The sequence below is a fragment of the Primulina tabacum genome, chromosome 1 (assembly GCF_025594145.1).
Source record: "Primulina tabacum isolate GXHZ01 chromosome 1, ASM2559414v2, whole genome shotgun sequence".
NCBI lineage: Eukaryota > Viridiplantae > Streptophyta > Magnoliopsida > Lamiales > Gesneriaceae > Primulina > Primulina tabacum.
In genome coordinates this window covers 53115294-53399641 of record NC_134550.1, presented here as the reverse complement: position 1 = coordinate 53399641, position 284348 = coordinate 53115294, and the positions used below count along the sequence as shown (strand labels likewise).

Here is a 284348-nt window from a genome sequence, read left to right as displayed (position 1 = left end):
AGTGTTATTAAGACTTTTTAGTGTGCATTAATCTCGAGTAAAATATGGGTCAATATCTCCGAGCTGTGTATTATGGGCCCTCATTTAATTTTTAAAAAATTGGGAAGTAGGTCCTCGTCTAGGATCTCTCGAGTGTAAATGGGCTTTTCTTCCGGTAAACAGGAGCTCCCTTCAACTATTGTCTCAACGTTTGGAGTTCCTTCCTTATCTCCTCCAAAGACTAGGGTGGGACGCCATTTTCTCCTCCCATGGGCTGGGGATTTACGCCGTCGGCATGGCTTCGTTGTTCCTCCCGGTCCTTGGCCCCATTGTACAATGGCTCATGTTCCGCTCGTGGTTATTATACCTAACTTTCTTTCATGGCTTTTTCCACAGTTTGGATGATGAATTGGGTCGGTTGTGCCAATCTCATCCCCCCACATTCATTTTCGACGGTGTTTCATCTCGCTGTGCTAGTCTCTACCCAGCAGTATGTGTCATCCGATGACCCACCGATGACCCATTCCTCTTCTTCCAATCATATTTATGTCTTACTCAAGTCTTCTCCCAGATGGCGTCAAGTGATGCTCTGGGAAAATACGAGTCAATATCTCCGAATGATCACTGAGTTGAATGGATTTAGATTGATCGAACCAAATTCTCAACTTAAAGACTTGGACGACCCAATCGCCTGAAACCAAAATACTGAACGTTAGAAAGAAGACAGAGATGAGCTCCTTAACCAATACCGACCTTTAGCTCCCGTTGGGCTATCTCGAAGCTCTACTAACTTGCTCATGGTATTTATTATTCCACCACCCTAGGCATTATCCCTGGTCGTCTTCCTGAGCCGATCTAAGCCCTCATTTAATTTGAAGTTCTTGGGTTTTGGCTTGTTGGGCTCACCCAGTGGGCCCTGACTTATTGGGCTTGACTGACCTTACCGGGGATCATGAATCTTTTTAGTTTTGATACAGCTGATATGTACTTGGACTAAATATTCATGTCGTGATTTAGTTGATCGATGTGATTTTTTTATAGCTCAAGACAATATTTCTGCCAACAATAGTTGAATTCTCATTAAACTTAGCTAAAAGTTTCGAGCTTTAATATCAACGGCAAAAGATAATCTATCTATCTTTGTTTTCTTTTGTTTTGAATGAAAGACACGTCCCGTGCCTAAACCTCAAAAACTACCATTTACATGGAATGATCGTGAAGCAGCAAATCAACTACCTGTAATCATGGGTAGTACAAAACTGATCACAGGATAAATAGCGTTCGAACGAACCGCTAGTTGGTGCCTCTTCTAGGTATATGTGAAGAAGAGTTCTTCCCCGAACATTGGATCGGATCGATACTGGGATCATATTTTTGAGAAGCAAGGAAATTCAATGCTGTAACAATATCAGCGACAAGAGGACGCAGGCTGGGCTGTTCTTGAACGCACATTGCAGTTATTGCAATAGCCTGGTACAAGCCTCGAACAGGAAATCGACCTTCCAGTGCCGGATCGACAATTAGGTAAAACTTTTTACGATCTTTGAACAACGGTTTGGCCTGAAAACAAATAAGTATTATGGAACATAAGCTCGTTAGAATATTTCATTGCGGAGAAATACCATAATCACCAAAGACAATAAAATTCCATCAATGTATTATTTCTAGTTAATTAAAAAAACTATGAAACATGGGGATGCTAAGATATGGCTATAGAATGAACAAATCCAACCATAGATGTCAAGGGCTCAAAGCGCACCGAGACCATGGAGCCTGAGGCGAAAGACGCAAGGCGAGGCGCACGTCTTATGGAAGCAAGACGCTCATTTTTAAATTTTAGAAAATATATATTTACCTTATAATAAATATATTAAAATATGAAATAATTAAGTCATATTAATTAGTAACATGATTAAAATTCTTCAATCATCTAAATCAAGTTCATCTTCTTCCATCGAATCATTAGAGACCCTATTTGTGTTCTTCTTTATCAACATTAATTTCTTTTTCCTCTTCATCCAAAAGATGTGAAATCGGTCTTTTCTGATTGTTTTGGATTTAGATGCGCTCATCTCGTTCTTCTGTTCACAGCTCTCTTCTTCTGATTTTGGTGTTAGGGCGTTGGGTTGCTAGGGTTTGGGTTTGGGTTATTTGTTTTAAACAAGTAATTAAAAACAATTCGCCAAAGCGCGCCTGAGTAAACTTTCAAGACTAGTCCAGGCTAGTGTCTGAACTCGTTTTAGTGAATCGCTGTGCCTGGGTCCCAGGCGCAGGGTCCTCGCCTGGTGGCGCCTCTCGCCTTTAGCGCTCGCCTTTGAGAACTATGAATCCAACTTCCAGAAGAAGTCTTGCTTAACATCAAATTTTGCAAATTCAGTCATGTTGTTGGATAGGAAACAAATAGTTGGCAAGTTTTACAAAAAGTTCAAGATGTAGGAAAACAGGGCATGGGCACATCACACTTTGGATGCAAGGAGGCAACATGGGGTGATCGGGGTAGACTCAATAGATTCGAGGCTTAAAATTTTAATTTTTTTAGAACGATCTCATGGGATCTGCCCTGGCATCAGTAAGATAGCAGCTATTTTGTTTAAAAGACATCTTTTTTAATGGCATGAGCATAAAATATCTGATCTAGACTAGGAACAGTAGGTTAACACGAGTAGAGATTGAGAATACTCACCCATGAGACAAGATTTTGCTCCACGCCATTTCTTCGAGTTTCAATGGCCCTTCTGCCTGAGATGATCTCCAGAAGAACGACACCAAAGCTGTAAATATCGGACTTGAAAGTAAGCTGCCCAGTCATTGCGTACTCAGGCGCACAATATCCATACGTGCCCATCACCCTGGTGGAAACATGGGTCTGATCACCCGAAGGACCAACTTTTGCCAAACCGAAATCAGAGAGTTTTGGATGATATTCGTTCCCAAGTAAAATGTTTGAGCTCTTCAAATCACGATATATAATAGGCGGATTCATCTTGTCATGCAAATACTCCAACCCTTTTGCTGCACCAGCTGCTATCTTCATTCGGGTGTTCCAATCCAATGGTCTTCCAATGGCTTGAGGATCTAAGCCAATAAATTAGAGGAGGAAATCGAACACTATTCTGTACAAAAAAGTAGTATTTTGAAGCAAAATTGCTAGAGATATACCATGTAAATGTTCCTCCAAAGAACCCATAGGCATGTACTCATAGACTAACAGCTTCTGATCTCCCTCTGCACAATATCCTATTAATTTGACAAGATTCGGGTGGTCACTCTGGCCTAATGTCATAACTTCTACCAAGAATTCCCGAGTCCCTTGGCATCCATTATGATCAAGTTGCTTGATTGCCACAGTCTGCATAAAAGCAGGAAAACAAATTCAGGCCACCCACCATAAACTGGCATTTAAACACCTTCCTAAGGATGGTCTACCATCAGGTGAAGCGAGTAAGCAATGTAAACGATAAAAAAATTTAACACCAACCTCACCAGTATCCCGCAAAACACCTTTATAAACTCTTCCGAAGCCCCCCTCACCAAGAAAAAACTCTTCCTTGAAATCCTGTGTTGCCACTACTAAGTTAACATAGGCAAAATTCCGTGCTTCGACAGCCTTGGTCTCTACGTTACTGGGTCCAGCCTCAGTTATCGTGTTCCCAGTGGCAGCTTGATTTGTAGCTCTAGACTCCTCATTCACGACTCCAGGTGGATTTACTCCCACTGTATCTTAACAACAAAGAAATTACACAACAACAAAATTAGAAACAAACAAAGAATATACGTGGAACAGGAGTTTCTCAAAATATGTTCACTAGCACGTCGAAAAGGCATCACCATTTTCTTTCACACAAAAAATAAAATGATGTCTTCGATTGATGATGCAAGAAAGCATGAACTGTCCACGTAAGGTCCCCTAATCAAGTTAATTGATTCAAAATTCATGTTTTCAAAAAATTAGATCCCGCCCTCTTTCAGATTTTCAGTGGGTGTTTATCTGCCTGTCATAAAAAATTCTGTCTCGGTCTAAAACCTTCAATGGGCAATCAACAAAACGCCAAGAGCCCTGGAAATTCAAAGAAGACCGCTAGCATACATGCATTCAAATATAATGTTACGCTACAGAAAATTTTAAAAAGAAAAGAAATCCTTCGGCTTGAAAACTAAGATAAAAATTCATAAAAATCATTCAATCAAATTTCTATTCGGATCACGAAGAAAGAGGAGAAACACTCCCATGCAGATCAATAAAACTGAATTGCCACAAAAGAGCGCGCGGCACAAATAACCCCACGACGATCAAAGAAATGACGAAATGAAATAAAATATTTTCATCGATCAATTTAAAACCCAAAAGGGAGATCAAAACAAAAGGACATCTTGCAAAAACTCACGTAGAAATTTCTCGAAAATCGCCAAAATATTCGGGAAAAAAAATAAGATCAATCTCGAAAACAAGAATTCAAAAAAAGAAATGGAAAACGCAGGCATTGATTCGATCATACACACCTTGTGACAACTGTGCACGATCATCTCTTCGACGCTGATAATTGTTGGGGTTATTCCCACACTCTCTCTCGGTTATCTTTTTTTTCGATGATGATTTTCCAGAGCAAGGGAAACACCCCATGTCTTCTTTTCCCTCTCTGAAAAATAATAAATAAAATTCCACACCAACAATAATATATATATATATATGATTTCATAACAAACTTTATTTTACTACTTCGTTAAAGACCAGATCGCCTACACTAAATTTAGCCAAATTTCATTTTTATTACAATAAAAAGACTAATCTTGATTTTGATTTATCTTTAATAATGTTGGACCTTATTGATGTGTCGTGCTGTGACGTGAATTCTGGGAACGCAGGCCAACACGTTTTCCATTGGAAACCAAATCAATGGGCTCATATCAATTCGGTACGGACTTTAAATTCCTACATTTACTTTTCTTTTTTTAATTATCTTTTTTTGGGGGTTAAAAATTTGTTTTCTTTTTATATATTTTTTCACGAATCATAAAACTATTTCATAAAAATTTTGTGTAATAATTATAACTTCAATATTTTTTGGCATTAGAGAAGTAAATTTAAGTTAGCTACTAGAGAATAGGGAAGGAAAAAAAATAAAAATATCGTAAAATGTGCAATAAATATACATGTGAATTTATTATTGGAGAACCATGGGTTTTAACCTTAATCTGTTGAATGTCAAAGGATTTTATCCGTAAATATCGAATAATATGACAAAACAACGAATATATATTTTTACCCTATTGTGGAGTAAAAAAAAATTTATTTGAGATTCACATTAATTTGTATTTATTTTATAAATTATAAAAATTCTATCGCACAATTTGTCTGATAAGATTCGTGGAGCAAATATAAAGTCTTAGTGGTAAATTCAAAATCACATTCACCCAAAGTGCATAAAATATGGGGGCATAAATAGGACTTTTAACATGGAAAAGTCACTTCTAAATTATTGTAAGCAAATACACCAAATACAAAATTGATTACAACAGTATGGGTGAAAGGATTTGGATCCAAGTTCCCCTCTTGCATGCATGCTCATTCACACCTCACTCATATATCTTTGGCTATTGCATGTACTCGTTTCCTTACGAGCCCTTGCATGGTAAACCAAAACATCGTATTTACCACAGCCAACACAAAGTTGAAGACAAAAGTAAGAAACGGACGGGTGTTGACATTTATTTGGGGTTGAAGTTCAGAGACTCGTTCCATATTAGATCCTTTATTTCATCTTCACTCAAAGATGATTGCTCGAAATCAAACACAAAAGGAGAAGGGCAAGTAGGCTCCTCGTTGATCTCATGGAGACTTGATAAAAAGGGGTGGTTCAGTGCCTCCTCAACTTTATCGCAGAACAATTAAATTTACTAACTGGTTATCGAAATGTCTTAATCTAAAAAGCTTATGGTATCAAAAATTTTGGAAAGCATACCAGTAATACGTTTAGCTGGATAAAAAACGAGCAGTTTCTCCAAGAGATCTATTGCAACTGGGGAAATTTCCGGGAACTTTTTGGACGAAGGTTGCTTGGGGACATGGGGCTGCTTGACATACTTTCGAGCATTGTCATTCCTCAGGAAACCGAGATCAGGATCTTCCGGGGATCCCAGTAGCTGCTACAGCATTTTGTAGGCAAAAAAGTTAATCCAAGAGGTAGCAGCATACTGTAGTTATGTTGTCAAGAAGAAACAATATGTGCGGCTTAAGTTCACTCTGCGAGAAAGTCATCTTTTGAAAGAAACAAAATTTTACTTTGTACTAAAATTTCTTAGAACAGGTTATCCTAGGTGGTAGCAAAGGAAGGTTGAGAGTACCTCATTTATTAGGCCCAACTGCTGAATATAGTATTGTTGGTGCCTCTTCTCTTCGGTTCTGAAAATCTGGTCTTGAATCACGAACAAAATAGCAGCAAAAAGATCAAGTCGAGGCAAGGATTCTCCTTTGTCCGCAAGACGAAATTGCCCGTATCAAAGTGCTATACGTTGGAAGCAATCGTCTCCAAGATACGACTTCAATCAAGAATTTGCAGCACTACAAACTCTTGAACACCACGAACAAAAATTACGCAGAGCTTTTAAGTGTTTTTCGAAAAATTGGTGCAGCAATATGACAAGAGGAGAGACCACAAAATTCAGCAGCCTTTGAATATGGTTTGAGGGATTATTTATAAGAGATCATTGGATGTGTTGAAAGGACATGTCTTTCCAGACCGGATGCATTGAATAGCCACAATTCTAATAAAGGGATACAATGGTTGGTGCAAAAGCAGCCATGAACGGATGTTTAGAAGCCAAGGGACGCGCATGTTCTTCTGAAACAGCGCTGCGCGCGCAGCCGCGCGACAACACGCGCGGCCGCGCGCAGACACACTGTCTGCGCGCAGCAAGGCGCGCGCGCCTTGTTCTCCTTCGGCACACAGTAGGGCGCGCGCGCCCGCGCGCCCTGTATGGGCGTACCTCTGCCCAAGCACATCAATTTGCGACTGAAAAATTTATTCTCCAAATAAATTTGATCCAAAAAGATTAATACTTGTCAAAGACCGCGCCGCGCTGGGCGGGCGCGCGTGTGTTTAATACACCGAGACATAGCTCACTAGCGTCTTCCCCCGTCTAAAAACTTCTGGTACCCCTTGGGGCCCAAACCCCTAACTCAAACTTAGAGTTAATAAGGAAGACTTCACTTGTCTACTTTTACAATGTGGGACAACTCCCACTTCCTTTATCAACACTCTTCTTATTCATTTATTCAACGGTCTTTACCCGGGAATATTGGCTCTCGTTTGATGATCTCCATTAATATACAGCCAACCGACCACATATCAATTGCTGCAGTATACTCTGAGCAGTTGAGCAATAATTCAGGAGCACGATACCATCGGGTCACAACATACTCCGTCATGAAATCTGTCTCTGAGGTGGTTCTTACCAGCCCAAAGTCACAAACCTTGAGGTCACAGTTTGCATTGAGAAGTAAATTGCTGGGCTTCAGATCTCGGTGCAAAACATCAGCAGAATGTATATACTTAAGTCCCCTCAACAGCTGATACAGAAAATACTACAACACGAGAAAAGGGTGGCATGCAAAATATTAACATCTGCAAAAGCTGAAATAATAATGCCATACTAAAAATTTCAGGCTTCCCAACCAACGACGACATGATGCAATAATAATGACACAGTTCCTGACAAACTAGACCTGATGTTACAATCTTGGACATGAAATTTACACAAATATTAGTATCTTTATGCATGAACAAGAGAATGTCTAGCATGCTATTTCTGAATGCACTGTAAGTGGAAAAATGAATATTATGTACCACATCAAGTCGAATACAAATCCTGTCGACATTAAAATAGTCATGTGATGGGGGTTCTGAGAAGCCAAACATTGTTTCAGAGAGTATTCAACAGTCAGGATTTTGCATAAAAAAAATAATGCAAATCATTGATACTGGTCTTCCCAGCAAAAAATGCCGTCTGGGTTGGAAAAGCTACTTTCCATTATATTTCAAACTCGTGTATTAACCAGTTCAGTAGACAATTGTAGATCAACCCATTTAAGTATCTAGTAACATCAGGAAGGGTTATAAGAAATTATTTGAGGCCCTCTTTATAGCTGTCTAGTTAGGAGGATATGCTCAGTCTCTTTACCCTGATCACCGTCGACTAATAATAAGAAGGTAGAGATTTATCCAAGTAAAGCAAAAATTGGATGTGGACTGCATTTGTATCTAACAAGCATAACATTAACATTAATAAATTCAGCCCAGTAAAACTAAAATTATATATCCAGATTCAATTAAGATATCGTTTGACGCAGAGAACGAGACATTAGTTAATTATATATCTTTGTTCTCTTCCAACATTTGACTCAGGTCCTACAAATGATTAGACACATATCATACATAATTTATTTATCGTCTCATCACACAAGAGACATGGTACCTAAGTTATTGATAAATATTGTCAACAGACATTTATCAAAACAAAATTGCAAATAAATAAAAAATAGTGAATCTAGAATTATCAAATGCAATAATTCCGTGAATCATCGGAACTTACTTGACAGTGGTCCTCGGTGAGTTCCTGGGATGAACATATAATCTGGTGTAAATCAGTATCCATCAATTCATACGCAATGTACACATCATTCAATTCAAGTTTGTCCGGTGGCCTAATAATATCCTTAATCTTAATAATCTACAAACAGAAATCAAGTATGATCTTATGAATTAATAGCCTGCAAATAAAAATTCACAACCGATCACGGCAATTCTTATAATCTGAAATTCAAAATTTCAGCTCAGCCCTGCGAAATCCAGCAGAACGACGAACATCCCGATACAAAAATTTTTTTTTTTAAAAAGTCTCACGTTCTCATGATCCATATGAGTAAGAAGCTTAATTTCCCGTAAAGTCCTTTTCGCATCGATCCGGTTATCAAACGCATTCGCAATTCTCTTAATAGCCACTTCTTCCTTAGTCTCAGCATTCGTAGCACAGCTGAGAACAGATGACACACACCAAATTCTCAAATCATATATACACACATAAAACACATGTATGCATAAATCGCAAAAGGTTAAAAAAAAGGAACAAAATTACCAAACGAGACCGTAGGCGCCCCGACCGACGGGAGTAATTGGGGGGATATATTTGACAGGTACTTCGAAAAGGTTACCAAGGACATTGTATTGAATGAATTTTCCGCCATAGGTGGGAACTCCTCCTTGGATTGAATGATTGCTGCATTCGTTTTCCTTTTCCTTTTCCATTTCCTTTTGTGAGTACAGGGAATTTACAGCTCCAACTTTTGTTTAAATAAGTTCAAGAGGAAAGCGCGAGGGAAAGGTTTTTGGGGGCCATCTGGTGCCGACGGTTTCTGACGGTTTCTGTGGACCGCTTCGTTTGAAAATTTGAACATCTGGTGCGTTCGAAATCAAGGCTCGATGATCTAATCTAATATTTATTTTCTTATATAAACCTCACAAATGATTCTTCTTAAATTTGAATAGTTGTGATGTTAATTAAGGGTGTAATCGAGCAAAGACTGAGTATCACACTGCTCGAGTTCGACTCGAAAAAAATTTAAAATATTCGAACTCAAGTCGACTCAGTTCGAGTATTAATTTTCGAGCTCGACTTCAATTTTTTTTAAATAAATAAATAAATAAATATATATATATATATATGTATACATATAATTAAATATATATTTAATAAATAAATAAATATATATCTCAAACGAGTCGAGCTCGAGAAGTGAGTAAGTTTGGTCGAGTAGTATATATATATCGTCGAGAGCTACTCGACCAGATTGCTCACTACTTGAGCTCGACTCGTTTGTAGTCCTAATCTCAACTGGTGTTAGTAGTTGAATTCTAAACTCAACATTCAAAGTTCGATATACAACTGTGAATTAGTACGGAAAGAGTCCATTAGAACTTTGTGAACCAAAGAGAAAATCCGTAGACCTTTAATATTGTAACAACAAAGTAAAATGTAGCATAAAGTAAATTACACGAAATTTTTTTATGGAAATTCGAAGGCTGAAATTCTTCTACGTCTCTCTTCTTTTGTTTCCAGAAGATATTCACGAAAAGAATTTGGTTTTTATAACTCTTGTAAACACCACTCAGTATGACTCGTACACTGCATACTGAAAATCTTAGTAACATGTTATAACAAACTTTGAAAAATTTATGAACGAAAAAACTATTTTTGTCAATTACAAAAATCACACAAATATTGATGTAAACTTCAAACAAACGTGAGTGAAAGTTCAGCACAAATAATCTCTGAAAATATATGATAAATCTTTAAGTTTGTGCTTGAATATTTTCAACAAAGCTTTGAATATCTAAATAGATAGAAGATGTGTAGATGCATGTTTCAAAGCAAGTGACCCATAACATAAATCGTCTGATAAGACTAAACCAGAGCACTGAACTGACAGGGACGAATCCACTGCCACATACATGAGATCCCCGTTCATGCTTTAACGGGCGGATTGGTCCCCGTTCATGATTGTTAACGCTTTTCAATCCTGATATAAACTCGTTCATGCTTTAACGGGGTGGGTTGGTCCTCATTCATGATTTAACGCTTTCCAACCCCATACATACATTGGTCACAAGACATTTAGCATACCTCAAAAACTTGAAAATATTTTCTTGCACGTCGACATACTTACTTGGCGTTGAGGGATTCGTTGGATTTCATTTGGGGCTGCTGCTGCACATACTACCATGAAATTTAAATACTTAACTTGCATAGCTTAGACGTAAGCATACGTGCTCACCCCCGAATTCAATAAATAACTTAAGACATTCTAGGACACTCGGGACTAGACCTTATTTAAATCATCGTACTAACCCAAGACATGAAACTCCAAAACACAAATAAAATTTCCCAAAAATATGAAGTACACGGACCCATGCCTGGGTCCGTGTAGGTGCGCAAAAGAAATATTCGGGAAGGAGAAGGGACACGGACCCCGTGCCCAGGTCCGGCTCCGGGTCCGTGTAGGTGCGGTGAAATTTGTCGTGAAGAAAAGGAAAGGCACGGACCTCGTGCCTGGGTCCGTGTAGGTGCGCAAAAGAAATATTCGGGAAGGAGAAGGGACACGGACCCCGTGCCCAGGTCCGGCTCCGGGTCCGTGTAGGTGCGGTGAAATTTGTCGTGAAGAAAAGGAAAGGCACGGACCCCGTGCCTGGGTCCGTGTAGACTCGGTAAAAAGACACTTCGAAGGATACAAAGGCACGGACCCCATGTAAGGGTCCGTGTACCTACGCTAATCGGAAACTCATGAAAATTTAATACATGTGATGCTTATCATTCTAGACTCGATTGTACGGATCATGAACCGACACCCCGAGACCCATCCTAGTACACCCTAACATTGAACCAACCTCGTACAAACACCCCAAAGCAACGACGTCCACTCTACGACACATACAATTCAAAACAATACGGCAATCGACACTAAATCATTTCCTATGACTTCTCATGAATTCAAGTGCCTATCGACACTAATCTGCAATCCAAATACCAACCCAGCATCATACTAAGCATACCTATACGCAGCAACGATCACCTGTCGATCCCCAACGAAGCCTGCAACATTAAAACTTCAAGACGCATCAATATCATAATTTTCGGAAAAATGCAGTTTGAGCAGTCTCACGAAAAACACCATAACTCACTCAATTTTTATCCATATATTTCGAATTTACTGTTAAATCGAAGGTATCAAAAAGTTCTACAATTTTCATGTTGAAAGTTTTCTCAGAATCACAACCGAAAAATCGCAATATTTAAAAAGACAGTAAAAACGTAAATTTTTGATCTAAAAATGGTTTCAAAAGTGATCTAAACATAATTGCTCAAACTTATGCACATCACACATGTATTTTTACGCATAAATACAACGCAACACATACTATGACATAATCGACGCAGAAAGAAAAGAATATACGTGCCTTTTGATGATAAACTTTACCGAACCGACGATACCGAAGTGGGGAAAGATGCGAGGTTGATCCGGGACGTTTGTGGGACGGTTTTCTTGCAATAAAATCAACAAAAATTTGCTGGAAAGATTTAGGGGAGGGGCGGCTGCTGCTCTTGTGCCAAGAACCCTAAAATTTTCTTTTAAAATGATGAGATGGAAATAGGAGAGATGTGTGTGTGTGTTATACGTGTAGGTGTGTGTATATAAGTGTGTGTGCGTGTGTTTTGATAACAAGAAAAACAATTGTAACGTGTGTGTGCATATTAGTGGGGTAATTAAGGCTAATTAATATGATTAAAATATATCTAACAATTTTTTAATATGCTAATTTAAAGTTAATTCCATATTAACCTCACTAGCTTTTCTTAAATTTAAATAAAAATGCACAAGTTCTACAACTTTAAAAATTTGACATCGCAATAATTACCTAATAATTTAATTAGGCTATTAAAATGCTTAAAATTAATAAATCATTTAAAATGCTCATTTCCAATTTAAAATAAAATATCGCATTTTAAAATTACCCAAAACTCGTCACCGGTCTCCTTTCCTCGATTACGCATCGAATAATCGCCTGAAACATAAAACTCGAAAAACATTTTAATGTGCATCACATAAACATTAAAATAATGCAATTTAAATAAATCATGCACCATTAAGACTCATTTTAAAATTAAATAAGTGCTTTAATAATTAAATAAATGCATGAGTTATACGTGTACTGAATTTGGGCACTACAATATGTGAGTTGCATTAGACATCCCCTACACCCACATAGTAAGTACATGATAAATATGATATGAATGAAATAAAAAATATAAATCTCAGATCCTCATTATCCATATGAGTAAGAAGCTTAATTTCATGTGAAGTCTCTTTTGCATCGATTCGGTTACCCCTTGCCTCCTGTCCAGAATAACCTGTGGCAGGTTCACGAAAATCTCCCCAACTAAGTTGCCACAATTGCCAGCCTTTGTTGGCAACAATAGCAAGAAAAACATTGACAACATCATTTTGAATTTATATTTAAAGGTTTATAAAAAAATATTTTAAAATATAGTTTAACGACTAATTTAAATAATTGTCCGAACCAAATAAATTAAACCGAAATAATCGGACTGTTTTAGTAGAAAACCAAACGAAACTGAAGTAAAACGGTTCATATATTAGATTATATATTTCTAAAACCTAAACTCAAAGTAAAATTGTGTGAAATGGAACCAACTGATTTATTCAAGTTTAAACAATTAAATGGCGCAACTTAAAATTTACTTTGTTTCATCATTCATGGCATGGTTTTCTCACTTTCGGGTATTAATTTCTTTGGACGGCCCGTAAATTTAAATTCTGGCGTCGCTCACATAAGTGTAATGGGCCTCTTAAACAGTCATATCGTGATGACAGACTTGCAGCAAAACTCCGGTCTCGGAGCCATGTTTTGGAATGCTAATGGGCCGGGTATTCATAGTTTCGTTTTCTAATATGTAAAGAGATTTTTTTTTTCCTGATGATGATGTACCCAAAAATATTGGACTCGAATATTCGGGATCCTGCGGTAGGTATCACAAAAGTTCGGGATCCCGTCTGGTAGTGAAATGATGTATCGATAAATATAGGGTGGGGACAACAAAGTATTGACAAAAACTTGTGTGAAACGGTCTCACGGGTCGTATTTTGTGAGACTGATCTCTTATTTGGGTCATCTATGAAAAATTATTACTTTTTATGCTAAGAGTATTACTTTTTATTATAAATATCGGTAGGGTTGATCAGTCTTACAGATAAAGATTCGTGAGACCGTCTCACAAAAGACATACTCCAAAGTATTTCCTTCACTCAGTTTAGGTTGAACGGAAGAAAATTACGATAAACTCTATTTTATTTTATATAATTTTATTAGAATTATAAGATCTGTATGTGCAAAAAAAAAATATTTGGATGAATATGTTAACTATTTAATTTCAGCCTTAAAAATCTTCATGAGCTAATCTTTTTTAAATATGTTATCCAATATTTATATGAACTTCGACCCTATATTATTTTATTTAAAATTATCATCTTCCAACCCAAAATGAATAAAATTATAACATTTTTCAAAATGAATAAAATTATAATATTTTTTTTAAAAAATAATCGGATCGAGATATTTGTCGGGAGAGGAAAAACCCCGACAATTCAGATCGAGAAAAATATGTGCGGAGAATGAGACTGGATTCGGGTTGGATCGGGATTTTCGGATTTTTTTCCCACCTCTAGTTTTTATTGTTTTCTTACGTTGTTCTTCATGTCAATAAATGTCATTTTAATGTGTTGAAGAATAATAAAGTTCAGTTCACATACTTTACATAATTCAAACCCAAAAAAAAAATAAAAATACATGGGAATAAACATTACATTTTTAAAAGTTGCCATTTTACATTTTCGACTAAATCATATAGAAGTAATTTTTAAAATACTCCAAATCATGATATAGAGCCATTACGTAGAAACTCGAAAATAAATTAATCGATATTTTATGGAAAAAGAAGAAGAATATTAATCGATATTTTATGGAAAAGAAGAAGAAAAGCATAGAGTGGAAAATTAAATACTTTTAATTTGTTTGTCGTTTAAACTATACTAAATATAAAATAGAGATATTTCTCAAGCACATGTAAAATCTGTTGGATCTCGGTTTTCTAGGCGTCCAAACGCAGCGGAAGTTTTAAAAATTTTTAATTTTATTTTGACAATCAAAATATGTTTTGCTTTGGGCGCTCGTATGATTTTAACAAAAGCATTCATAGGGTGTAAAGAATTTTATACCTTTGTGAATTATATCACTGGACTCCAACTAATCCGGTATTAGCGGATGTAGCTCTTGTTGTAAATCCCTACGAACATTCTTCGATCTCCTAATCCGGTCCACGACTGGAATATTTGTTCCTCTTCTAAATTGCACTAGAAATTTAGAAGATATTTTTGCGTAGAGATAGATAACGGAAGGAAAAATCAATTTCTTGCAACAAGAAAGAAAATTTCGAGAGCAGCACTTCAATCCCCTTTGGAAGAGCCGAACTTTTCATTTTAAATCTTGGAGAGAATCTCTCGAAAATCTGTACCATTTGGAATAAAGAAATCTTTTTTTTTTCTTTAATCATGATTTACTTAATTAATCTCATTAATTAAGTAAACTAAATATTTGGATGAATAATAGGTGATTTTCGAAGATCATGAGGATGGAGGCTAGGTTATTTTAGGTCAAACTCTTATTATTATATTTAACCCATGACCTAATTATCATAGTATAATAATTGGGCCCTTTAATTAACATTAATTGGCCTGATTAATTAATTGAGCTAGTCATACTAGTTTAATCCATTAATCAAGGCCCATTAAAATTTTAATTATTTAATATGTTGGACTTGTACTCCCACGAGCCTATTAAACATATTACCAACCATATTTAATTTATTAATTAATCAACTCAACTCTTGAGCTTAATAAATTAAATACATTATAAATTCAACATTTGAATTTATTATTTAAATGATAAATTCAACTCCTTGAATTTTTATCACCTCCAAAATTTAATATTTAATAAACCCAACATTTGAGTTTAATAAATTAAATTCTCAAATTTTTATAAATTCAATTCCTTGAATTTATTCTCTCCAAATTTCATAAATTCAACTTCTTGAATTTACTATATCATAAATTCAACTCCTTGAATTTATTTTCTCAAAATTTAATTATCATAAATTCAACTCCTTGAATTTACTATATCATAATATAAATTCAACTCCTTGAATTTATTCTCTCAACGGGAACAAACAATCCAGTACTTGTGTGACCCTCAATGGTTCAGGGATACAGCTAGCCGTGGGTTCACAACTCTTTGTGATTCAGGACATAATCCTTTATTCGGGCTTACCCTAGTTAGCCTCATTCTTTTCATCAACACCTTGATAAAAAATGTCAGAACTCATTTCTGATTGCACCCATCGGATCATGGTAAGAGCGTCTAGTAGCAGCGCCCCATGATCCCCTAGGTATCACTGATAGTGCATGCAAGAACCAGTCGATTATGATTAACGTACAGTACGGTCCCTTCATCTCATATATCCCGATCGAATCTGCAACCATTGGTTCATCGAGGGTTGCATATTAATTCGATAACTATGTGATAACTATAATAGTGGCATCGCGTGTACTATTGGAGAACTCCTTCTCCAACGTACATCTCATACTCTGGCCAGAGATTCCATGCACTATTATTACATTAGATCACATAGGATATCCACACCCGTAGGTGAGCGGTGAATCCCCGACTACAATGCACTGGCTCCTATATGTGTCGCAACTGTACCCAACCTCGCCACCTGATGACTCTCCTGGAGCCGGTAAACGAGTCAAAGCACAGCCCTAGCATATAAAGCATCAGTGTTGTCCCGGGTCGTAAGGACTAATGGTGTACAATCATAACCACAGACTTATCCTCTCGATGAATGATAACCACTTGGAAAGTCCGAGGGATGGTTGTTCGGTATAATCACCATATGACTACCCATCTGCATGTTTGGACATCTCTATGCCCTTACCAAGAAACGCAGTACACAACATCACAGATGCTAGTCTCGAGCTCAAGCGACCTTTATCCAAGTTTTAGGCGGCTGAATCGACTAGGAACGAATTTAGAATATGCAGTGTTTACAAATGAGTTTCAACATCGAATTACGATTCATTTGTATTAAAGCATAATCAAGGACTTTATCTATGCTGATTGCATGGGTATACAGATAAAGTATAACGAAACCATTAAAAAGTAAATTATATTAAAATAAAGATTGTTTATTACACTTGAGTCAATAAATTCCCTAGCCAACCGTTGGCTTGCAGGACATCTACTCTAACAAAATCAGGGGAAATTTTTCTTTATTTTCGATTTAATAAAAACCTATGAATCATGGGATCGTGTGTACTTTTATCATATGATTTGTTTAAAATATAATTTTCTATAAAGTATGTGCAAAAAAAAAAATACTGCCAAATGTCAGAGTTCGATTTAAAAAATTAAATTAAATTAAATAGGCCGGAAAACAAGACTTTTCTTTCACGTTAAATGCCAATTTTGCGACCCACCCCCCTTCAAACTCATTTATTGAGATGTGAATTTTTCGAAACCCACTTGTCTAATTTGTAGAATGTTGAAAAGGACTAGTCGATATAGGTACAATATTACATGTGTGTCTAGGTTTTGTTTGAATGACAATTTTGTTTGATTTTCAAGAAATGATGGGATTTTTTTATGCATGTGTCCTACTTCTACTGCTTCTGTGCTTTTGATGGCTACGCATTTGGTGTGATTTTTGTTCTTCGGTCGAGTTCTTAATCATCCACCTTCTTGTTTGCGGATTTTTAAATTTAGGTTGCGCTTGGATTTGAGAGATTATCTTAATGACGTAAATATTAGAAATTTGTTTATGCTTCGTATTATAATAGATTTGGAAGTTACCATAGTGATTCGAAAGTAACTAATCGGGGATGTGAAGTTTATTCACAAATTGGTTTAGCAAAACAAATCAATTTATTTCTCGTTATGGATTTGAAATCCTTATTCTCAAATCCATCGATCCAAAAGTTTTTTTTAGTTAATTTTATTGTCTACTAAAGGATTACATATGATTGGTCTTTAATCATTTTTTTTTGTATGAATGTCTTGCATAGAATTGAAAAAACTAGGGTGAAACGGTTTCATGAGTTAATTTTGTAAAACTGATATTCTATTTTGGTCATTCATTAAAAATAATGGCTTTTTATGTCAAAATATTACATTTTATTGTAAATATGGACATAGTTGACAAGTCTCATTAATAAAGATATATGAGATCGTCTCATTAGAGTCCTACACATAATTGATATAGTTATACTAGTATAGATACTTGATAATTTCATTCTGAATGATTTGATACGACGTAATTATAGGTAGATAATAAAATGAAGGCAAAAAATTGTGTGACACGGTCTCACGGGTCGTATTTTGTTAGACAAATATCTTATTTAGGTCATCCATGAAAAAATATTATTTTTTATGCTAAGAGTATTACTTTTTATTGTGAATATCGGTAGAGTTGACCCGTCTCACAGATAAAGATTCGTGAGAGCGTCGTACAAGGCATCTAATCTAAAATGAATGTGTTATTTTTTTTTATATAAATATAAGATAACATATGTTCCATTTTATAATTATAATTAACAATATAATGAGTGAATTTCTATGTTTTTCACATGTCGTGTGGCATAATAATTATGAGGGTAATAATAATATACCCGACAGAAATTACCCTACCATTATATTATGATTTGTCAGAAATGATAGTTTGGACAGATGTAAAGGTGAACAGCTGGCTTTGATTTACAAGACTGTGATATGAAAATTGAAATGATTAGTCTAATGGCCCATGCATTGAGCTTTCAAGAAGTACACAAATTTTAAGATTGCAGAAGATTTTGATTTGATTACATGTGTCTCTTCGTATTGACTATTTTGATCTCATAACTCAAAGATGGATCTCTCTACAAAGATCACGAGTTATCAACTATTCTGATCTTTGTAGAGACCCGGTCTCAGAAAGAACACAATTTAAATAAAAAGTTCTTGTTATGGTATACATCCGCGGTTTGACGAGGTTTCGACTCTTTTTTTATTTTTTTTTGTATACATACACAAGTAATTAGTGTCACGTTTAGGTCCGCGCCTATACATCTGCATAAATATGTCCCTAAAAAACTATTTTGCATCCGTCTTTTTTTTACAAAAATAATTAATCCAAGTTATTATAGTAGTATATTGTAAGCTCTTATAAAATATTTTAAATTTTCAATTTTAATTAATGTGGGACAAGGATAACACAATCACCACTTCTTCAGAACACGACGTCTTTGTCGTGGCCTGTCTCTAAATCTACCAGCCCCTTGATCTACCGACACCGAGAATCTAGATATGACTTCTACAAGTTCAAAAGACGGCTCCTGTGATGTAGCACTTTGTCCCACATGTTCAAGAGGTGGCTCTCACCCACGTGCACATTATCATGCATAGCCCTTATTTCTCGGTATTCCTACTGTTGATCGTATTTGATACCACTTAATTGCGTCATGCCCCAAAACCAGGTTTGGGAGAAATCCGACGTTGTTTCAAAATCACATAATATTAAAACAACAAGCTTCGTAGTAAATCAAATAACCAAAAGACAATTTTTGTTCTTCGAATGTCTTTTCATTATCATCCCCAAAAGTGATTTTGTTTTTCTTCTATGACTTGTTCTTCATTTTCATCTTGAGAAGGGGAGTATTTTGTGAAATACTCAGTGAGTGGGGGTCGATCGAGCACAAAACAACATAATATACATATATATAATCAAGAAAACTCGAAAGTGCCATGTCGCAATAAACGCATGTACAAAGAATAAGCAGAATGTGAAATATAGTTCCAAATCATACATATAAACATATATAACACTGAAATTCATTTCGTATTTCATGGTTTTAACATTCATTATTATCCACAGCATCATAGTCGTATAACGATTATTCTTACCTTCTATGTCAAAGCCACAAATATTTTTAAAAAAATATTTCTTTTACTATTTCCAGTCAATTCTCTGCAGTTCTTGTAACTTATTTGATACTTTCAACGAACAAATACATATATTCTTAATCGAAAATTTCAATGATACCATAATCAAAAACGGTTTGATATTAAAACTATTCAACAATTTCCATATTATAAATCAATAAACTATTCGTAGTAATGGTCAAGAGAAAAACATGTCATATCGTGATCGATCAATTTGAGTCATACTTATAAAGCAAGTGAAAGGCCATCAGATTCAAGGTCATTCCTTCCCTTTTCAATGTCATTTATCTCCCATTAACGAGGTTACATGACTGTTTCATAATGGGTCAAAATGACAAATAAAATGGTGGTAAATTGGTGAATAATGGTTGTCAAGTTTTGGACCTTGAGTGTGTTTCGAATTTTTGAAGTTTGATGGAGGAAAATTGCTTGAAATTGTGTCTACATGTATGTATTTGGGTGTTACAACTTGGTTCATAACTTGAATTTTAATATTGGCCAAAGATTTATTGATACTTACATCATTTTCAAAGATCTAGGCTTGGCTCTTATTTCAAATTCTTGGTCTTCACACTACGGATCTACTAATCTGATCACAAAACGATGATGTTTTCTTTTTAAAATAATAATAATAATAATAATAAGTTACTTTTACCGAAATATGGTGTGTGTGTATATATATATATATATATATATATATATATATATAATCCAACAAAAATGAAGAAGTATTTTAAAGTTTACAAAGATCGGAATCCCATTAAAGAATTTAAACAGAAAAGAAGAAGGGATGAGTCATTGAAACAAAACATGGATAATGGCATCATCGTATTATGTATAGAAAATTGTAGGAAACAGGATTTTTAATATTTTAATTGATCAAATATATATGGAGATTGAGAATATATATATATAAAAGAAAAGGTGGACTAAAAAGACAGGAGAGAGCCATGATATTACAATACTTTCCATGAATGGATGAGAAGTGTCCACGTCTCCCTACGTACAAACCTAGGACAAATTACCCCTCTGCCGACAGAGTACATGAGACTAGAAAGATTGTACTTTCCTTAAAATATGCAAATTAATTGTTTCCTTGGTATTCCTAACGTTTCAATAAGATAACCTAAAAATGTACACTAATATTTATATATGTACACAAATACAAACACCTATGACTTGTACATATTATATATATAAATAAATATATATATGTATATATATTTGCCACTTGATGTTGGAATTTTATAAAGATAGTTGGCAATTGGATCAAGAGAGGTATATACGAGTAGAATAAATATTTTGTGTGACGCAGGGGGGAGGTACAGCTTTTTGTACCCAGGCTCCAAAATTTTTTTAAAAAATTTATATGTAAATTTTTGTATAATTTTGAATAAATTTAATATTATATTGAAAAATATAGTTTGGGCTTCTCACCGGACCGCATGTTTTCGAAGAATACCAAATGATAATTTAGAAGCTAAGGAACTATTCTGAAATGATATACACGATGACACTCGACGAGACTTCCCTCTAATCATAAACCTTTGATCCGTCCCTGACCGTTAGATGTAGACACCACAAGTTGTGCACCGTTTGATCAAGTAAAGTTTGGAGAAGTGTCAAAAGTGGAGATTTGATTGGTGGGTGAGGGTGGGGGAATTAATTACCGGGTGTAGCCGGTGGAGGGGCTTTCTTCATATGTTACCGTATTTGGAAAGTAAGTAGTGCAAAACAAAGGTGTTTTAAGGTTGTAGGGTTACTACAATAAGAGTGGGTCCCACTTTGTCTGCCGTAAATATTCCTCATTCTCCCCCTTCTCCATGTGGCTTTACATTCATGTTCACACTCTCCTTTTTCTTTTTCTTTTTTGCCCTTTTCCCCTTTTTTTACGCTTCTTTAAATACATGTACACAATCGACACAAATATACACATGAAAACAAGTCTAGCCAATTTTATACCTAATTTGGTAAGTTGAGGCGGGCAATCCATAACAAACCATAATTAGACGAGACATGGTGGGTCAATCTGTCATTTGATGAGTAAAAAAATTGTCAACTCTAACTATCTATTTTATATAGTGAGACGAATCTAACTCATTTTTACATGTATATATACAATTCTCTTGATGGCCGAGTCACAATAATGCTTCTCCTAACTAGCTAGGCATTGAACCACTATAGATTTGGGTCCTACTCATAAAAAGAAAACGCATCGAGAAGAAAGGAGAAATCTCAACAAAACTCTAGCGACATTTAAGCCAGTAAAAGGGGATCAAGGAACATCGGGGTGGGAATGGTCCTTCGAGACTCATATGGACTATTTATTTCAGCAAAAACTAATTGTTTCTCCGGAAGCGTAGGTATTAAAGATGCAGAAGCAATGGCGTTCAAGGAAGCACTAAGCTGGATAGAAGGCATGAATGTTCAAGAAGTAATCTTTGAGTCAGATTCTAAAGTAGTCGTTGAGGCAATAAGCTCGGAAAGAGAAGATAACTCAGAATTTGGTGCAATTATCTCAGAGTGTCGTGAAGTAATTCGTCAAAGACCATCATTCAGTGTCTGTTTCACACGAAGACAAGCAAACAAGGTGGCCCACAATCTTGCTAGGGCATCTTGTTTGTATGCTCGTCCCTCGATCTGGAATACTCCTCCAGATTTTATCATTGATGTTTTGAATATAAACTGTAATTCTCTTGATTTTTAATAATATTTGTGATTTCCGTTAAAAAAAAAAAAAAGAGAGATCGAATATTATGTACAAATTTTTATGTATCTTTGAATTCACACATATCTCTAGCTACTGATACGAATATTGAATACCTATATATGTCGACATGAGTATTAACTTGCATCAAATTACATACCTAGGTACAAGTACAAATGTACAAACATCGGCGTGATTTAATTGTGGTACGCCACAGATAAAATATTAATATATTAATCACTATTCCTTCTGAGTCTTGCCTCACACGATTTAAATAATAAAGAAATTGATTTAAAGTTGCATTCCCACCATGAAAAGAATTGTGTTTAATTATTATATTTTACAGGTGAAGCAACTGTCATCTTGTTCATAGAGTCACTGTTAAATTTTTCTTGAGACATTCTCACGGATCTTTATTAACAAACATTCGAGCAAAACAAAAAAGAATGAACACAAATGTCTATGAGGTTGATCGATGGTCAAAAGAATGCATACTTTATTTTCATCGATATGTTATGGATAATTTCAATTAGAATAAAATCGAAATTTTAGCATAAAATGGATTCAAAGATCCTTAATTACACTTGTATCTTAAAGGAATATCACAAAACCTATGTATTATTTTTAATTCACTCACACTCACTAAATATAATATTTTCGATTCAACAAGGTTCTAACTTTAATTTTCATAGAATGTTGCGAACAATGAACACCACTTGGGAATCCTATCTTATCCTATTCACAAGCAGAAAGTGGAAGCAAGCAGCTACTCCAACCACACTTTTTTTAGAACTCTAAACACGTTTTTCAAAAGGTTTGGATATCTGCCGTCCAATCGATACATACATACATACAAAATTGTTGAAATCATCGTCGTAGATTTTACTGACCAAGGAAATCTAGAAAGTCAAAAAATGCGACTTACATAAAATCAGTACCAATCTACTGGGTAGGAGGAAATATAATATAATATTATTTATCACAAAAACTACTGGTCTTCAAACTTAATTTTGTGAGACAAATCTCATATTCAACCTGATCTATAAAAAATATAACATTTTATTCTATAGATGATGTCTAACGAATATAAATGTGTGATATCGACTCATATGATACTTATTAATTATTTATTTATATTGTTTTGAGTCGTTTTTATGAGGTTTCATTTAATTTAACAAAAACATTTATGACGGATCTTCAATCCGACCTGATTTATAAAAAATATTATCTTTACATGAAAATATTAATATTTTATTGTAAATAAGGAACAGATCAATCCGTTTCATTGATACGCAATGATTTAAATTAAGAATACGTTTTTATGAGATGGTCTCGTGGATCGTATCTATGAAACTGTGTATATATATATATATATATATATACACACACGTACGTACGTACGTATGGTGGGCTACGCTACTGCCAATCAAACTTATGAATATATTGCTTTTTTATCGGCATTTATCGGTATATTAATTAATTAGTTGCCCATTGGTCATCTATTGCCGCACCCCAATTTACACTTGTTGTCGGTTTTCTTTTGACTTAAAATTAAATTCAAGTTTATTTTATGCTTTTTATTTCTTAATCTTCATTAATTTTAACTATTCTTTAGTTATTTTTATATGTTTAATAAAATAAACATTTAGCAATATATATGTATGGTCATTTAGGTTGATAACTTGGATGTAAAACCAGGCATCTGCAGACATATATAAAACCAGATGTGTGTTGCTTTCGTGTCTGTACCATTAATTAAACTTCAGTCATGTATAGTAATTACTGACTTCGTCTCTACATATTTGTAAGTCATCCTACTTCAACTGCACTAATGCAAATATTAATAAAAATTATGGAAAAACTAACGGCAAAGAAGAGGAAAATTACTTATTATCCCACGAAAACCGGTTTTCCAAAAACCAAAAGTTACATAACACACATCGCATGTGCGGATTAATGACGTAATTTGAAAGATGATATTTATCTAAGTTGTTTTTACTGAAAAGTAGAGTAGAATATATAATCACATTATTTCCAAATTTCTATACATTTTTATTCTGAAAAATTTGCAATCTTGGTTATCTGTTCTATTATATTAAGGTTGAGCACATGATAGTAACTACCTAGAAGAATACCAACTTTTTCTTCCCATTTTACCCTTATATGATACTGATATTACACTTTTGTTTTTTGTTATTTTGTTTTGTTTTTTTTTTTTAATTTCAACACACACTTTTATTTTTATTTTTTTTATTTCAACAATTCAAATATCAATTAAGTCACTCCATAAATTGTCAAATAACACTTTAGTCCATCAATATTAATAATAAAAAATTGTACACACACATCGCGTGTGCATAGTAACTAGTGTATATTATTTGTCACGTTATGATTCTGATCATTTATAGAGTACAGATTTGACATTTCGTAAGTCAACGTCATTGGAAAAAATAACAGATTTAAGAACATTTAACTATATAAAAACTCAAAATCAAAAAAAAAAAACAAATATATCGATCATATGTGTTACAATAAGGACATATATATATATATATATATATATATATATATTTATATGTATGTATGTATGTATGATGGATACGAAACGTAACGATAACGATAATGGGTATAGGTTTCATTAAAGTGCCAACAGTTATTCCTTCACTTGCAATTCATATATATTGAAAATGAATGTTTGTTCTCATCGGGGGTGAGTCGATAAGATCCTCTTATAGGTTTTGGACCGCTCCATCCTCGGCATTTAATTCAATGCAATGCCCGTTGGACAACTCATGCACAATGGTCCTAACTTGGCGTTATCATCAGAAAATTGTTGCCCATCTATGCTTTCTTTTCTTGGGATAAATTTTTTTTTAGATTTATCATATTTTATCATATAATGCTGTTGTTATTCGGCTTAAGTACTATATTCAAAACTATTCCGCATAAACTCCGACAAAATTTGCCTAAATTTATTGTGTTTGATTGATCCGGATGTTCCACTGTGGTCGGTGACGAGCCACTTATATAAGCCTCCCAATTTTTTTTAAAATTTTTATTTGTTTGGATAATTTTAGATTAAATTTATATCAATTCGGGTGGCCACAGTCGTGTTGGCCTGATTAGTGGCACCCTCCCATCTCCAACTTTAGTAAGAGAAGATTTCGTGTTCCAGACTCGTTGTGAACACCCGCCCCCGAATATACAAAAACATTATAAATAACTATAACGATGATGATAAAAATCAAGGGATGACACAAATCAATTTTATTGATCAATTTTATTTAATTTAAATTATCAAAAATATTTATTGCATTTAATTTGATTTTACTAAAAAATGAATACATTTATATTACATCCAATAATTTTATAATATAATACATATTATTTCAAAAAAATACACATTATGTTTTTCGACTTGAAATACTTTTGAATTTGATTTTCATAGATGAGTAGGTCTCCTGTGAGACGGTCTCACGAATCTTTATATGTGAGACGGGTCAACCCTACCGATATTCACAATAAAAAATAATACTCTTAGCATAAAAAGTAATACTTTTTCATGGATGACTCAAATAAGATATATGTCTCACAAAATAGGACATCTGAGACCGTCTCACACAATATATGCACATGAAGTATCCAGACTGTTGGAATGAATGTTGACGGAGATGTATCTTGACTCAAACAAACATTATTGTTGGAGTTGAAAATGAACGTTGATTTATTATATATACTTGATCAATCAAAGGATTATTGAGACGTCACACCAATTTTCTTTGTGATTTTTTGATTAATTTTTCCCAAATCCATAGCCACAAATAATAATAGTAACAAGTTCACAAACCTTACATCAAATCCAACCAATTTCAATTATTAAATCAAATTGTAACTTTTGTTATTATAATGTTGTTATTATTATGAAAAGTAACTCAATCAGTTGTCGAATATATTTTTTATATAAATATTTTTCAATCAATATATTTTGAAAAAAATACTAATTATTTATTTGTTCCATCGAACTTCGAAAACATTATCTTTTCCATCAACACACTGGCAACCTGCTATCCCGGTTCGGACAGAACTTAGAAACCTTAAAGTTAAATGGTCATAGGAAATCATATTATGAGTACAGCACATTAGTAGAACTACCTGCCATCTCTCTCTCTCTCTCTCCCCGCATATACATACATATTCACATAAGAACAATATATATCCGTGAAGCCAGGAGTTATTAATTGAAGATATATGTGTGTGTGTGTGCTTTTGTTAATTTCTCGCAGATGGATCTCCATTGATAATTACAAGAGAATATTGATTCTCGGGTCTGCATGTTAATTTGTTGATCCTGTTGCTTTCAGCCTTGAGATCCAAGAAATTTAATCCCTTCCCTTCAGACATTTTTAATATTGTTTGAGATTAAGCTCTTCAAGCCCATCATAATTTTTCTCAATAGAACCACACTCAATTCAGACTTGCAGAGAAATATCAAGGAAGAAAGAAACATGTTTGATCTCAATCTCAGCATCGATAACAGCAATGTAAAGGACAAACTTGCAAGGGGAGCACGCTCGAAGATTTCTTCAGAAGGTAAAACCAGCTCCAGTAACGGCGAAGCGTGTTCCTCACGTGCCTCCCCTGGCTCCGGCGCCGACACCGCCGTCTTCACCTTCAGTTTCGACATCCTAAACAACGGAAGCGCAGGCATCAGAAACGACGATCCAGCTGACAAGGATATTGCCTGTGATGATCGGGGGTTGACTTTGACTGGGCCAGGTTTGGTGACTCGTGAGCTTTTCCCGGTAGGTGGGATCGGAGAGTTGAGATTGGAGGGGTGGAGTCACACTGGAGACACGGCAGATCTCCGCCGTCATCAGCTCGTTGTACAAGAACAGAAGCAGCAGGTACAACAGGTGAAAGCTAGGAAGAGCCGGAGGGGGCCCAGGTCCCGAAGTTCACAGTATAGAGGGGTTACTTTTTATCGGAGAACTGGAAGATGGGAATCCCATATTTGGTAATTCACACTTTTTAAATTAAAATTAAATAATAAGTAATCCTTCATTTCTTTGAATTACAATAATTTTGAATATATTTGTTATTAATATTATGACGATTATTTTTGGGTGTAGGGACTGCGGGAAACAAGTTTACTTGGGTATGTATTATTTTATTTCCATATTTGGATTCTGTTATTTTTCCTTTTTCCTATTTTGGTAAAAAAAAAAAAAAATCTTGATGAAGTTTTGGTATTGATTTGTGTTAGGTGGATTTGACACGGCTATATCTGCTGCTAGGTACGTAAATCAAATATTATTTATTTTTCTTCCTTTTCATTCAATAACATTAGGTTTAACACTTAATTTGATTAAAATTCTTGATATATTTTTAAAAATTCTTATTTCATCAGAGCATATGATAAAGCTGCAATTAAATTCCGGGGTGCTGACGCCGATATTAATTTTAACCTCAATGATTATGAAGAGGATATGACTCAGGTCCTTATTCGATTTTTTCGCAAAACATATAAATGAAGAGTAGGTTAATTAATTTCTATTTTATATAATATGGATATAGATGAAGAATTTGTCCAAGGAAGAATTTGTGCATATTTTACGTCGACAAAGCACGGGATATTCCCGAGGGAGTTCTAAATATCGAGGAGTTACGCTACACAAGTGTGGTCGATGGGAAGCTCGAATGGGCCAGTTACTAGGCAAGAAGTAAGTGCAAATAATATATTAATTTATTTAAAAATACAATACTTAACTAAATCGACTCTGAAGGAATAACTATAGTTATATATTGTTTGATTGTGGACCGGACGGGTTTGGCTCGAGTCATTTGCAAGAATATAAGTGTACGATATGTAACTTTGTTTTTTAACTTTGAGAGCTCGAAACCGCTATCTTTTTTGTGAGCTCTGGTTGAACTGCAGGTATATATATCTTGGACTATACGACACCGAAGTAGAGGGTGCAAGGTCGTTTTGTGATCATCATAATCGCCAGAGTTTCTTGATTGATTTATTACATCGAAACGTACAAAAAAAAAATCGTCAAGGTTTTATTAAAGTTCCATTCTCCTTTGTTATTAGGGCCTATGACAAGGCTGCCATCAAAAGCAACGGAAGGGATGTAGTCACCAACTTCGAACCGAACTTGTATGATACGGAATCAACACCTGGTCAAGAAGGTGATGGATTCGTATTTTCTAGTGCGTAATCTCCATAAAAAATTAGATTTGACAGAAAATGGTACCAGATCCCACGAATTTTTATGATGTGAGTTTGAAATTTTGGACCAAAGCATAGGGAATGGATGTGAAATTAGTGAATTCTATTGCATGTGGATCGATTGCCTTGTGTTGATGCTTTCTTGTAACATAAATGCAGGTAGCCAACACAATCTTGATTTGAACTTGGGGATGTCAACCTCTTCCTCGAAGGAGAGTGGAAATTTGGGTCCATTTGAATTCCGTCACGGCCCGACAAGATCAGTGAGCAATCCGCTTCTCAATGGAGTTCCAGTTACTATGGAGCATCCTATTATATGGAATGCTGTGAATCCTACTTCTGTTCCAAATTATAAGGTAAATCAAACACGTCCATCTTCTTATTCTCTATTGCTGCTAAACTTTCCATCTGGTCATTTGGCAAGCAGACATCTAAAGTTTTATATGTAATTTTTCTAAACACGTCAATGTTGCTGCACGCATACATTTTGGTCCTTCCCCTCAGCAAGTTTCACAGTCAAGGTCTGCTCCTAGATGTATGGAATTGGTTGACAGGTGCTTTCATTCTTGTGATGGGAAACACAACACTAGATCAAAATATTTTTCTTTCTCGTGCTACTTGAAACACATGATTTAGATATGAACGCTTTTATGTTTGAAAGGCATTAAATTTAAAAAAATTAACCAAATTTGCAGGAAAGAGCAGCTGGACAAGGAATCGAATTCAACCCTCAAGGACTAGCAAATCAGGCATGGCAAGTGCACGAGCAAGTTCGTGCGCTCCCAATATCAACTTCATCTAGTACTGCAGCATCATCAGGATTCTCACCATTGACTACAACTTTGTATCCAACAACACTCAATCTCTCCGCCTCGTATCCTAATATATCTACACATGCTTCTCGGTGTCATTCTCACATTAAGCCATTTTTGCCACCACCTTAGTGAGTTTCTTGGTTAGTTAAGGATCATATGTAGGTTTAAGACTCCCTTGATGCCATTCTTTTAAGTGGATAGATACGGGAACCAACTTTGTTGTGTTGCTGTTATTGTCGGAAGAATCAGCTTTTCCGGAGAGTTCAACCATTGATGTGGTTTGTTGGATGTAAAATCAAAGAGTCGCGGCTGCAGTTCTCGAAGTCATCAAAGGTTTATGAAAGTGCTTGTCGGGAATGAAAGATTTGGAATGTTTATGTTCTTGTATAAGCCAATACAATGTCATATCACCCCTACATTTTTCCAAACGTGTTATGTGAATATTGCAAATATATATCCCATGACATCTACATACATTTAGTTTCAAAATCCTGTAGCCAGATCAATCTTGTACCGTACTCAGGCTATTTGATGAAATTGGTGCCTCGTCATTTATCTAGAGCAGTTACGGCCTTTCGCAAACACTATACATAATGCATTTGTAAACACATTGCCACACAAAAAGACAACGAAGAAATATCAACTTTGTACCATTCCTAAAATTTAAAATTTTGAACTCAATTCCAACGTAATTATAACCAGCACAATTCGTGAACAATAAAGCTTTAATTTCAACAATTAAGTGCTTTTAACCAAGCATTCACTCCCTTGTAATAGCTCATATTTACGCGAATCATATTCATCCACAAAACACCTCATTTTTTATAGTTTGGATAAGAGATTGGACGAGTTTTAATAGCTTAATTAATGGTCATTCAACCCAACTTTCAGTAGCAATGAAAACAATATAAATGAGGGATAAAATACACCATATTTTCGAAAATTTAGAAAGCCACATTCACCTGATTTGGGATGAGTTGTAGCAATACAATGAATGAGAAATAATGATATTTAAATGAGGTAAATAGCCATGAACGGAGGACTTTTCGGCTAGTTATTTACAAAATGTAAATAGTGGCCATTGGTAGACTATAATCACAAAAAAAAAAAAAAAAAAAAAAACATCCCAAAATTTGAGCCCCTTAACAGCAAAATTTTCGATCCTTGTTCTTCCCAATTTCAAACAGAAACTCTACCCAAAGTTGATGATGAAGTTGTCCAAGACTCGAGCCAAGTATCACATTTTTCGAGAATAAGCAACACTTTATTCGAGCCAGGTTTCGGCAACAAGAAACATCCCTATGTTTGAACATTCCAGCAAACATTCTTCCACGTTTGTTGCTTCAAGAATTGGTAAGTGGGCTTATATATATGTTTTAATTAATTATGTTCTTGTTTTTGAAAACTAGATTGTATACTGTTCGTTTCATGTTCTTTGGTTCCGTATATGTTTCGTTCCGCGCGATTCCTTTTTTATGCTGTGAAATTTTGAAAATGTAATGTTAATATTCAAATTAAAAGTGATAAGGAAATTTCCGAAACTTGATAAGATAAGATAAGGGCATAAGCCAAATTCAAACTATAAGAGATCCGTTTCACAAAATACGACCCATGAGACCGTCTCACACAAGTTTTTGTCATCCCTATGGGGTAACATGGACATATCCGCAAAGAATAATGGGCAATATGTGTTGTTGCAACTCAGGCTGGGTTCGGGTTTGAGACCCGATTTGATCCGAGTTGAAGGAAAATAAATTTTTAGCCCAATTGTGAATCCAAGGAGTGAGGGCTAGGTCCACCAACCTCAAGTAGTTCAATCGGGCACACTATTAAAATTTGATTGGGTATTGGACCATCAATTAGGCCATAACTACATAATTGTAAATCGAAAATTTCGCGACTAATTATTATTTTTGAACCTAAAAATAACGTGAGAAAAAAGACTTTTGATTCTAAGTTATACCGAGAGTAATTTTTAAGTTATCCAACGACTATTACACATTTACACACCAGGTAGAGCATATCATGTATTAAAAAGAATGATGGATGGGATCAAAGAGGAATCATCGATCGATCAGCAACCACAATCTCTGCACCAGCAAATATTTTTCTATATTATAACATAAAATCCTCTAATAAACATGTTTTCGATATTTCAATTCTGTTTATTACACTTTTTCATTAACAAATATTTAATTCTATTTTAAATGACCCAAATTACTGTCATTTAAAGAAGTTAATTTTCTTCGTTTCCTTTGTTCAAATCTTTAAAAATAGTCTCTTGTGAGGCGGTCTCACAGATCTTTATTCGTGAGACGGGTCAACCATACCCATATTTACAATAAAAAGTAATAATTTTGGCATAAAAAGAGATATTTTTATGAGTGATCCGAATAAAATATATGTGTCACAAAAATGATTCATAAGACCATTTCATATAAATTTTTGTGTTTTTTTAGTTAGCTTGCTGCATCAAAATCTATGGGGATCAAGATCTTGTGATTTTAGAAATTAGTGGTTTGCACATTTATTAATTATTATTATTATTATTATTATTAAATCAATTCTTCACGTTGCAAACACCGTGACAATTATTATATATATAATATTATCACGCAAAAATTAATAAGATATCAACTTTTCATTATCCATATTACTCACATTTTTCAAAATAAATATATATTATGAATAAATAAAACTCAAACATAAAATTAGATTAATTTTTCAAGCAAGTAATATATTACTAATTTCCCACACGAGTAATATGGATGATTTGCTTAATTTGGGCTATTAACAAATCAACCAGATTCTGCGGATCATTATCCAATCAATTCTACCACCCACCGACTGATACCAGATCCCCCGCCAATCCCAGCCGTCCGTCCCCATAATCAATTCCAGCCTTAGATGATCAAAATCGACGATTGTAATTTAACCTACTCAAAACTTCTCACTCTTCTTTACTCTCGTAATAAATAGCAAACGTTTGTGTCATTTCCATAAATCCAATCCACTGCTCGTGCTCTCCACACTCGCATTATCGGCCGTTCGCGGTTTTACGTCTTCGATCTCTCTACCCAAGGTTAGAGGATTCTTCGTTATCGTTGTCGATTTCATTATCAATATAGATTCCAATTTTTCTTTATTGGATTGTTCCTATATAGTTTTGCGTTAAAAAAATTTATATGTGCTTTTGAATCATGGTTTACGTTTTTTTTTGTATGTATGCTGATCAAATTGAATCTGATCGTAGAAACCGGTGAAAATGGTGAAGAATTATCCGAGTGTGACTGATGAATACCTGAAGGCGATTGATAAATGCAAAAGGAAGCTCAGAGGCTTCATCGCCGAGAAGAACTGTGCTCCTCTCATGCTTCGCATTGCGTGAGTTTACGTTTTTTTTATTCATTATCGCAACATGTTGTGGCTTAGAGGTTGCGTTGTTTCTAATTCTTATGATTCCATGGATAGATTCGGATCCATTGATTCGCTATCCATATATCTGTTTATAATTGAAAAATGTGGTATGAATTGTAGCTCGATATCCTTATTGATTCAACTGTATGATGATTAACCAAGGATCTTTTAGTTGATGCAAATGTAATTTTACATGCATAGTGAAATTACATTTACATATGGACGAGAAATATTTTTTATTCCATGTTGAAACTTTTAGCTGTGAAATAATATTACAGATGCGATAATTGTATACGAAATTGACAATATGTTATTGCTTGAAAGATATCCCATTAAGTCTCTACTCTCAATCCGGTGAAATTTACAATGCTAACTTGGCTCAATACTCATTTGCTTTTAGATTGGGAAAAATAAGTCATTCATCTTTATTTCAACTTGGCTGCTTGAAAACAATACGGACTCTGTATGAAAATTGCTGTCGTGGGTAGTGGAAAGATTTGTCTAGAAATAAATTTATTTGTTAAGTATGTTGCATTACTTTGTTAATAGCCAGTCGCAAGTTTTTCCCAATAATGAAAATGTGTGAATTATGATCGTAGATGGCACTCTGCGGGTACTTATGATAAGTGCAGCAAGACTGGAGGTCCTTTTGGGACCATGAGATTCAAGGCTGAACAGGGACATGGTGCTAACAATGGTCTTGACATTGCTGTCAGGCTCTTGGAGCCCATCAAGGAGCAATTCCCCATCATTTCTTATGCTGATTTCTATCAGGTGCTTTTCGTATCGAGTCTACTTTCTATTAGACCTAGACAGCATTGGTTTGACAATTGAACCTTTTATGGCTTTAAATTTCTCCTAGTTAGCTGGAGTTGTTGCTGTAGAAATAACAGGAGGACCTGATGTTCCATTTCACCCAGGAAGGCAGGTTAGTAATATTTTACTTGTTTTGATTCCATATAATTTTCTCATATCACTAGGTTCTTCCGCTTAACAAAGGAATTTTCTCTCAGCATGCCTAAAATGAGAGGGTACTTTGGTATTTCATAAATTCTCGGTGGCATCTATATTTTTATGAAGTTGAAAATGAAAATTAATGTTAAACTGTATTTTGTTCCCGTCGTGATATGGATTATTATGTGAACTTGATAGCCTCTTGGTTCTCATCCTTCGTGGAACTATCTGACAAGCATGTAATATTTATCCATGTTTATTTCCATTTAATATGATCGTCAAAGTTCTATCGATGCAACTAACGGAAGGATGATTTATAATCTCAGGACAAGAAGGAATCTCCTATTGAAGGTCGCTTGCCTGATGCTAGCAAGGGTGCGTAAAAAATGACTTCTGAATTTTTTTTGATGGTCATTCGGAAGCAAAAATGAAGTAATAAATCAATTGTTCAGTTGTAGCCAGATTTCCTTCATCAAGTGCTGATCTTTTTTTTGATTCATAATCCAGGATGTGACCACTTGAGGGATGTTTTTGGCAAACAAATGGGTCTGAGTGACAAGGATATTGTTGCACTCTCTGGTGGCCACACTCTGGTTTGTATTCCCTGACAGCCTCTTAGTTTTATATATAAATTGTACCTGAAAAATGATAACTTCAACATACCAATAATTTATGAATGCTTTTACTTTTAACACAGGGAAGATGCCACAAGGAACGTTCAGGCTATGAAGGACCCTGGACTGCTAACCCTCTCATATTTGATAATTCTTATTTCACGTTAGCATAAATACCCATCAAACGCATTCATACTGTTTCACTACGACTAGCAGTCAAGCATTGTTGCCTGATTTGTTTTTTATTCATATCCGTAAACAGGGAGCTTCTGACTGGCGAGAAAGAAGGGCTTTTGCAATTGCCATCAGACAAAGCTCTACTTGTTGATCCCGCCTTCCGCCCACTTGTTGAGAAATATGCTGCGGTTTTTATCATCCCCTCCACACCAGTTTTCCGGTGCTATGAACACACTATTTTCTTTACTAACAGTATGTTGTCTTTTTAGGATGAGGATGCCTTCTTTGCAGATTATGCCGAAGCTCACATGAGGCTTTCCGAGTTGGGGTAAGGCATAGTTTTTTATTTTTGGTTGTTGATGGGCGGCTGATAAAATATTTATACAAATAACGAGTAATTTAAAATTTTTAATTTTATCTTACAGATTTGCTGAAGCTTAAGCTGTTGGTTGTTGCACTGAACATTGAATAGATGACCTATTCTTGTCTGCCTTTAAGTTCTAAACCTGGGATTGAACTCCTTTAAGTTTCTTAATTTTGATGGATGTGTTGGATTTCGACTAATTTAGCAGCAGCATTCAGTGGCTCTTGATCATCTTTTTCCTTAAAAAAAATACAAATAAGGTTGCAGAGTTATTGCATTTTGTCTGCCAACTATTAGTATCGGAAGAAGGAAAAAAAACGAAATATAAATCATGGATTGAATCCAACCGAGTCATTAATTCCAAGAGTTTTCATAAAAAAAAACCTAATTTGAGTGCATTGGATTAAAATTTATGTTATGTGCAATGTTTTACAAATGCGAGCAAGTTGTAGTAAAAACATTATCGACAACTTTGATGATATTTGTGGAAAAATTTATTTTCTTAATTTTAAATAAATAGAATAGAATTGTTGATTTCTTCAACAAAAAAAAATTTTAATAGTGAATTAATAATAGAAATCCTCGTCAACCAAGGATTGTGATTGTATCTAATATGGAATGAATTAACGAAGCGGGTTCAATTCCCGTAGTTGGAAGGGACTAAATGAAACATGCAACTTTATCGTTGGCCACTAATTTATTTCAAAGCTACTATTTCGGTATCTCCTTGGGTTAATTCATGTCATCCATATGATAGCATTTAATATGTTGTATATTCATCATGCACACTTATTTAATGTGACACTCATTTATTGGATGTTCAATTTTTCTATGTTTCATAATATTTAATAGATAGATGTCACCTCATCGGTGTTCATATAAATATGCACGATAGATATATAACATATCAAAGCTCTCCAAACTAATATTAATATTAAATTAATCTAAAATTAGCATATAATTTTTTTAAAAAAGTTTGGGCCAACGGATGTAGCTCCGCCCTTGACTCCTATATCGTAACCAAATAAACACTTATAAATCATCAGTATCCACTTTTTTTTTCGTATTCAGAATTATTTTTATGTTGTAAATTACAAAGCATGAGTAACCAAATAAATACTTGTTTCTTCTTAAAAAAACGAGAATATAATCTACACTTTATCTCCCGTTAATAACATTCCATTTTCATACATCTTTTTTAATATACTTTGAAAAATACACATTTATTGATTTCTCTTAATTCCAAAAATAAATACAATATCACCTCAATTTTAAATCGAAAAAAAAGATATTTAATGCAATTTTCATTTTCATTATCTCTTAAATAAAAAATAAGACATATAATAAAAATAAAAATAATAGTTTTAAATGTACTGCACTAACATTTACAGTCATATTACATCCTATTTTGTGGTCTGTGCGTATGCAATGGGAGATATTACTATTTTTATTATTATTTAATAAGCAGAACTCCGGAAGATTTCACCCTACCTTGTGGGGTACTGCCCCATGAGAAGATCAAAGGCCCAATTTAAATCACGTATATGTGGGGTCCATCAATTTCTTTAAAATCAATGACCCAAATCCTGTGTTGTAATTAAGGAATTTGCTTTTGACTCTTTTTTTTTTTTGTGTACCGTTTCCACAGTTCATGCACCTTTATATTTTAGCGCTGTAGGATCATATATATATATATATATATATATATATATATATATGTATGTATGCATCGTGGTGCAAAGATTAAATCCTCAATCATGCTCATCTATATAAGTAAGCATTGAATGAAGCACGATGAGAACAGAATTTTTCAAGCCAACCACCAGCAAATTTGAACGACGGATTTTTTTTTTAAAATTAAAGTATATGATTTTAAATAAAATATTTTTTTTAAAAAAAAATTCAGTATCGGTGGGGACATCAAACTTGTGTTTCTTTTGTAAACGATGATTTGGAGGGTGTGGGAAAAATAAGTGTGGGTGAATTTTATTATTTTTGTGGGTTTAATGATGTGGATTTTTGTAGGTTTAATTTCAAATTTTATGTCTAGGTGGAATTTAGGATTAAGCCACATATGCTATGTTTCTTCCAAAAAATCAAGATTCCCAATTTTAAATCCTATGTCACATCCTATCGATAGCTAAGTATTTTCCAATGGTTAGGCAGGATTCCAATTTTTTTTTTTAAAAAAAAAAGAGTGAAAAAAAAATTGCAAGATAGTGCATAAATACCACAAATTTTGATATAACAAGACTGGAAATAGAAAATGTGCAATTACAGGATCAAAAATGTATTTCTTTCTTTTTAAAAAAAAAAAAATGACCACCATGCATGGGTTAAGTTCATTAAAGTTGGGTAATGTATGTATTGTTGGTTGGGTGGGTGGGTGGGGAACATTGCATCCTAACCACCAGCAGTAATATTAGAATGCAATAGGGTCCTCAATCGGTGCTAGCAAGGATACAAAGGTGAACAGATTGATGTATATACACGTAAGATATCACTGTGAGATAATTGAGGCCTACGGATGGTGTCGCGCTAGTTTCCACTTGAAAAAAGCAGTGCACTACTAAAGGAGATTGAAGTAGCACTGGGCCGAATTGAAAATAGAAAAAACAAATTTATATTAGATCAAATTAATCTTGGCAGTATATTTTTATATTAACTTAATGTTTTCCATATTTTTTTTAAAATTACAAAAAAAAGTAATGTCCATGAACATAACAAAATAGAACACTCACATTGAGCACTAACCGAGATCACAAAGCAACAAGATATTGCACATATATCCTTTGAATTTAATAGTGGAATCAAGCATTATTGATAATAATTGAACAAAAGAATAGAAATATTTATTATTCTTTATAAGGTAGCATATGTTGGTCGTAATTAACTGCCCTACTAAGTCAGTCTAGATTAGAACAGTAGTTACAATGAAGAACAAGGATGTTCATAGTTGATTGTTTAGGGTCAGTGCAGATTGTTGCTGAATTTTGTGCAGTCAAATGGTCCGATCTGATTGTTCTTTTTGACCTGAAAGTCCAAAGAAGATGATTCTATATTATGGAAAAACAAGATGATGGCATGTTGAGGCCAAGTCACACAAGCAATTGCTATGTATTTCATTTTCGCCATCTTCTTTACTTGTACAAGGAGAACTCTCCCATCGCTAAAGAGCGTTCCTTTACAGATGTCGTCCCAAACAAGCTAAACTTGAGTAGTGCTTTTTGGTTTTAAACAAATAAATTTCACAACTAGCCCAGCTACGCAGGGGCACAAGTAAAGATAAAAGGGAATCAAGCAGAAGCACAACTAATTATATAACTGAGAAGCCAGAACAATATCTGATCCGATTATGATAAAGTTTTTGGCAACATTAACTGTAGCAGGAGGAAGGTTCGCCACTCACTTTTAAGTTTTTAAAAAAATAATGGGAATATAATAGCCTTGGAAAATAAGCAGTAAGGCTATTGCAAACTAATAATTATTTTGGGCATTAATATCAAACTTGAGAAAAGAACTGCAAAAATAAGACATTCTATCATAGTTGTGTTGCTTGAGTGGAGACTCTCAGATAGAAAAGGAGGCCATGCATACTGCCCCTGATAGAAGAGGCAAAGGGAAAGCAAGATAGATTAGGAGAGGCAGATGGAAAAACTGTGGTTCTAAGATAGAGTGTTGAAACCTTTTCTAAAAAGTGTGACAAGAATATATCAGAACACTGAGCCAAGAAAGAAAGGCAATCTACCATACAAACGTAATACATGGAAGAAAGCTCTGAGCTGATCCATGATTTGCCAAACTAGGTTGATAAAAAAATCAATGTGCATTAGATTTGCACGGTAAGCAAAGCAAATTTGACGAACAAATATGATAAACCTTTTAGTTCAGAGAGTAAAGAGGAAAGGGAAACTGTAGGAAAAAAGATTAGCACATCTTTTCTTTCTTTTTTTAACACCCTAACATAAGGTTTCAGATCGATAATAGGCGTTCATCATCTAAATTTCCTAATCTACTACACTCACCAAGAGAGATAAAGTGATGAGCAAAAGAAAGAGAGCTAACTTCCAAATTATGATCTGATATATGACAAGTTTTTTTATTCCTTTTACATCTACAGAAGCAGCATATATTAAGTAGCACAACATGATATACACATTCAAAACTGAGAAGATAAAGTTCAAGCATACCGGAGACCATGGGCTTGGCTCAGGAAGAAGTTTATCGGGGGGTGAATTTTGTACAGCCCCGCCCTTCTTGGTAAGGATTTGCTGTAGAAATTTCCATTTTAGTCAATTGATAATGTCCCTCATGAATGAAGAGAAATGCATATCAAAGGAGCATCAGTACAATTTTTTAGCAAACTTAAATTGACCACTGGCATTGCTCAAGTGTCTTGTGATAATATATTTGATGAGTTAGTAATTAAAACCTATACAAGTGTATTCTGTTTATGTTCATATTTTCATATGCCATTCCAAAGAACATAGTCCATTGACTTAAAAATCTAACTTAGATTTCAGGAAAATATATAAATAAAGCAAGCAGGTGAAAAAAATGCTTTAAACCAATCAGATAGACATAGACCACAAATTTAGTGAACAATAAGAATGTAAAAGCAAAAGAAGCCCCAAAGGCAAGGAGCTCCCCATTAAGAATGTGCAAAATTGCCACGGAGTGAATAAGCATGGTAAATAAAACAAACATGAATATTTTGGCATCCTATAACCCCGATATCTAGTGTGACCGACTAAGTCTGCCAAAAACTTCATACCCATCTACAAGCATAATTTTGACCGCACGTGTTATTGACTATTGGGGCCTCAAGTTTTGATGGCCTGCTTAACAACCAGCCAGCTTTGTAGAAATGAAACGTGTCCATTACACTTATGAAACAACAATTGTTTTTAATTGTCAATGAGGCTTAGCGAATGGATTATCTCAATGATAAAGAAGAAAGCAGAACTTGATAATTCTGGCCCAGTATATGCAGATGATAACTTACATCGACTTAGAATGAGTCCGATAATAGTATCCTTTAGACAATAACATACTCCCTCCAAGGCTCCATGCAACAAAAGAAATTTGGTTTATTTTCGTTTCTTGAAAAGTCAGCATAACCTTTTTTTGTTATTTACTTAATACAGTCCTCGCCAAAGCCAGGCGGTAGAGTTAAACATTCAATGATAAGAAGAGAACAAAACTAGAAAGGAAAAAGGAGCTGCTACAAACAAGTATAAGATAAATCATACATTATAAATAAACTGTGTATTCGTGTAGGAAACAGGAGTTGTACAAAAGGATCTAAAAAGACAAACTGAAAACGGCACCCAACGGTTAAGATGTAACATGGATTTTATCTCTTAAAAACGAAAACTGGATCATTATTAAAAAAACTCTCATGGATATGGTAGACAAGATTGTAAAGCAATTTAGCACAATTGTAAATAAAAAATTGCATCTAAAACCATTTCTCCAGCGGAAGGAAAAGTTGATAACATTTTGGAGACAAAATGCATCTACTTTATGTATATAGAAATGTTTGAAAAACAAATGACGGCATGAACTTACCTCTCCTGCTGCTTCAATGGCAGCCAACCATTCATCAGAAAATGCAATAGTACTTGGCGAAAGAATACACGGATGACTTTTTCCATTATGTCCAACCCCATATTTATTGTTGCTGTGAAAGAGACACGGTGAAAACATTTAATTGTGCAAAGAAGACGAATTTAATAAAGAAAAGAATTGGCTATTAATGCTTACTTTGTTGCTAATGCAGATTTAGCCTTATCATGGTCTGAGTTAGGACGTAATTCATGAATAGAATTAATAGTTTCTTGGTGAAAATCAATGGTATTGTCATCTGAAAAAGGTTCGATGCTTGCAGGATCTGTTATTGCATCCACAAAAGATGACCGACCACCAGTTCCATTAGAAACATTGCAACATTCAGATTTTAAGGATAATTCTTTAGCAGAAATACTGGTGTTTTTCACAGCATCGAAATGCATGACATTTGACCCAGAAACAGTCGCAAATATACTGCCCAATGAATCATCTTCAAGGGACTCATCAGAAGCAGTTCTTTGATTTTGCAAACGATTTTTTATATGCAATCCATCATTAGTACATAATATTTTTTCCTCTTCACTTTGAAATTTTGGCAATTCCAAATGCTCCCAACGTTCAATGCAGCATTCATTTAATTTATTCGTCTCTGGTGGCTGTGCAAGCATATTCCTTGAATCTGAGATATTTCTCTGGTTATCTATGTCAAATCCACCTTCTTGTGGTGACAAACTGGAACCTTCCCGATTAATTTGACAATCATCTTTTATCAATGGCATTGGCTTTGTCACCTCATTATACATATTTTTGGAAACTTCATGATCATTGGTTTTAGGAAATGAACTGCAAAGTTCTATATCCGTGGTCCCATTGTCCAGATAAAGAACCTCTGACATGTTTCCATTCGCAGGATCAAGCAACAAAACTTTTTCTGATTTACCATTCCTCAAATAATTGCCATCATCCCCTGACCCATTAGCAGAAACCTCTGATTGCATTGTTTCCCTAGAAGGAATGTCAACTTCAAAGTAGCTAGCTTTACACACATATATACCATCCAGATTGGAAGTTTTGTGGATTGATATTGGGGAATTGCCAACAAAATCTACCTCCGCATCTGTAAGTGATTGTTCGATCACTTCAGCTTTATCAGAATTGCAATCATGCTTTTCAACCAGAGTTTGATGGCTGTCCATATTAGTTTCATTTAGTTTGTTTCTATCATTTCTGTCCAGGCCAACTGATGGATGTGTCTCAACAATTTCTTCTTGTTGAAACTTTCGAAAATATGTTCGCTTCTCAGAAAACAATCCATAACTTGTATGATATTCATCAGTTATTGGTGAGTCCAGTTCAACTCTAAGACAATCATCTTGAATCAACGAAGCTTTTCCACTCTCTTTGATGTCATCACCAAACTCGGGAACAAGATTGACCTTATTCTTGGAATCTGGAATAGGTAATGCAAATATAGTGTCCTGAATATGAGCCTCTCCAGCTTGTAATTTATCATCTATTACATCTATAGAATCAGCTTTTTCATCCTGACAGTCAGACCCAAAATCTGAGCTTCTGACATTGGTTGGTCTGTGATTCAAAGCTTCAGAGGTTGCCCCTTCATCACAGCTAGACCTCTGTAATCCCGACAATCCAACAATCTCAATAGCTCTTTCCATTGTCTCAACACATCTCTTATCAATCTCAATGGGAGGATACTCAAGCTCATCAATCAGTGCCATAAATGGCTTACAACAATCGGGCTTACAGGTATCTTTACAGCCCCCTTGCATCATTTTAGATTTTTGCCCTTTGTAATAAGTTTCATCTTCAAGATGTGTTCCAAAATCGGCATCAGAATTTGTGGTGGAAACATCAAATGTAATTTGTTCTTGACATGGTTCATCAACAGCCTTTTTTGCATCAGATTTGTGGATCTCATTGTTATCATCTGCAGTCGTTTCTAGATTTCTCCGTCCACTTCCACGTGATAGACTTTCAACTGTACAACTGTGGTTAGCCACCTGAAAATTCTCATCATTTATCTCCAGTTCACAATTGTCAATTTGTGGCCGAATTTCATAATCAACCTTCAGGAAATCCACATTCTCCAGAGATATAGTTCTGTTGTTTCCTTTTTCGTCGAAAAGATAATCAGTTTGTCCATCAATAGACTTATAATTTTCCACGAGAGTATCACACATTTTTTCAATATTCAAAGCATCACCTAAAACATCGGCAGTGGATGGCATAAAACGTCGCGATCTGTGGCATATGGATGTGCTATTGCTCTTTATGCTCTCTGTGATGTTATCAACAATTTCCGGAATTCTAATCATTTTGTCTCCCAACCTTGAATTTCCAGATTTTTGAGACCCACAAGCATCAATGTCTGCATCTCTTGAAGACAACCTGTTCGACGCAGAAGATTTAGGCTGCACCAGAATCAGATCCTTGAAATATTAGAAATGTGGAGTCCTGTATTCAACTTATAAAAATCTACTTAATGAATCAAAATTGAGTTACCTGACAAAAGAAAGATAATGATGGTGATGGCATTCGCAAACCTGACGGTTTCATATTTTGATTCTGGGAAAGATGTGTAATCCTTCCACTACTTTGAGCAATTTGAGAGAAGGAAGCAGAAAAAGTTGCTAATTGATCTCGACTCTCAGATGAATGCAGCATGCTGGATGGATTAACATTAGCTGCAATGTTTTTTGAACCAGAACTACAAGCATTGTCACCCAGTGGTAGACTTGTATTGGCTGACGAATATCTATTGACTGATGAGGTACCCTGTGAAATCTCAAATTAACATGTAAACAATTAATGTAAGATATGATACATACTCATCACCGTCACAAGTGGTGAAAGGTCCAACGAAGTAAACTGGCTCAATGAGTTGGATATAACTAGTCAGAATCACAGAGCTGTAAGAAGCAGTTAGGTTCTTACGGAATTTAGTTCTGGATGGCAAGTTGGTTGCGAAGAACTATGTTTTGTTGCAGTTTTGTTCTTGTGACTTTTCAAGGATATCTTTGATCCTGCATTCATTTAGATGTTTAAAACTGCAGAGATTATTGCAAATATGATGCTATCTGGAAAAATTATCTCAACAGCATGATATTACTAAGGGACCAATAGTTCAAAACAATAAATATTACCAGAAAGAGCGATAAATATTCACTTGATCCTAACTATTTTAAGATGAGAGAGAACAATTCAGCTGGGAATGATTAAACTATCACTTAACAGCTACCTGGTTGAGTAATCTGGTTGTGCTTCAGATGGTTCACTCTGAGCGTGGAACTCTTAGTTGCACGAATTGAACTAAAGCGTGTCACTGAACCAGGAACCTTTGGCAGCTTTAATCCCTTGGCTGCAGCTTTCCCAGCATTCACAGTTGCTGGCCTTTTTAATGTATTATATAGTTAAGGATCGTATATTTTCAAACTACCAATTAAAAATGATAACAAACCAAGACAGATCTAAAACATACTCAGATCCGATCCACACTTCAATATATAAAAGTACTTAAAATTTTATGTATTTAAAAAAAGATAAGGATATGATGAAGGTACAGGATGAGGAGATTCACCATATCTGGACACAGATTTGCGGCCAAAACGAGTTGAAACTTTGTGTGAAGCCTGAAAGTTCAGATGCGTTAGAATATAATTAGCCAAATATAGTCTACACTCTTCAACAGAAAGGGACTGTGATCAAGGAAATATAGGTTCAGAGAAAAAAAAACCATGGAAGTTGATATTACAAGTTTAGAGGAAGATGAATGGGCCTTTGCTGAAAAGCAATCTCTTATTCTCTCTTCACTCAAACCTTCATTTTTAAGTACTTTTAACTGATAATTTTCAAGTTGTTGCAGATCTAAAGGTTCGGTAGTGGGCTGAGAACCACCTGGAGCGCCTTCATCAATGACCGGCAATTCTCTACGAGATGCACCAGTAATCATTGAGAGTTCTAGAGGATCCAAAACACCTGACGGGATCAGTAAACTTTAAATTCCAGCTTCCAGTGAATATTACAAGTTCATAACAGTCAATTCAACAACAAACAGAGAAACATGGTCACCTTGTTCAGTGAAGAAAGCTCTATCCCATGCCAGGCTCTTCCGTAAATTATAACCCCCTCCCCTTTTTTTCCTTTTCATCTGCAATGGCTCCATATTAAGCTTCGAGGTTTCAGATTTGTTTATATTGATGTTCTCTTTGCAGCAGCTACCTTCATTAGATGCAGGACTTGGGCTTGCTAAACCGGCAACAATTTCTGAAGATTCTAGCAGTAAAGAGAGTAGGAAATAGTTTCACCATCGTATTTTCTTCCAGTTTTTATTTCGCCAATTGGTATTTTTACAGCAGTATTAATTTAAGATGGAATCAATAAAATCAACCATTGATATAAATACTAAAGGCGTCAATTTTTAACCACTGCTTGGTTCAGGCCCATCTCCGATTGGGACTGAAAACGAAAGAGTTTTTTGTGTTACTAAATGATTAGTTATTAGTTCAAATGCTAATACCAAAAGCTAAATTTTATCTGGAATAGATGACTGTATAGTCCTTGACGTAGATAAAAACACAGTATGAGCAAAAATTTAAAATATTCGTACATAGAAATACATTCACATAACATTTCATATCCCGTATTAGAGAAATTCAATGTCTTGACTCTTCCATATGTTGCGAATTTTCTCCCAAACTCTCTACCGTGGTTCTCACAATCTGGTGAGTCCAACTCAAATCAGTTCACATGCATGTGCATAAACCACGAGTACAGACAAAAAATACGGAGGCAGGATATTGAAACCATAATTGATAGAAATATTTGCATCTCCTTAGCCTATCGAACCCTAAAAAATTGTTCAAATGTAAAACGCTTCGGAATCACGAAAGAACACAGTAGAGGGATAAGAAAATGAAAACTGACTGCCGGATGACGTGCGATTCTTCAATTCGAAAGGCATTGTTTCCCTCTTTCCATGCAAATTGGATCTGAAGATGAAAATGAGGGTCTAATTGGATTCGTTATTACCCGATCTGAAAGCACAAATCGGAGTTCCATTTATAATTGGTGTTTTTTAAACGGATGTGAGCGGGAATGTAACAGGTGAAAGCGCTTTAATATAGAAAAACGCGACTTATTCTTAATGTACAAAGAGCGCCATCATTCCGTCGGTCATTCTCTAGATTGGATTATCCAAAGGTCATGTGCAATCTTCATCTATATATTCGTATTGATTAAAAGTATTTTTTTTTTAAACGATTTCACATGTTGAGATGGGTCAACCATGTTTCATAAATACAATAAAAAATAATATTTTTGACATAAAAAATAATATTTTTTCGACCCAAATAAAATATTTGTTTCACAAAATTAAGATAATCTCACATAGATTTTTCTTTTTAATCAATAGATGAGCATCCACCAAATCTCTCACCGAGATGCTAGCAAATTTAATTAAAAAAGCGTTATATATATTTTTTCCTCACTTTTATATTTTTTACTAATTACTTAATTATGATTATTTTTAATACTTTTCTAGAAATTAAATATGAAAAAAGTCACAGTTATTGAGTACAAAGATTATTAATAAGATGTCGGATGTGTATAAAACTACTCACTCAATATATATTCTTATTCTGTGATACTGAAATTTAGTTGACATACATTGGAAGGTGACAGCACCCACCAAGAAACTCCAAACTACTTTACAAATTCATTTTCCTTGATAGTCTATTTGGCAAGTCCTGGGCGTGTATGAGACTAGCTGATGTTGCATTCCCTGGAATTCCCACCTTCATTGGAAGAATCATCGCCTGGATACCCTAAATCCAACGGTTCCATAGGGTCATCTTCATCACTTTCATTATCCCCTCGGTTATGGCTTCTTTCAATATACACCTGCGCTTGCCTCCTATGCGCACGCAAAACACGCATGAGCACATCTGGAGTGAGTGTCACCCGTGAATTGTTCTCACGGCCTCGCCTATTCGCCTCCATTATCTATCCATGCATACAAAATAAATAATCAGGATCTGATTTAGGGGTAGATCCATTTTAAAAGCATTGACGACAAGAGTGTCATATTTCGATCGCTGCATCACATTGGCATCGACACATGACAATTCAGCAAATTGCCCAACAAAAATAGCAGAAAATAGGATGGGTGGGGTGGGGTGGGGTGGGGTGGGGTGGGAGGTGAAAGTCTTGGTGTTATGTATTACCTCGTCAACATTATCAGGCAGAGGGCTAATAGCATTTGAAGAAGGAGCCCAAATCTTTATGTTCTTTTCTATTCCACAAGTAGCAAGAACCGGGGTTTGAGGATGAGGTTCGAGTTGATTTAGAATATGTCGATCACCAGACATCAAACGAACAAGTTGACCACCCTTCTTCTTCCAGATAAACAAATGACCGCAATCCGATCCACTCACGACATAATCATCATCGGGGCCGAAGAAATTCACCCCCTTGACGGTTTGTGAGTTTCTATGACCAGAATAAACCTGTGCATCACCTAATCCTTGAAAGCTATCAGATGCTGAAGGCATAGGGTTCTGACCAAAACCCATGTTTTTTTGAAACAAATATATGAGCTCGTCATTGTACGAGACAAGTAGTTCACTTGTGTTTGAGTAAGCTAAAGCTGTAATATGAACATCATCCTTCTGAATAAGGTGGTGGCCACAAAAGGAGTTGACGGGACTTCCAGCTTCGGTCCTGGTGCTGACTTGGTATTTTCTGATGTCGTAAACACGTGCATAAGCATCAGCACCTCCTACAGCTAAGTAATTAGGATTTCTTGGGTCGATAACAATGGCATTCAGCCCAATAGGACCATACGAATTCAGAATGTTTTCTGCAAAACTGGAGCAGTAGAAAAGCTTGGTAGAGGAATTGCTTCTTAGATCATACTGAAAAAAGAAATAAAGAGCATTGAATGATACAGAATTGAAAGCAAAGACAATTTTGGTCATGTAATCATGGGGGTGAGATTTAGTCATTTTCACATCAAGTTGATGATATTTTCAGAAAGATCTACCAACTCATAGATTTTTTACAAGAATAATTCAACATTATATCTGGGTAACAACATCACGGTTAAAATTGATGATAAAAATATTTCATGTTAAAATTTATGGTAAAACAATAATAAATTGGGGGTTGTGATGTAATTTTCTAAAAGAAGATTTAAACTGCATTCCTACCATTATATGATGATCAATTTTTTAGTTATTATTGACCAAACATTGTAAATTGGGAAATTTTGCCCACATTTTAAAACATACATCGACCACAGAAGAATAAATACACGGCTAGAGTTAATGATCGGATACTAAAAATCTCCCGGCTCAACTGTAATGAAATTGAGAATAAAATTCTTCCAAAAGAATTTTTTTTGAACAAGATTAAAAATTAGAAAGCTTACATGTCGGACAAAGGCATCCTCACCACAGCTATAAAATATATAAGGGCTTCCTGGTTCAATAGCAAGCTTGTGAACACGACCCTGGTGTTTTGATAATCTTCGTGTTTCCACTGAACCATTCTCCAACAACTGGCTGAGCATTACCTGCATCAAAAAGCCAAATATGCGTTGTATATAGTAAGGAATACTGATCATTATACCGAAGACAGTGAAGCATAATTTATTATTACCGGGATCATTAAAAGGCGATATGCACAGGTGTAGAGTGGGCTCAATATTTGACATTAATCTACTATTTATGAAATGGCTGAGGTTTTCGGGAAATTCCGACATTTATCATAAGTTTATATGTTTAGAATTCAAATCCAGACACTTTAAATAACAACATTACCTGGCAATCAGCAGATGAAGTTACAATTTGGCGATCATCACTGAATGGCATGATTCTGGCCTGGAATATGTTGTCCATATGGCCAGATGGAAATGAAAATTTCAATTTTCTCTTCGCCCAGTCCCAGAGCATTACCTGTCTATCATCAGAACCGGACACAAGTAGCTCACCAGTAGAGTTGAAATCAATTGTATTTACACATCCACGATGGCCAGTTAGTTTGCCATACAAATCGATCTTCTCGATGAGGGTCTGTGTGAAGAAAGGAAAAAGACTCTCTTTGCATTATTCACTCTCTGAAGCATAAAAGATATCAAGATTTCAAAATTCGAGATTCTAACAATGGGAAGGCGTTTGCTCAGTCAGGAAGATATTGATTAAAAATGAAAAACAATGAAAAGTATGAAAATATCATGCTGTTATCACAAGACAATACAACAAATGCAACAAAGATATTAAATGATGTCAGACATCTAATCTTAAAGATGGACATGCAGAAAATTTTGTCACAATAATGCAATCTCGTGCAGCTGTCTTGTAGAACTTCAGTAGCCGCTCAAGACTAGCATCTTGGTACAATCACATATCACGTGATTATTTGAAATAAATTAAACCAAGCATGTCCCCTTTGGTACTTTTATCCTTTTGTTCAAGTAAGCATTTACTTCTTTAGGTTTAATCCTTAGAGATATGACTATCTAAAAGTTAAGCCTGCTGCATGAAATAGAGGAAAGCTTCTGGGAGAAATAGTAAAGAGAAAACACATGAGGTTCAAAAGAAAATTCGCAAGGACTGCTATAGAACAACACGACCTAACTGGATCTCAATATGTAGCAGCAAAAAAACATTGAAACAAATAAATTTTTTGTGCAAGACAGGTGTTAGATCTCTTCAATCACGGAAATCGACAACATTAGAGCCAAAGAAAACAAAAGGCAGAGACTGCCTCAACTAGAGTGACAAGGATATGCTTTACTACATGAGGTTTATTTTGGCTACATGTCGCCTAATGGAGTCATGGGGAATACAAGGATTCATCTAGCAAACTCCAAATAATTACAGTATAAGGATTTTTTTCATTCCAGTGACTTATCATTGAAAAAATCAAATGAGAAAAATAGAATGCAAAAGTTCATGACCGCCGTTGAGAAATTTTCAGATAAGGTGATTGTGCAAAGGGGTAATGCACGACGTATTACCAAGTCAATCATTTATTTACACTTGTCAACAGTGAATCAGTAACATACAATTAATCGCTCAGTGATATGATACCAAGGGCCAAAGTGATGTATCAATTTAACAAAATGTCAATGATTTATTTCGATTGATTATATAGAGAGGGATTGTTCCAGGTAAAATCGCTCTGTCTGAAAATTAATCAGTGGCATTATATTAGGAATCATCTAGGATGATATTTGTAAACCTCAAGAGAGCTTAACACACTAACCACTCTAATTAACTTAAATGTTGAAATCCTTGATGCTCATGCTTTCACTGTGATTTTACAATCAATGGAAAAATTAACTGTTCAAATTAAATAACAAATCCCACTAATGCAGCAAGACATCACTTGTGAAAAGAGATCGACTATAATTGATGAATTTCCTTCTAAATGTAGAACCAAAAATCTCTGGCTTAATAAATATGTCCGTCATTAGTGCCATTCAAAATAATTCGTAAGATTAGAATCCGCGTATTGTTTCCAAAGCCCTCAATCTATCAATCTATGATTGGCAAAAAATATGTAAAATATGGTCGATCAAAAAAGTTAAAAATTGGCACGGGAACCAATCGATCTTGCTCGTTAAAGAAAAACATCATATAAATTGCCATGTAAAACTCTTCTAGCTCGATATTAACATAATGATAACTACTTCGCTGATAAAGCCTAATGTTACATGCATATATATATATATATAAGGTAATGTCTAAGTTTTGCTTGTTCAGAAGGTAGGAAAATTGGCCTTTGTCTGGTAGAGAAGGAGCAAGGAATACAATCTCAAGAGCATCAAGAATTCAGAAAATACCCCAGTCAGCCTACTCAATCAGTTTTAATAAAATACAATATCAAACTTTACAACTTGGTGCATCTATTCAAAACCAACATTGAACACTCTAAGAACAATCATTTTCATACAATAAATAAAAACCTATTAATTGACCACAACCGAAGAACAAAAGCGTCATACCCAGATAAAAAAAATGAAAAACCAATCGTGAAAAGCAGCAAATGGAGGAATTCAACACACAAACACCCGCGCGCAAAGTATTTCATCAAACAAATGTTCCCAACACCGCACAAACACTTCAGATTAGAGGGAAGCACCTGTGAGGCCGAGATGCGGCGCGGGAAAACCCTGGGAGGGAATATACTCAGCTCTCTTTTAAAGAATTCGAGCAACCCATTTTCGGAATTCTTGTATACTCCAGCCATATCACCTGAAATTCACATAACAGAGCCGGAAAAAAAAACAAGAACAAGAACAAGAGAAAACCGAAGAAAGATATCATTTTGGGTTCTCTGTGTTACCTATTTGCTACGCACAGTAGAGGGACGACAGAATTGAGATGAATAGTGAAAAGGACAAGGGAATTTTGTCCGGAGCGCGTGGCATTTGTCGAAGAAGCAGAAAGCATGCCACCACATAAGAAGATTTACTGCACTGTATAAGATGATCCCCCATTCTGTGTGACTAATTTAGCTTTAAAAAGCATTTGGAAACCGTTTTGAACATGGATAATCCCACGAATCTGGGCCGTCTTCTTTGGGCTTTCAACACTCAAGCCCAACACTGCATTTAAAAATTTTGAGAGTTACAAGGAATGTTTGCGATTTAAAAAAAAAAAAAGATTATTAGTATTTGGATTAAAAAACTCACTTTTATCTATTTTTACACTATAAATTTTCTGTTAGTTTTTACTTAATTTAATTAAAATTAAAAATAAGTCAAATAGTGATTGTGATTTTCCAAAAATGATTATGATAAAATATTATTAATAAAATTATTTATTTATCAAAAACTATTTATTTGTGATTTTAGTTTTTCATTTTTGTTTTCAAACATTAATTTCTGCTTTTTCTTCATTTTTTATAATATATAAATTAAATCATATTGTGTGAGACATATATCTTATTTGAATCATCCATGAAAAAGTATTACTTTTTATGTTATGAGTATTACTTTTATTGTGAATATCGATAGAGTTGACTCGTCTCCCGTCTAACAAATAAAGATTCGTGAGACCGTCTCACAAAAGACCTGCTTTTTAATTTATTATTTGCAAAATTTTATCTTATGAATTAAACTTAGTTACTGTAGTAGTTCATTATTATATTAAAATCCTTGTTATAAAAAATTACTTTCATTCATAAATTAAATTTATTATGATACGATTGCAGCTTTTTTTTCTTTTCCGAAAGAAAATATATTATATATTAGTGATATATGTACATCGATATTTATACATCAATTTATACAGTATAAAAAAATTTAATACAAAAATTCAATTTACCAAAATTTTACTATATATTAAATACAAAATCTGATGCTGTAACGATGAAATCTAGCGATATTGGCTGCGCCTTTACATTATTCATTATATATATTCGCAGTAGTTTCAAAAACTGAAATCGGTGGAAGGTTCATTTTTTTACTTTGCTCCATCACCAAATAGCTGTTAGATCACATAATCCAGCGGTGCCACTTGGAAGCAGCGAGCTCCTTTTGCTTTTGCCACGATACCCAACTGTTGCTGGATTCCTCACTCCACAAGATAAGCCGGGGACTGGATCTTGGAGGTTTTTTTATCTTCTACGAATTCTTGAATCACTTTTTTGAAACGAAAATCATGAAATCAATCGTTTTTATTTTGATTTGAAGTTTCTGAATTATGAGTAAATCAATGTGTGATATCACTACATTATATGCTTGATGAAATGCTTCAGCGGCTGTTAAATGTTTTGTGCCGTTGAATTATTGTATGCTGATGGAGAAATTACTGCTCTCCTTTTTCACTATTAAACTACAGTTAAATTTGGGTGTGGAATCAGTTTTCTTCTTAGTGCTGAGCTTGGTGATGAGGAGAGCGATGGAATCGGGAAGTAGAGGGGAATTTAGTTCTTTTAATTTGATTTAACGAAATTCATTTATATGGCTGCGTTTGGGGCCAGTTCGGTGGAAATGAATGCTGTGATGGGACACAATCGTGACCATCTACATGCTGGAAAGACCCCGAAGGACTAATGTTTCAGTCATGAAATATGCAAGGCTAAAGAATAAGGACTCTAGCTAGTTGCTTCATGCTTAGGACTCTAACTTACTTGATCCTCTGAGGCGTTAGTTTGTTGGACTCTAGTTTACTAATTATCCATTTGCTTATTTTTCAAATAAAAGATCCTTGTCTATATATCGCGTCACGTGTGTTTTATTTGTAAAATTTGAGTTCATCTTTAGTAGTAATCTTTGAAAGGACTCTTGAAGAAAAAAAGCATTTTGCAAAAAGATATAGAGGTTTTATTTAACTACCCTCAAATTTCGCTAAAAGATCTAAAGGCTCTCTCTTTAACTAATCTCAATTTCCCAATAAACCATCCGCTAACAAATGACATTCTATTCTTTCATCTGAATCAGAAAGATTAATTACAATCAGCTCTAAGTCTATTGATTTCATGAGCTTGGATCATAGAAGAGGAATTTTAATGGATCCTGAAATTTGTGAGTTACTTTATTTCAGCTTTGGATTCAAAACTTCCGACTATTTTGATCTTTTGCTGTCATGATTGATGTTATTGTGATAATAGTATATTAGATTGTTTGGCCTATGTATTTGTCGTTGGATTTCAGAAATTTCAGCCATATGTTAGAATGATAAAAACTATGCGATGAAAATTAATGAAATTCAATCCAAAGCTTGAATAAAATTTGTATCGATAAATCAAATTCATGTCATTAGTCTATTGAGTCAAAATTATGCGGTGGACCATTTAAAACTTTGAACGAATCATGATCAATTATACTGGGGAAGGCACACTTCAAGTATACGTGCAGAAACATTGAGTTCAACTTTCGTATCTCAGTGGCATCAATTATTGATTTATAAATTTTATAGTAATTTCCTCTCTTACCCAGTTAGCATTGTACAGACTGGATGTTTTAGAATCATGCTTTATATACCTTCAAACTGTGCTTAGAAACTGTCCTGCCCTCTTCTCTAGTTGAATAAACAACTGGACTCTCGCCTGCTTCATCTGCATATTTTTTTCCATGTTTTACTTTGTACAAAATCTGGTGAGATACCTATGAAGGCTAAGATCCTATTTTTTAATCTTTTTTTTAAACTATGCAATTCTTCACGATCATGATTTTTATTTTCTAATAAAATTTCCAGGTGCTCGATCATCTTCTCAAACATGGAGAACGCAAATGTTGATGAAAAAATTCTAAGCTACAATGACGTCGTGTTGAGGCGATCTGATCTTGACATTCTAAGTGGTCCTTACTTTCTCAATGACCGCATCATTGAATTCTATTTCAGCTATCTCACATCCTGCTACCATTTTGAAGATGTCCTTCTTGTTCCACCCTCTATCACTTTCTGGATAAAAGAGTGTCCAGACATCGCAAGCCTCAAAGATTTTGTAGAACCCCTTTATTTTTCCAGAAAGCAGCTGATACTCTTCCCCATCAATGATAATACTGATGTAACCATTGCAGAAGGTGGGAGTCATTGGAGCTTGCTTGCATTCGAGAGAAACGAGAACATTTTTGTACATCATGATAGCAGCGGAGGCATCAATAACACACACGCCAATAGGGTTTTTAGAGCAGTAATCTATTGTATGTCATCTGATGCTAGGTATGTTGACTGCTCCTTTACACCTAGGCAAGTGAATGGTTATGATTGTGGCCTATATGTTGCAGCCATTGCCAGAGAAATCTGTCGTTGGTATGGTAGTGATGAACGACCTAAGCATGTGAAGGATTTGTGGTTCTCTGCTGTTAAGGAGCAGATTACGCCTTTTCTTGTTTCTAAGATGCGTAATGAAATCTTAGAACTTGTGCAGAGTCTAATGGTTAAGTAGATTCTATTGAAATCTGAGAGTCTAATGGTTAAGTAGATTCTATTGAAATCTGGGAACTGGGGCAGACATAAGAATTGATGCATTGCAGATTTGTTGATCAAGTATTGTTATGAACAAGATTAGCACAGCATTGCAGGTTTCAGGTCTGTTTTTCTTTTCTGCATCATCGAAGGAAATATGTATTGCCGTTTTGAGGTGTGAATGTACATACAATTCGGCCCTGCAAGCTCGAATTGTACAGTTAATGCAACATTGTATCTGTGTTAGATTTCTATCCTTATTGTCGTGTATAAAGTTGAAATGACTAAAATGATTTAGAAGGTGTTAACAAATGAATTGTGAAGATATGCAATTTACTATTTTGGTAATTTAAATTATAAAAATATAATGTCAAATAGAGTTCGAGCTGCTAGATCCTTATTTGAATTTGACTTGTGCCTGCTCATGTTGGACAAGAGCTTCGACATACAATTCGAATCCATCAACACGTTAAACCCTCTTGTGTGTAGAGATAGAGCAACGTTGGCAATGCTACCTTTTGTTCTAAAAACTGGTCAAATGCGCTGGTGTTGAGTAGCACCAGTGTTTAGTTTACTTGGGTTCTATGTCAAATTTAAGCAGCTGTAGCAATGTAGTAACAAGGTGCTTATGGATTGTTAGAATACGTTGCCAACATGTTATCCCACATCTGGTGAAGATAAAAAACGGCCAAGCAATTTAGTTACGACGTGCTAATGGAATGTTCCATGATTTCCTTTCTCGGCCTCTTGGGTAAGATCCCATGTAGCATATTGCTTACAAGTTTGTAATATCTGAGGTGTGAGTCCTTTAGCTGACATAATATTAAATTTATTTTCGAATGGGAAGAGTTCATCAACAGTAGCCTGCTGCTTGGGGATCTCCAGTATCGCCCCGTATTGCACTGCACTACTATTGTCATGGCATGACGCACCCCACCAAATTCCAGTCATAAAATTGACTCCATGTCCTCGCGTAAATCATCTATTCTTATTGATAGTTGTTGTAAGAAGTCTACATGCGTTGCATTCTGAAATTCTAAAGATATTTTTTACGTTAGAATGTCACATACAGCCACACAGAGACTGGCTTATTTCAATAGAAATGATGCAATATTTTAGTTTCATATAATAAAGAGGCTCGTGGTCACTCGTCCAACCAGTCCGCTTCTATGGTGCATCAGTCATGTCAAACAACTGGGCGCCCCACTTCATTTACAAAAATATAGAACCGAAGAGGATTATGGGACTTTTCATATTAACAGGTGTAAATACGAAGAAAAATGGAATAATGTGAAAAAATGGGTTTATTGCACAATTGTGTAATAACTTCAAAGTTTTTTCTTTTAAAAAAAAAACTTGCTGATGAACTTCCAATCGATGCTAAGTGTGCAACTTCCTGCTCTGCTGAAGCTCAGTAGTCGATTCTGTTAGTACAACCCTTCAGAATATTTGTGCTTACAGGGTTATGTTTGCTCAATGAAAGCTAGAGTCTGCAGGGTAACTCCCAAGCACCCTCAAAAATGTTGCAAACTCCTGCAAAAGTGATCTGTTACGGCATTCAGACAAAGAAATAGTTATTTCATGCAGGACCTTACAATAGACCATACAACACCTTTAGATGACCAAGGGCATTCTGTGCTCGGTTATCAGCCATGGATGCTTCAAAATCGATGTAGAAAAGATATGGGAAATATCTGTTCAGATATATAAATATTAGGGATATTTCAGCAAAGCATTTGAAAGGTTGAAAGTGCACAAGGATGTCAGGAGCTTTGATAAGACAATATTGGTGACTGAAATAACATTGGCATTTCCACTGATATATCCAAAGATAAAACTATCGAATCATTTATATCATCGATTTACTCTAACTTTCCACTTTCTAGATAATTCCTGTGGTGCTAAAAATGATATCAAACTAATGAAAGTATCACTCGAGAACCAGCATTTGCCAGGTCACAAGAAAAACATGAGAATCAATCTACTTCTTGAAATAAATTAAGGCAGGTGCTCACGATACAAGGATATGATACAGTTAGATATTCATATGACATAATAAAAATATATAGAGATTTTATCTACTATAATTCGGAATTTTCTGCATTTACTTGGGAAATACTATCGTATTATCATCTGTTGTCTGCAAAGCTTGCTTCTGCAACGGACGGCTTTCAATCTACGTCAGCAGGAAAAAACACAATTTATAATGGGGCCACAGACAAAAAATCACAGGATATATCCTTAACAAGAGTAAGCATAAAATATACTCACCTTGGTAAGGTTGATATTCCTCATTGCAAACACAGCAAGTGCTTTAAAAAGCATTCCTGGACCTTCCTCAAGAGAGAAGACTATACTCGTCTGATAAAATGATTATTATTGATGAATGAATTACTAGGTGCAAGGGGGCTGGGGTGAAAATCAAGGGAAACTTACTCTTCCAATAAAATAGATTTGAAATTGAGTGATAATTTATTTGAGTGATAATTTATTTAGTAATTGCCAACAGTTGCATACTTGAGGAAAGCTAACCTTGAAAGGTTTGTCCGTGCCTGGTATAATAGGTTCCCTAGCCAGCATAAGGAATCGAGTGACATTGTCAGAATCATCCTGAAAATAAAAACAGGACAAATGATATATATCAAATTTGTAATTTATGTTTATGGCTAGGAGAACATATAAAAGTGATCACGTAACACTAAATTAACTTATACATGACCTGTATGTCTTGAGCCAGTACGTTCAAACCATAGGTCTTAGCAGCAGTCATGCTAGCAACTGCCCCAGCATCTTTGAGTTTATGGAAAGCAACGCACTGAATATTCAAAAATATATTATGTCTATGACTAAAATACCAATGATTAAAACTGAATGAGATGTACAAGTTCTTGAATTCAGTCACATCGACACCTAAAATAACAGTCAGGAATTCAAGAGATAGGCTTCAAATATCTGGATACTGTGTTTAAAACATAGATTTTGGATTGGAAAATACTAAAGAAAATACTTTCATTCATTCAGTTGAAAAAGAAGTAAATAGGTTATGTTTACATTGAGAGTTGTTTAGGCTTTTACTTCTTTATCTTCTGTATTATCATTTACATCTGTTACTATTTATGCTTATTTTACCAAACCAAAAATCTGATGACCTCTGGTTTTCAATGCTATTTCTCTCGCTCTATAGCAAGGAAAATCCATGAAAAATGAAGAACCCTAGCATGAGAGTCGGTACAAGAAATACTGCATATCATAAATATGTTCTACACAGCGTTCTATTACCTTAGCTGCACCAGCAGTATCATCCACAGCTTCTCTCACCAGTCCTAACTTCGTTAACGTGTTCTCACACTGTGCAAGTGCCTGAACGTCAAAGGTTAAATTGCTGATTGCATGCCTTAAGGACAAACAGAATTGGTTTTAACCAAAGTGAGGAACCTGTGGATGGCTAAGAACCCTCTTTAAATCTTCAACCTTGACACCATGGTTCGCCAGTAAGCAATGCCTAACTGCAAGTTTCACTTCTCCAACAATATGCAATCTATGTCGAAGAAGAAGGTCATAGTTCCTATGGATGCTACCACCCAAAGAATTTTCTATTGGCAGTACTGCTCTATCAACGATCCATGTTTCAACAACCTGTAAAATATTGACCCAGATGCACAAAAAAGAAATAGAGATGAACCACATCTCCTTCATATAAATATATTCAAGACAACACATTTTTACTTGAGGGAAAAGGATTCCCACCAGGTCAACGGGTCAACTTTATAAGCAAACCATACCACTAAATGTATGATCTATGCTGAAAATTTCGAAGGGTGCTAAAAATGATTATTGTATTACAAAAAACAAAACTGACATATCCCCCAACACCACCCCAACCCCGTCATTCTTTATATGTGCCCATGTGACACTGCGGAAGAGTTATGTTTTAGATGGCAACCTTCCATAAACACCACCACCAATGATAACAAATTGAAAAAGATGCAAAAGGGGAACCACTGAGATAACAGCCGTTTGTTGAATTATTCAATTACTACATGAATGACTCGCACCAATCATAAAAAACCAAAATGCAACACATTTCTCACTTGAAAAGCAGTGTCAAATTGTTCGCATGGAACTGCTTCACAATTCGGATACGCCTTCTCTGCTGCAGACTCGCTATACGCACCTCGAACTCCCTGTGACATTAAAAAGTCAATTCACTCAAAATACATTAACGGTGTAAAATGATGGGGACGCATCAACAAAATCAAAATGCAACGAAAACACATATTGGACGAGCAAGGACGATAAAAAGCCCGAAGGGACAGCAGTCATGTGCATGTGTATCGTCCCGAAGGGACAGTAGTCATATGTGCGGTGACACTTATATTCATAGAAAAATTGCACAAACAAATTAATTTGTTTTCAGCTATGGCACCTTAATGGGCCTCCCTTTCCCTACACATTATAACTACGAGCATCAATGCAAAGTAATTAAAAGCAGTCTTTCCGGATAAACATAAGGAAAAACCTGATAAGCAACACGGAGACGAGACCCTTCGGTTACAACATTGGTCAATTGCGCGGACGTCAAAGGCCCTAAAAATCCAAGAATTTCACAAATTTCATAAGATAATCCACAACAAGCAATAAAACAAAATAAAAATCAAACAAATTATACGCGGAAGGAAGGGAAGCGAATCTTTGAAATTGAATTCAAAGGGGTCGTCATCAATGAGCTTTTGCAGCTCAACTGCTCCGGTTTTCTGATTATTTTTGTCACTGGTGCTGCATGCGTGATGGCAGATTCTACGACGCCGTTTAGGGAGATTAACGGTGCTAAAGGGAGCCTGACTAGGGTTTTGGTTTTTGAATTGGAGAGCGCTGATTAGGGATCGGGACGCGGTGGCCGCCATTGAACTGCGATTTGAAGGTGACGAAGACGTGATACATTGATATTTATTCATCCATTAATGCATTAAATACGAATCAAATCTCAAAGAAAATTCCAAGTTTTTCATGCTTAACTGCAAACCACCCCACGGAGATTCTAGGTAGTTTAATCAGGAACCTGATTATACCCCTGCATCTATACTTAGACTGAGGCTACTAGTAGAACGACCAAATAGGTGAAGTTGGAAATGGCACCTTTTTTCCTTTTTCTTTCATTCTGTCCTGTAATTGCACAAAAACTTTCGTGAAATCCGATTTCATCGCCCATGAAAAATATTATTTTTTATGTTAAGAGTATTATTTTTTATTGTAAATATCGGCAGGATTCACCCGTCTCACAAATAAAAATTCGTGAGACATTCTTAAGAGATACCTATTCTTTTTCTTTAACCCCAAATTTCTATTTATTTTTTCTTTTCCATTTCACATTTTCTTTTTCTATTTTTGTCCTTTTTTAGCCTTGTGTTTTTTAATTGTTTTTATTTCATTACAAAAAAATAGACTATTCAATTTCTTACATGACCTCAAACAAGTCTCGAGATAATGCAATTTGAGCTTTGCACAATGGATGAAACATGTTGGCCTCCAACCATCGAAGAATGTTCACTCTTTATTTGTTAAGAAGGATGATAAGGTTGTCACCACTCAAATTTTAGCAATCATGTTGCGTTTTTCCAAGTTCCAAAATCATATCAATTTGTAATTAAATTATTTTAGTGAGCAATGGCCAGAAATAAGAATGAAGAAAAGGTAGCCAAATTGCAGATGTGTTGGACCAGCCCAGTCCATTATAAATTCACGTACCCAATATTTGACTATAGAAGTCAAATTTTGTCATGTTACACATAGATCAAAGCCCAAGAAAAAGGCACTACTTAATTGCTCTCGTTTCTACAAATGTAATATGTATATATTACTATTCAATATTTATTTTTATTCTTACCTTAAAATCCACAGCCGCTAACCTTTGTGTATATTGGATAAACCCAAGGGTTTATGTAGTAGCCTGCAAATTACACTAATCAAGTAACTCACACTTGGCAAACCATGTCCAGCAATCTCGTAACTATTGATCAAATGTCAATATACTCTTATATGATTTTGATTCTATATAATATTAGAAAGTGTTCAAAATTGTATATCCTTTAAAAATAGAGCTAAAACATCTTAAAATTTTAAATCTATTGCTGAAAACTTGTGTATATATTTTTCTGAAAGGTAAAACTAAAGTAAGATTTTATGCATTCGTCATCAATCATCCTTCTTTCTCTCTTATTCCGTCACACACATACACTACTTAATTGCTTTCGTTTCTACAAATGTAATATGTATATATTATTCTGTAATTTTTCTATGTTTCATCATATCCAATATGTGCATATCACATCATCGATGCTCACATAAATGTGCACGTTAAGTATGCAGCATATCAAAACTATGTATATATATCGATGCAGAAATATAATATTCTGCATCAAATAATAGCTTAAATAAAATAATTATTCTTATTTTGTAACGTCCCCTGCAATTCCAATCTCATACCTCGGAGTGTCGCAATTCTCAACGGAATCAATGTGTGACGACATGGCCCGTTTGAAACAGTCGCCCGCCACCAATTTCAATCATAAATACTATTTTAAATATCTTTCACACACATACGTATGTGTATTAATTTAATGTTTTATTTATAAACATGGTATACTGTCGCATATATAATTGGACGAGTTTTCAATATGCATTTAGAAGGGACAAAACTTTTCAAATGTTTCCGATGATATGATATTTGGTTTCGTTACATGATGTGACGTTGGGCCACTGGCCACTTAGACGGGTCACAAGCACAGCGTTGATTATGTTAGTCAAATTCATAACCAATGTTAAATATCTCAGTCATTAGAAATTATATATATATATATATATATATATATATAATTGGTTAATCTTCACCCTTGGGTTATTTTTTGAATCGTGTTATGTTTAAATCTAAATCTTAACAATGTATTGGAGCTCAAACTCATCGTTATATGTTGGACTGTCCTATTAGTCATTAGATGATGTAAAATTCATGCTCCAGTTCTTGAACGCAATTGGTGTGTTAAATATCCTAAATCATCTGGATTAATTACTTGAGAGTTGTTATATAGACTTAGACAATCATCTCTTTGAGCTAGTTTTTCAGTTTGAGTTGGATTCAATTCTCAATCTTAACTCAGAATCACGATTATGTGTTAGACAGTCCTATGAACCACTTGATAATATAAACTTCATGTTCTAGTTACTCATTAATGAGCGTGAAAAGAAGTGTTAAATATCTCACATTGACTTGATTAATTAATTGAATATTGTATATATGAACTTGAATTTTTTTTTTCTTTTTTTAACTAATTTTTAGAGTTTAATTAATTTCAAATCTCAATTTTAACAAACTACTTTTACAAGATATGTCGTGGTTGGTGACTTGGTGTGGATTTAAAACATCATTGTGACCTCTGCATGGACAAGTTCGTCTGAGATTAGTTTAGAAATCCCATTTTATAATAACATAAATCAAATAATATAATTAAAAAAAATTTCTCTTTAATAAAAAATATCAAAACTTAAATATATCGACGGCCTGTTAAATTGCGTTCCGTTCTTCAAACTTTCTTACAATTTTGCAAGCTCATCGGGTTCATGATGCTTTACTTGTCTGTCGGGAAATGGGTCCCACGCACTACCAACCAACGGATAAAGATGGGTGCTGATTAAGACAGTGTAGCTCCTTCCTCGTAAGTCACAATTATTCCAAATCGAGCCCCCTATGTCTGCCACGTGTAAGGTAGATTTCGATTTGGAATTTTTCGATGGGCCCTACTCTTGTTTGAAATAAAATTATTTCACAAATGAAAACTACTACTCTTATTTTGGTCATCCTACTATTCTTTTATAATTCCTAGTCTTTCTCTAAACTACTCGAGTACACCATTTTTATAAGATTTTTCTAAAACGAAACCGTTTTAATCGCACTTCTTATAAATGTAGACACAATGAAGTTGAGCCACAACAATTTCAAACCAAGTCGCATAAAGCTCGAATATGCGGACGAGTAGATAATTGAGGATGATCTGGTGTTTATTTCGAATTTTTTGTTGCATCAATCTTTATCCACAAAAATTCATGTGCGATTGTTTCACGAGTCAATTTTGTGAGACGGATCTCCTATCCGAGTCGAATAATAAAAAATTATTGTTTTTTAATGGGTGATGACCCAGACGATCTGTCTCAACGATATAGATTTTTGATATCGTCTCACATTAGACCTACTGATATTTACCACGAGAAAATAGCAAAAGCATCCGTGAATCACGGTGTCTTAACCTCCTACCATGTTTATTTTTCGATACATCATCTATCTAGAAAATATACTGAATATTTTTGAAATGTTTTTTTTATTTTAGAAGAAATTGACTCGTTTTATCACGATTGTCTACACATTCTCGAGTCTCCCCGTGTTTTGTAGATGTTGAGTTCATATTACTGCAGTCACGATTTATGACTTCGATATGTGTACGAAAATCTTGTCCAAAATCCGACAAGAAGGGCCTAAAAGCTTAGGCCTAGGATAGGTGCAGATATGTTAAAAAAATCAATTATTGGATAATAAAATCACCGTGGAAAGAATACGTCGATGTGGAATTTCAATCCTTGATTTGAAATTCTGAATTCAACAAATTTGAATGGCAAGAGTCGTAAGACCAATAGTATTAGTTGTCTAATCAACTCAATTTATTCGTCTAAATTTGTTTATCTGATTAATTTTATACGATGAATTCGAAAAGTAGAAAAATAATTAACGATTAATTAATCAAGTCTTGTGTATTTAATAATGCAACACTAGTTTTAGGATACTGCTTATTCATTCTTATCTCATACGTGAGAAATAAATTTTATACAATCTCTCGAAGTATGTTAAACTCAAATCCAGAATAGATTGTCGAGAATACCGATGCATCTAATCTAATCCGATGCCAATTCATTCTATAATAAATCAATAGATCTCACAACACAATGGATTCGGAGCTCCTCCAAATCCATGAATTTTTTCACATGATTCGAATTTTTTTTAAAAAAAATAAAATAAAAATTGATGATATATAAGTTTGAACATGGAGATTGGGTAATCTTTGAGGCATGTTCCCAAAGCAGATTCTTTTCTTCAGAAAAATGACCACCGATTTCCATGTTTTCTTTCCTGGCACAGTTTTCGAACCTACTTTAGCTTTAATTTGCCTCATTTCATGTTTTGTTTTGTAATGGACTGGTCCTAATTTTGACCAGTCAACCAACTGGCTTGACTGATGGCTGATTGGCCAAAAGACACAATTGGCCCACGTAGTTTCGAGCAATCATCATAATAGAAATCCCCAAGACTATTTTGATTACGTTTTTCATTAAAATGTGGGGTAAATTTTATTACTTTTGTATTTTACAAAATAATCATTTTTTAATAAAAATGATGGATATGTTCATCAAAATTCACGTTTTAGTTTTAAATTTCAAACATACCAAAATACACCATTATTTAATAGTTACGATCTCATATGTATCATGAATCCATCATATATATTCGACATGTTATATGATAAAATCCTAGAAAATATAACTTCTCGTAATATTTATTCGAAACACTAAAATGTATGATGTTATTGCAAGATAAAAAAACGCTTGTCATTTTAACAAAAAAATAACTGACGAGAAATATTGTGACATATAACAACAATATTTTAAAATGAATATCAGTTTAAGTGTTATTTGTAGACCACTCTCAAACTAGAAATAATTATTGCACTTCAACAATTACTCTTTCAATAATTGCAGTTATTACAACTCATGTGAATCAAACTTCTGATTGAGCAATTAGAGTAGGTCTATTGTGAAACGGTTTCACGAATTTTTATCTGTGAGACGGGTCAACCCTACCGATATTCACAATAAAAAGTTATACTCTTAACATAAAAAGTAATAGTTTTTCATGGATGACTCAAATAAGATATCTGTCTCACAAAATACGACATGTGATACCCTTTCACACAAGCTTTTGTCGAACAGTTATTGCATCTAACATATTCTATTTTGTAGATTATGTATAGAGTGGAAATAACACAATGGTTTATATATATATATATATATATATATATATATATATTACCAAAATTATATTAGTAAACGAAGACCTCATAAAACAAAATAGGCCAAAAGTGTGATAAATTTTCTCTCCTTGTTAATTAGCTGCCAATTATATTTTCCTCTAGAGTTATTATTAAGTCTTTTAAATTTTGATTATATATAAAGAGAGAGACAGACGACATTTTCATGGGATCCCAAGATAATGAAGAATGGAGTCAATCATTGTTCGTTTATGGCAAGCTGACAGAAGATGACATGTTAGAATATTTGTTGGTTGACATCGATTTTCTCACCAATCTCAAGAATCTTGTTTTTTTTTTATTATTATTATTTTTTTTTTTACAAAATTGAGATGTTGGAAAAAGAAAAAGAAAAAGGAGAGGGTCGGGTATGGATTAGGGCAACGTGTCCTATATTTTTTGGTTTTTTTTTTTTTAAAAAAATAGATATCTTGTAAGACGGTCTTACAAATTTTTATTCATGAGACGGATCAATCATGTCATATTTACAATAAAAGTAATATTTTTTTATAAAAATTAATATTTTTTTATGGATGACTCAATTAGAAGATTTGTCTCACAAAATTGACTCAGTATATCGTCTCACAAAAGTTTCTGTGTTTTTTTAGTTTCTTGTTTGGATGATAATTAAGGGTTCTTGATTAAAGATCGATCCAGAGAATCAATTTTCTATGTCATTAATTTATTACAACAATTGATTATTTGATAGGGAGATATATGAGGGTGGTTATAATATTCGTTCATACAATAAAAATAAATATTTGGAGGGGAATGGGTCCTATTTCTTTTTCCCTGTTTTCGATTTGAAACTTATCATATATCTTTATTTTTTTTAAAAAAATTTGAGAGTTATTTAGGATTTCATATATATCAGAAGATTGATTCTATGTATATATGCCATACATATGATATTGTAAGTGATCCATTAAAATATATAAGCGAGTTCTATATTAATATTCATATATAACTCACATACTGCTGGATCAATGTTTCTTAGGAGCATCACTAAGGCAAAAACTTGTGTGAGACGATCTCACGGGTCGTATTTTGTGAGACGTATATCTTATTTTGGTCATCAATGAAAAAGTATTACATTTTATGCTAAGAGTATTACTTTTTATTATGAATATCAATAGAATTGACTTATCTCACAGATAAAAATTCGTGAGACCGTCTCGAGACCTGCTCCATCACTAATGGAGTGTTTGAATTTGTAGAATAGCTTATCACTTGACTAATAATTATGAATTCGATTGTGTTTACCAACATTTTTTCGGATGAAGATGTCACAAAGAGTTTGTTTAATATGATTTACCTGACTAAAATGATTTACAAATTATTGCGTCAGTACAATAGTTTAGTTTATCTCATTATTTTAATGTGACCAATAATATTATTTTGTAGGGTGGCTTTTATCAAACTGGACGCTGAAAAATTTGTCGCGCCTCTTTCTCCGTTTATTTTTATTTTGAAAAATAAATTAGTTTCATTTTAAAATAGAGATAAAATAATTACGGATATATAAATTTCACTTGAGGTCAAATAAAATTTCGAAATATCAGAAGAACAATATCATACTTATTTACACAGATCGGAAATAATACCAAAATTAGTGTGACACGATAATTTAAAAATTCAGGATAATATATTTCAGTTTATTACACAAGATAATAATATGAATTGTTTTTCTGAAGCAACGAAAAATCTAAGGAAACATCACTTAATTATTTGAAGAGACGTAAAGAGAATGGAAAATATGATTTGGGTATAAAAATAAAATAAATATAATGATGCTATTATTTTTTGTTCTAGCAAACAGAAACCTACTCGTGGTATATATATTTAGATGATTATAAGGTGTTTTGGGAAATAATAAAAAAAATTCACCACCATAACAAAGTTAGTTAATAAATAATATATTATCTATACTATATTATTAAGTTTGAGATACAGAGTAACTAAATTTTGGTGTCATGGTTTTAATAAATATATATATTAATAAAGTGTTAAAATTTTAATGCAAGATACATATAGTTCGGTAGATAAAATCTATTTTTTAGACATCAAATTGTAAGTTCAATTCCTACTTGGGTTTTTTTTATTCCTTTCTTTTTTATATTTTTTTTAATTAATATATAATTTTTTACTATTTACTTTTTTTCTATTAATTTTTTTAATTCATATATCAAAATTGTAATGTAGTCCTTCACTATTTCTTATAACTATATTTTGATTCTCGTTTAAATATAAACCAAATGAATTATAAAAATCATTGTACAAACACGCAACGCGTGCGTCGGTGCACTAGTATATAATTAATAAGTAAATGTACTTGTAAGCTAATATGATCAAAAATGAATTTATAATTCTAACCTGTTCCTAATAATTTTATTTTTACTAAAAACACATAAAAATTTGGACGAAGAAAAAATTTCACAAATTATTATATTTTACAAAAAGATTTATTTCACATAAAACTAGCATTAATATTTGTCAAAAACTTGTGTGAGACGGTCTCACTGGTCGTATTTTGTGAGACATATCTCTTATTTGGGTCATCCATGAAAAAATATTACTTTTTATTGTGAATATCGGTAGGATTGACCGGTCTCACAGATAAAGATTCGTGAGACCGTATCACAAGAGACCTACTCTTAATATTTTAAAATATAGTAGGTATCTTGTGAGACATTATCATAAGTTTTTATCATTGAGACGTGTCAACTATGCTTATATTTACAATAAAATGTAATAATTTTGACATAAAAGTAATATTTTTTCATAAGTGACACGATTAACAAATAGAATATTTGTCTTATCAAATTGACTCATAAAACTGTCTCACAAGAATTATGTGTTTTAAATATACAAGGACATATCACGTGCCAAATATTGCTAACACAGATAAAACGAAACAAGGCCTTAAAATAATTGAGGTGCAGCATGTTCCAAAATCAGCAAATTTGGTGAGAAGAAATCATTAACGTCACTTGGCTCACAAGAGACATGATTGAGAGTCCACAAAATTCCAAATTAAGGTGCCCAATCTTGTCAAACATTTCGTTTTCAAAAAATAAAAATATATATACATGAAATAAAATCACGGTAAATCGAAAATTCATGACATAATTTTGAATATGTCTCTTGTGATACGGTCCCACGAATCTTTATCTATGAGACGAGTCAATCCTACCGATATTCACAATAAAAAGTAATACTATTAGCATAAAAAGTAATAGTTTTTCATGATGACTCAAATAAAAGATCTGCTCAGAAAATACGACCCGTGAGACCGTCTCACACAAGTTTTTGTCCAAAATTTTATTCGACACTGAACAAATTTTTAAATATAATTTTCACATTATTTATCTGCAACAAAGAAACTCAAAACGTCTATAAATCAATATATAATTATATATTTTTCAGATGATGAAACCGGATTAATGATTTGGTACTATGAATTTAATATCTACGTAAATTTTTTTGTACTTATTTTAAATAAAAATTAACAAATAAACCGAATTCTAAAAACGGTAAATTGATCCAAAAGACACATGACGAGGGAAGCAGCCGCAGTATGGTCGCCATTCGGGCGTCCGTTTCGAACGGTCGCCGAGTGGGGCCCAATACCGTTGCATTTTCCACGCCGCAGGGCCCACTCTACGAAACTGCCTTGATTTCATTTCTCAAAATTTCCTTAGTTTCTTTTACATTGTTTATTTTTATAGTAGAATTTATACGTGAGATATATTAGTTCTCTTCATGCTTATAATAAAAATAATAATTTTGATATAAAAAATAATATTTTTTTATGGATGACTGAAATATAATATTTATCTCACAAAATTGACATGTAAAATCGTTACACATGAGTTTCGTGTTATTTTTAAATTTTATTACGCCAAGTTTTGATAGATGAATTTAAGATAATATATTTTTAAATTTATTGATTTAAAATTATTTGACTTTGGTGTAAAATTTTATATAAATTAGTTTTTTTTATATATTCGAAATTCATAATTGATATCATTTTCAAATCAAATTCTTTTCTCCAGACACAAAGTTAGTTACTTGAGAGATGAATCGTTTAATGTAAGAGCAAGTCTTTGGAGTCACGGTCTCAAATATCTATTTTCATAAGACGGATCGACTGAATACACACTTAAGATTTAAAATTATATTTTAATAAATATATATATATATATATATATTTTAAAATAAATTCGGATAAAATTTAACTCACAGAATCATCGTTTCAAATGAATCTAACAGTCCCAATTTGAACGATGATTGTGGCATGAGCTGTGTAGGACCCTCACCCGCTGCCCAGCTTCAGTACAATCCCCGTAATCATTACATGTACAATCTCTCTCTGTATCCACAACCCCACATTGTCTTCTCTCTCCACCAGTATATATAATTGTATTTATATAAGTTGCTGCTGTCGTATGTATACCTCTGCATGATTTTCAAATACTTTCTCATCTCTTAGATTGTGCAAGAAGTTGGGTTATAATATTTTCTGAGGTACTGTGAATGGGGATGGATTCTTCGAGTCAAGCACAGCACCAACTCCAAGTACACCAGGTGGGAATTGGGTCCTCAGCTGTTTTTTTTTTTTTGTGTGTGTTCTTTGCTGTTTGAGTGAAAACATACGGTGTTGGATCGGTTCCTGTTACTTTTCGGTGTTCTCGAAGTTACATGAACTGGGTTTATGTTAAAAATAATGGATTCTGCAGGTCCCAGTTAGATTAAATTTTCTAAGATTGAGTTAATCTTTCTTAAACTGATAATCAACTCTATATATGATTACAGGAAATGGCTTCTGATCAAACACTAGAAAGCATGTTGGTTTGCGCGAAACCTCAGCATGAGAAGAAACCAAGGCCTGCGGAACAGGCCCTGAAATGCCCAAGATGCGACTCAAACAACACAAAGTTTTGTTATTACAACAATTACAGCCTCTCCCAGCCGAGGTACTTCTGTAAATCCTGCAGAAGGTATTGGACAAAAGGTGGGACTTTGAGAAATGTTCCGGTGGGTGGGGGCTGCAGGAGGAACAAAAGATCTTCGTCTTCTTCATCATCATCGGCATCATCGAAACGGTCGGGCCAAGACCAGCCGCTGATCCCTATTCCAAGTCCCATTATTCCATGCTTGGCGAATGTGTCCTATGATTCCAATGATCTCAGCCTCGCATTTGCCAGGCTTCAAAAACAAGGGCAGATGGGCTTGGATGATTGTGACTTTTTAAACATGGGAAACCGTCCAAACATGCACTACACTGATCATGTTCTTGGATTTGATGCTGTGAGGGGTGGATTTCTTGAAAACCCGTTTGGGTTTAATCACAATTTGTACAACGGAAACATGGGAATAGAAATGGGAATGGGTTTTGAGGAAATCAACAGTGGCACGGCAAGTTCCTCAGCAGTAACAGCACCAGTGAAGCAAGAAATTTGCAGTGCGAAAGAAGTAAATGATAACAAGGTTTTGTGGGGATTTCCATGGCAGAATATCAATGGAGGGGATGTGAACACAAGCTGGAATAACGCGATTGGATCGACAAATTGGCATGGGCTTTTGAATACTCCTCTGATGTAGAAATAGTTAAAACTCGGTAAAATCAAAGCATGTATGCAAAAAGAGTGGTGGTGGTGGGGGTGGGGGTGATTCATAGGGATTTGATGGTTATTTTGTGTTCTTTGTCATTATAACTTAAATTTTAATCTTATGGCTATGGAATGGTCTGTAGTACGAGGGATTTGATTCATTTGAATCAGTTTCTCTGTTTATTAATTTCTTTTTTGGTTGACTGTGTTGTGGTGGTTTCTTTATTGGTTGATAGCAAACTTGTGCAAGTTCAATTCTCAGTTCTTGTTTTTCCTCGCATAATCACAGCATCATAATTATGAATACTTTGATTTGGAAGGAGTTACGTCTACATGAATACTTTTATATATGATGTTTGAATTGTGCGAATAAGTTGAACGTTTAATCAATGGTAAAGAATCCAATTCTACTTTATCAAATTTTCTCAAGTGAGCCTCTCGAATAGGTTATCTCCAATGTGATTTACCTGGCTAGCGTGCTTAGCGGACTATTACGTTACACGTGGGTTTATCAAGTGCGCAACGAAAGATAGCGGCTGCGGATTCCATTAGAGGTGGGAAAAATAACGAAATTCTCGGTATACTGAGATTAATGTTAAAGATAACAATGAGATGAGTTCAGGTTGGTTTTGTTCAAACCCGAGACCCGCCTCGCCGCACATTAGACCCTTCCCCGCCCCTGCCATGCTCCGCCTGCCCCGTGAATCCGGCATCCAATTCAAGTTGGACGCATTAGAACCGCCAAATAATTTTTTAAAAATAAAAAATTTAAAAATTAATTAGTTATTAAAATTATTTTTCAATTTTATATTAATAATATTTAGAATAAAAAATATTATCACTAATTAAAATTTATCAATTTTTACTCAACTAATAAGAAAAGAAAATGTCTAATTATATATTTTCATATAAAAAATATCATAATAAAATAAAATTATTTCAATCTTAATATATTATAAAATAAAATTATGGATAAGGTATTTATTATTCAATATAAGAAAAAAATAATATTATTATTAATAATATATATATATACATATAATTGTGATTTTTCTGTATAAAATAATATACACCGATACTATCGAAATATCAATATACCGCAAAATTTCATTATAATCGATATGCTAGTTTTATATACCAAAAGTTTCGATACGATATCAATATATAATTTTTTATACGGAAATTTTTGATACAGTTTTTGAAACAATATATCACCCCTATACTCCATTGTCATAGAAAAAAATTGTTAGATTTGAAATTTACCTTACATAAATCGTATACAGTTTTTGATACAATATATCACCCATAAATTCCATTGTCATAAAAAAAATGTTAGATTTGAAATTAACCTTACCTAAATTAATCTGATCAATCAGATGATTTGAAATCCATGATTTCATCAAATAGGTCCATCCAAATACATCTCTAATCCAGAGTTACCAAGACTAAGTGTGGTGTATTCAATATAGAGATTTAATGACTTTCAATGACTTTTTTGAAATGATAGATTTCCGTGGATTTGGTAGATTTTTATTGACTCTTGTAGAATCTCACAGATTTGTAATCAGAAATCCATGGACTTTTGTAGACTTTTTACAATATTTTGATAGACTTTTTGCAAGATTTTGTAGATAACTGTTAGTATTTTGCTCATACACTGTTAGCCGCTCTACTAAAAGTTATAGTTGGTGGTAATGATGCAACTCAAATATTTTAAATCGCACAGCAGCCCAAGCGTCATGGTTCGATCGCTTTACCTAGTAGGGACAATTATTGCACCTCAACACCGAACCGAATTTTCAAATTAATTCATTTCGATCTGTTATTTTAGTTGAAACCAATATTTTATTCACTCAGATACTGTAATTGATGTTTGCTCGTTATTTTTTGATATATACTCTTTTGGTTTAAAAATAACTTGACAGTTTTATTTTCTCCATTCTCTGAGTTACTTAACTAGAAAATTCAATATTCTCAAAATTGTATAACAAAGAATTATTTTTCAAATTTCATACTTATTCAATTTTCGGTTATTATAAATAAAAAAATCACAAAACAAGCCCAATAATAATTGCACATCAATAATCATTATACATTTCAACCAATTGATTATTATTCCAAAAATATGCAACAATAGATTTTTAGGGTAAAAATTCAAATTCCAAAATTCATATACATCATAAGATAATATTATTGCAACTTGAATAATCACATTTAAATATTCAATATAATTTTAGAGTCGTTGAATTTTTTTTATCTCAAAGTTGTATAATTTCATAGCATACGACAATAAACCAATAAATAGTAATGAATTATGATTTATGGGAATTGCTTTATTTTTAATTTTTAAACACGAGACTACAAAAAATAAAAAAATAAAACTTATAAAAAATTTGTTTTAATTTTAATATGAGCTGAAAAAATTTATAATTTAAAATTATTAATTTTCTTTTATAAAATAATAGGTGGGGCTCGAGCCCACCCTAGCCCAAGGGTGTCTCCGCCCCTGAATATGAGCGTCATCAATAGCCCCAAAAGAAGCAAATAACAAATAAGTCTCCGACACAAAATAAAATCAATGAATAGTGATATGTATCAAACTCCTACAAAAACTTTCATAAGAAGCTAACAAGCATATACATTTTTTTAACATATTTTGTTAAATTATCTCCAATTTGTTCATCTCGGTACAATATATGATGACTCACTGTTGATAATTTCTTAACTTCAACAGAATGAAATATAGAAATTAAAACATATTATTTTTTTAAGAAACTGATAGACCGAAGCCTTCATGTACACTGCTGATGAATTATATATATTGGACATTAAAAAGTTACTAAATTTGAATAAAATATAATTATTTAAGTATAATAATATTTTCCAATTCAATTGATTATTATTACAAGATTATCAATAAATTAGATTCATACCGTGCATAACTTCTTCAAATTTTTTCTCCTTTTTTTGTTAATAAAAACAATAAAATTTAATATTACAAAATCGTGAGATATGAGATAATAAATAATAATGAAATAGTAGTAACAATGGATGCCCCGTCCTATTTTCTATGATATTTTTAGAGCTGGATTTTTTAGTTTGTCCTCGCGGAATTTTTTTATTTTGTTATTGTTTTCTTAGGTTATAATTTATAAGTGTAGTGATAATCTCGAGGACAATTTGAATGATGAAGAGAGATATATGAGTGAGAAAGATATTTTATTTGATTAAAAGTCTACCAAAATCTCTAAGGTGAGTAGAAGACAATTTTTGAGCTTTTATAGTTGTACTTAGATCTAGTCTTAAGGTTTGTACATAGAGAACTATATTACAATCATTGTAAATCTATGGAAATATTGGATACCTATAGATTTTTTAGATTTTTAAAAAATCAAGTTTGAATATCACTATAATTTTTAAGACTATAAAAATCTAATTTGGATACCACAAAACTTTTATAGAGTTTATAAAAATTTATGTTCAATACCTCTAGACTTTTAAACTCTACAAAAGTCAATAAAAGTAATTAAATTTTCAAGCTTGAATACACCCCCTTAAATTACCTACTCTGTGAATCTAACTACTATCGGTAACAACATGCTAGCTACGAAAATATGAATTATGACATATTATATATTTCGGCAAAAATTTATGTGAGACGGTCTCATGGGTCGTATTTTGTGAGACGTATATCTTATTTGGGTCATCCATGAAAAAATATTACTTTTTATGCTAAGAGTATTACTTTTATTGTGAATATCGGTAGGGTTGACCCGTCTCACATATAAAGATTCGTTAGACCGTCTCACAATAAATCTATTCGTACATTTATATTATTGATCTGGTTCCCATGTGTTTTTTTGGTGGGTAATCTCTCACATTCATAAACATATATATCTGTGTGGCGGAGTCAGGAATCCGATTCTACCCGAACTAGAATTTTAAACTCTAAAATTTTTTAATATTTTAAATTGATTTACCCGGGTTAATATCAATTTTTATCCAAAATTATAAAAAAATCTACATATAAATATTTTTTAAAAAAATTGGATCACCCGGGTTTTACCGGGGTGAAAAATGCGGTGGGTCCGCGTCTCGGTATTCCTTCCATTCATGAACAAGATCTGAATTGCGTTTGCAGGTAATTTGTTTGCTTACGCAAAGAAAGTGACTAACAGAAGAATTTGATGTTCATAAATCTGAACAATCTGAACAAAGTACTTGGAATTGGCAGTGTTATGTTTTCAAGAATATATTCTTGTATTATTGAATAACACAGTACAGTGTCATATATTATATTGTTGAAGGGGTTTTCAAGATATATTCTTTCATGATTGTTTCTTATTTTTAGGTAGATGTACCTGATTATTAAATTGTGATTGGGATGCTATCACTATTAAATAACAAGGAGACAACTATTCATTTTCCACGTTCTTGCCGGACCAAATCCTACTAATTTGGGCGTGAAAATCAAATTCCATTTCAAATAATAAAAACATTTAGAATATTCCATATATAATACAAAGTTGGCTCTTTGCTATGGCTATTTGGATACGTGTATACCATTTTTTTTTTTAAAAATCAACGTCTTACAATTGATAGTTATAGAAAGCGGGCGATATATATATATATAGAAAGCGGGCGATATATATATATATATATATAAGAATCACATGAATTTGGGAGGATCAAAGTTAACACATGTTCATGTCACAGCTCACCAGAAAAATATACAAATCTTAGTTATATCACCATATATGTACAACAGTAGCCAAATATAAATAAAATACCTACAAGATTTCAATAAGTTTTTATGTTAAAATGAAGCAGAACAATTTTGAGTAATCCTCAAATTCAATTTTACGAAAATAGTTTAAAATTTGAAGCTTTGCTCATGTTTTCATCTCCCATTATCTGAAACCCCATGGTTGTTCAGTATTCGAAAAGAAAAGAATTTTAAGCAGCTCTGATTTGCCGAGATGAACTTCATAATGTGAACTCACATATCACTAATCCATCCATGGAAATGATGAAATCCCTTGCAAAATTCAAGGGTGGCCCAAAGATGATTTTTTCACATGCTAACTGATGAGTTGAAGATAAAAAGACCAATCGACTGATAAAACATAGATAACGATGTCAGAGATAGTTCTCATCACTGGTAGCAACATCGTTTGCCATAAACCAACCAAGATTTTGAATCACCATGTCGAGAAAAGTACTTAAGGAGGGGAAAGGGGAGGGAGGAAACTAGGCAAAGAGACAACAGTGCGTCCATGAGAAGAAGAAATCATAGTAAACTGTCTTAACTAGGTAGCTAGTTCAACAAGAAAAGGCATATGATGTGGTAGATGTTGGTCATAATTAACGAATGAGACGTCCTATTTCTGTTGTTTCTTCCACAACACACCAAACCTTCTTAGCACGTTGGCATTTTTCTTCTTCAATATATCTTCACTGATATCACCTGCGTAAGGAGAATTAATATTTCCCATTCCAGGGCTGCAGTTGCTGTCCATTGATCCCGTCCTCTCCATAAAATGTCCATTGTTGTTTCCTGCTGAAAGCATTGCAGTTGCTGCCTCGGCTGCCTTCCTCCACTGATCTGACTGAACCTTTAGCCTTCTTAACTCGGCTTCCATATCTGCATTTGCTGTTTGTGCTGCCTCCAGCTGCTCAGCCATTCGTGCGGCCCTTCTGTTGCTCTTATCAACTTCCTCCGTCATGTATGCAATGTTGATCAGAGCCCCCTTCTCGGCAACTCCTGCTGACTCAAGATCAGAAACAACTTCATCACTAGCTTTACAGTGATTGATGTCCTTGATTTCCATTCTCAAAGTTTCATTTTCCCCAGATGCACTTAGCCACTCCTTCTCTTTTTCCACTATCCGGGATTTCAAACTTTCTACATCTACCTTAGATTTCTCGAGCTCTGAGTCAAGTTCATTTTCTCTCACGCCGGATAGCATCTTCTCGAGCTTTAGTGTCAAACCCTCATTCTCCTCACTTACACCTTGTAGCTCGGTCTCTTTATCAATCAGGTTAGCCTTTAACTCTACAATTTCAAATTTAGATTTCCTCAGTGCTTCCTCAAGTTCAGCTTCTCTCTGAATTGATGTAGATTTTATATGTTCCAGCATTTCGATTGTCTTCCTCATCTTCTCTGTGTTTTGAGCTTGTACTTCATTGTATCTTGTGTTAGCAGCTTCTAAAGCTGATCGCAACCGTTCCGCTTCAACTTTCACAGAAGCAAACTCTGCTTCAATGGATTCTTCCCCGGTTTTTCTGGTTCTCGTAATTTCAGACTCGCTATATTTCTTTTGAGTTTGAGAGCCTCTGTTACAAATATCAACCTTGAGTTTGCTCACAAATTCTTCCAAAACTTTAACCCGAGCCTTCGACTGGCCAAGCTCAGAAGCTACATCCTCATATGCTTCCGTTGTTTTATGTCCATCGGAACTAAGTGTTTCCACCATCATCTTGGCAATTTCAAGCTCAGTCAGAGTTTCTACTACTCGCATTTGTGCCCGTGTTTCAGAATCTTTGCATTCTTTTAGCTGTTTCTTCATGTCTTCGACGAGTAACTGAGCTTCCCCCAAGTTTTCTTTCAATGCATCTAAATCTTTTCGTGTAGAATCCGAATGCTTGGCCTGAGATGCTTCAGACTCAGAGACTATTTCAAGCTGGAACTTAAGTTGTTTAATCTCCTTCAGAGCAGAAGCTAGTGCTGATAAATAGTGTGAATACTGCTTTTGTATGGTTTCAAGTTCGTATTTTAATGCCAGATCATGTCCTTCTAATGCCTCACGAAGCACTAGCTCATGAACTTCCTCAGTAGCCGACTGATCTAAAAGTTGATTCTGTGAATCCTCAAGCTTTTCAGACAGCGCTAAGAGCTGTTTGTTTGATTCCTCACCAGCTTTCCATGCTTCATCCTTTAATGCTTCAGTGAAGCTTAATTGATCTTTCACACTTTTAAGATCATTCTCCAGCTGACATAGCTGAAACTCGAGTTCAGAAATTTTGCCAGGATGCTTACTCTGAAAGTCGCAAAAATAAAGACCATAACTTCCAGAAAATATCTTTTAGATACATTTGCTGATCAAGAATTTCAAACAATGGCCGCTGTGGAGTTGAATTGAAAATGAAAGATAAACTGATGCCGAAAATAAAAGGATTCAGACAAACACGAGCTAAACTATCACGGTCTTAACAATCACAAAGTATAACACCATCGATAAGATATACTTTGTATACCTCAGAGACTGGACTCCTAGGTGACTTATGATCGGCAACTTTAGGGCTTCTCTCTTTCGGTGCTCTACTGGTTAAGTTGGAAGATGATGCAGTGTGGTCTACATATCGAGCTGTTGGCTTGAGCTGGCTTTTGACTCCAGGAGAACTCTTTATGGATCCTTCTGAAGTCGCAGCTCGAGGGCTTGAGTTCTTTTGAAATGCTTCTGAGGAAGTAGACCGAGGAGAAGTCCTCTGAGGCCCTCCAGAGTGGCTGTTTCCGCATCCAAGAAAATTGAAAATAAATCGGAAAAATTTTGAAGGTCAAAATGTTGCTAGAATTTAGATCCTCACAAGTTCACATGAAAACAATAATGCCCATATAAGTCTTGGGATCAGTTAGCTGACCATGTACATTAGAATGATAAAGCATAACAGCAAGGAAGCACAAAATCTACACAAATGATTATTCCAAAAAAGAACACCACTACCATGCGTGATTGTGCATGTTAGTAACTACGGAATAATTGAGAACACTCCCTTAGGATTGTAGTCTAGACTCAAGGAAGAAACAATAGAACAAGAGATAAAAGAGCTTGTGTAGTTGATATAGAAAATTTCTTGTCATATTAGCAGCAGAATTGAAAGGCTATTTAGACCAAGCAAGAGAATCTCGGGATTATGAAGGGCACATACAGAAAGCGAAACTATACCGAGTAGCTGATCTTCCTAAAAACATAATAGCACAAGTAACAAAACAACCTAAAATTGAAAGAAATGCAAAATGCAGCATAATTATCACAAATTTAAGCAAATTTTGTAAATTATTTTATTAAAGTTCGTAAAATAATTTATTTATTGGTCAAGATATTTATTGGGTTAAATATGGGAGCCATCTCATATTGATGAAATAAATCAAAAATAATATTTGGATTACATTAAATATCCTACCACATCTCTTATTGATATCGTCATGATTTGCCATGAGATAGTTACAATAAATAGTAGCTTATATGAGATCCCTAAACTGATGTAATTACCATTTCAACAATTCCATGAGGTTTAGATGAAACCCTGCCTTTCTGAAATTTTATGAGCTCAATGTCAACAGTTGGATGTTAGAATTTGTTCTTGTTTTTCAAATCTCCACCTTTACGTATTCTTGTTTGTGCATATGTAGGTCCAATTTCATTTTTGGATCTTACCCAAATTTTAACAAATATACAACGCATTTCAAGGAATAAAATGTGACCATTTCAACTAAATAATTCCCACAAAACACTTGCCAGAATGACAATTAATTTAATAAAATGAACATTCTCTAAAAGCTACAAGAAAGTCACCTTGTTTTAGGAGTCTTCATAGCTCAAATAGTCTCTGGTCAGATTGTCAAACTGATTTGCGCAAAACCTGATGTTTCCTGGGAGGAAAAAAGAGAAAAGAATACTTGAATGCTCCTGTCCCACAAGATCTGCAACGTACGGTACATGAAATAGCACGAGCTAAGGGGCAGAGAAGAGATAGACAAGACGGGAATTCGGTGAAATTTAATGCAATGTAAGTAGCCAAAGTGGATCATTTAAGACACCTTTTATTCAAAATGAACTAGTCACACAACTTAAAAGGAGAAATTAAATCCATTCAGAAAGAATACACAGTTACACTCAAGCAACGTCATTTTTAAGTATACTGCATTATTTTCTTGTCTGACCAAAATAGACTATAAAACTGTGTTTCTTTCTGCTAAGCATTCATGGGCTGCTTCATACCTAGTAATCAATGTAGTCACGAGAATGCACCATTCTAGCCCCTAGTGGACAGGCGTTTGCCTCATGGCTAGTTCGAACACTTGGAAAATGTGTTAACTATTCAGGGTATTTTAGACAACATAAGAAGCGAAATGCGGCTACAATTATACATAAACAGCATATTAACTATGAAAACAATTCTCCTAAAAAAAAACTATGAAACCAAAATCAACACCTAGAGTATGAACCAATAGAAGGGAGAGAGGAAGAGAAAAATGGCAAGGATGAGTGAAATGAAAGCAAAACAAGAAAACATTGAAAATCAGCTAGCAGTGCAAGTTCAGAAAAAGCAAGACACACAAGCAAGAGGAGGAAAAAAAGAGGGATTTCTTTTAAATGAAAAAGGATTGATCATCAACCTTTTCTGATATTCGAAATTTGCTTTTGAAACAAACCCTGTAAAGATGCAAATGCAGTTCCGAAGCTACCAAACTATATAGTAGACCCAACAGTAATGCTTTATAAGGGTAAAAAATCGGGGGAAAAAAGGCAAGAGGGACCGCACTACACACCAAAAAGAGGCCGCACTACACATTCTATGCACAGTGCTACTCTATAACACAACAAAAAGGAGGAAACATCATCAAGAAACACTTGCTCAATTTTTATTTTTATTTTTGTTTTTCAAAAAAGGTTAAGAAACACTAAAACAAGAAATTAAGAGGTAATGAATGATACTTGAAGACCACAAAATGCACTCAAAATGCAGCAGCATATCAGCATATGCATTCCATTTCCACTTTCTCCCCTCTTGTTTTCTGGAGTGTTTCAAGAGATCATTCAGTACAGATTTTCAAGATGCATGGGGAAATGACAAGTGACAACCAAGTATGTAAACTTTTTTTTTTTGGCTTTTTTCAATGAGATGTACCACAAAATAGGCGATCGACTACGGCAAAATAAACAAGACAATGAGCATAAATGGCTGCCATTGTAATCACCCAGAAATGAAGATAAAAGGCAGTCTTTACTGCCGAAAAAGAGCTCGTCTTTTGATGGCACCTGCTGTGTTTGCTAGTCTTTGCGTTGAGCCTGATTTTTCAGATAGTAGGTGAGAGAGTATGCGCCTGGGCGCGCGTGTGTGTGCGAGAGAAGTAATTAAGACAAATTCCAACCTTTTTTTTGTTATTCTTTAAACTTAGCCATCGACATTTTTTTTTATCTCTAAAATATATAAATTTGTTTTTTTTCACATTAAAAGTAATTTCTTATGGGCCCACGATACATTTTTAATTATAGTGAATGCACAATTAAGAATTAATATATTCATCAAAAGTTAAATCTAAACAAGAATATTTTAATAATAGATTAACAATAATATACCAAAAGATTATAGATTAAAGTTAAAGGATGGGTTTAAACATGATCCATTGGCATTTGAGGCCTCATATCTTGGTCCACGAGCACATTAATAGCTCAAACCCCAAAAAGTGCTTTCAAAATATTTCAGCCTCGCCCACTACTGATATCAAAAAGGCCACATTTTGGTAGTCCAAGCCCATCTCATAATTCTTCATCATTCAAATCCTGGAATTTAATTTATTATAACAATAATTAGAGAATAAATATCAAATATCATCATTTTAAATGTTTATCCTTCATAACATATTATGTATAGCAGACATAGGTTATATAGGAAAACATAAATAAATAAATATTTATAGGAAACACACTCTTCCCCTCCAAAACTTCATGAAAATATCATAAGAATTTGATACATTGATTAAAACTTTTAATTATTCAGGAGGCCACAAAAAGTTACTACTCAAGAAAAGGGTAAAATTAAAAGGCAAAAGGAATTCAAACTTTTTCACTAAAATAAACTTTATATATATAAAGATCAAATGAAAATAGAATAATCTTTTAGAATTTTATAATATTGAAGCAAGAAAGAGACGAAAAGAACACGAGAATAAAGGGATTATCGTCGATGAATCGTAGCTCATCTGATACCAAATTTTCAATTATTAGACGATAATAGGTAACATTATTCTCTTCTTTTTCGTACAATATCCTTTAGACTATTATCGTTGCAATTTACTATAATCGATTAGGGTAGTTTAGACGTGCATGCCAATCTTCAACTCACAAGAGAAACACACTTGTTCTTTCAAAACCTCAAATTCGTCGAAGCTAACACGAAGGAAAAAACCATGAGAAGCAGCAATCACCTAGTCGGCTTCCTCAACTTCGCAACTTTCGTCGCCTCAGTCCCGATCCTTGGAGGCGGGATATGGCTGGGCAGCCATGCAGACAACACGGATTGCATGAGATTCCTCCAGTGGCCCCTCATCATCATCGGAGTCTCCATCATGGTCGTATCGCTCTCCGGATTCGTCGGGGCGTGCTACCGCAACACCTTCCTCATGTACCTCTACTTGTGGGCCATGTTCTTCATCATCTCCGCCCTCGTGGGCTTCATCATCTTCGCGTATGCTGTGACGGATAAGGGTTCGGGTCAGCCCGTGATGAACCGGGTCTATTTGGAATACGACCTGAGGGACTACTCGGGTTGGCTGGAGGAGAGGGTGGCGAGTAGGAGTTACTGGAGTAAGATCAGCGCGTGTATTAGAGATTCACATGTTTGCAGAAAGATGGGGAGGAGTGTCGGGGGAGCTCCGGAACCGGCCGAGACGTTCTATCTCAGGAAACTCAGTCCTATTGAGGTTAGAAATATTATTATTTTCAGTTCTAAATAATAAGTTTTTCTTAAATTATTTTCCGAAAACAATTCAAGAAACAAGCAATTAATTAGTTATCAGTGATGCATATTTTGTTCAAATAATCAACTTAAAATACATAAGTGAGAAATATGAGGGAGACAATCTTGAGAAATTTTCTTTTTTTCTTTCTCTTAATTCGAAATTTTATGGGAATTGGCAAAAACTTGTGTGAGACGGTTTCACGGGTCGTATTTTGTGAGACATATATCTTATTTGGGTCATCCATAAAAGAGTATTACTTTTTATGCTAAGAGTATTACTTTTTATTGTGAATATCGGTAGGGTTGACCCGCCTCATAGATAAATATTCGTGAGACCGTATCACAAGAAACCTAGTCGAGAATTGGTTAGATATCATAATATTTTACTAAAAAAAATCGAAGTATTTTTAAAGTTGCAAGAGTGTAAATCGGAAGCTAACTGAGAATATCTGCGTTCGATCTGATAGTAAATGATATTCTTTATTTTAACAATTAATATTTTATAATTTGATCAATAATTTGGAAAATTGGTACTATTGTCTCTCTTACTCACAAATTCTATTGTACATCGAGTTGGTTAAAAATAATAAGTCTGATTTAATGATAGTATAGTTAATCACGGTGTGCTCAATCTAAATGTAGAATTTTTTTAAGCTAAATCTCGATTAAAATGAAACAGATAGATTGATTGTAATTTGTAATTGGAGAATTATAAGGGGATTAATACTAGTTCTAGTGAATTGAAAGTGAGTCTGATTGAGAATTTTGTGTAATTGGGAGGGTTTATTTTTATTTTGAAAAAAATTTACAATTTAATTTAAGTAGATGTATTAATATATATTTCATGTTAAGTATATAATTTTTAAAGAATCGCACAAGAGAAGGTTTGATAGAAATAAAATTGTCGCGGATTCATTTCGTGGTCGCGTTTAAAGAAATTATCACTGCACCTAGTTACGTTTTAGAATAAATCTATTCTGATATAATAATAATAATAATGATAATGATGAAAATTTTTGATTTTGGTCATATATGATTTTTTTTTAAAAAATGATCTTTTATGTTATCAAATATCAGTCTTAGTCATTTATATATATTTTTTTGGCAATTTTAGTATTTTTCATTAAGAGTGTTGATATGACATTATACACGTCATCACGACATTGGTGCTGTATCGGAAAATGACTACAATAATAAGGTCAATTGCTAGAAAAAATTGTTTCCTAAGAAGAATCTTGCGTTGTACTTAAATCCTCTGGATATATATGTACACTTTATTCTAAGGAAAAAGTTTGAATTCCTTTTGCCTTTCACCTCTTTTGTTTGAATATTCACCTTTTTGAGTTTTTTCTTTTCTGGGTATGTTCGAATATAAAAAGTATCGGTCGCAATAATGTGGGAATCTTCATTTAAGCCTTAATTTTCAACCAACTTTTCTTCTTCTTTGCCAAGATATATACTTAATTTCTTGCATCTTTATTAATTTAAAAGGGTCCAAATTTCCTTTCTTATTTTGTGATTCCTATCTTCCAAAAGCTAAGAGGACCGTACGTACCCCTTCAATATTCACGATTTCGATAGATTTAGCAAGTGTTAAGTTTAAATATCAAGTTGAGTAGAGATGCATGGTTGTCTCCCTTTCAAAGTCCTTATATTTTATTTGACATGATTTAACTAAAAATCTTTAACTTTCAATTTTGGTATCAATTTCTGTGTTCACCGGTGGCGGAGCCAGAAATATGGCTCTGCGCGGGCTAAAATTTTAAACTCTACAATCTTTTAATATTTTAAATTGATCTATCCGGGCTAATATCATATTATTCCAAAAGTATACAAAATTTATATATATATATTTTTTATAAAAATCGGGTCACCCAGGCTTATAAGAGTGTAGCTCCGCCTTTGGTGTTCACCACAGAGCATATTTTGTATTAATGTATTAGAAAATCAACAGTGGTATTGTTCACCTCAGTTTGTGTGTGTGTGTGTGTAAAATATATATGTAGTCCGGATGCTGCAAGCCTCCTACATCTTGCGGCTTTGTGTACATCAACGAGACGTATTGGGGTTACACGGGTGGGCTCACAGGAAGTGACCAGGATTGCTTGAGATGGAACAACGACCAGCGGCAACTGTGCTACGGGTGCGACTCTTGCAAAGCTGGAGTATTGGCCAGCCTCAAGAAGAGCTGGAGAAAGGTCTCCGTCATCAACATTGTCATTTTGATTATCCTCGTGTTACTTTATGCGGTTGGCTGTATGGCGTTTAGGCACAACAAGAGGCTGGACAACGACGAACCCATAGGCGAGAGTCGAATGGAGAAGGCACGGCCTAGCAGGATGCCTTTCTAAGACATGATTTACAAAGGAAATTAATTTTCATATTTGGTGGCAGGTCTTATTTGAAATATGTAGTATATACTGCTTAAATTTAATAATTTCGAACTTTTCTGACTTCTCTAGCTCAACTCGTTAGTTCGAGCAATAAGTAGATTTTCTGATCTCTATAACAATTCGTCTATCCCTATCCCAATGCATAATTTTTAGAGGAGTAAATATCTTGTGAGACGGGTCAATCTTACCGATATTCAAAATAAAAAGTAATACTCTTAGCATAAAAAAAATAATTTTTCATGGATATGACTCAAATAAGAGATCCATCTCACAAATACGACCCGTGAGACCAACTCACACAAATTTTTGCCTTTTTAGAGTAGATCTCTTGTGAGACGGTTTCACGAATTTTTATCTGTGAGACGGGCCAACCCTATTGATAATCACAATAAAAAGTAATACTCTTAGCATAAAAAATAATATTTTTCATGTATGACCCAAATAAGAGATCCGTCTCACAAAATATGATCTGTGAGACCGAGACGTCTCACACAAGTTGTTGCCTAATTTTTATGTGTGTTTGGATGTTTGATTTCATGGGAGGAAGGCATGGAAAAATGCAACAGTCTTATTTGGTTTTAGGAGAGGGCAAATACATATTCATAATAATTAATAAGTATTAACAGGTCGTGACACACGTTATCTGTGATCCGAAAAAAAATATAGAGAATGAAGTAGTTTGTTTTATAAATTTTAAAATAAAAGTTATTAATTTTTAAAATTAAAATGATAGGAGAGAAGAAGAAAATTGTGGAGCATGGAGTAAAAGTATATTTTTAAAATGATAAAAAAGTTTTATTGCGTACCTCAAGAATATGTTAAAAATTGATGTGGTTAATTTTCTATGAGAAAATACAGTAAGAGCACAATTGTTTTTGGACTTTATTATCATTCAGTCTTATTAACTCATGATCTTCTTTGTGTATTTCCAATGTCGAACTTTGCTTGAATTTCGCGCACACAAATAATAGATAATTTGAGTAATATTATGACATCACTTAAAATAAAAATATTGTCATTTTATAACACTGTACGTAGCTTTTTGAATCGAGTGAACGTACATTGTGAATAAAACCTAAATCATATCTTCGGACATGATAAAAACATGTGACTAAAACTATGAAAAATATTTGGACATATATCATACAATAGTCAAAATATCGATAATTATACATTCACTATTAGCAATTTGTATAATCGATGGAATCCTAAGCTGCATACTTAAATACACTATAATTTTAGCATTGAAAATTTAATTCAAATACCAATGTGTTTTAATTAGTCGATTTCAACCATTCCTGGGAAAACAAACAACTCCACATGGTCCCATGCATTGTGAAAATCGAATTTCAAAGCCAAAGAAAATGGCATAGCCCCTTTCCTTTGCCTATATATAATATTCAACTTGTGCAGCATGCTAGTCAAAAGAACTCCCTCCAATATCAATTCTATTTCTTGCTTAAAACCTATCTTTTAGTATCAACAATGGATTTTAGTAAATCAACACAAACAGCAGTTGTTACACACTCGCCCTCGTCGTCTCCTCCGCGATCTGTGATTGTAACCCCCTGTGCTGCTTGCAAGATTTTACGTAGACGATGCGTCGAGAAATGTATCTTGGCTCCATATTTCCCTCCGTGTGATCCGATCAAATTCGCTACGGCTCACCGTGTGTTCGGCGCGAGTAACATTATCAAGTTACTGCAGGTATATATGTAACGCATTCATATATGTTTATTTAAGTCAGAGTTATCATCAAGACGCTGTAATATGAACTTCTGTATTCTTCAATTTTCTTTTGCTAATCTTTCCTTTTGTTTCGGTCAAAATTTTGGACTCCTGCAAAATTTCTTAAGATCAAATAGTCGACCCAATCATGAAATAATTAATAAACAGTGAAACAATTCTTTGAATTATCACAGGACCTTCCTGAGAAACAAAGAGCTGATGCAGTGAGTAGCATGGTGTATGAAGCCAATGCAAGACTCAGAGATCCTGTATATGGATGCGCAGGCACAATCTGCCAACTCCAAAAACAAATCAATCTACTCCAAGAACAATTAGCCAAATCACAAGCACAGCTTGTCAACATGCAATGCCAATACACCAACCTCATGGCCTTAATTTGCAAGGAAATGTCAGCAACCGACCCGCACGATATCGTCCGACGATCAGCAATCGTTCGATGATATCAGTGACAACCCAAATAGTTATAACCTGCAGTCCTTCCTAGATGAAAACAACAACAATGGTACTTTGTGGGAGCTCCTCTCCACATGATATATATCAAGTTTCACATGAAATCAAGATGATATGGGATATTATGTTCTTCTATCATTAATATAAAGATCAAATTTTAGAATTTAATGTTTTGGATTGTGATTTTATTGTGCTAAGAAAAATTTTATAGTTAGGTAAAACTAATAATGACTAATGATCATTATAATATGCTAAAGCAAAGACATGTTCTTGCCTCCATGTTATTTTATCATTTAAAAAACGAGACATGTCATAATCTAAGTCCAATCTCTTGCTTTATTCGTTGAACTTGTATCAACTTTTTGGTTACCTACTAATTGATGTCTTCGTTATCAACCTTTAATTTTTCATTTTCTTTCCTCGAATCCTTGCTGCAACTATAAGAAATTTTACATTTGGCGATGCGGACCAACGTTGCAAAAACTCGTTGTCGAGCTGCGTAGCAAATTGTTCGTAGGAAAATGTCAATCAGTCTTTTGGGTATAAAATTATAAGCTATATAATGTTTTTTCTTCTATTATTTTTTGAAATTTTATAAAATCGATGTTCGATAATATTTTGAATATATATTAATGTCTGTACAATTGGAATTCTTTTTTTCTCAGAGTTGTTTGTTTGATTGTTTCGTTTTTCTAACAACTTAAAAAGTCGATGAGGAAAATGGAATCAATTGTTTGACCAACAATCTTTCTTGCTCCCATTTCTGTAAGCAACCTAGAGTTGAAAACCTTAGTATGATTTCCATGAAAAGTGTACTGAAAATAAATTTTGGGCCATATGCCCATGAAATTTTGAATGAAATTGACTAAATTTATTTTGGACCAAATAATATGCATGTGTTGCGTATCCGTACGTACTGCCATATGATCAGTTCAGCACACGTACGATCAAATTATTCACGATAAGAGGATAGTGGGGAGTAGGGAGAGTAAAACACACAGACAAAAAGAAGAATCTGCGATGGACACACAGCTCAATCACACAAAATCTGCAAAACTCTAAGGCAAAAATTTAGTGTTCATCTTCAAGCAACTTGTATCTTTTTAGTCTATCTTCCAAATTATTTTAGGTCTTTTTGGTTACGGACTTCATCGAATTTTGATGTAACTTTCATATTTGCGAATTTATGAAAATAAAATCATGTCATGAGTTTGTTTTATTCAATTCGTTTCTGTCAGTTTCTTTTATTTTGATACATATTAGTTTAAGATATTAGAATCAGTCGATCAAATTTGGAATTCTCGTCGTTTGAATAATTATAAATTAGATTTTTATTAGTTTTCATTCAAATTGATATTTTCAGCACTTGACATGCCCGCTATATATAAAAAATTGTGCAAATACATACGTGTGTGTATACATACCGGATAAGCGCTCGTTCGAAGAAAAAATAAGCAAGATAATTTTATTGATACAAGAAAAACAAAAATAAATTAAAAGTGTCGTATTTTTTAAAAATAAATAAATAAATGCGACTAATCGTTGGGATGCTATGGCAAAAACACACTTTCTCTACGCGTCCGTAATATTACTTTGTCTGCTAGCGTGTAATATCATTGGATGGGACCAATAATATATATATATTTACTTCACTCTACATGTTAATACGAGGAAGACACAAAAACTTGTGTGAGACGATCTCATTAGTCGTATTTTGTGAGACGGATCTCTTATTTGGATCATCATGAAAAATATTACTTTTTATTCTAAAGTATTACTTTTTATTGTGAATATCGGTAAGATTGACTTGTCTCACAGATAAAGATTTGTGAGATCGTGTCACAAGAGACCTATTCATATTAATAATTAAATGTATATATATTACAATTTTATATAGACACATACATACACGACATTTATGAAAGTAAATTTTTTTTTCATGAGAAAATTCATATATGTAAGTTTGGATGTTCTGCAAAAACACGTTAGTCAAGTAAATTAAATAGAGCAAATCTCGTGTGATAGGTTATCCTGAGAAATTATTCGTGGGGAATCGAAGCTCACAATAATTGGTTAAACGACGACATATTTCATCAACTCAAATATTGGACGAGATAAGATAATTATTATAATATTTTTAATCTCCAAATAAATGTATTGTTGTTTATACAATTATTTATTTATTATTTGTGAGCACAATTTCAACTTTTCACACAACTTACCTTCGTTGTCAACAGAGTAGACATAAGTTAGCTACCACTCCCTCACAAGTATGAAACTGACTTTACATATATGATTTTTGTCATTATTATTATTATTATTATTAGTATTACTACTACTACTTTTAGATTTTGAAAAAAACGATCGAGGACGACCTTAGCAAAAATAATTTTTGGACAAATTACAGGATTCTCTGACTACGGAAAATGTCGGATTTAAATGATGTTTTTGATTTAACAACAATCGTCATTTCAATAATTTTGATGGAAACTATTTATTTAGTCATGTTCTTGAAAAATACGCAAAAAACAGTTTTCAATAAATCATTTAAGTTAAGTAATTATACCTTGGATAAATCTGGTTTCAAAAGAATATATTTTACAATTTTTGTACAATGTTTTAAGAACACAACACCAAAATATAGCATATCATTATTTTTGTTTAATTGTTATTATTATTATATGGGAGTGGGTTTTTTTTTCCTTCTATCATATGGGAATGAACTCTAAGCTTCCTCCCCGTTGAGATATGTTTATGTCATTACATTATAAGTCCACGAGTCGGGTTACTATTTCGTTGTTTGATTGATCGAGATTGTATCATTGGTCAATAACGAATAGGTTAATGACTTGCAATATAATACTGGAAATGGAAAAAAAAAAGTTTTGATTTGAAAGAGATTGAATCAAATGCTGAATTATTAGGGCATTGAAAGAGATTAGCCATCTACTTTGTTGGAAAATTAGACAATTGTCTACCCGAAAAAAAAAAGTAATGGTTTAATTGAATGATCGAAAATAAATTATATATGTGATCGGCAAAAATTGTTAAGTTTTTATAACTTGAACCAAGTATGTACATGAAGTGGAGCCATTCGTATTATACTGTGTTATTTCGAGAGTTTGCTTAGCGCACATTGAAGAATAACTGTGGTGAATTCTAATATTATAAAAAAAATTAAGATTAATCAATTTGTTAGTACACATTCTAGGTCAGATATGAAAACACCACTTACCAAATTATTGGTTACATCACTTGACTTTTACAATGTGGGGATAATTTTAGTATAATATATTGCATTCACCAAATTATTTTAATTATACATTCCCTTAATATGTAATAAGGATTGATAACTGACATTAAATAGTGGATTGAATTTTAAGCTATATATTATAACAGAATTTTTTGAAACACTTGAACTTGAGGGGCGAGAGCTATGGATTATATTTGGGACTCAAGAAATCTCGTGAGAAAATTTCACGAGTCAATTTTGTGAGATAAACATTCTATTTGGTTCATTCATGAAAAATTATTAGTATTTTATATCAAAAATATTACTTTTTATTGTAAATATGGGCAAGAATTTGTTCGTCTGATAAATAAATATACGTGAGACTGTCTCACAAGAGACATATTAATATTAAAAAATTTGAAAAACGGATTCAGTCAAATCTTTTTTTTTAAAAAAAAAAAGATTAATCATCTCCTGTGTACGAAAATTGTCATTAAAATCATACAACAAATGTTTTTTCATTTAAAATGTAATAATTTTTGCACCATGACACTCTAAAATGGTCAAAAAAATAAAATTAAAATACCACAACTTGTGAGATTTCACATGGGTGATCGAATACATTTTACCCCTAATTAAGGACGTCGTTAAATTAAATAAAAAAAAAGTTTTATGTAATAAACTAAATATTTAAAAATTTGGAGGGATGAAAAGATATATATTTCAATGCAATTACTCATTAAATTTGAATAAATTTCGTTTCAAGTTTGCAGCTGTCGATATAATACTAAAATATAATGTCTGTAATAATAATTTTATGTACTAAAATTTTTCACATAATGTGTGACCGCCAATTAATAGTGTGAAATACAGACCATATACAAATTTTAAAAAGTATTAGATATCTTGTGAAAAGGATTCACGGATCTTTAATCATGAAATGCGTAAGTCATACTCATATTTAAAAAAGAATCCTGTTTTTTAACTATATTAAATTATTATTTTTTAAATCAAATGTTATTATATGACCCAAAAAAAAAAAAGAAGAAGAAGATAAACTAGCCTATTCAAAATTGTGGACGGAGGGAGACTTCTCAACATTCATCACTAATTGTAAAAATAAAATAAAATTATGAATAGATCGATTATTTATAATTTAGACAAAAACTTGTGTGAGACAGTCTCATGGGTTGTATTTTATGAGACGAGTCTCTTATTTGAGTCATCCATGAAAAAGTATTACTTTTTATGCTAAGAGCATTACTTTTTACTGTGAATATCGATAGGATTGACCCGTCTCACAGATAAAAATTCGTGAGACCGTCTCACAAGAGACCTACTCTATAACTTATATGATATAAATAAGTTTGAAACAAGATTTCAAATTCCAAACTCGACTGTATTTCAACTGTTTGGAAAAATAAAATTGTAGACATAGTGATCAATGATCATGATCTGGCTTCTCAGGGGTGATGAGATCCAAAAATTAGGTATCCTATTTGGAGACGATTGGCATGATCGATTTGATTCAAATTTTGGTTCGATTAATTCAAAAGTATAAATTTTCTTTTATACAAATTGAAATAATCCACTTCTTATAAAAAATTCGGAAAATTTGTGTGAATATTATTTAGATATTTTTTAATAAAAATCTATTTTGAATTTATTTTTACAAAAATTTGGTTAATTCGAATAAAACTGTAATATTCTATTTTAATTCGGTTTGATTTCCCAAAAGTTCGATTAATCAAACTTAAGTTTAAAATCAAATCAATTATGTCGATCTTTTAAGTTTCAACCAAAATTTTGTTCATCCTAATTTTGGCAATATTATTTTTTATTATTGTTATTGTAAATTTTATTAATTTTAAAAATTCTAACACTATTGCTATAAGTATCGATTATTTAATTTATATGATCTATTATTATTATTATTTTTTATCAATATGATTTTTTTATTTAAATAACATAAAAACAAATATATTTTATAATAATAAAAAAACAAATGAAATGCAAGCTGAAATTACAATTTTGGCCCGGGCAGACCGTACATTAGGGGACACAACCCTCCTGTGAAACAGTTGTGAATCAGAATCGGTGTGTTTGTTGTTCGATCAATCGATAGAGAAAACAGAAAAATGAGCGGAGCGGGGAAGAAGGTGGTGGATGTGGCTTTTAAAGCGGGCAAGAACATCGACTGGGAGGGGATGGCCAAGCTTATGGTATCCGACGAAGCTCGCAAGGAGTTCGCCACCCTCCGACGTGCCTTCGACGAGGTCAACTCCCAGCTCCAGACCAAGTTCAGCCAGGTCGATTCTTGATTCATTTTCCTCGTCTCATGTTTGTAATGTGCCTAAGATTTATTTGCGCGTTTTTTGTCTCTGTAAATTTGTTTTGTGTCATATGGGTTTTGTTGGTGTAATGGGAGTTCTTTTTATCTGTTCTCTTGTTGGGTTTTTATGTTTGATGCGGCAAGTGGTTCTGATTCGATTTATGATTTTCTTTGTCTTGTCTTTGGAGATTTGGTTTCTTTACAATTGTAGAACTGAGATGATCTGGGTAGAATGTGAAAGGAAATGAGTGAAAAATATGGACGTTTATCTGTTGAGTGATTGTGTTTGTTTCATGGCGCCGCGGAAAATTTATTCATATACAGAATTTAATTTTATTCCTACCCCAAGCATTGGGGCTGGGTGATGTGGTGGAACAAGAGTGAGGTCTCATCCCCTGGGATTGCTGGCTTCTACAACTGGCATTGAAATCCAGGAAAGTGTAATTGTTTTGATCTAAGTCATTTTTAATCTTGAAATTTGGCTTCCAGATCAAAGCTCGTGTATGGTAAATGATTGTTTTTATGATCTTTGTGATTTTGGACTTTAGATCGACAATAGATAAAAGGATAAAAAAAAGTGTGTTTCTTCGTGTTAAATATGATATACGAAGCCTACTATGCTGTGGCACATAGGCATATATTTTTTATACGTGGCTAGTTGCTAGCCCTTTTTCATTGATTGCATCCACTGAAGTCACCGTAGAAACGGGAGCTTTACTTAGCTGTTCAGTATGTTTTCCATTTGATGGAAGGGAAGTTGAATAATGCATGGCATTGGAAAAAGTGTTATTGAAATCAACCTCATTACTTATCTGGAATTTCAAATTGCAATTTAGCGACGTTCTTCAAGAATAAGAAATATGTGACACGGCTATACGTTGATCTTATGATGTAAAATCTTGTTGACATTTTTGGCCAAGGGATCTGGTGCAGTGACAATTGAAATGAATGTTTTCCTTCTCGCTGATGTAAAAGTGAAACATAAGCTTTCTTTTCTCCTCATTGGCTCGTTTGCATTGTTTTTCTAAATAATTGTATGGAACGGTTGTTGCCTCAAGCCCTCAGCTATCCTGGCTTTGTCTTTGCTTAAACCTTGTTATGCTCATGTTCCATGCACATGCGTGAAAGAATTATTTCCTTGATAAAAATTGAAATCTTAGTTTGTTGATTCCTTTGTTTTTTTAAAAAACTCTACTCCGTAAAATAAATAAAGAAAGTGTAACGTGCCTTTTCATATCTGGCCTTAGTTGTCCATTGATCCACACACCATTTGGTATCATCATTTTGTGTTTTTTGTTTTCGAACTTTCGTTACTGCTATGTTTTTCTAAATATATTGGATCTAGAGACTATAAAAATTATGGTGTTATGATTTCGTCGCTTTGTAATGGGTCCTACTTTTTTTTTTTGAAGAAGCAGTTCAGTCCTACTTCAACTGAGCAAAGGTGTTTTTGTATGACAACTGTTATAATTGTCTGCAATTTATCTGATCTTTGGACAATCTGATGTACTATGTCCCATGTCAACTATTCCCTCCGTCCGAACTATATAGGATTATTTTCTTTTTTCGGTTGTCTTAAATATACAGTACTACATTTATTAGCATATTTTCTTGTTTTTTACTAATATATCCCTATTACAAAAGTTTCGGAAAACGTACAACCTTTTGTTGAATAAATTAAAGAAAAATAGGAAGTTGGTTTATAAACTTTGTTTTTCCATTGATTTTCTCGATCAGTGTGAGAAAAAGATAAGTCTATATATGTGAGACGGCGTGAGTATTATCTGTTTCTGCCTTGTGATGCTCACATATAAATTACATTTGATTTTACTTTCAATTCTCAACTTTTCAGGAACCAGAACCTATAGACTGGGAGTATTACAGGAAAGGCATTGGCTCTCGCTTGGTTGATATGTACAAGCAAGCTTATGATGGTACACATAATATGTATCTGTTAGTTTTCATTTCATTTACTTCCTGTTTTGTGTTAGTTTTTTTATGGAGTATTTGATCTATAAATGGTGAAGTTGCCAATTATTTTCTGCATTTGTGTATTTAAACCATTTAGTTGTCTGGTGTAACGTGGGGTTGCTGTTTGCATTTGTGTATTTAAACCATTTTGTTGTCTGGTGTAACGAGCAGCTGCTGTTTTGCCCATACATTGACCAATAGTTTATTTGTATTTCAAATCTGTAGAAGGCTATTTTCTCCTAGACTGCAATTGATTCAGTCTTTTGTTGTTTTTCTTAATAGCATTGGGATATTCAACAAATTGAAATTTATATTGATTCACCAGTCAGTAATATTTAGAGACTGGTTATCAGATTATCATGTCTTTACTTTTTACTTGATTAACAAAGCAGCTGATAGCTAGTAATAAAATTTGGAAATCTGATATCATGGTTGATTGAGTATGTTTGATATTATTTGATCTAAGTGACGATAAGAAGAATAGGAGAAGGCTGAATCTTGCAAGAACTTACATGTCATGTGTCTTAAAATCTGTATTAGAGCTTCGATAGTTTTAGTAGTAAAGACCAAGTTCCAGTTCTAAAATAACCATACTTCTTTTAGCCCCCAGTTCCAAAGCCTAAAGGAATAATAGATAGAGATTAAGACATGAAACCTATGAAACATGATTAACGCCTCCAGTCTATTATCGTATCTAAATTTCATCTTATGGCACTCGTAATGTTTTAAGAAGTTTATCTCGTTTGTTAAATAATAAAGATGCAATTCTTGGTTGGCTTTCGTAAGTGTTGTTGAAAAGTTCCCCAGCATTGTGGAATTTGGCTCAACTAATTTGTGTTATTACTTTCTTATTGTGCAGAAATCAAAATCCCACAGTATGTTGACAATGTCACTCCTCAATACAAGCCTAAGTTCGATGCACTGGTGAGAAGGACCAGGAGTCGTATCTATATCTGCGCCTCTTTCTAGAAATTTAGAAATATCTGAACCTTTCTACCTTTCTGTAAACAGTATATACTATTCAATGCATAATCCTGGTATAAATTTAAGAAATATAGTTGCACCTGCTCTGGAACTATTGCTCCTTGATTCTTGAATATTTCCAGAAACTGCAAACTGAACAACCCATAACAAATATTGGAATCATCTCGTAATCCAGAGCTTTTCTTGTATGTTCCAGATGATCATCTTTACAATGTTCTTTTATTACAGCATGTGGAAATAGTTAAATACCGAAGATAATGTAGTGTCTAAAAGGTGTTCCCTTTAATAAATTTATTTCGCACTCCAGAATAAGTATCATGTTTATGACAATTTTTTGTATCCTGAGGTAGGTCCAAATTCCGATCCAATATGAACTTGTTTCATAGGTTAAGTTTGGAAAGTGAAAGCATTTTGTATGTGGATTATCTCGAGTTACAGTTGGTAGAGCTGAAAGAGGCCGAGGAGAAATCATTGAAGGAGTCTGAAAGATTAGAAAAAGAAATCGAGGAAGTCCAAGAGTTAAAGGTGAAGTCGTCGTGTTTCTCGCATCTTTTTTTCTTTTTTGGTGAATCCTGTCTTGTCATCTTTCTGTCTCTCCTTCACACGCACAAGTACACACTATTTATATGTGGTTTCCTCATACATTTTTATTATGAAACAGAAGAAGCTTAGTACAATGACTGCTGATGAATACTTCGCAAAGCATCCTGAGCTCAAGAAGAAGTTTGATGATGAAATTCGAAATGACTATTGGGGCTATTAGTTTCGACTTCATGTAGTGTTTCTTGAGGCCATTTTCAGGTGAATACAAACGCTACTTTGAAATAAAGGGCAGACCAGGTTTGTTTTCTCATTTCGTTTCTCCAGAGTATTCTGAAGATTAACAAGAATACTCTACCCTTTTGAAAACCTTGTTTCAGCTTCATCAAAATGTGTTGTACACGGAGAGATGATTTTAACACTTGAGGCTACCGTGCACTCATATATATTATCATGTTCTCCTACTTTTGTCTTGTGTCTCAAATCACGTTGAATGTTCTGCATAATTTTCTTTTTGCACAATTCTTTTGTTTGAAGGGAATACTTGTAGTCCAATAATCTCCATTGCTTCATACTCAAAACATATGAAAAAGGTCAAGACTTGATAAATAATTCCGGCCTTAAGAGGCGGACAATGGATTTCTTGAACTCTAAATCCCACTATTTCAAGTTAAGTGCGGAATTCCTTAATACAGCGACAAACAATAGACATTTTTAGTGCCAACTCTTGATTTTTGCTTCGTTACTGTTCATACTTTTCGAAGTGGTACATCGAAAGTGAAAATAACCCACAATCATTACTCAAAATGCCGGCTGAGTATCGATTTATCGCCAAATTCCCAGAATTAGTGTTCGACAGTGGAACACTTTAATCGCTTCAAGTACTTGCTCTATATGCCATTCGAAAGCTTCATAAATGGAGAAATTACCATCTTTGTTGGCACTCTAATTTTTTGCCGAGCTTAATAATTGTGGGCAGCTGGAAGGTTGATCTCTATATTTGACATTTACAAGTGGTGCACAATAATGTCCCATCTTTATTTTTCATTATTTTGTGTGGCAACAGCATTAAATTGAGAAGCACAAAAAATTCATCTAAGTACCCACCTTTTTAAATGAACATTCGCCACTCCAAAAATTATAATAAAAAACCATCAAAAAATATCTCATTCGAGTTTGAGCCAAACTCAAAAACAAAAATCATCAAATGAAAAAACAGGTTTCTATCATAGAATCGGTAGCATACATTAAATTGAATAATATTAATGAAGTTTGATCTTATGCAGCATTTATGTGAATACCACTGAAGTGATATTCATATTATATTTGACGTGGTGAAACCGTACATTTAATAGATGGACGTCACATCAACGATATTCATATAGATATTCACGATGCATCTATTTTCAATATCGCGTTGATGCATCCATTTTTACAGATAGAAAGGGCTATTTTTTTAAAAAAAAAAGACGTAAATTTAATTTAAGTTTTTTTTTAATCATATTTTAAAATAACGTTGTTTAAAAACGAAAGTGTGATATTGTAGAAACGAAGTAGCTGGTACATGGTATGAGATCAATTCGACCAAAAAAACTGAAATTGTTAATCTGTTTCATGGATTTCTTTCCCATTTTTAAATTTCAAAGAGTAATAAAATAAAATCTTGATTCTTGTCAATTAAAATATTATTTTCATATATATATTTCTCCATTTAAATATTATTATTTCCGTATATAATAATAATATTTAAATGTAGAAATAAATAAGTTATTTTTTATATTTTGTTAAGCAAACATTAAATGTAAAGCACGAAAGATTTATTTCTAATTTTTCAATACTATTTTCTCTGCAATTTCTTGGGAGGAATAGGCGCAACAAGTTAACGGCCGTTAGCCCCCTGCATGGCGGACCCCACCACGACGCCATCGCTGTCATCAATCCCACCACCCCCACAATTGCAGAGCTACTATTGGCGATGTGGCATAATTCTGGCCCTTGATTCGGTCCCAAGCTACCTACTGCCCCATGAATATTGCAGTTCGGACCCCTACCTCTGTCCATTAATGGCAAACAAAAACAACTCATGCAAATATTGTAGACTGTATAATATATAATAATCAAGAAAACGGCGTCTGATTGTCGATAGCTTTGGCTGTCCATTTCATACATATGTATGAATACAAATACAACGGAATAGTTGCCAGAAGCTACTGTAATCGTATTCGAGTATAAGGTTTCAATATAGTGTGTGAAAGCTTGGAAGTGACGCCGCTCTGGGATTTGTTTTTGGGACCCATTTGTGGAATTCTGTTAATGTCTGAGGTTAACGAGTCAACGGCCTGGAGACCGGAATTTACGAATGTTCTTGACGAGGGTGTTGGAGAAAATGGTTACAATTATTGCTCATCCCGAGTGGAGGGAAGAGCTCCGGCAGCGGTTGCTGGAGATTGGAGGTTTCAGGTGGCCGAGTTCGCGAAAGGGGCGGCGGAGATGAGTCTGGAGTTTGGGAAGGGAGTGAGAGATGTATTGAAGCAGAGCTTGTTGCGGGATGATTCTTTGATAATGAAAAAGTTTGAGGGACCATGTGCCAAGATTTGTGGGAAACTTGAGGTTTTTGAATCGGTATCTGCCAGAGGATCGTGACCCTTTTCATGCTTGGAGCGTGATCGCTTGTGTCTGGATTCTTGCTCTTGCAGGTGATTGTTGGTACAGTGTGAATTTGCTCTTGTTTTGTCGGATTTTACTGGAATGCTGTTTCTTGAATTGGACTGAGATTCTTATAAAGTGATTTTACCACACATTTGGTTCTACGTTTGAATTATATGGAAACTAGCTTGTTTAATTTCCAGGAATTGCTGGTGTGAACTCTAAACGGGCATCACTAGTTGTGTAGTTCCAGAACATGCCATATTTGGCTGTGAAGTTAAGAAAGAATGGTGGACAAATTGGGAGGATGAGAATATCTAAATGCATTTGTCAACTTGGCATTGATTCTTTAAAATTCGGGTCTTTTGCAAGATACTAGGGGGTAGGATGCACAAAAACACATGGGAGGACTTGGTCTAATTATTGCAAGTGTTGTACTTTCAAGATCTTGTAGTTCCAAGATCCTAAATTGGATGTTATATCTAGCTATGTGGAAGATCTTGGAATTGTATGTGTTAGATTTCCGTAGTTTCCCTCTGAATAAGAGGCAGGACGGGTGTAGTTGACTGGGGGGCATTGTGGTTGATAAAAACTAGACCCAAATTTGCAAAATTTTGTCCTAAATTTGTTGTTGAACATGGAATTTGCTGTGTGATGAAAGAATAGTTTTTTTTTTCCGTTCAGATTGATACTGATAGAATGAACATAATCTGCAGCTTTAATTGTAAATACTAATCACCCTACAACTCCTTTGGTTAAACAAATGAAGATTCACCCTACTAGTGGTAGCCTCATATTGCTTCCAGATGGGAGACGCTTAGCCCATCAGGAACAAGGTGTTCCTTCTGATCAAGCTAGATACTCAATGATTGTTCCCCATTCTTTCCTTTCATCTCGACTTGCAGGTATTTTTTGTATATTAACCATATTTTATTTGGCTGGTAAATAGTTTGATATGCAGTATAATAGGAATGCTAAAGGTTTCACTGAATTTTTTATGTGGACTCTGTTTTTTTTAAACTAGGAATTCCTGGTATCAAAGGTTCCTTACTGCAAGAGTTTGGTATTCGGCTTGTGTCCTACGATCTTCCTGGCTTTGGGGAAAGCGATCCTCATCCCGATAGGAATCTCGAGTCATCAGCTTTGGATATGTTCCACTTGTCTTATGCTGTGAATGTTACTGATAAGTTTTGGATTGTGGGGTATTCTATAGGAAGTATGCATGCTTGGGCTGCTCTTCGGTACATTCCTGATAGAATAGCAGGTTAATTCATGTACTAATCGATGTCTTTCTGTTATTTGAACCGAAGAAAGTTACAACTGTAGCTTCGATTTATGGTGGAAACCAAATTAGTGACTCTTGCCTTCTACAAGTCATTTTGACACATTTTTGGTTAATTTTTAAGGTGCTATCATGGTTGCTCCGATGATTAATCCGTATGAACCCAGACTGACCAAGGAAGAGGCACGAAAAATCTGGGGGAAATGGACAACCAAGAAGAAAATGTTGTACCATTTAGCCCAGAAATTTCCTAGATTACTTCCATACTTCTATCGTAGAAGTTTCCTTTCTGGAAACATTGGTCAGATGGAAAACTGGTTTTCCATCTCATTTGGGAAAAGGGTGAGTGATCTTAACTAAAAGCCATAAAACTAGTGAAGAATTTTATATGTTCTTAGTTAATATGTTTGGTGAAATCTATAGGATAGAGCTCTGATAGAGAGACAGATGTTTCAAGAATTCTGGATGAGGGATGTTGAAGAATCAATTCGACAGTTAAATGTGAAACCATTTGTTGAGGAAGCAATCTTACAGGTTTCAAACTGGGGTTTCAGCATTGGAGACCTCAAAGTACAAAACAAACACAAGGGCAAAGGGGTTCTGGTATGGCTTAAATCAATGTACAGTTCTGCTGAAAGGAGATTTGATGGTTTTCTTGGCCCCATCCACATATGGCAGGTTAGTTAACGATTTACTTGTGTTAAATTACAAAACAATTGTCGGCCCACCTTCCATTATCTCGATCCTTTTCGATGAAATGATTTCAAGAAGATATCAATGACATTAGGTTAATGCTCAAAACTTTTGGTGCACAAAGTCCCATATATGTAAATAATTTGGTTTTGGGTGCTTGTTTCTATACCTTTATCGCCTGATGCATGAGTGTGTTGTGTTAATTATTTTTGACCAATTTTCTTATGGGCTCGATCTTTTGGGAAAAAACAGTTTCGATGATGGATTTCAATTACCTATGGTTGTTTATTATGTTTATTTACTTGTACTTGGGATTTCTATGGAAATAGGGAGGTGAAGACAGAGTTGTCCCTCCATCAATGAGCGATTTTGTGCAACGAGTTTTACCTGATGTCATGCTGCATAAACTTCCATACGAGGGCCATTTCACATATTTCTACTTCTGTGATGAATGTCATCAACATATGTTTAGTACAGTTTTCGGGATTCCTCGAGGCCCTCTTTCCAGAGATGTGGATCAAGGTCGGATAGATGATGAGGATCAAAACACAGATGGGATTTTCAGTGATACAATAATTGACAGCGAAAATGTTACTAGTTTAGCTTAAAAATGTTGGTGCGGGAAAACACGGATTTTCTTGATTTCTACTCTGGTTTTCTTGATTGTAATTGAAGTGAGCTAACGAAAAGTATAGGATACGATACATACAGACATTTGTCGAACTGGGAAGTTTAGTATTACATGAGAAAATTATGATTACGATTTACGAATCCAACCATTTGTCGAACTGGAAAGTTCAGTATCACATGGACTGTAAGTCTTTAAAGAATGACTAAAACAACATCTTGCAAAGAAATTGAAGACCTTGTAAACTTCAATTCTGTTAATCTCTGTTACGCCCTTCTGTCTATACTATTTGATTTCTTGGTTTCGTAATGCATGATGCTCTCACTTCTCATCTTCAGCAGCTTGTTACAATGTCGAAATGTTATCAAGAACGAAAATGAACACATTTTTCTTATCCAATGTGGTGAAAGAATTCACTAATCATCATCATTCATGATATGGGAAAGACTAGTTTGACGCATAAGATGATCCATGAAACTATAGCTTTTGTCCATGGAATTACAAACCTTAATTACAGGCACATACTCACACCATCGATTACACTTTTAGAGCTAAAAATAAAATTATATTGTACATTATGTTTTCTGTATTATAACAGCCCAACACCTTAGAATAACCGCTTGAAGTCATGATATAATTTTGGATTTATCTAAAATATTTTTTTGTTTAATGTATTTGATTAATTAAATAAATGATAACTTCTTTTGCAACAATTAAATTAAAATTTTCATTGTGTAATGTCAAACGATTTGTGGCAAACATATAATGTTTTTGGATATTTGTTATTTAATATTAAACATCATTTATATCAAATACTTTAAAAATATAAATATATTATGTGGATGTCATACATAATATTTAAGTATTATATTAGACATGCAACACCTTTGTTTGAGCAAATAGTGTCAATAATGTGTGTTTAAATTGGTCACACACACACACATATATATATATATATCAATTGTATTTATGTTGATAGAAATTGATATCTTGTGCATTTATTTTTGGTTCATGTGTTTATTATATTCTTGTGATCTTTAGTATTATTTTTGTATTTTTTTCACTTGTTTTATTATTCATTTTCAGTGGCATCACTTTTTTGTAAAAAAATTTCTCCATGCTTTTCTTTTTCTTCTTTGTGACATTCGTTTTTTGTTATTTGCACCCTATTTTTTCTTCTTTGTGGCATTTGTTTGTCGAAAGAGGTTTTGCATTATATTATGATGATCGCTGATTTTTATTTTGTTTTTCATTTCATTTGTTTACATACATAATTTGTTTTACCTTTGATGTTTCGTGAGAGCTTGCAATTGATGACACAAATAAATTGAAGTACTTTTATTGTGCTTGACATTCTTGATACATTTTTTTGTGATGCTTCTTTATTGGTTAGTGCACTTTTTTTTATCTTTTGAGAAGAAAGGTAAAATATATACTTATATTAACTCAGTTTTATTCCATTAGTTTTGTCCCAAGGATAAAGTTAAATATGTAGAAATTCACTCTATTATAGCTTGATAATGTTCAAGTCAGTCTCATTTTTTGTCATCTCCTATTCTGTTATATTACAGTCATGCGGATGAAAATCCTTCATGATAGCAAGTGATTCAAGTTTTTTGTGATGGGTCCTTGATAGCTATAGCAGTTGATTTATTAGGTTCGACATATTTTTTTTTTTTCAATCGTTAATGAAATTTTGGCTAGATTTGAGAATAATATGAAAATAATTTTAGAAATATTTTTTCTTATTTTTTCTCATTAAAATGGAAGGCAGAAGAAGCGATCTCTATGTTTGGTTTCTAGTTGTTGCTCGAAAGCTCTAAGATGTAAATCTGTTTTGTACATATACACATCATTTATTTGAACATTTTCTTTCTGACTTATTTTTTCGTAGTTTTCTTCTCGTGAAGTTTTGAAATTTGTAGACTCTATTGAATATGATGATAATACCAAACATTCTTCAAAAAGAAAGAGGGAGGATCATTACGGAAACCTGCAATGCCCGTGGGGTAAAAGCATTGCCGGAATCCGTGATCCTCGGAAAAGGGTTCTGAGTTGTGCTTGATACTTGTAATATTACCAAAAAAACAGTGAGAGCTTATGATAATGAAGCTCAGAAGATCAGAGGCAAGAAAGCGAAGGTGAATTTTCTTAAAGATGCTTCAGGCATTGCTTCAAGCTAAACAGTTTAGTCAATTCCAGCAAAGTGTTACTTCTCAGGGAAAACCAAGTCTCTATTCAGCCTAACGTGGATGAAAATACAAGTTTTATGAACATTTTGAATTGTTTATGACTACTATGATTCTTCTGGTTTCATGGAAAAGCAAGCACAAATGAAGCCTATGATGGCTACACTGATGCCTAAACTATTACAGGTGAGCTTGAGCTAAAACCACTTACCCCTGATGATGGAGCTTGAGCTAAAACAACTTACCCCTGATGATTGAGCTTGAGCTAAAACCACTCAAGATTATCGAATGTCATGGATCTTCGGTCTTTGGATGACGATCCCTGCAATGTTGGGTGGAATCTACTAAGTGTGCTAGCTACGGGTGCCATCTTTAGTGTAAATATGGATACATGTCAAGTATATTTCACTCGCTTGTTTTAAATATGGATACATGTCAAGTATATTTCACTCGCTTGTTTGTAGGCTTAGGCATATGTCTTTTCTCTTTCAATTACAAATGCCAATTTGGTAGATTCTAGTTTGACGTTCTTCTTATATTAATAGCTAAGTGCATTATTTTTGCTTCAATTTTATATTCAAAATCTTTAACTTAATCATGTCAAATCTATGAATTTCAAATGCTTCTAATTGAAATACTTCTACCTTGTATAAATTCAAAGTAACTTGATTTCAGTTTTGTGTTTGTGGTAAATTACACTTCAGGCCAGACTGGGTGTGTAAACGAACCGAATCGAGCCGAATATGATGAAAATTTGAATACTTGAATTCGACTCGAATAAGTTATATTCGAGCTCGAGCTCGATTCGAAGTTCGAAAATTTTAAAACTTTTTGGTTCGAAATCGTTTTAAAGTAAAACTTGAGTTTGAGTTAATCTCAAAAGATTTGAATACATTCACGGATTATTAAAACTATCATTCAAAAATAAATTCTCAAAATGATCGAAATTTATTTATTAATTTATAATTATATTATATTATATTAATAAATAACAAGACTCGCGAGCGGATGATGGATCACTAACAATCTAACAAAATAATTTATACTCCAGTTGGATTTAAAAAAATTTCGGACCCATTTGAACTCGAATTCTATAAATTCAAATACAATCAAATACTTTACAAATCTGATAAAAAAAAGTCTCCACACAGACGAATTGAGGGCTCCTCAGCTCCGGATTGCTCTCACTGGTAAGCGCCGATCACCGATCAATTCCTCTCCGTTTCAAGCCATGATACGACACCGTTTCAGTATCCTTCAAATCTTGTTGCTGTACTGCTTGTTTGTCTTGTGCTCCAAACATGATTCTGCGAGAGCTGAAGTTATCGCCTTAACAACCGAGACTTTTAATGACAAGGTCAGAAAATTTTTAAGTTTCTATTTCTGGATTTCTATACGAGATCATACTTTGTGGCTTTGGTACTTTGGAATCATCGCATAGGGATCTGGAGCAGTTATGATGATTACTTGAATAATTGTTTAACGTGGTATTCCTATGAATGTTATTGGAGTTTTCTGGTTACCTAATTAAAATATTGGCCCTAGTGGTTTGGTTATATCAGAAGGTTGTGAGCTTTAGTACGATCTGCTCGATGCCCATATTGTGTTGAAGTTAATGTTTTCATGTGAAATTGAATTTTAGTTTGTTTTACATTTTATTTGAAAATTATATTTTGTTGAATTTTTCACTCCTTAAATGCACATTGAATGGCACCTGATAAAAGAAAAGCAACGAAAAGGGAGGCATGGAAAATATAAGAATTGGGGATGTTTATATAAAATCTAGATGATTTATGTACTCTGGATATCTTTTTGTATCGTTATGTTTTAAAGTCTCTTTATGTATAATTTAGGTTCAAGAGAAAGACACGGCATGGTTTGTAAAGTTTTGTGTTCCTTGGTGCAAGCACTGGTAAGTTTCAATTTTGAAATCATTTTTCAACTTTAGGAACAGTTTGAAAACTTGAATACAGTTGGTATTGGCATCACAATGGTTTAACTTATGTCCCAGTAAAAATTTGGGGACGCTATGGGAGGATTTGGGAAAGGAGATGGAAGGCGAGGATGAGATTGAGATTGGTGAAGTCAATTGTGGAACAAATAAACCAGTGTGCTCTAAAGTAGATATCCACTCATATCCTACTTTCAAGTTATTCTATAATGGAGAAGAAGTTGTGAAATATCAAGGTAATGATGTGTTTGAATTTATATTCACGGTTTGAATTTTTAGCTACTTATTGTTTGATGTCTATTATTCCAATTACTTCCTTCGCATGAGCTATATCAGTGATACTGCTAAACCAGCAGGAAGACTATTTAAAATCTGTTTGAGAAGCATGCCCCTAATAGCACAAGGATACCCATTTATTCACTTCTTTTTGTTTTAGACTTTGGAATGCTGTGAAATGAGGATAAACCACTTTCTTCATGGAATGGCTCAGAATTATATGATTCTCTGATGGGCAAAGCATTATGCTAAACTCACGCAAATACCTAACTGAATAGTGTACTCTTACTCTCCCACGTCATCAAGGTTAGGGGTGTTCAAACTTCGGATAAAACGAAAAAATCGAAAATCCAAACCGAACATCAAACCGAACCGAAAGTCGAATTTTGTAATTCGGATATAAATGTTAAAATCGAAGTTTATTTGGTTCGGTTTTGGATTATATATGTCAAAACCGAACAAACCGAAAAACCGAAATTTCATTAAATTAATAACTTTTTTATATTTTTATTTATATTATATATTTTGATATGATATTTAGTGAATGAAAAACCATTTTGAACAATTTTTAGTTGATTGTTGTTTGTTAAATTAATTTAGACATTATATTTAAATATTTTACTAAGAAAACATATAGAAAGTTAACATATTATATTTTACAATATATTTACATTATTAATTTAAATAATTATACCAAAACCGAATAACCGACCGAAATAATCGAACCGTTTTGGTAGAAAATCGAACCGAACCGAAGAAAAATGGTTCGGATATTGGATTATATATGTCAAAACCGAACAAACCGAAAAACCGAAATTTCATTAAATTAATAACTTTTTTATATTTTTATTTATATTATATATTTTGATATGATATTTAGTGAATGAAAAACCATTTTGAACAATTTTTAGTTGATTGTTGTTTGTTAAATTAATTTAGACATTATATTTAAATATTTTACTAAGAAAACATATAGAAAGTTAACATATTATATTTTACAATATATTTACATTATTAATTTAAATAATTATACCAAAACCGAATAACCGACCGAAATAATCGAACCGTTTTGGTAGAAAATCGAACCGAACCGAAGAAAAATGGTTCGGATATCGGATTATATATTTCTAAAACCAAAAACCGAAAAAACCGAAATAAAAAACCGAAAATCGAACCGAACCGAACCGACCGATGAACACCCCTAATCAAGGTATCTGCATTGCTCCATTTGTCTGGTTTCAGGCCCACGAGCCTGCGCAACCATCAAGCAATGAGCTAGTTACTACATTGTAAAAGTTAGTCTGTGAAAATAATTCATTTAAATTGTTGGACTGATTTATCATGCATTATCTTGATAAACTTTTTCAAATTTCTTGAATAGTCCCATAAAATCGTTCAGAGAAATGAAATCGCACTATTAAAGTTTTCTTCCCAGCTTTAAACACCCTTTCTTGAATTTTGAAATGCTTTTTCAAGATATAAAGTTGTTTGGGATTAAAGCATATGTAAAAATGATTACAAAAGTAGCTTATAATTCGCAAGATCAATAGACCTTGTGCGTTTTATCCGGAGATTCTCTTATCTTTACGTTTCTTGTCATTACTCTTTTTATAGTGAATTTGTGATGAATTTGCCCTTTATAAAAAGTTGCAAAATGAATAAAGTTTGTTGCTAGAGCTGAAGAATTCAGCTATTACTAGTTCTAACTTGTAGATTCAAAACTGAATGTTTCAGGAGCCAGGAATGTGGAATCACTTAAAATTTTTGCTCTGGAAGAAACAGAAAAGGCAGCTACAAAATCACAATTGGACAATGATGGGGAATTGTAAACTTTCTCGATGAAGTTGATTTTGACCTATCTTTTTCTTTTACCCTCTTTGGTAGTGAGTGGATGCATGAGTTTTCTAGCATGCCACAGTGTAGATTTATTTATTTATATCACGTTTATTGAGATTTTTCTCATAGTTGAGAACTTTTGGTGTAGCAATTTTTGAAGATATTAACTACGTATATGTAAAAGCTTTGACAATTGGGTTGTGCTCCAAGAATTTATCGCATTTAGTTGCAGTGATGGGTTGTTTTCCTGGATATAGACACCACCTCTGACAATCGACGATGGTTACCCTGGTAATGGATGTCATTTCGAGGATCCTAGCATATATACAACTGCAATGTTCTTTGCTAGCTTTGAGCTGCATGACACAGATCGTTGAAAGACGTTAAAATGGAATGAATTTTATTGTTCTGGAAGAGTTTCTTGTAAAGATATTTTGTGGCGGAAGTTTTATTCCTGATAAACCCATTTGATTAGAATATCTTTTGATTCTGAGATTCTTGATCTCAATCCTTGGTTAGTAGAGTAGGTCTCTTGTGAGACGGTCTCACGAATCTTTATCGTGAGACGGGTCAATCCTACCGATATTCACAATAAAAAGTAATACTCTTACATATTCATGGATGACTCAAATAAGATATTTGTCTCACAAAATACGACCTGTGAGATTGTTTTACACAAGTTTTTGTCTAGTTAGTGTTAGTTTGCCATTCTCACTCATGGATTTATTTTGTTATTTTCTAACCTTTTTACAAGGTTTGCCATTGCGTCACCACGCTTTGACTATTTGACAGCAACTCTCCATCTCGGAGTAAAGTTCAACGTAATTCTTAAACCGAAATTTTGCGACTCATGTAATATTATATGCCGATAACATATTTGGGTTTCAGGTTTAAGGGTTGCGTTTGTGTTATTTTGCTTTTGCTGACTTTAGTTGAAAGGCAAGGTTATCTGAATTTAATAAAAAGAATTATTGTAATCAATCTTTTGATACTCGTAAAAATATAATAAATGCATAAAGTGTTTGATATATTACATTTGCTTTTCATAGTTCAACGAAAGGCTTCGAGTTTTATACGCAGGAATAGTTTAGCCTAAATATTTTAACGTTTCTTAAGCCAGCAAAACTTTTTAGTGCATCAGATCAGAAGAATTTCTCCCCATGTCTACTTGGCTGAGCTGATTTTCTGACTTGATAGGACAAGCACATACAACTGATCATATCTATATAATAGGGTAATTAAACTTAAGATACGATATAAATAGATGTCAACAATATTGTTAGTCTTTCTGCATAATATTGAACTGACCAAGCAACTACATACAGGCTTCCTATCAGAGTTATAGGTACTACTCATTATAACTTACTCGGTGGTATTTAGACACACAAACTTCTCCTGCCTGCCTGGGTTGCCCAAGGTTTCATGGAAGTTGCAGAAAAGCAACAATCTTTTATCAAGAAACATAAAGCTAACAACTGGCTAGTAAACAAAAAGGCCACGCCGCGGATTCAGAAACAAGAATCCCACCCAAAGATGACCACAAGTGGTAATTGGAAGCCTTTGCATAAAAAATCTGAACATTTTTGGAGTGGGCGTTGTTTCTTAACAAAGTGTAGTGGTGACTTCACCACCACAGAAAAAGAATCCATGCTGAGGCCTCGAGCAACTATGATACTGCAGGAAACCCTGAGAAATTTAGCTTCCTTTCTTCCACCAGGTCCGATAGCCTCATACACCATGCAAATGTCAAGCATAGAGGATTGATGTAGCTTTGCTTAAGACTCCTTTCTGCAATAGTTTGTCTTTCCAGATGATCTAGATACACTGTATGATTTTTTTTTCTCTCACTAGTATAATCAGAGCATTTTCTCAAGAACCAGGTAAGGTACAACAGAGAATTGCCTGTGATTAGTTTGCGTTGTTTACTCATGAACGAAGTGCTTTTCGCGATTTTCGAAGTTGAAATTGTCTGAGCCCGCTCCTCATGGATGGATAATGGATCATATAATCACAATTCAGATTTTTTCGTACAATTAAATAAAGGGAAGGCACAGATCCTTCTAACGTAGAAGGAAATGTGATTCGTGGGGAAGAGAGAAATATTGCCCAAGTACCGAGCTCTTGTATGACCAAACAATTCAAATGTTGCATAATTTCTGAACATTAAGTTGAACAAGGACTACAGAGACAAATTTTCAGTTCTCTTAAAGAAAAATTCTTGATTCTGCATCACGACAACCTTTACAAGAGGAATTATTACAAATTACAGAGAATAAATCAAACAGATGCACACGCTACATTTCGTTCAAACTTTAATATCACAAACAACAAAAGTATATGAACAACAATCAATCATTTCAAGATTTTTGAGTGAACTTGTAGGATGAATAAGAAAGTGTACCAGCGCTCCAGCTGGTGTGAATAAGCTCACCTCTCGTATTCTCTCCCGCCGCACCCATCGCCACGTGCAGCGGATAAAAATGTTCAGGCCTAGGATGCGCTGCCTTGGCATACGGCGCCTTGGCTTCATAATCATTCACATCTTCATATCTCCCTTCGTAAAGAGCTTCCTTGATCCAATTATCGAACTCATAAGCCCACGGTGTCACGGAATTTCCAGCCTGGCGGTCCATCGACCGCAGATTATGGGTAGCGGCGCCTGACCCGATTATCAAAACACCTTCGTCTTTCAGCGGCACCAGCGCCTTCCCCATATTAAAATGGTGGGACGCGTCCTTCTCCGTCTGCACGGAGAGCTGGCACACGGGGATGTCCGCCTCCGGGTACATCAGCATCAGCGGTACCCATGCGCCGTGATCCAGTCCACGTTTCTTGTCCACGTGCACGCGCTTGAATCCCGATTCGGAAAGCAGCTCCTTCACCCTGCTCGCCAATTTCGGAGCTCCGGGAGCCGGGTACTTGAGCTTGTACATCTTCTCCGGGAAGTTGTAGAAATCGTAGATGGTTTCACTGGGGCCCTCCACGGCGTTGACCTCAGGATCGGCCGTCTCCCAGTGGCCCGATATTATCAAAATCGATTTGGGTTTCTCCGGAAACACCTTCTGCTGGAATGATTTGAGGAAGCCACGCGCCGGGAGGGAATCGTCAATGGAAAGCGTTGGCGAGCCATGGGAAATGTAAAAGGTCTCTGTCATCATCTTGTTCTTCGTCGATATCACCCTTTATTCAATTATTATATTAGCAAATTTCAGCGAAAACACAAACACCTGATTGCGTATGTATATATGTATATATACACAAGAGAGATTTTGCGTTCGTTCCGTGGGAGGTTCCTACCATTCCGATGACTTTTTCTTCACGTCCCAAACTTTGCTTCTCCCACCTGCCAGCCTTTTCCGTAACGCTATGTTTGGATAAGAAAAAAATGAGCTTTGGATTTGGATTTCAAGTTTGTAATTTACAATGTATTTTAATCATTAAAATTAATTTATTTTACGTTTAAAAAAATCTTGTATTATTATTTTTAAAATGATTTGTTTATTAACAATATTTATATAAATATTTCTATTTTTATGATTTAAAAAAATTATTTTCTAACATATAAAAAATATTTTAAATTAAACAATTTTTTTAATAAATGCAAAAATTATAAAGTTTAAAAATAAATTTATCAAATTTTGACAAATTAAGTTTTTACTATCAAAACAGTAAATTTTTTGTATTATTATAGATTTTTTTAATTTAAAAATATTTAAAATTAATTTTGAAATAATTTTCTAAAAAACATATATGATATAAATGTTTGTGAATTGATAATATATATTTTTGGATAAATGGTACTTTATAAAATTTTTAGAAGAAAATTTATAAAAAGTTATAAAAATGTATTAGTAAAAATACTTTTATTTCTTTTTATCATCAAGTTCCATCAAATCCCATTAATCTTACATATCTTGCAATAATTTCATCTAATTAAATTAAATCACATCAAATTCTATCAATACAAATCCCATTTTGAAATTTCATCTATCCAAATATTAAATTTGTATTTTCAATTATAAATCTCCTTGAATTCCATGATTCCAAACACATTATAACTGTTAACCTTTAGGCTGTGTTTGGTTCATGGGATTAGGTGGATTTATAATTATTAAACCCACCTAATCAAGCGTTTGGTACGATTTTTCTTTAACAAACTCAATCCCTCCTATAAATGATTATGTTATATTAGGTAGGTTAAAATAATACCTCCTCACCCCCTAATATTATTTATCACACTCTTAATTCATCCTATTTTTTCAATTTTACATATCTCCTAAATCCAAACTCACCGCCACTTCCTTTCACCGACCGCCCACCGCCAACCCCTGCAGCCGGCCGACCGCCGCCGCCTCCTCCGGCCGATCGCCACCACCTCCGTCCGACCGCCCTCGCCACTTCCGGCCTACCACCGCCGTCGCTTCCGGCCGACCACCCCCGTCGCTTCCGACCGACCGGCCGACCGCCGCCCCCGCCGCGACACATAAAGAGAAGGGCAATTTTGTCAATTCATCAAAAAATTATTAATTATCACATTCTTATCCATCATACCAAACATAATATTATTTTATCATTATATATTATATTTCTACTTCAATCATTTTTTTTTATCATTTTTCTCTTAATCATTTCATTATCCTATCCTCCAAACCAAACGCAGACTTATTATATTATTTTAATATTAAGACATTTTCTTTTACGTCTGCCATTGCGCATTTGAACTTAGTACTATTAATAGGAAACTTCTAGAGGAATAGAGCACACAGTTTTTGGTTTAATTAGTAATACTTGTATGGTTAAATGTATGTTTTAAACATTAATTTTTCTATTAGTTATATCGAAGTCAGAAATTTATCTCATGAAATTGATCTTCGAGAACGTATCATATTAGACTATTTGTCAAAACAAAAAACCAACTTACCTATTGCTAAGAGTTGTTATTATAACCCCTCAAATTAAATGCCCACAGCTCGAACACAGCTATTTTCAGTGGATCTCTGGATAATGAATAGTGTTCTTATTTTTCTACTTGGGAGAAATATTTGTTACAAATTGAATCTTGATTTTAAAATTCTTTTCCAAACATATAATTCTGATGGCATATGAACTATATATTTTAGGACAATCGAGATAGGAATTATTATGTTAATGAGCAAATCTCTTGTGAGACGATCTGACGAATCTTTATCTGTGAGACGGATCAACCTTATCGATATTCATAATAAAAAGTAATATTATTAGCATTAAAAGTAATATTTTTTCATGGATGACCCTAATAAGATATTTGTCTCACAAAATACGACCCGTAAGACCGTATCACACAAGTTTTTGCTTATGTTAATGAACTTGCAGAAGATAAGGAAAATGATAGAGGCTCAGTATCAAATCTTCAACTTATTTAGTCAGTTCAAAAATAAAAAATTGATATTTTGTCATACTAGTAATTCGTGAGATATAATTCTCATACGTTCACGTACGTAGTTTTTCAAAATTCTAATTGCATGTCGATTTGCATAAAACTTTTAGTGTTGTACTGTTTTAGGAACTTGACATATCTGTTGGATTGTCTAATCTTGAGACTATTATTTTGTGGGAAGAGATGAGCGACACTGTACCTACAAATATCTTAGAAGGGCGAAACAATGGATTCTAAAAGATTCACCCAGAGTGATAATAGTTGAAAAAGAAGCAAAATCCAATACACAAATTTTACCCCAAAAGAAATTTAATGGAGTAAAAGGAAACGGTGAGCTATTTCAAATGTGGAACGTACCCTCATATTTTGAGGCAGCTTGGAGACAAACCAATGAACCGAAGAGCATCACTTGCATACGTTGTCACCTCGTAATATACTTCAACATGGTATCAGTGAATCGCACAAACTACAATATCTACTATAGAACGTCACAAAGCTCAAACAAACAATCGTGGATCGCGAGAACAAGGAATAACACAGCCAAGCTAAAATAACATGACTAAAAAAGTTTAGAATTCATGTGATCATTGATATCCAACTGAAACAAAAGCAAAACTCTTCGGCCACCTTGGCAGAACCAAAGCACCCCAGACCATAAAACACACAAGCAAAACACAAATTTAACAATGAGTATGCTGTGAACTCTGCCACCGCCTATCGAGTACCCAAGTCTGGGATATAATTCTCGATTGACAAGGTACAGAACTACAACGTAACCACCAGAAGACTTCACCTAATAAAGCCATACATATAAGAGCAAAGTTTTTAGGTGAGATTTTATTGAAATAAAGTTTTGTTGCCCTAGAAATACCATTAATAACCTGCACGGTTCACTTCCCACCCTTCTTAGCAGCAGACTTTGTCACCTTGGCACCTGTAGGATCCTTTTTCTCCACACTCTTAATAACACCAACAGCAACTGTCTGACGCATGTCACGGACAGCAAAACGGCCAAGAGGAGGGTACTCAGAAAAAGTTTCCACCACCATGGGTTTGGTAGGAATCATCTTAACGAAACCAGCATCGCCATTCTTCAAGAATTTAGGTTCCTTTTCGAGCTCTTTACCTGAACGTCTGTCGATCTTTGTTAAGAGTTCAGCAAACTTAACCGCAATGTGGGAGGTGTGACAATCGAGCACTGGAGCATATCCATTTCCAATCTGGCCAGGGTGGTTCATGATGATGACCTGGGCGGTGAAGTTCGCAGCTTCCTTTGCAGGATCATCCTTAGAGTTGGATGCAACATAGCCACGCTTAAGATCCTTGACAGCAACATTCTTCACGTTGAACCCAACATTGTCACCAGGAAGAGCCTCGGGAAGGGATTCGTGGTGCATCTCAACTGACTTGACCTCAGTGGTCAAACCAGTAGGGGCAAAAGTGACGACCATACTAGGCTTCAAGACACCTGTCTCGACACGGCCCACAGGGACAGTACCAATTCCACCAATCTTGTAAACATCCTGAAGTGGGAGACGGAGGGGCTTGTCTGATGGCCTTTTGGGCTCCGTGATCAAGTCCAGTGCATCAAGGAGGGTTGGGCCCTTGTACCAATCGAGGTTTGTCGACCTCTCAATCATGTTATCTCCCTCAAAACCAGAAATGGGGACGAATGGAATCTTGTCAGGATTGTAGCCAACTTTCTTGAGGTAGGAAGACACCTCCTTCACGATTTCATCATATCTAGCTTTTGAGTATTTTGGTGTGGTGGCGTCCATCTGTACAATCATTGACATCAACATTTTAGAGAACATAACTATTAAAAATAAAGACATTATTCACATGGTTAAGAAAATAAAAATGAGGAAACTGTCTCACTTTGTTGCAGCAACAAATCATTTGCTTGACCCCGAGAGTGAAGGCAAGCAATGCATGCTCACGGGTCTGACCATCCTTAGAGATACCAGCTTCGAAACCACCAGTGGTAGAGTCAATAATGAGAACAGCGCAATCAGCCTGGGAAGTACCAGTAATCATATTCTTGATAAAGTCACGGTGTCCAGGAGCATCGATGACAGTGCAATAATACTTGGTGGTCTCAAACTTCCATAGAGCGATATCAATTGTGATTCCACGCTCACGTTCAGCCTTAAGCTTGTCAAGAACCCAGGCATACTTGAATGACCTCTTGTTCATCTCAGCAGCCTCCTTCTCAAACCTTTCAATAACACGCTTGTCAATACCACCAAGCTTGTAGATTAGGTGACCAGTGGTGGTTGACTTCCCAGAGTCGACATGGCCAATAACCACAATGCTAATGTGAACCTTTTCCTTACCCATAGTGAATGTCTACAAGCTGCAAATATATCAAAATAAGTATAACTGGAACCAAGATTTCTCTCATACAGAGGATCATAAAATTGATTCATTTCGGAATTATTACAAATAACAATCTCATAAGCACGATTTCATAAAAATTATACAAAAAATCATAGAATTTCAATTGGTACATCTAATGGGTCAGATTTTGTACCAACGAAAAGGAATCTAGAGTACCAGATGGATCTTGAAGTTAAAATCTTTATGAAACTTGAAAATAGCATTTGCAATTCCGGAGCCACAAAGCACGCTTTCTGGGTAACAGTTTTTTTTATTTTTAATAACATTTTCTAAAACCTCTTAGCCTAAATCACCATTTAGGAGGGGGGAAACCCCTCGTGTTAATCAGTGGATTTCTGAAAACGTTCACACAACAAACACAGAAAATCCATGATAGATAAAAATCTGTAACAACTTTCAACAAAACACGTGCAAGAAGATAATACGAAGAAATTAATATATCTAAATAATACATATCATCAAATCTGAGAACCCCGATTGCATAGACAACATTTGAGAATAAAATCACAATCACGTGAATTTAAAAAGCGAAAAACCGAAAAATTGTTATCCTGAGAGAAAAAATGGAAAGATGTCCAACCTTGTCAAAAGAGATCGATGGAAATCGAAACCGAGGCCGCCGATAGAGAAATGAACTGCAGAGGGTTTCTGACGAGGCTTCTGATGGTTTATATACCCGCCAGGCACAAGGTGCTAGGGCTTCTAAAAAAGCTGGATTCATTGACATTTACTAGAATGCCCTTTCATACTTAACAATTAACTAGAGACATATTATTATTTTTAAAATTTATTACGCTTTTATATTTTTTATTTTTACAATATATATAAATTAATTGCTAAACCACCCCGAAGTTTATCATAATTGAACAATACCCGACTACTTTGAAAATCATATATATCTATATACCGGGTTTGTATCACGCTTATATTTACCCAAAAATTATATATATATATATATATATATTCTCCCAATTATTTATGATTTATGATATTCTAGAAATGAGTTCAATCTAGTTTTATTGTTAATATTTTAAAATGAAAATTAACAAAAAAAATTAAAATTAAAACAAACAAAACAATTAAATTTAAATTATAATTATATTTTTTTTTTATCTATTTCAATTTTAAAATACATCGAGTAAAAAATCATATTTTGAGTTTTAACATTTACAACCAAAATTAAAAAAAGTGGTTAGCATTTTATTTTTATATATTTTTTGTATTTTTTCTTAAATTAGTTTGAAATGTTTATACTTTTTAATATCATGAACAATAAGTGATAATTATAAGGTATTTAAAAAAAATTGGAGGTATATATTATTTTTTGTGCTAGAGAAAGAGAGCACGGTTGAGGTGATGTTCCGTCTATTAATCATGTCAGCTATTGAATTTACAGTTTCATCATATTTAACAAATAGATGTCAACTCAACGATGATTACATAAATGTCAATATTAAACATATATATAGGCAAAAACAGTATATATTAAGTTACCGTTTGAATTGATATGTTGTGTATTTTGTTATTTTTATGAGACAATAATTCTAGGAATTTCATATTAAAGAATTCAATTAAAAGTGAAAGAAAAACCTAAATATTTTTTAGGAAAACTTTAAAATTATAATTAAATACCTTAATTTTATATACACTTGCTATCATGGCACACACTTTGCATATATTTAAACTAACATTATATGTCGAGTTCACGTAATGTATTTTTTCAAAAAAAATTTACTTTTAGTGATGTTATAAAATGAGAATCAATTAAGGTGAATCAGGTTGAAACATGGTTATTATAAAAAAAATTTAACAAATCAAACCTGACACGAAACAACCCGATCAATCTGACCAATCCGATTTGATTTATTATTATATAATATTAATATATTATTATTTTATTTTTAATAATATAATTAAATAAAAAATAAAATATTCAAATGACATAACAATAATAATATTTTAATTTAAATACATAAAAACAAAATTTAGCCTAAATCTGGTATTAATTATATTCCATAGATGTAAATATTTAAGTTCAAGAGCATAATAATAATTTTCTAAACTATTAATTAATACACAAAAGAAACAAGTATTTAGAAAGCTTTGAAACATCACGATGCAAAATTATGATATCAGTGTAGTAAAAAGTCTTCAAGCATCACAAAGTAACTTTCATGTTTCAAATTTCATCTCTATCGTTTAGTACATTTTTTGTCTGAGTCAAATTATGAAACAACATGTGAAATAAAAGAATTTTTTTAAAAAAAGATATTAATTTGCTAATTAACTAGAGTAGGTCTCTTGTGAGACGGTCTCACGAATTTTTATCTGTGAAACGGGTCAACCCTACTGATATTCACAATAAAAAGTAATATTTTTTCATGGATGACCCAAATAAGATATATGTCTCACAAAATACGACCCGTGAGACCGTCTCACACAAATTTTTGTCTTTTAACTAGTTTGTTTTTCAATGCCACGTGTCAATAGTAACATTAGAAATATCAATATTTTATTGCCATGTCAAACTTTTACTTTATTGTTTCTACTTCAATTCAAAATCTAAATATTTTTTAAAATGATTAGTAATCGGCTATGAAATAAAATGGTGAGATAAAAATGGGAACAAATGACTTCAAATCACCGACATGAAGTTCAAATTATAATGTGCGTAGAAATCTAAATGCATGTATCTGATCTCCAAGTAGCCCACCAAAATACGAAACCAAAAACAGGAACCAAATGCTACATGAATTGTTAGGAAAACCGTGGCTCCCAAAAGGTTGAACAAAAGACGAGCCAAGAGATATCAAGAAATTAAGCAGAAACGTTTTTCGTTTTTTTACTAAATTGATGTAGCAAAATCTAAGGGAAAAAACTTAACAGTGGGAAGAAAAAGACTTCGAAATTTGGTAAGCCGAGTAGCTTCCACCAGTTGGACTGTTTGTGAAAATGCTTCGATAAGTTCCTCTTTCGTTCCTCGCTTCATTCAGTTTACTGTATAATTCCGGTCGGGTGGAGGCAGAAGGAAAACAAAATAGGGTTGGGGACTTGGGCTAATTGAATTTTTTAAAATAAATATCAGGTCGGGTGAGTTCAGGTTCCACACAAAAAATATGGGTTTGACCCGATACCATCCAAAGCCAAATAATCCAAACCCTAGCTTGCTATATTTAGGGTCGATTCGGATCGGTTGGCTAGTCGAGATAATTCTTTACACTCCTAAATGTTATTTTGATTTTTCATTCAATTACTTATAATTCCTAATAGATATGGAAAAAAATCATAAATGTTTTAATCTTAATAGATATTGTCCTTTTTTAAAAAAATTCGATATTATATTTGAATACAATTTTATATCATTTCGCAATCAAAAAAAATTTGGATACCATCGATCAAATACGAAGAGTGGAATCAAATGGTCGAGAAATGGAAGCTGTGGTATTTGACATCTTTGTCCTCCGACGAAAGATATACATTTGTATTTTTAAGTTAAATCAATTAAATAGATATTTCAAATTTAATATATAATAAAATATATCTGACAAAATTGGAGTTGTGGCGTACCGTAGGTTTGATCCAGCTCGATGGGCATAATGTCACTGTCAATTCAACAGGACCCAAAGCTTAAGTACGAAGCTATCATATTTTGGCTTTTTTCAGCAAATGTACCTTTTCTTTTCTTTCTTTCTCTCTTTTATGAAATAAATAATGGTATTTTTTGGACGGTAAAACAATAATAACATTGATCTACATTACATGTAAGATGAAAAGGCAAAGTAAAATTCCACGAAATAAAGGAGAAAAAGGTTACATAGTGACATGTTATTCGTATTTATAGATATCGTTCGGTTCGTGGTATGAGACAAATAGTACGAAAATAATTAATATTTTTTTAATAATAACATATATAAACATGGTAGTTGATATAATGTTTGGCTGTAAGAATAAATGGATTTCAAATTACTAAGTTAGAAAATTGATTTGCAATTGAAGCTACAAAATATATTTGAACAACACAAGATATTTCAAACAATTTATTCTAATTTTGAGTCAAATACACACAACAGATATCAGACGTTGATGTCAAATCGAATCCATTCGTAGTTTTCAATCGAAGTAAAAGCACGGATAATATATTGAAATTTAAATGGATTTTGATAAACATTTAAAATTGGATCCAATTATACACATGATTAAATACAAAAACTCATTTGAGAATATTTCATAAATCAATCTTGTAATACTATGATATACAACCCGACCAATCCATAAAAATTATTATTTTTTATATTAAAAATACTAATTTTCAATGTATGTATATAAAATCGTAATAAGTAATTTATTCAATGTTAAATAGACTTGACTTAGCTGTTGTTGGAATTTTGATGCTTAGTGAATGAAAATTAAGCAAATAAATCAATGTGTTTGATTGGAAAAATTCGAAACGAAGAACGAAGCTTAATGAACGAATATTAAGTTCGGTGGTTCTGAATTAAACTCGAAACGAGTTCATCAAATGTTGAAAGAAATTCAAACGAGTAGTCGGAACATGTAAGGGACGAAACCGAAAAAAAAAATCGGCCGTGAACAGTAGCAGGCGCGCACATGCGCGTGGAGCTGCGCGCTCATTCCCTTGGCATTGTTTGATGATTGTGGTCAGTTACAATGGCCAAGGGACACCACTATGAATGAAAGATCATGTCTTTTCACATGAAAAACATTAAATGATTGATTTATTGAAAATCAAAAGACATACACATATTCCAAGCATTTGCATATTGTCTTCTTCCTTCTTCAACAAGAGAGAGTTCTATTCTTTTCCTTGTGATAGAACTTGAATATTTGAGTGCTCATTATTCAAGAGTTGTAGTTGTATCTTGGGAGAAGATTGTCACAACGCTCTAGCACATTGTGAGGGGCAAATTCTTCTTAAGGAGAAAGTGTTCAACACTTACCTCTACAAAACCATTCCTTTGTTTTCTTCTTGCTTCTCCTCGCAAATTTGAATACACCTAACAAAAGCTGTTACTTCAAAGCATACACATGCATTGAAGCCCAATAAATCATCGTCATTCATTGGTAACACTTAATATTTCATCACGTGGAAACTCAACACTCCACAAAATCAAATTGAGAGAAATGATATAGAATTCTACCACTCGTAAAACATCATAATAACAAAATTTATAATAATAATTAACCTCTCAAGCATACTAATTAGACAAAAACTTGTGTGAGACGGTCTTTACGGGTCCTATTTTGTGAGACGTATCTCTTATTTGTGTCATCCATGAAAAAATATTACTTTTTATGCTAAGAATATTACTTTTAATTGTGAATATCGGTAGGGTTGACCCGTCTTAAAGATAAAAATTCGTGGGACCGTCTCACAAAAGATCTATTCTACTCATTATCCAAATTACTCTTGCATACTATTGACACTTTGTTATAATCCAAATCAAAGGATCGGAGTTGTACAATTTAGTTAATTTTTTAAGGCATAAAGTTCCGTTCAAATTGATGAATTTGAATTGTACAAATCAAAACTTTAGTTTTTAAATTATTAGATTGGGGAGTGAATTTGAAATTAAAACATAAAAATGCATATAGCTAACATAAGTGATTTCAAATCATTTATTAAAATTTCAAACCAAATGGATATAGTGATTTTGAAATCAAATCGACTCAAATTATTCAATTCAAACACAACCTAAAGAAATCGAAACAGTGTAAGGGTAACATTCAATTCGACAGGGGATTATACTGAATAATGGTGAACAAAATATCAATTGCGATATTTTATTTACTTTTTAACTGAACGCATGGGCTCTTTTGTGTTGTCTGCCTTGAGAAACTTCGTTTTTGTTGTGTTGTGACAAGCCCATTGTTCAAGAACGTTGGATATATTTTGTAACTCAAGATTTTCAATTGTATTTCCCCCAATCGTACTTCAATTTTGATTTACGTGATATGAATTTTGTTGATATTGGACTGATGACTATCAAAGAACATCACCTCTAAATCAATCAAATCTTCGGATTCTCTATTGATAGTACAAGCAATCACACGACCAAAAGATGACTTTAGCTATACGTTGGAATCTACGTTTTAAATATCATATGATCTTTCAATCAACATAGAGCAACAACTTTACACCATATTCAACGAACAAGAAACTGATGTTGGACCATCATTGGCGACTTTTGTTATCTATCACCCTACTTCTTTTGTTTGGAAGCAAGGAGATTTTTTTTATTAGTTTTTAAATTTTGTAATCATTTTTAATAATATTATAAGTTTTGCAGTAAAAAATAAAATAAAATTCAGTCACATATAATAATCGACTTCATCCGTTAATGTGAAGTCAAAATTAATTTACATCTATAGCGATGTTACTTCTAACTAAACTAATGCAAATATTGACAACAAAAATATGGGAAAAACTAACAACCCGAATGAAGGTGAAAAAACTTCAACTCGCAATAATCTAGCTACAAAAACAATTGTATAAGTTTCAAAAACACGTTTTCTAAAAACCAAAAATTACACAAGACGACATATCATGTTTGCGGATTACTAGTGTCTATTAACATATCATCAGACCTAACATAATAATCGCTATATGCTACAACTTAACTTATTATAATTATACTAACTAAAATGATTCTCTTGTTTGTATTTTTACACCATTTATTGGATACAATTTGTTTTTTGTTTTTTTCTAACACTATATTTATTATACGAATAAAAAAATAATACATCATAAATCAGGGATGTAGGGGGCATGATCTATCTCATATGATCAAATGTAGAACCAATAGACCGACCTAATGTATAAGCTATTTGTTCGCTGGTCGTTAAATAAAAAACAAAAGAACAAACAGTAATGTCAAATAATACGATTTTAAAGCAGTCAATAATAAAACCAATCTTAGAGGAATATAAAATTGACATCTGAAGAGTAAAAAATACTACTCGGACATTAGATTTCACAACAACATTCTCGATCTGCAATGCTTTAATCCAACCGAGTTCTTATTGGATTCCTAAAGCTTCAGCGACTTCTAGATAACTAAAGCTTGGGATGCGACGGTTAGTTGTCCCATATCGGTTGGATAAAATACCTGGGAGTTGTATATATGTTATTGGACAATCATCTCCCCTTGAACTAGCTTTTGAGGTTGAGTTGGGTCCAAGTTCCAATCTTAACATGGTATCAGAGCTCAAGATCCACCGTTATGTGTTGGACTGCCCATAGTTGCGTCACTCGTTCTGCCCATAATCGAGTCATTTGTAAACTTTACGCTCCAAATGTTCATTCCTAGGCATGAGGAAGTGTGTTAGTTGTCCCACATCGGTTGGATAAAATACCTGAGAGTTGTATATATGGTATTGGACAATCCTCACTCATTGAGCTAGCTTTTGGGGTTGAGTTAGATCCAAATTCCAATCTTAACAGTGACCATGTATCGCAGCTAGCAAGAGACCATGAGAATCTGGATTCAAATTATTTTGAAAGAAAAGAAAAATATTTAAAGTAAGAGAAATATTCTTTACAGTTGATGAATGACGGATGCTAAAAAAATCGTGCATAAACTAATTGCTTCTATCTTTCCCTTTTAAATCAAATATGGACGATTTTTTCTATCATATACCATTTAATACATGATTATTATTTTAATTAATCAAAACGAGGACCATCTTCCGTATTTCATATTTGGTGTTCCAAAGCTAATATAATCTCTTTTACTTGATGCAAATTCCTCTTGGCATGCAATTATGAAACAAGTTCTATGTTTAATGGAATTTCTTGCAAAATATAACTTGAATTTTATTTTATTATACCCGTTTTTTTTAAATATCAGGTAATCACGAGGAAGAACATCCTGGTAGGGGTGTTCATCGGTCGGTTCGGTTCGGTTTTCGGTTTTTTATTTCGGTTTTCGGTTTTAGAAATATATAATCCGAATTCGAACCATTTTTCTTCGGTTTGGTTCGGTTTTCTACCAAAACAGATCGGTTATTTCGGTCGGTTATTTCAGTTTTGGTATAATTATTTAAATTAATAATATAAATATATTGTAAAATATATATTATGTTAACTTTATATATGTTTTCTTAGTAAAATATTTAAATATAAGGTCTAAATTAATTAAACAAATAACAATCAACTAAAAATTATTCAAAATAGTTTTTCATTCACTAAATATCATATCAAAATATATAATATAAATAAAATATAAAAAAATTTATTAATTTAATGAAATTTCGGTTTTTTCGATTTTTTCGGTTTTGACATATATAATCCAAAACCGAGCCAAATAAACTTCGGTTTTAACATTTATATCCGAATTACAAAATTCGACTTTCGGTTCGGTTCGGTGTTCGGTTTTTTCGGTTTGGATTTTCGGTTTTATCCGAAGTTTGAACACCCCTACATCTTGGAGAAGTAAACTTGATATATTTTGATGATATAATGTAATTAGTATTAATGAATAAATAGTGATATTCGGCACACTTTGCATGCTTGTACAATTTTTTTCATCAATAATTTGGTTCATTTTTCTTATTGGTTCATTTTTCAATAGATGTAATATCATAAAAAATAATGGCAAGTCATAATATAATTTGAATTTATTATATACTGTAATTTGATTTGATTATATCTAGACGATGATGATACCATAATTATGAAAATTAAGTGTGTGTAAAGTGTAATTTTGAAGTAATGAATAAAAAACTAAAAAATATTGAATATTTGTCCTCCTTTTGATGTGTACTTTCAAAATAAAATTTTTTCTCATAATAATTACAAAACTAATATTAGTTGATGCACATTTTTAACACAACCAAAATTTTGTTATTTGACACACAATTTTATCACATTATACATCATATGTGTGTGTGCGTATGTGCGCGTGCGATTTTTTGGACGCTCACCATGAATACACGATGTCGACCTGTTAAGTATACCAATAGATGAACAAAATATCAACAATACTCACGTGTGTGTGAATATATTTTGGACATTTACCATGAACATACCTCATCGATATATCAATAAATGAACGAAATATTAACGATGAACACCCACAATGGACACACGACGTCAACCTATTGATAATATCAATAAATGAACAAAACATCATCATGTTAAGTATGTGTCCAAAAAATAAAATAAATAAATAAATAAATATATATATATATATATATATATATAAATCGGAAGACCGCTAGTCCGCTATGAATTCTTATGCAACACCACGACTTGGTAGAATCTGTTCATCAAAAGCATAAGTAGGATTGTACGTTTGATTTTTTGAGGTTGAAACGCAGGAAGTACCACAATGTCATAAAAGTACAACAAGCCACTGCATTTCGTAGATCACGAATCCAATTATTATTATTTTTTTTAATTTTATTTGAATAGATCGTTTAGAAAACGCCACGACCTCAAAATATTTTAATTATGATTAAAAAGTGGTTGAGCGTGGGCTTGAGAGCAGGTGATCCAAACCCGGACGTGTTTGCAGGAATTAACCGGAAACTATAAACGGCGATACGTCCGAAATTTCATGAACTCCTCTTTCCGGCTGATTTCGGGGTCAGAAAAAAACACAAATCTTACCTGTATGCGTGTGAGAGAAAGAGGGGGCAGCGGAAAGCATACTCGTTCTCTCCAAAACCCTAATCGCGTGCGCAACCGGAGGACTCCCGATTCTCTATATTTTCAGGTAATTTGCAAAAAATTTTGATCCATATTTGTTTGAAGAAATATTTTAATTGTAAATTTCGTCATGCCTTTTATTGCCATGCTACTGATATTGCATGAGTAGTTATGCAAAATGTTTTTTTGGGTTCTATTAACCGATATTATTCGGATTATGTGATCGCGATTTTTTTTTTGGATGGATCAGCTAATTGGAGAGATGCATGGGCTGGAAGGGTGATTAATGTTTTGCTGTTTATGCTGAGGTCGGCTGTTGCATAGTGGCAGAAGGAGCAATAGGATGGACCTGGTGGCAAGTTGCAGGGTAAATTTAGTCTTGATTCAGGATTTTGTTTGATTCTGATTGAATGGAATTGTATCCTATTTCCAAATTTTTGCTAACGTGTTGTGTGTGTGTGTGTGTGTGTTTATGTCTATTATTCTGTTTCTTGCAGTGGTTGCCATATACATCACTTTTAGATTGATATGCTGGAAATGTTGCAGAGTGACTGCAAATGTTAAATAAATAATGATTTATATGGAGGCAACATTTGCTGATGTTTCATGGTTTCAGTTGAACTGGTGTTATGTTGTTGCATTTGCCCTTTGTTGACTTGTATGTAGTTTGAGCTGACTGAACCATTCCAGCGATGAGGACACGTCCCTTAATGGTGTCATGTTAATTGCTAGTTGCAAAAAAGAAAAAAAGGTTATAATCATTGAAGTTAATCAATGAGCAAAATCTTCGCATGTGATCTGATGTCATATCAGATATCAAACTGAATTTACTCTTTTTTGTGTGTGATACAAGCTAACCGAGAATCTTCCAGCATGAGTTCTTGACCTTAACCTGTCTTATTTGGATCATTGTACTTTGCTTAGATTTCTAAGCAAGCCCACTTGGGGATGCAGTTAATCTGCTCTGAAAGGGTCTCTACCATAATTTATCTCATCAGTTGCTTCTACTAGTGTGTTTCCCCGACTGGAAATCGACTTCTGGTTGATTCCCAGCTAGACTATATCTATAGTTGCTAATTATACTGTTCTATGATGGTATGTAGTTCAAGGGAATATAACAGGTGTTTCTATCTAGTATTTTATCCGCATCTTGCGGTGTGTCTTTGATCCATTGCAGTTCAAGGACTCTGAGTGTCTGATTGCGAAAAATATGCTTTATTTGTTTTGATTTTGTAGTGGACCCTTCCCTATTGAAAACCCTGATCGAGCTTAATTTTTGGAAAACGTAATTCCTCAGTCTAAAATCAACTTGTGACTTTGCATTTTCAAATCAGTTATATCAAAATACAACTACTGCATGATCATACCTTTTACCTCTCTTACTTACTGACCTGTCATGTTGATATTTCTCATTTTTATTTAATATAATCATTATACACATTACACAAAAGCATACCGTGACATATCGTATCATTTTCAAAATTTACATCCGAACACCATTCAAAAATAAAAAAAGTCCCGCAAAAATCTTCTGAAAAGTTTTCAAATCTAAGACAGGCAAAAGCCAAACCTACATCACATTAGAATCTCCTTTTCCCTAGAAATGGTGTCAATTATCGCTCCAATATCTAAACATGTCTGCTTGTTTTTGTTTTGTTGTATATTTGAAGGGAGTTGGGGATGTTTCTGCTAAACTGATGTTATTTTATTTTCTGCAGGACAAACTAGCATACTTTCGAATAAAGGAGCTCAAGGATGTACTCACACAGCTAGGGCTTTCAAAACAGGGAAAGAAGCAGGTTAGATAAAAGAAACATATTCGATGTGGGTGAGTTATTACTAAAGAAGTTTTGCGCCTCTCTGCCCTTAACCTGTATTTTTTTATATCTTATTTTGTGGCCAAGACAGAATTTGGAATGTTGGAGTCAATATCCAGTTTTTTCTTTTGTGGTTTTTGTTCCCTTCCCCTAACTTATGATCTTCTTCCTACTATTGTAAATAAAGCTCTTCTTGATCTGGTCTTCATAAGTTATCGCGAGCAGTCTATCACACCAAAGTGTTTTCCAAGTTCCGTGTTCCATTTTTCTGCTTTTGAAATTCTAAATAGTTCATACTTGAAATTAATCTATTTTCTAGACTAAACAATGAGATTTGTTTCATGCAATAATTGTTTGTTGCTGGCATCACTATCCATGTCATCATCTCTTCAGATCTTGGACATTTGTAACTAAATAAGTCATTTTTTGGTAGTAAATAGAATAATACATTGATTATATACATGTATTGGTTGTGAACAGGACCTTGCTGATCGAATATTGGCTATTCTCACTGATGACCGAGGTACATGATGATTCCTTGTTTTACGTTTCTTCCAATTCCCTGTGCTGATTATATCTTGTAAAATAAAAGGAATTATCTGCCATGGTTAGATGATATTATTTTCTTGTATGGTGATTTACATCATAGGCTCTTTGAACTATGATTGGCGCTGCCTGAACATCTTTTTTGCGAACCAAACTTCAGCTTAAAAGTCTTTCCTGAGTAAAGAAAAAAGATGATTTTGTTTACAGATGTCCACTTTAGTTTTCCATATGATGCAAATGATCATTGTCCCACTAAAAAGTATATCAAACATTATTCTTGACATATTTAATTATGAAATGATTTAACATTCATCTTGTATCAGGTTTGTAATCATTTTGTCTAATTTTTTTTATAGAAAAAGTTATTTTCTACTGCTGTTGCAAGTTGCAGCTGATCAGATAATTTTCAATTCTAATATCAAATATTTAGAGCGGATACGTGATATTTTTTTGTCTGCTAATATTCAAACAAGGTAAAGTGGTAAACATTTTCTAAACTTATAATTGCTCCTCCGATAGCCTTAAATTGATTATCGAATATCGGGATGTTCTTATTCTACTGTACTTGAAATAGATAAAACTTTGTGAACTGAAAGCTTCTCTTCATCAGCAGAATAGGTATGTTAAGATTGTCTACATATGTGCATTTCAAATGGTATTTTAACCTGGATTCGGCCAAATCTATTAAAAGAAGCATATTTGCATGAAAGAAAAATATAATCCCAATCTTCATTAGTTGACTCCTCACCATATCATGTGGATTTCTCATGGCATATTAACTGTCTCCCTTGAATTGGTTTCACAGTTAAACCATGTAGATCATCACATTTTGAGAGCCAATGCATGTAATATCTTCTTTACTGTCTATGTCAATAATCTAGTCCTTACATCATTAATGTGCATGATAAGCACAATTCTTATGCAAATTAGTTTGTTCGTAAACAAATTTTCATGTTCATAATGCCAAGCAGAATAAAGGTAACCACAATAGATCCTTGGGAAGGAACTCGAGAAAATTCTCAAGAAAGTCATTGCTTTCTCAAAGAGTTGACTTAATCTAAAATTTCTTAGCTTACTTTTTGTATATGAGAGTTTTGGTTAGAACCCCTTCATTCCAAGACTCCAAATTTACTTTTGTTTAAATGATAAAACAAATTACAGATTCACATACGAAAACTGAAAATGCATCCTTGCTTGCTTTTCCCTGAAACATATGATATTTGGGTGTCGCAATTTGTGACAATGATATGAGCAAATGTGCATGCCTTTTTAAACCATTGACCGCACAGCTTTGCGTAATTGTTATGTCTAACAGTTTCAGTAATGTGGGCCAAGAAAAATGCTGTTGGAAAAGAGGAAGTGGCAAAGCTAGTCGATGACACTTACAGGTGATTTTTGGCTGTCTGGTTCACTTAGAATTATATTGAGACACATGTTACAGATTAGAGTGTTATGGTTCTTCATATCACATTCTTTTGTTTGCTTAGAGCATCAAGTTGTACCATAGTTTTTCTCATGTATTTTCACATAAAGAATTCACTCTGTGAAGTCACAGTGTTTCACTTAAAACTCTCTAGTTAAGGTGGCGATATTTATAAGAAGTTTTACTAAAATAAAGATGGAGGAAAAATTTGGGAGGTAATACTCAGGAGTCGGCAGTAGCGAAAATCTAATTGCTTTGCTCCATTGTTGATTTTATTCCTGTTTCTCTGTTATTTTCAGAAAAATGCAAGCTTCTGGTACGGTTGACTTGGCATCAAAATCTCAAGGTGTCTCAAATAGTAAAAATGTAAAAGCTGAAGAACAAATCGAAGACTCTTGCACTACGGATAAGATACGCTGCCTCTGCGGAAGCACTTTGCCAACTGATTCTATGATCCAGGTCCATGTTTTACATGCTGCATATTTTACTATCCTTGATTTACCATTTAACTCTCTTCTTATATTAATTTTCTTACTGGAGTAGAGATTTTGTCACCACTTCTTATTAGCCTCAATGACATGTCCACGTGTTTGTAACTGATTTGTTTTGGAGCAGTGCGAAGATCCTAGATGCAATGTCTGGCAGCATATGACATGTGTGGTGATTCCGGAGAAACCTATGGAGGGTGTTCTACCAGATACTCCAGAGATTTTTTATTGTGAAATTTGTAGGCTAAGTCGGGCTGACCCGTAAGTGGCTATTTTCACGTTTTCCATTTGTATTTTCATTACGTGAATTCAGATCCTATCTCATGTGCATTCCTAGCTTATTGTTCTTGCTGGAACTTGTATCTTATATAACGCTTCTACTTTCTAATTATTTGTTATTTTCAATTGTTAGCTTTTCTATAAGTCGGTTATTAAAAAAATTGGAGAACGCTGGTATATTTTGCTTTGTTGTCAATTTCTTTTCTAATCTTCCTTTTTTACCTGCTTTAACTTTTTGCTGTTTTGAGGATTTGAGTGTTTTGTTATCTAATACTAACTCCCCTTGGTTCAAGGTGTCTTGGCATACACCTCTCTTGAAAGATTGCTTCATAAAGATCTGAACTTCAATAAAATTAAAAAAGTAGTTATTAATCATTTCTTCTGCGCTTAACAAGATTTTGGATCAAGTGGGTGCTTTCGCTGAGGTATTGATATGCTGAAAAATAACTTTGGTCAAACAGTTAGTTCTGGTATGCCAGGCAATGGCAAATTAACCACGCATTTGGGAAATTTTCTATGTATAGTGACAGTGGCCGAAAGGGTAGGAGTTCCATTGACTTGTTTACCTGGTAAAAAGTTCTTATTTTCAGAGATATTTGTTCTGTGATGTTGGGTTAACATTTGTCAAGGAGTGTCGAGGAATTCCTCATTCTCTGTTCTTAATTTGTTATTTCCTTTATATGTTTTTTCTCCTGATTATGTTGTGGATTTTGTTGTTTTTCATATGCAGCTTCTGGGCGACAGTTGCACATCCTCTTTATCCTGCAAAGTTGAACATCACGAACGTTCCGACAGACGGGTTAGCTGATGTTATCCCTTTGTTTATCTTAAGTTTAAAATTTAAATATTCGATGTAAGTGACTTTTATTTGCTCAATCCTATTTAACTTTGATATGACCCATTCAAATTTATAGCTTCATTTGTTTGGAGATATTATGTCACAACTTGATGTTAATATCCATTTCCAGTCTGACGTGCCTAAGTTATGGTAATTTGGGTAAGCAAAATTTTGAAATTCTTTGCGACATGTTGATATACTATTTATAATATTTTGACACGACTAGAACTTATTGGGCGGAAGTTGCATTGTATAGCTAATTGATGAATTTGGGCAATAATTCATATTTTATTCATGAAAATCATTTGGCCATTCTGGTATTAAGAATTTACAGATGATCACAACACTTTAGGAGGATTCAATTGATTAGCATGTCCATTTAATGACCATATTTTTCCTATGAGCGATTTGATTTGCCAGACGTGGCATTCAAAAACAACTTAGTTGTGATAAATCAATCTGTTAGTGGTAAACCTGTTGGGTTTATATGGTTTATTTTTCATTCCCGAAATGGTTGGATTTGAGGTATTTGGTTCGGGGTAAGTAATCTTAATATTAACATTATTCTTGATTTGGAACCAGGCAGTTCATATAACTGATAACATATTTGAGCTTCATTTACCACAATTACTCTTTCTATCCTTGGCTAGATGTGCTGAAATAGATTTAAAACTAGTTGGTGTGATTTGGTTAATAAGCCCTAGCAAATAACAATCAAAACGAAACAGAAACTTAATCTTCAATATAATTATAACCCAAGGGAAAACCATTTTTTTAAGAAAAAACTGAATTATCAATTTTGCTCGTATTGTTATTTGACGAGATGATTGAATTGTGTACACCAAATTTCTGCCTTATGTTAGCTTGCTACAGCCAGTCTAGAATGGCAGGGATTCAAAATTGTGCCTGTCATACATTGGATTTCAATTTTTCCTTCTCTGTGTAAACTCATTTTTCACTTATCTTATGATGCGCACTCAGCCTCTGCTTTCACCTCCATTCTGGCCATATTTTTGCCACCGTGGATAACTTTTAACTTTTATATTGGATCTTATTCAGTGATGGTTCAATATCTTATTCACTTATCTTTGTTTTAATGCTTTTAATTGTTATATTTCAAGTTGTTACATGGCCATGCAAGTTTTGCTCACTGGCAGCAACTGATTGACATTTGGCCTTTTCAGCTCAAATCCTGGCCAGAGCATTGAAAAAACATTTCAACTCTCTAGGGCAGACAAGGATTTGCTGTCAAAACAAGATTACGAACTTCAGGTTGTTTAGGGTCGAGTGTTGTATAAGGAAATATTTGTTGTGCAGGTTTATAATATTTTATGCTCGTTGCATAATGAATATGTTTGTGTTTTGATGACCAGGCATGGTGCATGCTTTTGAATGACAAGGTGACATTTAGGATGCAGTGGCCACAATATGCAGATCTACAGGTCAATGGTATTACTTCTACTGAGAATGCTCAATCTTTGTAAAACAATGATTTATTAAATAACATCGTTTTTTTCCCTTCCTTCATCCAGTTTCCTCTGTAAACAATGTTTTTTTTTTACTTGCACATTGAGATTTAACATTGATGATACTGGTTTGTGTGTACGTTACAGCAAATCACACACTGTCATTTAAAATGTAAGATGAAAACATTTCATTATATATGCAAAAGGCCAAGTACCTAATGTACATTGTGACACAACCTGTGATCTTTTATAATATTCTTTCACATTTCTTATCTATTCAAATAACATTTTTTGGATTTAACCCCACAGGTGTACCGGTGAGAGCAATAAACAGACCTGGCTCTCAGCTACTTGGAGCAAATGGTCGAGATGATGGGCCGGTTGTAAGTTTTCAGTTTCTTGACAAGTTTCTATAACCGTTTTCAAACTTTGAAACTGCCTTTTACTTTTATTAGTGGACGATATTAATTTCAACCACATTTAGCCAAGCTGTCCAATGTTTCTCGTTGGATATATCTTTGAAAATAAAAAGCGAAAGTATATCATCATTCGAAGTGCTGTATCTCTGAGACCTGTGGAAATAACGAGCATGCTGCTTGGACCTCCCTTTAAAATAACCCCCATTGGACATGGCAGTCGCAGGAAAATTAGATACTATTTAACTCTCGTATGTGTTTGTGTGACATCATGAAAGCAAGACATAATGAAATCAATACATAAAGAAAATTACGCGTCTAAACTACTTAGTTGTAAAGCCTAGGTGTAGAAAAGCTTCCTCCATAAAGAAAAGCCAACCATTCGAGGTAGACTCCATCGATCAATAGGCTTTGTGCTTATAACTTATATCTTTAACATTATTTTGAAACATACGTTCCAAAAAATTCATCTTTTGTCGAACGTTTTTCAGGTACGTGTTATCTCTCACCCATTTTAACAATCATAGCATGTAATTGGAGGCATGACAGAAGTTTGATCGACACAGGGGCTTTTGAATTTTGATATTAAGCTCCAAAAATGCCTTGTTCTTGAGGTGATGGCATGCCACATGTGCATCGACTGTCCTTGTAAAAGGCATGCCTTGGCAGGACTGCTTCTTATGATGGCGGACAATTGATGTCTGCTGTTGTCATTTTAACTCATTCTTTTTAACACCAGAAAATTCAAATCCAAGTTTTCCTCTCATCTGATTCAACAATTTCATCGCATGTGTTAATCAGTATTTCATTTGTATTGATCTCCGTTAACAAGTTGGGTCCACTACACAAACTTTGTTGAGTTCGAAGTGAAAGAGATGAACTTCACATCATAGTTATGGTGAAATCATCTGAAAATTTATCCACAGAATGAGAATAATATCACTCCACATCAGTTTGCTTGGTTGTCTTTTTATTACTGTTTTTTATGTCTTTCTTTTTCTAGACTTTCTCATCACTTGTTTATTCATATGTTATTTTTATATAACCGTGTTTTTCTGTAGATTACTCCATGCACAAGAGACGGAATAAATAATATAACCGTAACAGGCTGTGATGCTCGCCTATTTTGTGTGGGAGTTAGAATTGTAAAGCGGCGTACCCTGCAACATGTTAGTCAATCTTCTGGAACTCTTAATTCTGGACCCTTTTTTTTTTTTATCATTTTCGCGACAGTTATCATTTGATTGACTCAGAGTAATTCACGAGACTGTTCACATTTTGCTGGTTTTCGTTGTCTGAGTCTCATCATTAAGACTTTTCTGGTGTGCTCATCGTGTTTTTTCTTTCCCTTCCATCTGTGCAATTTATAAACAATTGTGTATCCTCGTCTATTTTTAAATGACATTTGTTTGGGGGTACAGTGGGGGGCGTTATTTTACAAAAAATTTGCATGTCTTCTCTATAAAAATTGTCCGTGTTCTATAGTTTTTTGAATGATTGGACGTTACCTTGTATGATTGCATCCTGCAGATTGAATCTCTATGAAAAAATGGTGATTTTCCGGCATTCCTGTTCTAATTTCTGTTTTGTGATTGGCTGACATAATAGCATATTGACCATCGTGTTCTTAGGTCCTAAGCATGATTCCAAAAGAGGCTGAAGGTGAGGGATTTGAGGATGCACTGATCCGTGTTCGTCGTTGTGTTGGTGGTGGGGCTACCAAAGAAAATGCTGACAGTGACAGTGATATTGAAGTTGTTGCTGATTTTATTCCTGTCACTCTTCGGTGTCCTGTAAGTAGCGTAGCCTCTTTTGCACAGGAAATGTAGGTCACGGTTTTAGTTAAAATTTTATGTGCATATGTTGCACCCGATCAATATATTTTAAAGAACCCCTCCCCCCACTGTTTAATCTCAAAATGTTTTTATTTTTATTCTTTTTTATTTTTATCCTTATTTTTTGAAGATGTCAAGTTGTTTTTATTTATGCTTCTTTTTGTCACTCTTTGTATCAAATATTGCAATTTTCTGCACTGGCATTGTATCTGTATGCATTCCATTTGAGTATTTTATTTTGGTAGTTGCTAATCTTGATGATTTAAGAGCAGGAAAATACCTTCGGTTTCCATTTTTTAATTGTAGTGTTTAGAGGACATAATTTAAGTTAAGAGACATTTTGTTTACTGTTTTGTTTCTCGCTTTTTCCTGTAAGTACTGTAGCCTCTTTTACCAAGTTGTTGACACTGATTTCTTATTAAGTTTATTGGAACTTATTTAATGCTTCCCATTCAAGTACTGAATCCTTGGATCAATTGGTTTTGTTTCCAAACACATGTTTTCCCATTTATAAAAATAAAGATAAAGACACTATTATCTCATTTTTATTTTCTAAAAACTCATTTTTACATCTCTTCTTAATAAAAAATTTCATCCCTCCCATTATATATCGTAGCACAATATCTTATACAATTATTAGATACACACATAATATAGAAAAATAAATATAGACAAAAATTATACTATTTGACTTTTATAGTAAAATTGTTTTTTTCTGAAACAAAACCACATCCATTTGAAACAAAACCAAACATACCTTTGTGGGTTGTTTTGGAGAAAAACTGTTTCCTGCTCTTTTTATTTCGAATCTGTCATTTCTATGCTGGATGCATCTTTCAGGCCTGGAAAACTTGATAAAAAGGATGTCTATAAAGATTTGCTGTTTTTTTTGGCATGTGTTTTAAAAGTTCACTGCGTATCACATCTGTATGAATAAAACTACATTGATAAGGTATTAAGGTCTTCTGAATGTTTGTTACAATTAGTATGCTCTAAATATACGATTTCTAAGTTAGTCATCTAAAGCTGCAAATGTCATAATTTTTTATGCATAAATCAATCGTCAATTTTGCTGCTGTTTTGGTGCTACGTCATGCAATTCCATTCGAATTTTTTAAAAATTTTATATGTTATTTAAATCAATTTCTGGCCAACAATTTTGATTTGTTTCATACAAGCATGATTTTTTTTCGAGTTCCTTGACCCGTCTTCTTTTTTTTAATGGAAATCATGGTATGGTCGGTGCATGTGATTATGCATTCTCAAAACTACCTGATTGAGCTTATTTAGAATTTGTATTGGTGTGCATGCATTCTTCAGATGAGTGGTTTAAGAATGAAGGTTGCTGGGAGATTTAAGCCCTGTGTGCATATGGGCTGTTTTGATCTTGAAGTTATTGTGGAAATGAACCAACGCTCGAGGAAGGCAAGTAAATGATGCCATATATATATTTAGCCTTCCTGCAAATGGGAGATTTTCTTGTCTAGTAATTGAATTCCTATTCTCGTGAATATCATATGATTGATTTCTCTGGTACTAAAATGTATTTATGGCCATTTAACTTGTGCAACCTTTAAAAAAAATTTCTCGCCCTTCTTCCTCACTTATGTTTTCATTGTTGTTGTACTGGATCCAGTGGCAATGTCCTATTTGTTTGAAGAACTATTCTTTGGAGAAAATTATCATAGACCCATATTTCAATAGAATCGCATCTCAGGTATTGGCTACATTATGCCTTGAGGCTGAATATATCTTTTTTTATTTTTTCTTATGAATGCTATGCTTTCTAATTTTATTTTAGATGCGGAGTTGTGGAGAAGATGTCACAGAGATTGAGGTGAAGCCAGATGGTTCTTGGCGTGTAAAGGCAGATGGCGATTGTAGAGGTCTCGGAGAGCTTGGGCTATGGCATTTGCCTGATGGTACCATCTGTGCTTCCTCCACGGAGACTGAATCAAAACTGAAACCTGAATTTAAACCAGTCAAACAGGAAGTTGGTGTTGGTTCTGATAATCATGCTGGCCTGAAACTTGGTATTAAAAAAAACCAAAATGGTCGCTGGGAACTCAACAAACCTGATGGCATGCATGGGATCTCACTGGCAAATAGGTTCCAGGAAAATTTTGGGAACAACGATCAGATTCAAAATATAATTCCAATGAGCAGCAGTGCCACTGGAAGTGGCAGAGATGGTGAGGATGGTAGCGTCAACCAAGATGGTGGTGGAAACCTCGATTTTTCCACAGTCAATGGCATTGATTATGAATCTTTTTCTTTGAACATTGATCAATCAAGTGGATTCAATGACCAAAATCCTTCTGCACCAGCTGGGGATATTGAAGTTATTGTACTCAGTGATTCAGATGAAGAAGTTACGCCATTAATGCCTTCTGAAGCAGTTTACAATAATTCTATATCCGATGCTGGAGCTCCGTTTACTGGTCCACAAGATGCAATTCCCGATTCTTATTATGATAATACAAACCTTGATAATGGTGGAGGTTCATGCCTCGGCCTTTACAGCCCAAATGACGATGAATTTGGGATCAAATACTGGTCGATGCCTTCTACTAATCAGGGAGTCCCTAGCTTTCAGTTATTCGATTCTGATGCAGAGGTTCCCGACCCTTTAATTGACATGCAACATGGTTCTCTTAATTGTTCATCGACCATTAACGACTTTGCGTTGGCCGCAGAGACTGGCATGGGACCAGCAGCCTTCATCCCCGAGTCTACTACTCAAAATTCAGATATAAATAATGGCTTACTGGATAATCCTTTGGTGGTCAACGGTAATGATCCTTCGCTTCAAATATTTCTCCCCACACGGCCATCTGAAACACCTGTGGCGCAGTCTGATTTGAGAGACCATCAAGAACATTCGCATGGTAGCATTAGTAATGAGGACTGGATTTCTCTTAGGCTGGGCGATGGTGGTGCAGGTGGTCAGGTTGATTCAGCAACCGAGAACGGTTTGCGACCAGGACGGCATTTAAAATCAAAGGATGGTGCCTTGGGTTCACTAGCAGACACGGGTATGTTTCATTGAGTTCTCTGTTAGTTGTTTGTGGTTCAATTTTGATAGTCATTTGTAGAATTGTCACACCTTACCTCTCTCATTAATTTTTCTTTTCTTTCTTTATCAACAGCATCTTTATTGCTTGCTATGAACAACGACGACAGGTCTGGTAAGACAATTAGAGAAAGATCAGATAGTCCCTTTTCATTTCCTCGCCAAAGACGTTCTGTAAGACCAAGATTATATCTATCTATTGATTCAGAATCGGAGTAAAGCCATGGAGTTGGTGTATTTAAGGGAAACATATTTCACCAGCAGCCTTGAAAAGTCCCGCAGAATGCTGTCAGGCGCTCCCAATTGGAGAAAAGGTTTTCCAGGATGATCCATTGGTATTGAAAGTGCTAACTGCATTTCCTAGGCGAGAAGACTCATCGTGCTGATATCAGCGCCTGGGATAATTTGTTTTCATAATCTAGGCAGGATATATCCACCCAGACAGGTTAGCATTCATTGTTTTGGCCATGTTTCTTGGTGATTTTCAGGTCTAGTGCTACTAAAATGTATATTTGACAGTTACATTATTTGGAAAATGGGAAAGAATTTCATCTAGTTTTGCTTGTGGGAAGGCGTTAGGTTAGGGAAGCATGTTCCCTTGTGGTCTTAAGGAGAATGTAGCCTGTATATTTCATAACATGGATTAAATTTCTATAGAGATATGTATGTATTATACTGGTAATAATATCCTCTTTGTGATGACCAAAAAATCTAGTGGTTTTTTGGAGATTGGGATTTTATCTATTCGGTTAATCTAGTTTATATCAGGTCAAATCATACATATCTATAATATGTATATGTATTCAGTGGTGTTACGAAAGAACTTGGTTCGATGAGAGGGTGGTTCGTCCTGGTACAAGGAAATTGTTCAGATTCGTGGGTGCGAATGATACCTATTTGTGTGAGCTTAGTACTAAAAAGATGCAATTAGGATAACGCACTTCAATAAAAAAAAAAAAACAAAACAAAATTTTCAAATTTAATTTAATGAGATAATATAGTACCCGAGTTTGGATTTTCGGTCCCCGACTATTTAATTTCATACTGGCACAAAGAGAGGGGTGGAGAACTGGACAAATTCCTCGTGAATTATATGTTTTTCTTTATTGGACAAATTTGCACACGATCCTTAGCACCCGCCGTCTATATCTTCATTCTACCATGGGTTTTGTGAGCCAATGAATTTTTTTTTTTTTTTTGCGCTTCAATTTTCGGATTTATGAGCCATATGATATGAGTGCACGATATATATATATATATATATACACACACACACGAATTTGTTACCCTGCACACTAGGTGTGCATGGTATATGATGTTTGGTATAATTTTAACGTTATAGATTAATTCTGTGTATTAGCATGAAATGACTAAAGTATCCCCACCATATACAATATAATTATCTAACCTAAATATAATAAATAAATAATAATAGTAATAAGAAATAAATAAGTAGGTAATTTTAAAAAATATTAATAATATCGATAGCAATTACAATAAAAAAATAAGAAATAAGTCTAATATATTAATGTTAGATATATTGACCATACTAATAAAAAGAATTTCAAAATAAATTGATAATAATAATAATATGAATAATAATAACATATATAATAATACTAATACTGTTACTGATATTAATATTAAAAATTTATTTTTTATTAATTTGTAAACTTTATTTTTTATTATACATCTCATTAATTATAATGATGTTATTAATTTAAAATAATTTAATTCCTATAATTTCTTTCTATTAAGAAATATAAGGATAAAAATGTAATTTGTTTATTTTTGATGGTGTATCACACTTGATTTGTGAGATTAATAATCAAATAGTTATTTACAAAATTGGATCTTAATCCGGGTCAAAATGATTATTAAAATATTTTAAATTTTTAACCAAACATTGGACAAGTGTTTGACTATTCATCTATCATTGTTTAATCCACTCAACCAAACACACCCTAAGTTTATTGAGTCATTCACAATAAAAAGTAATACTCTTATAGCAAAACAAGTAATACTTTTTCATGAATGACTCAAATAAGAGACCCGTTTCACAAAATACAACCCGTGAGACCGTCTCATACAAGTTTTTGATATATATATATATATATATTATATATATATATATATATATATATATCACATCAGTTTTTAAATATTATAATCTTTATGTGATGCAAATGTATTAAAAACAAGATTTTTGTTGATTGAGAGATTAAAAATCGTAATTCTCGAATAATGAAAAGTTAATTTGTTAATTTTGATCAATTGTTCGTTGTTGGATTAAAATATATTCTAAGGGTTGTAAAAAATACAAAATTTCAATCCGTTTTTATTGTCGTATTATCCTAAATTCACGAAATTCTCAAATGAATTTCAAAATATATTGTATATAAATTTTGTTCTATTTTTTAATATTATAATATATAGTTTATTATATTAAGTTCAAGCTTAACCTAACTATTAACTATAATTTACGGATAAATATGCTGATATAAATTGAAGAAAATTAAAAGTTTATTATATATATTTTTCCTCCAATTTCCATATAAAATGGTGGCAATTTCTGTTGATCACGGTACTTCCAGCGGATATATATATATATAGCTCGAAAGATTTGTTCATTGTTACTACTGCTACTATACGAGATGCAGAAGTTATCTGCAATTGGATCCGTAGCTTCGTTGTTGTTTAGAAAACAAACCCTCCGTCGTCCTCCTGCTGCCGCCTTTTCTACTTCCCTTTTATTTGATGACACCCAGAAACAGGTATTTTTTATGATGATTTTCGTGTGTTGGGGGATTTTTTAGCATTCAGATTCGATCATGTTTCGGAATATAGTGCTACCAAAGTTATGTGCTGGTTGATTGTTTGTTTCATCGTTTTTGTGTTGCGCGATTGGGTTTGGTTTTAGCAAAAACAGCAGAATGATAAAATGGTGTAATTCGTCAAGTTTCTCTCCAGTGGGTGTTTGATGTTAAGAAGATAAATTACGAATCATGATTCATGATTGAGTGATTCCCGAGTGTTCAAGGATTGGAGGCTTGTTTATTTCATTGATTTTGTTGAAAGACAGAAAAGTGTAACGCCAAATAATTTCAATGAAGATAAGGCAATGCAATCAGAGATTTGAACAGAAAGAAACCAACTTTAGAATGGCTGCATACGATGGGGGTTAAATTTGGCGAAATTGTATCCGGGTCTCAAATTCGAGATTGAAATAATTTATATCAAAGTCTGAAATTTTGATTTATTTTCTAGTTATTTCTTGGTTAAATCTGCTAGGATGAATCTCCAAGTGGTTCCTTTTTCTGTTTACATTCATCTAAGCATATTGAGGAGGTTGGTTGGAGGTTTAAACTTCTGAGGTTTGTGATTGCAATTCGTGTCCATTAAGAATCAGGAAGTACTTTGACATGAGTGAACATGGAATGCAACAATACATTCTAATTCTTTCCTTTTCATTTATTACTTGTTGTATTCAAGGAGTTTTCAAGTTCTTAAACTTCAAGGATTTTGCATGCATTTATGTCAGGAAATACGCTTGCGTACTATTGACAATCTTTGATGATGTATAATCTCTGAAGTAATGTTGTAACTAAATTCATTGGATTTGGTTCTTTTTGTGCTGACCATTGCTTGCTTATTATTTCTTAAGACATCATACTGTTTAAGTACTCTCTATTGGTTGTGTTTGTAGTTCAAAGAAAGCGTGGCCCAGTTTGCTCAAGAAAACATTGCCCCACATGCCTTGAAAATAGACCGGTCAAATTACTTTCCAAAGGTCAGGTTACCGATGTCTCTTTTTCTTTTGTGTTGAACCACAAAAATCGATTGATTTTGACTTCATCAACTTTCACAACAGGAAGTTAATTTGTGGAAGCTGATGGGGGATTTTAATCTCTTAGGAATCACTGCACCAGGTACAAACTTTCAATTTGGAAAATTTTCCTACTCTACTTTTAGTCATTTGTAAGCGGGTGCATATTTTTGGTGACGGTGGGTACAAATTTTCTAGTCACCAAAAAGAATCACAGTAGGTAAAACGTTTCTGGGATTCTGTGTTTGGTTAGTTTTTCTTTACAAAGTAATCAACGCGTGGATATGAAAATTTACGAAAATTTATTTTTTGAAGTAATTTTTCCTATTTTGGATGCGCAGAACATACTCCAGTGTTGCAAAAATACCACTTAGATTATTTATATGTACAGTCTATCTTTAATTTAAATTAAGATAACTTTTGGAAAATATAAAGAAGCAGTTGTGAAATATTTGTGTATTTGGTGTCATAAAAAAATTGCCCCCTGAATATTTTTGGAATTCGTTAATTAATTTTTGCCTTGCCAAAATGCATCTAACATCCAACTTATTGAACTTGACAGAGGAATATGGAGGGCTTGGTCTAGGCTATTTATATCACTGCATAGCTATGGAGGAAATTAGTCGTGCATCTGGATCAGTTGGTCTGTCCTATGGTGCACATTCTAATCTATGTATTAATCAATTGGTAAGTGTCTCAAGCTTAAGTTCTTAGCTACCTTACAGTCATACCTGTTAAGGTTTTGAAACTTTGATGATATGCAGGTGAGGAATGGGAGTCCTGCTCAGAAGCAAAAGTACTTGCCGAAGGTTTCTCGATTTGTTTCCATGCAAAAACTTTTGGATACTTGTTTTTGCCAATAATTATATTGAAATTACTTTGAGTTATCCACACTGTTTTATAATTGAGAAGTATCCAGAGATCTTATTAGTTTAACAAAACCATCACTCCAGGCAACTTTACTAAAAGCTCGATCTTAATTTATGAAATGGTCAAACAAAGCATTGCCATTTTTGTTTTGGTGGGAGACTATTGACTTTGGTTTTATATTTACCTAACTTTCATGTCCTTTAAAAGGTTTTATACCTTAAACTTAGTTATTCTGAAGGTTCATGTGAAGTAAAGATAGCTCTACTGTTACAATTTGCAACATATTATATCAGTTTTAAATTTTCTTTCTTCCGGTTTTCAGGTTTTCTAATGTTTAAATCACATAGTTTTATATGACATATATATTTTCTTTAAATTTTTGTGTTCCATACAGTTGCTAACTTCTGTCTCTCACATTGTTCTGATGAAGTTAATAACTGGGGAGCACGTCGGAGCTCTTGCAATGAGTGAACCTAATGGTGATTCTCATCTGAACCTATCCTCATCTTGGCATATAAAAGCCACAATACATTTTTTTCGTAGTGACTTGAGCAACCATGTTTGTGTTATTTAGCTGGTTCGGATGTCGTCAGCATGAAATGTAAAGCTGATCGTGCTGATGGTGGGTACATTCTTAATGGGAACAAGATGTGGTGCACCAATGGTCCAGATGCTCAGACTCTGGTATTATTCTCAAGATTCAGAATGTTTCTGCATGATTTCATGAGTGCAACTGGAATTATTTTCTTTTTTTCTTTTAATTTATCTAGATGAATGTGATTAACCCCTGACCATGACAAATTGTATTTCCTGTAGATAAGAGCAAATCAACGCTGATTGCCCCCATTCTTCTGGCAGAGAACTCGTCTTTTTGTTACTAAAGACTGCTGAAGACACTGATGAAATAAAATCTTTAAAGCTAATTTGTTCATTTATTGATCGAATGATGCAACATAATCCACTTCACATAAAATTATTTGGAAAATAAAATTTAAAACATTCAAATTGGGATGTTTTCTATCAATTAGCATGAATATTAGTGAACGTTACTTTAATACGTGCAATAGTATTAAAAGAATTGACAATTGTAAGCATGGTGATGCATGCTGTAGTTTAGGACAATTCTTGAAAATTTTCAACATGCTATTTTGCTTTTGGGTTTCAAAAGTTATTTCCAACTGAAGAGCATCACCTACAAAATGAGCGGTTGGATATAAATTTGTCTCAGTGGTGAGATATAGCATATTTCATGTGGAAATTTAAATTCATCTTGTAAGGTTCTGGACGTCGGGTTGGGCATTCTTTCACTGGCGCATTCTATCACTGGTTTTACTTTTTCCACAACTTTAGAGCATGATGCAGTATGTGCGAGAAATGGAACCTAGCACCACTGTGGCATATGCCATATATCATGAAAACACTTGTACTCTTCTAGTTAGCCGCAACAGAAATGAATATTAGGGGTATAACAATCGTTCTGACAGCTTTTGACGACAGCTGAAGATAATTTCTGAATGAGGGTGAGCTAAATGTCAACCCTGTGATGAGCAGTAAAATGTCTATAGTCTTTTGATATTTTGTATATTGGTGTCGACCTCAAGAATCAGTGTTATACTGTTACATACTAAATTACTAATTATGTCTGACAATTCACATCTATGTGCCCGATTCATTTCCGTTATCATCATTTTCTCATTATTTCTTAGATTGAATCAGGTTGTCTATGCAAAAACAAATATGGCAGCCCGCTCTAAAGGAATAACAGCATTTATCATAGAGAAAGGCATGCCTGGGTATGTGCAATTTACTGACAGTAGAGGTTCACCTGTGTTTGTGACTTTTGTCTGACTAAGAGTTAACTTAGATAGATTAGACTGGCAATCAAACTCAAATTATCTGAGGTTTTTGTCTATGGTATTGTTTTATTAGATGATAATAATTTAATGAGATCCTTTACTGGAAGATCTGAATGACCAAATGCACGTGTACCCTGCATGATATCTATTTAATCTAATGCATTACAATGATAAGAATGGAGTGAAATTAACTGAAACTAAGGTACTGTGTACTTTTGGTGGCAGTATTTTGACATCTGTTTTTTCCTTGATGTCATTTCTGCAGATTTAGTACCGCCCAGAAACTAGACAAACTTGGGATGCGTGGAAGTGATACGTAAGTCTGATTTCCAGATCTTTTATTTTTTTCTCTGCGGAGAATATGTGCTCACTTTAGCACAGAATGTCATGGTTGTGAGGAATCAAAAAAATTGCAGGTGTGAGCTTGTCTTTGAAAATTGTTTCGTTCCTGAAGAAAATGTTTTGGGCCAGGAAGGGAAAGGTATTAAAGTTAACATCAGTTTAAAGAATAAACTTGGCTTCAATTCTATGATATATATTTTTTCTATTTTGAATGAAAAGTTAAAGTCACCCAGACAGGGCTACGAGAAATGAATATGTAACATACGTAGAAGGCTCATAGTTCCTTTGCTGAAGTTTGAAAGACGGAATAGTGTTTCTGCCTGAAGTATAATTTTTCATTTGAGATTTTAAACTTGTTTATCAGGAGTCTATGTCATGATGTCGGGATTAGATCTGGAGAGGCTTGTTTTGGCAGGCGGACCACTTGGACTCATGCAAGCATGTCTTGATGTTGTTCTTCCTTATGTTAAGCAGCGAGAACAGTTTGGCCAACCGATAGGAGAATTTCAATTTATTCAGGTTCAAACAACTTAATAGCAAAACCAAGAAACCGTAACTGGTTTATTCAAAAATTCAATGGCAAAGATTGATATTTTTTGTCTCAAAATGCAGGGAAAGGTTGCTGACATGTATACTTCATTACAGTCTTCTAGGTGGAAGATTTAGATCACCTGTAAACTGATATATTTGGATCACCACTGATGTCCCTACTATTATGGATTAACTTTTCCCTTCTTTACAGGTCATATGTGTACTCAGTAGCACGGGACTGTGACAATGGACAGGTCGATCCAAGGGTACGTCCAGCATTGTTTTTAACCTTTTTTTCCCTTCCTTTTTTTTAAAGGTTTTGGTGTGTCTTGAGTTCTCACGTCCACAAGAATTTCAAGTATTGGTTGTATGCTTTCTTCTAGGACTGTGCTGGCGTTATACTTTGTGCAGCTGAAAGAGCCACACAGGTTGCTCTTCAGGTTGGAAGATCCTCTTGATATTACACCGATGTGTCTTGAATTCTTCAATTTATGATTCCGGCATGATCATATAATTAAGCAGGACATGTTATTTCTTTCATGATCTTCTCTCAATCATGAAAGTAGGAAAAAAGAGTTCTGTAGTAACTTTGGTTCTTTTTTCAGGCTATTCAATGCCTGGGAGGCAATGGTTATGTAAACGAATATCCAACAGGTCGTCTTCTTCGAGATGCAAAGTTGTACGAAATTGGAGCTGGCACCAGTGAAATAAGAAGAATGATAATCGGTCGTGAGCTCTTCAAAGAACAGTGAGCTGGAAGTCAGGAAGAAACATTCATGATGTTTGTTGGGACCATGATTCCCGATGCTAGATGTGAATTGCAGGATCTTAGCATCTTCCAAGATATTATTGCAAACATTATTTAATTTACAATTAAATAAGTGATTTTGAGTAATTTTTATTTGAAAATTATAAATTTCAATCTCAAATTTATTGAACCACCTCTTTTGTCTCTACAAATGATGGGGACAGGAAAATCACAAAACTCTCAAGTGTCCAAGTTTTCTATTTTCTGGCAAAACATACAATATGTTTTGTGATTGCTCTTGAAATTTAGATGTCGAAGCTCGTCGGATAGGATGTACACAGTTGACAGATATTTGCGATATTTTGTGCTCTCAGACTCATTATGTCGTATGCCATAGAGAAATATTCAATCAGTACATGGAAAAAACAGAAAATAAAAACACCAAACAAAAAAAAAAAGGAAGGATATCAAATCATCATCACAGAAGATAAAAACAAACATGCATACGATTTGAACAAACAATGCCACTTCGATCCCTTCCGAACCAACTAGACTACTCATAATTTGCACTTGAATAAACCCCACGATGTGGGCATTGTACAAGATTCTGACTATAATTAAGTTCACGAGGATGACACAGGCTTGCAGTCAATATCGAATGGGCACAAACTCACACAGCAGCATGTAAAAGTACAGCAGGCATTGTAGCTCAATAACCCGTAATTCACATCTCAACAAGAGTTGCCGAAGAATCCAGCTGGCCCCCACAAGCATCTGTCACGGGTGGTGCTTCTTCCAAACAGCTTTGAGTGTCATCACTGTTTATTCCAAAGCTCAGTTTCTCCACTTCCTCTCGTGTGTGTATGTGGATCTTTGAAACAACTTCAATGAATTCACTGCAGAGTAAGTTTAGTATCCCACCAAAGTTAACACTTGAGGGAACTTAAAACAATAAAAAAATGTCATGTTTGAATGGCGAAAAATAATCGGAATGATGCTTTTTTGGCTTAGTCACACCAATGTTTCTACTGCTTAACTACTAAAAAAAAATAGCAGTGACAGTGACGAGGAAAATAGCATTCTTGTTCTTCTTATGATCCCACAGGCTTCATTGGCGCAGAAAGCTCTAGTCTAAAAGTTGAAAAGAGTTTATTTTGACGGTTCAAAAATATGGAGAAAGGAAAATATATATGTTTATCCTGTTTGGAACTTACTGCCATGGATCATCACCAACAACCATCATATCATTCTCGCTGTCGGTGTACAAAATACGCCATCCATTATTGGGATCATGCAAGAGTCCTTCCATGCTAAACAATCTTTCGAGTTCTGTCAACAGGGCATCATAACCTATTAGTCTTGAGAGATCGATGGCTCTCCCCACCAAGCTACCTTGCTTGTGAACCTATATATGTATATATGAAAATTTAGCTGTAGATTCTCAAAACGAGCATTGTGGTTATTTGTATGTCGTTTGTTTAGTTTTACCTTCGTGCAGCTCCTCTTACTTGGTCCTTGGGAATTAGCTGAAACATGATCTTCAGTCAATGAAAACCCAAAAAGTTTACATATGGGGACCTTATCCTTCAATTTATTTTCATCATTCACATTTCTTAGGTGCATTATTGAAGTGGGGGGAGCTGATATTATTGAAGTGGGGGGTGCTGATATCACCTCGACCGCCCTCCGTTCATTTGAGAGAAATGGCACATTTCCCATATCTCTTGAAGTTCCACTTAAAGTAAAGGTCGGGTGTAATGGGCGATCTCCAGTCTGAATATTGGAAAAATTGGAAAGCATAAGAGAGCCTTGTCTAGCTCTGTAGACGCCCTTTTGCGGAAACAGCATGCGTCTAGAACCTTCAGAAGCTAGAGGATAAAAACAAGGTCGAGGCCTTCGATGATCGTTGAAAATATCGCCACCCAGTTCAGGCTTCGACCAAACACCAAGATCTGCATCATTTTTCCCAGCTATAGATCTCAGTGAGCAAACTTCTTGACCTTGCAAGACCTCAGGAGACCAATTGGATTGCAGAAAGCCCGTGAAAGAGGAAGGAGCCTGATTTCTGACAAACTCGTTGTGATTAATTTTTCCCATCCTGTTTGGTATGGGATTTGTTGCCGCAGGATGAGTTCCAAAATCGAAAGTTACATTTTCTTGACCTTGCAAGACCTTAGAGGATCTTATAGACTCCCCAAAGTCAAAACGAGCACCCCCACCTGCATTAAAGAAAAACCAGCATTCGTTCATGAAGTTGGATAAACCAAATGAGTGATTAATAACGCAGTGCAAAAGCCAAAAATAAACTGTAAGCTATACACCAACTATTGCGCTCCCAACTGGGGTAGCCAGTAGGATTGACCTCAGTTTCTTGATTCTTGGGGAGGATTGGATGCTCAGAGGTACAAAATTACCTGGGAATTCAATGTGCCACGGAGAAACTCGTTCTTGGCGATTACTCACAATATCGCCATCCCAACGAACCTAGAAGTTATGCGGCAGTAGCAATAATGTCATGTAATTGGGAAATCGACAATTGTGATGTTAATTAAACTCGTAATATACCGTCAAGCTTCTCCATTTTGAGTTTGGCCATATATAGGGATCCATGTCGCTGACTCCAGTCACCACTCCACTGAACCTGATGGATCAAAGATGCTTCTTCTAAGTACATACATAGTAATGCACCAAAAAGACAAAACATCCCAGGTATTAATCTGCATTCTAAGGGACCTTCTTTCCGGAGAATCATCCAAGTCAAATTTCATATTGAATCTCATTCCAATGGGTATCTGGCCTCTGGTGCACTTCACATATTTTTCATGGGGGATGATAAAGTCAGCATGGCTTGCCCTGCGTCATGCGTAACGTCATCGATCACAACCACAAGGAATAACATGAAGATGCAACCGATCTGAGAAAGTTATTTCAAATATATTTGCACGCTGTAGTACCTAGGACTACAGAAAACATGAAATGCGGTATTGCTTGATAATGCATTGGCTACTGAAGAAAGGACATTGGGATAAGAATTCTGATTTTTTATGATGGAATCAGGAAGGCCGTTTCTTGGTCGAGCTGCTCTTCTAATCCCCAATCTCAGGTCTCCATCTTCTCCCCTACATTGTCACATAAGATGCATTAAGAAGACTAGGAACATATCCCCAAAACTTTGAATTTTTTTTAGGGTGCCAATGGACTATTGAGTAAAATCATTGAGGATGAAGTGTATAGTTGTTGCAAGAATCACAACTGTCATTTAATTCTTCAATTAATCTTGCTTTTAAAATACAGGACTAAGGAGTTCACATCATCAAGGTTTCTGGCAGCAGAGCGTAAAACGTATAGTAAATATGCGTGGCTCCAGAAACCCCGTGTTTCGATGAAAATGTACCTCAGAAACAATACTGCATCTCCCGATACGAGATTCTTTTGGCTGACAAAAATACTCCACCCCGTTGTGAGCAAATGCCGCCTTGGCTGGCCTGCGATATAAAATCAGTATGTCAGAAATTTCTACATCAGACCATAGATAGAATTGAAACTTCACCCCTGTAAATGTGTCTGAACTTCCATTCCACTCCGTGGAGATCTTTGGCTACGAGTTCTTGAGAGGGCCTTTGCTCTTTATAATTCTACAATGCAAACAAAACTTCAGTCAAATCTTTGCAAAAACAAAGAGAATTTGTTAAGAGTATTCTTGCTGCCTGCTGGGCCAAAAGTTTTGTACCAGAGGGGGAAAGCAATCTTCAGCAGCTCTACGAGGAACCGAAAATCCTCCGTGTGTACTGGTATCAGAAGCAGTAAGAGTTTTGCAGAACATGTGGGACTTCAACTTTAAGGGTGAAGCTCCATTCTCATCCCCTTCCACCCCGGCGTTTTCTTTCTCCTTTCCCTCCAGTTTTAGGCGTACCAGCTAAATGAATCCCATGACAGTATCAAGAACGACTATAATTTATAGAACTTACAAAAGAGAGCAAGTAATCAAGAATGAAAAAAGCAATGGTCACTGGCGAGAGGAAACGAGATATTCACCAATTAAGCACGATGTAAAAACAATAAAAGTTGTACAATTACCAAGTATGCATACCTCTTGTAGAGGAAGTAGAGTCAGATGAGTGTAGACCTCGTCATTTTCTTTGTTAGCCTACTCAAGACAGAACAAAAAGAAAAAAGGCAGACTCAGGATGGCAATACAAGAGTGGAAGAAATCACTGTTAGAGTGACAGCAGAAGGGTGTTCAGAAAGAATATAAACTAACTTACGAGTAGCTGAACATCCACAACCCGGCAAAAGATCTGCGAAGGGAGATCAAAAGTGGGCAGTTCCAATGGTGGAAAAGGCAAGGCAGAAGCAGCCTGTTCCATATGCCCTTGAGCAAAATACACCACCACACTCCATTTATCAGGCAAACTGGTGAGTGGGCCTGCGCAGGCATGCCACAACTCTGCGTACAGTAATGATTTAGGAGATTCTGAACTTGGGAAGCTGGAACCTGATGCAGCATTTGAAGAACAAGATGAAGTTGAAGTGGATAAACAGCGTGGAAGACAACTACCAAATCCTCCAGTATCACATTTTCCTCCCTTTTCGTCGTAGGTATTCTTCTCTATCTCACTCAAAGCATGGTTCAGATCAATCTCCATCAGTTCCCCCAGAATTTTACCTTCTCTCGTTTTGATCAGAAACCCAAGCTTACACACACTAAAAAAAGAGAGAGACGGATATACTGAAACTGCGCTGTAAGTGATCAGACATCAAGCTCCTTTTTTTTAGATAGTTATGGTGTTCCCACAAAGCCTCAAACTGGTAAACACATACAGGTCGCGCCTTTAAAGCAGAAAGTGTAGTGAAACTTCACAGAAAAAAATGGACACCAAGAATGGTTTGTTGCAGGAGCAGGCTGCGTAAAAGATGAAAATACAAGAAATGACATCAAACAGTAACAGGAAATTCAAAGTATGATTCCTCCCCCATTGGCAGCTGTGTGAGAAGGGAGCAGTTTCAGCAGACATGGACACTTGCTCGGGAAGCACAGAGGCAAAAGGCAAAATAAGCCAATATGGTGGCGCCCCTTTTCGACTTGTGAAAACTGTTGTAATAAGCCCAGACAATTACATTTCATTTTACATAAATTATTTTTCATTATTTTGATTTGTTTATTTAACTTTTGTGAAAAATATATTATTTTTTATTAGTTGAAAAAACAGTTCTATTATGCATGCTTATTTAAATAATTTATATATGTAATTTAATGATTTTTTGCAAATGAAAAAAAAAAAAAAAAAAAAAAAAACTGTTTGAAGTGGAGGGGACAAGGTGAGACAGTACAGAACACACAGCCATTAGCTAACCCTACCCGTCTCTTTGTTTGCTTTGCAATTTGCCTTACCTTTTTTAGTATTATTATTTTTATTATTCTTGTTGTGATTTTTAGGAACAAATATTCATTTTTCAAAGAAATTTTTCGCGTGCTATTAGCAGGTTCAGTTCTGTCATTCAATCAATGCATGATTAAATAAATAAATATAATATATATATATATATATATTTATATATTTGGATCGTAAAATTTTGTCATATATATAATTTTGATATAATATTGATCTATTGTTGAATATAATGAAATATATTTAAATTGTATATCAAACAGATGAATTTCACACGATGGATATGCAACACACACATATATATAAACTTAAGCATCTCATATTAAAGTTTATTTACAGTAATATTCTTCTTAATATTTGTTAGTCAATTTGCCGGTATGAGTTTATTAGTAATTTTTGTATATTTTTTTTAATTTTTTCGATATAAAGTTAACTAGTTAAGCATCTCATACTAATTAATTTGAGTAGGTCTCTTGTGAGACGGTCTCACGAATCTCTATATGTGAGACGGGTCAATCCTACCGATATTTATAATAAAGTAATACTTTTAGCATAAAAGTAATACTTTTTCATGGATAACTCAAATGAGATATTCGTCTCACAAAATACGACCCATGAGATCGTCTCACATAAATTTTTACCAACTAACTTTGTGTCATCAAAGTTTATTTAGAGTAATATTATTCTTAACATTTGTTAGTCATCTTGCAATTGTGATTTCACTAGTAATTTTTATATATTTTTTTCGATTTTTTCTCTAACTTATATCTGATTTATCTAAAATTTCATACGTGTATCATATCTTAATAAAATAATATATAATTTTTATACAAAAATTTAACAAATCAGAAAAATTTATTATGACGCATATCGTGTGCCACTAACATTAATATATATAATTGGTTTGTCTCAAAAAAAAAAATATTGACAGAGAGTCAAATTTATGAAACGGTGAGAAGATTGATTTGATCTTGTCCATTTACTTTGAACAAATAAAACATTATCCATTTGATTTGTATGATAGTGATTATTATGTTGCAAATTAATCATGTCTCCTAAAAGTAAGGGAAACAACATTAACTAAAGCTAAGGTGATTTAATTTGACTATCGGGTTATTAATAATTATATACCGCCCACAATAAAAAAGCAAAATTTGTGTGAGACGGTTTCACTGTTCGTATTTTGTGAAACGAATATCTTATTTGGGTCATTCATAAAAAAGTATTACTTTTCATGCTAAGAGTATTACTTTTTATTGTGAATATCGGTAGAATTGACATGTCTCACAGATAAAGATTCGTGAGACCATCTCAAAAGACTTACTCCAATAAAAATTACATCTAGAAATTAGGACCTACCAACAAAAAAATAAACTCAAAAATTATTGTGAAATTGTTTCATACGTTAATTTTATTAGACATTTTTTTATACGACAAGACTCGTGAAAATAAATTATTTTTATATCAAAATTATTATTTTGCATTCTTAATATAAATTGGATCGATTCGTCTCATAAATATAAATATGGGAGATCGTCTCCTAAGATATCAATTCATAAATAAAATCAAAGATATATTAATATTATATACCAATATATTTTGACATAATAATCAATGAGTAAGTCTCTTGTGAGACGGTCTCACGAATCTTGATCTGTAAGACGGGTCAATCATACCGATAGGGATGTAATCGAGCCGAGCCGAGCCGAACTCTTGAATGTTTGAGCTTGGTTTGTTTATAATCGAGCCGAGCTCGAGCTTTATTTAACGAATATATGCATGGCTCACGAGCTTATTCAAGCCTTTATCGAGCCTAAACAAGCTTAATAAATATGAATTATATATTTAAATTTTCATTAAATTAATTAAAAAATAAATTATATATTTAAAGAAAAATATATTATTCTTATTAAAATTTATAAATTTATTATAATAAATAAATTTAATAGATTTTTCTATATATTTCATAAATAATATGCAAAATCAATAAATCAAATATCAAAACTATTATTTTTTCATCTAAAAGATTACTCATGAACTTACCAACGAACATGTTCACGAGCTAACGAGCCGAATACTGTAAAGCTTGAGTTTGGTTTGTTTATCTTAACGAGCCTCATTAAACGAGCTTTTATTGAATCGAGCTTCGAATAGCTCACAAACGGTTTAGTTCGTTTACATCCCTACATACCGATATTCACAACAAAAAGTAATACTCCTAGCATAAAAAGTAATACTTTTTAATTGATGACCCAAATAAGAGATCTGTCTCACAAAATACGACCCGTGAGACCGTCTCACACAAATTTTTGTCATAATTAATATATATATATATATATATATATATATTTATAATAATATTTTAATAATTACTCCATAACCCATGAATTTTTCGTGGGACCTACAGGCTCTCTGAATACGTCTCCATCTCTGAAACGCATAATAGCGTAAAAATTCTCGAAAAGTAATTGACCTTAAATATCTTATACAATAACAAGAATGCCACAGAGCACCCACTTTTAGCGGAACTGTCCGTCCACCTTGCACGAGTATTTCAAAAGCCTGTTGTATTTGCAGAAGGGAGGGGAGGCAACCCACACAATATCACATCTAATTCAGACGTGACGTTTCTTAGTGAGATGTATATTGATGATACTTTTTTCGAGCTCGACCGAGAATCCGATATCTGGTCTGAACTGCAGAAAGATATGAAATATATTTTTTTATTTGTTTAAATAAAAAATAATCGAGTACGAAGATGAAGTGTGTCTTGAAAAATCATACTCATACCCGATTAAATTAATGTATGTATATAATTTTTAGATTACAACGTTGATTCTAATATTTTTTCGTTGAATGATATTAATCGGATGAAATTAAAAAAAACATTAGTAAAAAGTTGATGTTATTTTTGTTGGATAATGATGTTAAGATAAATTATTTTTAATATTTTGTTATTTTTCTATTATGTTTAATTTTTTTTTATTTTTTTCCTTATTTTTCTCAACAATTTAATAAATATTAATAACTTAATCGAAATAATTCAAATTTGAGTAAATAGGATATTTGAGTAATATATGAATATTCAATCTTTCGACGGACATAAAGATAATGATGAAATTGAATAACCAATAGAGATGTTGATGTTGATGATGAATATAATAAAAAGTCACCCTAAAATTATAACTACGTGATTTTTCTGCCACCAATCGCACTGTTTCTTGATGTACACAACTCACACATTTTGTCCAACCGGTACCTATAGAGATTCATTTGAAGTATAAGTCTATATTTGAACATAAATATAACAACTACGAATATGATTTTACCTTTGCATCATTTGAACAGGTTACTTTATACAATTTGCACAACTGATTCCATATGTTGTATTAACGATCGCTTTTAGAAAATTTGCACATGCTTCGTACCATGGTTTTGATTTATTTTCAATATCACATATAGTTTCTTTAAAGTAGTAATACATGTCTTGTAAAAAAGAATAAAACTTTTAATGTTTATATGGATGACATTAATTCATTTACGTGAACATATTAAATTTATTTGTATATTGACCAGCACTATCTTATTTAAATTGATTTTTTATACCAAAATTGGGTTTTAGTATTGTTTATACCTTTTTCAAAGAATTATTCTCATCCAACAATTGCTCCGGTTTGATTTCCTAGCTTTAATTGTTTTTTCCACCCACGGTGTATTTTCAAACTTAGTTTCCCCGTAATATTTTCCAACCTATGCCAAAAAAAATTTTGTTTAGCTGCAAAAAATAATATTTTATTGCCAAAAAGAATGATGATTTTGTATGTACCATATTTTTATTCTTTTTCTGCATCACTGCATTTTGGATTTTTTGTAGCATTCCTTCGTAAAATGCTCTGTCACTGAGAAAATCTTGGATTATTAAATAGAGATGCCCCAAAATTTTCATGGACACAACAAAATATATATATATTTTTTACGACAATACCATGATATACACACATTTTAAGATTGTAGAAGGTCGCGGTTGAGTTTTGAAAATGATTTTCTTACATGAATTGTCTTTCATTCAATGCGATATCATCCCACAAGTTGATTGTGATAGTTTGTAGCCCGCAATAAACAAATTTTTTTAAATAATTTCCGAGCTAAGTGATTATATTTTACGAACTTACGTTACATTCATCAAAATTATTTTCCTTTTGCAACCAATATCGATATTATCTTTTCTTTGAAACAAATTCATCACTTTCTGATATACATAAAAGAATTTTAGCGACAATTATCATGTTCATTATCAGTAGCTAGAATTTATTTTATTTTTTTCCAGATATGCAATCTCTTTAAAGTCAAAGTTTAAGTTGTGACATGTTAATTGTGATTGTACATCGCTGATTTTGTTCTCCTCTGCAGCAACAATTCTATTTTTCATTCACATTTGGGTACATATTTTTTCGTTTATTGATTTGACAATATGGTCTCCGATAAATATATAACTCTTGTTGATCTTCATTTGATCTTGAAATGGTCGAATAAGGTTTGAAAACATCGTACCATGAATCATTGTACCTTCAACACAAAACACAAGCAGATTTGGTATTTTTAAGTTAATACAACTCATAATCTCAATGCGATAATTTTCTGTACATAAATATTTGCATATGAAAAATACCGATCATAACAATGTTTTTAGGAGAATGTCATAATTTTTTGCATTAATTTGTTTTAATTTGTCTCTATTATTCATCTGAAAACTATATATATTTCCATCCATCAATATCATCTTTCGAATTGTTGTTGAATCTTGCTTTGGGGAAGTTTGACTTCCTTGTCGAAGAACAACCACTTTACATTATTTTGGTCCGTTCGTAGTGAATTGATAGGAAGAATAACATATTTATCAATTTTCATTGTGGAAAGAAAATGCATGAATTTGTTTTATTTTTCTGGACCAATGCTGTGAACTAACTTTGGTCGATTTGTTATTTATTGTATTATATAATGATTATATATCAATTACCTTCTTGTTATTATTAATAGGTAATGAATATGAATTGATTTTTTTGTCTGTTGAATTCGATCACATTAACGTTTCAAATTATTTTCAAATAGATACAATTGAAGCATTTATTTTTGCAAATTGTTGCTCAATCAATTTCCCACCGTTTCAAGCAATAAAGCCAATGTTTTGATGAAATATATAATTAACGTTTAATTTGTAAGACATGATGATAAATAAAATTTTTATTTTTGCCCTAGCTAAATTACAATAGTGTTAAATAATAAAATAACAAACTTGTAAACTCATAATAATAAAATGACATATTTATTCACACTTTTAGATATTGAATAGATTAAATAACTAATTTAGTTAATAATAGTTCATGAATATGAATATAAAGTTAAAAATATTGCGATTTACGTTTAAACCCATGTTTTGATGATAAATATATTATTTGCCGTATAATTAGTAAGACAGAATAATAATTGTAATTTACATTTATATCATAACTAAAATAAACTAAATTACAACAATGTTGAATAATAAAAGTGCAAACTTATAAATTCACAATTATGTTTTGATGATAAGTATATTATTTACTGTGTAATTACTGAAACATAATAATAAATATAATTATATTAATGTCATAACTAAAATATAATAATGTTTGATAGTAAAAGAGCAAACCTGTAAATTTCATAATTCTAAAATAATAAATTTATTTACATTTAGATAGAAAAAATAGATAGATTATGTTTTGATGATAATTATATTATTTACAATATAATTAATAAGACATAACGATAAATGTAATTTATATTTATGTCTTAACTAAAACAAATTAATATTTAATAATAAAGTTGCAAACTTGTAAATTCACAATTTTAAATTAATTGATTTATTCACACATTTAAATATGAGATGAAATAGACAGTAATGTTGAATTCTAAAAATACAAACTTGTAAATTCATAATTCTAAATTAATAGAATTATTCACATATTTAGATAGGAAATAGATAGATTAAGCCTATGTTTCGATGATAATTATATTATTTACCGTATAATTAGTAAAGCATAATGATAAGCGTAATTTACATTTATGCTCTAACTAAAATATAATAATGTTGAATAATAATTAAAAAAACTTGTAAATTCACAATTCTAAATTAATAGATTTATTCACACATTTAGATTAAAAAGAAGAAATAGACAAAAATGTCGAATAATAAAAAGGCAAACTTGTAAATTCACAATTCTAAATTAATATATTTATTCACACATTCAGATATGAAATGAAATAGACAATAATGTTAAATAATAAAAGAGCAAATCTGGACATTCATAATTCTAAATTAATAGACTTCAATAACTAAATCATATCAAAACTCATCGTATAGTACGTGTACATCAAAATTGAACCGAGAAATTCAACGGTCAAAATCCGTGATTTTTTTACACGGGATTGTATATACGTTGCTATCGACCGCTTAAGTTTTTACTACGAACTCGAAATACGACACATATTCCATCAAACACAATCAGATCGAGTGCAAGCATCGTCCCAAATGGTGCAGCATAAATTTTTTCAAGATTCTTCCCAGCTTATGATGTCTTGTTCGGACGAAGTTGTTTAGTGCTTGCCAGTCGGTCACAATAGCCCGACATGTCTCGTATATTATCCAAAGGTGGGCCTTTCTACTTTAATCGTCTTTCGCTGGCTAACTCTGATTTTAAGGCTTTTGTGGGCCTGACCATTTTATTTTGGGCCTGAATTTTTTATTGTCTGTGGGCCTCTCTTTTAATTGACAATTTGACTATATGAGTCTTGTCATTGTCCCATGTTGAGTCCTTGTTCTAACATAACAATGTTTCTTGTCGTTATCATTATGCAGTGGTTTTTTTTTTGTCTTTGAGTTATTGCCTTATTGGAGACTTACTATGTATGTATACACTTTATCAAAGGTTACAACAATACCAATCTTTTTTTTAGGGAGGTGGGTGTTTTTTTTTTTCCCGAGTTTTATGTTACTGCACCACAAGAGAAGCGATGTTTATACTATCAATCTTGGATTGGGTAAAAAATTTACTGTGGGACGCTCTTACGAGTCATATTTTGTGAGACATATATCTTATTTGGGTCATTCATGAAAAAGTATTACTTTTTATACTAAGATTAATACTTTTTATTGTGAATATCGGTAGGGCTGGCCTATATCAGTGATAAAGATTCTTGAGAATTTCTCACAAGGGAGCTACTCTTTGGATTGATAAAACATGTTTTTACAAATGTAAATATGTATTTCAATATTAAACACTGTATAATAGAGATGAAGAAATTTTCTATAGTAATTGTTATCATCTATTGAATTACGACCCCGAAAATTATAAATTTTGAAATTTCCGACTTTTCGAAAATTTCGAGCTCCTAAAGATATTACATATCTGAAAGTATATTTGTGCTATAACTGCTCCAATATAACTCGAGTGAGATCTATTGGGAATAACTTAATCGTTGAACAGTAACAATTGTTTTGAGAGACATAAAATCAAGATTCTTTTTTAAAGTGGCAGATGAGTATATCATAAAGTAAATGTAAGCAAGATTTTGATTACCCTGCAAATTTATTTAATCAAAAATGATTTCATGTTGTAAATTAAATATTCAAAAAAGTGCATGGATAGAAAAAGCTAATGGTGGAAGCTAAAAGTCAATGATTTGGATACATGGGGTATCAAAATTGTTTATTTTAAAAAACATAGGATGTAAATTTATTATTTATTATGATTTGGTTACTGAAATTTTAAATTTTTTTTTTTGGGTAGAATCTACGCACTTTCAGTTAGTCTTAAACTCAAAAAAATTAAAAAATAAAAATAAAAAAAGATAGCAGAATTCGGGACTATAATTAATTAATTTTAGAAATACTATGTATCAAAATAGAACAGCGTGAAACATTAGTTATTAATAATGCAGTTAGTGCCAAACTTCAAATATCAAAATAATCATCACGCCACGTGTCATTGGCTCAATGGGCTAAAAAGAACCTGGGCCTTTTGAGACTCAATTTGTAATCTTTCTAAAATAAATTTAATCACTTGCAAGAAAGTTGTAGTTGAAAATAACGATATAATTCGAATCTTTTACGGTACATGACAATCCAAATGCCAAGGTTCAATCGCTCTACCAAACAAAAATAATTATTACAAAAACTTGTGTGAGACGATCTCACATATCGTATTTTGTGAGACATATATATTATTTGGGTCAACCATGAAAAAGTATTATTTTTTATGCTAAAGATATCCACGACACCGTCTATACTATTGATTAATAACACTTGACTTTTAGTAACTACCCTGGTAAGCAAATGTAGATCTTCTAAAAGCCCTATTTATTTTATTTTAAAAAAAATACATAGAAGCTACTAATTTCACAATAAATAAAACACTACACTAGAATTTTATAATTGCAAAATGTATTAAACATTTTAAATAAAAATATAATACTTAATTTACACATACCGTGTATCTATTAATTCCTGGTATATAGATAATAAGGGCATGTTTTGAATTTATTGACTAGAGATTGACTGTTTGTTATTTTTGGTCATCTGATGTTTGGGATGTATTTTTTCCTGCCGCATCTTGCCTGATTGAGTTTTTTCAGCGCGAGTTATGGGTGTATATTTCTAGATCAATTTACTTTTATATCCCTGTCTCCATTAAATTTTACAAAGGCAGCCCTTCATTATAAATACAACTATAGAACGGTCTCACGGGTCGTATTTTGAGAGACAAATCTCTTATTTGGGTCATCCATGAAAAAATATCACTTTTTCTTGTGAGACGGTCTCAATAATCTTTATCTGTGAGACGAGTCAACCCCACCGATATTCACAATAAAAAGTAATACTCTTAGCATAAACAATAATATTTTTTCATGGATGATCTAAATAAGATATATGTCTCACAAAATACGACCCGTGAGATTATTTCACACAAATTTTTGTCTTAATATTTATTATTTACTTTTTTGTACTTTAAATCTAATTAATTATATTTCATATCTTTCAATTTCAATACCTTAAAAATATCATATATTAAATTATTCAACCGAATTGGAAAGGCTAGGATTCTGGATCCCTAAACAAGAATGGTGCCATTCTTGTTGCAGCCCATGTATCACGTTTTGGCCCATGCTGGTTTTGAACCTTTTGGGCCTCTTATTTCAGTGGATTGGTCGTGGACCAATAAGCTTAATCTATTTAGGCGAATACAAAATCCAAAAGTCAAAACTGAAGTCCACGGCCTGGCGTTGGTACACCATTTCACCGAGTAATTCTCGTCATGTTTATCCAAACAACTTCTAATTTTCATATTATTTATACGATAACGGTCATCCTGTTGATTTCTCCGAATAATTATTACCTCTTACGGTACGCGGTTCTTCACAATCGCAATCTTTCTCCAGAACCACCTCTCGCCCGAGAGCGTTGTGGGAGCGTCACCGTGAAGCTCAGACGCCGCCATGGTAAGAATGCGCCGTCGCAGGGTCGGAAGCGGATCTTCCTCTAACATCGACGTCAGTGTTGGATCAGGTGTCAACATGCTCCGCTTCTACACGGAAGGTCTGCCGGGGATGAGGATCAGCCCTACAATAGTTCTGGTGATGAGAGCCTCTGCTTCATCGGCTTCGTCACGGTTCTCCATGTCATCGGGAAGTTCTACCGCTACAGATCCGAGGCCTAAGCCACGTCTGACATAGATCTTTCGATCGATGTTTTAACTGCTAATTCCACGGTTAATTTTTAAACATGGTGTTTGATTTTGGAAGAAAAGCATCATAAAATAGAATCTCACGTTCAGTTCTCGTGTTCCTGAATTCTGACCGGACTTTAGCTTAACTTAATTCCAATAATTCCACTCTGTATCCGGTTTTTTGTCACTTAAATTTCGGTGTGTGGATCATATTGATACTTGAATCCTACAATGTGACTAATTGGTTCTACTTCTTCCAGTTGAATAAATATTTGTCTGACACAGATTAACTCAAATATATTGAAAGAACTATGTTATGTTACGACAAAGATTTACTAACATAAGCCTCTCGAGTTTCCATATGACAGCATCATTAATGGTATTATTTTTAGAAGCATTAGTTAGTGTGGGTACATGATAGTTTATAGCGTATTGTCGCAGAGTGTGCTCAATACAGTTTGCATGATATTACATTAGTTTTGATTTAAAAAAAGATACAAATTTTTTTTTTTTTGAATTTGCTAGAAATCTCGGCAACAAACTGACCTCCAAAAATATTTATTGAAAATTTAAGGAATGGATGTTACGAATTAGGGGTGAAATCTAAAAGGTTGATATTTTACAATTTATGCAATTTTGAAAAAGAAAGTCATTGCCACAATTGTGATTTGTGGCCATCCTCCACTGTTTGGTCAGTTAGCAGTAACAGCAATAACTACCATTGGGGAATTTTATGCTGGTTCACTTACCATCAAGCTACTATCTCATCAGGTGCGCAACACACACGGGTGGTATGGTTTATATATATATATATATATATATAGCTAATTTGCCATTGAATTTATATATCTCGATATTTATTTTTTGAATGAAATATTAGAAAATGCCTTTTTATTTTCAGATAATACATTTTCACGTTTAAATTATGCGAGATAAATATTAATTTTTACCTCAAAGTTATTACTTTTGCTCCAATATAGATCAGGTCGATCGATTTCACAAATATAAATTTCTTAGACCATCTCTTATGAGGTCTGTATTTTTTTTAAGAGATTAAAAGGCAAGAAAAATTGTACAATTACCAGTAGGAATTTATGACTTTTTAAACATAAATTTGTGATAAATTTTGAGGTCGAGAATTCAATCCCTCTACTTCTGCGATATCAAATTCTAGTCTTCTATATAAGATTTGTTAATTGTGGATTTACTTAGTCAATGTGATTTACAAATTACGTCATTTACTTTTGTGTTTACATAAAGATAGGAGCTGCGAATCCTAATGTTATAAAAAAATTGTTGAATCAATAGGTGGTAATTATATACACAATTAACAACAATTATTTTGAAAATTTGATATCGCACCTTAACATTATACTTATTATGTTTTTCTCATGAAAAAAATTACGTAGGGCGGTATTTGGGAAAAAAAATATGATGCACTTTAGATATTTAAATTAGGAATATGTCTCTTGTGAGACTGATCAACCATATCGATATTCAGCATAAAAAGTAATATTCTTAGCATAAAAATTAATACTTTTTCATAGATGACCCAAATAAGAGATCCGTCTAACAAAATATGACCTGTAAGAACGTATCACACATGTTTTTATCTCAAATTAGTTATATAAGAGTCTGTTATTTTCTTGATTATAATTAATTTGGGTATAAATATTTAACAATTTAGTTTTCAATATTAAAGATAATTAATTATCTAACCATATATTTCGTCTCACACATGTTTTTGCCTCAAATTAGTTATATAAGAGTCTGTTATTTTCTTGATTATAATTAATTTGGATATAAATATTTAACAATTTAGTTCTCAATATTAAAGATAATTAATTATCTAACCATATGTTTCTTTAAATTTTAAGTAAAAATAAAATCCGTACAACAATAATAATAATCAGAAAAAAGTATTAATATTATTTAATAATAATTTATTTTTATTTTTAATATTATTTTTGATGAACGTGATGTTAATAAATTTGAAATAATAATCCTTCAAAAAAATTGAAAAAAGAAACAAAATCTTACTTAAGAAAAATAAATAAAAAAAAACAAAATAAAACTCCTCTCCATGTCCGGATCTATATGCATTCATAATCTCTCTTGATACTGTAGTCGCAGCACATTTTAGGGCTTCTTCCTCTCCGATCTCACGATAATAATCGTACGGTTCCTCCGCCTTACGCCGTCCGAGGTATGCTCTTCTCATTTGCCGATTCGCGCGGCTCCTCCTCTCGCTTGATCCCCCCGGATTTGTTCTCAGTTACACTATTAATTATATTTATGAACTTTAATTAGCTAACTGCGACGAAAGATTACTTCTTGCAACGTTTTTTTTTATTATTATCCTAACTGTGATAGCCCATCGTGTTTGATTTGCTTATTTTATGTAGTGTTTGCCAGGGAGATCTATTGGTGGGACTGTTGATTCATCGTTTATTGCGTTTCTGGGGGAGGGAGAAAGAGCTAGACGGAAGTTTTTGGGTTTCGGTTTTGATGCTTTGCCGTGGTTCCGGAATCTGGTTTCGGCTTCGTGTTAGGTTTGGAGATGGCCAACCCTGGCTCCAAGTTTGTGTCAGCAAATCTGAACAAGTCTTATGGGCATCAGCAGCAGTTTAATGGTGGTGGTGGAGGCTATCAAGGGCAGGCTTCCGCTGCTGGGTGGGGCCGTGGTGGTGGAGGAATGCTGGTTCTGTCCAAGAACCGGGGCAGCGCTCAGAAGGCTGGTTCGAAGCTATCTGTTCCACCCCCCTTAAATTTGCCCTCCTTGAGGAAAGAACACGATAGATTCGATACGTTCGGCCCCAGTCGGGGTATTGCTCCTGGTAGTGGAGCGAAGCCTTCTTCATCGCGTGTGGGCTGGACCAAACCTGTATCTGTTGCTGCCTTGTCCGAGAAGAATGAGAGCCATGCTCATGTTCCCTTGGCTGATGTGCTGGAAGCTAAGGATGGGGTAAGCCGGGGCACTGGTTCTTATGTCCCTCCTTCAGCTCGTTCTAATGGGTTAGGACTTTTGGGTTCCAGTTCTGGTTCGGTCTCTCGGGATTTTGTACCTTCTACCCAGAAAACTATGGTTTTAAGAGGTGAGGATTTTCCATCTCTGCAGGCTGCGAGGCCCGTCTCTTCTGAGGCATCCCAGAAGCAAAAGGAATCTTTGAACCAGAAACCAAAGCAGATTGTAGGTGAGGAATTGAATAAGAAGAAGAGAGACGTCTATCATTCGGGTTCGTTGGTTAATGCACAGCCTTCAGGGCAGCCTTCATGGAATTCTACCAGAAATGTGTCGGTAGAGAAGAGTGGTGAGGGCCGTGAGACAGGTAGGGGGCGACTGTCTGCTCAAACTAGTAAAGAGGATGAGTATTTTACTTCTCCACTACCAATAGTTCGCTTGAATCCAAGGTCAGACTGGGCAGATGATGAGCGTGACACAAGTCACGGGTTTACGGAACGTGGAAGAGATGCTGGATATTCGAAGATTGATAGTTATTGGGATGGGAATCTTGACTTACTCCGGCCGAGCTTTTTAGCTCATAAAGTAGCTCAGAGTTCATATGACAGATGGGGTCAACGAGGCAATGAAGCTGCAGGTTTTGATGAAAGGGATATATTTTCAGGTGGCCTTGTTGGTGTTATTAGAAAGAAAAGAGATGCTGCAAAATCAACTGATTTTCATGATCCTATTAGAGAATCTTTTCAAGCAGAACTTGAAAGAGTTCAGAAAATGCAAGAGCTTGAAAGACAGAGAATCATTGTAGAACAAGAAAAAGCTTTGGAGCTAGCTAGAAGAGAGGAGGAGGATAGACAACGAAGGATTAGAGAAGAGGAGGAACGGCGACGAAGGGTGGAAGAGGAAGCCCGAGAAGCTGCATGGAGGGCAGAACATGAGCGAGTAGAGGCAATTCGAATAGCAGAAGAGCACAGAATTGCCAGGGAGGAGGAAATGAGAAGAATTTATATGGAAGAAGAGAGGAGGAAGCAAGCTGCCAAACAGAAGCTTCTGGATTTGGAAGCTAAGATAGCTAAGAGGGAGGCCCAAGCGTCTACGGCTGCCAGGGGTAACATATCTGCACCTAACATGGTTAATGATGAACAACTAGAGGCTTCAGTTAAGGAAAAAGATTTCTCCAGGACTTTGGATACTTGGGAAGATGGTGAGAGAATGGCCGATAAGTTGACAACTTCAGCTTCATTCGATCCATTTGCTCCTAGCAGGCCTTACGAGATGAGCTGGAGACCTTACCCTCCTAGTGAAGGTTCCTCGAACTTTTTGGATGGGGGAAAAGGTATATTTCGAAGAGATGCTTTTGAAAATGGTGGTAGCTTCTTTCCGTCAGCGTTGGATCAGGAGATTGATCATTACAGTCCAAGAAGAGATGCATTTGGTGGTGGCAGAGCAGCGTCAAGGGCTTATTCTAATGTGAGGGCAAGGAATTCCACGAGACAGCCTCGTGTTCTTCCTCCTCCCTCACTTAATTCGTCTCAGAGGGCTCCTTTTGAGCGACCTAATAACCGTTCTGGCCCCTTGGCTGTCCTTGGCGATGAAATTCGTTATACCAATTTTGCAAGAAGTTTACCAATTGGGCAAACATTTTATGACGGCAGTAATCAAAAGGGTCTTGAACTGCCTGAAGTGGAGGTAAAAAATATAACCCCTGAGGACCACATTCAAAACAATAAATCAAGGTGTGATTCACAATCTTCATTATCTGTTTCAAGCCCTCCAAATTCTCCTCCTCAGCTCTCCCATGATGAGTTGGATGGATTTGAAGATTCTCCAGTAAAAGCTGGTATAGCAGAAGTGAAAGGTAATATTTTATCTGAGAGTGGATCCGTTGTCTTGAATGGTAAATCTGGCACTGGGGCATCGGTTTCTGGTTTTTATAGCGAGGATGAAGAATGGACTATTGAAAATGATGACACACTGCAACATCAAGAAGAATATGATGAGGATGAAGATGGCTACACAGAAGAAGATGAAGTGCGTGATGGCGATGACGAGAATCTTGAGCTGAATGAAAAGTTTGAAGTCCTTGAGTTCGAAGAAACAGAGCCATCTGATATGGTGGATAATGTGGTCTTAGGCTTTGACGAGGGTGTTGAAGTGGTAATACCGAGTGATGACTTTGAAAATAGCTCAAGGACCCAAGATAGAACATATGGAATCCCCGACATTTCAGGTAATGTAGTGGAGAAAAGAGGGCTAGTTGACGAGGTTCCTGCTGAAGATCAGGGCCTTCTGAATATAAATGACACGTCTGATATAAGTGCAAATAGCTCCTCTGTTAAGGTCAAAGAAAGTGACTTGATATTGGAAAGTTCTATTGGTCAATCTTTTGATGCTTCCTATTCCTGCAGATTAGATCTTTTAGACTGCGTTGATTCCTTGGGTAGCACTGGCTTACCCGTGCAGCAATCAGTCACATGCTCAGGCGATGCCACAGCAGCTGTTGGCCAGACTAGTATATCATCTATATCTTCTGCAGGAAGCCCGACTGATTTACCTGTTAAACTTCAGTTTGGGCTGTTTTCTGGTCCATCTTTGATACCTTCTCCTGTGCCGGCAATACAAATTGGTTCCATCCAGATGCCTCTCCACATCGATCTACCTCTTGGTCAGTCCTTTACTTACATGGATCCATCACAGCCTCCAGTGTTCCAGTTTGGCCAGATGCAGTATACATCTCCTATCTCACAGGGAATATTGCCCATGCCCCCCCAATCAATGTCTTTTATTAAGCCTAACATGCAGGCCCAATTTAATCTGAATCAGAGGGCTGGAGACTCTATGTATAATCAGCCTGCTCGAGATGTTTCTGCCCAGGATGTGGCAGAATTTGAGTTAAACAAGCTTCCAGGCCTCGTTTCGGGACTGCCTGAGCAATCTCATGGGAGCCTTTCTGTGGGAATTAATTCTGTTTTGGAAGCAGACAGCCGTGCTGACCATAATATTGGTCGTACAACTTTTGTCTCAAGTGCTACCGATAAAGAAATGGAATCAAAATCTCTACCCCGAATGGAAGAAGAAGGAGATTATGGCTTAGCTCCAAAGAATTATTCACCATCATCCGAAGAAAAGGAATCTGAAAGTCAGATGAAGATTATGCAACAGCCAGTTCAGGCTGCTTCCGGGGATAAAATTTTCAGTGGACCTAGACGTCTTGATCGATTTTATGGTTGCAGGAGAAACAATAATTCCTATATACTCAGACATGCCAGATACCAGATCATCTTTCACTACTCATGGCATGCCCGCGAATTCAACTGGCTTTCCGAGAAGGTCTCAACGAACTGTTCAACACACTGAATTCCGGATTCGGGAGAACATTGACAGGGGGAAAGGACCTCCGATGGTTTCGTTTAAAGATTCAGACTTAGATGATAATCCAAGTTATACAGGAAAGGCCATGGGAGATTTTAGAAGAAGTTGGTCCAAGAGAGGTACCATTTCTAATAGACCTCTGAAGCACAGAACTAAAGTAGAAGAGTCTGATAATATTGATTCCCAGGTGGTCAATCCTGGAGACATGGTAGCAAAAGAGATGGGAAAAATTGTATCTTTTAAGAGCCGAAACATTTCGTACCCCAGTGAAGCAAATTTACCGAAAAAAGTCTCTGAGGATGTTGATGCTCCCTTGCTGAAGGGCATTGTTCGTGTTTACGAACAACCTGGTATAGAAGCTCCCAGCGATGAGGATGATTTTATTGAAGTCAGATCCAAAAGACAAATGTTGAATGATCGACGAGACCAAAGGGAAAAGGAAATCAAAGCGAAATCAATCACCACAAAGGTATCAATGCATATTTTCTCGTTATTTTCCTGCCCCTATTTGGCAAATTTTTCGACGGCATGTAATGGCTTACTGATTTGTGTGAACAGAGGGAAAAAATTAAAGCAAAGTCACACACCACACAGGTATCTATGCGTATTTTTTTTTCATTTTTTAAGTACATTTAGCAATTTTCGGATGACATGTGGTTGATTATATTTTCTCGTCATCTATGAAACTTGTGGATATCAATTTTTTAGCAGCCACCTTGCAAATTGCATGCTCCGAAACCAAATTCCATTGTCTCAGGAGGCCCAAGTAAGCTCGCCATGCCATATGAGAACCAAGAATCTTGCTTGGATGTTACTGTCTCGGAGAGCCATCAGTTGACACACGATGAAGTATCAACAGGGTTTGCCACATCTGTTTTCCAACCTCTGGCGCCAATTGGCACTCCTATAAATTCTGTATCTAGTGGCGAAAAAGGATGTGAGAGTAAAAACAATGGAACAAACCAAATCCAAGTGTCATCGACTTCTTGGAGCACTTCAGGGATTAACCAACAGGTACGTTGAACTTCTGTTAGGCTGTTGCCGTTTTTAAGGAGTTATAACAGCTGGTTGTTATTCATTGTAAATTGTGTTTGCTATTCCTTGAAATGTCCTGATGTATCACACGAAAGTCATTTTGTCTTTGAAATTCAACTAGTGTATTTAAAACCTGCCCATTTTAATTCTCATCTGAAGTCATTGGCATTTCAATTTAACTATGGTATTTAGGTCGTGGATTATATATTAATCATGTATCATAATCATTATTTTGGATCGCCATGGCTCTTTTTTCCTGAGTAGAGTTTTTTACTCACCGAGCCTTGATGAAGTTGATGTTGAATGTCTTGAATTTGGAACAATAGTTTAATTATCTCTTCCTTTTAGCCTGAGAGGAAAGTTTAAGCGATAGCTTGTTGCCTTTGTATCATTGAGTTTTTTTTTTGTATCCCATATTCTAAATGCCGACAGGACCTTAAGCTATGTAAGATTGATAAAGGGATCTTGTCAACATTGTGGACAGTTGACTTTTTACATCTTTTCCAAGTAAAAAGTTATATCAATTATCAATGAATTTGATTTCTTGTAGGTTATGTCACTGACACAGACCAAACTTGAGGAGGCTATGAAACCTATGCGATACAATTCACACAATTCTATTGTTGGAGGTCATTCCAGCACAACCAGTGATGCTATCTTGCGAACATTGTCCATTTCAGCCAAGGAGAAAACATTTTCCTCTGGTGCAAGTCCAATCAATTCCTTGCTTGCTGGAGAGAAAATTCAATTTGGTAGATTCTCGCTACTACAAGTGCAGTTTATCTCACATTAGTTCATCCCTCAATATATATTTTTTCCATACTAGGTGCTGTGACATCTCCTTCTGTTCTTCCTCCTAGTAGCCGTGCAGTATCACATGGGATTGGTGCTCCAGGTTCTAATCGAAACGATGTGCCAATATCTCGCAACTTTTCAGTGGCTGAAAATGGTACTTCTCTTTTTTTCGGAAAAGAAAACCATTCCACTGATGGTTGTGTTCCACTACAAGATTGTGAGGCTGAAGCTGAAGCTTCTGCTGCCGCCATCTGTGTTGATGATTTAGTCAGGAATGGGTTGGGGCCATTAAGTGCAGCTAGTGTTCCAGATACCAAAACTTTTACCGGTCCTGATATTGATGTCATTACCACAGGTGAATACAGAAGTGTGACTCATTTTTAAGGGTGGCCTTCACACATTTGTAATTACAATCTTGACTTCTTTTTACAGGTGTAATCGGAGGTCAGCAATTGGTAAATGAATCAAAAGGTGAGGAGTTGCTAACCGTATCCCTTCCAGCAGATCTTTCTGTCGAGACAACTCAAATATCCGTGTGGTCACCATTGCCAAGTTCTTCTGGCCAGATGCCTTCTCATTTTTCTATTGGTCCTTCCCACTTACCTTTTTATGAGGTAAATCCAATGTTGGGCAGTCCACTTCTTGCTTTTGGTCCGCATGAGGAATCTTCTGGCACATTATCACAGCCGCAAAAGAGTACAGCACCCAGTTCAGGACCTATTGGTAACTGGCAGCAATGGCATTCTGATGTGGACTCATTTTATAATCCTCCAGCTGGGTATCCAGGCCGTCTAATTAATCCATCTGGAGGTATTCCTGGTGTTCAGGGGCCCCCACATATGGTTGTCTACAATCATTTTGCTCCAGTTGGACAATTTGGTCAATATGGACAATTCGGTTTGAGTTTTATGGGAACCACCTTCATCCCTTCTGGACATAGTTCAACTTCTGTTCAAGTTAACGATGGAGACATACATAGCATACATACGACATCCACTCCGCATAATGCTTCCAATATGATGGCTCCTAATCGGCATCTTGCCCCTGGATCTCCACTTATGCCTATGGCCTCCCCCTTACCCATGTTTAATTTATCTCCATTTCAGGTAAAAGAATCTAGTTCTTTGTGCAAGTCATGTTGTGCTGTTTAAAAATTGTGCTATGATTTGGCATATTAGTCATCGTTTCCTTTTTTTTTTAGTTTTGATTATCGCGATGCTCTAAAGTAAATCATCTTATATGTGATACCGCTTCCCCTGTTAGTTGCTTCAGCTTGTTTGATCTCTCCTTTGCAAATTGAGGAATTATACAGTGGATTAAAATTGCTATGGGACCTTATGAGATGATTTTTTTTTTCGAATTTTGTTTGAGCTTTCTTTTCTTCTCGGTGCATTCTTATTTAATATTTCTGTCATACAATTTCTTGTAGTTCAGAAAAGGTTAAATTTCTCTTTTTTCAGTCTGCCCCTGATATGTCTGTCCAAGCTCAATGGGGGCATATTCCCACTTCCAATGACTCAGTCTCGACAACCTTGCAGCCGCAAGTAGAAGCTGAACTTCCTTCGCAAGTCAATCATGGGCATTCCGTCGACCACCCTGTTAATGTTAGTATGTTTGCTGAACCTCAGATCCAAACAACGTCAGACAATGTCCCAAGTTTGTCTGTTGCCACAGAATCAAACATTTCCCCATTTTCTGCTGAACTCGGGCTAGTAGATTCGATGAGATCCACTGGGGTTGTCGCATCTGGGCAGAGTATGGTGATTCATAGCTCTTCTTATGCTGACAATGCTGAATCTGGTAAGGCTGGCACGCCTCCTGAGGATAGCCTTGGCAATCATAATAGCAAACACCGGAACAGAAGTTCTGTCAAGACTCAAATTCTACAGAAGAATCTGCCCATCCAACAGGTTATGTCTGCTGGTCACAGTCATCAAAGAGGGGGTGTTTCTCACAGGAACAATGCTGGAAATGAATGGTCACATCGTAGGACTGGTTTCCATGGAAGGAGCCATTCCAGTGGTGTGGATAGGGGTTTTCCTGCTTCAAAAATAAAACAAATATACGTGGCTAAAACAGAGTGTCAATGAGAACTTTTGAGGCCTTTGTTCACCATGGTATAGACTTACACTTGAGCTGCTTCTCCTTCCAGCTGCCAACGTCTTCATCGAGGCATGATGTTAGAAACAAGTGGACTTTGAAAATAGACTGTTATTTAACGAATGGAATAACGTACGACACATCATTCTCTCATGTTTGCTCTTTTGTTTGAGGAAATAATTCTTTGTTATCTTTCCAAGTTTCTTCTGATAGAGTTCAACCGATGAGATCTAGTGTTAAATGTAATCTGAGTGTGGACAACCCTGTTTCCTGCGTGATTTTGGGCGGATAGGTCAACCATGAATCAGTTGCTCCATCGTGGTTATTTCTTGACTCGATGCTGTTGCGCTGATAAATTGCAAGAACTGACGTTTGGCATTCTGCCTCTCGTTTCGTCCTTCAGGGATTGGTCTCTTTGGGTTATGACGATGTATTTATACATTTGAATTATTTATAAACTTATCGTTTCAGTGAACCAAAATTCATCTATATGAGACAAGTTGTCTTAAAAAAGTCTACTTTTTTGATTCCATAGTTTTTGCCGCTTTCCTCTCCAAGTTTCCGCCTACTGCAGTCTGCTGCATAATACTAGAGAAATCTGTACTTTACTCCGGGATGCCGCATTTCTGTAAGTTGTACGCATCTTTAATTCTTCCAATTGATTAAGAAAGATATAGATTCGGTATTAGTTTTCCCGGATTCGTTGTCCTCTCCATTCCCTCTGCTCTTTCTTGGAAGCACCTCTATGCATCTGTGTTATTTATTTATTTTCACTTGTTTATGTACGGGTTGGGTCTGGCCTAGCACCTCGGTGGTCGCGGATACATATATGTCAACCAACTTGATATCGAATCGTCGGCTGGCATAACTATGCTGCTATTGTGTAGATTTGATGGAAGAACTCATCCCGACGAGGGCATTGCTTTTAGCATCAGAACAAATCTGAACATGAGAACTTCATATGCATTTTAGTCGGCATAAATCTTTTTAAAATTATACGAGGAGACAAGCCAGAATACATGCAACATTTATGCATAATTGTTGATAAGTTTGTTCATGTTCTATTTCAAATGTTAAAAATACCTTCATATATTTTAAAGCCCAATTACTTTCAATTCTGCAATATTTCCTACTTAAAAAAACCTTGCTAATTTAAACAAATTTTGGCGATCTTCATATTACTAATAATAAATGAAAAAGAAAAATAAATTCTATCAAATGATTAATTTACTTAAAAATTTTCATACTTTAAATTATTTATTAATAAACAAAAATAAATAATGTATCATCTTTCAAATAAGTTACGAGTAGATCTTTTGTGAGACGGTCTCACGAATCTTTATCTTTGAAACATGTCAATCATACCGATATTCACAATAAAAAGTAATACTCTTAGCATAAAAAGTAATTTTTTTCATGGATGACCCAAATAAGAGATCCGTCTCACAAAACACGACCAGTGATACCGTCTCACACAAATTTTTGTCATAAGTTACATGTAGTTTAACGAAAAAGTAAATTTTCTAATAGAAAATTTCAATTACTATAATAATGTAAATCGATTTTTCCCTAACTCTTATCAATCTTTGCTTAAGTTGAATCAGAAAACTTCAATTATTCAAATCAACGGAACATAGTAAAGGGACTAAGCGTTAAAATCTGGGTGGTTTGGATTACCATCCAATCCAATTCTCCAGTACGTTTGAATGTTGTGTCTCCAAATTATGACCAAAATAATCCCTTTTTTATTTATAAATAAAAAAATTTATTCAAATTTTATTCTTGATTCTTCTACCAGTTCTAAATTTAAACACCCATAAACAAAATTAAATTATATTTTTTTATGCACGGTTTTTTTTTTTGGGGGTTCTAAAATCATAGCACATTAGAAGATATCACGAAACCTTGTCCGAATATTTTATCGGATGAATGAATATTTAAGTCGAGGGATGTTTTGGATTATATATTTTTTGTGCACCAAAACAATAATAAAAAAATTCCAGTTAATAACTTGCAATGCTTGATTTATTTTTGCTGGAAATTTTGAAAAAAGTTCCAAATATAGGAGAAAGTAGGGGAGATCGGAGTTGTGCTAAATTTAGTTGAGTAGTTGCGTCAACATTCTTGGGAGTTGGAATGTCGTTTAAAATCGAATGTCATCCAATTACTTAAAACCAAAAGTGGTTGAATCGTACTATACATATATATATTTATTATTTTTTTGTTAGAACAAATTACCACTATTTACTTTCCCATGTTTTCTGATGTAATAAAAAGGACAAGCATGAAATGACAACCGGATGTAATGCCAATCCAAAACAATTCCCCCCTTTCATTCAATTTTTTTGTGAGCCCATGTATACAACTCCCAGGTTATTTATCCAATCGAGGTGGGACAATTAACACACCCATCTCACGTCCAGGAATGAACATCTGGAGCGTGAAGTTTACAAATGACCCAATTATGGGTAGAACAGGTGGCCTAATTATAGGCAGTCCAACACACAACGGTGGAACCATGCTCTGATACCATGTTAACATTGGAACTTAGACCAAACTCAACCTCAAAAGCTAGCTCAAAAGGAAGGATTGTCCAAGCTCATATATACAACTTCCAGGTTATTTATCCATTCGATGTGAGACAATTAACATTTGGCCTTCAGGATTAAATTATTATAATTTACAAAATATATATAAAGCAGACATTATCTTGAAATTCGAAAATTATAAATTATGCATAAATAAAAATATCTCGAACACAATATTTTAATTTTTTAGTAACGGCTGATCCCACGCACACCTGGGTATACGTATCTATATGCTCCAAGGGTATCACATCACACCTTATAAAAATGCTTTAATCATTCAAACAATTCAATTACCATATTTATTTGTAATTGACATATAACTAATATTTATTTTACTCAGAGAATTAACTCTATGTTTAGATAGCTTAGAACGAATAACTGATTATCAATATTATCATATTTCAATTTTAGATCATGGCAAAAACTTGTGTGAGACGATTTCACGGGTCGTATTTTGTGAGACGGATATCTTATTTGAGTATCCATGAAAAAGTATTACTTTTATATGCTAAAAATATTAATATTTGTTGTTAATATCGGTAGGGTTGATTCGTGAGACTGTCTCACAAGAGACATACTCTTTAGTCAATTATCTTAGTTTTATTTGACAATTTTATTGATTTTTTTCCAACGTGATGCTGATTTAACATCATTATATATGTGACGTGTGTAGTATCACGTCAATCTCGATAAAAATGACTAAATTACTAAAAAAAAAGGACACGACGGAACATTTAATTTCAAATTCATTGTCCACGTGTCCAAGATCGAGCGGCTCATATTACTAGAATTAATTGATCTCAAAGGAAGACTCCATGACAGCTAGGTTTGCCAAGATTCTTTAGAGAAACGTGCGTGTCTTGTCTTATTTTCTTATCAACCTTTTATTTATTTATCCATATTTTTAAATTTCTAAATGATACAACCACTTATAACATAAGATATTATTAATATTTTGAAATTTTTCTATTTTAATTAATATAATTCCACATAAACTTTATTTTACATAAGAAAATTTTGATATATTATTAAAACAGCATACGATATATTTTTCAATTTCTTATTATCAATATTATACTGACCACCCCATTTGATTATCTACGGTTAAAAAATTTACGAAATTATAAAAGTCGATTTCAATATGTAAAAGCTCAAATCAACCATGTTCCATATTGTATCAACGAGTTGAGAAGTCATATTTTTTAATTAATATTAAAATATATAGTTTTATCTCAAAACCAAACAAATCGATCAATCACGAAATTTTTAAAAGTTCGATGCTGATCAAGTTCAAAATAAAGATATTCAAAACTTGATCTCACAAGTTATATTCATAAATAATTGGTTACCAATTTTAGATCGTATTTATTAGAATGTTCACAAAATATATATATATAATTTTATGTAGCCAAAAAATGTAATCATCCGGACTACGTTGCAAGCTCGTAAACGGATCCAAATAGTCGTACACCAGTACTCTAGCTAATTCATAAAAGGGTCCAAGTAGCCGACAGAGAGCAAAATTTGTGGGTTTTCACCTATATCATGAACAAACATCAGAGGCGCCATGATTTTCCCGACGTAGACACTCTGAAGCTCAAGTCAGAAAATAATTTAAATATATTATCTGAAAGCTAGAGATGTTAATGATAAAATAATGAAAGTGTACATAGAATAATGAAAATCATCCCATATTTATAGATTTTTTTAGGAATATTATGTAGCGGACTTGAACATTTGTAAGCAATTTGAGCTTTAATAATGAGGGTGAATAATTAAATTTGGTAATTGACCTTTGTATGCAATTTGAGGCTTTAACAAATGGCTGAATAATTAAATAGGGCCATTACCCATCACAATTATTAATATTTTTTTACATAAAAGTAATAATATACACATATAAATATAAATATGTAAAAACAATTATCTTTTTATATATTTAATCACAAAATGTAGCCGGCTTTCAATATAGCTTTCACACAACTAAATTTGGGCTCAAACACAATAAAAAAAGACTTATAGTTGATCAAGATTCTAAGAGCCGACTCAGAGTCACATTCTTAACTTCGTATTTGATTTTCACAAAGAACATTAGATTGCATTCGATTAAATTCATTGAATAGCATAGAACAAATAGTTTTAGGCAAAAACTTGTGTGAGATGGTCTCACGGGTCGTATTTTGTGAGACATATATCTTTTTTGGGTCATCCATGAAAAAATATTACTTTTTATGTTAAGAGTATTACTTTTTATTGTGAATATCGGTAGGGTTGACCCGTCTCACAGATAAAGATTCGTGAGACCGTCTCACAAGAGACCTATTCGTCAAAGAAAAGATATGAATATAATGAAATTTCGGAATATTTAATGATTCAATCCTTATAGTTTACCGTTGTTCCCGATTTTGTCCCTCTACTTTCCCACGTGCCGATTAAATCCCAAAAGTTTTATAACATGAACCGATCAAATTAAACGATCACCAACCCAAAACCCTAATTCAACATGTACTCCACGTTAACAATTCGACGAAAAATAATTAAAATTGAAAAGAAGTACAAATTAGTATATTAAAATCTAAAATTGACTGATAACATGATAAAAAAAATATAAAACATACTCGTTATTATATTAAAAAAAATTTGTAATTTCTCTTTATAAAAATAAGAGATAATATACATGCTACGACCGTCTTTCTTTTTTCTGTTCTTTCTTTTAACTGTAAATGTGGGGACTCCAGCCACCTACTACCCCCCCGAATCTACTTCCCTCGGTAGCTCACGGGACAAGATAAATGCATAATAAATAAATAAATAATAAATAAATAAGATATAAAGCTTCTTAAAAATTCTTTAAAAATAATATTAAGCTATATACCATAAACAATTTGAATATTTATCTCAGTAAAAGCTTTTAAATAATCCATGGATAGAACTCATTAAATTATTATATAACATAGCAGATATATACAATAATATTAGAAAAGGACAGACCGAATAAAATTTAGAATTTTACTACAATATAAAAAAACAAAAACTTGTGTGAGACGGTCTCACGGGTCGTATTTTGTGAGACGGATCTCTTATTTGGTCATCCGATCATGAAAAAGTATTATTTTTTATGCTAAGAATATTACTTTTTATTGTGAATATCGGTATGGTTGACCGATCTCACATATAAAAATTCGTGAGAGCGTTTCACAAAAAACCTATTCATATAAAAATATATACATACGAATCTATACACAAATATTTATACGGTTGATTAATTTATTTTATTAGAGTATGCAAAATGGTCTCAGAAAACTATGATGGCTTAATCATTGTCACCGTAAAAGCCTCTCAACTTTTTTTTCCTTTGAAATCTTTTTTCTGACCTACATAAGTCTACGTATATAAAGTAGGTAGCGTTAATAATATATATATATATATATATATATATATATATATATATATATATGTTGCCTACAAATCGTATCAACGTATGTGTGCACCAATGAGATGATAGTAATCAATTAGATGTGATGAATCATATAAAAACTGTATGTCTAATAGGTGAATGACACATCATTCGTGGACACACAGATTGACATGATTGGTGGTCAAGATAGCAACATTATATATATATATATATATATATATATATATATACTGTTTTGATATTCTGCACACCTACCGTGCACACCTACGTGAGCACCGATGATGTGTCACTCACCCATTGGATGTGATGAAATATAGAAAAAATTGCGCATCCAATGGGTGAGTGACACCTCATCGGTGCTCACGTAGGTGTGCACGGTAGGTGTGCATCATATCAAAACTATATATATATATATATATATATATATATATGTTAATCGTGCTCATTTATGTGTCTACCGCGCTGTTGTAACACTTATCTAATTGATATAAATTTTGATATTTATCATTGTCTACTAACTAGATGAATATTTTCTTGGCGTGAGCAATAGATGAATACAATTGATGATCGACTAAAGTTCAAGTGCCACAAGCCCCTTGGCTCGGTGGACTCGAGTTCGAGACACATGTAAGAAACCCTCACCTAATATAAAAATAAAATAAAATTCGAGTATTCTTGAGTTTAATTGGTTCAAAATTGAAATTTTAATATACATATATATATATATATAGTATATGCTAATTTTATGGTACAATATATTTACGGTAAACTGTAACTATTGTGCTGTCAACTGATTATGTATACACAGATATTCCTTCGAATATTATCCAAAATATATATTAACATATATTGATTAAAAAAATGAAAATTTCGAAATTCTAATAATAATGTCGTTAAAAAAATAAAATAAAATGTTGGAAAGCGACACACAGAGAAAGGGAGAGTGGTCCAGGTGAGTCTATGGCTGACCAGCTTTTCAGAGGCAACAGCCGTGTAAGAGATAAGGTGAAAGAAACAGAGGGGAAAAAAAAAAAAGAATCTCCCTTTAAGCTAGGTTTCATTCCAATGTTTCATTATTATTTTCTGCTAACATGCAAGAAAAATACTGAAATCTCTGCTCCAGCTTCCCTCATGTAAATTTAGTTTCTTGACCTTTTGATCCTTTTTGCTTTGTTTTGAGGGAAACAGGTCAAGAAATTCTTCAAGTTTTTGGCCATTTTGACAAGTAATCCTTTGTTTTCTTGTTCCTGTTCGTGAGTGAAAACACACACACACACACAAACAGACACAACAACTCTTACATGCTTTTGAGCTTTGAAGTATTAATTAGTTAATTAATACTTGATTTTGTTCAAAGTTTAAGGATTTCTCCGCAGAAAAAATTATGTCTGATGATGGGCTTTCTGCTGTTCCTACTTCCATTAGAGGGTTTATTCAAGTTCCTGTTCATATGAACCCTAGTAATCATTCAAACCCTAGTTCAAATCAATCCAAGAGGAAAAGAAATCTACCCGGAACACCAGGCAAGCATAAATTATATAAGAAAAAAAAATTTCAAATCCCCCAGAAAATATATTCTCTCGTCTGTTTTTCTTTTTCTTTGAAATACTGGAATAAGATATATGTATTCAGATCCAGATGCAGAAGTGATAGCACTGTCTCCAAAGTCTTTAATGGCAACGAACAGATTCATCTGTGAAATCTGCAACAAGGGTTTTCAGAGAGACCAGAATCTGCAGCTTCACAGAAGAGGGCACAATCTTCCATGGAAGCTTAAGCAAAGAACAAACAAAGAAGTGAAGAAGAAAGTTTACATTTGCCCAGAAAAAACTTGTGTCCACCATGACCCTTCAAGGGCACTCGGGGATTTGACAGGAATCAAGAAGCATTACAGCAGAAAACATGGCGAGAAGAAATGGAAGTGCGAGAAATGCTCAAAGAAATATGCTGTTCAGTCTGATTGGAAAGCTCACAGCAAGATCTGTGGAACAAGAGAGTACAAATGTGACTGCGGAACTCTCTTCTCCAGGTATTGATTATGCCATGTTTCTTGAAGACACACACAATATTATCTCTCAAATTTCTCTGTCATGCACCGTGTGGTTCTGTTAAATGGAAGTCACACATGGAATTTAATATACATGAGAAATAAATGCACATCTGAAATTAATGGCACTGAGCTAGAGATTTGAATGGATGAAGGAATCTCCCTATGTTTTGGAAAATCTTTCCTTTTAAAACTAGGATCTTGAATCCCATAATCAATTCTGCTCTCATTTCTTGGAAACTGTACGTAGAGGTTTTAAAATTAATAATGAGAGCAATTTCCTTGTTTCTATGTTACAGAAAGGACAGCTTCATCACACATAGAGCCTTCTGCGATGCATTAGCGGAGGAAAGTGCAAGATTCACTCCAGTTCCTTCGGTAAATTTGAACCTGAGAAACGAATTATTGTTGAACAATAATCTTCACAATGCTGCAAATTCCCAATTTGCCACCATGTTCAGGCCTGAACTTGCAGGATTAGAATCAGGAAACCAGCTGAGTATTGATAATTTGCAGAAACCAAGACTTCCCATATGGCTAGACAATACAAGTCCTCATCTCAATCTGAATCCCATTCAAAATCCAAGTTCTTCGGATGCAAATTTCTTGGCATCGAGTTCAACCACCTTGCCTGAATTAGTGCAAATGGCTGCCGCCTCGCAGAACCAGTGGTTGATCAACAGATCATCGGGAGCTTTAAAAGAAGAGGAGGAAGACAAAGGTAATAATATGTGTGAAGCTATAAGTTCACTTTACTACAGCACTAGCAGCCAAAATCAGCAAGAAACAAATCATCCACCAGCTCCAATGTCAGCCACCGCTTTACTGCAAAAAGCAGCTCAAATGGGATCAACCAGAAGCAATAATTCAGCCATTTTCGGCACCAGTTTCGGGCTGATGAGCTCAGACTTCTCGAGTCTCGGAAACTTCAATCCCTTGAACCAGCCAAGAAATGAAGTTAGTCAGATGAATCTTAGGAAACCCGAGAATTTTAATGGATTAATGGCTTCCACTTCTGCTTCAACACTGACCTCCAACAATGGTGGAGACGTCCCCGGACTTTTCGAGTCCAGTAATCCATTAATGGGCAGCTCAAGAATGAACTCAGATCCTCTAATCATACTCACAAACAACAAAGGAAAACAAGCCCAATCAAGCGCAGTAATCGAAGCAGAAAGCAGTTTAACCAGGGATTTTCTCGGAGTAGGAGGGGATGAACTAGCGAAATTCGCTACCATGGGTTCTTCAATGGATTTGAGACATTATAGCCGGAATAACTGAGCTCCCATGAATGGTAAAAACCATGAAAACTTACCGGGGGTTAAAAATCCCAAGACAAAAAAGCTTCCTTATTCCATAAGCAGCAGTACAGTACCTGAAAAACAGAAGAGATCTTGTGAATGGTCAGAGAAGAGAGGGGGACACTGCATGTTGGAGGAGACGTGACAAAAAGGTGACTTGGCAATCACAAGACTGAATCAAATTCATATTTTACTGCACGTAGAAAGCTTTCTTTTTGCCGATGAATTAAAAAACTAGCTTAAATATTTCAGCTTTCCTAGGGTTTGATGATCGATCAATATAATGGACCACAAGAACACTGTGCGCATGTGATTATTGGGGGTCAGTATTATGTATGGAGTGTGATTTTATGCATGTCGAAAAGAGATTTTTGCATGTGAGAACCTGCCTCAAGCTTGCCAATTTCTTGGCATTATTAGCATGGACGTAAAGGAGAGGGTATAATTTGTATGGAATCATTTGTCGAACACATTTCGAGACGAGTCAACTTTATTTTTTTAAGCGAGAATTTTGTTATAATTAGATCTCGAACTTGAAGCTCGATATTTCACAATATTCATTCAATTTAGTTTTATCTCTTTTTTATATAATTCCTTTTTATATGTTGACAAAGATATATATTCATGTGGATTTTCAATTAATAAGCACTTTCTATTTAAATGAGTTTATAATAAATTAGTCGTTCACAAAAATTTATCACTAATTACAAATGACAGTGTTCTTACCTATTTATTTTATAATTATTTGTTGAAATCTAAAACTTTATTATACATATTAATACTAAAGAAACAATAAAATTTTTATTTTGAATCCCACACCATTGTCATTATTTATGAAAATTAATTGGAGCCGCATCAAAAAATATATAATTATGTGGTTCCTAAATCAATAAAATATTCAATATTTTAAAATATTGATCCAGAATTCACAATTTTAGACAATCAATTTTTATTTTTTTAAAAGTATGCATATCAAATTTGCACTACTTTGTGTGAACCATATCAGTTTTGTCCAAATTTTATATTACTCTATCACACAATGTACAACACTTAAAATGTAACACAACAAGTATAAGGAGTTAGAAGCTATGTGTTAGCCTGATTATTTAATTCATCATGCATTGAAATGTAATGGCTACGGGTTCTATCGTGATTAAAAAAAATACAAGATGTTAATTAGAATGATCATTTTCTAAAATATGAACTTCGTGTCTCTAAAACCATTATATTCTCAACTCTGTGAATTTTATTATTATTGTTAGATTATATTCTTAAAGGTAGATTAGTATTTTTTTCATTTTGTAATTTATCCTAACTATATAAACCGCATTATTTGAAACTTAATTATTGAGTTAATAAGTCTGTAATTTAAGTTCTCACTCTCATATTATTCATGGTATCAGAGCTTTATCTTATGGATTTGCTAATTACAGAGAAAAATTGTTAATCACATCCACAACCTCTATGTCATGGATTTTTCCGATGTGCTCGTACACTTTTTCATCCATACAGTTTCTATTTTCTTATCTCTTATGATTTCTTCTCTGAATCTTAGTTTTAAAATTTTCGATTTTGTTTCGTTTTGACATCATGACTACTCATAAAGACAATTTTCTTCGGTCAATTGGTGATCAATTGGATGGAAAAAAGTATTCGTATTGAGGATATGTTATGAAGAATTTCTTGTGGGGGAAATCAATATGGGATTATGTCACAGGTGTGCGAAATAAGCCTACAGACCAGACGACGCCTGATTATGCTATATCATTGGATGTTTGGGAGCATGTAATTCGAAGACTATTATATGGATTAATCATTCTGTTGCGCACTCAAATGGTGCTCAATTGGCAAAATACAAGACTGCTAAGTAGGTTTGAGATCATCTGGCATGCTTGTATTTGTAGTCTAATTTTTTTAAACAGTATCAATTGAAGACATATATTCGTGCCTTTCAGGAGAAATATGAGCATCCAAGATTTTTATTCTGCCATGTAGACACGCTGGAATCGATTGGAATTAACAGAAACTACAGAATTGTGAGCATTATCACCTTGTATTGTCCGGAGAGAAGAACAACACTTGGTATAATTTTTATGGCACTTCGGATGATTTTAAGGGTTTATGTGGGATAATTCTTCATCGTAGCTCTCTTCTTTTGTTGACTTGGTTGTAAGCAAATTGTTAGTTGAGAGGATCCATCTAAAATCTCACGTTGACATGGAGACAATCCCAATTACACAATCTTTGCAGCTCCTCAATGACCTCAAGATAATCACCAAAGCAGGTCAAATCCGAATGTCTCTAAAGATGAGTGTGATTTTTGTAAAGTATAGGGGCACTGGAAAGCTCAATGTCCATTATTCTTGAGTAACGGAAAATCAAAGCAGAAACAACGACGACGACTACAAAACACTCCATTGAAATCATAGCAGCAACAACAGCCACCTCATAATACTTCATGGAAATGTGGTAATCCACCAAATCACTGGACATCGACCACATCAGTCTTGCAACATAGTGGCTATACCGTCTTTGGATCTGTACATGTTTGAGTAGTTTCAACAGTTCCTCGCTTCACAGCCTCATGCGGTGTAAGCCTTTTCACATATAGGTTTGTCATCCTTTGGCACTTCATGTATATCTTCTTCCTTGTGGGTATTGGATTATGGAGCTTCTCATCATATGTCTCCTGATTTATCCTCTTTTGTTTCTTTGTCTCTCAATTTATCTATTGAAATTATGATTGCTGATGGTACACCGATGCCATTAGCAGGCAATATTGGTTTTTTTGTTACGTCTTGTTAATCTCTTCCTGATTAATACTATACACAGTCTTACATTTTTCTTGTTTCGGGCAATCAATTATGTGAGTCTGAATACTTGGTATACTTTTTTTTTCTCAAATTATTATGTTCAGGCCCGTGATCCCAAAGGCCGATTGGGATAGATAGTAGGAATGAGACTTTATGTTTTGCACTCATTGTAGATGTTGCAGCATCTAGTGTGCATCTCTCTTCCTTTCGCTTGAGTCATTCGTCTTCTGATTTTTATTTATTGCATAATCGTCTATGTCACGTTTTCGTGTCTCGTTTGTAATTTTAGCTTCTACATGAGCAATAGGTCATGATATTAATTTTTATTGTAGTGGTTCTAACGAAGTGCTAAAGTAACATTCAGGTAACTTTCTGAATGAAAGTAGTCAAAACAAATAGAAGATTTTGGAATTTTAATTTAAATACTATCTATAGGCTGAAGCAGTGTCTGTATCGGGCTGAAAATGGCAAATTGCCATTAAGCCCAAATGCCTCATCCCAGCATTTTTTTAACACATTTGAAATATATAGACATAATAGTATAATATCTCTTTACTCAAGTACTAGTTGAGTCGGTTGGCAGGATGCATGTTTCACTTAATTTTTATATTTTTATCTTATTTATAAAATCTAACCACTATTCATTCAATAACTATTTGCTGGTTATATATCATACTGGCCGAACCTACTAATCGAACCGAACGATATCCTGAAATACATCAAATTATCCCAACTTTATAATAAATCAATATAAAAATTTCTATGATATCGTCTCATGGTATAATTTCATTAGACGGATCTCGGACATCACCAACTCATGAGAAAATATTGACTTTTGTATCAAAAATATTGTTTTTTTCACTTTAACGGATCGACTCGTCTCATGAATATAAACTTGCGAGAGCATTTTACATTATATTTACTCATAAATCAGTTAATACTCTCATCAAGATTTATAAGCTTCAAACAACTAAGCAGACACTTCGATTATTTCAAACAAATCCCTTAATATTCTCATACTACACAAGTCGTAAGTACGTAAAACCAAAAAATTCTGATTATATATTCGTAGACTCCGAATATATAATCAGAATTAATAACAGCTGACAAACAACTCATCAATTTCAATTCAACAATTAAAAATCCCTAATTATAATAATTTAGGAATAGTTCAAAACAACAACACAATAATCTTCTCTACTTCGTTAAAATCATACAATATTCAATACTCTTCAATTTCAGTATGATTTAACAATTTATCAGATTTATTCCAGAAATCGACGAATTTCAAACATCACCAAAAATATGAAATTTATACCTCAAATCGAAGACCTCGTGTCAACAATCCCAACACTGAAGTCGGTTCGTCGATTGGATAAACCGATAAGTCGCACGATCGAAAAGAAAATCAAAATTCTATTTTCTCTCCTAACCCTCCTCTCTCGTTCTCTCTGTTCAAATATCTTCTGCCAAAATGAAGGAAACTCACGTGAGTTTCATATTTATCATCTTTTTTTTTTTTTATTTTATATTATATTATATTAATAAAAATAATATAATATAATTTATAATATTTAACATTTTTAACTTTTTAACTCCGGTATATTCCTTTGGACCAGTCAAACGATCAAAATTTTCAAAACTCAAAACATGAAACTTCTATATCTTTGAGTTTTCTACGTTATATCCAAATTTCAAATCATTTGGACTTCATATGACCAAAATATGTCATATTTTCCTCTTTAAAATTAATTAATTATTTAGTAATCTCACATTACTAAATCAACAACTTGTAATATTTCTTCAGGTATTACATATGGTAATCCACCAAATCACTGGACATCGACCACATCAGTCTTGCAACGTAGTGGCTATACCGTCTTTGGATCTGTACATGTTTGAGTAGTTTCAACAGTTCCTCGCTTCACAGCCTCATGCGATGTAAGCTTTTTCACATATACGTTTGTCATCTTTGGCACTTCATATATATCTTCTTCCTTGTGGGTCTTGGATTATAGAGCTTCTCATCATATGTCTCCTGATTATCTTTTGTTTCTTTGTCTCTCAATTTATCTATTGAAATTATGATTGCTGATGGTACACCAATGCCATTAGCAGGCAATATTGGTTTTTTTGTTACGTCTTGTTAATCTCTTCCTGATTAATACTATACACAGTCTTACATATTTCTTGTTTCAGGCAATCAATTATGTGAGTCTAGATACTTAGTCAACTTTTTTTTCTCAAATTATTACTGTTCAGGACCCTGCGATCCCAAAGGCTGATTGGGATAGATAGTAGGAATGAGGCTTTATGTTTTGCACTCATTGTAGATGTTGCAGTATCTAGTGTGCATCTCTCTTCCTTTCGCTTGAGTCATTCGTCTTCTGATTTTTATTTATGGCATAATTGTCTATGTCACGTTTTCGTGTCTCGTTTGTAATTTTAGCTTCTACATGAGCAATATGTCATGGTATATTTTTTTATTGTAGTGGTTCTAACGAAGTGCTAAAGTAACAGTCAGGTAACGTTCTGAACGAAAGTAGTCAAAACAAATAGAAGATTTTGGAATTTTAATTTAAATACTATCTATAGGCCGAAGCAGTGTCTCTGTATCGGGCTGAAAATGGCAAAATTGCCGTTAAGCCCAAATGCCTCATCCCAACAATTTTTTAACACATTTGAAATATAGACATAATAGTATAATATCTCTTTACTCAAGTACTAGTTGACTCGGTTGGTAGGATGCATATTTCACTTAATTGTTATATTTTTATCTTATTTATAAAACCTAACCACTATTCATTCAATAACTATTTGCTGGTTATATATCATACTGACCAAACCTACTAACCGAACCAAACGATATCCTAAAATACATCAAATTATCCCAACTTTATAATAAATCAATACAAAATTTTTTATGAGATCGTCTCATGGTACAATTTCGTGAGACGGATCTCGGACATCACCAACCCATGAGAAAATATCGATTTTATATAAAAAATATTATTTTTTTCACTTCAAATATGGATCGGATCGATTCGTCTCACGAATATAAACTAGAGAGACCATTATACTTACTCACAAATCAGTTAATACTCTCGTCAAGATTTACAAGGAGCTTCAAACAAGTAAATCCCTTAATAATCTCATAATACACAAGTCGTAAGTACGCAAAATTTTTTTTTTTTAAATTCAATTATCAAGGAAATTTAATCTGGGCCTGATCTCAGCCCATTACTTCACTTTCGAATCCAAGCCCAAACCAAATCACATCATCGGAAAATTAGGCTCATATACTTCAACAGCAACAGCGCCTTAAAATTGGTCACAAATAAAATATTCCAAACAAGGCAGCTCCAAAGGCCACCACGCCGTGCACAGCATCACCATTTGCCCACGAAGAATCAGTAACAGCAGCCGATGGGCTACCGGTCGCTTTCTTATTCTCAGTACCCCCCGCCACCGGAGCCGGAGCAGGAGAAGACGGACCGAAGATGCTCAAAGGAAGAAGAACCTTGTCCACCTGATACACCGCCAGCTGATTATCCGCATACACGGTGTTTCCCAATGTTACATCGCTGACACCGGTGGAAATGTTAACCTGATTGCCGGTAGTTGTGACGTTCAATGGGAACTCCCCCTTTCTGGTGTCCCCGACCTGAGTTCTCAGCGGATTGCTCACAGTTTGGAACTGTGACATGGATAGGAAAGTGGGAAGGACATGAAACTGGACCAACGCCACCTTATCTTGATTGGTTAAAGTGTTGAGGGTGCCCGGTTGGAGGCTCGAAAAGGCATTATCGGTGGGCGCGAAGACTGTTAAACCTTGGTTTGAGTTGTTGAGTTGGGTATCTATTTGATCTCCTACCCGTGTGATTTGTAGGAGACGGATGAACGTGGTGAACTGGCCAGCTTTTTCGAGGATTCTGGTTATGTTAGTTGGACCAGAAGGAGAGGTGGCCGGTGGCTGAGCTAAGATTTTGGTGCATTGGAGGAGCAGTAGTAGAGAAAATGCATATGGGAGAGAGATCAAAGTGATCTTTTGGTCCATTTTTTTAGTGTAGAATGGAGAGATTAGAAGGTGGTGTGAGTTTGAAGAGAAGGGAGTAAGGTTTTATGGGAATAGAATTGTTTGGTGAAGTGGCATTTTAGTTGCAAAAATGAGGTGGACCACGCCCTACATGGTTGGTAAGAGGTTGAAGTATTGTTTACAAATTGCAATTATTAGCAATTATTGTGTTCAATTGCATTGGTCCATTTTAAATGCTAGTCCTTCATGCTATAAATATATAATCATTTAATTTGAAAATTTTCCATTTAGAATAATATTTAACTCGATTTTTGTCAGCACAAAGGACTGGGGAGACAGAGTAAATATATGGATTGCTCAGAATTGCAGGAAATAGAGGGAGATTATAAGTGGCTCAAATGCACGATTGTTTTTTCCTTTACAGATATTGGTTTTAATTGTACTTTTGGTTGAGGCAGGCTTCAGAATTTACTGTCCTTCAATGGTTATACCTGCATACAGCTGCAATGTTGTGTCTGATGTTAATGCGATTCCTTTTTCCACCCCTCCAAAGTGACAATTTTCTCGCAAATTATATGACTTGATTTAATTAATTGGAGTTTGAGGTAACTCTGATTAAAGGGTGGGGGTAAAATCATGTGACTAAAAAATTGATACAACACTTGGACAAAAAACCTGAACCAATCCCAATCAAATTATAGATAGTGAAGTTCAACAATTAAAATTATCATAAGCAATTGTTTTTTAGGTGATTCCCATGTTCAACAAGTCATCCTTAACAAGTATATGCAAAGAATGACCAATGGAGAAGGTAGATGGAGCAAAAATACAGACCGAAGATTATTAATGCTAATACATTATATTATATTATATAAGATTGGTATTCGAGGACTGTACATTGTATTAGAGCACAGAATAATATGAAATATATTGCACGTATATAGTTAAGAACGGGATATGAGGGCCTACATATTCTTGAAAAAGAAGAAACAAATTTAATAAATATGTATGTGTACTAACATCGGGAACTATTCTTCCACCACGTCAAGTATAGAACAAAAATGCAGAAAGGTGCTCAATTAAATCCTACAAAACAAGTATCAGATTTCTGCTATCGAGATTCCAACAGATTTACTTCTCCAACTCTGAAATCTGTGTTAAGGCGTCCTCGGCCTTCACTCTCTCGGGAATGATATCTAATTGCAAACACAGTTTCAAGATATGGAAATGAATCAACAAGGATCGGGCAACAATTAAAGTAGAACATGAGATGTTGCTAACTTGTAGGAGTTTGTAATACAGAAAGGGAAAGCACCATACCGGAGACAAAGTCAAATCTCTTTCGTTTAGAAACAACAGAAGCTGCACAAATTTTAAAGAAGAAAATCAACACACTGGATTTAAGTAAAATTTGGCTACAACTGATGAATAAACTAAAATATACCATTCCACTAAAAAAAAGGTTCTGACAACTTTAATAGGTCTTATTTGAACCTTTGTGCAGAAAATGTGAGTAAACATTTTAATGTAGGCGATATCCTAAACCCAAATAAAGAATGTTGCAGTCTATATACATGTTCCATATGCATCAAACACTGACATAGCATCATATGATTAGTGGCACTTCTAGAAAATGTGACCTAGCAAGAAATTATCACTCTAGAACGGTAGTAACAGCCATTTTCTGGATGATCATCAGAAATAAAAGTGACACTCAAAAAACATTTCAAATATTGAATCTCAAACATTTAAATAATTTAGTTTCATAACTAAATAAAAACATACTGATTAAAAAAAAAAACTGAATATTGAGAACATAGACATTAAATCTGGAATTTGCCATAAAAAAGTTGAAATTCAAATTCAATGATGAGCATATCCAACAAAACTATAGAGGGAAGCATTACATAAATGGTCGTATGCTATATAACTTTTGCGATCGAGAAATGCACAAGCATAAGCCTCCCTGCTGAATAGTTCAAGAAACTTCTCCTGCAATCGATGAGCACTATGGGTCATAAACAGTAGGTTCAAAGAGTTCAAAATCAAATCTAAATTGAAGCTTTAAGCCCTCTATATTTGCAAATTATTACCAAATGATCAACATTTACTAAAAATGATTATTGCCAACCAAAATCATAATCAGAAGCAAAGCTATTAAGTAGCATCACAAGTATTTCATCAGGTCTAGGCAAAGAACTCAAATACATAGAGTAACTGTACCAAAAATAAGCAGATAAATTTCAAGCACAATAAGATGAAGAAATTTAACTGAAAATAGCAATGAAAAACAATATAATCCAGACATTTCTGCATTTTCCAAGTTCACTTGGGGAACCGTGTTCATCATTCTGTACCCCAAGATTCGATTCAAGCATTCATTTTAAAATAATTCTTTTCAAGCTTCTATATATCTTGTCCATATTGATCGCATTTCCAGGGAAAAATTCAACATACCAAACAACATTTCCAAATATCTTCACCAATAAATTGTGGAAAAAGGATAATCGAGAAAGGGATTCCTTTCAATTAGTTGAATCTCTTTAATCATCAACATTTGTGAACTCCTTTCCAGGAAGGGTTACAAATGCAAGTTCATGGCAGAGTCGCATATAGAACTCTAAGACAAAAAGGTATTGCATGGAATTTACAAAAATAGAAACATCGTATCAAAAGAAACGATTCCTAAGGTCTGTTTGATCTCAAACTGAAAAAAGAGAATGCACACATTAGCCATAGTATACTTTGAAATGGCAGAAATCCGACCTCACACGAGAATGCATCTATACAAATATGTTATGCATAAGAATCTTTGAATAACTACATTAGAATGAAAAATGTGTGTTTCCTAAGTCATTTTTATCTAGAATCCGCCAACAAGTTACAACACATCTGCAGCACAACTATCAATTTGAAACAAATATCATGATAACTTATTACAAAAGAATTCCTCTAAAGTCTAACCAGAAAACAAACTTTGATGGAGCAGTCCTTTCATGAAGGCCATCAAATCCCCCCAAAAAATTAAACTTGAGACAATTTTTCGAACCAAACATCAAGAAAACGTCAATCCAAACCCCAAGAACAGAGGTTGGAATTGATTAAAAGACATACCGAAGCTCTGTTAATGACGAAAACCGCCTCCTGTGAGAGTCGAACATTCGAAATCTCGCTCCGAATAATCCGACTGACGCGATTCATGGGAAACTTATATAACGCATCATCGATCTTCCCTTCCGCCTCTACATCTTCCTTTCTCCTTTTCGTTTTCCCCTGAATTTTCACTTCCTCCTTTTTACCTTTTCTGATATAGCCATTGATCTTTTCAACAAGTACTTCTTCCTCATCTTCTTCAGAAGCGATTTTTCCATTCTCTCCGCCCCCGCCCTCTTCCACCTCCACGATTGACTCCCCAGCTTCACCGTTTTCAGTTTCCGTGCTTGAAGATGGCACCACAAGATCCTCAGGCTCTTCGCGCTTAATACGGCCATTCACAAGCTCTTCATCTTTAACATGTCCATTCATAGCTCTACTCCTGCCGTTTCTTTTAGCTTGATTGGTGCTGGAAATGGCACGGGAATTTTCCTCTTTGCGCAGGTTTCGGTTTCCTGGCGCCGCCGTCTTCGCCATTCTTCAGCACCGCTTTCAATATAGGGGCAATGAGTACAAAATACAAATAGTTAATATTGGGCTATCTAATGGACCATTCTTCTTGGGCCTTTTTAGACCACAGAAGGAGGTTTGCACATTTTGACCCAAACTGAAAATAATCATAATAACAATGGAATTAAAAATTTGGAAAAAAAACACATAAAAAATCACAATTAGAAATTTAATTTCGAAAAATACATAAAAATATGCATTTCATCGTAAAAATTCGATAAACCAGCTTTAGCGCCAAAAACACACATTATAAAAAAGTTGATATGTTTCCCCAATATTATTTTTAAATAAAAAAAGAAATTTTTGATTAAAACATTTGCTATTTCCCCAAAATCCCTATCTTAAATCCATCTTATGCATTTGATTCAAAATTAGAGTATGCATTTCACTCAAAATTATTTCAATTTCAAATTCTTAATTTTAATTACGATGAATTTCACGTTTATTGGACATTTGAAATACATTATATTTTATATTACCAATGTGTAATAAGTAAGATGTGAATTTTCCCAAATGAGATGTCCAAGTTGGTGGAGTAGCTGAGCAATTGACCAGTTGTCAGGAGTTCGATTCCCGCTGCCAACATCTTCTCAAACAAGCAAGACTTGCCTACCAAACTAGCGCGATTTGCAACTATTACGTTAGTCCGAGAATTTACTCAATGCATAAAGAAAAATAACGACCACATATTTTCATGTCATAAAAGACATAAGATATAAATTTAACATTTGATATTTTTTTTAATATAAATAATCAAATATAGTCGAAATCCATGAATTTAAAAAGCAGCACAATGGCATATTATTTTTAGTTTGAACTCATTACCAAAGCCCAAGTTTAGAGTGAGCGAAAAAATAGAATGCTTGTCCTAATCTTGGAAAAAGAAATGATGAAATACGTGTGAATTTCCGCTTGTCACTACTTTTTGCATCAAAATTGGACAAGAGGAGAACAAAACAGAAAATGTATTAAACGCACCAGACATTAAGAGAAACTCGCTCGACAAAAGCCAACACAACAAAACTTCACACTATATAAATGTGACACCAACTCAACAAAGTAGGAAAACGAGAAATCACGAGCTCTTTCGCCGTATATACTTTTTCAACCTTATTAACAAACACAACACACTTCCTCTTGCATTATTAGAAAACATAAAATGGGAAGCGAATCTCCGGCGCCGGTGCTGGTTTTTCTACTGTTATCGGTCATGGCGTTGCTTTGTTTAGCTGTGAACGTGACTTACGATAATCGGGCGTTGGTGATCGATGGGAAGCGCCGAGTTTTGGTATCCGGGTCCATTCATTATCCTAGGAGTACTCCTGATGTGAGTGTGTGATCATTTGGATATATGGGTGTGTAGAAATTAATCTATAGCGTTTGCATGTAATTTGTTTGGTTTGCATGCATGCAGATGTGGCCGGATTTGATAAAGAAATCGAAGGATGGAGGACTGGATATAATTGAAACTTATGCGTTCTGGGACCTGCATGAACCAGTTCGAGGCCAGGTTCTTCTTTCTCTCCCTCCCCGACCCTCTTCGGCTTCGAGATCTTTTCAGTTTATGTTCAAATTCATGCAAAGTTTTCAAATTTTAGCTTATACATTTCTATAAGAACAAAATTGCGTAGATTCCATCTTTGTAGAATTACAATATCTAGTTAACATATGTTTATTCTATACATATCGAACTGACTGGTGAAGAAATATTTGCAGTATGATTTCACAGGAAGAAAAGATCTGGTAAAGTTCATAAAGTTGGTAGCTCAAGCTGGCCTATATGTTCATCTCCGGATTGGACCTTATGTATGCGCTGAATGGAATTATGGGTAAGCACTCCACGGTCTCCACTCTAAGTTATCTAGTTTTTTTGAACTTTTATGTTTGTTGATTTTTCTTGCATTTGATGAAAACGGTTTTTTTTTTAAATGCTTAACAAACGATTTATTGGATCTAACACTTCTTCTCTAACACAGTGGATTTCCCATTTGGTTGCATTTTATACCCGGTATTAAGCTTAGAACTGACAATGAACCATACAAGGTAATTGGTTTCTTGTATTTATGATTGAGTTACTAAGTTGGTGCATAAATTACATGATTATTTTATTTTTCAGGCCGAAATGAAGCGATTTACGACTAAGATCGTCGGGATGATGCAACAAGAAAAGCTGTATGCATCACAAGGGGGGCCGATTATATTGTCTCAGGTATTATAAAAGGAATTATTTATATCAAAAAGTATGTTCTTGATATCTCTGAATCGTTTTCTGAAAGGTGGAGTCATTTTGGCTTTATGGTATTGATGCTTTTGTTTCGAGGAACTTGATGATTGTTTTTTCATGGCAGATTGAAAATGAGTACGGCAATATTGATTGGGAGTATGGTTCACAAGCCAAAACTTACATAGAATGGGCTGCACAGATGGCTACATCCTTGAACACAGAGGTTCCTTGGGTCATGTGTCAGCAGAATGATGCACCTGATCCTATGGTGAGTTGGAATAACAATTTCTCTTATCGGCCTGTCTTACCGTATAACACACTGATAGAAATCTTGTTTTACAACTGTTTTGAAGATTCAGAGATTTGAATTGCGAACTTAGTTCGACACACAATATCTGTTCGCAATCATTTTATACTGACTTTGTTTAATGAAATCTTGGTTGATATTGATAGAATGCATACTTATTCTCGTTGTTACAAGAGTTTGATGTACCGAATAAATGCATATATGTTCTTGTTCTTCACTCTTGCAGATAAACACTTGCAATGGATTTTATTGTGACCAGTTTACCCCAAACTCTGATAAGAAGCCAAAATTTTGGACGGAGCTGTGGAGTGGATGGTAAAATTTCAGCCCTTGTGTATCGTCTTTCGTCATAATTTTGTATATGTATATACCAGAAGTTTTATCTCTGACCGCCAATGCTTATGAATTATTGTGCGTTGTACAATCATAGGTTCACTTCGTGGGGAGACCCTATTCCATATAGACCTACAGAAGATGTCGCTTTTGGTGCTGCACGATTTTATCAGCTAAATGGAACCTTAGTCAACTATTACATGGTCCTTTTTATATTCATCATCGTGTCATTAGTGATCATCAGAACTTTTTCAAAAACTCTCAGTTTCATTTCTGCAGTACCATGGTGGAACCAACTTTGGCAGGACGTCTGGGGGACCTTTCATTACTACTAGCTATGATTATGATGCTCCAATCGACGAATTTGGTATACCTCTGCTTTCGGTTACCTCGTTAATGTTTGCTGTGGAAAACATGATTTTGTTGCTACAAAGCATTTAAATTTATCATGAAAATTACGAAAATTTTGTAGTCAGTTTCATGGCTTAATGTGAAGTCATATGAAAAATAATCAACCCATCTTCCTGGTTTAGACGTCCAAGAATTTATTGTTTATTACTGCGTGTCTTAGGTCTTCTTAGGCAGCCTAAATGGGGTCACTTAAAAGATCTACACGAGGCTATAAAGCTTTGTGAAGAGCCAATGGTAGAAACGTTTGGCAATACCACGTCTCTTGGCCCAAATTTGGAGGTAAAACTTCAACTTTCAAATCCATTGATTTCATAGATTTGATCAAACAACTGCTGGCATTTTCTTGCTTGAAAGCTTTGTCCTGTTAAGTGTTTATTGAGGTATAACATCTGCAATTTCCGTTGTATCAGGCCACGGTTTACAAAACTGACTCAGGGCAATGTGCTGCTTTTCTAGCCAATTTGGATAACCAAACAGACGCGACCGTGAGCTTCAACGGAAATTCGTACGACTTGCCTGCTTGGTCTGTTAGCATATTACCTGACTGTCAGAATGTAGTATTTAACTCTGCTAAGGTTGGCCTGGCGCTGACCCTTCTGTTAAAAATGAATATAGACTATTGACTCTCGTTTTCCATTTTTTCGCTACTTTTATATGAGGCATCTTGAATGAACTTGATTGTATAAATTTATTTCATGGTAGATCAATTCTGCTACGACCATACCAAAGTTCATTCATCAAGCTTCACAAAATGGTACATATTCTGTTGCATCTAACCAAAATGGTACCACTTCTGGGCCACCTCTTTCACAATGGAGTTGGTTCCGTGAACCTGTGGGCATTTCGAGCAAAAGTGCCTTTGTATTACTCGGATTGGTGGAGCAGATAAATACTACCGCTGATAAAAGCGACTACTTATGGTATTCTGTAAGGTACATATATATATTCTCGGTCGCCAAATTCAATTGCTGAGAAAGATGAGTGTTATTTGAATTTTGAAGTTTTTCTCTTGTTTCCCAGTACCCAAATAAACGGGAACGACCCTTTGCTTCGAGATGGATCTCAGATACTACTTCACGTGGATTCACTTGGTCATGCCCTATATGCATTTATCAATGGAAAGCTTGCAGGTTACTTGCTCATAATACTAATCTCGCTCATTGACATAGTTTACATTCAGGGGCTGACCCGACAAGAGAAAGGGGCTCAAATGAAAAAGGATCTAAATCTTCTTTTTAAAGTCCTCTTTCAAGTTCCAAGTTCACCGATAGTTTGCGTGTTTAAAATATTAACTGACTGTTATGTAGGGAGTGGAAAAGGCAGCAACAGCAATAATATGGCTTCGCTAGAGGTTCCGGTGTCCCTCGAGCCTGGAAACAATAGAATTGATCTCTTGAGTTTGACAGTGGGGCTAAAGGTCTCAAACTTTGAGAGCTTTATTTTTCAATATCAATGATTTGATTTATATTCTAATAGTATGGTATGTCTAATCCAGAATTATGGAGCTTTCTTTGATTTATCGGGAGCTGGAATTACTGGTCCAGTGCAGTTGAAAGGTTCAAGTAATGGCTCAACCATTGATCTTTCCTCAGAATCTTGGACATATCAGGTTGCGACTTCAACTTTACGTAGTATTCAATGAAGTTAAAAGTAATTATGCTATCATCGTGAGATTTTCTTACTTCGAAATATGCCAAACAGATAGGTTTGAAAGGGGAAGAATTAGGCCTGTCTGGAGGAGGTTCACCGCTATGGGTTAACGGGCATGTTTTGCCTAAGAAGACACCTTTGACATGGTACAAGGTGATATAATTTCTTTCTGAGTGACGTTATATATTTGGCATATAGGTTCTGCATATTCTTCGGTTCCGCAAACTCGAAACTCCTTTCTCTAGTGTCACTTCTTGGTCATATTTCGGCTTTCTGATTCGAAGTGAATCTTTTCCCCCTTTTGATCCAGACAATGTTTGTTGCTCCTGGTGGAACTAGTCCATTTGTGATCGACTTCACAGGAATGGGAAAGGGTCAAGCCTGGGTAAACGGGCAGAGCATTGGACGATACTGGCCGTCAAATGTTGCTAATCCTAATGGTAAATGCACCGATACATGCGACTATAGAGGGAATTATGACCAAAACAAATGCCTGAAAAACTGTGGAAAGGCAACTCAAGAGCAGTAAGTCACAAGAACCTATATTTCTACTCAACTTCTTAGCTTATTCTAGCCACTAACTAATATTCATGCAGTCTTAATGAGTTTAATCTTGCAGATACCACGTCCCACGATCATGGCTTAAACCATTCGGAAACGTCCTGGTTCTCTTGGAAGAAGCCGGTGGCGATCCAACCGCTATATCTTTTGGAACTAGAGAAACAGGACATGTTTGTTCAAAAGTTTCAGAAAATTACCCAATCCCATTAGATATGTGGAGTTCTTACCACTTACAAAACAAGAATATAAAACCGACCCTTTCTCTCCAATGTCCCTCCCCTAATCAAGTCATATCAGAGCTCCAATTCGTTAGCTTCGGAAATCCTCATGGAACATGCAGTAGTTTCGTACATGGTCGATGCAGGAGCAAACGTGCTAGGCGAATCGTTCATCGGGTTGGTCCTTCTATTTTCCCTTGATTTTCGACACTCCGTTATCATAAAATACGTTCTGGTAGAGATGTCTTATGCTCACTTGAGATTACAAACTCTTTTGCAGACCTGCATGGGGAAGGCAAAATGCAGTTTTGAGGTCTCTGTGAATACTTTTGGCGACCCTTGTGCAAATGTTACAAAGAGCTTGGCTGTAGAGGCATCATGTAGTTGAGTCGTGCCGGGTTTTCGAATATGATCGAAGCATCTTAGCAGTAGCTGGTGATGAAAATTTTCAGTTCTCAGTTCTAGTGTTAGTTCATACTTGAGGCTGTTACATAAACTGGCCCTGTTCAAGCTGTTCTTGAGGACTGTTTGGTGTGGTCAGGAAAATTAGATGAGTAAGATTATGACGAGAATAATGTTAGATTTCTTGTTGTAAGTTCTTCCACGTAGGGGTGAGCAAGATATCGGTTAAACCGAATTAACCGACCGAATCGAGCCAATTCGAAAATTCGGTTCGGTTATTTCAGAAATTCGGTTTCCAAATTAAAAAATTTCGGTTATATCGGTTAATACAGTTCAATTACGGTTTTCAAAATTTTAAAATCGGTTAACCGAATTAACCGATATAATAAATGTTATTATTAATAAATTTTTATTATTTATCAATTTTTATATATATTTTAATATTAAATTTTAAAATCGATATAATATATATTAATTGCGTTCAAACAAAATTTATACATGTGTGTGATTTTATGTTTTTATGCATTTGTATAGACTGCAGTGTTTAAGAAAAATTACATATATAATTAAAGTTAAATAATTTTAGTTCGGTTCGGTTTTCATCGGTACAATTAAATTCACAGTTTTCCTTCCAAGATAAATGAACAATTTTCATCTTTCTCCAACATATATTTTTTTTTATCTTTCAATAATTTTAGAATTTATTTAATATATGAAAATAAAATATCTGTATATTAAATTTGTAGAAGATGAATTATATTTTTTTATTAGTAGGTCTCTTGTGAGACGGTCTCACGAATCTTTATTTGTGAGACGGGTCAATCTTACCGATATTCACACAAATACTCTTAGCATAAAAAGTAATATTTTTTTATGGATGACCCAAATAAGAAATCTGTCTCACAAAATACGACTTGTAAGACCATCTTACACAAGTTTTTGCATTTTTTTTATTGATAACGATCATTTTAAATATATATATATATATTATATCACTCTAAATACAATGAATGATAAATTCAAGGTAGACATAGGCCAAGAATCTTAATAGGCTTTTTAAGGAAAATACAATTCAAATTTTAAAAAAGTCCACCAAATTATCGTCCCCAACTCAAGGATTAGGTCGGTGAGAAACTTGATTAAATTTAATTATATTGTATTTTATGCTCATCAAATAATAAAAAAATTTAAATTTATTATATTTTATGTAATTAATATAAAAACAACTAAAAGATAATTTAAAATTTCATCATCAAAATTAATTAATTTCAAATAGATTGCGGTGTAATCATGAAAACTCTTGTGAGATTAGATGTCAATAGGTCTGGGTTTTACCCAGACCCACAATGGATCCGCCCCATCTGGACGGGTTTGGGCATACTAAATGGGTCATGGGCTCGGTCTCGGGTCCAGTTTTTCAGACCCGTATGGGTATGGGACATGTCATGGGTCCTATAATACCCGCACCATATATGTGGATATAAATATTCTAGGATTTAGTTTTATTAATTTTCATTTTTTTAGTAGTCCACCTCAAAGTCAACCATAGACATGTCTGATTCTTTTTTGGGTTGGGCTTTAGTTTATTATCCAAATAGGTAGACTAGTTATAAATAAAGCCCTACCGTCCCTGCACCACCATAACTATATCTCAAAGAATATTAATGTTTTCATTTTAAAAAAATTCGGGTCTCACGGATCTCATGGGTCTAACCCGCCCTGTCTCGTATTTGGGCTGGGACGAGTCCAAAGAATATTTAACCGGAGTGGGGTGGGTAATGAGTCGAATTTTTTTCATGGGACGGGTCTTGGGTTTAGCCATACCCGCCCCATACCCGCCCCATTGACATCTCAATGTGAGACAGTCTCATTGATCAATTTTGTGGGTCGAATTTTTTATTTGGGTCATCCGTGAAAAAGCAAGTGAAAATGTATTACTTTTTTATGCTAAAAATATTATTTTTTATTGAGAATATCGATATTCGTAAAAACATCTCACAGTCCGATCTAAAAGTACAATTCATCGACGTTTTCATGTCTCCGCGGATTATTATATATATTGAGATTGACATTCGATATTTATAAGAGGAATAGATTGGCACGGATGGTCTAAATGATGGGGAACTGACACGGTGGGGTTTCTCACCGAACACAAACTACAATCCAAACTACCCCAACCCGCCTCAACATTTTCCCATCGCCACGCGGCCCCATCTCCCATTTCAGCCTCTGTACGCTACGCGTATGTTTTGTGATGTCTGTATTTTGTATGAAACGCCACCCATTGGACGCTGATAATTGCATTGTTTCGCATAAAGGGAGCAGAATCTCATCGAAACATCGGTTTCTTGGCAAATCTAACCACACACTTGAGACCCTTCTGTTCATTGGAGTTGGAATTGGAACTCAGGCATAATTTTTTCTTATCAATTCTTTCCTAAGTTCCCTCTTTTTTGTTAGCTGAATTTAAAGATAAGGGCTTGCCTTGGAATTGGTATTGAAGTTTAGATACCATCTGCTTCTCCGTTTTTCTTATCATTCCTTGAGAGTTCTTTTATGGGTTTTTGAGATCCGGATCGTTTGTTGATTTCTGAGCGAGGGCTTTTTTGTTGCCTTCGTTGGTCATTATCCTGATTCGCAGGGTAGGTAAGGTTAGTAAATTCTTTTGAGTTTAGCTTCTGTTGATTGGAGTCTTTTATGAACTTATAAATTTTGCATCATCAAAATCTTGTTTTATCTTTGTGATTTCATTCGCTGAATCTTATGGATGCAACTGTTTTGCCATTTCTTGGAATTGGAACAAATTTAAATGGACCTGATTGAGAAATTACAATTATTTATTCGTTTGTTGAGTTGTAATATTGCCACCTTGATTCAAGAACATACTCAATTGGTTTTGTTGTTTTCTGTTGTATGATTTGTGGTTGCAAAAGGCGAAGGAATAGCTGCTTTGGAAAAGCAGGCAATTGAAGGCTTGGTCCTCGCTGATATGTCATCCTTGGCATATTAGAAACATTTATCAAACTGAAAACAGAGGGTTCGATATGTTCACATTGAATTGCGAGTGGATCTATAGGATTGATTGTTTCATGCATTTTGCTGAATGGCATCCGAAGGAATCGTGTAGCTGATCGTAAAGCCAATTTGTGTTTTTTCCTTGGAGAACAGGTTGTAATTAACTTTAAATCAAATTTGGATTACAGAATATGTCTCATTATGTTTTGTGATATGTCATAGGCTGCTGGAATATATTGAAATGGAGTAATTCCATTCGCACTAACTGGTCACAATGTACTGCTGCAGCTGTGGTCATGTATCTTTTTATTGGTTGTTGAATGAACAGGCTGGTCTTAATATTTGGATTTTTTATTTTTGTTTCTTCAGGTTTGTGAGATCGAGCTTGTTTGCTGGTTGTGCATTGCAATTTCTCGGGTCGGACTTCTAGTTTTGTGACATCTAAGAGAATTCAGTTGAGCTAAGTAACAGAAATGGGTTGCTGTGAGTGTTTTGGTTTCGCCTTTGCAAAGAAACCCAAAAAGGTCATCCAATCCAGTAGGGGGTTACCCAATAACACTTCTCAGGAGTTCTTGTTGGATGAAGAGACAGGCGATGAAGAAGATGACTCTTATGGTGGTGACATGACTGATATGGGGAATGGGGGTGAATCTGATTTCCAGAGTCCTAGAAAACGATCAGAGGAAATTCTCTTGCACCGCATGCAGAGTGGACTTGTTTGCAGAGAGTTCCCTGTTAAAGAAACTCACGTTGTCCTTCGTTCAGAGGTTAGCTGCAGCACAGATATTGTTATTTTTATTCCTCACAAGTATTTGCAAATAATAATCTTCTAATCTGTGTGGGCTATCACTTTACAATATTTGGTTTATGCAGTACCAACCAAACCTAGGCAAAATGCAAGGATTTTAAATTTTCAAATTGCTTTTTGAATTTCTCAGTTCTCTCCCAGCTCCTGCAATTTTATTTATTTTTGGTGCTTTTTTCGGCTCCTGGATGTTGACAAAGTTCATTCTCCAAAATCAATCTAAAGAGGCACATGCCACCATTAAGTGTGTATTTACTTTTGATGGATATTGTAAAAAATTTACTGAGTCACAAATAAGTATAGCATCTCAGAGCTTCTTAGTAAAACAGTTTGAATGCTTTATGGTTGCTGAAATTTAATGGACATTTGTTTGTTGGAAGAATGAGGTTGCTCTTGACTGCAATTTTTATTAGAATTATCTAAATATTTTTGAATGGATTGAAGGAAATTTACTTTGATGGTAGTTGTATTGTATTCGGTATTGTTTAGTAATTCTGCTAGTATTTTTAACTTGTATGAATGCAGGATGAAAACGAAAATAAGATGGTTAATGAATATGTCCGTGAACTGCAAAATAGGTGCTGGCAGCTATGGAAAAGTGGTGAGCCTGAATGCTATAGATACATGTCTTTCTGGGTTTCTTGTATGAAATATCAAATGTAATTTGGGGCCTTGATTGTGTAGAATCTCTATCGAAGTTGTTTGGATGGAAAACATTATGCAATAAAGGTAATGTCATTTGTCTTACTTGCTAAAATCTTAGCTATTTTCATCTACACATCACTTAATTCTTATAAAATCTCGTCAAAACCTTATTTTGGGTAAAAATATTTTCCCCTTGTTTTGATTTGTCTTAAAAGAGGTGGTCTTTTAATTCAAATATGAATACTCAAATATGTTGATCAATATAGCACTTTATTTTGCTCTATGTGGGGATAAAGTACAGCGCTCTAGAAGTCAAGGAAGTATCTGGATGAAAAAGTACTGTTCTTATATTAATGTTTCCAAATGCTCAGTTGGTGATTATAATTGATTCATTTACAGAAGAGCAGACTATCTTTTTTTCATAAATGCTTCATTGATTCTCGAATGATAGCCTCATACGATGCCTGTCAGGATTTCTCATATTTTCAATGCAGGTCTTTCACAAGTATCATTTGTTAAAGCTGAGAGTTGGACCTTCAGAAACTGCCATGACTGATGTTTTGCGTGAGGTACTTGAGTATTTCATTTTGTATGTCATCTTTTGGGGTGGTGACGAGCATGTTACTTTATTTACGTTTATTCCGTGGAATCTGTATTGTCGTCGTCATTATTATTATTTTTATTATTTGCTTTTATTTTGCACCCTACGGCTGTAAAGTCTTCTAAAGTCATTTATATATAAATTTCATTTAAGATCAATTGAAGGTCGCCAGCATTCGTTGATCCTTATTGTTGTTATAATATAGAATTATTTGCAAAATATTTGTTTCCGACAAAAAAATGTTTGCAAAAGAGCATTTCCATCTTTTAAGCACCTGTTATTGATCATAGACTGTCACTCGTACACAAACATATTCTTTTAGTGTTTTTATATTATGATTCTTATAAATAGAACTTGTAAATCCTTGATGGATTGTCCCAGTTATACCTTAAGCCTTTTTCAAATTTAATTATGCTTTAGTTGGCTGTTTTTCCTACCTATATTAAAGGGGAAAAAATCACCACGCATGACTTGCTTTTGAACTTGTGAAAAATATACAAGGGAGAAGGATCAAGACCTCCCTTATACAAACAAACCACAATGCTTGGACATCCAATACAAAGGATTGGAACGTGAAAATAGCTAACAACCGAAGTCCAAAGGCCTCACTTCTTGGAAATGCTCCTATTGATTCTCTGGTTATCATTGATGCTTTTACTGTTTTCCTACTTAGATGGATTCTGTGTTTTCAGGTTTTAATCATGAAAGTATTGGGTCATCCAAATATTGTGAATATCATTGAGGTTATCGATGACCCCACAGCAGATCACTTTTATATGGGTACTTTATACTATTCCTCCTTTCTACCTATAATTGTTGTTTATGTGACTATAAAACTACGGTTGTTCAGTTCTTGAATATGTGGAAGGCAAAGTTGTTTATGTGACTAAAACTACTGTTGTTCAGTTCTTGAATATGTGGAAGGCAAATGGGTCTGCGAAGATACTGGTCCTGCGGGTAGCTTAGGAGAAGACACGGCTCGGAAGTACTTGCGTGATATTGTTTCTGGTTTGATGTATCTTCATGCCCATGTATGATGTTCAGACACGGAAAATTTTCACATATTTTCTGTCAATCTCTTTTCTAGGATGTATTTTTTATGCCATCTGAAAAAAAAATCTAATTTTACTGTTTACGAGTAAAAAAAAGCTGGAAATTAACTTGGAATGTTTGCTAATAATAACAGAATATAGTGCATGGGGATATCAAACCTGATAACTTGTTAATTACTGGTTCTGGAACCGTTAAGATCGGGGATTTCAGCGTCAGCCAGGTTTTTGAGGTAAGAAATTATCAGCAGTAGAGTTCAGCATGACGTATGAATATTTTATTGTGGATTACTCATGGGATCTATCTAAAAATCTATTGCCAGTATGTGTGTTTTAATGGTTGTATTTTTGGTTGTCGCATATGAGGTGGTCAACTGAAATATGAATGTGAGGATCCGGATGGATAACTTTTGAAAAATTCACTTCGAGTAATCTTTGTCGACTTATATGATAGTTCTTTTCACCATTATGCTCTAACCTTTTGCATTAGGGTGATAACGATGAGCTTCGCCGGTCTCCTGGAACTCCAGTATTTACTGCACCTGAGTGTTGTTTAGGTGTAACCTATCGTGGAAAAGCTGCTGATACATGGGCAGTTGGAGTAACATTGTACTGTATGGTTCTGGGTAATTACCCTTTCCTAGGAGAGACTTTACAAGATACATATGACAAGGTGTGGAGAGTCGAGTCACAATCTCACAATTCTTCCATCTTTCCAAAAGTTTCATGTTTATTAACCGATTTTGCTCATGTCAGATAGTAAATAACCCGTTGTTACTCCCGGACGATATGAACCCTCTCTTGAAGAATCTGCTTGAGGGCCTTCTTTGCAAAGGTAAGGCATTTATTGGTTTCATTTTCAGTATTTATGGATGTGTTTTGGAAAAAGTAATTTATGTAAGTAGAATTCTGTGAGAGAAATCATTTTTAATAGATTTCATCTCATGTAAAAATGTGTTGGTCAGTGAAGTTTCATCTTATATATTAAATATTTTAATGGAGTGAGACGTATATTACAAATTTAAGAACCAATGTATCATGTTATATAGGATATGATATACTGATTGAGTACTTCTGCAAAATGATGGGGAAAAGAATTCACCGAGTATGCATTACTTCTCTTTTGTGTCGCCAATTATTTGATTTTATTCTGCAGATCCTACACAACGGATGACTCTAGAGGATGTTTCGCAGCACGAATGGGTCGTGGGAGGAGATGGGCTGATTCTCGAGTACTTGTGTTGGTGTAAGCGCAATAATCTTGAGAAAAGAGTGTCTGCAGAGACTGGAGCGCACGCTCAAACTTGACAAATGCCAAAACATGTGTTGCTGTACGGAAGGAATTGGTAAACACAAATATTTGTCACTTCGAGAATTGGAAAACTATACATAAATTGAATAGGGTTACAGGAGGTGTTGGACTAGAATGCAAATGAGGTTAGGGAGGATAAAGTTCATGAGTTGTATATTTGAATTTGGATTATTATGTTTTCTTGGACTAACTTTTGAAGTGGAGATAAATTCAAGTCTATGATTTGATATCAGAGCTCAATCGCACATGCTAAATTGTCTTATAACTGATAATGTCTTGTAAACTTTACGTTCCAGTAGAAACGGATCTGACCTGGGGATACAGCCTCCCACCAAATTTTAATTTATTTGTTACGGGTGAATTTTTTTTTTCAGTGTTGATGTATATATATAATAAATTGGCTAAATCTATACCTATATATTAAGAATGTCCCTAATAGAGACAAAATGGACACCAAATTTTTTTCTCAATTTTGCCCTTTTATAGTATAGATATTACACTTTTATTTTTGTTTTTTTTTAAATTTAACAAACATTTTTTTTTACTTTTGCTTTTTTTTATTTTCAATAATTGAAATATCACTTTAATCCCTCGATAATTTGTTAAATTTCACTTTAATCCATCGATAATGATAAAAAATATTTTACATACACGCACCGCGTGTGCAGAGTGACTAGTAAATAAGAAAGTCGGCCGCTCGGAGGGTTGGACTCTTCTATTACATTATATTTCTACCTATTCCAACTGGTACCTGGTTCGATTGTTGTAGCCCTTTGTTCGAGTATTTTTTTAATTTTTATTTATTTTTCTTGGACTTTGTGGATTAATTGGTTATTTTCAATATTTTTCAATCGAGCCAATTTCAAAAATTAATTTTTTTTATAGATTTAATGTTAAGCGTTGACATATTTTATGAAAAATCTATCTTTTTAAATTTTATTTTAATTCATTTTTTTGAATTGAAAAAATCTCAAAAAATAGTGGTAAAAATTCTTATGTACTTTAAATTAAAATATAAAATGACAAAAATATAATTTAGGATTATTATTAATTTAAAATTTGATTTCGCAGCAGTGACAGATCTATTTGCCTTCAAAAATTTTTAAAAATATTTTTTTTTTGTGGATTTTTTTCCATTTATATTCAAGGTTCGTATCTTTTAGTTCTCAGTTTTTTTTAGTTTCTATATTTCTCACACCCAAACTTAAAGTTTTAAGAAAACAACGCATAGACTGCAAGTCAAATGAGCGAAACTTGCAACTTTACAAGAAATTGGTAGCTCAGATACCGTCGAACTTTTGTCGTCACTTGATATGCGGCTCCCCAAACCTAAAACCATGACTCTATCCCTGCGCTCCAGTTGCGTATTCTTAAGCATGAGAGGTGTTAGATGCATGGTTTGCAGAAACGGTATCAGGACGGCCGTTCCGGAAAGGGAACAAGGCCCACCTTGACGAAGTTTCGGGGTGTGAACGTTGATAATTTGGATCGTCATTACGTAGATAGAAAACGATGTGTTATAGATGGAACGACACGGATCGACGAAACGACACGAACGGAATGTTAAAAAGGGGGGGAAAAACGATAGTCGACCCAGATTGGATCGAGCTCTTCACAACAAGAGCTCGTTGTGAAGAGCTCTTGGGTCGAGCTCTTCACAACTGGGTCGAGCTCGACTCAACTCTTCGGTCGAGTTGAAGAGTGGGTCGAGTTGGTCGATCTAGATACAAAATATCTTTTCAAATAATGTCTCCAAGTGAACCTACATCTGCGAGATATCTTTTTAAATAATGTACATTGGATTGCTGTAAAGTAATTTATTATTTGATTTGAAAGCACGTGTAATGCTTAAATTTACCATTTTCTTGATGAGTAGGTCTCTTGTGATACAGTCTCACGGATCTTTATATGTAAGACGGGCCAACCCTACCGATATTCACAATAAAAATTAATACTCTAAGCATAAAAAATAATATTTTTTCATGGATGACCCAAATAAGAGATCCGTCTCACAAAATACGACATGTGAAACCATCTCACACAAGTTTTTGTCTTTCTTGATTTGCATATTAGGCCATCTCCAACCCTGCGCCAAAATAGCGTTTTTACATTATTTTGGCGCAGGTTTCATCTCCAATGGAGCTGCGCTATTTTGCAAAATAGCGCAACTCCATCTCCTTTGCGCCAAATTTGGCGCAGAGCATTTTCTTTTTTTTTTTAAATTTTTTTTGTTTTGTTTAATTATAAATATTATTTATATAACAATATTATATTATTATATTAATTTAATAATTAGATATATTTAAATAATAGTATGATATTATTATATTATTTTAATAATTAGATAATATTTATTGTATTATTTTAATAATTAAATATAAAAGCATAAAAATTAAAATATTTAATTATATATATTTTTAAATATATTTTACAATAATTTTATAATTAAACATCTAACACATAAATTTATTGAATAATATTTAAACATTCAAGTACACAGTTAAAATAAAAATACGAATTCGAATCCAAGATAATTTAAATGCAAATATAATAAAAGATAAACAAACTAAATCATCAATAATATTTCTAATTTTTTATTTTATTTTTGACATTTTTAACTCTCGTAAATATATAATTGATAAAATATCATAAAAACCAACAGCAAAATTTTGAATTTTTAATTACAATACCCAATTGAAATACAAATACAAAGATAATACATAATTGGAATACAAATTCGAAGATAATACATGATTGAAAATTACAAAGATAACAATGCGAATAAAAACATAAAAATGACAAACAAGGTAGATGATCAATAATCTCCTAAATTAGATCATGTTCCTCCAAAATCACCAAAATATTTCCCAAATGTGTCATTTTCGTGTTGTCCATGTTCTTCATTTCTTTTTTTTTCAAAATTTTGGCTCGTTCCTTTTGAACAATTTCGCGTATTTCAGGATCACCTATCGTGCTTAAATCCATGCACAAAACTTTATTCTCCTCTTGAAGGATTGATAATGCTATTTGTTGTTGTCTAGTTTCAATTTTTTTTGTTGATTTGCTAATTTGAGCTGCTCATTTTGCAATGCTAGGAGTTTCATCTCATAACTTTGTTGAAGTTCAATGGTTCCTTTTTGTAATACATTTATAAGATCGCGATGCCCTTCTTTCATTGTAGATATCAATTCCAACACATTGTTGTTCTTTTTTTCTTTAGTTTATATTTTTTAACACCAAGAGGTCTCTGGCATGAAGTGCCGCCTGCATTTTCATCATTACTTAAATTAATTGAAAACGGAGGATAATCCTGGAGAACCTGATATTGGAGTATTTGGTGTCTGGCTATCTGACTGTGACGAGTCCAAACTTGTGACATGCATTCTTTCTGGTGCGCTCATTGGATTGATGTCACTCGAGAATTTCTCCATATCTTTCATAATATACCACACATGATCATATTTGAAGCCTTTACCAAAATCAGCATCTTGCATGAACAAATCTGTTGCTCGATTTAAATGTACGAAAATATCCAACTATTATCTTATAAGAAATTAAACTTGTAATTTAATAAATAGTTGAATAAGAAATACTTACAATATTCTCTTCTGATGCGCCACTTGGGCGGAGAGTTTCAATTTGACGAATGCATCCCCTTAGTTTTCCAACTTCACGGAGTATATTTCTCATGCGACACTGCAATGATCTTTTGTTACGTACTTGTAGATTGTTTGGTTTGCTGATGTTGTAAGCTTCTTCGATACGAGTCCAAAACTGATCTTTGGATTGATTGATACCTATTATAGGATTTTGGGATATATCAAGATACATATGACATAAGACTCTGTCTTCTTCGATATTGTAAGAAGCAGTTCTAGAATTTGAAGCCATTGAATTGCTTGGAATAAAGATTAGAATGAAAATTAAAGCTGTGATGATCTCATGGATCGGATATATTTTACTTATAGTATAAAGAAGATAAGATTATAATCTCATCCAATCGGGCATGATCAGATGTAATCTCATCCAACGGTCATAATACTGATAAGGTTGTAGATAGCACAATCCAATCCAACGACCAGATTCTAGATAAGGCAATCTCATCCAACGGTCAAGGTGATGATAAGATTGTAATCTCATCCAACGGGCAAGATTAGATGTAATCTCATCCAACGGTCATAATACTGATGAGGTTGTAGATAACACAAAGTAATTCAACGGACAGATTGTAGATAAGGAAATCTCATCTAACGGTCATATTTTTTGATAAATTATTATATAATGCAACGAAATATCCTAGATTCTCACCCCACATTGTACGCTCTCACAAACTTGAAAATGAATTCTCATTTCCAATTTCACGCATCATACTCTAGTTCATCTTCATTGTCTGATAATGAAGATGAAACACCTATTAATTGGATGCATGATTTTGAGAATTTGGATAATACACGAAATGCAATATTGAATATTGTAGCACAAGATCAACAGTTGGTTGCTACCTACATTATCCACCAAGAGCAAGAAGTCACACACGGAGGTTCAATACCAGGTCATATAGTAATTCACCGTGATCGGGAAATTGTCGACCGTAATCTGTTCAACGATTACTTTGCCGATAACCCAAGATATAACGAAGCAATGTTCCGACGGAGATTTCGAATGTCTCGAAATCTTTTTCTTCGTATAGTTGATGAAGTAAAGAATCATGATATTTACTTCACACAAAGAAGTGATAGTGTGGGGCGTCTCGGGCTATCGACTATTCAAAAAACAACTGTTGCTTTGCGAATTTTAGCTTATGCATTACCCGCAGATGCTACAGATGAATATATCAAAATTGGAGAGTCCACTTCAATTCAATGCATGCAACGATTTTGTCGAGCTGTGGTGGAAGTTTTTGCTGAGCGATACTTGAGATCTCCTACTGCCAATGATGTTGCCAGGTTACTTTATATTGGTAAACAATGCGGATTCCCTGGAATGTTGGGAAGTCTTGATTGCATGCATTGGAAGTGGAAAAACTGTCCAACGGCTTGGGCGGGTCAATATGCAGGTCGTAGTGGTTCTCCAACAATAATTTTAGAAGCAGTAGATGACTACGACCTTTGGATATGGCATGCATATTTTGGTATGCCCGGATCCAATAATGACATAAATGTTTTGGGATCGTCCAATCTATTTTCCAACATCGCTCAAGGTATTGTCCCTCGAGCTCATTATACAATTGGAGGAAAAGAATATGATACAGGATATTACTTGGCTGATGGTATTTATCCTAAATGGTCAACTATTGTACAATCTATCCACGATCCACACGGTCCAAAAAAGAAATATTTCGAAATGAAACAAGAGTCCTGTAGAAAAGACGTGAAGCGTGCATTTGATGTTCTCCAATCTCGATTTGTGATTGTGACATCTCCAGCACGTACTTGGAAGAAACATCATTTACATGATATAATGACAGCATGTATTATAATGCACAATATGATTATCGAAGATGAACGTGACCTTAGCGCACCCATTGAAGATATGAGAGAAGCATCAACTCCGGATGTAGAAATGGTTGTCGATGAGAATATCAGATTTCAAGAATTTCTCGCTCGATATAAAAGGATAAAAGACAAAGATGCTCATTATGCACTACGAAATGCTTTAATTGATCATTTGTGGGAGGAATATAGTTGTTCAGATGTTTGAATTTGGATCCATAAGTTCTAAAAATAAATTATCTGTATTAAAATTATGTCAATTTTAATAATGAAGCATTTGTATTAATTCGTATTATAAATATTAGAGTTAATATATATAAGAATCAAATAAATAAATTTAACTATTAATAAAAATAAAATTATAATTATAATACTAATATTAACATTAACTATAATTATATTGTTAGATTTATAAATAAATAGTAAACAAAAAGAATATTCTAGAATATACTTTTTAGAGTAAGATTTGAAGTAAATGGGTTGGAGATGAATGTTATATTTGGTGCAGAAACTGCACTATTTTGGTGCAGAAACTGTACCAAAATAGATTTATGGGTTGGAGATGGCCTTACACACCTATCCATACTCAATTTTATAGCTGAAATTATGTCATACTAAGAATTATAAAGTATGAATATATTGTGTTTTTTTTGAAGTAACACATTATATTTCTTTATATTTTGTATCTTTAATTTCGAAGTTGTTGAATTTTGATAAACATTTGGGCTTTTGGTGTTTTGTTTGAATTTTTTAATTTTGTATAACTCAATATAAGTATTCTAAATCATTGCGTGGTGTTTTCTAGAGTTCTGGAGATTATAAAGTTAATATTTGCGTTGAAAGGCACGAAATTTTATAAAAGTACAGTATCTGCTTTCTTCTGATTATAACACAAATTACAGTATCGTTCCGTGAAATGTCATGAGAACTAGAACGGTGACCTCCGCGACAGTCTCCACGACTGCGATTTGTTTTATGTTGAAATTTGTAGGTTGATGTGCAAGCTGTGCTATCAATCCTTCTTGCAATTTTTGCTGGATTTGGTGTATCAATGATTGGAAGCTCCATTACCGTGGAGGTCCTGAGATGGAGAAGACGAAGGCATGCTAGAGCAAATCAGAACCAGATAATTTTGAATCCTAGTCGACGTCCCCAACGAGCCATGTCGCTACATCATCATATGGGAGTCCTATATACGACAGAGATGTCGAAAATCCAGAAACGTTTGGTGAACGTACGATGATTTTTACGTTATTTTTGTTTGTTGATCTTTAAGTTATAATCTGTCACAAGTTTTGGTAACTGATTCAAATACAATGCGTGTTTTGATCTGGAATAGTATGTTAGACTTAGTAATAGGATGTACAAGGTTTTGGCTTTGCCGTACATTCATCAATTAAATCTTTGTTTCATGATCTACGTTTCGATCAAATTCTACAAGCCACGTGAGTTGGATAGATCATATTAGACAAATTAAATCTATGCGAGGGCTCGATCGAAAATATGTTAGTAGGTTTTCATAGATTATTTATTGTGTTGAATGTGAGTTTTATTACTCGTCAATGGATCGTTATTCTCCATCACGTGAAAGTTTTGTTTTAAAAGGACTTTTTCAAGTGTATCGAATTGTTACGAGAAAAAAGGAAATAATTTTCAAACGACAAAAACTTATCTGAGATTGTTTTATGGATCGTATTTTGTGAGATGGATCTCTAATTTGGGTCATCAATGAAAGAGTGTTACTTTTTATGTTAAGAGTATTACTTTTTATTGTGAATATCGGTAGGAATTGACCCGTCTCACAAAAAAAAACTCGTGAAACCGTCTCACTAAACGCCTACTTTTGCAAAGAAGACGTGAGATTTAGAAGATATTTGGGCTCCAACTAGTTTTCCCTCCTCAACGCTGAAGCGAAGCGAGCACGTACTACACATTGCGATCTCACACACACATAGTAGAGAGATACAGAGAGAGAAACCATGGAAATCGATGGAGTCGGAGCAATGATGGTGAACGAGACGAAGAAATCGAAGCTGCTCTCTGTGGAAGATTACCTCGACTTCTTTGATAACCGAGACACTCTCCATCTCACAGTCAGTCAACTTCAACAGGTTATACGTTTGTCAGATGCAGCTTCCACTACATGTTTTTAGTTGATTTCCCCAAATTTTTGCTTTTAAAATAATTTATCATTTCAATTTTTACAGTTTTGATCGGCTGACTTGATTTTACGGTGTTTACTACAGATCATCGGCATGCATGGCTTCAGAAAAATCACAACTCAAAAGGTTTGCGACGAATCCAACCGCAACATAAAGTTCTATACCAGTTATTTTCCTTAATTATGATGTTTGCCTCTTCTTTTCTTCTTTTTTTTTTAACAATGATTTGGTTGATACAGAGAAATTTGATTGATATTGTGAGCTCAATGGATCTGAGTGACCTGCGCCGATCGACGCTGTTTAACGGCAGCGTTTCGGGTGATGCTCCCTTGGCTTTGGAGGAAGTGATCCACGACCTCAAACATCTCGACTGGAAGGAATGCCACGTCACCTCTCTCCTCACCCAAGGCGCTGAAGCCTCTGCCACCTCCACCTCCACCTCCACCGCCACCAGCTGCAACACTGTTTCGGTTAAGCGCAGAGGATTCAAAAGGCGAAAAACTAGTAAGCAAGCTGGGGTTGGGCCAGAGCTTTCTATTAATTCCCCTGGTACTACTGTTGCTGCCGGAAGTACTGCTGCGAGTCTGAACTTCTGTGGCTGAGACGTTGGGATTGCATTTACGAAGTGGCTTGTTTGGAAGGTTAATATCTCTCTCTCTATCTTCGGATTTAGCTGCTGCGCTGTTTCGCTAGTATTATTATTAAATATAACATAGAAAACTTCGGGTTCATAATGAAAATTTGGGCTATCTACAGCATTTTTAGTTTATACATCTGAAATTTGTTGATTCCAATCATTTTGATGTTTATAAATTTCAAATTCCCTCTGAACGATTATGTTTTGTTATCAACAGTTGCATTGAACTTTAAATCTTATCTACATTCATCGAATTTTAATTTATTTTTTGTTAGACATAAGTCTTTTATTTGTTGGAGGAGATGAAACAAACTTAAACAAAAGTTGACAGTACCCGCAGGTTATCGCCGAAGCCAGGACGTGAGCTACTCGATTATATTAAAGTTTCAATATAAATTGATCAAGATTTTCTATGGTCGCCTTTCGAAATTTAGAAGTTCGGTTCTAGTTGTAAAACCAAAACTGAAATTCATGATATCTTTTATAATTAAATTTATTAATTGAATATCATCATTTTTTTCCCACACAAATACATTCCAGTTTAAATTGTTTTGTACCACAAGAAATTCAAAGCCAAAACCATATTCAAAAAATGAGTTCCAATCCCACATTTACTTCAAAATAGAAACCATGTCGCTCTGAAAAAAAGCCATCGAACTCATTCATTAATGTTCTAAGTCTATGTCAGATAAAAAACGTAGCAAACTCCCCAAGCCATCAAGGAACTACGTGTTAGTTATCGCCATTATTCGATGCATTAGAGGTACGTAATTTTGAACTGATACAAAATCAAATATGAAACTACTCGAAAGTAATATTATTATTTTTTACAAAATCACTGGAAAATCTAATGTAATAATCTGATAACCAAAAAAAGAATTGGTTTGAGTTTATGTATAGAGAGTTTTTGCGTAGGCTAATCTCTATTTCACACAAATTTCGGCTACAGCGAAATATTTCAGAAATAGTAGCAATGCTGAAAATCTTTTAAAAGTCTAGTTTAATTTGAAAATTAAAAGGGAAAAAAAATATACACTACATCGAACTGGAAAAACACATTATATTAACCTTAAAAAACCAAGCAGAAATAGTATTTTAAAGTACATTTTGAAATTCAGCCTTCGCACTTAAATTTTGTCCGGTTGAAAGCTCTTTCAAGAAAGTTTCAAATAATTTAACCTCAGATACAATCATTATTGTATTGCCATACTTTACTCTGAATTTCAACCTCGAATCCAACTTCATTCGACAATTTTCTAACCAGATGAGAAAAAAGATTGCACGAGATAGCGAGGAGCCAGCAAATAAGCTTAGAGATGTCGGTGGGGAGGAAGGGATTTACATATACATACATATATACAAGTACATATATGTATGTATTATGTATCAAAACTTGACAATTAACAAAACCCAAAAACGAAAAACAGTAATAAATTGGATTAATTTAATCCATCCGCTATTTGTCTCATTACCTACTATAAGCATCAACAGAGCATGACTGTATCATCCAGGGGGGAAGGTGATGCAAGTCTTCATAGCTCATCCTTTACGTTGCTCGTAGAGCTCTTGATGTCTTCTTTAGCATTAGAATCACCGGATGCTGGAGAAGATACTGGCTTCTGGAGTTTAAAAGGGATAGATGCGTGTTTCTTGAGGAATTTGTATAATGACACAACTGTGCGTTCCGTTTCAACAGGTATCTGTTAAATGCGCAAACATGCTCAAAACCGTGATGAGGCAAACATGGGAAAAAATTTGAAAATGGGATAAAATCAGATATCCAAATTTATGGAAACTTACAGGATCGAGGCTTTTCTTTCCAGCTGGGAAGAAGAGAATTGTGGGGAATCCATCAGACTGCAAAAAGTAAACTCTTCAGCATCAATAATTATATTGCTCCAGATATTTTTCCCACAAGAATATTACATTCAATGTTTTATACATGCATGCCGATGATTATATATATCTAAAGAGCATGTGTCTCTCATTTGCATGCATACACGGGGAGATAAAAGAAATAAACAGTTATACTATCTTAGTCTCTTTTCGGAGATAGTACACAATTCGGAATAGAAATTTAGAATGCAGAAGGATCAACGGATAAGTTATATAAAGCCAACTACTATCTTAGTCTCTGCTAGATTCAAGATTTGGAATGTTATACTACCTTGGCTTTGTGATGTTCATTCGTAGTTCCATCCATTTTGGCTACAACAAGTGATTCTACACCATGCAAGTGCTTGGCCAGCTTGTTGTATGTTGGTTCAAGAGCTTGGCAGTGGCCACACCATGGCGCATATATCTGAATGAACATGTGCTTCTAGATTAGAAATTTACCCAGAAATAAAAAGGAGATATCAAATGACAAATAGATTAATGCAACAGTACCTCAAGAAGAACATCTTTGGATTTGTCCAAAACAATGTCATCAAAATTATTCCCAACAACTACTTTCACATCTCCATCATTCTACAAAACACAAGGTCGCGGAAAAGGATCAGCCAACCAAAATGACAAATGACATGGGGAAAAAATTTTAATTAGAACTCACATTCTCAGGGATTGGATCCGATTTGAAGAATGGCTTGAGCTTGTCTTCAAAGAATGACTGGCCAAATGCCTAATGAAATGAGGAAGATATTCTCAGTAAAAAAAATTATGCCGCCCAAAAAAGTTTTCCGAAGTCAAATCAAAACACAAGCAAAATAACAAACAAATCCGCATAAAGCCAATAATGCAAAAGCAACGAACCAAAATGAGAAATACTGAGTGATACTTAACCTTAATATTCTCAGATGTAAATTCATCATCGAGTACATATTTCCTAGCATCATCAACAGTGTATCCTAATACCTGCAAGAATTCCCATCATCTTGAAATTTGACTGTACTTGGATTATACTATCTGATATTCAGAGCAAAGAAGAATGTGCACAGAAACAAAGGTAACTTGATGAACAATATTGAGAAGTTTACTTTCGGTGAGTCTCCCGTGACTCCAAAATAATTTGCTACAGGCTTTCCAGTTTCTTCATTGTCAACTTCCACTGATACAAAGATAATCTGCATCAATTTTGAAACATGGATTATAGCCATTTACTTCAAATGAATATCACTGGAACATTTTGCTGGGAATTTTTACACAACAAAAACTTCAACCTTTACATACCTTTGCATGGTTCAACGTCAAAATAATAGAAGTTTATAACTTAAGTAAAAAATGATTGTTTTATGGACGGAGTTCGATGTATAACAAAAACATTGACAATCCCACAAGCACAAAGATTGGCAATTTTGGGTTGACCCCTTCTGGATCGATAATTTGAAAGAACTAAATCTGTTGCTTTAAAATTTAAATAAACATCTTTACCGACAATGCAAAAATGCCAAATAGTTATTCTCTTGCTGTTCCGGTACCTTTCCCTTGAAAAGTTTGGCGGCTTCTTCAAATATTGGAATAACCTTTTTTGAGTCCTTGGATGAGGAAAAAAGCAGAAGCTGAAAATGAGAGGCAAAAGGAGTTCAATGTTATGACGGTGAAGATGTAAAGTCCTGCATAGCAGAAATTATTTGTAGATTTCAATGACACATTCTGGAAAGGGAAGGGAGGTGTGGAATTTAAACAAAAAGACTCGCCTGCTTTTTAATTGGGCTCTCGAATATCAGGGATGCACTTTCTCTGCTAAAAATGGTCACTAGTGGAAGCTTGTTGGCAGAAACAAACTCAGCTATTGCTGACTTTTGGAACTGACCGTCTGCATGAATAATCAAGAGGTAAACTTTCCGCAAGATACTACAAAAAGATGACATCCATTGTCATGCATTTAGGACTAACCAAAATGAGTCACTTTCTCAGCCTCGTTTTTCAGCAAGACTAGAGCAGGGCGTTTAACATCTGCTTCCAAGTGAAACATCTTTGCCACGTTGAGATTTGAAGTTTGATAGAAATTGACATCATCATCAAGTTTTGATGCAGCAGCAAGCTCTTGACTTTCAGGACCCTGTAATTGTGGGACAAAAAATAAGTAGAAAAATGATATTTTTCATTATGAAATGAAATTAAGAAGATGAAGTGGAACCAAATCCAATGAGAGACGTAAAAAGGAATATGAAAAATGTAAATATATCAAAGGCATTGTTCTAGTACCCAAAACTTAGAACACGAAAGCTGGTGTGGGAAGGTTCGACGTCACCCACCTGCTAAACATCGATGGACAGTTTTTTGCCACATGTTGATCTGGTCCATGTGGCAAAAAAAATATCCATTGAGAAGGGTACTACTCTTGGGTAACGTCTAATTGATGACAGGTGCAATACTATGGTGAATATTAAGTAAAATGTGGCACACCATCATAAAAAATACTGTCAAAGCAAGAGTTAACTTACCACCAATGTGTCAAGGAATCCCAACACGACCTTATTCTCAGATGTTAGTATGCGCTCTGCTTCCTCTGTGGTTGTTATATTGGATATACCAGGTCCTGTTTTTTTCTTGATCCAAGTCACAATGGCTTCCCTATATACAAGTTATTTTTCTTCTCAACTTATCACTCCACATTATGCACGTTAATTACCACTGAAAACTTTGTATCAATTATACTTCCAGGGTGGTGCTATCATCAAACAGAAAGGTTGTGGAAATACCTTTTCCTTTTTATGCTTTGGTAGAATAGCACTACTTTGTATACAAGGTATAAATAATAACAAGAGACACATGATAAAAGATATTATCATTGTTTCAGCCGCACAATAGGACTTGACTTGAAGCTATCTGATCTTAATCTAAACACGATTTTAAAATGATGTTACCTGGACATACTACATTAAATATATGAATTCCGCTCGTTCACACATTCTACATTAACTAACAAAAGGAAACTAACCAATTTTCAGGCCACAGTTTTTATAGAATAATGAAAACGGAAATATCAATTGGCAACTGTGAATGTTACAGAATCAATTAAAATTACTCAAAAGGCAATTTTTTGTCAATTACTACATGTATCTTAACTTATGGACGGAAAACTTTGTAGTTCAGCACAAAAAAGAGAGAACAGGTTGATGTCGTGAAAACGAAAAACGGATTTCTAAGGATCGTTTAATTAGACGCCGCGGAATCTCAAAAAACATGCGAACTTTCTAAACTTTAGAAAAAATTTCCTGTAAACAAGCCTGAAACCAGAATCGCCTAGAATTCAGAAATTTTTGTTTCTCATTCTATCGTAAAATATCAGATAAGCACAAAAAGATATTAAGGACAAAAGGGGAAACCGAAACTCACTTGGAACGCTGCCCCGAGTAAGTTTTATGCTCCCCGTCAACAAAGAAGTACACAGTAGGAAACCCCTGCACTTCATACTTCTCCGCTAACTCGTTCTCAAGAGTAGCATCCACCTTCGCAAGCTTCACATCCACCGCCTTCAGTTCTGTAGCGGCCGCCGCATACTCCGGCGCCATGGCCTTGCAATGGCCACACCAAGGCGCGTAAAACTCCACCATCACGTATTTATTTTCCTCGACAAAGTCAGTGAAATTACCATCCGTCAAAACGAAAACGTCCTTTTCATCCAAATCGGGCACTTCATTCTCCCCCTCCCCGTGATCAAAGCCCGAGGGATCGAAATCATCGTAGTTTTCGAATTCATCTCCCTCATTATCTGATAATTCTGCTTCCGAATAATTGTGGTCGGAAACAGCCTCGGTTTCAGGTTCTTCTAGAAAGCTTAGGTCTTCGTCGTCGTCAACGTCACCGGAGGCGGCGACGGAGAGAATGTGGGCGGATAGGACGGCGAAGAGGAGGAGGGAGGCGAATGCGAGGAGGAAAAAGGGACGAGAAGCCATGGAATCAAGGTTCAATGAGTGAAGTTGACTGTAATTGGTGTGGATTTTGACTCAGATCTGGAGGGGTGGCTGGCTTTATTTATGGACTGGGAAGGTGGAGATCCCACGACGTCGTTTTTTATCAGCTTGAGAACGTGTTGTACTCGTCATATTCTTTACAAGTGCAAATTATCCGTTTTGGTCCTCGATCGCTCACTAATTGCATTAATTACGAAGTAACATAAATGGCTTTATTGCCCCCAGAATTTCTTAAACGCATATGTTTTTTAAAATTAATTTTTCAAACATCAAACGATCAAATGAAATATTTTAGAAGTTTTGTTTTCAAATATCAAACAATCAAATGAAATATTTTAGAATTTATGATTATAAATTTGATCGCAAATTTTTTTTAAGTGATACATACGTACGAATGTAAATATATATATATATATATATATATCTATGATTGTAAAATTATCGATTATTCTGTTATGAGCATTATATAAACCTCCCATGTAAAGCAAAAATCTTATATTACCATAACCAGTTAAACTGCATTTAACAAATTTTACGGGACAGATCTGCCCGTGAAATGTTGATATGAGGAATTAAACTTATAATCATTATCTAATCGTTCACCTACTCCATTCATTCGTACAGTCCAAAGTGGAATTTCAAATAAAAGAATTCTTGATTTCCCTATTAAAAATAATAATAATATATTACTATAATTAATGTTGAGACATAAATAATAATTATTTTTTGTCTCTTATGTCATATCTAATTATTTCCCACAAAATATAATTATTTTTTAAATAAAAAAAACTTAATTATAAATTAGTGATTAAAAATAATAATAATAATAAATTATAAATTCAAATTTTGAATTTAAATAAAAATTACTCTTATACTTCATAAAAAAATTTATTATGTACACGTCGTGTTCAAATATTATAAAATGGCAAGCAGAATGGTGTGTGTGATTGGGTTTTTACCACTTATCATTGGGCTTAGCGTGTGAAGACTGGACTGGACCGTGAAGGCTGATTTGTTAAAATGGGCCGAAGCTCAACTCTCTCATTCGAAAAACGCAGTCCACGGTGAAGTCAGAATCAAATATTTCAAAGATATAATTTTTTTTTACTTATTTCTATAAATTTTTAAGTGTAAAAATACAATATGAAGCTAATACAAAAATATTGTTTGGAAAATCAGAAGACAATCGATATTTAAATTTAAAGAATGAAGGGCACGAACTGAATAAGACTACAATCATGTGTTACAACAGACTTAAAAAATTATAGAAAAGAAAAGAAAAAAAAACTTAAAAATGCTTAAAATATTTTTAGAAATTCAAATAAAGTAACGTTCTTGAAGCCGTCGGTGTTTGTTAGATTGAACCTTAATATTACTTTATCATGTGAGTTGAGATAAATAAATATAAATGTAAATGTAATATTTAATATTTTATTAATTTTTTTGAATTTGAAAGGGAAAGAATGGCCCTCATTAATTACATGTATTTATATATATAATATATATGTATATTATTTATACAAAATAATAATATTTTAAATTTCGTAAATAATTTGAAATTGAATTTATTTACTTTTAAATAAAAATAAGATGAATGAGTAGACAGCAAGACCTACAAATAATGAGTGTTACTGTTAAAATGAATGTGGCAGAATAAATATGTATGTGACATGTGGATCCTATGATTTTTGATAAGGTGGTGGATGTTATAACGATAACGAAATTACGCCATTTTTCTTAATTCTTTTATATATTATATGTGTGAATAAAATTAAAGGGAAAGTGAAATTACGTGGTCATCCCAGGCCTCGTCCTTGTTGTAGATTACGGCAGCGCCGAAGCTTCTGGCGGGGTTGATGCCGATGCCGATGCCGATGCCGGTGACAGGGATGGTGGCCAGGTGAACCATGAAAACAGCGACTCCAATTGGAAGTGGAGATAATTAACACCTATTAATTCAACGTGACTTTAATTATTTATACAGAAGGATAATCATGTTTTTGTTAATCATAAATAAGTTACATAAATATTACGAATTTTAATCACAGTATATATATTATTAGAAATACTGGGTGGAATATGAATTAATTTGTAGGTTATTGTAGATTAGTCAGAATCCAAACCTTGTTATTTCATTTGAAAAATAACTTGGTCAAACTTTGATCTCTCGGGGAAAAAAGTTTGACTATAGTTAGTTTGCTAAGTATTCTGCAAGTCATGTCTTATAACTCATTTGACAACAAAATCTAAATTATTTGTGATGAGATCTAATTTCGAAAATCAATTATAATAAATATTCAAACTCAAAAAAAAATATTAGCTATCATTTTTTAATTAGATAGTTCGGGTTCTCGAGTTTGGTTATTTGAGACTCAAATGGTTCTTTTATATATGCATAACAGACTATCATCAAAGAGCGGCACTGGTAAAAGGAAGCGGAAGCACTTTGCCATCTACGAGATTTTAAGTTGGATAAAAAAATTTGGGTATTGACAAAGTAATTATGGAGACAGACTCAAAGATCTAAGTCGATGTCATCTATTCGAATGTACAAGCCTTCACCGATTTTGATTTCACTATTATCATACATTGTCGTGCATTTATACGGAACTAGAGCTCGTTCAAAATTGAACATATTAGAAGACAAGTAAATAAAATTGTTCACACTTGATTGAGGCGATTTTTTGTCACGTTTGTTTCGATATTTTTAATGTAATTATTACTTATATGGGTGACATCACGATTATAACTTTCCAGTTGAAGAGTAATAAAAGTTTTAAAAAAGCAGACTTCAGGTTACCAAATCCTTAATTAATTTGGGCAATATGAATTAAATAGTGCATTATTATATTATTAGCATTAATTAATTATTCACAAAACCAAGGATTAGTGGAAATGCCGTGATTAGATTAGATCAGATGAGATGCTTACAGGGACATGGGAATCGCGAGCACTTCGCTTGGGATCCGTGGCAGAGAACACAGTGTACACCAACACGAAGGTCCCAATAATTTCAGCTCCCAATCCCACCCCCTTGTTAATTCCCGGGGCCAACACGTTTTCCCTGCCGCCATACTTGTTGTATTAAGCTTTCTGGAATGCTTTGACCAGCCCCACGCCGCAGATCGCCCCCAAACACTCCATGTACAATACCGCTCTGATAAGGGACACTTTTCGACCCAGAAACAGCCCAAACGTCACCACTGGGTTGATGTGCCCTCCTGAAAATCAACAACGATTAATCGACTATGGTAATGGAACGTTGGAAAGGGTGTTTGTTGGAGCCAGGGCGTACCAGATATTCCGGCGGCGCAGTTCACAAGTATGAAAATCATGCCGCCGAATGCCCATGCAATGCCTAGGATCCCGACGCCTCCGCACTCATCGCCGCCGTTTGCAATGTCCGACTGCCTACTGTAGCCGATAAAATTCTGCGATGAGCGCTCTGTAGAAGGCCCATTTGGTGAGCTCTTCGAAATCGAAAAGCAGCGCCGGCGGTGGGTGGTGGTAGTCCTTGGCCGAGTACTCCGCCTCTAAATCCTTCCCTATCGATAATATCCGTGTGTAGAAGTAGTGAAGACTGAAGAGTGCTACCAAGGATTGTTGATACTGGATAGACTGGAGAAGGGCTGGTATTTATTGAGAGAAGACTGCAGCCAGAAACCAAATACTAATATTAAATAATTAAACCTTTTTTAATATGTTATTGCATTTTTAAAATATAAATAACAAATGCAAACTAAATAATAAATACAAATATAGAATTCGTCGGATTAGTCTAGAGCCATTTTAAAAAAAAAAAATCGTTCTATAGGCACTTCTTATATTAACAATAAAAAAAATATTTTTGACAGTAAAAACTGAAATTTTTCGTAGATAACTTAAATAGAATATTCGTCTTACAAAATTAATATGTGAGACCATATCATCAGAGTTTTTGTGAAATCATTATATCTCAATCATTTTTATCAATTTGTTATTAATTTCTAATGTTCAAACTTCAAAACGCTAATTCGTTTTTTAAAAAAAAAAAAAAGAAAAAGAAAAATTGTTGATGTGTAAGTTAATAATATATTAGTAAATAAATTACCTTAAATATACATTAATCTCTCCCTCCTCAGTCGAACTAGAGACGTTAATCATTAGACGCACTAACATTAATAATTAACAAATCAAATTAGACAAAAACTCATGTGAGACGGTCTTACGAGTCATATCTTGTGAGACATATCTCTTATTTGGATCATTCATGAAAAATATTATTTTTTATGCTAATATTATTATTTTTTATTGTGAATATCGGTAGGAATTGATCCGTCTCATAGATAAAAATCTGCGAGACCGTCTTATGAGAGACCTACTCATCAAATTATATGTACATATATAGTATTTGATATTTTAATTAAATGGGTGGTGGAATATTTAAAAATATTGAAAAGAGATTATCATCTCTTAACGTTAATCTCAATTGAATTATAAATACTTTGGGATGAGTTTGGAAAAGTAATATAAAATTATTTTAATATTTATAATTAAAAAACTTAAAATATGTGTTTGGATTAGATTTTTATAAAATATTATTGAAAAATATTTTATAAAAAAATGTTATTCGAGTATAGTTTTTAACGAAAAAATTAGAGATTTTTTTGATGTTTTTAAAAAATGTAGGCAACGAAGAAAATATCAACTTTTTAACCATGTTAACATTTTTATATAATAATCGTCGAAACGCATGTTTGTTCTTAAAATAATTTTTAAGAATCCTCTCACGAAAAATTATAGTCACTATTAAAAAAATCGAAATAATTTTTCAGTGCTTTCTAAATTCAGTAGTTACGCTTAACGAAATGTCGCACTCATTCAAGTGTACGTTATGAATTTGCATGGTATAAAAAATGGATATTAATATAAATTTGTAGCCGCCCAACATAAATTAAATAATTAGCCCAATTTATAGCCGACCTTTTTATAATGATCGCGAATTTATATGCCCTTGCATGTCCCACATCATCGTCACCAACCTAAATTTAAAATACCAACATCAAAAATTTATGTTATACGATTTTATGGATTTTTATTAATGAAACGACTCAATTATATATATATATATATATATATATATATTTACAATAAAAATACTAATTTTAAAGTTAAAAAATAATATTTTTTTTGGGTGACCAAAATAGAATACTCGTTTACAAAATTGACATGTGAAACTTTATTGAGACGAGTCAACTTGGTAGTCAATGTGAGACGAGTCAACTCTATCGATATTCACAACAAAAAGTAATATTCTTAGCATAAAAAATAATATTTTTTCATTGATAACCCAAATAAGATATTCGTCTCACAAAATACAACCCGTGAGACCGTTTCACACAAATTTTTGTCTTACCCAAATAGGTAGCTCACATCCCCTTCTTGCGGTTAAGGTAACGATTTCGGGCATGGACAACTCTCATGGTGTGACCGACAATCAGTCTAAGAGATAAGATACTTATCTTTACCAATCGATTATGATTTTTTTGACGATTGGTTCTATATTAATAATTCGCCACGTAATTAAAATATTTGGTCTAAAAAGTCGGTGAATGTACATTAATTAGCACATTGAGTTACACACTTTACATAATTAAATTCTTGTGACCGGTCCCGATGTTATTCCCTTCTGGCGCCTCAATAGTCATTTACGAACAAATATTTTTAAACAAATGGCATAAATTAAATAAACTTAGATGGGAGTTGTTTTTTTCCGATATTTTATTTTTTACGATTTTGATCTCCTCAGTTGTGTAAACAGAATCGAGTTTTAATCATATAAATTTGCAATTTTAGACTTTTTTTACATAAAAATAAACATTTGATACTAAATATATGAGATTCACGTCAATGTCACATAAAAAAAAGAGAACTAAATTACAAACAAATAAAAAAATAATAGATTAAAAATGAAATTTGACAATATAAAAATTAAAATCGCATAAAATTATATATAAAGACTAAGTTTGAAATTTTCCATAAAAATACACCAGTTGATTATTCATCACCACCGCCGCCACGGCGGAGCCCACCACTCAAACATATAATTCCACCTGTCGTTATTCGTTTGCAGCAGTTTCTTTGTGGTGATATTTGCAGCAGTTGTCCTCAAACAATTTGCCATTATAAAATAAATATTTGTTTGGTTTAAATACTTCGGTTCTCACGTGAATATGGAAATGAGGCACGTGTATTTCGTCAAAGGTTTATAAAAATTACGTTGTTTTTATTACCATATTGAGGTAGTGTGGGATATTTTTTTCCCTTTTATGTAGGTTCAAACTTCAAATACACGTTTCTCTTGCATTAAAAAAATAAATAAATAAAGATGTTTCTCCCTCGGATATTCCATTTCGGTTAAGTCGTGGTGGCTGTATATAAAAAGAGTAGGCTTCTTGGATCAGATAAATTGATTCGATCTATACTACATTGACATAAAAAATAATCTTTTTACGTAGATTGAGACGGATCGAAGATCTGAATCACAAATTTGAGTCGTGAGACGATTTCATATAAATTTTTGCGTGTATAAAAACGATATCTTAATTAACAACATGCGCGGTATGATATATGTGTAGGAGAAATAAATATCAACGAAATTAAAATAATTTTTTTTGTCTTGAACCATATTATGGTGATCCATTGATCTACATGTATACCGAGAACAAAGGATTTTTAAGTTTTTTAATTATAAAAAGTCCAAAATTGAACTTGCGAAGATATTAGGGAGATAATCAAACACGTGTTGTTCAATACAAGGATTGGCATATAAGATTTTTCATCTACACGTGAGTTTGGTAGGAAATTTAGTCTTCGTTTACACATATACTTATAAAACATTTTAATATAAAAAAAATTTTAAAAATTGTTTTAACGATAAATATGCATTTGAATAATTATTCCATAAAAAAATTTATAATAAAAATTATTTATGATGTTTGGACATTTGTTCTATAAAAACATTTTAATTATATTCTTTTTCTTGTTGCGATTTATTACTTGTTTGACCCACAGTTTTTTAATTTTAAAAATATCAAAAAATATCTCTCGATGATTCTTTAAAAATTATATTTGGAGAACAAATTTTTTTTAAAAAATTCTTAAACATTTTACAAAAATCTTGTCTAGACATTTTCTTTGAGTTTTTCTCACTTATAAACCACTAAAAATATTTTTTTAGTAATTTTAAAATAAAAATATTTTACCGAGCCTCTCTAAAATATTTATTTAAAAAAATTTGGATTCAATAAATTTTTTTTTAAAAAAAAATTCTTTTCTTTTCTTTCCACTTCTAAAAGGTGCTTTCTAAGCATTTTTTTCATAGGGTTTCTTCATCCCAATATCAGTTTCTAGAAAATATATTTTTTTAAAAAAAAAATCATATATCCTAACATATCTAAGATCTGCTTGTGTGCTTTAAAGATTGCTCGACTTCAAAAGGCCGAAAGTGATAAATATCTCATGTTACTCAACTTCAAAACTCCAGAGATTGTATTCAGATGAATTTGAAATCTATAGATTTCGATTATATCTTTATTATTTACAATGAAATAATAAATAAAATCTTAAATTCACATCTTAGTTATTTACACATTAGTTCTACAAAATAAAATGAATTTCGAATAATTTTAATATTTAGTGAATTTAAAATTCATCCCAATTAACATGAAACATTATATAAATATGAAAGTTGTAAATTTAAAGTTTATGATCTTGTTTCTCTAAAAATATAAAAAAAATATTTGAATATATTTGAAATCCATCAATTCAAATGTAACCTCATACAAACATTCATAATATAACTCATCTGACATCAAATTTTAAAGCTTGAGATAAAATATTAAGTTCGGGAATCAATTACATTAAACTTTTCTTTCAACTCAAAATAAAAAAAAAAAAAAAAAAAAAACAACATAAACAACACCTGACAACTACAAATTCACATTACTTCAACATCAAGTTTAGGTACACCATCAGTAAAAAACAAAAAAAAAAGTTTATATATAGCATAATTGATATGAATAATTTTTAGAAACACAAATACACTGGATGGGGTAGGAATATTATTAGACTCCAAGCTTTTGACTTCCATCTCACGCCAAAGTTTGAAGTTTGAGACGAAAGTATCATATTCAAGACTTAATTGTAACAAACACCTTCCCAATTCGCAAAACCAAAAAACACTTGCACAACAGTTTGGCAACTGCAAATTCACATTATTTCAACACTCGGTTTATATATAATATATTCGATATGAATATTTTTTAAAAATACAAAATACACTTTACAAACTAGGGGGGAGATGTTTTATTAGACTCCAACTTTCACCTCCAAACATCAAGGTCGCGATCTAGCTACATCTCATTCTTCAGAAACGAGAATACAAGTAGCTCACATAGGTTCCGTAAACATAAATTGATGGCCGGATTTTCTACCAAGAAAATTTCTAGGGCAACCCGAGAAGAAAGCAGACATGATTCGGTAGAACCACTCGAGGACCATTAAATCTTGTCGCCCTCCTTCTGCTCTATCTTCTTTGATGGTTTCTAGTGTAGGATAATGGCAAGGTTTTTGTGGGACTATAAGGTGAGATGGGGCGATTTCGATCCAGTACTTAGTTTGTGACGCCTCCTTCGCCATTTTCTTTGATGAAAATCAAGCTAGAAAGATTGAGAAATTGAACAGTTCTGATTTGAAGAGAACTACAAATGCAAGGTTGTTTAAATAGGGCAATTGCATGCAAAACATAACAACATATCATGCATTTGATAGAAATTGACGGTATCAAGATGCTACACGTGCGTACGAAGAAATGAGATGCCCCTGAAAACAGGTAAACTACAGTAACAATACTTCGCATGAAATTGATGTCGTGACAAACTATGATAAATGTTTTCTTAATCCTTTGGCACAAAGGCACACCACAAATTTCGTCAGTAAGACTTGGTTCTAGAATGATCCATCAATTCCTCTCAGTTGTGATTGATTTCTTGGGTTTAAAATCCATCGTTTAATTCCATCTTGCATGTTTGCTTACAAAAACATTGAAAATCACTAATATATTTCAACTACACTTGGGGCGCTGGAAATCATTTCTTTATTTCGTCACTCAAAACACAACCCCGGGTGACAAAACAAAAAGTTAACTCGATTTGACCAACTAAGAATTACGTGTAAAACACATGTAGCCGACAACCTCAATTTCCTTGCTTTCTTTTTAGTTACTTTCTATATTTACCTTTCGGCCTTGCCAATATCTGTAACCACCACCATGCGACGTGGTAAAATTATGATTCATGTTGGACTGCCAAATGGCACCATCATGAATCCTATAAAAATGATCCAAATGATTGTTCACCGGATATCTCGGGTGTTATACAAGGAAATGATGATACACCACTTAAGATCGACATATTCATGCTCGAGCAACAATCATAAAGCATAATTATTATCAGTTTCATGTTCGACTGATAAATCACAACATTCGCCTATCGAAAGTTGCAGGTGCTTAACAAAAGATGATGTGACGATGCGGATGCCTCACATTTCGAATCAAGAACCGCAAATTCTGGTTGATAAAGTAAATAGATGCATGGGAACTTGGCCATTTCAAATGCCAAGTATTAGAGCATATGCACCACGATAAAAACAGCTAAGCAATGGACTCTCATCTCAAAGAGCTGTTTTCTTGGCTCATGTGAGCCTTAGGCTCTTATGTTGTTCATTGTTTTGTCATTGATTTTCACATTGTCTCGTGTACAAAATCATGGGGATTTTCATAACAAAAAATAAACAAGAATTTTCTCAAATGACATAATCAACCCAAGATCATGAATAAGACCACAACAGGGGGAAAGAAAAAAAATTTAAACTAGAGAGAAAACAAAATATGTTTCCAAGAACATCAACGCCTATGTGAGGAATAAAAAGATTTCACGTCCAAGCATTTAGGGCAGATTCCAAACGATTTGATCAAATTATGTTCGAGCTCAAGATTGACTAAGCTAACAAAGAATATGAGTACCTTAAAAATGAGCTAGATTTAAGTATCTTTAACTTATGTCCAAGTTCTCATCAAGCCACTCAAAGGACAAACTATGATAGAAAAATTATTGTTATTAAATCACAACTTTATCCATAATTTTCATATCAATTACATACTTCGACATCTAATATCATATGCCGAAAGAACTTTTTGTTCTTTCATTATCCAACATTAACCTTTGATTGATGCATGAAAAAAATAAACAGATAAACTAAAATTGTTTGAGAGCTCATAATACTCTTATCAATCTAGTTAGAGCTGAAATTTTATTTTCAAAGGGCACTTGTGTAGGAGTTACTCGAACTACTCCGGCCCTTCACCCCGCTAAATTGCATCCAAAATAGCCTTCAAGATTAATCAATTGAACCTACTCAACGAAACATCAAAATCAAATGTAGTTTATCCAATCAGTACCACGTACATTTAACAAATTCAAGATAACCATATATTGTTTTCGTATCGACCATGTGCATGCAAAATAGGATGCATACAAATTAACAAAAAGAAAACCAGTCCCGCAATCAATTAAGACGCATTTCGAGAAAACATTACCCTTCTTCAAATTGCATTGTTTATCTAAAGGTACTCCAATAGTACATATCCGCACGAAGTTTCCAAATCAATAGAATTTTTTTTCCATATCGTAATCAAAAGACAATGACGACGAGAAACAATCAATACTGGGAAGTGGGAACTAATATGCGTACTTAACCTCATCTCAATCTCAGTCCTGTCGAATTTCCACATCTCCATCGGTGATCTCCTGCTGCAAATCCTTAGGATCCTTTCCGTCGACGGTACACCCAACAGAAACGCAAGTGCCGAGAATCTCCTTGACGCTACCAGCCAAATCCTTAGCCATGGAGCGGGACCTCATCACCTTCGCGATCTCGATAACGTCGTCCAGCGAGATATTCCCGTTGTGCTTGATGTTTTTCGTCTTCTTCCTCTCACGCTCGGGCTCCTTCAATGCCTTGATGACTAAGGCGGCGGCGGAGGGGACAACGGTGACTTTAGCCTGTCTGTTTTGTACGGTAAGCTTGACGGTGACGCGGAGACCTTTCCAATCCTTGGCCGTCTCCTTCGCAATGTCTTCACCGATTTTCTTCGGAGAGAGCCCAAGGGGACCGATTTTAGGAGCAAGGGAACTAGCGGCGCCGACTTCTCCACCGGTTACGCGGACAAATACGTCGACAACCTGCGACGGATCAAACTTTGGAGGCATTGTTCGACAAAATGGAGCGTAGGTTTTGAGTGGAAGCGGGTGGGCGTTGGAGCTACCAAGCTGGTTATATGCTAGGGTTAAGGTGGAGTTTCCTGTCTAAGTAAAATTGGGCTAATTTAATATTTTATTGGTTTGGGTTTTGAAACTATGATCCACTGGATCTCAACTTGGCTAGAATTATTAAATCACCTGAAATCGGTGATGATTCCATCCCTTCATATTTTTTTATTTATTTTTTTGTTGGTGTGCATTAAGTAAACTCAAAAGATGAACGTGGTAGATTGACAACGCTGACCAAGCAAATCATATTGGACAAATCATATCTGACAGACTCAAAACTGAGACGACAGAAACAAAAATATATTAAACATCTGACTTCTTGGTAGGACTTCATCGTTATCTGTTATCCAAGCTACTTCTAGTGGGTGATTTCGTACCTTCGTAGTTCATGTAGCTAGTTTCAACTAGGCCGATCGGTCATGCCAACCGATGGTAATGTAACAACTGGTTTTATTCAAGTAGCACGCAAACTAACATATTTTTTTTATTTAAAAGATAAATTTTAAAGATATTTTCTTTTTTAAAAAATGACATTTTTTCTCAATACATACTTAAAATATAAACCTTAAAATATGGGTGGCATTTTGTACTTATATGGGTAATTGGGTATGAAACACAAGATGTTTTCAAATGCACATATTAAAAATAATTAAGGTGGTATTTGAGTTGATAGATTTGATTGTAGTAGATATTTGATTTGGAGATGGATTTAATAGGTGTTTTTGAAATCAAGTCACGATTATTATTGAAATTACATAACTTGATATAAGGTAATATAAATTAACTTCAAATTTGTCGATCAAAACAAATCAAAGAATTTGAAATCAATAAATTCGATCATCTCAGATACAATAATCCAAACATAACCTAGCTCAGATTCATTTTGTAGGTTGTTTAAAAAAGAAGTGTGTGTGCCCACTTTTATTCAAATATGTGGAGGCTAAATCAAATGGTTTAAATTTATTCAATAAATAAAAAAACATATATTATCACAACAAACGGAGTTAGAAGGCATTGAAATTGAGCCTAAACGATGGAAACAAAATGTCAATTCTTTAAAAAAGGTAATAACGCCATTGAAGAAGCTGTCGCAAAGTCGCAACTTGTAAGCCACGACTTCGCTAATTATTTTCTTTTAAAGCCAATAATTCAAAATTGTCGCTCGTTGGGAAGTCATTCTCCAGAAAAAGATGAATGAGACCTAAATTTGGACAATACCACCAACACCAAGAATTCCATCAATGGTCCCGATCCCAATTTTTCCAATGGCATATTATGGCAGGAAAATGAAAGCCTGCAACTAGAGAGAACCATCATCCAATCCACAGTTCAATTTTTTTTAAAAAAAGCTAAGGATCATTTGACTATAGTTTTGCTGATATTCGAATAGTGATTTCGCTTTTGGTTGTTTTTAGTCTATTGAAGCGTAAAATATTGATGTGAAATTCGATTATGTGTCTGACGTCTGTCAATACTGAGGCGATATAGGTTTAAAAACCAATAAAAAAACACAGTTATATGACTAAAACACAATTTAATATTAAGTTAGGCGAGGAAAAAGTAAACATGACAATTTAGATAATTTAAATTGACTTTTTTCCTAGATATTATTAGCAAAGTACGACTGAGATTTTTTCATATCTCTAAAGGCAAAAACTTGTGTGAGATGGTCTCACGGGTCGTAGTTTGTGAGACGGATCTCTTATTTGGGTCATCCATGAAAAAATATTACTTTTTATGCTAAAAGTATTACTTTTTATTGTGAATATCGGTAGTGTTGACCTGTTTCACATATAAAGATTCGTGATACCGTCTCACAAGATACATACTCATCTTTAAAATGTGAAATTGCTATTTGGTTGATGTGGGGTTTGAGAATGAGTTTGAAAATACTGTGAAAAGCTATCTTTAGTATTTAGTGCAAAATTAATTTTGCATGTGTATTTACTGAAAAATTAACGTAAAAATAATGACTGTCTATTAGTATTTGTGTCACAAATGCAGTTATGATAAATTATATTTTTATTTTCGGAAAAGGAGAAAAATGAAAAATAATTGAAAATGGGTCTTGTGAAAGAAACAAAATTTGGTTGCTTAATTCGAGAAGAGGCTTTGAAAATGATGGATTATGAAATGGAAAGATTATAACGTTTGCCCATTTGGGTTCTCCATTTTCTTTTCCTTTTTTTTATATTGAAACAAAAAATATTTACGATTCAAACAAATTGAGATTCTTTTTCAACAAAAAGCATGTTCAGATGATAACATGTACAAATTACACAAACGGAGAACAATTTTTTTTAAAAAAAATTCATAAACTTTTTACAAAAATCTTATAAAAAAACATATTTTAATTTTTGTTTCTCATACAATGTTTTTTTGTTTCGTGCTTTTTTTCATGCAACATTTTGATATCTTTATTTGAGTAGGAAAAAAAACTATGATTTACAGTGGCTTAGATGAATCAATGTGTGTATTGAATTTATTTATTCTCAGCAATTTCCAAAACAAAAAATATAACGTACAGAATAAAGCATTTCTTTTGGTTATATATACATATATATATATATATATATATAGACAAATCTTTTATTTAGATCATCCATGAAAAAGTATTATTTTTATGTTAAAAGTATTACTTTTTATTGTGAATATCGGTATGATTGATCTGTCTCATAGATAAAGATTCGTGAAATCATATTATAAGAGACCTACTCGTATGTAATTATATTATATTATGCAGAGAGAGATCGAGTGAAAGATTGGCTTTTGACACATTAACTTTACCTTTTCTTCCAATCCTTATACAAAAAGAGGAATCACCTTCCCTGTTGAGCATTTTAAAAGGTAATAGGACCATGATTGATACAAAGAATTACATAATTTAGATTAACATTCAAATAATATATTTAAGAATTCATAGTTAGCATATTATTATGTTAAGATGGTCACTATCATTCGCTAAATTTATTAGATTACGTTCTTTCCCCTCCTTAAAAGGCTCGACCTTGTAACGTTGGAATTTTATGTGACAAACTGGTCCGATCAGGTATTAGTAGAGAAATTAAACTTATGATCATCTGTCAAACGTTCACGTATTTTACCAACTCGAACACCCATCGAGTGCGACCCACCAACTCTATTGTATAATGTGAACACTGATCCATAAGAACGAGAGAATTATCTTCCTACTATCAATTTTCATGAGAAGACCGATCCATTTGCTAATATTAACGGTGATAATTCTATTTTCAGCTCCATTCATTTGATACAAAAAAGGAAAATAATATTGAAAGAAATATATAACATAAAACTATTATATAAATGAATAATTGAGTGTTTCATGATTTAATATTAAATGTTATGTCTTAACACTTAAGACAACATGCGAGAAAATAATTTAACACACAAAATTTCACGTAAATAAATCAAAACACAAATATAAGCATACACGAGTGACGTGTCTCAAGGCATAAGAGACGTTGGAAAAATAGTTAGATATTTTTTGAGATAAATTTACAATCTATTTCGATATTTTGTATAAAAATATTTCATACAAATTAAAAAATTCATCTTCTAATTAAAAATGTGTAATACAAAAAAATTTACTCAATTATTAATTTCCTCAAACTTTGTATTTGGTGCACACATAATTGGGCAGAAACAGGACAAAAGAGAAGATGAGATGATAAGCTGACACGTGACTGACCATTTGTCACCATTGATGAGTACAGAGAGCAGGTTCATCTATCCCCGTAATAAAATCAAAGATCCGAATTTAGGCACACATACATGGAGTCCACTAAACTTTTTAAAATCACAAATGTGTGTAAATCTTGTTCATTCAAATCATATGAGGACACTGCCCTCACATGTAAGATGGAATGATCCGGAGAGCAGATTGCTTGTGCTGCGCCTTAATCATAATGCCCCCGCATTTCGAATCTTATTTTCATCACCATTTCAATATATATTTTCCAGGACCAAAATTTTATGTTTTATATATATACGGGACTGATTTTTTTTAAACGATTTTGCATATATATATTTTGTAATGAAATGAGTTAATTTTATCTATATTTATAATAAAAAATATCGTTATTTCATAAATAATATAAATAAAAAAAATCTCACAAAATTAACTCATTAAACTGTTTCACAAAATTTATGTGTATTTCATAACAACCTCAATCAAGGAGGGGTAGGTCTCTTGTGAGACGATCTCACGAATTTTTATCTGTGAGACGGATCAATCCTACCGATATTCACAATAAAAAATAATATTCTTAACATAAAAGTAATAATTTTTCACTGATAACTCAAATAAGAGATTCGTATCACAAAATACGATCCGTGATACGTCTCACACAAGTTAACCCCAATTAAGGAGTAATCTTCATATTTAGGACAAAGGAATACTTAAAATTTATTTTTTGTAAAATATAATTTTTTTTATCCAAACATACATTAATTTATATCATACCAATGTGTACATACGAAGTATACGCAGAAATGGGTCCCACTTCACGTGCGATCACGCATCCTACAAGCGCTGCGCCACGTGGCTTATTCCAGGTACGGGCGGACACGTGTTGGAATTTCTTGGAAGCCTCAACTTTGAGAGCGGAACCAGGTGAAGGGCATCTCCGCTAAACGACAAATTCGGAGGTCTGTCTTTAAAGATACAGGGGTGTGATTTTACCGCTGTGCCCCCAAGGGTTTCTGATTTTGGACGCACTCGAATTTAACACGGGGACACGTGTACTGAAGTGGTGGAGAAATATTATAATGGAGGGTAAATGCGGGCATTTATTGTTATCTGACCAGTTATAGTTGAGCTGATTTTAGTACCTTGAGGTCTGAGGATGGTTCTTGCAAATAATTTTTTTAAAATTTCTTAATATTGTCTTTTTTTGGGAAAAAAATTGTTCGTCAATTCGGAACTGGTCCGATTTGATTCGGTTCAATCTGGACCCAATTTAATCGGTTTCGGATTGAATTGATTCCAACGTCCATTTTGGATACCATCTTAGAAGAAGATGAAAATCCACAATTTTTTATAGACAAAAATTTGTGTGAGACGGTCTCACGGATAGTATTTTGTGAGACGAATATTTTATTTGGGTCATCCATGAAAAAATATTACTTTTATTGTTAATATCGATAAAGTTGATCTGTTTGACAGGTAAAAATTCGTGAGATCGTCTCGTAAGAGAGATGCTCTTCTTGATAATGTATTCTTAGCATGAAAATGAATAATTTGTCTTTACAAACACTAACACTGACTATTCATACTTTCAACTACGGTCAGCTAATAAGAGGCATAGTCAGTAAAATATGGCATGAGAATTTCATATACTAATCAAAGTTATTTAATTAATATATTTAAAATTTATTAATTAAATTCTTATAATTCTATTCTAATCTCAAATTTCCGATCAATCCAATAATATTCTTAATCGCCACTTACGTTGTGAAGTGATGAAATCCTCTCTCTTCAAAAACAAAATAAAAATATTTTCTCGCGTAAATTTTCTGTCCTAAATTAATAATAATTAATAAATGAGGTGGTCATCTAGAAAGTTTTTCGGGGGCAAATTTGTAACTTCGTAGTGTCTTGCAGTTGCAGTTGTAAATGCGAAATACAGTTTTAGAGAGAGAAAGAAGCTTATCCATTTCAAAGCCCTTTATAAAAGCAGAACAAAGCCCACCTTTCTCAGCACGCCCTTCTTCTCCCTACAAATCTCCCACCTCCGTACAATTTCTTTTCTTTAGTCTCACATGTCGGCACCGGAAACCTGCCTCCCAAGAGCCAGTAACTACAGATTCCTCCCCGCAGATCACGCACACGACAACGATTCGATGATCTTCGAGCTCGACGAGTCCGACGTCTGGAACACGGCGACTCTCTCGGCTTCTCCGGAGTACCTTAAGAAGAGTGCCAGAGTTTCCAGCAGGAAGCCCTCGGTATCGGGCACGAGGAGAGTAGCCGGATCGCCGGCGTCGCTTCCGGTGAACGTCCCGGACTGGTCGAAGATACTCAAGGATGAGTATAGGGAGAATCGAAGCAATGACAGTGCCGATGATTACGAGGGGAACGACTGCGGGGAGATGGAGGATTGGGTTCCGCCGCACGAGTTTTTGGCAAGGCAAATGGCGAGGACTAGGATCGGGTCGTTCTCTGTGCACGAAGGAATTGGGAGGACTCTGAAAGGTAGAGAACTCCGCAGGGTTAGGAATGCGATTTGGCAGAAAACAGGGTTCCAGGATTGATTAGTGATCGAGGTTACTAATTACCATCACTTTCTTGGAAAAAAAAAAATTAATGAAATTCTAACATTTTGATGAAGAAATCTGTATTATTTAATTAAAAATCCGAAATCTATAAGTTTTGTCGAATTGGATTTATTAGTTAGTTGAATACTTGAATATCAATGCAATTTCTTTTAAATATTGATATATTCTTCAAAGTGTTCCGAGGCATAATAATATTCTTGAAATATTTGAAAATCCATCCTTTCAGTAGTATATTGGGGACATAGGCTCTTCTATATTTTCTTATTTAGGCCAAATTAATTAATTTGGAATATTTGAAATCGATCAGAAAAAGGCTTTCTTTTAAGTAATTGGGACAAGAAAAGCATAAATCCACTTCTGAATCCGGTTTGCTTTCTAGGCTGTATGGGTTAATCCTTGCTTGTTATGTATGATCTTGTATAAATTTTGTATTTTGAAGCAAAGTTTTCTTCCCACAATCTCCGGTTAACAAATGTATGTATGCATAAACACATGTTTTGAATGAGCAATTTCAATCACAATTCACACCCAAAAGAGAATGTTTTACCACATAACTTAAAGCTATTGGTATTTGAATTAATAAATTTCAAATACATTCTTGTTAAGAATTAATGTAATGAATTTAAATCTATTTTTCTATCTTCATAAAAGAGTGGGTGAGGTCAAGGTAGATTTGAAATATATGAATTTTGATTAGTTTTATTATTTATAATTAAATAATTAATATTTTATTTTTTATATAGTAATAATATACAATATATTGAATTTTTAATAACATCGTTATTGTGTGTATTCGAAAAAATATTATATAAAATGTAAGATGTGTGTCTGAAGTTATAGTCTTATTTATGTAAATAACCAAAATATCTATTCTATTATCTATTGTATCAAGGGTGAAGACATGATAGTAACCACCTAGGGGACATCAACTTTTTTTTTCCAATTTTACACTTATATGATACTAATATTAACTTTTGTTTTTTGTTTTTTTTTTTGTTTTTTAATTTCAACACACATTTTATTTTTATTTTTTTTATTTCAACAATTCAAATATCAATTTAATCCCTCCATAATTTGTCAAATTTCACTTTAGTTCATCTATAATGATAAAAAAATTGTACACACACATCGGATGTGCAGAGCAACTAGTATTTAATTAAATTTGAAATGTATCCATCCTAGCGTGATTTAATGTAATTTGAAATTTATTTTATTTTATGTAATTAATATATAAATAAATAAGATGAATTTAAGATTTGATTATTGTCCCTGGACATCGTATGAATAACCTTTTCACACAACAAAAAGCACAATGAACAAACTATGCGTGATATAATTTTTCAATAAAATTTTAATTAGAAAAATCGAAGTTCTGATCATTAAACTCACTCTATCGAGTCACATAAATCAAGGGCAAATTCATATGATTTTTCATTTATTTTTTAAACACTTACTAATTTGATTGTATAGATTCGTATAATTATATATTCTTACTCTTACTCGTAATTGATATGAATGATGAGCCATTATTTTATTCAAATTTTAGAAAACAATACAATTATAAATCATTGTCATTACATTATATATATACACGATTCCATCTTACATCAATGTATTCATCGTTATCCAATCCCATAAGTATATTGTATCTGCATATTGCGTCTCAAAGTTGTCTTTAACAACATCAAATTTCAAAACATCGTGAACCCATCGGGCACCAATTATCCACATACATAATTTTAACTTTTAGTTTCTTTTCTTTCTTATATTTTTTTTATTCAAATTACGACTTTTCTTAGAATGTTACGTACAGAAGTCGTTCATTCTGTTTTAAATGATCTAACATTTTTTTTGGCTACAATCTTGGTCCAAAATATGCCATCTTCATGAAAACAGAAACTCGGCATAAACCTTAAACCAAAGAATATAAAGATCGCAAAGCACTTTGATGAAAGTGTAGGATTGGGGTTGATATGTTCTGTTTCACTTTCAGTGGGGGCTTGTGAAAAGGGAAGGTTTAGTTGAAATTTCAATGAAGAATAAATTCTTGATCCCTTGCTAATATGGTTCATTTTTTGACCAACTTTAATAATTATGGAACAAAATGTTTCAGGTTGTGGCATCTGTTAATTTACAAACTATTCCCTTTTGAAGTATATTGCTTTTATTTACTCATATTTAAAAATAAGATATTGTATTATTCATTCCCAGTGGAGTTCCTTGAGCTATAGAAAGACCTGGTCATGCCTGGTCATGCGGATGCCTCTAGGATAGGACAGTCTGTTAATCAATCAAGATTATTTATCTGCCTTGTCTTAGTTTCCCGACGAAGGGCTAACTGACTTCTCTCCAGTACCTCAGCAAGCAGTTGATGACATGAAGATGAAGTTTTCTACATCCAGTGAGATTATGTCGGTCGGGGTTATCTAATGTCCTAAAATTTAAAAGTTTACTAGATCGTATGAAAGATTTCTTGAGTAATGGATATTATTTGTAACAAACCATGGATTATAGACTGGCCTAATACGAGCTTCAACGCATACTCATGTATCACTGCTGGTCATAGATCGTGATCCAGTATTAGTCGTATCTCATATCCATGCATCGTCGTTCATAGAAGCTCAATTGGTACCAACACTTTACGAATCTAGATATTTGAGTTTGGATGTCGTGAGTTCGAATATTGGAGAAGACGAAATAAACCAATTTCCTGAGGCGATATCTTTTATAAGTGACAATGCATGTTTATGAGCTAAAATCACATTATGTCGAAATATTGAATATATTTGTGTTTTTTGCGACCATCATCGTAATATGTCAAAAGTTTCCCCTTCTGCATCACTAAAATAATTCCTAAGTTTCTGATTCGAACTTCCTCGTGGACGTTTCGTCCATTCCCTTAATAAAAGTTTTTCTTAGTAATTTTTAAGGTGATATTACTAGTAGTAGTTGATTGTAATTTATGTAAATTTTTTGAGAATTGATAAAGAATTGAGAATTAAAGATTGAGAATTAAAGATTGAGAATTGAGAGATAATGGTGTGAAAAAAATGAGGGAGGTGTGAGTATTTACAAAATAAAATGGGCCAAAAAAGTTCGACGTTTGACCAGACGACCCAGGTCTAGGTCAACCGTTACACAACAACCACATTATTGTGATCGTTTATCATCAATGGCCACAAAATCATGGTAATATGTCAAAAGTTTTCCCTTCTGCATCACTAAAATAATTCCTAAGTTTCTGATTCGAACTTCCTCATGGACGTTTCGTCCATTCCCTTAATAAAAGTTTTTCTTAGTAATTTTTAAGGTGATATTAATAGTAGTAGTTGATTTTAATTTATGTGAATATTTTGAGAATTGATAAAGAATTGAGAATTAAAGATTGAGAATTGAGAGATAATTGTGTGAAAAAAATGAAGGAGGTGTGATTATTTACAAAATCAAAACGGCCAAAAAAGTTCAACGTTTGACCAGACGACCCATGTCTAGATCAACCGTTTATCATCAATGGCCACAAAATCATGGCCGTCTATTTCATATTTAAATAAAAAATAAAAATTGATTAAAAGGTCGACCCGACGGTTCAATGCTGTCGGAATGTTGATCTCCAATGACCACGTGATCGGTCGATCGTGCCCGTACATTTTATTTTAAAATTAAAAACTACCAACCCGCCTGGTCGAACGGGTCCAACCCGACGAGTCTATGAGTTTTTAAGCATAAAATTATAACCGGACCACATTGGATTGGTTACGGCCAGTTTTGCGTCAAACCCATCGACCCGATCAACCAACTCGTTGACCATTGACCAGGTGTGGTTCGGGTCCGGGTCAAACCCGAACAATGGCCATGTTTTAATAAAATTGACTGGGTATTGGACATCATCTTGAGCCCATCTTTAGATAAAAGAGAACATATAATTTCATTTTAAAAAAAATTCAGGCCTGTGAGTAAGCCCAAATAAAGTTTTGGCCCATATTTGCTATTCATTCTCAGCACTCCCAGCCCGACATCATTGATCAGACATACGCCGTCGTTTTACTTATTGTCCGTCTCTTTCCACCACCAGGACTGGTAGATACAACGAATTCCCGACTTTACTCTAAATTAGCTGTTCGATCGAATCCAATTTTATCTGCTAAACCCTAAATTTCATGAATCAGAAATCTAGTCCAATTGTTTAGTTTACTTCTTTAGGTAAAATTATTATTAAAAATGGTTTCTGATTCAATTGCTTCATCCCCCAGCTCATCCGCCGAGAGCAATGATCATCAAAACCCTGAATCCAGTTCGGACCAGGATCCGAACCCGGATTCGATTGATCAATCACTCGACGCCTTGGAAAATCAGTTAGCTTCTATCTCAATTTCTTCCAATCCTCCGTCGATGACTCTAGATGATGATGAAGTGGAGGAAGACGAAAAGGTGGAGGAATCCGTTGAGCGCATCAATATCTCGAATGGGCCGTTGGACGGAGAAATTAGAGGTAACGAGGTGGAAGATGAGATCGAGGAGAAGCAGATCGGAGGTAGGTCGATGGCGGAGACTTCGGGTGTGATTAAAGAAAGCTCTTCGTTACCGTGGAGGAATATTTCTGAGGGAGAAGAGACCGAGCTTCCCTTGAGCCCGAGCAGCAGCGGATATGCCGGTGAGAGGGGAAGCACCAGTGGCGGTGATGAAATTAATGACGACGACGATGGGGATGAGAATGACATTCGCGAGGTTAAAAACGATGGAGTTGTGGGGTCCCAGGAGCCATTTATCTCCGGCAAGCGCCACCCAGATGAGGTCAGTTGGGTTCATATATTTCAAATTTGAATACCAATTTGGCTTTGTATTTCCTGATGGAAATAGTTTACAAATTGTTTTCAAATGTAGCAGTAAGATGAAGTTAGTCAACATCGTGTATTTGCTACTTGGAAAACTGAATGGTATACAGTTAACGATCTACTGGATGAATATCATATGCTTAAATTGTTTATTATTACGTTATAAAGCTAGATATTGTTTCTTATGGTCTTATAAGAAAAGAAATATAAATGAAGTTAGAATTCTCTCGATCTATGTTATATGGGATGTTTGATCGTTTAATTGCAGGACGATGCTTCAATTTCATGGAGGAAGAGGAAGAAACATTTTTTAATTTTGAGTCACTCCGGCAAACCTATATTTTCAAGGTTTTTGCCCCAGCTCTTTTAGTAGATTCTGGATTGTGAGGCTCGTATTCTTTTCTCTGTATTAATGTGAAGTCGTTATGCTGTTCTATGAACTTCAAGTTATTAATGGATGATATTTCTCTTATCTGGTTTTACTGTTGACATCAAAGATATGGGGATGAGCATAAGCTAGCTGGATTCTCTGCGACGTTGCAGGCCATAATTTCCTTTGTTGAAAATGGGTATGCAGTGTTGCAACAACAGTATTGTTACATATTAATACTTTCAATTGTTTTTAAATTCATTGACTGGATGCCATTTATTACTTATTTGATATTCTCAGGGGAGACCGGGTCAAATTGGTGATAGCTGGAAAACACCAGGTTAGACGTTAGAGTATCAACTTTACTTTCAAGTAACATGTTTTACAGTTTGCTAAAAATCTTCTGCTTTGTCACAGCTTCTTCATAGAACAATTTTAGGAGCTACCTTATGACATATGAAGTAGGTCCAACAGCGCACAGAAATTTATTGCCGTTGCCACCTTTATTTGCTTGTGACGTTTTCTGTTTTTGTATGGCTGAGCCGGACAAATAATTCTGAGCTCACATTTTTATTTATCGAAAAAAATTTGCTATGTTAAAATTCAGCTGTTAAAGCATGTAAGATATGCTGGCTAGGTTTCAATTTACATGAATTTGAGGTTTGCCTCCTTGGTTAATGTGGAGAGTTTGAAAATTAATTCAGAGAGCATAATCATAAATGGAACATTGTAAAAATGAAAGTTTTTTTTAAAATAATTTTCAGCAATTACGAGGAAATTATAAAGCTTCGTCACATTGGCTGCTGTTTTCAGAAAGAACCTACTGATTTAGTGACTTTAAGAAATTCAAATTTCATATCCATCTTCCTGGTTCATTTGGACGGGATTGTATGCAAAATCGAGCTATTCTGGAAGATTTTATTTCTTGTAGGATTGCCTTCCATATTTGAACCAAAATTCATTTCTATATGGCTTCATACCTGCTGCAAATGATTGTCTGACGCGACGCCAATGGACAACTTTATGTGATGGTTGAACTCATTCAGATTGTAGTGAGGCTTGTAGAGAATATTAGTAAGAAGTCGAAAGGAAGATTGAACTTCAGTTGGTATTGTAATAGGGAGCAAAGGAAATGAAAACAAATACTCCTTATCATTCTTTGATTTTATTTTTTTTGCTTATTATGGGTGAAAATCAAGAAGTGCAATCAATGGTTGAGATAGTCTCAATGCCAAAATAGCCTTGTTCAATTGAACAAGATCACTTAGCTTGGCCTTGGGGTTCCTTTCACGATTGCTCTGTTTTCTATGGTTTCTTTTGCTGTTTGTGGAAGAGATACGTTAGGAAAAAGCAAAAGCATTGATCGTTTTAGTGGTAAAAAAACTACGTCTACATGTTTCAAAAAGGTCATTTGTCAAACTTCACACACTCTACTCTAGCATCATGAAGCATGTATCACCAATTGTAAAAGTCTTAAGAAGGCCAAAATAATTCTGAGCTGTTGTTACAAATGCTCTCAGTCTCTGTCCCATAAATTTTTTAACTGCTGGGAACATCGTCTTTTTAACCCTTTTAAATAATGCATCAAATTAGTGTATGTATTTTTTTTCCCCTGATTTTATGATTTAAAAATGATGTTCAGTAGATATCGAAATAATATCAAAATGTTACGTGCTTGAAGGGTGATTTATAAAGAGCACCATTCCAAGGTAAACTAAAACTCATCTTGACCAAATGTTGTGAATGATCTATTTACTTTGAACGAGGAAGTATGTCCCTTGGTGTAATTCTAATTGCTGCGAGAATAACTATTTCAAAATGGTACTAAAAAATGTAAAAATATTTTGATCCATCATGGATTGTAACACTTGCCTGTTATATTTCCTGTATTTAACATGAATCTGAAATGCTTGTTTCTTTGCAGTTGTTATTGAATCATTAATATCTCTGTGCTGTCTTAGTTTATGTGAATAATGATCTTTTCTAACTTTTTTCCCCTAAAAGGTGGTTTTGTTGAAAAACTAACTACATATACTATCTGGTGTTGTATTTATTGTGTTTTTCAAAATCTTATAGAAGGTTCATATTTCAGGTAATTTTTCTTGTGAAAGGGCCTATTTACTTGGTGTGCATAAGTTGCACAGAAGAGCCTTATGAATCATTGAGGGGACAGCTAGAGCTGCTTTATGGTCAGGTAGCTTTTCTTTCCTCTAGGTATTGGTTTATTTTATGGCTCTCAAACACCCAGCCTATAGTTTTTGCCTCTTCTAGGTTGCTGGATTTTTTTTCCCCAAAATGGATACGCATATTAATTCCTATCTAAATCCAGATTATACTCATCCTCACAAAATCTGTAAATCGATGTTTTGAGAAGAATCCAAAGTTTGATTTGACATCTCTGCTTGGAGGAACCGACACTGTCTTCTCCTCTCTCGTTCATTCTTTCAGTTGGTATGCCTGATGCTCCTTAGCTTGTTGAATTAATTTGGTACTGCATCAGCTACCCTATTTCTTTATTTTATTTCATCGATGTCTTGTTTCTCTTCTCCAAGATGTGTTGTATTAGTGGTATTACTTTATGTGTGACCAAAAGATGTTTAGAAGCTTAACTGGTTGCGAATCTATTTTATGGTTGTCCAGGTCGCAGTTCAACAGTATAATTTCTTCCGATAATGCTACGAGTTGCTTTGATTTCTTTTCTTTTCATAAAGTTAAGAGTGAGAAGGGCATTAAAGAGCACAACTGTATTTTACCATCTACTCTTGCAAACTGATGAAATACTCACTCTTCTTCCTTAGACTTTCCTCTTGCCCTACAATTCCTATCTCTACTTTGATAATATGCTGTTATTTTTGTCCTCTAGTTTGATTTTTTACTGTGATTTGATGCTTCAAGTCCCATGATCACCTTTCTGTTTGTTCCACCAATCTGCAATCTACCAGGGTTGACTGTTTTCAACTAAAATGTATAATGTTTATCAATTGAGTCATGAGTCATTATCGTGCGGATTTCTGGTTACAAGCATTAAGCCTAATATTTAAAGAAAATCCAGTTCTGCTCCTCAAACATTGTAAAACCCAACTCTGAATTCCCAGGCACGTGAAAAATGAACAGAAATCCATAGGAAACCTAATATTTAAAGAAATCTAGTTCTGCTCCCCAAACATTGTAAAACCCAACTCTGGATTCCCAGGCACGTTAAAAGTGAACAGAAAACGTGTATAAGCGGAGGCTTTTGAAAGTAGTCCACGTGATACGCCTGTCAACCAATTGCTATGCCAATTTATTTATTAGAAAAAGGAAAGCCTGTCCACTGCCACTTATACTGCTGCTCTATGATGTATGTGCATGCATAATATTGGTGCAATGTGGTGTCAGATTCTCTTCGGACACAGATGTGCTGCTAAAATAGAAATGACACTTGCCCAAACGATTGTCAGAAGTGTCTGACTGCTGCAAAAAATAAGACATAAACTGGTAAAAACTTTTAATATTAGTTGAACGAAATTAAGTAGTGAACCACATGATTTCTCATGGTTCCAATTCAAAGTGTTATCTACTCAGTCATCTAATAAAGTCAGTTTAGAGTCTTTAGACGATAAATTTTTTGAAACTTAGTGGTTTATAATTATATTATTCTCGGTTTTAATTGTAGGAATCCTGCCACTTTTCTTCATGCCTACGCTTGTCTTCCACTTTCTTATGTGACACGTCAAGCTGCAGGTGCCATCTTGCAAGACATAGCTGATTCAGGAGTTCTGTTTGCTCTCTTAATGTGTAGACATAAGGTAATTGTGCCATTCTTGCCTTTATTTAAAAGTTGCCTGATCACATATTCTTAGTTACTATGATGCCGGAGTTATTGATGATTTATATGTCAAACCATCTTAGAGTGAAACATGATACAGGTTATCAGTCTTGTTGGTGCACAAAAAGCATCTCTTCATCCCGATGATATACTGTTACTCTCAAATTTTATTATGTCTTCTGAATCATTTAGGTAAGTCTATATAGCTTCCAAATGTCACTATTATCTTTCTTGATTGATCGAACTGCAGGCATCATTCATTCAATAAGCAATTTTGGGAGTGTTCATGCACACATGCAAACTTATTTTGGTTGTGAAGTTTGCCCGCCACTTTTTTGTTGCTGTTAAATGGTCCAAAATACCATCCCGATTTTTCGCAACAGGGATAGAGTTGTTCATCCTGGGAAATTCTATGAAAAAACATGCTATCTCCTGTTATTTAATGTGAATCAACTGACTATTTATGTAGTGTTTGTAAATACTTAAAAAATGATTATAGACTTTTCTTTTGCAAATTTGTAAAGGAAGAGTCCTTAATTGCTTTTTTTAAGCATCTGCAAACACCATCTTAGACTTTTTGATTGTCCTTTAGCAATCTCCATTCTTGGATTATTATTTCGGATTATCATTATGATCCCCAGGCGTTTGTTCATGCATAATGGTCTGTAAATGAACTTTTAGGCATATATGATGAAGTTTCTAGATATAGACTTTGTTACTTGCACATAATTATGATATGTGACTTAAATTCGCGGAGGACAATGGGAACATTGCCCATTTTTCGTCCCCACTTTTATGAAGAGGCGGCAGGGTTAGAAAGTAGTGGAGTGCAAACTCCAGCTTCAAACATGAAACGTAGAAGCCAAATATTATGGGGTTGGATAGCATAAAAAGTGAAAAGTAAATACCTCTTCCAAAAGAATCGTCAATGAAGGGCTCCTAGAGTTCTGGTGGATGAATTTCTATTTCTACAATCATGATAACATGCAGAAGAAAATCAAGATCAGTTAGGTTCTTTCATCTACTTATGTTCTGCCCTTCTGCTCTATACTTTGTATAAGTTTCTTCATTGTTCACAGCGCACGCATTCCTCGTATTAAATTGCCTTATTTTCCCCCCAGCGTATTTGATAGATCAGCGGTGTGAAGTGTGAGTTTGCTATGCCCGCGTCGCGGTACAACTTAATCGGTAGTACTGAATGTGTCTCTTTTCCCTCCTTCTACAAACACAATGCATCTCATGTGAAACGGAAGAATTTGTATTGTCTTTAGCTACTTGTTTGTGGTCCTTAAAATTTGTTAATATATGTTCTATGTCAGCTAGTGTAGTGACCAGAGGTTACCTTTTCTAGGTAAGGGCGCTTATTTTTTTACATGTGTGTCTGACACTTGTCTCTTACATGATTCAATTTCATGCAGGACTTCAGAGTCTTTTTCACCAATTTGCCTGCCTAGATACAATTCCATGGCATTCCTTTATGCTTATGTTCATTATTTTGATGTAAGTTATGCTTAAGTTTGGAAAAATAATAAATATTACACATGACATTGTTGTAGAATCTTTGTATTTGGTTATTGTTCATAGATTTTATGTTTGTGAGTTGTTGAATTTTGTGACAGATCAATACTTATCTGATATTGCTGACCACAAATTCAGACGCCTTCTATCATCTAAAAGACTGCAGGTAAATTTTTTCATGTTTTCTGCATCTAGAGAACAAAAGATTTGTGATCTCCAACTTCGTGGGAGATTTTTCGTGGTCTCATAGAGAATCTTATTTTTGGGTAAATTGATCTGTTTTGGTCCAGTCATCTAAAAGACTGCAGGTAAATTTTTTCATGTTTTCTGCATCTAGAGAACAAAAGATTTGTGATCTCCAACTTCGTGGGAGATTTTTCGTGGTCTCATAGAGAATCTTATTTTTGGGTAAATTGATCTGTTTTGGTCCAGTCTTTGCTGAAACGAATATATCTGGCACATCTTGTAGGATTCGAGTCGAAAGTGTACTTTTGAAGTCAAACTTACTAAGTGAAGTTCAAAGATCCCTGGCACATGGTGGTATGCGTGTTGAGGATTTGTCAATGGAACCCACTTCTCGTGCTGGAGCCACATCTCCTCATTTAGGTCATCCACGTTCTGCAACAGATTCCCCGGGTAGAACAACGGAGTCGTTTGTTGGCCTTGGTGGTCCAGATGGATTATGGCATTTCATATATCGAAGTATTTATCTTGACCAATATGTGTCATCTGAATTTTCATCTCCAATCAACAGTTTGAGGCAGCAAAAAAGGTGACTAGAAAAATCTGATTGCAATTTGACCCTCAAGTATTCTCTATCATAAGAACTTTATGGAAGCTTCTTATTTCACAGATTATACAGGGCTTATCAAAGAATTTATGCTTCCATGCATGATAAAGAAGTAGGAACTCATAAAACCCAGTTTAGAAGAGACGAAAATCATGGTAAGTAATCTTCATTTTTTACCCTTTTGTTCTAGTGGAGCTATTTTAACTGTTCTTTGTATTGATAGCATGATGTCCAGTATAACCAGTTATTCTTTGTTTTTTCGTTCATAAATAATTCAAGCATTTCTTGATGTTAAAGATATCACCTAGATATATTATTAGCATTAAAAAAGTTTCTTGCACAGTTGCACCACATCCAAAAATCTCTGAGGAAACATATGCTGCGGAACATAGAGTTTTCCATTGTTTTTTTCGAGGTCAATTCAAAATAATATGAATTTCAATTCAAAATAATATGAATGCATGGCTTAATGAATTACAATTAGTTAGAAGTGGGGTAAGGAGTCATTTCAAGGTTTCCACCTTTGTAAGGTTCTGCATCGGCATTTTCTGCCCTCAGTTTCAGTATAGGACAAGTCAACCACGCCTTCCTATCGAAAAACAGTGGACTCGATGTAGGTAACAATGATGGTGAAAGTTTTGTTAATTTTTGCAGAAATTTTCCAATATAAGTGCCATATAATTGACTGGTTTGAATGTTTTAAAGTAAACAAACAATTAGTTGCCTCGAGCTTTGTTACAATGCTGGTATTTTTGAAATTAATGCTATGGAAGAAAATAATTATTTGCTTAACTTTTCATACCATGTGAGGGGCTCAGTTTGGAAACAAAAATAATTTCGATTTGTGGACATCTTTGGGAATCCACGTCCAGCAGCATTTTTATCAGTCTCCATGATTCCGTTGCAAGCTTTCTTATATCAGTTGACGACGACATAAATGCTCCTTGCAATCTAGGAAAAATAGATTATCGTTTTTAATGCCTAATGATGTCATATGGGTTTTAAGTTGGCAATAGTTACTCATTGACTTCCTTGATGCATTTGGCCATTTGTTAACTTCAATTCCTGTTTAATTTGCTTTTTTAACTGTCCTTTTGGTGCTAAAATGTCACAGTGCTACTCTGCTGGGTCACATCAGATTTTGAACTGTATGGAGCTTTTGACCCCCTCGCAGACAAGGTTTGTCCATTCAAATCTGTGTGCTCAAAAAAGAATTGTACCCCTTTCCGAAATAGTGCTGCTGTCGAGTTGTGTAAGATACACTTGACTCTGGCACTTCTATCTGTGTTCTTGTTGGTTGGAACAATATTACATGTGCTGAAAAGCGAGCAGCCTGCATTTTCTTACGTATGTAAAGTATATTTTGAAAGCTCGTCACTCCTACATGCCAAGAATCACCGCTAGTTTGTGTGGCCTTTGGTCTCAGAGAGAAATTGCCATGGAAGATTCGAATCCATGTTGAAAATTCGAAATATTCGTCATTGTTTTGTAATCTTTACTGAGGATTCCCATTGGATTTTGCAGGCTCTCGCCATAAAAACTTGCAATCGCGTTTGTCAGTGGGTTAAAGATGTAGAAAACGAAGTTTTCTTGTTGGGGGCAAGTCCTTTTTCATGGTGACGATGCTCACTCCCATGTATCCTAGACTTTTTTTTCTCGCAATATTTAATCTTTTCACCTTTTCATAGGTTTTTTAGGCTTTTTGTAGCATATTCTTGTACCCGACCATCTTACTCTCAAGAAATACCATATGTAATTTTTTACTATATATGACGTTCATAGTAAGCTCTGGTGACTGGATTTTCTCCCTCATATTCCGACAATGAAACAAACTATGACGATCCAGTCGTAGTATCGCTTTGCGAATGCTGTATTGAAATCTTAAATCATTGCTGACTATTTTATTTTTATACCAATTACAATTTCGTTTTTTTCTTAATTTGAAGAAATAAGATTCGGACTCCCTATAACTTATGCACGTCATAAGGGTTTATCAAAAACTGACGGATTGACATTTAACTTCCATCGTGGTGACTTTTGATCAAGTACTCGCATAAAAACAACAAAAATACCAATTTACAGCTGAGAAGACCCAACTTTTTCTCGGAATCCTGAAATTCAGGGATATATCCACATCCGTTCATGTTGCTAAAATATTATAAGTAACACCTTATATTCTAATAAAGGTTTTAAACCTCCTCCACAGCATGCGCATGCGCCATCAAACGTACGAGGAATGCATATCCACCACCAGACAAAAATAGTTAGCCCCAACGGAGGAGCACCATGTAGAAACAGTAAATTCATTACGAATAGAAGTTCCCAGGTTACAAACTTCACACAGAATCTAGCACATGGCTGCTCTGATTTATGGAATCACCAAAACTTCAAATAATCTCAATATGGTTGTACTTCATAAAATTGTAAATCTGTTCTTCATCGTGATGCCAATGACCAGAAATTCAACAAAAAAGATGGTAAGGCAGCAAACCAGCTAAGGAAGGCCATAGCCGTGGCAGTTTCAAACTGTGTGCAATGATTCTTTCCACATGCCCCAAGATCATTGCCGATTAGAACGGTGATGCCAGCAGATGCACAGGCTGCAGCAAATGTTAGGGTCGATGTCACCTGCAACAGTCAACAAGAAAAATCAAACGTAACAAAGAAGAATGATGTTTCCTATCTTACTGTTCTGTAAAGCAATACACGTCAGCAGTTTCATTATTTTGTCACACCACAGTTACATTTAGAAGTATCAATTCCATTGACTGCTAAATCTAGCACATAAGCTTGTGCTAAAAGAACACCATATATTGATTCTCATCACATGTCAACAAAATCAATCACTTCATTGCACTGATATGAATACATGGGATTTTATTGCCATCCCAACAAGAATGTTTAATATGTAACACCATTTATATATGGGTATCTAACTTACCCCATCACCAACAGCAAATAGGCTAACAACTCTAGAACTCTGCAAGCGACGTCCCACAAGAAGTGCATAAGCATCTACAATTGATAGTATAAGGCTCCAGATGCACTGCAAGCCAGCAGCAGCAACCAGGTAGCTGAAAAGGGAAAAACAAGATAAAAGTGAAGTCAATTTACAGCCAAGATATACAAGACCAATCAAATCAGTGCACTATATCTCCCTGTCATATATTATTGAAGAGCACTGTTAGAGATTTTTCCCTGGACGACATACCAACAATACAATTATCATCCGCAGTTATCATACATTAAGCACAAAGTATTATTTCAACTATTTTTGGTGAACGATAATTTTACTGCAAAAATATCCTACACAACATAGTTATTGCGAGTTCATTTTACTTTTACATAGTTTAAAATGATCTTATAAACAAATAATTAATAATCCTGTGACATAACTATATGATTTTAACATACGTAATTCGCTGTTCACAATCAAGCTAACTTTATTAATAAATTACAAAAACGATGCACATATATTAATTCCATAAACACAAATTTTTATGGACACGCCTCCTCAGCATGTGCTTTGTTCCCTAGTTTTATAATGAATGGGCATGGTCTTTTGAACTTTACTTTGGTAACACGCTGACATCTTCTCATTGAAACTAGCTAAATTTGGTCAATAATGTAGTTCATGTGTGTTTCTAGATGCAAGAGCATTCTTTCGTGGTCAGGATTGTAGAGTTCTGCATTTCCTTGGGAACCACCGCTCCAGATAAAAAAGTATAGACAATGGAGCCGGAAACTAATAGAGCACCCTATGCACTTCCCTGAATCCTTTTCCAAATAATCTGAAGCGGAAATCTCAAATTTGTCCATTGTATTCAGCAAGAAAAAATCAGATACGATCTCAACAAGCACAGAACATCTCAGATAGATTATCACGATGCATCCAGACACCAAGCAGAAAAACATCCAACCCAATTACTACAAAGAACAAAGAATGAACCATCTTTCCCCTAATTCAACAGCAAAATTTTCAAAGAAAAAGCTGAGACCGTCGCAGAGCAAAGAGAATAGAGAATTTCTGCTTGCTGATGTTAGAATAAACTCAATTGGTTACTAAACAGAACATCAATCTCAATCCCGATGTACACAGCTAAATACAAAGAAAACCTTAATCGCATCAGCACATAAAGAGGAGCAGTTACTGTGTAAAAAAGTAGAATAAAGAGGTTGAATTACCAGAAAGCGGTGACGGAAGGGAAGTCACTCGTGGTTGCCATGACCGTAAGCGCCACAACTGCGAACAAAAACTGGCACACTCGCAACACCCAACCCCCCACTGTCCCCGGCATCCCTTGGAGATCCCTCATCCTCACTCGCGGAAGCGGCACATTAGCTGCACCCTCCGTCTGCGGCGGCGGCGCTTCCACTGGATGCACCGCCCCCTGGCTGACATTCATCTCTCCTTGAATCTCAATCTCGACCTCAAATTATACAAAGAATTACTGGATCATCCACCAACAACAGCCACTTATATCTGAGTACATAAATCGGCGGCATACGATTGTAGGGTCACGGCGATCGCCTTCCACGGCGTAACTTCGATCTGATTCGATTGGCGATGAGTAGTCGCCTGAAAAAAAATCGAGAGAGGAATCAGAATGGTGGATTTGTGGTTACAGAATTCAGCATTTTCAAGTTCAACGGGTCCCACCTGAACAGCAGAAATTTCACCTCCTACGTTGTCTGGTAAAAGTATTCATAAGTCGTAAAAATGATATTCCCTTTATTTGCTATTTTCTGCGTTAGTGTGAGCCTCTAAGCCAAATCATCGGGCTTTTGTTGTCACTTCGTATTTCTAAATCAGATAACTGACATACTTAATTTTTGAGTATTGATTGAAAAAAAATTGATTCCAATTGGAATCCGATCTGATTTATTCGATTCCACAATCCGATAAATCCAATTATCCTTGCGAGCTTATCTTATGGTCAAAAAATCCATTAAGGTATAGTTTGGTATATGGAATAAAATAGAGATCGATAAATAATCCTCTTTATCCCATGTTTGATACCTTTTTAAAAACCCCATGATAATATCATGGGCCCTTGATAAATAATTTTTTAGAAGGATGAAATGTCCCTTCTATTAGGTGTGATAATTTTAATTTAATGATAAAATACACTGTAAATGACTTAATTACCCTCAATTTATAAATGATTTTTATAAATATATGCTAGTAGGTAGAAATTAAAATCAAATAAATATTTTTATTTATTTTTATATATTATATAATATGATAATTATATAAATGAACTCGAGATAATTACATAAATGATTTGTATAAATCTCAATAAAATTATTAGTATCACTCGATTAACCTTAAAAATTGATATTTGATTTGACTCACAAAATCAAGGACTCAATTATCATATTATATAATATATAAAATTAGGTAAAAATAAATAAATCATGCAGTCACCGTCGGCACATGAACAAATAAGAAATATGAACTCAAGCAACAACTTTGAAATTATAAGATTTATTATGATAAGGTTAATTTTATCATTACAATCTAATATATAAATTTAATCACTCTTATTAAAATCATAACAAACATTAAATATAATATCCTACATCTTATTTATCATTAATTTATCCTTATATTATATATCACATGTTTATCCTATCATGTGTACCAAACTATACCTAAATGAATACGAACGTGAAGCGTTTTCTATAAAAACAAAATCTAAAACCGGGTTAATCAAATCCGGAAGGATCCAATTTGACTCGGTGACATCCCTATGGCTACTCATAATGTAACATACAACCTCCCGCTCGTCCTTTGTACTTTACCGAAACCAAAGCGCTACCTGACAAGAGCTCTGGAAATTTACAACATCAAGTTTATACAATTTATCAGATGCCGCCCAATCCATAAATTAAACCTTTGATGCAATATATTTTTGATTTAAGAAGTTTTTCTTGATTCTTTTGGCAACGTAAACTCTATAAAAAAAATAGGTTGACATTTCACAGTGCACTACCAGACTTCTTTTTAGCAGTTACATTCTGTCTTCTGAATCCCTCGCGCATACACATGCATATATATGATCGATAGAGATCGAAGGATTATATTATATAAAACAATGTTACCCATGATCATAATTTGTTGCACCAAATACCAGTTCATCTAAACCAGAAATCCTGGATTTTTGGTTTAAAAAAAAACATTAAAATTACAAACCAAGAATTCATTCACAACGAGCATGCATCTGATAAGAATAATGAGAGATCCCAAGCATCAACAAAATTGCTCAACTTCTAACGCTCAAAAAGCTTTCGGCTATCTTTAAGGCGATGCAATCGAATTTTCTATGGTATTCCTCAGAGGTCGTCATATCATAAATATGAATAGAAACACGTTCATAATTTGATTTTTGATGTTCTTCTGGAACTTAGGAAAATAAATATGAACAGAAACAACAAAAACCCGGAAATGGCTAATAAAGACGGGAATTTCCAAGAAGGGGGCCCATAAAAGTCGGCATAATCACTTGAATTGAAGGTGCTTTCCACCTTCTCCTGCAAATCGATGCCATAAAATGAGACTTTTTAAAAGCACTAGAACAGGAGATGGTAATTTTTCATTCATTCATAAAAAAAATTAAGATACAGACTTATCGATTTATATTGTAGGTTACAAGAGATAAAAAAGAAAAGAATAAAACTAATTAATCACATCCTAAAATATTACAATTACTCTAACAATTAGCCTAAGATTTCTCTAGACCTAAACTATTGCAATTATTGTAGCCTAAGATTTCTCTAGACCTAAACTATTGCAATTATTCTAACAATTAGCCTAAGATTTCTCTAGACTGCGTCAACACTCCCCCCCTCAAGCTGGATGGTAAATGTTGTACATCCCAAGCTTGTCAATCAGTCTTTCGAACATAGGCTTGAACAAAGCCTTTGTTAAGATATCAGCAGTTTGTTGCGACGTAGGAATATAGGACACTTCAAGTATCCCCTTATCAATCTTCTCCTTTATGAAATGCCGATCAATTTCAACGTGTTTGATACGATCATGGTGAACCGGGTTGTGAGTAATAGCTATGGCAGCTTTGTTGTCGCATAGGATAAGCATAGGGCTCTTTTTCTCTATTTTCAGTTCTTCCCATAACAGTTTGATCCAAAGAGCTTCACAAATTCCAAGAGCCGCTGATCGAAGTTCTGCCTCCGCGTTACTTCGTGCAACAACTGATTGCTTCTTGCTGCGCCAAGTAACCAGATTTCCAAAGACAAAGGAGCAATAACCAGACGTGGAGCGTCGATCATTTGGGCATCCAGCCCAATCGGCATCAACAAAGACTTCAACACACCTCTTTTCTTGCTTTCTGAACATGAGACCACGGCCCGGAGTGCCCTTTAAGTACCGTAATATCCTGATTGCAGCATCAAGATGACATTGGTATGGTGAGTGCATAAATTGACTAATGCAACTCACAGGGAAGGAAATATCCGGCCGGGTGTGCGAGAGGTATATCAATCTGCCGACTAACCGTTGAAATCTTCCCCCTGTTGACAGGTGTATCATCTGGTTTGGCCTCGAGTTTGATGTTCGGATCCATGTAGAGAGCTTTCTTTAGCCAGCAAACCTTGTCGTTACTTCCCTGATTGTGAAAACCGGGTGGTAGATCCATGTACACCTCCTCAACGAGATCGCCGTTGAGAAACGCGTTCTTGACATCGAGTTGGTGAAGTGGCCAATCCAAGTTTGCTGCGAGAGAAAGCAACACTCGGATAGTGTTGATTTTGGCTACTGGTGCAAATGTCTCTAGGTAGTCGATACCATAGGTCTGCGTGTATCCCTTAGCCACAAGTCGCGCTTTATATCTGTCAACGCTCCCATCACTATTGCACTTGATGGTGAACAGCCATCTACAACCAACCGGTTTCTTGCCATCGGGTTTCGGAACAATCTCCCATGTCCCATTTTTTTCGAGGGCTTTGATCTCGGCAAATACTGCTGTACGCCACTTGTCATCGCGAAGGGCGTCATCAATGGTTGAGGGAACGGTGGAATGTGACAGGTTAGTGACCAGGGCTTGTAGCGGCTGCGACAACTTAGAATGCCCCAAAAAATGTGAAATAGGATGTTGAGTACATATCCGAGTACCTTTGCAGTGGGCGATCGGGATATCCAAATTTGCCAATTCGGTGGTATCCGGATCGGGCGCTGGGTTTGACGGGGGCGTTGCAGAAGGTGCAGGTTCGATATTCTTGTGCTTGCGTCTGTTGTAAGTTGTTGCAAAGCGGTCAGTGGTTCCACGAGGAGGATGAGTTGGTGTTACAGAAATTTCAGCGGGTGGACTTGAAGGTGGAATTGGATTTGGAGCAGGAATAGTAGGCGGATTTTGTGGTATACTGGGTGAAGGCTGCGGATTTTCTGGAATTAAATGTGGCTCCAAGGTGGACGGAAATCCCAAAAATAATTCTGGCTCTAAGGAAGAGGGAGATTCCTGATTTGTGGGATTTGAGTGTTAAGTTAGGATGGAGGTGGGATTTGTGACTCTTGTATTGGATTCGGTTCCCATAAATATTCCCAAAAAAAATTTTTGGTACTAGGCGAGGAAGTAGGATCGGGAGCATAATTATGAGGGGAGATGAGAATTGGATTCGGAGTAGGGGGATAGAACGATTGCGATTCAAGAAATGTGACATCCCGTGAAATAAAATATTTTCTTTTGGATGGAGAATAACATCGATAACCCTTTTGTGTAGAAGAATAACCAACAAACATACATTTGTGGCTACGAGGATCCAACTTAGACCTAGAATTATCATGAATATGAACAAACGCCGAACATCCAAACGTACGTAGAGGAAGATCAGTGAATATTTTGGACTTTGGGAATGATTTTACGAGGGTATTTAATGGTGTTTGGAATTTTAACACCCGAGACGGAAGTCTGTTGATTAGGTAACATGCGGTTAAAATAGCATCCCCCCAATAGATTTTTGGAACATTGTTTGTGAAAAGAAGGGCGCGAGCGACCTCTAAAAGGTGTCGATTTTTCCTTTCGGAAACCCCATTTTGTTGAGGGGTATCAACACATGAACTGTGATGAATAATACCATGTTTTGAAGAAAATTCATTGAGTGATGAATTGAAATACTCGGTGCCATTGTCAGACCGAAGGATTTGTATTTTAGAGTTAAATTGAGTAAGGATCATATTGTAGAACTGTTCAAAAATTTTCAAAACTTCAGATTTGTTAGCAAGGAGAAAAATCCAACAGACACGAGAGTGATCATCAATAAATGTAATAAACCATTTTTTATTAGAAATTGAAGCGACTCGAGACGGACCCCACAAATCACTGTGTATGAGAGAGAATGGCCTAGATTCATGATAAAGATGAATGGGAAAAGGTATGCGAGTATGTTTAGCTATCTGACATACTTCGCATACAAACCTATCACAAGAGTGAAACAACGAAGGAAACAAATGTTTTAAATAAGAAAAACTTGGGTGACCAAGGCGTTGATGAAGTAACATTATTTGTTGGGGACGGGATTGATGTGTAGAATCATGGACCACTTGGCAGCACCGAACAGTAGAATCAGCTCGTAGAAAGTGATATAAGCCCGACACCTCAGCAGCACGCCCAATCGTCTTCCCCGAGGCCCGATCCTGAAAAATACACAACTTAGGTGAAAAATTGGCAATACAATCGGAGTCAAGGGTGAGTTTGCTGATCGACAGCAAGTTGTAAGTCAATTGAGGGACAAACAAGACATTCTGTAATATCATACGGGGACTCAACGAAACAGTGCCAATACCAAGAACAGGAGAAATTGAACCATCTGCCAAAGTTACTGATCTAGATCTTTGGCATGGTTGATATGATGAGAAAAGGGTGCGAACTCCGGACATGTGTTCGGATGCACCTGAATCAATAATCCAACACTCACCAGAGTTACCCAGTCAGCTGGCTTGCCGTGGAGCTTCCAACATGTGGCTTTAGTATGATGAGGTCGGTTGCAATGTTCACACCACAGCTGCGGTTTGCGGGATCCTCGAGCGGCCATGGCAGAGGCATCATGATTGGTGGCAACGGGTATGGTAGCTTCACCGAGCATAATTCGTTTCCTCTGTTCTTCTCGACGGACTTCGGAGAAAATGGTATCAAGGCTCGGTAATGGCTTGATACTCAGAATCCGTCCACGAGCATCATCCAGGGATGGATGTAGGCCGGTGAGGAAGTCATAGGTTCTTTCTTTGGCGAGCAATTTTTGGTAGATCTCACGGTTGGCAGCATCGGTCCACTCAGGTTGAGTGAAGAGATCGAGTTCTTGCCACAGCTTTGTTAGCGAAACGAAGTACTGAGTTACAGTACCATCGTCTTGTCGCATATTACGAGAGCGAGTCCGGAGGTCGAACATCTGATTCGAGTCTTCAAGATCTGAGTAGGCTAAGGCAACAGCGTCCCAAATAGCCTTTGCTGTTGGGTAATGGAGGTAGATCTCTGCAACGGAGTCGTCCATAGAGTGAAGAAGCCAGGCCATAACCATGGAATTCTGAATATCCCACGCTGCAAACGAAGGATCAGATTGGTTTGGTGTCGAAATGGAACCATCAAGGTATCCAAATCGTCCTTTCCCGCGGATAATGAGTTGGACGGAACGAGACCACTGTAAGTAGTTCCGGCCACTGAGTTTAAAGCTGGTAATTTGGAATGGAAGGGAGTTATCAGAGGCACTGAGAACAGGTTGCATCTCTGATTTTTCCATAGATGAAAAAATATTCAAAAAAGGCTTTTATTGCTCTGATACCATAAAAGCACTAGAACAGGAGATGATAATTTTTCATTCATTCATAAAAAAAATTAAGATACAGACTTATCTATTTATATTGTAGGTTACAAGAGATAAAAAAGGAAAGAATAAAACTAATTAATCACATCCTAAAATATTGCAATTACTCTAACAATTAGCCTAAGATTTCTCTAGACCTAAACTATTGCAATTATTCTAGCCTAAGATTTCTCTAGACCTAAACTATTGCAATTATTCTAACAATTAGCCTAAGATTTCTCTAGACTGCGTCAACACCTTTCGTGAAGAAATCATCTCAAGTCATTCAAAGACTCGGAATAAGTGACCACTGAGAGAAACTACATAATTTGTTACACTAAACATGGGACAATTAGGAGAAACTACATAATTTATCGCACAAAACATCGGACGACTTTGATAGGAATGAGTAACCTCACATAAACTGCACAAGGAGTTGAGGCAAATATCTTTCAAATTGCATAGAACCGCAGGATGTGACATGGATTCTCATAGAAGCAACGGTCCGAGACCAGAAGGGGCGAAAAGCTTGACTTACATGTCACTAGTTCAAATACCACAACCCTTTAAGATCATCTTAGTTAATTCTACGGTTCTGTTTCCAATATTGATTCATATGATAATTAAACAAGATAAAATGCACCCTAAACACTTTTGCAATGTGGTAGGCACACAAAGCACAAAGGGCAAATGAGAACCCTATTTATCCAACATAACTGCATTGAACTTGGACTCAGAAAAAGAGAAGGGAACTCACAGCATAAGCCATGCTTTGCATCATATGTGATTGCTGCTTAGTAAAAATGTCATGAGCATAGTTATAGAGTTCAACATCTAAGCTGTTGAGTAATGTAATTTCCTGGATGAGTGCTTCCGGAACCATAAGACGAGCCTGGAAGTCAATTATTGGGATCTGAGCATAATTATATTGATCCTTAAAAGCATATAGTACATTTGTCGTGCGCACAAAATCACAATTTTAGGCCCATTATACCTCTTTAGTGAGGTTTGCAGGAGAAATTCGCTTCAGAGAATTTACACGTCGCTCTGCTTGGGTGTTTCTTAAGGTTGAAATACAGGATTCATATGCTTCCATAAGTTTCCCCACGGTAAGCTGAGACAGTGACAGAGAAAATTAGCTCTGCATAAAACAAGACGCAGACCAACAGATCCAATCTCAAACATTAATAAGCAAAGCCAATTCTATGAGCCCACATTTTTGTGCCCCACTTCATCCTGTCTGGTTGAGGAAATATTCTTTAGCATTTGATGAGCATCATTGCCCTGTTATCAGTAAATTGAAATTGTTGTTACATTTAATATTCCAGACATGCTCAGATGAAAATATTAGAGTCTCACTTGATTATTAGCATCATGTCGTGCATCGGAAAGTGAGGAGCTCTGTTCTGCATCGACATAGAACAGGGTTAAAGAAAAGTGATGCTTATATTAAGAGCGGAAGTGCCTTTATTCTAATACAAAATGATTACAACGCATTAAAACTCACTTCCGCATTCAGAACTAGAGAATAGAAGCAAAACACAGGTATTAATGAGAATCAAGCATCGAAATTTCCACCAAGTAAACCAGAGGATGCATAAATGACATGAAAATAGTACTTAAAAACTTATGTAGCCCACTACCTGAATCATCATTACTTGCAACATCTGTACTGGAGCCCGATGCCAAGTGTTGAGATATCACTTGTGCACCAACGACATTTGCAAACATAGTGGCCGATTCTCTATGTTTCTCAGTGAGTCCAACATATAGCATATCATCCAACCTTTTCTGCAAGATTTGTAACGATCTACCATGAATAAACCACTCCAGTAAAGAAATCATATCACCATGGAAATGGCCAAACTGATATCTTGCATGCATAAGGAGACCATCTAATTTTTAACAATACCTTTGCAACTTTAAGCACATATTCGCCCAGGCTCTTATGCTTGAATACACAATGACGAATATCATGTGCCTCCACAAAATAAGAGTTGTTTGTGAGACCTGCAATCTGGAAATTCAAAAAATAAATCATCCAACTGTATGCATTTAAGGTCCAAAGAACACCTTTGCCGCATCAAAAATATCAAGACGGCGAATTCGGAACACACTAAAACACCTGGAAAGTGGCCCCATTGTGGATAATGTCCTGGGAAATAGGGTTGTTAATGTACTCATGTAGAGGCATCAAGATGTCTTCCATGTCGTATGGGTTATTGGTTTCTAAATAAGCACCCCCTTTAAGCTTTCTAGCATCCCTCTGCCATAAGATGTAAAGCACATCATTAAATAGGATGTTCAATGCGCAAACATAGACAAAAGTCGTACCAATACTTTTCCACAATGGAAGGGCAAAGGAAGGATAACAATCTGAAATATTTTGGTGCAAATATAGTTTGATTGGGTATGCAGACTGAGTGGGAACAGACACCACTGAATAAATTTACAAAGGAAAAATATGCATAATACACATCCATTAAAGAGAAATAGTAAAGTTAGAAGCATTACAATTGAGATGTCAAACTATGGTGGAAGGGTGGTACAAGCTGCAAAAAGCTAGCTACGGGGCAGGAAATGAAAAAACAATCTTCATGTAGGAACTACGAATATACTATATGTCTTAATTCTTAGGCTGTGTTTCTTTTCATTGCTGGAAGGGGGGCAGAAACTATTGAAAAGATGAGGTTGCTCCAAAATCAAGGGAATCCTATAGCATCATTTATTTTCAGCCACAATCTCTTTCCAATTGATCAGGAATTTGAACAAAAACCTCCCACCCAGAAAATTGCCAAAATTTGAATGGTAAACAACATTACAACACTAGTTTCTGAACTTACCCGAGCAAACAGATCTTCCCTCATCCAAGGAACCAAATATTTCCAAGGCCAGATATCTAGTGTGCTTACTCCAGATGTCTTGCCACGCACACGTTTAACCATTCTTGCCACAGATGTTAAGTTAGGATGAATCAAAAACCTAGCAGCCACTTCCACAGAAAATTCATAGGTGCTAAAAATACGGTCAATTGGATTTCTAAGTATTGTCACCACCGAAATTTTCTCCATGGGAAATTTGGAAATCATACTATAGTCATCATGGGTACTTAACAATCGACAATTAGTTTTTCTGCAGGATAAAAGAAAAGTGTACATCTTAAACATCTAGAAAAAAACTACACAAATAGGAGAGAGAATTTCACATAATAAGATCAAAAAATGTTAATATGTAACGGTACAAATTAAATTGTTTTTCCATTTTGTTTATGTAAAGCAAACCATGGTCACGGAAAGCAAACTAGCAAGTAATAGTTTCCAGTACAAGAGGCAACAAGCAAAAATAAAACCATTCCATTAATTGATGGATCAGCTCGCTAGATCTTGAACCAACTAAAGCAATGAAGTCATGGCTAGCCATTCAATCAGTCCTTTTCATTTCCCATTATTCTTCATCAATACTAGCAATTTTTGGCTAGCATTTATATCAAATTCAATATAAAGTATAATTTTATATAAACTAAATTTGTAATATCGTGTAATCTATTGGTGTAATATTATTTACCTAAATTTTTTGTTTGAGTTTTTATTTTATTATACTTTTCTCATAATAATATAATACAAATATATCATTACAAGCTTTTATTATTTAAAATTCAAAATTGAAACTAATTTGGTATGTTATCGATTAGATGGAGTGTTTTGAAAATTTGAGAAATAAATCAAAATATTAAGAGCAGTTATCTGTATAGAGGTATTTTTAGAAGAATACATAAAAACATACCAAGAGACCAAGGTTGTTTTAATGTGGTGTTCTTCCTTTATAATATAGTGATAGATGGTAACAGATAAATTAAATCCAATTTTTGTTTTCCTTTTCCTTTCTGGGCTTCAGAAAGTATATCTTTGGCAATATCATCATCAAAACACAGTAGTCCCACTCCATTAAATCACCTACAAGGAACTAATTCTGTCTGAGTAATCAAATTTCAATTCTCTCATGTAATACCTGTTTCAAGAAAAACTTTCAACCCCTACTCTTCTGCCTCAAAAACACGTATATCAATAACTTGAATGTTAATCCACAACATACTATCAAGGCGGGATACAATCATAGTTTGATATTTCAAATTCAGTACAATGACCACTCTTTGCAAGGTCGTGGAGCTTTTCAAGATTGAAAACATTTGGCAAAAACTGAATGTTTAACTGTAGTTCACAAGTATTTGTGGTCTCGGGCCTCTTGCCTACCAATGCACCATCTAAAATATCTCAAATTGTTTCTAAAGGAGTATATTACAGAAGAACAAATGAGTTGGCTGCTTCATCAAGATCAAACACAGCATAACATCATCCGATCAATAACTGACACACAACTGATTTGGATAGACAGATAATTAAAGGAACTGAAACATACCTTGGATTAAACCTTAACTTATCATAAGACCGGGGGCATTCCAGGGAGTTCGAATAAAGCTTCTTCAGGAAACTGTGAACATATATTAAAGAAATGCAAAGAATCAGTAATTTGCAATATGGAAAATGTTTGATTACTTTTAGCCAGATAATGCACTGTTTCTCTTATCGTGAGTGTGGTGTCAAATGTGACATACTCCAATATTAATATAAATAGAAAGTTACCAGTGGAGATAAGTTCGCCCTCCTGTTCGAGGTATATGAAGAAAAAATAGCAGGTCACGCAATTCATGTTTGTCACCTCTAACATCAGAATCAAGGGAAGACGATGCCCACTTCTTGACAATATGTTCGCACTGCTCATAATTATCAGCTATGGCAGATACTGTTTCTTTGATAGAAACTGCAGAAAGGATTTCCAAGTTCAAAAGTTTGTTACGGAACCTCATTTAATTAAATTAAAAAGTTCAATAGATCTTCATCTTATTAAACACACACTCAGGCACAAAATCCCATCATGGTCGTAAATGATCACACCACAATTAAACTAGGATTCTCACGGGGAATTAACCTCCATCATATTATTTTCACTAACAGAAGTACTGCAAAGAATTACAGTTCAGCCTATGCCCTAAAACAAAAATCTTCCTCAACCACCTTCAAATGGCTTTAAATAGTTTTAGACAACGAAATTTTCTGACACAAAAAGAAGAAACTTTTATACGTTACAACCATTAGCTTGCATAGTATATAAAACATCAAATAAACATAAAAAAGATGTACTTCAACAAACCAAAATAAACATACCAGATAAAAGAAGCAACAGGATTATCCCCAGCTTAAAGTAAACCATCACGCACCTTGTTCGCACCTCACAATAAAACTGCTTAAAAGGGGAAAAAAGCCTAATCACTGATTTCAAAAAACGAAGAAAAAAAAATCCAAGCTTTTTCAATATAGAACAAATCTTTAATACTAAATCGTGACAAAAGGACAACTATTACCGCGTAATACGCGTAAAAATCCCTATATGACAAACTTCGAATATTATACACATCGAAAGAAGTAAAAATTCGTGCTTACAAACAAGTATACAGTGCCGATATCTCGTGCTCATAAATTCCAACACATTGTAGGGTTTCCGGCAGACAAACTTTACGACCAGACCGAAGGGGCTCCCACTCTTCGTTGCCCCCGGTCGGACCCCCTCCGATTCGTAAAGCTTCTGACCCAAACTCTCGAAGCTTTTCCGAATCCGTAAAACTCCACCAGAAATTTTTTTAAAACCCAAAATTCTCTCTTCGAGCGAGGGGACAACGGCTGGGAATATTATTAAATAAGGGCCAAAACTTGTAACGTTGTAGCAGTAAAATGGAAAATGAAAAATGCCCCCTTTATATTTCGTCAAATGGGTTGACTTTTAAGAGACCTAAAGCCTATTTATTTCAAAATTTCATATTTTCAATAAAGAGCATTATATATATATATATATAGCAATTTAAATTAAATTTAATTCTTTCAATTTAATTCTTTTTTATAATTAATGAGAGTTTAATATGATGATGATGATATATTTAATTTATATATATAAGATAGTGATTGTTTTCCACTAATTCACATATTATTGGAATTGCTATCTTACTCATGACATACACTGAATGATATTATTAAAATTAATTATCATAAAAAATAATAAATATTTAAAAATGCAAATAAACTAAATACAACGATTTGTCGTTGAATATTTTTTTTACTAATATCACTATCAAATATAAAAAATTAGAATTAATTGAACTAATTATCTAATTTGATTTTGACTAATGAGATTTCACAAAATAAATGTTTTCATGTCATTATAACAAAAATATACCATCTGAGACTTGGGATCAAAATGAGGAATCTGATATGTGGCTTTGTTTTATCAAACTTTTCCATATACCATATTCAACTCTAATTGAGCTAAGAAAAAGAAAAATTTAAATCTCAGAATAATAATGAATATAAGATTCATATTTGGAACTTTTACAAAACATAAAAGGATTTATAAAAGATATACCAAAGAAATTAAACAACAGAGGATTTTACCGAGGTCCACCTCAGAATCATAAATTCATAAAAATCACTCATGAACGCCTTAAACGCCATAACTCGGCTAAGCAGGCTAAAAGGCTACAACATGAATTTATTTTTCTTGGTTAAACTCGAACCTTGTGTTTACCATTTCCTGGTTCATCTTTTTACCTTATGTTCTAACCAAAGACTCTTATATTACATTAAATTCCAAAAATTTAAATAGATCTTTTATTATCTCAATTTGATCTCAAGAACAAATAAATATAGAACATGTCATAGTAAGGTAATAATTTAGCACGAATGATTTAGCCTGTCATTCAGGCTCAACTTATGAAATAAAAAAAAATTTTAAAACAGTAAATAAAAACAGAAGATAAAATAGTGAGAACTTACAAAGTTGTTACAAGAACTTCAAACTTTTATTGATATACTTCAGAAGGGTTTTTACAAGAGAGAATAGAAAGGGGAGCAAACTCAACTGTGTCCTTCTAAAGACACAGAATAAATCTATAAATAGATAGAAGAGCCGGACATGAAACCCCGGATTCCATCTTAAAAATAAAAACAGTACAATACTTTATTAAAGTAAATAATACACTGCTTTATAAAAGCAAATAGTAGTCAAAAAGTCTACAGTGATATACTTATTGCCACAATATGCCATGATGAGATGTGATATTCCACCTAACTGCAGATTCCTTTTCTGACGATCATCTTTTGACGATTTTAATCATCTTTAATATTGTCTTTTAAAGAATTTTTCAAATTCTCAAAAATGTCATCTATCTGAGAAAATTGAGGAATATCATCGTCAGGGTCTTGAGCATCCTGCATTTTCATTAGATGAATAAATTGATTTTCACTAGATTCTGACGCCATAGATTTGTCTGATTTTGAATTAGAACCTCCAATATTCTGAAAAAGATCTTTTTTCATTTCTTCAATATAGATCTCGATCATTTTTTCTTTTGAATATATTTCAGAATATTTATGAGTAAGAATCTTGAAAGGACTCATAGAGGCTTTTTCCTTTTCTTGTTGATTATTAATTTCTTTCTGGTATAAAGAAATTTTTTCTTCCATTTGATGAAGAGTTTCATAACAATATGGTTTACCAGTTTCTGGATCATCTCTTAATAATTTGTCCCAGAATTTTGTGGAACTGACCCTCCATATGCAAGGGATACCTTCATCAGTGTAACCGAATTCTGGCTGCCATTTCCAAATCCATGAGATTCCAAATTCCATGAAAAATAGACATAGAGTCTTACCATCGATCCAATGTTCAGAAAATGATTTTTTAATACTTTGAGAAACATTTAACCAAGTATTCATGGGTTTTATAAAAACCTCTGGCAAAATCTTTGCAGATGGACCAAATATCTTCCACCATATTAGAAACCAATTTGGAACTGGATAGTGAAAAACATTTTCACAAATCTTTAAAAACCAAATATGTTTTCTTTTTTCATTTTCATAAAACAAGATTTTATTAAAACTTTCAATATAATCCCAAAAATTAAATTTAAAACTCATTTTATGATTTTCAGAATAAAATTCTTTTTCAACTAATGGAGATATACCCCATTCTTCAATAGATATAATCTTCTTGATGATAAACTTTGAAAAGTTATAACTTCCTTTCTGCTGAGTATTACTGAAAAAGTGAGTTATGTCAACACTTTTTGTAGATATCAGAAGATTTTCATAAAATCATCTTTGCTTATAAGAACCATATACATATGATGTATTAGTTAAATATCTTTCCATGATAGTCCATGGAGTTTTTTCCCATTGGGTATCTCTTTCTTCTATAAGAAGAATCAATTCTCGATGTTTTGTCTCTGTATATAGAGCTGAATCATTATCATCTTCTTTGATAATATTAGCATATGATGCTGATGATTGAGAATCTGTATTACTTCTCTGCTTTTGTTTCAAGAATTCTTGAAATTCATTGTATAACTCATTATTTTGCTCAGTATTACTGGCTGATGAACTAGATAAGTTCTGAGCTATAAGCCTCTGTTTACCATGCTGTGCAATGATATTAGGGGGTTTTCCCCTACCTCCTCGCCCTCTATAAGATGACTCTCCTCTTCCTCGGGAATACATATCTGTAGATAAAAACACTAGGATAAATATTCTCGAGTTAAGAAATCTGGTAAGTGATTATCTTCACTTTTTTTATAAATGATTTCAAAATCAAAAGGAGCTAAATGAGCTTGCCATCTAGCAAACATTTGTTTAGAAACATCATGTTTAAAATCTTTATTAAACATACATTTTGCAGATTTGCAATCAGTTTTTATAATAAACTTTTGATTATATAAATCATCTTGGAATTTCAAAATACATCTGACAATAGCTAAAATTTCTTTTGCTACTGTGGAGTAATTTTTCTGGGTATTATTCCATTTTCCAGAATAAAATCTAATAAGATATTCTTGTTTATTTTGGGGATCTTTTTGTTTTAAGATTCCTCCAAAACCTATATCTGAGGTATCAGTTTCAACTATTTTATCCCATTGGGGATTAGCAAGCATAAGACAAGGAAGATTTTTAACATTTTCTTTAATATTTTTAACAGCTATTGTATGTCTTTCAGACCAAGGTAAAGGATTTTTCTTTAACCTATCATATAAAATAGCAGAATCTTTAGTAAGATTTTTAATATAGGGAGAAATATAATTTAAACTTCCTAAAAATCTCTGTAACTGAGTTTTATCAGTTATAATATCAGGAAATTTTGAACCAAATTCTATACTTCTCTGTATAGGAATTATTTTTCCTTTTTCAATCATATGACCAAGAAATCTAATATTAGTTTGAAATAAAATCATTTTAGATTTTGAGATAACAAGTCCATTTTGAATAACAATATTTTTAAACATATCTAAATGTTTAAAATGTATTTCAATATTATTAGAAAATACTAAGATATCATCAATATAAACAATTATAAAATTGCTATAATTATAAAAAATATCATTCATAATTTGTTGAAATTCAGAAGGGGCATTTTTAAGGCCAAATGGCATTACTGTCCATTCATGTCCTATTGGAATATTAAAAGCAGTTTTATATCTATCGGAATCTTTAACCTGAATCTACCAAAATCCTGATTTTAAATCAAATTTTGAAAATTTGATAGCATGTACAAGTCTATCTAATAAATCTTTTTTATTAGGAATATGATGTCTAATCCATTTTAAAACCTTATTAAGAGGTTTATAATTTATAACTAATCTCGGAACACCTCTTTCCTGTTCAGAATGTTTATTAACATAAAAAGCATTACATGACCAAGGAGATAGAGAATGCTTTATCAAACCTTTTTCTAATAAATTATGAATTTCATTCTTACATAATTCTAAATAATCAGAATTCATTTGACAAGGACGAGCCTTGGTAGGAATATTTTTTTCATCAAAATTCTCTTCATAAGGAAGAGATATAATATGCTTCTTTCTATTCCAAAAAGCATTAGGAAGATCATTACATATTTCTAATGAAATATCATTAGATAATAGCATTAGGAAGATCATTACATATTTCCAAAAAACATAAGTTTAATTTTTTCCTGTAATTTAGGATTTTGTAATTTATCATCTATAGTTAATATATTAACTTCTTCTTTTAAAGAATTAATCTGAAAAGTTTTTCTATAAATCTTTTCTTGTAATTCATTAAGAATTCTATGAACATGTTTAGTTATAAACTTAAAGAAAATAGGATTTCCTTGAAAAGTTCCTATAATAGCTGTTTCATCAACATAAGTTAAAGGATAAATTTGATAAATAAAAGGAAGACCAAGTATAAGTTGGCTATAAATATCTTTTGCTAATAAAAAACTGGTTTGAATACAGTTTTTATTTTTGCAAATATAAACTTTTGGTAATTTATAATTTATTTCTAATGGTTCTCCTCCTGCATGAGAGAGAGAATGAGTAGTTTTATGAAAATATTTCGTAGGAATTAATCCTTCCTGTATAACATTTAAGTCTGCACCACTATCAATCATAGCAATGAAATTCTTTTTATAAGAATTTTCAATTAATAAAGTTATATTGGTATACCATTTTTTAGATATAATCATGCTTAAAACAGATAAATGTATTTTATCTGGATCAGGAAAAGAAATATCTTGTAGATTATCAAAACTATCAGAATTATTAACTGAATTATTATTATTAGTTTCAATGATTGAAACACGATAATTTAAACTATTATTATTGTGTTGTAAAATTTTTACCTGTTCTTTAAGATTTTCTATTTCTTTAACTAAATCCTGTATAGTAACTGGATTCTGTTTACTATATTTCTGTTGAAGAAGATTTTTAACTTCTTTCATAGAATAAGCTTGTTCTTTTTTAACAAGAATATTATTATTATTATTGCTAGTAGAAGCAGTATTCTCCATTTGATCAATAATTGTGGATTTTAATACTGGATCCTTAATCATTTTAAGAAATTCTAAAATATTATTATTAGTTAACACATTAATATTTAAATCATTGAAATGAGACATTATTTTATAAAATTCATCATTTTTCTCTTCTATATGATTTAAACAAGATTTTCCTTGTATACAATTATTACATTCATTTAAATCATCAGAAATATCTGATTCACTATCTATTATTTCTTCTGAAATATAAGATTCTGAAGAAGTCTCAGTTTCACTGTCAGAATTATTATTTGAATCCATTATTATTTTAAATAATGTTTCTTTTAGATTATCGTCTATATCTAAATTATTAATTTTGTTTCTAGCCCAACATTGATTAGCATAATGTCCTGGCTTTTTACATTTTCTACAAATTATTAATTTATTTTTGTATTTTTCTTCTTTTCGTAAATTACGGCTTTCTTTTCTTTTCTTTTTTTTATCTCTTTGTCTATCAGACAAATGTCTTTTCCTTCTATAAAGTTTTTCATCTTTTTCTTTAATTTTCTTCTTACCTTTATTAGGTAAGTCCATACCAAATTGATCACAAAATTTACCTAATTGTTTTTTCTCAAGTAAATTTTGTCTTTTAATTTGATTATTTAATTTAAATTCATTACAGAGAGCTAGACCCTCTTTAATGCAAGTATTAATTAAATTTCCATAAGTATAATTATCATATGGAATATTAATCTCATCTTTTCTTAATACTTTTCTAATTCTTTCAGAAAATAGAAAAGGTAAACCATCTATAAATTTAGCTTTCCAGAAACTATTATTACAATCTGGTATCTCATATATACGAGATAAAAAGGTATCTTTATACCATCTAAAATCAGTAAGTGTTTTACATTTTAGATTACTTAATAAAGTACGAATCTTTTCACTATCATCAGTGAATTCACTAGTAAAATGTTCAATCATAGTCATTATTAATGAATATACAACATTTTCTGATTGAATATTATTCTCTATCTTTATAGAATTAATAATATCTTCTTTTTGGAATTGATTTAAATAATTATCCCACCAACCTTTAAGTTGACCAGTAAAACCTGATATAATCATCTTAGCAATATTTTTATCAGTATTGCCTGAAGTTTTACACACAGTACTATACATAAGCATTCTGTGAGCAATATTATAAATTTGTTTATCACTAAAACCATCAATATTCCATTCATAAATACTTTTCCCATTATAACTATTAGCAAATATATATTGATTCCATTCATAAATACTTTTCCCATTATAACTATTAGCAAATATATATTGCTGTTCTTCAATAAGAACGTCCATAGGAGTAGGTCTATTATAATAATATTTATTTTGGTTAGGTCTATCTGCCCATTTAATTTTATTAATTTCTTCATCAGAATGATTTTCTAACTCTTTATTAAGAGTATTTAAATTAAGATTTCTAAATTTTTCTATATCGGAAACAGAAGATTTAAATTTAAAATCATTTATATCTGGAGGGGATTTAATAGAAGAAATAGCAATAGAGACAATATTAGTTTCTTCTTCTTGTGTTTGAATATGAACATATGGTTTAATTTGATTAATAGCCAGAATAATTTTATCAATACGATCCTTAAGAGAAACTATTTCTTCTCCTATTATCGTAAGATACAAATTTGTATAATTCTGTTTTTCAGTTATCTGATTAATATGTTTAACATTTATTTGTAACATATCATTTTCAAATAATTTAGAAAAAGCAGTAAAATTTAAAATTTTATTATTCTTTTCTATAATAAAAGATTGTTGAGGAGGATATACAGATTTTTGAATCTGTCCTGAAGAAAGTTTATAATTTCTTTCAAGAATAGAAATATAATCTATAATAAATGTTTTAAAGAACCAAGGAACAAAATGAATTAATTTATTTTGGTTTTCACAATATTTATAAATTCCGAAACAATATACTCAAATTCTTCTTCAGAAAAACTTTTAAAATACCAATTTCTGAAAGATTCCCATTTGGGTAAATAAAATTCTGCATTGATCCTTGCTCTAGCAAGAGATCTTTTAGTAAAATCAATTTTAGATTTACTATCCATTAAATACTAAAATTCATTTATGAAACGGTATCAGTTTCTCTAACTTTTTGAAAGTTACTTTTATGCACAATATTATTCTGATTAATAATTAATTCATCTACTGTATCTTGTACAGGAGACTCAACATCTTCTCTTATCTGAGAAGTAGAAACTTTAGAAGTTTGAGGAATATCCACCAAATAATCTAAAGGCGAAATAAAAGAATGACTGGATCTTGATCTAGTATAGATAGAAGATGACAATAATCTTCTTTGTTCATTATTAAACTGTATTTGAACATGATCCTTCATTATTTTGTATAACCTGATGTAAATCCCTATTTATTATAGGATTTCTAGGAACAGCTTGTTCAATTATTCAGCTTTCTGAAAATTCAATTTCTTCTCATTTTATAGATCTACGTGTTGTAATATTAGATCTATTAAAATTAGTTTCTATAAGAATAGTTTCATTTAATTTGTTATCTATTTTTTTACACATAGGATTTAGTGTAAATAATGGTTTATAATAAATACGATAACAGATACATATTACTTCTGTACCAGGAGTATAATTATAACCATGAGTTTTAACATTTAATGTTAAAGAATCTAATATATTAATATCAGACAAAGATAAAGATAAATTCGGATAAACATCAAAATATTTTGGACCATGAGCCAAACTAGATTGAATTATTCCCATAAGGGATTGTTTTCAATTCAAATTTCTACCATCTCTTAAAGCTGCTATAAAGCTTTCTGGTAGTCCTTCTAATGTTAAAGGTCTAAAAGCTATTTGAATTAAACCTATATGCATGAATCTGTAATTTTTTCTATAAGGTAAAATATCTTTATTGTTTAACAATCTAATAACCATTTCATTATCATGAAGATGTACTGAAGATTCTGTAGTTTTAACTACTTGTTTAAAACCAATTTTTTCAAAGGTTCCTAACTTATAGATCATTTTAGAATCTATCTTAGGAATAGTCCATTTATTCAATAAATCTAAATTATCAGGTAAATCATATTCTTCATTTAAACTGTTTTGAACAGTTTCTTTAAAATCGAAAATATTCATTTGAATAAAAGTGCTAAATTATTATCCAGACTATTTCCCAAGTCTCAGATAATCTAAATTTAATATATCATTATTTAATATTAAATTTGAGAATAAAATTTATGAACAATCTCAAAATAATATTAAATTTGGACACTGCAAGGTCATCTGGTGGGTTGGATATTACTGGTCCATTCGTTGGGTTTGGTAGTATTGGTATATCTAGTGGTTTCGACATTGCACGGTCATCCGGTGGCTTTACACGATCGTAGTAACAATTGCACCTAGTTTACTGAATTTCTGAATTTTGACCCCCCAACAACATGCGCATGATACGAATGCCAGGAAAAATGTATCACATGTCCTTTTTTAGGATATTCAGATATAGAGGTTACCAACAATGAAAATGATGATGATGTTTTCACAAGAGAAGCAAATAATCTACGTAATATTGACTAATTGTGGAACTGGAGGTTAAACAAATGTCTACGAGCATCCTTTAACACACTATTTAAGCACTCCAACATGTTGGCTTCATCACCACATGACATAAACCACCGTCATCGGCTAGACTACATTTCTCCTTAGAAATTCTAGCCAAATACACGTGCGTCAAAATGTTTTTGTACTTGATTGCTTCATTATCGCTTTGAACATAAAAATTTGGTGTTGCGTACCCACTTCCCATCATAAATATTTCAAATGTACATCTTTGAACTTCGCATTAAAATTTGAGCATACACATCTCAAACAAAAACGTTTTAAATCATGTGGCAATCGAAAATATGGCAGATCATCAACTGTTCCCACAATTTTCTCATGCTTATAAAAATTAAGATACACATAGTTTGCACCACAAACAACATGTTGGCTAAGATTCTCCAATAATCATTTCCACGAGTCGAAAGTTTCTTCGTCCACTATCGCAAAAACTAGTCGTAGAACTAGATTGTTTGCATCTGGAGCGACAACGATCAATATTTTTTCTTATATTTTGTGTAAAGATGTGTAGCATCAATACTAATGATTTTGAGATAGTGTCGAACCCATCTACGTACGACTTAAAGCCCAAAAAGCGTAATTCAATGTTTTTATCGCTCGGTTGTTCGATATGAGATGGTTTCACTCCACAACTGTGTCCGTATTATATTTAGACATAGCACCCATATATTTTGGAAGAAGTTGCACGGAGCTCTCCTATGTGCCATAAACAATCTCCATCGCATGTTGCAAACTTAGCCATGCCTTCATATATGATATTGCATTTTCAAATTTTCCTTTCACTTGCTCAATCATATACTTGATCTCGAACTAGGGATCACGTTGTACAATGTCCAATGATGTATTTGCCACCATCTTACTACTTAAGTTGATCATGCCGACATTTGTAGAGATACATATATGTGGCCCACCATATTTTGTTAATTTACAATGACACATCTTCGACTTGAAAGAAGCTTAAAGATCTCATCGACACTTGACAATAGATGAAATGTTTTTGCACCATAATTTCCACAAAGGTCGCGTGCTCTCAACAACACTCTACTCACATATGACAACTCTAACTGAGTAATCTTTCACAGATGCTATGAAATTATTTTTATCCTTAAAATTCATGTTTACAAAAGGTTATCCTTTTTGGGGATTATAATAGATGGATCGCAAATCAGAATGTGCACCAATAGAATCAGAAAGCTTCTCCCCAAACACTTTATCAAAAATTGATGGCATCTCAGACGTGCCTGACATAAATGATGTTACTCTTCTCTGTAATGTGTCACGAGGTGGTTCACGTGATGACGTCCCCACATCGGGACACGCGCACATATTATCTTCTATATCATCATTTATCTGATATTCGTCATTATTATGTTCTTCTAAAGACTCGTAATATGACATCTCGAGTTCAATATCACTCATAAAAGCATCATGATTATATGTTCGCCATCATATGAAAAACGAGCCTCCGCATCAACCACATCATCAATTGTATCCAACATTTTCGACCCAACCTGGTGCTGTATTTAGCCAACATGCCAGATTGACTTTGGATGGGCCGGTGATATATCGATTCATTTTCATGCTCGAAATGTACATTGCTTAATCCTTCAGTGACCTGTACAATATTTGAGTTCGTCTCAGTAAAACCCGGTATGTAGAATTACCAGGTTAGTTATTGAAACTACATTTGACGATGTGTAAATGTATGATTCAGCTTCATGCCCCACGAAATCATGGTTCGTTGGCTCAATTTCCACGTACAACTGTAATAGCCGCATATTTTGACATTGCATTATAAGCTTTAAAATATTTTCATCAACAATATTGACATGTACTTCATTCCAAGACTCTTTTTCCATGAATGAATATTTAGTTGTGATAGTAAAATTAATTGGATCGATGTTTAACTTCGTGCTGACAACTTGGAGATGATAGATCGTAACACTCGCATTTGTCTCACACGTGTGATACTATATTAGATCGACCCGTTTTCAATAATAATATCACCATCCAAATATAAGATTATACCGATTTTATCAATGAAACCGATTGTAAAAATCGAAAATAAAGAATAACATGTTTAAATTTTTAGGAAGAAAATAAGTTTATACTGAGAAATGTAGATATAAAATTGATGAAACTGTTATAAAATGTTTGAAGAAATCAGAATGTTTATAATAAACAAGTGGACAAAATTTGAAATGTCAAGCATAAAAAAGACGGGAATCGCGCAAAGCTGCTTTTCGGAAGTCGCGCAGTGACATTTTTGGCAGTGGATGCTGCAAGAAGCTGCATTTTGCAGCATCCACTATACTGGATGGCGAACACACCAATTTTTGTAATGCCCCCTCGATAAAATTGAACATCGCCCTCAATTTACTGTATTTTCAATTTTTTATTTTTTAAAAATGACTTAAAAAAACCCCTTGTTTTATTCCACCCACTTAAATGTCTAAAACAATATCTCTATGAGGTTTTCGACTTTTGTTTACAACAGTTTCTCTACGAAGTTTAAACTTTATAATGTAGTAAGATTTGCTAGATATTATACTCGACAGTTTTTGCTCAAAAAAAATTTGATAAATGAGAGAGAAAATAAACATCTTAAAAAATGTAATTTTTTTAAAAGTGGAAAAATAGTATCAGTTAATATTAGCAGTATTAGTGATTTAGTGAAATTTATAATAAAATTATAATAATAGGGATTATTTCCATTTTTGCACTTCCATTGCAGTTCAATCCAAGTAGTTACTTTCACGACAATTTCAATATTGTTATCGGTAATTTGGTAGCAAGCACATATCTTAAAATTCCAAGTATAATGTGAAGTCTCTGGCAAGACATGGAACCTAGTATATGCTATTTGTTCTCCACATATATATGGACAATCAATATGATAATTCCTGGTGTAATGAAAGAATTATCAGCAGCAAGAACACGGCCATCTGCATTAATTCCTTTGTCAACACTCTTTACAATTTCTTCGCAAATCAACACACACTGCATTTGGAGAGCACCGCCACTTGCTAATGAATGAACATGTAGTTTCATTTGGTCGGGATTATGGTTTCACTAGTATGGATTTAGAGACGTCCAAATGGTTGAGACGACATGTTCCAATAAGATATTCAGGTAGCTCTTCTGGTGTATTAGCCTGTGCCAGAAAATATCATCAGATTCGTGAACATAGCAACAGCACACAGATTAAATAATAGTTAATTGAACATTTTATTTTGATATGCCACTTTATAGCGCACGCTTTGTGAGAGTTACAGTTAGCTTACCTGTATTAGAAATGCCATCTCAATGACGAGATTGTTCAGGTAACCGAGAACAAGGCTGACCACACCTCGTGCAACAGTAGACGAGCCAATGTCAATCCCAAGCTGAAATAATTGGACATAATGATTATAGTGTTATATTGTAGACGAGACCAATATGTTACATACGGACGCATAGAGTGGGGAAAAAAGCAGCAGCAGAACTATCGTTAAAATATCCTAGTTTTGATGGAACATATCTCTTGAAATCATAGTGCCCGAGGCCCAAAAAGTAATGTCTCGACTATACTTTTTCCAGGACGGCTCACACGTTTTGTGCTACAGCAGCAGGATTCGGGGTAACAGATGTTGCAGATGACAAAAGTTATAGCTCATTCATTAACTACTTTCAAATTGAGAAAAAGGAGATTATATTATGAATTGAGGCATTTATCCAACCAAGATCAATTTATCTGGTGCTCAAAGATGTATTAAAGTAAGATTAAGAGAACTAAATTAGTACGTACATGGAGCCCTTACTTTCGATGTTGAAGAATGGTCGTGCAAGGAAATGAACGAGGGGTCAAAATGGTAAACAACCCCATGCAATGAAAATACATAAAAAAATCTTCTTGTAGTCCCAAACTGTATACCTCCAAGTAGTTCTTCCTGCGAAAATAATTAATTTCTAATGCTTGACCAATCAGACATGCCTTTTTTCCGACGCTCTGTTTGACTATCCATGAACCCTGAGAAACAAATATCATGACCAGTGAGATTTGCATAGTTCCTAGTCTTTCGTAAATAGGCTACAATTCTCGTGGTTTCAGATCAAGAATGAAAATAAAAGAACTTGGAGGAGAAATTATTAGATGAGAGCCCACTAAAATATTCATGAAATGAGAATGTCTAAGGAGAAGAACCACTGATAATCGAAATTTTTTAACTTTAAGCATGCTATTGACAAATAAATCACCAAGTTCCAATGTTCAATAAGTTAGATTGCTTCTCTATGAAATCACCACCTCCACAATACACAAGTTCTTCGAGATATCACAACCAATATAACCACCAACCAAAGGGATGAGTTGCCAGTCAGTTAAAAATGGAGTTAAGAACGCGGTATTTGGAGAATGCACATAGGACATACAAAAGGAGATCCAAATGAAGTTCAGAAAACAGTATTTGAAAAATGTATCCTCAGGTCTGAAATACAAGGATCTGGAGTCAACTCATGTTAGTTGCTTTAAAGGTAAAGCACGCAGATCAGAACGCATGAAAATGAAAAAGAAATGACCATCAAGTTAAACATGAAACACTGAACCATGCAGAAACAACTCGACCGACCTTGGAGATGTATGGTATGAGCTTGAATCTTGGATTTCTGTAAGTATCATCTCCATTGACAAAATTCTCAAGCAAAGGAGCATTTTCTAAAGGAGTCCTCATCATATAGTACAACGCAAGGTTATATGTCGTTGAACCTGGGACCTAGTCCAACCAAACTATTTCATAAGTATTTCACAAGGACAACTGGGAACTTGTTTAAAATGATAGAAACTTGATTCACCTGTATGTTTATAACTAAGAAAAATTCGGGACCCCCCTTAGCAGCATATTTCTGCATGGTAAACATAAAAACCTCTTTTTCAGCTTCAGAGATTAATATGCAAATTTTACAAGTGAATGATTACAAAAAGTTCACTTGAGAATACAAACTGTAGAAATATATGTTCTAATAATGTCAGAACCTGAACAATACCCCCAGGACGGCCTCCAAGATCATCTTCTCGCTTGTCAGATCTCAACCAATCAGCGCCTACCATTTCCATCAATGTACCTTTCGCCTTAATCTGGGGTGAGAACCATAAGAAAAATTACCATAAAACCAAGCCCACACAATTTTATTCCTAAAAAAATACTCCGTTCATTCTATACATAAAAGCCAGTACTACATATAACTGATAAAAGCTCTGTTTGCGGATGTCAGACAAAAATAAAAAAGAAAACTGAGGAGTTGGGTGACGAGTTTGAAATATGGTAAATTATATTCAAATTAGGATTTATGTATATCATTCTAAAGAAAAAAAACAACCAAAATGGAATAACTTTGTAGCGTAATGGACCGCAAAAATTTCATTTCAATGGAAAAGGATAACTGCAGTTCATAGTGATCTTGGAGATGCGCAATAATGGTGAAATTAGAACCAAGCACAGAAGGCTCCACATGACGAGAAACGTATGGTGATTCGTCGATCAATATTGAAATTCAAAAGGGGAATCACCTTCGTTCTGTCATCCAAATATGTCTTCCCACGAATCAGAAATGTCGACGGATCTGTTTCTGTCCAACTACAGAGCAAATTACAGGCCGAATCCTTTGGAAGAGTGGATCCATAGTTGCATGACAGGCTGTCTTCCCTTGACATCTCATGCAAATCAGCATAACCCTTCTTTTAAACTATAGCAACAACATCTCAATCTCGTTAAGTTCAGAAACCTAAAACTATATCACTCTACAGAGGAGTGGGAAAAGTGGGAAAAATGATGACTCATATACATGAGTTTTAAACAAACCTGCAAGATCATGCAATTTTTTTACAAAGACAGCAGCAGTTGACAGTCTGGGTTGACGTATATCCTGAAACACTCAACTAGTAAGGAACATATATTTTTAGCAAAATAAGAGCAGGCAAGATGCGTAAGGTAGTATTTAAAACAAAGATTGGAAAATCCTTTCTTTTATTAAAAATAAAGTAGCCCTCGGTCTGAATAACTAAGAAAAAAAACCTAGCACTTTTTCGGCAGAGAATTATATTCCTCATATCCATTAGACTGAAATCATCCATTCAGGAATTGTTTCCTTTCACATACGATACAAAAATTGTACCTAAAATTTCATTTTAAAAAAATTGTGCTATATCTAGCTTCCAGTAATGTCATTTACTCAATGGGTTGACAGATGTGCACTTGACACACAACTGGTACCCTCTGGATTTAACATATTCTGATGATTAATAAATTCCCCAATAAAACTACATCCTTTAACAAAAATATACGCAATAATGGTAGCATATCTGTGGTACCTGTGAGTAAGTTTCTTGACCAAAGTCGGAAGGCCAACCATTTTCTGACTCATACTCAAGAGGTTCTGAAACATCAAAAAATTCATCTGCTGCGTCATGTAATCCCATTAAACTTGAATGTTCAGAAGGCGTCCTTAATCATTTCTTCCTCCACATCCTCCTTACTGTACCCATTGTCCTGCCTAGTTCGAACTTCAACCCTCAATCCGTTTTTATTCTGCTGTATGCTCTTGCTGCTCATCAACTCATTCGATGAGAAATCAGGTGGCGAACAATCTAACTTTGCTCTAAAGAGCTCCCGCAAGGCTAAAGAAGGTAAATATTTATCAATCCTGAGAAAAGAATAATCAAAATGCATGAATAGATAAATGAAAGACGGCTACATTTTCAGATGAAATCTCGCTTGAGAACCAGAAACTTTCAGCAAATTTCATTTCAAAAGTTCTATTTTTGTTTTGATTTGATCATCCTCTTCATTTTTATAATAACAATGAGACCCATATATAACCAGCATCTACAGAAAACCAAATACCTTAAAGACAAGCACGCACATGGAAAAACAGGTATAATCAAACTTATGAAATTAGAAATTGAAACTGTGGAGACTGAAGAAAAGCAATTTTCAAACTTTAGACTGAATACTGTGACGTGCCAATTGAATAAGCGAACAAAGATAAGGAGCACACCAGAAAGTCTCCCCAGCATGCTTATCGTAATAGATCTGGCAGATGATGTCTTTACATATGATTTCCAGTATTTCCAATCAATAGCAAGCATATGCTTCACCATTGAACGTTTTCCTTCATTCACTGGAGATATAACGTACCCTCCACCTGTCAGGAATACATAATATCATTCCCAGTCATCCAAGTTCAAACCACAGGAATTTTGGATTCAACACGAACTTAAAACTAGAAATCAAAATATAAAGAGCACAGATGACAGCGTGACAACAAGATCAGAAAACTATCATAAAGAAAATGTCAAGATAGTCATAAGGCAGCAGAGGAAAGCCATCAAATTTCAGGGATCGTGATAAGTCATTCATGCAACTCAGTACCGTGGTATGCATAATGTGTTTTGAGTGTTTCTGACAAGGAACACGAAGAGTAAATATACAGGAAACATTTCTGCACAATCTGAGACAAACATACCAGATAATATATCTTGGAATTTTTAGTGCTAAATGTCATGATATAGATAACCACCAATTCCACATGAAAAGCATACATTACTTTTAAGACAGGCGCGTACATAATCCCTTTGAGGTGGACACTTCTGGTGAAAGACTGAATGGTACAGAATGACTGCAGGAAAAAAAAATTATAAAATAATTGAATTCCAAAGTAATGCTTGTTTTATTTTGGTAAATACTAGCATTACCATAGGTACCATCATCCTCTCTTCGCCAATAACGCCGTAACAAAAGATCTCTTCGTTTCATGCCCCTGCAACAAGCTTAATCACGTATAAACTCAGGAAAAAAAATAAAGGAACCGTTTTTGTACAGGCAGAGATAAGGATCATGCCATGGAAGCCAATGACGATGTAGAAGCTTGTGAACTATATCGGTATGACCGTCAGCATGTTCAATCACACAACCCATATCGAAACAGAAATCCCACCTGCACAAAGAAAACATAAACTGTTAAAACAGAGTATGTGCATCAACTGGATTCAACTTCTTGAAATTTATTAAGTTATATATATAACTCAAGAAAAGATGACATCATTTTCAACTGAGGCTAAGGTCATTGTAACAAGACCTTTGGCTACCATCCAAAAAGCAATATGGGTAGGCCTGTCATTACCCTAAACAAAAACAATAAAGGGCAACATGGAAGTTGATAGTTCAAAAAATTTATTCTTAAATGCTTCACTTGGGAATGTAACTAGTTTATGTACGTGTTTGGTGATCAAATGTTTTGGATAATTTTTTTTTAGAGAAGGCAATTCCTCAAAAACTCTCACAGGTTCCCTATGCTTAAACAACAACGATACCAAATAAACTAACAAAAATGATCTCTCTCTCTCTATGTATACGTCTCTGTGTGTCTACATAATAAACACACACATATACATACACACATGAATGCACGAGGATGTGGTCCATCAAATATTGTCTATACTCTATACGTTATCTTTAACTTACTCTGATCTTGAAGGACCAAGAGACATAAGGGTTTGGAAAATAGCCTCAGAAGTTGCGTCCACTACACCAACAGCCATTATTGCAGGATTATCATCCCACTACAAAACATGAAAAGGCTGAAAATAAAGACGGTTGTGAAGACTTTAGTGGTTTCATAAATCAACCAACCTGCTCATGAAATTCTTTATCCTTAGCTTCTTTAAATAATCTTAGACCTGCAATTTTTGGTGTTAGACAAAGCATTTAGCCATATAGCAAGACGGTAATGAGCTAAACCCATACCGTTCTGGCAACCAAAAATTTTCCAGGGTGATGGTGCAACCACATCAGATGTCATAGCATCACTGACAGAAGACAAACAGATACTCCAGTTTATAGATAGTGAATTCTTATTGGAACAGTTTAGCCTGCACGAGATGGAAAATAGATTGAAACTCAATTTTCATGTCAGCTATATCTAAAAAATCTAAAACAGCCTGTAAATCTGTCTTCAAAATCATCAGCAACCTAAGTTTCTGATAAAGAACTAAGCACAATCCCTTATGTCCACATTAAGTAGCACATTGAAGTGATTCAAGAAAACATATCCTGGTATTTTTCAGATCACGCTTGGGTTCTAGGCATGTCACGTACAACTTATAGTGTGTGGTTTGCACACAAGGGTAAAATATTTGATGGTAGCACCCCTTCTATGGAGGCTTTCTTGGGAAGATTGAGGTTCATGTTCCTAATTGCTTACATTTCTTGTATCTGAATGCTACTCATTTTGATATATTAACTTAAGAGTGTCTTTTTGCCCGGATATTGCCGGTGTACCCGCTCTTGATTTTTATCTATGAAATTTATTTATTCAATAAAAAATGACCATAAGCACGAACAATCAACTCCACAGGATCAGCAACTAAGCATTTTTAACTTAGCTTTATACCTCAATGACTGTGGCTCACTCCCAGAAAATTCAAAATTTCTTTGACTCTGATCAGGCTGCAATAATTGGAAAATTATCATTTCTGTTGTACAAAAAATCTTGTCGCTCAATCGAAAGAACAGTTTCAACCTTCAAAGCTGACTCCTGGAAGGACTGAATCCATTTTGCAGCTTCTTCAGGACTCTTCGCTCCTAACTACAAATTACAAGGTCTTCAAATTATATTGACTTAAAATCAACAGGACCAAATGGGAAGAGAAATTTGCACACCTTCAGTTGATCATTGGGATTAGTTGTGTTATAAAGTGTGAAAGCAAAAACGGCCTGCAAAGAACAAAATTGTAGCAAGATTGTGATAATCAGACAATTAAAAAATGTCTCGCATTCTCTTATGGTAAATGCAGAAGGTAAAACAAACTACAAATGGATCATTTCCATGAGCAAACATGGCTCTGTGAGTCTACCTTTCTTTGAATGTTCTCTCTCCCATTGTCAGTCACCCTTATGCAGGAATCAATAATAGCACTTCTAACAGGATCCTTCAGGAAAGTTAGAACATGATTAGTCAGTTAATATTGTCAGCATAAACGAAAAATGATTAAGATATAATACGCACCTAAAATTTTTATGAACCTCAAAATTGTATTTACTTCAGCGTTGACAGCTGAGAACAACTTTACGCCATGTAATTAAGTGGTTTATTTTCTGATTTGTATATGCTAAAACAAATTATATGCCCAGCCACCTCGAAAGAAATATATAAACATAAATAAAACCATTGAAATTGGCAGTAACCGTCAGGGACAACACAAATTAGTCTGAAGTGCGTATTTTAGTGACAACTGAGATGATACACAGTCTCCATTGAAACCAAATGCAAGACATTAAAACTTTAGCTCATCCGTTTTACCGGTTAAAAACTATATCCACAAACCATTATTAGTTAAATTCCTCGAGAAAACTTTAGAAAATACAAGGTTAGTGGGACCTGTTCTCAGCATGCTTTTCTAACTTGCCTCCAGATTTTCCAATTCCCATGCATAAAATGAAAATATGTACATAATCACCTTATCTTCTTGAGAAATCCATTTTCAACCAAATCACTTTAATTACTGGATTCTCAAAATCTACTTAGGAATGGAACAAATTCAAATAAGAACAAGAATGCCCGTACTGTCAAGCATCCTATAGAAAGCTTTCGGGTAATTGACAAACAAACAAAAAATGATCCTGCATTCTTTCAAGAAAAGATGCTATTCTATCCAGAATGCAACAGTCAATCAACCTGACACAGGTGGCTAAGCACTGGGTGATGGTAACTAAAAAAAATGTTTGATCTAATTTCTTCAAAACTAGAATTAAGTGACAAGAGTTGGATGTTATCTCATGTCCAAAAACAATTTTACAAGCACACCCTTAGAGTTAACATGTAACTATGGCATCTCATTGTTACCACTCCAAGATACAAATTTCACATGTATTGCACGTGCAATTGTAACTCACATAACAAGATGGCTATACAAGCTGAATTTAGCGATACTACGAGGCGTGCTTGGTTGAATGGTGATATATTCCGTCGATGGACTAGGTGTAGGATCTAACAAAATCATCAAAATAATGCAATTAATTTAAAATGGACAACAAAAGAAACCTATAAATATCACAAAACATACTTTCCTCAAGTGGTAAAGGGGCACCTGACGTGATAGCACCCAAGGTGTAGTGATTTAAGTTTGAGTTGGTAATTTTTATGAGCTCTAGGTTTCTAGTGAGCTAATTGACTTCGCCTGGGACTTGAACTTTAACTGAACAAAACCACACAAATTCCAAGTCTCTTTGATCTTTTAATTTCTTGAATTATCCTATTCGGCTAATCAGTACTATTTCAAATCACAATTCTTGAAATGAAGCTTTAAAACTTGAATTCTACAATAATATAGCACTTAAGACGAATCAAGAAAACGAAGTAAACCTCATCATTAGAGATCGGAACAGATCTGAAGCTCTTGAGCAGGTGATCTTGAAGAACGAAGTAGCGTTTTCTTGGATACTGAAACCCAATCCGATTGGAGCGAATCAAATGCAACCACCCCTCCATTCTGCAACCATCGCTCTGTGATACAGCCATTTCACTGCTTGTTTCCAACAATCCTCAAGAACCCAACTCCCAATTCCACCAAAAACGAGTAAAAAAGCCAAATTCTAGTTTCAATCCGTTGAAAATGACACCAAGCTCACGTAAAAATCCCAGCTTGTAGAACAAATGTTGAGGCAATTTTTAAAGTAGCCTCCAATAAACTACCGTTATCAAATTTTTAAAGAGAACTTTAAATTTTTTTAATTTATTAAATGAACATTTTTATATTTAACACAAACATAACGAACATTTACATTTATAATTTCAAATAATAGTTTCTCAAACAATAATTTATAAATGTTGTGAAAAAATAAAAATTTATGGTAAAAAGTAAAAATCTAAAACTCTCAAAATTATCAAACTACACACTTTATAATATTTTTCTCTCCAACTCAATTGTAAATTTCTTCACAAATGGTGAGGCTATTTATAGAATTTTTTTACAAATAATCCAAAAATAAAATACATTCTACCTACATCATCACACACTAATTTTCAATATTTACAACTCTTATTTTCAACATTCAAATATTCAATACACACATTTTAAATATTATTTTCCAACACTCCCCCTTGTGATGATGAT

General features: G+C 34.1%; 32 protein-coding genes and 4 pseudogenes across 64 annotated transcripts; 19 read left to right on the top strand and 17 right to left on the bottom strand.

The window, feature by feature from the left end:
* Positions 1-1215: 1215 nt before the first annotated feature.
* On the bottom strand, positions 1216-4633 carry LOC142549146 (putative serine/threonine-protein kinase PBL7). 2 transcript variants are annotated; one of them, XM_075657959.1, is made up of 5 exons: positions 4480-4633; positions 3458-3699; positions 3139-3328; positions 2663-3054; positions 1216-1539 (listed from the first exon to the last, which is right to left on the bottom strand). In XM_075657959.1, exons 1-5 carry the CDS (start codon positions 4598-4600, stop codon positions 1273-1275), a joined length of 1212 nt encoding a protein of 403 aa, XP_075514074.1. In that variant the 5' UTR covers positions 4601-4633; the 3' UTR covers positions 1216-1272. The 2 variants fall into 2 exon arrangements, with proteins under 2 accessions (XP_075514074.1, XP_075514082.1); XM_075657967.1 differs by having other exon boundaries at positions 3458-3693; positions 4480-4629.
* An 829-nt stretch (positions 4634-5462) lies between these two features.
* Positions 5463-9385, bottom strand: LOC142549160 (mitogen-activated protein kinase homolog NTF6-like). Of its 5 annotated transcripts, none has more exons than XM_075657977.1 (7): positions 9112-9385; positions 8880-9009; positions 8569-8706; positions 7261-7561; positions 6322-6353; positions 5940-6123; positions 5463-5849 (listed from the first exon to the last, which is right to left on the bottom strand). In XM_075657977.1, the coding sequence occupies exons 1-7, from the start codon at positions 9279-9281 to the stop codon at positions 5686-5688; spliced, it is 1119 nt and encodes a 372-aa protein (XP_075514092.1). In that variant the 5' UTR covers positions 9282-9385; the 3' UTR covers positions 5463-5685. The 5 variants fall into 5 exon arrangements, with proteins under 5 accessions (XP_075514092.1, XP_075514100.1, XP_075514109.1 ...); XM_075657985.1 differs by having other exon boundaries at positions 5940-6120; XM_075657994.1 differs by having other exon boundaries at positions 8569-8680; positions 9112-9339.
* Positions 9386-26472: 17087 nt separating this feature from the next.
* Positions 26473-29944, top strand: LOC142549137 (ethylene-responsive transcription factor RAP2-7). 3 transcript variants are annotated; one of them, XM_075657948.1, is made up of 9 exons: positions 26473-27358; positions 27474-27499; positions 27608-27638; positions 27752-27839; positions 27919-28064; positions 28280-28324; positions 28439-28536; positions 28736-28932; positions 29272-29943. In XM_075657948.1, the coding sequence occupies exons 1-9, from the start codon at positions 26850-26852 to the stop codon at positions 29518-29520; spliced, it is 1389 nt and encodes a 462-aa protein (XP_075514063.1). In that variant the 5' UTR covers positions 26473-26849; the 3' UTR covers positions 29521-29943. The 3 variants fall into 3 exon arrangements, with proteins under 3 accessions (XP_075514063.1, XP_075514054.1, XP_075514068.1); XM_075657939.1 differs by having other exon boundaries at positions 28280-28536; positions 29272-29944; XM_075657953.1 differs by lacking the exon at positions 28280-28324 and having other exon boundaries at positions 26474-27358; positions 29272-29941.
* A 2432-nt stretch (positions 29945-32376) lies between these two features.
* On the top strand, positions 32377-35148 carry LOC142519702 (L-ascorbate peroxidase, cytosolic-like). Its single transcript, XM_075622735.1, has 10 exons — positions 32377-32473; positions 32645-32775; positions 33408-33582; positions 33671-33736; positions 34089-34137; positions 34270-34355; positions 34460-34539; positions 34639-34741; positions 34823-34881; positions 34979-35148. The coding sequence occupies exons 2-10, from the start codon at positions 32657-32659 to the stop codon at positions 34992-34994; spliced, it is 753 nt and encodes a 250-aa protein (XP_075478850.1). The 5' UTR covers positions 32377-32473; positions 32645-32656; the 3' UTR covers positions 34995-35148.
* Positions 35149-37747: 2599 nt separating this feature from the next.
* Positions 37748-45630, bottom strand: LOC142549105 (uncharacterized). 8 transcript variants are annotated; one of them, XM_075657897.1, is made up of 12 exons: positions 45433-45630; positions 44578-44781; positions 44404-44484; positions 44261-44313; positions 44057-44138; positions 43748-43909; positions 43444-43532; positions 43012-43284; positions 40684-42920; positions 40489-40600; positions 39108-39188; positions 37748-37950 (listed from the first exon to the last, which is right to left on the bottom strand). In XM_075657897.1, the coding sequence occupies exons 1-12, from the start codon at positions 45467-45469 to the stop codon at positions 37888-37890; spliced, it is 3474 nt and encodes a 1157-aa protein (XP_075514012.1). In that variant the 5' UTR covers positions 45470-45630; the 3' UTR covers positions 37748-37887. The 8 variants fall into 8 exon arrangements, with proteins under 8 accessions (XP_075514012.1, XP_075514019.1, XP_075514004.1 ...); XM_075657904.1 differs by adding an exon at positions 45137-45227 and having other exon boundaries at positions 44261-44484; positions 44578-44772; positions 45433-45628; XM_075657889.1 differs by having other exon boundaries at positions 44261-44484; positions 44578-44772.
* A 443-nt stretch (positions 45631-46073) lies between these two features.
* On the bottom strand, positions 46074-51014 carry LOC142549088 (uncharacterized). 3 transcript variants are annotated; one of them, XM_075657850.1, is made up of 6 exons: positions 50857-51013; positions 50653-50765; positions 48327-48578; positions 47936-48079; positions 46731-47420; positions 46074-46509 (listed from the first exon to the last, which is right to left on the bottom strand). In XM_075657850.1, exons 2-6 carry the CDS (start codon positions 50758-50760, stop codon positions 46270-46272), a joined length of 1434 nt encoding a protein of 477 aa, XP_075513965.1. In that variant the 5' UTR covers positions 50761-50765; positions 50857-51013; the 3' UTR covers positions 46074-46269. The 3 variants fall into 3 exon arrangements, with proteins under 3 accessions (XP_075513965.1, XP_075513972.1, XP_075513979.1); XM_075657857.1 differs by having other exon boundaries at positions 48327-48622; positions 50653-51014; XM_075657864.1 differs by having other exon boundaries at positions 48327-48604; positions 50653-51014.
* Positions 51015-51916: 902 nt separating this feature from the next.
* LOC142549066 (NEDD8-specific protease 1) lies at positions 51917-54736 on the top strand. 4 transcript variants are annotated; one of them, XM_075657832.1, is made up of 4 exons: positions 51917-52125; positions 52958-53041; positions 53542-53614; positions 53715-54736. In XM_075657832.1, the coding sequence occupies exon 4, from the start codon at positions 53737-53739 to the stop codon at positions 54406-54408; it is 672 nt and encodes a 223-aa protein (XP_075513947.1). In that variant the 5' UTR covers positions 51917-52125; positions 52958-53041; positions 53542-53614; positions 53715-53736; the 3' UTR covers positions 54409-54736. The 4 variants fall into 4 exon arrangements, with proteins under 4 accessions (XP_075513947.1, XP_075513938.1, XP_075513953.1 ...); XM_075657823.1 differs by lacking the exon at positions 52958-53041; XM_075657838.1 differs by lacking the exon at positions 53542-53614.
* A 1040-nt stretch (positions 54737-55776) lies between these two features.
* Positions 55777-59582, bottom strand: LOC142549055 (arogenate dehydratase 2-like). Of its 2 annotated transcripts, XM_075657811.1 has the most exons (12): positions 59445-59582; positions 59098-59336; positions 58948-59015; positions 58520-58612; positions 57864-58064; positions 57708-57788; positions 57148-57243; positions 56961-57038; positions 56700-56789; positions 56537-56604; positions 56041-56122; positions 55777-55961 (listed from the first exon to the last, which is right to left on the bottom strand). In XM_075657811.1, exons 2-12 carry the CDS (start codon positions 59330-59332, stop codon positions 55902-55904), a joined length of 1152 nt encoding a protein of 383 aa, XP_075513926.1. In that variant the 5' UTR covers positions 59333-59336; positions 59445-59582; the 3' UTR covers positions 55777-55901. The 2 variants fall into 2 exon arrangements, with proteins under 2 accessions (XP_075513926.1, XP_075513918.1); XM_075657803.1 differs by having other exon boundaries at positions 59098-59582.
* Positions 59583-68940: 9358 nt separating this feature from the next.
* LOC142519697 (dof zinc finger protein DOF2.1) lies at positions 68941-70428 on the top strand. The gene is made up of 2 exons (XM_075622729.1): positions 68941-69142; positions 69371-70428. The coding sequence occupies exons 1-2, from the start codon at positions 69092-69094 to the stop codon at positions 70157-70159; spliced, it is 840 nt and encodes a 279-aa protein (XP_075478844.1). The 5' UTR covers positions 68941-69091; the 3' UTR covers positions 70160-70428.
* A 5016-nt stretch (positions 70429-75444) lies between these two features.
* On the bottom strand, positions 75445-80301 carry LOC142549034 (interactor of constitutive active ROPs 3). Of its 4 annotated transcripts, none has more exons than XM_075657768.1 (4): positions 80183-80301; positions 78744-78871; positions 77425-77674; positions 75445-77207 (listed from the first exon to the last, which is right to left on the bottom strand). In XM_075657768.1, the coding sequence occupies exons 2-4, from the start codon at positions 78761-78763 to the stop codon at positions 75549-75551; spliced, it is 1929 nt and encodes a 642-aa protein (XP_075513883.1). In that variant the 5' UTR covers positions 78764-78871; positions 80183-80301; the 3' UTR covers positions 75445-75548. The 4 variants fall into 4 exon arrangements, with proteins under 4 accessions (XP_075513883.1, XP_075513890.1, XP_075513898.1 ...); XM_075657775.1 differs by having other exon boundaries at positions 78744-78820; positions 79887-80292; XM_075657783.1 differs by lacking the exon at positions 80183-80301 and adding an exon at positions 79170-79856 and having other exon boundaries at positions 78744-78820.
* Positions 80302-81169: 868 nt separating this feature from the next.
* Positions 81170-84369, top strand: LOC142549027 (tetraspanin-3). The gene is made up of 3 exons (XM_075657756.1): positions 81170-81312; positions 81353-81874; positions 83919-84369. The coding sequence occupies exons 2-3, from the start codon at positions 81362-81364 to the stop codon at positions 84261-84263; spliced, it is 858 nt and encodes a 285-aa protein (XP_075513871.1). The 5' UTR covers positions 81170-81312; positions 81353-81361; the 3' UTR covers positions 84264-84369.
* Positions 84370-85592: 1223 nt separating this feature from the next.
* LOC142519689 (uncharacterized) lies at positions 85593-86742 on the top strand (annotated as a pseudogene).
* A 5039-nt stretch (positions 86743-91781) lies between these two features.
* Positions 91782-96085, top strand: LOC142549021 (ATP synthase subunit d, mitochondrial-like). The gene is made up of 5 exons (XM_075657745.1): positions 91782-92045; positions 93921-94002; positions 94899-94963; positions 95462-95548; positions 95685-96085. Exons 1-5 carry the CDS (start codon positions 91875-91877, stop codon positions 95784-95786), a joined length of 507 nt encoding a protein of 168 aa, XP_075513860.1. The 5' UTR covers positions 91782-91874; the 3' UTR covers positions 95787-96085.
* A 1541-nt stretch (positions 96086-97626) lies between these two features.
* On the top strand, positions 97627-101063 carry LOC142549012 (uncharacterized; annotated as a pseudogene).
* A 3052-nt stretch (positions 101064-104115) lies between these two features.
* LOC142549007 (protein disulfide-isomerase 5-1-like) lies at positions 104116-107316 on the top strand. The gene is made up of 4 exons (XM_075657721.1): positions 104116-104358; positions 104855-104913; positions 105013-105188; positions 106963-107316. Exons 1-4 carry the CDS (start codon positions 104233-104235, stop codon positions 107055-107057), a joined length of 456 nt encoding a protein of 151 aa, XP_075513836.1. The 5' UTR covers positions 104116-104232; the 3' UTR covers positions 107058-107316.
* A 1885-nt stretch (positions 107317-109201) lies between these two features.
* LOC142548999 (extradiol ring-cleavage dioxygenase-like) lies at positions 109202-110420 on the bottom strand. Its single transcript, XM_075657708.1, has one exon. It carries the CDS (start codon positions 110220-110222, stop codon positions 109422-109424), a length of 801 nt encoding a protein of 266 aa, XP_075513823.1. The 5' UTR covers positions 110223-110420; the 3' UTR covers positions 109202-109421.
* Positions 110421-113012: 2592 nt separating this feature from the next.
* LOC142548992 (elongation factor 1-alpha-like) lies at positions 113013-115595 on the bottom strand. The gene is made up of 3 exons (XM_075657696.1): positions 115461-115595; positions 114359-114836; positions 113013-114258 (listed from the first exon to the last, which is right to left on the bottom strand). The coding sequence occupies exons 2-3, from the start codon at positions 114818-114820 to the stop codon at positions 113371-113373; spliced, it is 1350 nt and encodes a 449-aa protein (XP_075513811.1). The 5' UTR covers positions 114821-114836; positions 115461-115595; the 3' UTR covers positions 113013-113370.
* An 8765-nt stretch (positions 115596-124360) lies between these two features.
* Positions 124361-137475, top strand: LOC142548980 (E3 SUMO-protein ligase SIZ1-like). Of its 2 annotated transcripts, XM_075657683.1 has the most exons (18): positions 124361-124617; positions 124801-124917; positions 126269-126349; positions 126848-126890; positions 128229-128301; positions 128636-128795; positions 128952-129085; positions 129834-129902; positions 131126-131213; positions 131315-131390; positions 131717-131790; positions 132885-132992; positions 133455-133616; positions 134979-135083; positions 135295-135375; positions 135460-136693; positions 136808-136846; positions 136940-137475. In XM_075657683.1, the coding sequence occupies exons 2-18, from the start codon at positions 124894-124896 to the stop codon at positions 136948-136950; spliced, it is 2562 nt and encodes an 853-aa protein (XP_075513798.1). In that variant the 5' UTR covers positions 124361-124617; positions 124801-124893; the 3' UTR covers positions 136951-137475. The 2 variants fall into 2 exon arrangements, with proteins under 2 accessions (XP_075513798.1, XP_075513791.1); XM_075657676.1 differs by having other exon boundaries at positions 136808-137475.
* A 1810-nt stretch (positions 137476-139285) lies between these two features.
* Positions 139286-145094, top strand: LOC142548971 (isovaleryl-CoA dehydrogenase, mitochondrial). Its single transcript, XM_075657664.1, has 15 exons — positions 139286-139505; positions 140438-140521; positions 140603-140660; positions 141120-141244; positions 141322-141366; positions 141858-141906; positions 142002-142111; positions 143144-143220; positions 143549-143599; positions 143700-143764; positions 143990-144144; positions 144238-144278; positions 144368-144422; positions 144540-144596; positions 144762-145094. Exons 1-15 carry the CDS (start codon positions 139386-139388, stop codon positions 144906-144908), a joined length of 1239 nt encoding a protein of 412 aa, XP_075513779.1. The 5' UTR covers positions 139286-139385; the 3' UTR covers positions 144909-145094.
* A 194-nt stretch (positions 145095-145288) lies between these two features.
* Positions 145289-149686, bottom strand: LOC142548959 (auxin response factor 4-like). 3 transcript variants are annotated; one of them, XM_075657635.1, is made up of 12 exons: positions 149170-149686; positions 148995-149051; positions 148635-148820; positions 148455-148539; positions 148299-148389; positions 147859-148023; positions 147638-147757; positions 147470-147545; positions 147226-147388; positions 146393-147123; positions 146119-146309; positions 145289-145800 (listed from the first exon to the last, which is right to left on the bottom strand). In XM_075657635.1, exons 1-12 carry the CDS (start codon positions 149548-149550, stop codon positions 145629-145631), a joined length of 2418 nt encoding a protein of 805 aa, XP_075513750.1. In that variant the 5' UTR covers positions 149551-149686; the 3' UTR covers positions 145289-145628. The 3 variants fall into 3 exon arrangements, with proteins under 3 accessions (XP_075513750.1, XP_075513761.1, XP_075513768.1); XM_075657646.1 differs by having other exon boundaries at positions 145326-145800; positions 147319-147388; XM_075657653.1 differs by having other exon boundaries at positions 145650-145800; positions 146119-146233.
* Positions 149687-162120: 12434 nt separating this feature from the next.
* Positions 162121-170786, top strand: LOC142548953 (uncharacterized). Its single transcript, XM_075657623.1, is given in 9 exon segments — positions 162121-162258; positions 162458-166272; positions 166274-166852; positions 166942-166977; positions 167092-167397; positions 167969-168170; positions 168245-168568; positions 168646-169319; positions 169674-170786. Coding segments are annotated over 8 exon segments (6411 nt in total). The 5' UTR covers positions 162121-162258; positions 162458-162612; the 3' UTR covers positions 170304-170786.
* Positions 170787-177361: 6575 nt separating this feature from the next.
* Positions 177362-180022, top strand: LOC142548939 (zinc finger protein GAI-ASSOCIATED FACTOR 1). Of its 3 annotated transcripts, none has more exons than XM_075657591.1 (4): positions 177363-177544; positions 177696-177842; positions 177952-178348; positions 178666-180022. In XM_075657591.1, the coding sequence occupies exons 2-4, from the start codon at positions 177704-177706 to the stop codon at positions 179645-179647; spliced, it is 1518 nt and encodes a 505-aa protein (XP_075513706.1). In that variant the 5' UTR covers positions 177363-177544; positions 177696-177703; the 3' UTR covers positions 179648-180022. The 3 variants fall into 3 exon arrangements, with proteins under 3 accessions (XP_075513716.1, XP_075513706.1, XP_075513725.1); XM_075657610.1 differs by having other exon boundaries at positions 177364-177524; XM_075657601.1 differs by having other exon boundaries at positions 177362-177842.
* A 5632-nt stretch (positions 180023-185654) lies between these two features.
* LOC142548918 (fasciclin-like arabinogalactan protein 11) lies at positions 185655-186879 on the bottom strand. Its single transcript, XM_075657561.1, has one exon. The coding sequence runs from the start codon at positions 186535-186537 to the stop codon at positions 185812-185814; it is 726 nt and encodes a 241-aa protein (XP_075513676.1). The 5' UTR covers positions 186538-186879; the 3' UTR covers positions 185655-185811.
* Positions 186880-187432: 553 nt separating this feature from the next.
* Positions 187433-190177, bottom strand: LOC142548928 (DNA polymerase II subunit B3-1-like). Of its 2 annotated transcripts, XM_075657572.1 has the most exons (4): positions 189631-190177; positions 188424-188508; positions 187837-187878; positions 187433-187712 (listed from the first exon to the last, which is right to left on the bottom strand). In XM_075657572.1, the coding sequence occupies exons 1-4, from the start codon at positions 190144-190146 to the stop codon at positions 187648-187650; spliced, it is 708 nt and encodes a 235-aa protein (XP_075513687.1). In that variant the 5' UTR covers positions 190147-190177; the 3' UTR covers positions 187433-187647. The 2 variants fall into 2 exon arrangements, with proteins under 2 accessions (XP_075513687.1, XP_075513695.1); XM_075657580.1 differs by lacking the exon at positions 188424-188508.
* A 1067-nt stretch (positions 190178-191244) lies between these two features.
* On the top strand, positions 191245-196952 carry LOC142548902 (beta-galactosidase 8-like). The gene is made up of 20 exons (XM_075657539.1): positions 191245-191506; positions 191594-191689; positions 191896-192008; positions 192156-192222; positions 192296-192388; positions 192528-192671; positions 192937-193025; positions 193141-193246; positions 193323-193410; positions 193615-193733; positions 193865-194029; positions 194157-194386; positions 194475-194584; positions 194762-194871; positions 194950-195063; positions 195156-195257; positions 195415-195629; positions 195724-196060; positions 196164-196509; positions 196872-196952. The coding sequence occupies exons 1-19, from the start codon at positions 191339-191341 to the stop codon at positions 196269-196271; spliced, it is 2574 nt and encodes an 857-aa protein (XP_075513654.1). The 5' UTR covers positions 191245-191338; the 3' UTR covers positions 196272-196509; positions 196872-196952.
* A 1437-nt stretch (positions 196953-198389) lies between these two features.
* LOC142548910 (serine/threonine-protein kinase GRIK2-like) lies at positions 198390-203944 on the top strand. The gene is given in 13 exon segments (XM_075657549.1): positions 198390-198936; positions 199219-199453; positions 199670-200067; positions 200631-200675; positions 200677-200706; positions 200790-200834; positions 201245-201319; positions 202044-202131; positions 202258-202382; positions 202538-202633; positions 202891-203073; positions 203157-203235; positions 203557-203944. Coding segments are annotated over 11 exon segments (1212 nt in total). The 5' UTR covers positions 198390-198936; positions 199219-199453; positions 199670-199773; the 3' UTR covers positions 203709-203944.
* A 4106-nt stretch (positions 203945-208050) lies between these two features.
* Positions 208051-209412, top strand: LOC142512858 (uncharacterized). Its single transcript, XM_075619702.1, has one exon. The coding sequence runs from the start codon at positions 208051-208053 to the stop codon at positions 209410-209412; it is 1362 nt and encodes a 453-aa protein (XP_075475817.1).
* A 1670-nt stretch (positions 209413-211082) lies between these two features.
* LOC142519684 (uncharacterized) lies at positions 211083-212155 on the top strand. The gene is made up of 3 exons (XM_075622718.1): positions 211083-211315; positions 211451-211492; positions 211606-212155. Exons 1-3 carry the CDS (start codon positions 211184-211186, stop codon positions 211966-211968), a joined length of 537 nt encoding a protein of 178 aa, XP_075478833.1. The 5' UTR covers positions 211083-211183; the 3' UTR covers positions 211969-212155.
* Positions 212156-213308: 1153 nt separating this feature from the next.
* Positions 213309-217975, bottom strand: LOC142548885 (protein disulfide isomerase-like 1-4). The gene is made up of 12 exons (XM_075657515.1): positions 217284-217975; positions 216389-216518; positions 215838-216003; positions 215639-215757; positions 215420-215500; positions 214979-215065; positions 214785-214856; positions 214555-214623; positions 214392-214472; positions 214171-214305; positions 213804-213860; positions 213309-213703 (listed from the first exon to the last, which is right to left on the bottom strand). The coding sequence occupies exons 1-12, from the start codon at positions 217841-217843 to the stop codon at positions 213536-213538; spliced, it is 1725 nt and encodes a 574-aa protein (XP_075513630.1). The 5' UTR covers positions 217844-217975; the 3' UTR covers positions 213309-213535.
* Positions 217976-218102: 127 nt separating this feature from the next.
* Positions 218103-226540, bottom strand: LOC142512842 (aquaporin PIP2-7-like; annotated as a pseudogene).
* A 1940-nt stretch (positions 226541-228480) lies between these two features.
* On the bottom strand, positions 228481-229261 carry LOC142548893 (large ribosomal subunit protein uL11-like). Its single transcript, XM_075657527.1, has one exon. It carries the CDS (start codon positions 229168-229170, stop codon positions 228670-228672), a length of 501 nt encoding a protein of 166 aa, XP_075513642.1. The 5' UTR covers positions 229171-229261; the 3' UTR covers positions 228481-228669.
* A 5674-nt stretch (positions 229262-234935) lies between these two features.
* On the top strand, positions 234936-235629 carry LOC142519677 (protein S40-4-like). The gene has a single exon (XM_075622709.1). It carries the CDS (start codon positions 235012-235014, stop codon positions 235501-235503), a length of 492 nt encoding a protein of 163 aa, XP_075478824.1. The 5' UTR covers positions 234936-235011; the 3' UTR covers positions 235504-235629.
* A 3946-nt stretch (positions 235630-239575) lies between these two features.
* On the top strand, positions 239576-248478 carry LOC142548873 (vacuolar fusion protein MON1 homolog). The gene is made up of 14 exons (XM_075657496.1): positions 239576-240318; positions 240628-240707; positions 240857-240928; positions 241030-241069; positions 242822-242923; positions 243059-243180; positions 244385-244517; positions 244638-244729; positions 245956-246037; positions 246157-246221; positions 246525-246827; positions 246909-247000; positions 247960-248024; positions 248370-248478. Exons 1-14 carry the CDS (start codon positions 239746-239748, stop codon positions 248463-248465), a joined length of 1917 nt encoding a protein of 638 aa, XP_075513611.1. The 5' UTR covers positions 239576-239745; the 3' UTR covers positions 248466-248478.
* A 656-nt stretch (positions 248479-249134) lies between these two features.
* On the bottom strand, positions 249135-251624 carry LOC142548879 (CASP-like protein 5A2). Its single transcript, XM_075657509.1, has 4 exons — positions 251506-251624; positions 251031-251424; positions 249787-249919; positions 249135-249473 (listed from the first exon to the last, which is right to left on the bottom strand). Exons 2-4 carry the CDS (start codon positions 251249-251251, stop codon positions 249282-249284), a joined length of 546 nt encoding a protein of 181 aa, XP_075513624.1. The 5' UTR covers positions 251252-251424; positions 251506-251624; the 3' UTR covers positions 249135-249281.
* Positions 251625-253098: 1474 nt separating this feature from the next.
* Positions 253099-263432, bottom strand: LOC142548856 (protein-tyrosine sulfotransferase). 4 transcript variants are annotated; one of them, XM_075657458.1, is made up of 13 exons: positions 263156-263431; positions 262880-262955; positions 262298-262475; positions 262074-262145; positions 260501-260789; positions 259783-259923; positions 259570-259674; positions 259301-259448; positions 259017-259063; positions 258873-258941; positions 258652-258771; positions 258415-258549; positions 253099-253379 (listed from the first exon to the last, which is right to left on the bottom strand). In XM_075657458.1, the coding sequence occupies exons 2-13, from the start codon at positions 262923-262925 to the stop codon at positions 253221-253223; spliced, it is 1509 nt and encodes a 502-aa protein (XP_075513573.1). In that variant the 5' UTR covers positions 262926-262955; positions 263156-263431; the 3' UTR covers positions 253099-253220. The 4 variants fall into 4 exon arrangements, with proteins under 4 accessions (XP_075513573.1, XP_075513597.1, XP_075513581.1 ...); XM_075657482.1 differs by having other exon boundaries at positions 260501-260603; XM_075657466.1 differs by lacking the exon at positions 262880-262955 and having other exon boundaries at positions 263156-263432.
* Positions 263433-274928: 11496 nt separating this feature from the next.
* On the bottom strand, positions 274929-283860 carry LOC142548852 (protein ENHANCED DISEASE RESISTANCE 2-like; annotated as a pseudogene).
* Positions 283861-284348: the final 488 nt, after the last annotated feature.

What these genes read in the sequence shown, in the direction of transcription:
- LOC142548971 (XM_075657664.1), top strand. Translation starts at nt 139,386, where the DNA reads ATGCAGAAGTTATCTGCAATTGGATCCGTAGCTTCGTTGTTGTTTAGA. An exon ending in CTTAGGAATCACTGCACCAG is followed by an intron (nt 140,661 to 141,119) that starts GTACAAACTTTC and finishes TGAACTTGACAG; the next exon opens with AGGAATATGGAGGGCTTGGT. An exon ending in ATCTATGTATTAATCAATTG is followed by an intron (nt 141,245 to 141,321) that starts GTAAGTGTCTCA and finishes GATGATATGCAG; the next exon opens with GTGAGGAATGGGAGTCCTGC.
- LOC142549137 (XM_075657939.1), top strand. Translation starts at nt 26,850, where the DNA reads ATGTTTGATCTCAATCTCAGCATCGATAACAGCAATGTAAAGGACAAA. An exon ending in GGCCAGTTACTAGGCAAGAA is followed by an intron (nt 28,065 to 28,279) that starts GTAAGTGCAAAT and finishes GTTGAACTGCAG; the next exon opens with GTATATATATCTTGGACTAT. An exon ending in ATCAACACCTGGTCAAGAAG is followed by an intron (nt 28,537 to 28,735) that starts GTGATGGATTCG and finishes ACATAAATGCAG; the next exon opens with GTAGCCAACACAATCTTGAT.
- LOC142549160 (XM_075657977.1), bottom strand. Translation starts at nt 9,281, where the DNA reads ATGGAAAAGGAAAAGGAAAACGAATGCAGCAATCATTCAATCCAAGGA. An exon ending in TCACCGAGGACCACTGTCAA is followed by an intron (nt 7,562 to 8,568) that starts GTAAGTTCCGAT and finishes CTCGTGTTGTAG; the next exon opens with TATTTTCTGTATCAGCTGTT. An exon ending in AGTTGGGCCTAATAAATGAG is followed by an intron (nt 6,124 to 6,321) that starts GTACTCTCAACC and finishes AAAATGCTGTAG; the next exon opens with CAGCTACTGGGATCCCCGGA.
- LOC142548992 (XM_075657696.1), bottom strand. Translation starts at nt 114,820, where the DNA reads ATGGGTAAGGAAAAGGTTCACATTAGCATTGTGGTTATTGGCCATGTC. An exon ending in TGATTTGTTGCTGCAACAAA is followed by an intron (nt 114,259 to 114,358) that starts GTGAGACAGTTT and finishes ATGATTGTACAG; the next exon opens with ATGGACGCCACCACACCAAA.
- LOC142549105 (XM_075657871.1), bottom strand. Translation starts at nt 45,469, where the DNA reads ATGCCTTTCGAATTGAAGAATCGCACGTCATCCGGCA. An exon ending in CAACCAGATTACTCAACCAG is followed by an intron (nt 43,533 to 43,747) that starts GTAGCTGTTAAG and finishes AAATGAATGCAG; the next exon opens with GATCAAAGATATCCTTGAAA. An exon ending in CCATTGAAGCAGCAGGAGAG is followed by an intron (nt 39,189 to 40,488) that starts GTAAGTTCATGC and finishes AAATTTCTACAG; the next exon opens with CAAATCCTTACCAAGAAGGG.
- LOC142519697 (XM_075622729.1), top strand. Translation starts at nt 69,092, where the DNA reads ATGGGGATGGATTCTTCGAGTCAAGCACAGCACCAACTCCAAGTACAC. An exon ending in ACCAACTCCAAGTACACCAG is followed by an intron (nt 69,143 to 69,370) that starts GTGGGAATTGGG and finishes ATATGATTACAG; the next exon opens with GAAATGGCTTCTGATCAAAC.
- LOC142519684 (XM_075622718.1), top strand. Translation starts at nt 211,184, where the DNA reads ATGGAAATCGATGGAGTCGGAGCAATGATGGTGAACGAGACGAAGAAA. An exon ending in CAGTCAGTCAACTTCAACAG is followed by an intron (nt 211,316 to 211,450) that starts GTTATACGTTTG and finishes TGTTTACTACAG; the next exon opens with ATCATCGGCATGCATGGCTT. An exon ending in GAAAAATCACAACTCAAAAG is followed by an intron (nt 211,493 to 211,605) that starts GTTTGCGACGAA and finishes TGGTTGATACAG; the next exon opens with AGAAATTTGATTGATATTGT.
- LOC142549034 (XM_075657768.1), bottom strand. Translation starts at nt 78,763, where the DNA reads ATGAAGACTCCTAAAACAAG. An exon ending in ATGAAGACTCCTAAAACAAG is followed by an intron (nt 77,675 to 78,743) that starts GTGACTTTCTTG and finishes ATGCGGAAACAG; the next exon opens with CCACTCTGGAGGGCCTCAGA. An exon ending in CTAGGAGTCCAGTCTCTGAG is followed by an intron (nt 77,208 to 77,424) that starts GTATACAAAGTA and finishes TGCGACTTTCAG; the next exon opens with AGTAAGCATCCTGGCAAAAT.
- LOC142548856 (XM_075657458.1), bottom strand. Translation starts at nt 262,925, where the DNA reads ATGGTTTACTTTAAGCTGGGGATAATCCTGTTGCTTCTTTTATCTG. An exon ending in CCTGTTGCTTCTTTTATCTG is followed by an intron (nt 262,476 to 262,879) that starts GTATGTTTATTT and finishes TCCTTTCTGCAG; the next exon opens with TTTCTATCAAAGAAACAGTA. An exon ending in GGGCGAACTTATCTCCACTG is followed by an intron (nt 262,146 to 262,297) that starts GTAACTTTCTAT and finishes ATATGTTCACAG; the next exon opens with TTTCCTGAAGAAGCTTTATT.
- LOC142549055 (XM_075657803.1), bottom strand. Translation starts at nt 59,383, where the DNA reads ATGAATAAATATCAATGTATCACGTCTTCGTCACCTTCAAATCGCAGT. An exon ending in GGGTTCTTAGCCATCCACAG is followed by an intron (nt 57,789 to 57,863) that starts GTTCCTCACTTT and finishes TTTGACGTTCAG; the next exon opens with GCACTTGCACAGTGTGAGAA. An exon ending in GGAATATCAACCTTACCAAG is followed by an intron (nt 56,605 to 56,699) that starts GTGAGTATATTT and finishes CTGCTGACGTAG; the next exon opens with ATTGAAAGCCGTCCGTTGCA.
- LOC142548999 (XM_075657708.1), bottom strand. Translation starts at nt 110,222, where the DNA reads ATGATGACAGAGACCTTTTACATTTCCCATGGCTCGCCAACGCTTTCC.
- LOC142548939 (XM_075657601.1), top strand. Translation starts at nt 177,704, where the DNA reads ATGTCTGATGATGGGCTTTCTGCTGTTCCTACTTCCATTAGAGGGTTT. An exon ending in AAATCTACCCGGAACACCAG is followed by an intron (nt 177,843 to 177,951) that starts GCAAGCATAAAT and finishes ATATGTATTCAG; the next exon opens with ATCCAGATGCAGAAGTGATA. An exon ending in TGCGGAACTCTCTTCTCCAG is followed by an intron (nt 178,349 to 178,665) that starts GTATTGATTATG and finishes TCTATGTTACAG; the next exon opens with AAAGGACAGCTTCATCACAC.
- LOC142512858 (XM_075619702.1), top strand. Translation starts at nt 208,051, where the DNA reads ATGAATTCTCATTTCCAATTTCACGCATCATACTCTAGTTCATCTTCA.
- LOC142548873 (XM_075657496.1), top strand. Translation starts at nt 239,746, where the DNA reads ATGGTTTCTGATTCAATTGCTTCATCCCCCAGCTCATCCGCCGAGAGC. An exon ending in TGATAGCTGGAAAACACCAG is followed by an intron (nt 241,070 to 242,821) that starts GTTAGACGTTAG and finishes TTCATATTTCAG; the next exon opens with GTAATTTTTCTTGTGAAAGG. An exon ending in TCTTAATGTGTAGACATAAG is followed by an intron (nt 244,518 to 244,637) that starts GTAATTGTGCCA and finishes AACATGATACAG; the next exon opens with GTTATCAGTCTTGTTGGTGC.
- LOC142548885 (XM_075657515.1), bottom strand. Translation starts at nt 217,843, where the DNA reads ATGGCTTCTCGTCCCTTTTTCCTCCTCGCATTCGCCTCCCTCCTCCTC. An exon ending in TACTCGGGGCAGCGTTCCAA is followed by an intron (nt 216,519 to 217,283) that starts GTGAGTTTCGGT and finishes ACTTGTATATAG; the next exon opens with GGAAGCCATTGTGACTTGGA. An exon ending in CCAAACTTTTCAAGGGAAAG is followed by an intron (nt 215,066 to 215,419) that starts GTACCGGAACAG and finishes AAATTGATGCAG; the next exon opens with ATTATCTTTGTATCAGTGGA.
- LOC142549027 (XM_075657756.1), top strand. Translation starts at nt 81,362, where the DNA reads ATGAGAAGCAGCAATCACCTAGTCGGCTTCCTCAACTTCGCAACTTTC. An exon ending in GGAAACTCAGTCCTATTGAG is followed by an intron (nt 81,875 to 83,918) that starts GTTAGAAATATT and finishes ATATATATGTAG; the next exon opens with TCCGGATGCTGCAAGCCTCC.
- LOC142548918 (XM_075657561.1), bottom strand. Translation starts at nt 186,537, where the DNA reads ATGGACCAAAAGATCACTTTGATCTCTCTCCCATATGCATTTTCTCTA.
- LOC142549066 (XM_075657823.1), top strand. Translation starts at nt 53,737, where the DNA reads ATGGAGAACGCAAATGTTGATGAAAAAATTCTAAGCTACAATGACGTC.
- LOC142548902 (XM_075657539.1), top strand. Translation starts at nt 191,339, where the DNA reads ATGGGAAGCGAATCTCCGGCGCCGGTGCTGGTTTTTCTACTGTTATCG. An exon ending in ATGATGCACCTGATCCTATG is followed by an intron (nt 192,672 to 192,936) that starts GTGAGTTGGAAT and finishes TCACTCTTGCAG; the next exon opens with ATAAACACTTGCAATGGATT. An exon ending in CAGAATCTTGGACATATCAG is followed by an intron (nt 195,064 to 195,155) that starts GTTGCGACTTCA and finishes TATGCCAAACAG; the next exon opens with ATAGGTTTGAAAGGGGAAGA.
- LOC142548980 (XM_075657676.1), top strand. Translation starts at nt 124,894, where the DNA reads ATGGACCTGGTGGCAAGTTGCAGG. An exon ending in ACCTGGTGGCAAGTTGCAGG is followed by an intron (nt 124,918 to 126,268) that starts GTAAATTTAGTC and finishes TATTTTCTGCAG; the next exon opens with GACAAACTAGCATACTTTCG. An exon ending in CAACTGATTCTATGATCCAG is followed by an intron (nt 128,796 to 128,951) that starts GTCCATGTTTTA and finishes GTTTTGGAGCAG; the next exon opens with TGCGAAGATCCTAGATGCAA.
- LOC142548879 (XM_075657509.1), bottom strand. Translation starts at nt 251,251, where the DNA reads ATGAATGTCAGCCAGGGGGCGGTGCATCCAGTGGAAGCGCCGCCGCCG. An exon ending in CCTTCCGTCACCGCTTTCTG is followed by an intron (nt 249,920 to 251,030) that starts GTAATTCAACCT and finishes TTCCCTTTTCAG; the next exon opens with CTACCTGGTTGCTGCTGCTG. An exon ending in TATTTGCTGTTGGTGATGGG is followed by an intron (nt 249,474 to 249,786) that starts GTAAGTTAGATA and finishes TGACTGTTGCAG; the next exon opens with GTGACATCGACCCTAACATT.
- LOC142549088 (XM_075657850.1), bottom strand. Translation starts at nt 50,760, where the DNA reads ATGGCTGGAGTATACAAGAATTCCGAAAATGGGTTGCTCGAATTCTTT. An exon ending in GCCGCATCTCGGCCTCACAG is followed by an intron (nt 48,579 to 50,652) that starts GTGCTTCCCTCT and finishes TTCTTCACACAG; the next exon opens with ACCCTCATCGAGAAGATCGA. An exon ending in TGCCTGATAATGTTGACGAG is followed by an intron (nt 46,510 to 46,730) that starts GTAATACATAAC and finishes ATGCATGGATAG; the next exon opens with ATAATGGAGGCGAATAGGCG.
- LOC142549007 (XM_075657721.1), top strand. Translation starts at nt 104,233, where the DNA reads ATGATACGACACCGTTTCAGTATCCTTCAAATCTTGTTGCTGTACTGC. An exon ending in CCGAGACTTTTAATGACAAG is followed by an intron (nt 104,359 to 104,854) that starts GTCAGAAAATTT and finishes TGTATAATTTAG; the next exon opens with GTTCAAGAGAAAGACACGGC. An exon ending in AGAAGTTGTGAAATATCAAG is followed by an intron (nt 105,189 to 106,962) that starts GTAATGATGTGT and finishes TGAATGTTTCAG; the next exon opens with GAGCCAGGAATGTGGAATCA.
- LOC142548959 (XM_075657635.1), bottom strand. Translation starts at nt 149,550, where the DNA reads ATGGAGATTGATCTGAACCATGCTTTGAGTGAGATAGAGAAGAATACC. An exon ending in TTGTGGATGTTCAGCTACTC is followed by an intron (nt 149,052 to 149,169) that starts GTAAGTTAGTTT and finishes TGTCTTGAGTAG; the next exon opens with GCTAACAAAGAAAATGACGA. An exon ending in GATGCAGTATTGTTTCTGAG is followed by an intron (nt 148,024 to 148,298) that starts GTACATTTTCAT and finishes GTGACAATGTAG; the next exon opens with GGGAGAAGATGGAGACCTGA.
- LOC142549021 (XM_075657745.1), top strand. Translation starts at nt 91,875, where the DNA reads ATGAGCGGAGCGGGGAAGAAGGTGGTGGATGTGGCTTTTAAAGCGGGC. An exon ending in AGCCTAAGTTCGATGCACTG is followed by an intron (nt 94,964 to 95,461) that starts GTGAGAAGGACC and finishes CTCGAGTTACAG; the next exon opens with TTGGTAGAGCTGAAAGAGGC. An exon ending in AGGAAGTCCAAGAGTTAAAG is followed by an intron (nt 95,549 to 95,684) that starts GTGAAGTCGTCG and finishes ATTATGAAACAG; the next exon opens with AAGAAGCTTAGTACAATGAC.
- LOC142548928 (XM_075657572.1), bottom strand. Translation starts at nt 190,146, where the DNA reads ATGGCGAAGACGGCGGCGCCAGGAAACCGAAACCTGCGCAAAGAGGAA. An exon ending in TATAGCATACGACCATTTAT is followed by an intron (nt 187,879 to 188,423) that starts GTAATGCTTCCC and finishes AAATTTGTGCAG; the next exon opens with CTTCTGTTGTTTCTAAACGA. An exon ending in GAGATTTGACTTTGTCTCCG is followed by an intron (nt 187,713 to 187,836) that starts GTATGGTGCTTT and finishes GTTTGCAATTAG; the next exon opens with ATATCATTCCCGAGAGAGTG.
- LOC142548893 (XM_075657527.1), bottom strand. Translation starts at nt 229,170, where the DNA reads ATGCCTCCAAAGTTTGATCCGTCGCAGGTTGTCGACGTATTTGTCCGC.
- LOC142519677 (XM_075622709.1), top strand. Translation starts at nt 235,012, where the DNA reads ATGTCGGCACCGGAAACCTGCCTCCCAAGAGCCAGTAACTACAGATTC.
- LOC142519702 (XM_075622735.1), top strand. Translation starts at nt 32,657, where the DNA reads ATGGTGAAGAATTATCCGAGTGTGACTGATGAATACCTGAAGGCGATT. An exon ending in CATTTCACCCAGGAAGGCAG is followed by an intron (nt 33,737 to 34,088) that starts GTTAGTAATATT and finishes TTATAATCTCAG; the next exon opens with GACAAGAAGGAATCTCCTAT. An exon ending in TTGTTGAGAAATATGCTGCG is followed by an intron (nt 34,742 to 34,822) that starts GTTTTTATCATC and finishes TTGTCTTTTTAG; the next exon opens with GATGAGGATGCCTTCTTTGC.
- LOC142549146 (XM_075657959.1), bottom strand. Translation starts at nt 4,600, where the DNA reads ATGGGGTGTTTCCCTTGCTCTGGAAAATCATCATCGAAAAAAAAGATA. An exon ending in TTTTGCGGGATACTGGTGAG is followed by an intron (nt 3,329 to 3,457) that starts GTTGGTGTTAAA and finishes GCTTTTATGCAG; the next exon opens with ACTGTGGCAATCAAGCAACT. An exon ending in TTTGGAGGAACATTTACATG is followed by an intron (nt 3,055 to 3,138) that starts GTATATCTCTAG and finishes TTATTGGCTTAG; the next exon opens with ATCCTCAAGCCATTGGAAGA.